Source organism: Xenopus laevis, chromosome 1S (assembly GCF_017654675.1).
Source record: "Xenopus laevis strain J_2021 chromosome 1S, Xenopus_laevis_v10.1, whole genome shotgun sequence".
Lineage (NCBI taxonomy): Eukaryota > Metazoa > Chordata > Amphibia > Anura > Pipidae > Xenopus > Xenopus laevis.
In genome coordinates, this window is record NC_054372.1 from 193,088,273 (window position 1) to 193,337,484 (window position 249,212).

Sequence of the window (249,212 nt, forward strand, 5' to 3'; positions counted from 1 at the left end):
ACACACATATATAGACTGTATATACTGTATATTGACACACACACATATATAGACTGTATATACTGTATATTGACACACACACATATATATAGACTGTATATACTGTATATTGACACACACATATATATAGACTGTACATACTGTATATTGTCACACACATATAAAGACTGTATATACTGTATATTGACACACACACATATATAGACTATATATACTGTATATTGACACACACACATATATATAGACTGTATATACTGTATATTGACACACACACACATATATAGACTGTATATACTGTATATTGACACACACACATATATAGACTGTATATACTGTATATTGACACACACATATATATAGACTGTACCTACTGTATATTGACACACACATATATATAGACTGTACCTACTGTATATTGTCACACACATATATAGACTGTATATACTGTATATTGACACACACACATATATAGACTGTATATACTGTATATTGACACACACACACATATAGACTGTATATACTGTATATTGACACACACACACATATATATAGACTGTATATACTGTATATCGTCACACACACACATATATAGACTGTATATACTGTATATTGACACACACACATATATAGTCTCTATATACTGTATATTGACACACACACATATATAGACTATATATACTGTATATTGTCACACACACATATATAGACTATATATATTAGGGAATATATATATCCACTATTTTGGATTTGGTCGAACCCCCAAATCCTTTGGGAAAGATTCGCCCGAATACCAAACCAAATCCTAATTTGCGTATGCAAATTAGGGGTGGGAAGAGAAAAAAAATGTTACTAGGATTCGGTTTGGCCAGGCAGAAGGATTATGAATCCCAAACCGAATCCTGTATTCGGTGCATCTCTAGTATGTACTGTATATTGACACCCATATAGACTGTATATACTGTATATTGACACACAAACACATTAAGACTGTTGAGGTTTTGAGACAATCTGTGACCACATTAGTCTGTAGGTAGCCATAGGGTTAATGTGCCCCTATGGCTTTAAATCCCTACACTTCCAGATCTCCCTAGTTGCTGGGCAGATGCCCATGTAGCTAGGTGTAATTTACATATCCCAGTTATTGGCCAAGAGGTATAGTGAGTGAGAAGGGGCGGATCTTCCTCTTTGGCTTCTGGTTGATGATCCAGCTGGGTGTTAAGAATGTTTGATTCAAAAAAGGGGCAGTTGTGGGAGCACTCCAAGGCCAAATAAAAATACAAATGAGGTGCAGCTGATCTGGCCAGGATAGTTATAAACATATAAAAAAAAACTGATCACCGCACATTTCTTGGTCCCCTGTTTCACAAATGAATTTAGTATCTAAGCTAATTCATTAAAAAAACATTCATTAAAGGGCTTGTTCAATTCTGAGACAACTTGCAATTGATTTAAATTTTTTATTATTTAAGGGTTTTCAGCTATTTAGCTTTTTATTCAGCAGCTCTTCAATTGGTATTATAAACAATCTGGTAGCTAGGGTCCAACCTAACCTAGCAACCATGCGTTGATTTAAATAAGAGACTGGAATATGAATAGAGGAGGACTTTACTAGAAAGATGAGCAATAAAAAGTAGCAATAATAATAAATGTGTAGCCTTACAGAGCATTTGCTTTTAGATGGGGTCAGCGACACCCATCTGAAAGCTGGGAAGAGTCAGAAGAAAATGCAAATAATTATAAAACTATCAAAAATAAATAATGAAAACCAACGGAAAAGCTGCTTAGGATTGGCCATTCATTACATACTAAAAATTTATTTAAAGGTGAACCACCCCAAGACATGCATTTATGAAGGGAGGTGCCAACCCAGAAAAAACTTGATCAGAGTAAAATAGTTAGGGACCACCATATGTGCGTCCAAGACATGTGTTAAACGGCCATGAAAGGGTTACCGCTAGAATGTGTTAAGGCTTTGCCAAATAAAATATTTGCATTTAAATACGAGCAGTTAACCCTGAGACGGAAGAATCCTAAAGGTCCCCGATAGATACAGTGACCCGTGCGTGTGTAAACCCCAGGTCCCACTCTTAGGTCAACTATTCCTTCTGACACAACTGAGGGTAATAAGCGGGGAGATCACACTCACCAGATGATGAGGGTGGCCGGGTGCATCGCCTGCCTTTGCCTATGACTACCTATTGTGGATACGAAACGCGTCAGGACAATGTTTGCTTTTAACCTGTTGAAATAAAATTCTTTGTTTTAAACTTCTGGGTGGACGTGGAGTTCTAGCCGACTTCTGTTCAATTACCACCACATGTGGTTTACCTTGACATAGTATGGTGGCTTCTCATTTTATGATCATCATTTTGTAACTAAAAGACCCCGTTTAACAAAACACATGTATTAACTGAGATACTAAATTCATTTGTGAAACAGCCAGGGAATGTGAGTTGATCAATTTTTTCTTTTTTGAATGTTTGATTCAAGACTTTAGTCCATTTTGTCAGATGGGGTAGAATTGGCGATTGTTTGGCAGTAGGCGAGAGTCTGATATATAGAGGAGATGAAATATACAGGTTTTGAATTCTGTAAATATATCGGAGCATCTGTACCAGATTGGAGGGTCGTGTGTATGAAACTCGCTATTTGTTGATACCGAAAATATTCAGAAATTGCCAATTGAAATGTACTTGTTCCCACTGAGGTAGGACTTCTTTGGGACAGAAATGGAAGACGAGTATTTTTGCCTTGTTGCCACAGAGGTGTTAGTAGGGACTTTTCAGCTATCAGAGCATATCTCTTTTTTATTCCTATAATGAATAGTAGACAAGAGTGCAATAATCCAAAGAAATAATCCCATGCATGCAGGGCTGGGCCAAGGCAACCAAGTGTCCCAGGCTACCCGGTCAGCCACTGCGTTCCCCCATGTACATGTATGCACCTGACCGTGACCATTCAGAGGGGAGGGAGGGGGGAGCAACAGAGGGAATGGAGGGGAGAGTGACAGAGGGGAGGGAGGAGCAACAGAGGGGAGAGAAGGGAGAGCAAAGGAGGGGAGAGTGACAGAGGGAGGGGAGAGTGACAGAGGAGAGGGACAAGAGAGTGACAGAGGGAGGGAGGGGAGATCGATGGAGGGAGAGTGACAGAAATGAGGAAGGAGAGAGTGACAGAGGGCGGGAGAGCAACAGAGGGGAGGGAGGGGAGAGTGACGGATGGGGAGAGCAACAGAGGGGAGGGTGGGGAGAGTGACAGAGGGGAGAGCAACAGAGGGCAGTGAACCAGAGGGGAGGAAGGGGAGAGTGAAGGAGGGTAGTGTGACAGAAGGGAGGGAAGAGTGACAAAGGGGAGAAACAACGAAGTGACAGAGGGGAAAGCAACAGAGGGGAAGTAGGGGAGAGTCAGAAGGGAGTGGAAAGTGACAGAGGGGAGGGATTAGGGGGCAACAGAGGGGAGGGAGGAGCAATGGAGGGGAGAGCAACAGAGGGGAGGAAGGGAAGAGCGCCAGAGGGGAGGGAGGGGAGAGTGAATTAGGGTAGAGTGACAAAAAAGAGGGAAGCGTGACAAAGGGGAGGGACAAGGGAGCGACAGAGGGGAGGGAGGGGAGAGCAACAGAGGGGAGGGAAACAGAGGGGAGGAAGAGCCCCGGAGGGGAGGGAGGGGAGAGCGGAGGAGGGAAGAGTGACAGAAGGGAGGGAAGAGTGACAGAGGGGAGGGACAAGGGAGCAGCAGAGAGGAGAGCGACAGAGGAGAGGGAGGGGGAATTGTGATGGAGGGAGTGACAGAGGGGATGGAGGAGAGAGCAAAAAAGTCTAGGGGTAGGCAGAATACACTTTAACAGGTACCTGCCAACACCCTCCATTTGTTGTGCCCTATGCAGGTGCCTCTTCTGACTACCTCTAGTTCTGACCCTGCTACAGGACTTGAAATTTTTTACATTTCAGCCTGAGCAATGTGCTGTGTCTATATATACATGTAATGTCTAAATGCAGCCAGGAAACCTTTGTCCCAGTGATCCTTCCTCTGCTTTATCCCCAGCTGAACACAACAGAATCATCTGCCTCCGTACAATCATTCATAGAGTAGATACAGAGATATGGAACGGCGAGCTTCTCTCAATCACTACATTCACTGAAGTTTCTTATTTTAGAATAAAGGGGTCATCTTAAATCAACTTTTTCAAATTTGGGATTTTACCCAAATTTTTTGGGGTTTTTTTTGCACTGAAACTCACAAACTCAGATTACAAGTTCAAATCAAGTATTTAACGAGCTGAAAAAAACCTCAAATATAAAACATTGGCATCTGAAAGCTGACAGTCAGTGGGCAAATGTAAAGCTTTTTTTCCAGTTTTTCGACCCATTGAAAATGTGAAATAGAATACAAATTCAAAGTATTCCATTTTTTTTACAATTTTATTCATATTTGTTTTTTTAAATTTGGATTTTTTTAATAAATAAGCAATCGTTCCAGTTTTTTTTTAAATCAGAATTCATTCGAAGAAGAAAAATATGTCTAACATTACACATTAAAATTTTGCCTCCCCAAGTACCCATTAAACTTTGATAGTTAACAATGGGAATATCCCAATGAATGTTCAGTGCACAATAACTGCTGTACCGGGGTATTTATGTATAATATGTACAATGGCTCAACTGGTCAATGGTGACTTAACTGGAACCTCTACTGGGCAAAGAAGTGAAATACATTCTTATTCTTGCACATCATTTGTATACTTTTTTGTGCAGGGAAATATTACAATTTCCATTATGTTTGTCATATAGTTTTGGCTATGCCATCTTCATTTTTGGTTCCTTTTCCTTCAAGTCAACCCTGTCAGGAGTGCTCTGTTGTGGTTTCAAGATGGCGGCACCCATGGCAGCACACAAATGTCATCAAACCTCATAGTGGCGTTGCGAGGCGTGACGTCATTGCGCCACAGGGACCTCGGATTAATGCGTTCTTCTTGCTAAGAGTTCCTGAGTATTCTAAATTATTTCATTTGATTTGTTTTGGCTTGATCTACCGGTCTCCTTCTTTGTGGGACATTCACTAAGATTCGTAGTTGCGCTCAGGGGTAGCGTAAGGTTGCGAAGTTGCGGTAGCGTTGATTCGCTAAGCGAAGCGAAGTTACGCTAGCGATGGTTAATTTGCATACGGCGCCAAATTCAAGTTTCAATGGAGGAATATGTAGCAGCACTACAAAAGCCTGGGAAACCTTCAAAACATCAAATAAAATTTTAATTTTTGCCCTACACATGTGCCCACTGTATAGTTAAGTTGCCATGAGTTAGGAAATGTAGGGGGGAAGGAGGGGAGCCCCAAAGAAATTTTCGATCTTTTTCAGCCTATCACCCATAATATGGAAAAAACACCAGCGTTTTTTGAGACTTAGAAAAATTTTTAACTTTTTTTGAAGCAATCCCTATCTATTCTATTGCGCTTCGCCTGGTCTGAGGTGGCGAAGGAAGTCTAGCGTAAAAGGTAGCGTTCAGAACAATGCGCGCGTTAGTGAATTTGCGTAGTTACGTCCGTTGCGCAAATTCGCCAGGCGTAAGGGTGCGATGTTACACTAGCGAAGTTACGCCAGCGTCCGTTAGTGAATTTGTGAAGTAACGAAAATGGCCAACGCTAGCGAATTGACGCTAGCGTTAGGCGCTTCGGCGCATAGTGAATTTGCCCCTTTGACTCTGACTTTGTTATTATCCTCCTTCCCTGATCTTTTGCTGGATATTGACTACAAACTCTTATAATCCCTTGGACACGTTGAATTGGATTTTTCATTGTACAGCTTCCTCCTTGGTCGCTACACCAATCTTCCTGAGCCACTAAGCCTGACAACCCCCCCCCCCATTTGTGTTGTTCCCCTTTAATCCTCATGCACGCAAGAAGTCTTCAGTGAAGAGTCACCAAGAATTGTCTCACCAGCAATGATGCTGATTCTGATGCTGTTGCCACTATTTATAGGTTAAGCTGCTATAGTGGAACCCCCACCATAGGTGGATCCACAAAAAGCAATGTAAAATGAGGAAAACTTAAAATTAGAAGTTGTAAAATTAAAGGGGAACTCCGGCTTCCAAACCAAAATTTGATAAAAAAAGCCCACATAACACAGAAACCCCTAATATATCCATCACAGTTACCTGTTTCTTCAAAACATAGGAATAAATGGCATTTTCTATGCTGAAATCCAGCTGTTTAACAGTTCTTCTCTTTCTGCATCATTTGAAATCCTGGCAGGGAAGGAGGGACTAAACACTGATTGTACAACTTCTCCACAGCTTACAGACAACATGCAGGAACTACATAACCCACGATGCATTGCACTGAGATGTTCCTTTCCTTATTGAAATCATGTGTGCAGGGAATTGTGGGGTTTGGAGGATGCAGGCTGAGGACAGATGTACGGAACGCATTTTAGGACATCATCAGGGGAAATCGTTGTCCTGCATGCGCTGTCCTAAGCAAGAGGAATGCGACATGGCATGCTTTTTTACTCACCCATCCTCTGAGGCTGATGTCACACCTCGCTCCTCCCTCATCAGCAGTCAGCTCTTGCTCCTCAGTCCTCCCTCGTCAGCCATCCATCCTGGGTCCTCGCATCTCACTCCTCCCTCGTCAGCCATGCATCCTGTGTCCTCATTCTTCCCTCCTCAGCCATCCATCCTGGGTCCTCGCTTCTCACTCCTCCCTTGTCAGCCATGCATCCTGTGTCCTCATTCTTCCCTCCTCAGCCATCCGTCCTGGGTCCTAGTTTCTCTCTCCTCAGTCATCAGCTCTTGCTCCTCACTCCTCAGGGTGCGCATATTCAGCCCTGTGCCCTGATTATCATTACTTGTTCTTGTTGCCATTTGTTTTAGCCAATAGGCATTTTAGGTTTTTTAATTGCAGCCGTCAAATTCGAGCAACAGCTGATGGCTGAGGAGTGAGGAGCGAGGACCCAGGTCGGATGGCTGAGGAGTGAGGAGCAGGATCTGACAGCTGAGAAGGATTGAGTGAGGTGTTACGTCTGCTTTGAGGACAGGTGAGTGGAAAAGCAGTCGACGTTGCATTCCTCTAGCATAGGAGATCACATACAGGAGATGGATTTCCCTTGACAATGTCCTAATATGCGTTTCGTACAGATGGCTGTTGATACAAAGTAACAGTAGTCAGCCAGCTCAGCAAAGTAGACAGACAGATAAGCATGAGAGCAGGGGGCTAGGCTTAGGGAACTGTTAAAAATCATGAAAAGTCTGCATGTTTTTTAATTGATGTATACTGCAAAGCTGCTTGAAATTATGTTTACGTTTCAAAAAGCTCAAGTTATGTTTGTGTGGAGTTCCCCTTTAAGGTTTCGCTGTAGTTCTGTAGAGGTCTAATTTGGGCCTTGGGTTACAATCCTGTTTTTTATTATTATTTTTATCATGGACTTGTGAATTTTGCTGCTTTTCCACAACCCTAACTTCTTCTGCATTTTCCATTTATTTTCAGACCCTGAGAATTTAACTTCCTTTTTGTGATCTTGAGGGACCTGCTGTAGGTGACAGTTCTACACCCATGTCTGTTCCTGAGTAATGGGGGGCTCAACCCAAAGTCAAATGTGGTTCTACCCAGATATCCTCTATTTAACAGAGCCATCCAAAGGTGTAGGAGATTAGTACACACACTTATTGTTAATGATTTAATTGATAGAGGCCCCTTTACACGTAGCTTAGCATTAAAAGATAAATAGGTCCTTGGTGGAGGAGGAGGACCTTTATTACAATAGGCAACTGTCATGGAATTTGAAGAACCGGAGGCCACTTGAGATATCGCTCCTCAGAACAGCTGTGTGCTGGAAAGTCACTACTGTATCTGTAGCACAAAGAACCTTGGCAGTGAACCCTTATTTCATTTTCAGCAGATCTTCTTTTATGAAAACCCACAACATTCCATCTTGGGCAACGATAACCACAAAAAGATCGTTTTATGTTTCCTGGCCCTGGAGTGCAGTTACAACCTTGAAAAATTAGTACGTTTCGGTTTCTACAGCATCAGGGTGTCAAGTTATCTGCAAGTTCAATATGTTTCAGAACCTCTACATAATAAACTGTAATATAATTTGCCTGTTTAGAGGGGAAATGTTACAGCTAAAAACTGTTTCAACTGTACTTTCATACTTGACCTGTATATATATATATATATATATATATATATCACCACTGATGACGGCACTACACAATCGATCAGGCATAAACAAAAAATCAATCAGACGTTTATTGCTGGGCAAAAATGCCATTATAAACAAAGCTTGTAGTTTTTATTACATTCCCCCCTTATATCTATAATAATGGTCAACTGTCATTTGGGCTCCACTGAGGCCTTATGTATTAGCCTATGGACTCACATTTTACTTCAGGTTAAAAAAAAACCTTAGAAGTAGGTTTCTCCTCATATGTTTTTGGTCCATCTAACATACACTTACACCCTACCACCTTCTATTTGTTTGTATCACATCCAGCTTAGCCTCACTCTTTCTTTTTACAGTTGTACCTGCTCGGCACCTGCCCTGTATGGGCTCATGTGATTCTCTACTTTCCCAGGAGATGCGCTTCTGCCTGGAGTGAGATACTGAGACTGGTTATAGGGTTTCTGAGCATTCTGTCATAATGAGTACCAGGGTCATAACTAGGGGTAGGTACCTCTTGTACCTGTAAGGCCACTTTCCCTTAGCTCAGACCCTTGCACCCCCCACCTCTGGCAACTCTTCTTGAATCTTCGGAGCATTCGTGCGCTCTTCCATGCATATACATGCGCACACTTAATTGTGCTCGGACTCTTGTTGTGTCCCCTACCTCCAGCAATCCTTAATGCTTGTGCTTCTCTGTAGATGCGCATTTACACGCTTGTTCAAACAACCCTTGGCTAACATTACCAGAGATAGACCTTAAATAAGGGACATTTTAAACCATTGTGTGTTTAATCTATGCTCCCTTTAATGTAAAACAAAGAAATTAGGTGAACAGTTGGTCAAACTATCACAGGGAACATGTTTATGGAATTATATTTTGCTTAGAGATGCTTTGCAGATTGATTTAGTAGCAACATCTGGGCTTTATGGGGGCCTGAGAGAAGAAGCCAAGGTGGACAATAAGTTCTTTCAGTGATTTGGATTTGACTGGCTACACAAACCTTAGTCCTGGGGATCTTTTGTTGGACACCCAGTCATCTCAACTCCAGCAGTTTGGAAAGCCCTTGGGGTAAGGGATACGTTACTCTCTACAGTGTGTGAGGTACCATAATATTGTCCTCCATGAAGGGTTTTGACATCACAGCTGTAAGAATAAATCATTATTAATTGTAGGAAATAATCACTTGTTTATTATGTAAAGGGCGTACTTCAAACCGTGCATATCTTGGATACAAACAGGTCTGTACTGGGAGTCAAAATAGGCCCTGGCATTACCAATACAGAGAGGACCAATCAGCTCCCACCAGCCCACTAAATAGATACTTTCTATGGCATCTTATGGCAGCATTTGCCAGAACCCACAGATTGCCAGTCTGGGCATGGATACAAATCAACAATTTAGCACAATCATGGAAATACTGTATGTCTCTTCTGCTTGTTAATGTGTTTTTCGCCAATTACAATACGGGTTTTGGGCTCTCTGGGCTCTAGGTCTTTTTCAGTTCAAGGTGCTTTTGAAGTCATATATTTGGCCACGGCTTCCTTAGCCTTTAGCAAGGTTATAGGTGCATGAAAACATGAGTTGTATCTGCCATTCAGTCATAGCTGCAAGCCAATAAGGTGGCTATATACACACCGACAGTGGCGTTGACTCAGTTCTTCTATACGAACCAGCAGCTTATTGGCCTGTGTGTGTGGGCTATCTGCCAGTCAGGTTATTGGCCAGATCAGTAGACGAGGATAGAGTTGGCCCATTGATGTGGGCTTCTTCAGATAGTCCCACATAGTCAATAGAGTAACTGAGGAACCTCAGGCAGCCATGCAAAAAACTTCATCTATGTCCCCTCACTCTGCCCCCACACCTGGGACATGCGCTGCAAGATTGGGTCTCTGCTGGGCCCTGTGTATAGTCCACTGTGATGTACCAGCAGTGCAAGGGGGAGCAAGGACCATGGTCTGGAACATTCTGGTATTTTCATCACACCTCATGTTCCTTATTCACAATATTTAGATGGTGTATCCAAACAGTATGTATATGTAATTATATGGAAACTGATTTCCATATTGTGTCTGGGATCAGAGCAGGAGAACTAAAGCCTAACTAAAGAAGTAGCTAGAAATGTTGTACATGATGTTTTGTGCTTCTGTACCAGCCCAAGGCAACCACAGCCCTTTAGCAGTAAAGATCTGTGTCTCTAAAGATGCCCCAGTAGCTCCTCATCTTCTTTTCTGCTGATTCACTGCACATGCTCTGTGCTGCTGTCACTTACTGAGCTTAGGGACCCACTCACAATATACAGTACACATAGAATAGAAATGTCACAATATAAGGCTGATTAGTAATTAATACACATAATTACTACATGGCAGCACAGAAACCAGTGCAATTAGCATCAGAATTTAATAATCAGCAAACCTGTAGCATCAGCTTATATTACAGCCAGGGAAGCTCATTTTCTGCTGGATAATTAGTGACGAGCCCTAAGCTTAGCTTCTCAACAGCCAATCAGAGCCCACTGAGCATGTGAGTGTCACAGACACTTTCCAAGATGGTGACCCCCTGTGACAAGTTTGAAGTCCTGGATCATTGCTGCTATTGACAAGCTGAAACTTTAGCCTCGTGCAATAAGTTCACTATATAAAATATTGCATTTTTACACATATTCATTTTTAGGGTTTTGTTCTCCTTTAAAGTGTTTTCTGTGTTGTACATTTGTCACTATGGTTCTATTTTGGTTTAAGGATTATGTTGCCTCTTGTAATGTACATTGAATATGCTTCATTATTCATATATATATATCTTGGTTGTATTGTACCGCTGTGTATCCCAAGGGCAACTAAAGTAATTAATAAACACGATTGTGATAGATTTGGCATCAGCAGTGGTTGGTAATGTCTGTCCATCTATCTGGCAGTCCTACTGTAGATTTGGGTGGAATGTTACACTCCCTGCCTCTCACACTCACTTGTTTTGGGAAATAACTAGGATGGAGTAAGTGCACTGGCTGATCATGTACTGAACATTCACAGCCTCCGCCTGTCTGTCTGTCTCACCCAATGTCCCTGCCGTCCACTCAGCTGTCCTGCTAATAAATACATTGCTCCAGCCCTTTGAATACATTGTGCAATGCAGAGTCACTTCCATGGGTTCTGTAATAAAGGGCTGCATGAGTGGAAATATATTCTTCTATCTCATCCATGTCGTACCTACAGTATTATGACCTGGGTGCAGTCTGCAATTTGCAATAATGCTGCAGTTCTGGGGAAAAAGCTCCAGTTCTGGGGGGAGGGGGGCATGGCGATTACAGCAACAACAGCTCACGGTCTCAACTTCCCTGACCATGGCCAGAACTAGGGGTAGGCATAAGAGGCACATGCCTTAGGCACAAAGAAGAAGTGTTGCCAACTCATACCTCCTCTCCATGGCTGCCTCTAGTTCCTACCTCCTGAAAGGGGCGTCTTTTGCTTCCCCCCCCCCCGCCTGCCACAGGTAAGCAGTAGAAAGAGCTAGTGGTGGGGGTCCATACTAACACACACACACGGGGAGGGGAGGGTGATGAGCGTTCTGTGCCTTGAGCACACTGGTAAGTTGGTCCGGCCCTGTCCCCAGTGAACCCACAGGGCCAGACTCCGAGTAAAATGCAGCCCACATACATGTGCTCTTATGGGTTAATGTAACAAAACTTTGGCCCACATCTAACAATCCATTAGATCTAACAATCCATTACATCTAGCAATCCATTAGGCTAAGGCCACACTAGGCGATAGCGCCGCGATTTGACTCGCGGCGACTTTTCGCCGCGACTTTTAAGCCGCAATCGCTGGGGAAACTTTTGCGCTGGCGTCTATGGGGAATCGCGAAAAATCGCCAGCGTAAAAACACACGCGGCGATCTTTTCTCTACTGTCGCTCGAAATTGCCTCGCTAGGCGATTTCGAGTGACAATAGAAAAAAGATCGCCGCGTGTGTTTTTACGCTGGCGATTTTTCGCGATTCCCCATAGACGCCAGCGCAAAAGTTTCCCCAGCGATTGCGGCTTAAAAGTCGCGGCGAAAAGTCGCCGCGAGTCAAATCGCGGCGCTATCGCCTAGTGTGGCCTTAGCCTTAGATCTAACTGGGGTGTGTTGTCCCCTCATGTGGCAGCCTCAGAGGGCCTAGACCCCCCCCCACCAAGTATGATGCTGGAGAACAACCCCTCTAGCATTTACCAGAACTCACAGCCAATCTGGGCCTGCAAACCCATCACACAGACTGGATGGTACTTCACATAGGTCTGTGTTGGGCTACCTAGGTAGTTGCAGTGCTGAAGCAAGGAGCCCGTGGGCCAACTAGAAGACTTGAATCCAATGACCTACCTGAATCCACCCTACCCCACCCCACACTTAAACCTCCTGATGAACACACCGTGCTGACATGAGGCAGTGGTGGCCCATTGGAATTTCTCCTGGCACCCTGGTGGCCAGTCTGACCCTATGGCCTTAGCCAAGACTTTGCGAGTTTGGCCTTGTGAATTGGTGGGTTGGAGGGTTTTTCTTTGGACTTTTGCCTATGGACAGAGGGATGGACTCTGCGGGCAGGAAGGTGTATGGGTGGGTTTGTGGCTTTTGGATTTGCTAATATTATGTTATATTTTGATGAATTAATGTAAGTGTATTTTTTTTTTTTTTTATAATAAAAATCCCTATGGCCTTAGCCATCAAGAAACTGATGTTACATAGAAAAGGATCACTGGCTCATTTATGAAGTTTTGTGCAAGGTGCAGAGGCGAAAAAGCAAGTGTGAGGCACCTCAAAGGTTGTGCCCAAACATTTCTCTCCTAGAATGGAGCACAAACCATTGTCACGTTGCAGAGCAGCATCCAGAGTGACCGGCACAAGGGTGTCCCCTGGAATGCCCCCTCACTTTCTATATTTCTTCTACAGGCATTGGATCCGTTATCCGGAAACCCAATATCCAGAAAGCTCCGAATTACGGAAAGGCTGTCTCCCATAAACTTTTTTTTTTTGCAAATAATTTACATTTTTAAAAATGATTTCCTTTTTCTCTGTGATATTAAACAGTATCTTGTACTTGATCCCAACTAAGATATAATTAATCCTTAATTTACATGATAGTAGACTCAAGGTATGAAGATCCAAATTACGTAAAGATCCATTATCCGGAAAACCCCAGGTCCCGAGCATTCTCGATAACAGGTCCCATACCTGTACCATTATTTACAGAGAGAGGGGGAGAGAAAAGGAAAGGTAGAATGGAAAAGATGAGTTTAGTCTATACGGAGCCTCCTGTTTCCGCTGTGGAACAATCCATTCAGTGTATGGGAATCTCAGCCCATTCAGTAATATATTTAGCCAACGGCTGGGAATTGGAACTCTGCGCCCCTCGTAAATACACACACATACAGACCAATGTCTTTGCTATTGTCCGACAAGTCAGAGGCTCGTTTGTACACAGGGAAGGAGCAACAGAATGTTCCCATGACCTCTGTAAGAATATTAACCTTCTGCACAAATTGCATCAAATAAAATCCCCACGATGAGAACTGTTATTAAACATAACGGGATTCTCTCTGGTTATAAAATCTGTAGTACAGGAACAGAAACGGATTTTCATCCACAGACACATATTCATTTGGAAATAATGAGAAATAATATTCCAAAAATGTAAGTTCTAATAGTGTTAATTATTTACATCTGTGATCTGGGTCGGACCGAGGTCTTGTTGGAGATTCAATGGCTCTTCAGTAATGTACTAGTGCCCCCCTATATGGATATTTTGTGCACTTACAGACTGTGGCAAAGCCTCACTATTAGTACAGATATGGGACCTATTGTCCGGAATTCCTATAATAGGAAGACCTGCGGTTTTCTGCATAGCAGATCTATCCGTTATTTTCATACCTTAGGCTGATTTTGCCTCCAATAAGGATTAATTATATCTTATTTGGATCAAGTACAATATCCTTATCATATGCAGTAGGGGGTACATTATCCCTTATAATGCACAAGTGATACTCAGAGTTCCCTGTATAACTCAGCCTGCAGCCTTGTGTCTTTATATGGTCACAGAACCCCTGAGTGACTTCTAATATCCTTATCATTTACAGTAGGGGGTACATTATCCCTTATAATACATGAGTGATACTCAGAGTTCCCTGTATAACTCAGCCTGCAGCCTTGTGTCTTTATATGGTCACAGACCAACCCCTCAGTGACTTCTAATATCCTTATCATTTACAGTAGGGGGTACATTATCCCTTATAATACATGAGTGATACTTAGAGTTCCCTGTATAACTCAGCCTGCAGCCTTGTGCCTTTATATGGTCACAGAACAACCCCTCAGTGACTTCTAATATCCTTATCATTTACAGTAGGGGGTACATTATCCCTTATAATACATGAGTGATACTCAGAGTTCCCTGTATAACTCAGCCTGCAGCCTTGTGTCTTTATATGGTCACAGACCAACCCCTCAGTGACTTCTAATATCCTTATCATTTACAGTAGGGGGTACATTATCCCTTATAATACATGAGTGATACTTAGAGTTCCCTGTATAACTCAGCCTGCAGCCTTGTGCCTTTATATGGTCACAGAACAACCCCTCAGGGACTTCTAATATCCTTATTATTTATAGTAGGGGGTACATTATCCCTTATAATACATGAGTGATACTCAGAGTTCCCTGTATAACTCAGCCTGCAGCCTTGTGCCTTTATATGGTCACAGAACAACCCCTCAGTGACTTCTAATATCCTTATCATTTACAGTAGGGGGTACATTATCCCTTATAATACATGAGTGATACTCAGAGTTCCCTGTATAACTCAGCCTGCAGCCTTGTGCCTTTATATGGTCACAGAACAACCCCTGATACTTTGCTGTTCTGGTTTCTGCTATATTTTGCAGTGAGGTCCCCCAAACACAGGAGGGATATAAAGTGCCGCAATGTGCAATTGACTGATGGAATGTTCTGAAGGAGAGGTCTGGGGTCTGTTTCTCTGGCAGCTTTTCAAGACACACACATTTTTATTTGCATAATGAAAGAAAATGTAAATTTTAAGCAACTTTCCAATATAGTTGGGGGTTATTGACCCCGTTGCTCTGCTCCAGCCAAGACTCCCATTCCACAAATGTACTGTATGTTCTGTGTGTTATCACTGATATTGTAGGAACAGAAGTCTTGGCTGGAGGAGAGGTGCCGTCTGTTCTGTTGCTTCTGTCGGCTGAACCTGAGAAGAGAATGGCAGGAAAAAAATTACATTTAAAGTCAAATGCATATACATTTATTAAAAATGTGTAATTTCAAATGCAAGTTGGAACACTGACACCAGAAAATAACCTTTTTTAATATCTATCAGTAATAGTAATAATAGTAGTAGTAGTAATAATATCTGTCAGTATCTGTTTAAGGCCAATGGCACTGAAAAGACAAACTCCCCTGGAAGACAACTGCATTACTTGCGCATCTGTAGAGTATAGGAAGACCAGGTGTATATCATACATCAACATGTCACTGCCCAGATAATTAAAAGCTAATTAAAAGCCCAGTGTGAGCAAGGCTAGAGCTTGTGGTAACTGCGGATATAGGGGCATATTCCCTAACCGGCGAAAATTCGCCAGCGACGGCTCAGCAACCATCGCAACACTTCGTCCAGACGTAAATTCGCTAAGACAATGCTAACTCACTAAAGTGCAAAGTTGCGTCCAGGGCGCGGAACGCTGGCGAATTTTCGCTAGCGTTACTTCGGAAATCAAAGCGAAGATGTGCTAACGTTGCCTAATTTGCATACGGCGGGAAATGATAAAGTTGAATGGACGTATATGTTGCAGCAAATACATTACACTACACAAGTCCAGGGAACATTAATAAATACAATAGAGTTGTTATATTGCCCTACACATGAGCCCACTGTAACGTTAATGTTCCATATGTTAGGAAATGTAGGGGAGAACCCGGTTACCCAAAAAAGAATTTACAGACCTTTGCAGCCTATCACTCTGAAAAAAAGGAAAAGACCCCAGTGACTTTTGGGACTACAATATAAAGAAGATCTATACACTCCAATGCACTTCGTCTGGTCTGAGCTAGCGAAAGGCAAGTCTGGCAAAAGAGGTAACGTTCAGTAAAATCCGCATCTTATTGAATTTGTGGAATAATGTCCATTCGCAACTCTAGTGTCTATTTCCTTTGCTAGCGAAGTGACACCTGCGCCCGTTAGGAAATCGGTGAAGGCCCTAAATGACGTCACGCTGGCGAATTTTCATTAGTCACTTCAACCTTTAGGAAATCTGCCCTTTGGAATCCTTATGTTCTAGGTCTTATAGGATGTCAACAATGGAAGGAAAGTGAAAGAAGTTGTCCAAATACCCAGCAAATATATATAGAGGAGATGCTCTATGTAATTCAAATACTGGACAAGTTCTGACTCCTCTGCAAACATAAGCAGAACGTACAGTGCACTAAGGTAGGATTTGGCAGGTAGGTGTCTGCTGTGGGATGTAAGCATTAAGTCATTAATCTGTTCTGGTCTCCTTGTTGGAGCCTCTGGCTGCTCTACTAACTACCCTCTTCCTGTCTCTCACTACCAGAGAGACTATTACAGTTCTTTCCTTACACTGACCTACCTCCACTTCAGGCTTTTATGGCACAACCAACCTCTCCAGCATGTGGGGTCTAAAGTGACCAAGTTCATGATGATTTTCCTTTTTACAGACTAGAAAACCTGACACCCCTGGCCAATTTCAGAACTTCTGGGAAACTGACCTACAATGGTAACAGCTCCCCCTCCAGCTGCAAAACAGGAGCGGCCCTCAGCTTGCTTAAAGGAAAACTATACCCCCCAAACAATGTAGGTCTCTATTAAAAGATACTGAGTAAAACAGCTCATGTGTAAAACCCTGCTTCATGTAAATGAACCATTATCATAATAATATACTTTTTAAGTAGTATGTGCCATTGGGTAATCATAAATAGAAAATTGCCATTTTAAAAAATAAGGGCCGCCCCCTGAGATCGTAAGATTCACTGTGCTCACATACAAACCACATGTAAGGTCACATGAGCCAATTAACAGACAGAGTTCCGCCTTTTGCTTCCTCACTTCTTCCTGTTACAGTTAGTGTTGTAGTATTTCTGGTCAGGTGATCTCTGAGGCAGCACAGATAGAGTCACCAAATGGTGGTTCAAGGCAAGAGATGTAAAAGGGCAATATTTATGTAAATATATATTCCAGTTTGGTAAGATTCTTTAATATGTCATTCAATTTGATATAAACTATCTGTTGCTTAAGTATTCATTTTGGGGGTATAGTTTTCCTTTAACCCTTATGGAGACTGCCAGGGTTGGATTGGGGCCCTCTCACTACTGCTTCAGGGCCCCCACACTGCCTCCCCTCCCGGGCCGCCCGCCCCAGTGGCGAAGAAGCATCGGCCAGGCCCTCCCCTCTCAGCAGCTGCAAACTCCCTCCAGCCCCCCCCAACGCTTACCTTTTTTCCTGTTTGTGGATGCATCAGGGGAACTGGTTTGGTGGCTCCCCCTGAACTTTTTCCCAGTGTGCCACCATCCCAGTCTGACCGTGGAGACTGCCTGAAGTAATGGTGAGCAACTGTAACCTCCTACATAAACAAATAGACATTTGTTGGTTATACAGGTATGGGATCTGTTATCTGGAAACCCTTTATCCAGAAAGCCCAGAATTACAGAAAGGCTGTCTCCCATAGACCCAATTTTATCCAATTTTAAATCTTTAAAAGCGATTTACTTTTTTCTGTGTAATAATAAAACAGTAACTTGTACTTGGTCCCAACTAAGATATAATTAATCCTTATTGGAGGCAAAATCAGCCTATTGGGTTTATTTCATGTTTATATGATTTTCAGGTAGACTTAAGACCCAAATTATTGAAAGATCCGTTATCCGAAAAACCCCAGGTCACAAGCATTCTGGATAACAGGTTCCATACCTGTATATGTATTTAAACCCTTGCGTCAATACTTGGTAGAACATCTGAATGCGCCTTTATTTTCAAAAAGATTCTTAGCTGTATTGAGATTGGGGCTGTGACTGGGTCACTGTAGGACATTCACCTTTATATTAAAATGTTACTTGGCCTTGTGTTTGGGATCATTGTCGTGCTGAAAGTTCAGTTTTCTCATGGAGAGTCTGTTTATTGCAGAATGGGACAGGTTCTCTTGCAGGATTTCTTTGCACTTTGCACCAGCACCCACTCTTCCTTCTGGTTCAACAAGATGCCCAGTCTCTGCCAATGAAATGCAGCCCTGTTAGTATGATGCCACCACCAAGCTTGTCTGTAGCTACACATATGAAAATTAATTCAGAGTGAGAGGGGAGGGTAGGAGAGAAAAAATTCCATTTACTGCAGGGATCTGAACGACAACAGGAACATACAGTTTACAGGTACTAGAACTGTAATACAGTTTACAGGTACTAGAACAAGGACTGTACTAACAATCATATAACAAACAGCAATCATATAATATATTAGTGTGGCTTATGTAAAATAGTAAATTGTATATCTTGCAGCAGAAATAATCTGTAATCAGCATTAATTGCTGTGCAGCATGTGCACTGATTCTACAGGTGTAACTATCTGATGCTGTGGCTCGCTGCAGGCTGTAGGTGCTGAAGAACTAGTTTGCAGTGGCATATAAACAGTTATTAATAAGTTTGCAAACTGTCATACCTCCCAACAGTTTAAAAATAGAAAGAGGGCCAAAAAGTTTTGTTGCACAGAGCGAGACGGACATTTTGGCCACGCCATTTTATGGCCACACCCCCTAATTACCATGTCCATTTTACAACATTTGGCAGAGTATGGAAGTTTGAAGACATTTCTGTGGTTTTTATGTGTTATTACAGTTTTGCTAATGAAGATGAATTGCCCTTTAAGCTGCAAGTCTCAGTTTCCCCAAGAGACCTGCTTATTTTAAATTGTTACAATTGTTTCTTTGCTTATTTTAAATTGTTACAATTGTTTCTTTGCTTATCTTAAATAGTTACAATTTTTTTTTTTTTTTTTTGCTTATCTTAAATTGTTACAGATGTATCTAAGCACACCTGCCATTTTGGGCTCTCTTCCAAAAGCCAATTAAGTTTTAGAAACTTTGTATCTTTTTCTGGCTGGGAAATCGCCTTTCCATAATTCTGAGCTTTCTGTATACTGTGTTTCCGGATACCTGTCTCTGTACAAAACAACACGGTAGTTGCAGTTTATCAAGTACCTTTAATGGCTACATATTCTTCATAATCTCTTTATTGGCACAGAGTTTCATTTGTGAAGTTTCTGACCCACTTAATCCTTTTATCAGAAAACTTTTGTCCAATGGAGCGGAACTTGCAATGTTGCTAATTAGAGTCATGAATATTCCTCTTTTTACCCCAGAAGAGCCATGAAGTAACACACACTGCCGAATTGCTGTTTTAGCCTATGGGGGACCTCCGAGAACCTATTTGGAGTCATTTGGTGGACTTTTAAAAATATAAGTTTTTTTTGGAAAATACTTCGATTTGAATTCGATCGAATATGATCCGAATTCCAATTGAATTATCAAATACAGCCTATTCACCCGAAGTTAAAAAATTTAATTTTTTAAAATAAGTTTCAGTTGGTCTTTTTTTATTCGAATTTTGAGGTGGTGGGAGGTTAAAAAAAAAATCGCCTCGAAATTTGACCATTGATAAATCTGCCGCTAAAAGTTAACTCAAAGTTGAACAATCCATTAAAGGAGAACTAAACCTATATCATTATTAATATCTGCTGTAGGATAGAGGTAATGCTCGTGGCACAGAATAGTATTTGAACCGCTAATTCATATTTAAGCAGGGTTAACCCTTTATTGCTAATTCCTGCTATATCTTAGGTTTCCCTTCCTGAGGAACCCAGACCATGGCCTGTGTGTATTTATCTCTACTCTTTCACATTCCGCTGTCTTTAAATCTCAAAAACAACATTTTCCCTAATAATATGAAGAATAATACGATGAAGGGAATTTCACAGGCCCATAACAATTCCACTAAACAGGAAGATGAACAATAAGGAGACCCAGAATAACAAGATTTCCTGTTCTTTTCTGCTTCTCTGCTCACTTTGGGGAAACAAAGCAAAATATATAATATTCATTTTTTCATGTTTGATAGAAATTCCATTTCCTTTAGGAATACCCAGCATGCATTGCTCTAGGAGTCTGACTGTTGACTGCTCCGGTATAACAATGTCCCTATAGCAAACAAGCCGTGGACTCCCAGATTCCTTGGGAGGTTTCTAGAGATGGTGTGGGATCCATTTTCTGGAAACCCATTATCTAGAAACTCCAAATTACATGAAGGCCACCTCCCATAGATTCAATTTGAATAAAATAATTCAAATTTATAAAAATGAAAAATAATAAAACAGTAGCTTTTACTTGATCCCAACTAAGATATAATTAATCCTTATTGGAGGCAAAACCAGCCTATTGGGTTTAAGTATTGTTTTAGCAGACTTAAAAGGATACTGTCATGGAAAAACACAGTTTTTTCAAAGCGTATCAGTTAATAGTGCTGCTCCAGCAGAATTCTGCACTGAAATCCAATTCTCAAAAGAACAAACAGATTTTTTATATTCAATTTTGAAATCTGACATGGGGCTAGACATATTGTCAGTTTCCCGGCTGCCCCCAGTCATGTGACTTGTGCCTAGACTTTACGATGGAACTGCTTTCTGGCAGGCTGTTGTTTCTCCTACTCAATGTAACTGAATGTGTCTCAGTGGGACCTGGATTTTACTATTGCGTGTTGTTCTCAGATCTACCAGGCAGCTGCTATCTATTACTTTCCCATTGTTCTTTTCTTAGGCTGCTGGGGGGGGTGAAGGAAGAGGGATGATATCAGTCCAACTTGCAGTACAGTAGTAAAGAGTGACTGAAGTTTATCAGAGCACAATTCACATGACTGGGGGCAGCTGGGAAACTGACAATATATCTAGCCCCATGTCAGATTTCAAAACTGAATATAAAAAAATCTGTTTGCTCTTTTGAGAAATGGATTTCAGTGCAGAATTCTGCTGGAGCAGCTCTATTAACTGATGTGTTTTGAAAAATACATGTTTTCCCATGACAGTATTACATTAAGGTATGTAGATCCAAATTTTGGAAAAACCCAGGTCCCGAGCATTCTGGATAACAGGTCCCAAATCTGTATATGATTCGTTAGCATCCTTTATTAGCAAGAGAGAGAATGAAGTCCTAACAAGAGAAGGAGAGATACTCATGGTCTATGTTCTACCTACTTGGTACTCAGCACTGGGAAAAATACTGATATCCTGTAGTATATCAGAACAATACATGTACATTTATATTGCCCCTATAATATATAAGCTCTGTAGCTCTACTCATACCAATAATGTCTGGGCAGAAGGCAGGTAGGGCAGCTCTGAGCCAAGACTTTCCTGGGATTTGTTTTTTTTAAAAAGTAAATAAAAGAGTTGTTATTTGAGTTGAAGGGGAGGGGCCATTTCCTTTATCAGATCAACAACTTTCCTGGACTTTCCAAATGAAGAAAACATTTATGTGAAGTTGCAATTCATCATCATGCAGACACAACAAGAGGAGACTTTCTATTTAGTACTGTAGGTATTCAGCCTGAAAATAAAAGGGTAAGTTGATAAGCTTGCGTGACTTGTTTAGAATGGAAACTTAATCTTTGAGTCAGGATGTTACAGGGGATGCTGGGAGTTGCGGTGAGTTGGAAAAGTTCAGACCATCAGTTGTGTTAATGGAAGTTGGCACCATAGCAAATCATCATAGGGACCCTTCCCACCAGGGTCGGACTGGCCCATCGAGACACCGGGAAAAAACCTGGTGGGCCACGACCCTCATGAGTCCTCGCCGGGCCAGAACCCCTCTCCCGATATTCGGATTGTACAACGATGGTCGCGCATTTGCGTGCCGCCATACGCACATGCGTGCTGAGCAACGAATTTATGCATGCGCGCCAAGCGGCACATCACAGTAGGGGGGGCAGTCCAGGTGGTCCCGGGCCCTCCAGTCTGACCCTGCTTCCCACAGTCCCTTGTTACACTCTTGCACTGAAAATGAGTCCCAGTCAGGGGCCCCACTGAGCTCTCAATTCTCCAGGGCCTCCCAGAAGCCACTTAGCAGGAAGGTGATTAATTGAATAACCCTAGTGCCAATGCTTCTTTGGTACAGGTATGGGATCCGTTATCAGGAAACCCATTATCCAGAAAGCTCTGAATTACGGAAAGGCCGTCTCCAGTGATGGGCGAATTTATTCTCCAGGCATGGATTTGCAACTAATTTCATAATTTACCCACCTGCGAATTGCTCCGCAAAACTGCTGTGGAAATTCGCTGGCCAAAAATTTCACTGCGACAAAAAAAGTCGCTTGTGTAAAAATTGTCACATCAAAATCATTTTGACGCCCATTGATTTCAATGGAATTTCAATGGAATTTTGAGAATTTTACTGCAAAACGGGACACATTCGTCCATCGCTAGCTGTCTCTAATAGACTCCGTTTAATCCAAATAATCCTAATTTAAAAAAAAATATTTCAGTTTTCTTTGTAAATAATAAAACAGTACCATGTACTTGGCTCCAACTAAGATATAATTAATCCTTATTGGAAGCAAAACCAGCCTATTGGGTTTATTTAATGTTTATATGATTTTTAGTAGACTTAAGGTATGAAAATCCAAATTATGGAAAGATCCATTATCCAAAAAACCCCAGGTCCCGAGCGTTCTGAATAACAGATCCCATACCTGTACTATTGGTTGGTACATAGTCACCTGGATGGATCAGTATTGAACGCACAGCTCAGGGCAACCTGGCAACATTCCTGCTGCAGAGTCTGCTGTCGCCATTTATACTATTGCCAGGGGATTAGTAGTCGTGATAAATCTTCTCATCTAATGGAACCTTGAATAAAGGCATTGCCACATGATAGAACCTTATTAGCTACCAAACTGCTTACTGCTCAATAGAGGAAGGTACCTGAGATAGGGCTACTTCTAGTGACTTCATCTTCCCAACAATGGGCCAATAATGCTTGCCTCGTCCATACTCATCCATACTCGTCCAAACTCGTCCATACTGATCCATACTCGTCCATACTGATCCATACTCGTCCATACTAATCCATACTCATCCATACAGCAGCCAATGTATTGGGCTTTCATCAGGATTTAATATTGTGGGAAGAGGTCGGAAATTCCCATTGGGTGAGTAGATTCCAAAGAATCTGCACAGGATCCTGGGGGGCCAAAAGATCTGAGCGTCTCAATCATCTAATGACTTTGTGGCTGTGCCTGTGTATGAGCAGCTTTACCGGGACTCCTCGAAGGAGTTATTTATAAAAGGAGATATATTATATACTGATTCTGTACGAATATTGCTGACACACTGCAGACTGACAGACATTTTAATAAGAATTAGTATAATTAAAAGAAAATAATGTAAAAAAAACAAAAACAAAAAAAAAACAATAGGTGTTTTGTACATTATTCCCTTTATTCTAGGTGTGTGTATATTTCCCAGTGAATGTGCAACTATTGGGTCGGATGAAGGTTAGTAAAAGCCACATCAGGCCCGGGGGGCACATTCCTACACATGGTGAGTTGGACCAGATCCATTCTTTCCCAATGGCCCCATTGTTCTCTCCTGCAGCTAATGCTCCGCCTTATGTACAACATGCCATTGGGATTAGGTTAATCTTTATTGTATGGACAAGAGGTAAAGGGTTCATTATGTCAGGGATGCATGGTATGGGGGGTTGTGCTTTTAATCATTTAATCTCAGGGGTGCTAAAGTGCCATGGAGACCAACCTTAAAGAAGAAGGAAAGCTACCGGAGCAGTTTATTGCCAATAGATTAGCCACAATAGTGCAAGCTATAACACTATATGTATTCTGCAGAATGTTTTACCATACCTGAGTAAACTGCTGTAGAAACTCTCTGTTTGTTTAGGATAGCAGCTGCCATATTAGCTTGTTGTGACATCACTTCCTGCCTGAGTCTCTCCCTGCTCACTCATAGCTCTGGGCTCAGATTTCAGCAGGGAGGGGAGGAGGGAGAGAGGAACAAACTGAGCATGCTCAAGCCCTAGCCCTGGAGGTTTAAGCTGAAAACAGGAAGTCTGATACAGAAGCCCATGTGTACACAATAGAAGGAGTAGCAGTTGCACTAAGCTTGAAGAAGTCTGAGAGGCAAAATAGTTGGATCAATAAATGGGATCATCATGGTTCAGCAGAACTAGTCTATGTAGCAATGATGCAGCAAATGTCACTGGTGATAATATGACAATTATTTGAATCCCCAGATTGAGGGGGGGGGGGTGCATCACTAGTGCTAGTAATCTCTGCAATAGAAAAGCCAAAATTCCAGAATCTGAATTTCAGCTCTTTAAGTTACCGGCGGCTTCTTTTTGCTGCCCCTGTGGCTGCTTCCACCTGAGGAAAGTTTCTCAACTCTTTCCAGTTCAGTTGTTTTAAGACTGTTCAGCAGAAATCAAGACTTTTTTCAATTACTTGCCATCTTTTATTTTTTACCATTTTTCCAAAATTGAAGATTAATGTTGAATTGTGGTGTCACTGGTGTTTCAGTCTGGCAGCTCAGCGATCCAGGGGCAGAATCTGAACTGTTATAATTTGCTCCATTAGTTGATCCGTTTCTCAGCCGCAGCATCTGTGGGGGAATAGTAGCAACTATTGTATCAAGTCTCACAGCCGCCTTTAAAGGATAAGTACATTTTTAAAATAAATAAATGTAAAACTGATGATGGAATTGTCATTTACATTCATTATTTATTTTCTTTTAATTCCAAGATATTAAGGGATACATGTGCTGTTAATATGAATGAATTTTGTTACAACAGCGCCACCTGCTGGTCAGTTTCCCACCAGTCTGACCACCAAGTAGTCAAGGAAGTTGTCAGGAGAAAGAAAGAGGCTGCTCTGATGTTCTTCTGCTTAGGAATAAAATTAGAAACCTCTCTCAAATCTTTCCTAAGCAGAAGAACATCAGAGCAGCTTCTTTCTTGACTGGTAAGCCCCCAATATGCTTTAACTGACAGTTTCATTTTATGCGCAGAGCAGTCGGAAATCTAGTTTTGGTTTCGCATCTTAAATACAATATATTTAAAAAGCTATTAAAAAAAAAAGAAAAACTGAAGGCCAATTGAAATGTTGCTTAGAATTAGGCATTCTATAACATACTAAGGAGCAGATTTATCAAGAGTCAGATTTCAAAGTATTGGGAGTTTTTTTTTAACTCCCATAACTTCATAATTCAAATTAAAAAAGACCAATCAAAATTTATCAAAAAAAATCTAAATTTTTTTTTTGGGTGAATAGGTCCATTTGAATCATACAAATCAAAGTATTAGCGCATTCGATCAAATTCAATTCAAAGTTTTTCCAAAAAAAACCTTCGATTTTTTTCAAAGTCCACCAATTGACTCCAAATAAGTTCTAGGAGGTCCCCCATAGGCTCAAACAGCAATTCGGCAGGTTTTAGATGCGAATGGTCGAAGTCGAATTTTTAAAGAGACAGTACATGATAAATTTCGATTTTTGAATTTAAAAAAAAATTTCGAATCGAATTTAAACTGGTCCCTAGTCAAAGTACACAAAAATTAGCACGAAATTTGAATTTTTTTAATTCGAATTTTCACTTTGACTTTTGATAAATCTGCCCCTAAAAGTCAACTTAATACATGAGAAATAGCCTACTTTCTACGTTTAGTGTGAGTTGTGACTAGTGCTAAAATGCCTGCTCCGTGCTGGGCTCCATATGGCTTAGGCCAGCTTTAATCTTGTTGGGAGGATATCGTCTCGGAATTGCCCCCCACAATCACATTCCAGGAAAGCTCCCAGGTGGGTGGCATGTTGACAGTAAATGGGAGAAAATAAATGTCACTACAAAAATAGTTTTTAATTACTGTTCGCGAGCCAAGTATCTGCACAATGGAGAATTTTCTTTTTCAAGCCCTTAAGACTTTGTCCATGTGTAAGATATTTATTTCCTAATTAAAACAAGAGTCGTTTCCTTTTTGGCAGCTGTTTGACTTCAGTTCTTCACCAACCTGATGTTTCATGTCTCTCTCATATGTATTCCATGAGCAATATATCAGATCAGGTATAGGGATGTAGCGAACGTCGGAAAAAAAGTTCGCGAACATATTCGCGAACTTGCGCAAAAACGCGAGCGGTTCGCGAACGGTTCGCGAACCCCATAGACTTCAATGGGAAGGCGAACTTTAACATCTAGAAAAGACATTTCTGGCCAGAAAAATGATTTTAAAGTTGTTTAAAGGGTGCAACGACCTGGACAGTGGCATGCCAGAGGGGGATCAAGGGCAAAAATGTATCTGAAAAATCTGCCTGTGTGTGCTTGGAAGAGATAGTGTAGGGGGAGAGCTGTTAGTGATTTCAGGGACAGATGATAGTAAATTTGCTGGCTAGTAATCTGCTTGATACTGCTCTGTATTGGAGGGACAGAAGTCTGCAGGGATTTGAGGGACATTTTAGCTTAGGTAGCTTTGCTGGCTAGTAATCTGCTGTTCTCTTTAAACAACTGCCATACGTTGACCTTGTAGGCATTGTTTGCCCAGTTTTTTTGGCCGCAGCCACTGAAGCACAGAGGCCAGAAAAAATATGCCATATAAATGCTGAAAATAGTCATTTTTTTGGTCGCAGCCACTGAAGCACAGTTGCCAGAAAAATTATGCCATATAAATGCTGAAAATATAAATTTTTTTGGTTGCAGCCACTGAAGCACAGAGGCCAGAAAAATTATGCCATATAAATGCAGAAAATATGCATTTTTTTGGTTGCAGCCACTGAAGCACAGAGGCCAGAAAAATTATGCCATATAAATGCAGAAAATATGCATTTTTTTGGATGCAGCCACTGAAGCACAGTTGCCAGAAAAAATATGCCATATAAATGCTGAAAATAGTCATTTTTTGCCATACGTTGACCTTGTAGACATTGTTTGCCCAGTTTTTTTGGTTGCAGCCACTGAAGCACAGAGGCCAGAAAAAATATGCCATATAAATGCTGAAAATAGTCATTTTTTTGGTCGCAGCCACTGAAGCACAGTTGCCAGAAAAATTATGCCATATAAATGCTGAAAATATAAATTTTTTTGGTTGCAGCCACTGAAGCACAGAGGCCAGAAAAATTATGCCATATAAATGCAGAAAATATGCATTTTTTTGGTCGCAGCCACTGAAGCACAGTTGACAGAAAAATTATGCCATATAAATGCTGAAAATATAAATTTTTTTGGTTGCAGCCACTGAAGCACAGAGGCCAGAAAAATTATGCCATATAAATGCAGAAAATATGCATTTTTTTGGTTGCAGCCACTGAAGCACAGAGGCCAGAAAAAATTAAACCAGTAGGGTTTGCACCCTAGTTTGTAACGGTGGCGGAGGGAGGAGGAGGACGCTAAAGGACAGCTGTGTGTGGAGTCATGAGGCTTGAAGAGAAGGACAGCTGCATAGAAGTCAGAACAAGTCTTCCGGCGTGCAGTAACCCTCCGAGATCCACCCCTCATTCATTTTAATAAAGGTCAGGTAATCAACACTTTTGTGACCTAGGCGAGTTCTCTTCTCAGTTACAATCCCTCCTGCTGCACTGAAGGTCCTTTCTGAGAGCACACTTGAGGCTGGGCAAGACAAGAGGTTCATGGCAAATTGTGACAGCTCTGGCCACAGATCAAGCCTGCGCACCCAGTAGTCCAGGGGTTCATCGCTCCTCAGAGTGTCGATATCTGCAGTTAATGCCAGGTAGTCCGCTACCTGCCGGTCGAGGCGTTCTTTGAGGGTGGATCCAGAAGGGTTGTGGCGCTGCCTTGGACAGAAAAACATTTGCATGTCTGACGTTACAGACTGGCCAAAGGGCTTTGTCCTTGCAGGTGTGCTCGTGGCAGGATTACTGGCACCTCTGCCCTGGAATGTTGATGAGTTCCTGAAGTGACATCACCCTTAAAAGCATTGTACAACATGTTTTGCAGGCTGGTTTGTAAATGCCGCATCTTTTCGGACTTGTGGTATGTTGGTAACATTTCTGACACTTTATGCTTGTACCGAGGGTCTAGTAGCGTTGCGACCCAGTACAGGTCCTTCTCCTTAAGCCTCTTGATACGGGGGTCCTTCAACAGGCATGACAGCATGAAAGACCCCATTCTCACAAGGTTGGATGCAGAGCTATCCATCTCCGCTTCCTCATTATCAAGGACTGCATCATCCACGGTCTCCTCCCCCCAGCCACGTACAAGACCAGGGGTCCCCAAAAGGTCACCACTAGCCCCCTGGGAAGCCTGCTCCTGTTGGTCCTCCTCCTCCTCCTCCACAAAGCCACCTTCCTCCTCTGACTCCACTTCTGGCACCTCTCCCTGCGTTGCAGCAGGTGCCTGGGTTCGTTCTGGTGATTCCGACCAGAAATCGTGCGCTTCCAGCTCCTCGTCACGCTGGTCTACAGCCTCATCTGTCACTCGTCGCACGGCACGCTCCAGGAAGAAAGCGAAGGGTATTAGGTCGCTGATGGTGCCTTCGGTGCGACTGACCATATTTGTCACCTCTTCAAAAGGTCGCATGAGCCTGCAGGCATCGCGCATAAGCACCCAGTAACGGGGGAAAAAAATCCCCAGCTGTGCAGATCCAGTCCTACCACCCAGTTCAAAAAGGTACTCGTTGACGGCCCTTTGTTGTTGCAGCAGACGTTCCAACATAAGGAGCGTTGAATTCCAGCGAGTCTGGCTGTCAGAAATCAAACGCCTGACTGGCATGTTGTAGCGCTGCTGAATGTCAGCAAGGCGTGCCATGGCTGTGTAGGAACGTCTGAAATGGGCCGACACCTTTCTGGACTGGGTGAGAACGTCCTGGAATCCTGGGTACTTGGAGACAAAACGTTGGACTATTAAATTTAACACATGTGCCATGCAGGGCACATGTGTTAAATTGCCTAGTCTCAACGCTGCCAACAGATTGCTTCCATTGTCACACACCACTTTTCCGATCTGCAGTTGGTGTGGGGTCAGCCACCGATCGGCCTGTGACTGCAGAGATGACAGGAGTACAGATCCGGTATGGTTTTTGCTTTCCAGGCACGTCATCCCCAAGACAGCGTGACAACGGCGTACCTGGCACGTCGAATAGCCTAGGGGGAGCTGGGGGTGCACAGGTGTGGAGGAGGAGAAGGAGGACCCAGCAGCAGAGTAAGAAGAAGAAGAAGACGAGGTAGAGAGCGATGGAGGAGTAGAGGTGGTGGCAGAACCGCGTGCAATCCGTGGCGGTGACACCAACTCCACTGTTGTTGTTGAGCTACCCATTCCCTGCTTCCCAGCCATTACCAAGTTCACCCAGTGGGCAGTGTAGGTGACATACCTGCCCTGACCATGCTTGGAGGACCATGCGTCAGTAGTCATATGGACCTTTGGCCCAACACTAAGTGACAGAGATGCGGTAACTTGGCTCTGCACATGTTGGTACAGGTGTGGTATTCCCTTTTTAGAAAAAAAATTGCGGCTGGGTACCTTCCACTGCGGTGTCCCAATTGCTACAAATTTGCGGAAGGCCTCAGAGTCCACCAGCTGGTATGGTAAAAGCTGGCGGGCTAAGAGTGCAGACAAGCCAGCTGTCAGACGCCGGGCAAGGGGGTGACAGTCAGACATTGGCTTCTTACGCTCAAACATGGCCTTCACAGAAACTTGGCTGGTGGCAGATGACTGGGAATGGGAACAGGTGGTCAAGGTGGAAGGCGGAGTGGAGGGTGGTTCAGACGGGTCAAGGAGAGCAGAGGTAGAGCAGTAAGATGCTGGACCAGAAGGAGTGTGGCTTTTAGTTTGCCTGTTGCCTTTGAGGTGTTGCTCCCAAAGTGCTTTGTGCTTGCCGCTCATGTGCCTTCGCATAGAAGTTGTACCTATGTGGCTGTTGGGCTTACCAAGGCTCAGTTTCTGACTGCACTCATTGCAAATTACAATGCTTTTGTCAGAGGCACACACATTAAAAAAATCCCACACTGCTGACTTTTTGGAAGTGTGCGATCTGGCGGTAACAGTAGAAGTTGGCGGAGTTGGCGGTATTGGCGGCAATGGCGGGTGCGTTGGCCGGCTGAACACAGGTGCCGATACATGTTGTTGCCCTGCTGATCCCTGCGGGCTGTCCTCCCTGCTTCTTCTAAGTCTTATTCTCCTACTGCCTCTCTGACTCTCCGTCTCTCCATCTGAACTACCCTCCTCTTGCTCTCTTCTACTAGGCACCCACAAAACATCAATCTCCTCATCATCATTCTCCTCAGATGCATCAATTTCTTCTGACACATCACAGAAGGAAGCAGCAGCGGGGACCTCCTCCTCATCACTCATTATGTCCATCTCTATCGTGTTCTCTGCCAGAATTAAATCTGGTGTAAGGTCCTCATCTCCTTCATCTTCTTCTGGCAATAATGGTTGCGCATTACTCAGTTCAAGAAACTCATTGGAAAATAACTCCTCTGACCCCAGTGAAGAAGGGGCACCGGTGGTGGAGGAAGTGTTACGTGGGGTGGCCATAGCAGTGGAGGATGAGGAGGATGTTGTGGTAAAGTTAGAAACGGTAGAGGATGGGGTGTGCTGTGTAAGCCAGTCAACTACCTCTTCAGCATTTTGGGAGTTCAGGGTCATTGGCTTTTTAAAACTGGGCAATTTGCTAGGGCCACAGGATTGCATAGCAGCACGGCCCCTAGCACGGCCTCTGCGTGGCGGCCTGCCTTTGCCTGGCATTATTTTTAAAAAAACAACAACAACAACAAAAACTCAGTTGGTTTTTCTGGAAACGATAATACACACAGCTAGATGGCGGGTTGAAGAAAACACTGTGCAAATAATGCCTACAAAGTCAACGTATACACTACTACAGCGGTGGATACGGATTACGTAAAATATATGAATGCTGCTTGAAAAAAAGTAACTCAAGTGGTTTTTCTAGAGACGATAATATTATCAAATTTAGACAAAATGTGAACAAGGTCACACAGCTCGATGGCGGGTTGAAGAAAACAGTGTGCAAATAATGCCTACAAGGTCAACGTATACACTACTACAGCGGTGGATACGGATTACGTAAAATATATGAATGCTGCTTGAAAAAAAGTAACTCAAGTGGTTTTTCTAGAGACGATAATATTATCAATATTTAGACAAAATGTGAACAAGCTCACACAGCTCGATGGCGGGTTGAAGAAAACAGTGTGCAAATAATGCCTACAAGGTCAACGTATACACTACTACAGCGGTGGATACGGATTACGTAAAATATATGAATGCTGCTTGAAAAAAAGTAACTCAAGTGGTTTTTCTAGAGACGATAATATTATCAATATTTAGACAAAATGTGAACAAGCTCACACAGCTCGATGGCGGGTTGAAGAAAACACTGTGCAAATAATGCCTACAAGGCCAACGTATACACTACTACAGCGGTGGATACGGATTACGTAAAAATATATGAATGCTGCTTGAAAAAAGTGACTCCGGTGTTTTTTCTGGAGACGGTAATATTATGGATATTTAGACAGAATGGGAACAAGGTCACACAGCTCGATGGCGGGTTGAAGAAAACAGTGTGCAAATAATGCCTACAAGGCCAACGTATACACTACTACAGCGGTGGATACGGATTACGTAAAATATATGAATGCTGCTTGAAAAAAGTGACTCCGGTGTTTTTTCTGGAGACGGTAATATTATGGATATTTAGACAGAATGTGAACAAGGTCACACAGCTCGATGGCGGGTTGAAGAAAACAGTGTGCAAATAATGCCTACAGGGCAAATAATGCCTAAAAGGTCAACTTATACACTACTACAGCGGTAGTAAAATAAAAAAAAGTAAAATAAAAAAAAAAATGAATATTAAAAAAAAAAATGAAAGTTGGTGCTGCTGAACTACTAGGAGCAGCAGATTAGCACACCAGTCCCACTCCCCAACACTGCTAGACTAATAGCACTGGGCTCTTATAGTAGTAGTAGTAGTAGTAAAACAACAAAAAAATAAATAAAAGCAGTCCTTACAAGGACTACTGTTATTGCAGCAGTCAGCAGATGAGATCAGAAGCAGGACAGCTGCCCACTGCAGCTACATACAGAGCACTGCAGTAGAAGGTAGATTACTAGCCAGCAAAGCTACCTAAGCTTAAATGTCCCTCAAACCCCTGCAGACTTCTGTCCCTCCAATAACAGAGCAGTATCAAAACGATTACTAGCCAGCAAACTTTCAACTGTCCCTGAAATCACTAACAGGCAGCAGCTCTCTCCCTACACTATCTCTTCAGCACACACAGGCAGAGTGAAAAAACGCTGCAGGGCTTCGGTTTTTATAGGGAAGGGGAGTGGTCCAGGGGAGAGCTTCCTGATTGGCTGCCATGTACCTGCTGGTCTGGGGTGAGAGGGCAAAAAAAAGCGCCAACAATGGCGAACCCAAAATGGCGAACGTCGCGCGACGTTCGCGAACTTCCGGCGAGCGCGAACACCCGATGTTCGCGCGAACAAGTTCGCCGGCGAACAGTTCGCGACATCTCTAATCAGGTATATCAACAGGTGCCTGAAGGGCAGATCAGTATCTGGATTCTGAGATTTTTGTATGTTATTCTTGATCTGCAGACCGACCTAAAAATATCTTGGTTCTCCTTTAATTCACCTTTGAGTTAACTTTTAGTATAATGTAGGAGTGTCCATACTAATGCACGGTCTACTTTTAGTGATGTTGTCCCTTTATGATCTACACCATAAAAGCATTGTTCGCATTCTGTTCCATGGAAAATATTACTTAACAAGTATGGAATCTGTTATCAGGAAACCCGTTATACAGAATGCTCCGAATTATGAATTGTCTTCCATAGACTCCAGGCCGCAACCCCTTTGGTCGGGAGGGGCGGGAGCACTGGCATAAGGTGCGACTATAAGAAAGTGCGAGGAGCAGCGAGAGACAAAGACATTTTATGAATAGTGTCAGTGTGTGTGACTGATCCTATTTTTGTACAATCGCAGCAGGTACAGTTGTAAAGGGAGTTACATTTTCCCACGGAACAGCTAAAAGGAGACAGTCCCAGTGGCTATTTCTGTACCAGTGATATAAAGGTGAGGAATCTCAGTCCCATGACACTTGTGTTTAATGAGACACTGAGACCTTTCACACAGTTGTGTTACATTATTAACCCATACAGTTCCCTGTGTAACGGGGCAAATTCTTATTGCGCATAGTAATTGTTACTACGTCTCACTGTCTCGCTTCTTGGGAACACGATGGTCTCCTCCTGACTCATAACCACATACCAGAGGATCCATTAAATGCAGAACATTGAGTCGAGTATCAGGTGATCCCATGTGTAACATGCGACACACACACACACACACATACAAACCTACACACACACACCTACACACACAAACACACACACCTACACACACACACACCTACACACACACACCTACACACACACACACCTACACACACACACACACCTACACACCTACACACACACACACCTACACACACACACCTACACACACACACACACACACACACCTACACACACCTACACACACACACACACCTACACACACACACACACACACCTACACACACACACACACCTACACACACACACCTACACACACACCTACACACACACACACACACACACCTACACACACACCTACACACACACACACCTACACACACACACACCTACACACACACACCTACACACACACACCTACACACACACACCTACACACACACACACACCTACACACACACACCTACACACACACACCTACACACACACACACACCTACACACACACACCTACACACACACACCTACACACCTACACACACACACACACCTACACACACACACAAACACACACACACACCCCCAACACACACACACCTACACACACACCTACACACACCTACACACCTACACACACACACACACACACCTACACACACACCTACACACACACACACACCTACACACACACACACACACACACACACACACCTACACACACACACACACACCTACACACACACACACACACACACACACACACACAAACACACACACACACCCCCAACACACACACACCTACACACACACACCTACACACACACACACACACACACCTACACACCTAACACACACACACACCTACACACACACACACCTACACACACCTACACACACTACACACACACACACACACACACATACACACACACACCTACACACACACACACCTACACACATACACACACCACACACACACACACCTACACACACACACACACCTACACACCTACACACACCTACACACACACACACACACACACCTACACACACACCTACACACACACACACACACACACACCTACACACCACACCTACACACACACACACACCTACACACACACACACACACACACACACCTACACACCTACACACACACACACACCTACACACACACACACACACACCTACACACACACCTACACACACACACACACACATACACCCACCCACACACACCTACACACACACACACACACACACCTACACACACACACACACACCTACACACACCACACACCTACACACACACACACACACCTACACACACACCTACACCACACACACAACCTACACACACACACACACTACACACCCACAAACACACACACACACACACACACACCTACACCTACACACACACATACCTACACACACACACACACCTACACACACACCTACACACACACACACCTACACACCTACACACAACACACACACACACACACACAACACCCACCCACCCACCACACACACCTACACACACACACACACACACACAACACACACACCTACACACACACACACCTACACACACACACACACACCTACACACACACCTACACACACACACACACCTACACACCACACACACACACACACACCTACACACACACACACACACACACCTACACACACACACACACACACACACCTACACACACACACACACACACACACCTACACACACACACACCTACACACACACACCTACACACACACACCTACACACACACATACCTACACACACACCTACACACACTCACACACCTACACACACACACACCTACACACCTACACACACACACCTACACACACACACCTACACACACACATACCTACACACACACCTACACACACACACACACACACCTACACACACGCACACACCTACACACACACACACACACGCACACACACCTACACACACGCACACACCTACACACACGCACACACCTACACACACACACACCTACACACACACATACCTACACACACACCTACACACACACACACACACACACACACACCTACACACACACACCTACACACACACACCTACACACACACATACCTACACACACACCTACACACACACACACACACACACACCTACACACACGCACACACCTACACACACACACACACGCACACACACCTACACACACGCACACACCTACACACACACACACACACACACACACCTACACACACACACAAACACACACACCTACACAAACATATTCTCTTACACACTAACAGCAGCAATGGCTGGAATGTCGCATGAACAGGCAGCAGACATACCAGAGTCATACACTTTTTATTAAAATATACAGACAGTAGGGATGGGCGAATCTTTTCGCCGAAAAAATGACGCCCATAGACTTGCATCACACGCGACAACATTATTTTGACGCTCATAGACTTTAATGGGCATCGCGATTTTTTGACAAAATGAAAACGGGTCAAATTTGCCCATCCCTGGACAGCATATTTCATTTTATCGCTTTTTTTCTTGCCCTTCCATTACATGATTGCTAAGGTCATTAAACCCTAGCAACCAGAGTTCCAAACCTGAGAATGGCAGAACAAAAGAAATGAACATATTTCAGAAAAAAAATAAGACCAACTGTAAAATTGGAATACAGGTATGGGAACAGTTATCCTGGGGCTTTCCCGATAAAGGATCCTACCGTCATTTGGATCTTCATACCTAAACTCTGCTAGAAAAATCATGTAAATATTAAATAAACCCAATAAACTGGTTTTGCCTCCAATAAGGATTAATTATATCTTAGTTGGGATCAAGTACAAGCTACTGTTTTATTATTAAACAGAAAAAGGAAATCATTTTTAAACATCTGGATTATTTGGATAAAATGGAATTTATGGGAGACAGCCTTTCCGTAATTCTGAGCTTTCTGCATAATGGGTTTCCAGAATATGGATCCCATACTTATTTGAGAAAATATATAAAATTGTATAAATTATTATTTAAGAATATAAAACATATAACATTATTATATATGTAAACATATTCTGTTAAAAATATAGTACAGGTATGGGACCTGTTATCCAGAATGCTCAGTACCTAAGGTATTCCAGATAAGGGAAGGGAGTGTGACTGTGGGATAGCAGGTATAGTAGGGAGAGATGGTGTCTATAGTAACAGTGGATAATAGTCTCTGGGAAGGGAGTGTGACTGTGGGATAGCAGGTATAGTAGGGAGAGATGGTGCCTATAGTAACAGTGGATAATAGTCTCTGGAAGGGAGTGTGACTGTGGGATAGCAGGTATAGTAGGAAGAGATGGTGCCTATAGTAACAGTGGATAATAGTCTCTGGGAAGGGAGTGTGACTGTGGGATAGCAGGTATAGTAGGGAGAGATGGTGTCTATAGTAACAGTGGATAATAGTCTCTGGGAAGGGAGTGTGACTGTGGGATAGCAGGTATAGTAGGGAGAGATGGTGCCTATAGTAACAGTGGATAATAGTCTCTGGGAAGGGAGTGTGACTGTGGGATAGCAGGTATAGTAGGGAGAGATGGTGTCTATAGTAACAGTGGGATAATAGTCTCTGGGAAGGGAGTGTGACTGTGGGATAGCAGGTATAGTAGGGAGAGATGGTGCCTATAGTAACAGTGGATAATAGTCTCTGGGAAGGGAGTGTGACTGTGGGATAGCAGGTATAGTAGGGAGAGATGGTGCCTATAGTAACAGTGGATAATAGTCTCTGGGAAGGGAGTGTGACTGTGGGATAGCAGGTATAGTAGGGAGAGATGGTGTCTATAGTAACAGTGGATAATAGTCTCTGGGAAGGGAGTGTGACTGTGGGATAGCAGGTATAGTAGGGAGAGATGGTGCCTATAGTAACAGTGGGATAATAGTCTCTGGGAAGGGAGTGTGACTGTGGGATAGCAGGTATAGTAGGGAGAGATGGGGCCTATAGTAACAGTGGGATAATAGTCTCCGGTGAACTCGGACTTGGAGCCACGTGTTAGAGAAAGCGTTAGACTATTATGGCTATTAAGGGAGTAGTAGGGATACTAAGCAGAAAAAAAAATGTTCTATAAGTGATGATGCAGATGGAGTAGCAGGAGTGAGGGATGAGACTCAGATCATACAGTAGGGAGAAACACATGGGCTCTGAATATTTATGAAACAAGCAGATGTTCCAGGCAATGAGCAGATGTAACTGTCTGAGCTTTCTATCAAAGCAAATGATGTGTTTTAGCAGACAAAATTCCAAGCAATACCCAGACAGGCTGCTCGTAATCAGGATCAAACTTCAAACTGAGACTTTAGAATTACTGAGGGGCCCTGTTTTCTTCAGAGTCATCCTAAGGGACAAGATACTCCTACGAGGGAAAGGTATATAATGAAGTTTTTCTTTCAGCACCAACGTCTGACAGAGGGAACATTATACCTACATGAGTGTAAGTAAAGGCAGACAAGATGGAAATGCTAAAACTGATCCTTGTGTGCAGTAAAACGAGGTACAAAGCAGGGATTGAAAGTCTAAACAGACACTGGTATAAAGTCTTACCCCACCCTGCTCTGCTCTCCTCATTTAATTCCAATGCCTTCATCTTGTACTTTTCCTGCTGCCCCCCTACTCTTCCTCCTTCCATTACTATAATATGGGGACCTATTAAAGGGGACCTGTCACCCAGACATAAAAAGCCTTATAATAAAAATACTTTTCAAATTAAATATGAAACCCAAATTATTTTTATTATTAAAACATCCATAACTGTTATTACCTGGCATGTTGTACACTTGCTGTACGTCTCTGCCCACCATGAACAAGAGCAGGAGGGCACCTTAGAAAATGTGACCTTCTGTAAAGACCATCGGGGGCAAATTTACTAAAGGGCGAAGTGACTAACGCTGGCGAAAATTCACTGGAGTGATGTCATTTCGGAAATTCGCCGATTTACTAACGGTCGCTGGCATAACTTTGCTAGCGAAGGAGATAGACTCTAGCGGTACTTTGCTCCCTAACATATAGTAAATTTTCGCTCTGGCGAATGGACGTAACTACGCAAATTCACTAAGATGCGGATTTTACTGAGCGTTACCTCTTGCGCCAGACTTGCCTTCACCAGCTCAGACCAGGCGAAGTGCAATAGAGTAGAAAGAAGTTCCTAAAAAAATAGTTGAAAATTTTTCGAAGTCTCAAAAAACGCTGGTGACTTTTTATTTTTCAGGGTGCAAAAGAGCTTACATTTTTCTGGGGTAAACAGCTTCCCCCCTACATATGGCACATAAACTATACACTGGGCTCATGTGTAGGGCAATATAACAACTCTTTTATTTTATTAAGGTTCCCTGGACTTGTGTAGTGTAATGTATTTGCTGCAACATATACGTCCATTGAAATTTAACTTCCCGCCTTATGCAAATTAGCCAACGCTAGCGCAACTTCGCTTCGCTTGGTGCAGTAATGCTACCGCAACTTCACCAGCGTTCGGCGCCCTGGACGCAACTTCGGATTGTGTTGCGATGTGAGCAAAGCTGTTGCTGCCAAATTTTTAAGAGGTTAGTGAATGTGCCCCTTGGGTGATATTTTGGATAAGTCCTGCATACAACTAGAAATATATCAGTATGGCTGAACTAATAATGTGTTCATAGAAGCATCATCTAGTTGTGATGGTTCTTGTTTGGTTGTAACACTATTTTGGGCTCAAGGAATCACTCTTAGGCTAGAGACAGCTCTTTATTATATTTCTTCATGGCATTGTCCCTGCCTGTACAACACCACGACTACTATTTAGGCTCCAGGAAAGTCTGCCTAGAGGATGTCTTCTCCAAGACCAAGTGGGTTCTCAGAAGATGAGTAATTCTCCATGGCTAACACTAAACCAAGCGTTTTCTGTCTGATAGAAATGTAATTTCTAATTTGAACATGTTCCTATTTGTATTATTAACAGGCTGTAGTATTTAAATATCCAGCTCTACCATATTTTCTGCTTGGCAGTTGAGTCTTGTTTAGGAATATATTTTGGCACACATTTTTTCTTCTGGTATGGGTTTCTAAAACCTTGAACAAACTTAAGATCTGTAGTTGTACCCCATAAAAGCCAGATATCACTGGATAATGTAACAACTAAAGATCAGGGGATAAATGTACTAAGCGGTGAAAATTCGCCAGCGACAGCTTCGCAGCCAGTGCAACACTTCGCCAGGAGAAAATTCGCTCAGACAACGCTAATTTACTAAAATGTGAAGTTGCGTCCAGGGTGCCAAACGCTGGCGAATTTTCACTAGCGTTACTTTGGCGAGTAAATCAAAGCGAACATGCACTTGTGTTCAATTATGTCTAGCGCAACTTCGCTTAGGCTAATTTGCATACGGCGGGAAATGATAAAGTTGAATGGACGTATATGTTGCAGCAAATACATTACATTACACAAGCCCAGGGAACCTTAATAAAATAAAAGAGTTGTTATATTGCCCTACACATGAGCCCACTGTATAGTTTATGTGTCATATGTTAGAAAAATTTAAGGACTTTTGCAGCCTATCACTTTGAATAAAGGAAAAGATTGTAGCGTTTTTTGGACTTAGAAACTTTTTCCACTAAAAATATGATGTAAGTAACAGAAGAAGGAGGAAGATCTATGGAAGAATAGAGGTTGAGCAAAGAGAGGATGAATAATAGAACTGAGAGTGGCCCATGGTCTCTAAGGTTTTTAGGTGGGTCCCTGGTGTCCCAGTCCGACACTGTTAGCCCCTAACGACTTTAGTGATAAAAAAAAATACTGTAGCCATTCTGTAATGTTCCAGGTGGGTCCTTCTTCTTTAAAAGTTTTATTGGGTTTTATATAAACAAGCAAGATATAACATCGTAATCGGCCGAACAATCAGATTACCCCCGATATAGCCATGCTCGTTAATGGCATATCAGGGAAAGATCCGCTCGTTTGGCGATGTTGCCAAAAGAGCGGATCTTTGTGTCTATGACCACCTTTAGGTGTCTGAGAAGAATGACAATGAGCCATTTGATGATGAAGAATACACCTAAGCTGTAATTAGTGCTAAGTAAGAAAACAAAACATATTAACCTAATAATGCTCAGCTAATCTTGAAAGTTGAACAAGAAAGATGTTATTAAGGATATGCCGGAACATATAAGTGACTAGAAACACCTCACAATTGTAAATAATAATTATAAAATGAGTTACAAACTATAATTATAAATGTAGCAGCCAGGTGGGTCCTCGTCCACTAAGGGGGGAAAAGACCCACAGTCTGGAGATGCCTGAGACTGGGGTAACTGTTTGTCATGGGCATCATAGGGCTCCTAAAAAGCAAAGCAATTATTGGGGGGTTACTTGGAGTTATAGTTGAACAACAGCTGGAGGGCTAGAGGTTAGAACTTTCTGATTTGGGTAATTTCCTCTCATTCTGATGGGATCCCTAGTGTCTTTCATTCCCCATATTCTGTACCTATAACACATGGAAGTCGGTTGATCCCTATGAGCTGATATGAGTGATTAGCAGTGTAAATTCAGTTATATGTTTAACCCACACACACCTGAACTGAATGAATGAATGGGAAGTGGAAGAGAAATAGTTGCAGAGCTCTCTCTCTGCAGGCCACGCGTTTCGCTTTGCACAGGGGCTCAGATTCCAGCACGCAGCCCAGTATATATTCCACCAGCACTTACACTGAACACAATGAAACTATTGTTATTTGGTGTTTTATTTCTGGCCTACGTAATACTAGAATGACTGGGGCTGAGGCCTCTGATTGGCTGAATGGCAACATCTCATACTCTGTACCATTTCTCCGCCTCTGCCATTGTGGAAAGTGGTTTATTTCAGTTCAATGACTCAGAATAACCTCAGGCAAAGGTTTGGACTAACTTTATATTTTTTTTTACGAGGCCCCCTTGTAAGCGTCAGAATGCAGTCCATTAACTCTGGCCACACCCCCAGCGATGCTGTCTCTCTCTCTCTCTCTCTCTCTCTCTCTCTCTCTCTCTCTGCAGGAATGAATGACATAGCAAAGGTTTAAAGTGCTGCATATAAATTGCTTTAGACCTCTGATCTATTGTACTATTTGTGCATTCACTGAATAAACAATGCTTGTAGCAGATTTAAACTAGTGATAAGCGAATTTATTCACCAGGCATGGATTCGCAGTGAAATTCCGCACTTCGCCATTTTTTGTAAAAATGCTGCAAAAATTCAATGCAATAGTCGCCAAGACAAAATTATCATGGAGACAAAAAAGTTGCCATAAGAAAAAAAACGCCTATTGACTTAAAGGGCAGTGGCACACGGGAAAAATTGTCATCCATGATTTTTGAGACACGGCTACAGGCGACAAATCTCCTGAAAATGGCTCTCCATCGCGATTTAGCAATCAGTTGGGCCTACCACCGGCTATTTCAATTACTGGCAATGGAGAGGCATTTTCAGGAGACTTGTCGCCTGCAGTCGCTTCTAAATAATCTTAGGCGACAAATCTTCCCATGTGCCACTGCCCTAATGATTTTGGCAGAGACAAAAAAGTCGCCAGAAGAAAAAACGACCATTGGTTTAAAGGTAAGGGCACATGGGCAGATTCTGAGACATTAGTTGCTCCGGCGACAAATCGCCTCTTCTTCGTGGCGACAAACTCCCCAAACTGCCACCCCATGCTCTCCACCGGCCATAATGAAAAATCACCAGCGGGAGGTCACATCGCATCGTTTCATTTTCCGAAGTCACTCGAAGTTGCCCAGCCTGGGCCACTTCAGAAAACGAAGTGCCTCCCGCTCGCGATTTTTCATTCTAGCCGGCAGGAAGGCAGTTTAGGGAGATTTGTCCCGGGCCGACTAATCTCCCCGAATCTGCATGTGTCCTTACCCCTAATGCATTTGGCCAAAATAGTCTCAGAGGCAAAAAAGTCGCCAAGATAAAATTGTCGCTGAGACAAAAAAAAAGGTCACCATAAGAAAAAACACCCATTAACTTTAATGCATTTGGTCAAAAAAGTCGCCGAGACAAAATTGTCGCTACGACAAAAGAAGTCACAGTAAGAAAAAACGCCCATTGACTTTAATGCATTTTGGAGTGAGAAAAAAGCATTAGAAATTGTTGTGCGTAAAAAAAATTTGACGCCCATTGATCACTGTGTTTTGCAAATTTTTGGCAAAATTTTGGATGAAGCAAAATAGGACAGATTCGCTTATCACTGATTTTAACATGAATTTTAATGTGTTGATGCAGTTCTGTCCCATGCCCACCCCAGAGGTGAATGAGGAGTGCAGCTGTGTAGCACTCCCTGACACCAGCATTAATATGCTAATACTCTCAAGCTCCGCCCATAGCAGCAGAGAGTTGCAGTTCAAGGTGAGCACCCCCCACTCTTTCCCAATCATTAATCAGACTAGGCTGCCCCTTACATGTATCTTATCTGTTTTCAGGAAAATTAAAAAATACACATTCATGCAATGGTCATTGTGTTAATAAGCTGTGGGTTAGATTCTTTATTCTAGGAAAATATATATATTTTTCTACTAGTTGTAAGACGCCCTTAAAAGGGGTTGTTCACCTTTGAGTCGACTTTAAGTATGATGTAAAGAGGGATATTCTGAGGTTATTTGGTTTGGATTTTTTTTATTATTTGTGTATTTTTATTTATTTAGCTTTTTATTCAGCAGCTCTCCAGTTTGCAATTTCAGCCATATGGTTGCTAGGGTCTAAATTACCCCAGCAACCACACACTGATTTGAATAAGAGACTGGGATATGAATAAGAGAGGGACTGAAAAGAAACAAGTAGCAACAACAATACATTTGTAGCGTTACAGAGCATTTGTTTTTTAGATGGGGTCAGTGACCCCCATTTGAAAGCTGGATGAAGAAGAAGAAGGCAAATAATGAAAAAAACTATAAAAAATAAATAAAGACAACAGATCGAAAAAGTTGCTTAGAATTGCCCATTTTAACAAAAGTAAACTTAAGGGCAGAGACACACATTCAGATTCGGGGAGATAAGTCGCCCAACGACAAATCTCCTCTACTTCGGGGGGACTAATCTCCCGAAACTGCCTCCCGCCGGCTAGAATGTAAATCGCCAGCGGGATGGCAACGGTGCGCTTCGTTTTCTAAAGTCGCCCGAAGTTGACTCACGATGAAACTTAGGACGACTTTGGAAAAGAAGCGCTCTAAGTGTCTATGTTAACCCTTCAGTGTTATCTTGCCGGCGATTTAGATTGTAGCTGGCGGGAGGCAGTTCGGGGAGAGGCGATTTATTGCCGAGCGACTGAATTTTCCCGAATCTGAGTGTGTGTCCTGCCCTAAAGGTGAACCAACCCTTTAATTACACAAAACCAATTAATAGACCTTTCTGTGCTCTCCTCATTCAGCGCAGACATTCACCTGTGTCACTTCTCTAACACTCTCTTACTGGGTCTCTTATCTACTGACAGATCCCAGGCAGGACATTTTACAGACTAACGCACCCAAACACAAGCCACGTTTGCTTTGTTGCCTTTGTGCAGAATGACACACATTCACATGTCACTACGGCAGTTGCGTTTCTAGAGTGTCAGAGACTGACTGTCATCAAGGGACTGCGCAGGGCTCTTACTGACGAGCGGTTGTAGCTGCGCTCCCCTGCTTTCCGTTTTTCTGCGTTCAGCCACAGGGGAGCGCAGGAATAGACGCATTACGTTTTTTCCAATGGGGCTGTACTCACACAGGCGCGTGTAGGCGCCAAACGCAGGAAAAATGCAGCATGTTGCGTCTCAACCTGCGTTCGGCGCCTACACGCGCCTGTGTGAGTACAGCCCCATTGGAAAAAACGTAATGCGTCTATTCCTGCGCTCCCCTGCGGCTGAATGCAGAAAAACAGAACGCAGGGGAGCGCAGCTTCAACCGCTCGTCTGTAAGAGCCCTAAATGCCCTGAAGTCAAGTGTTGGCCCCGGCTCAGTCTAGTGATACATATGTAATCCTGGGTGTCACCTGTCCCACCGCTCTCACACTGGGACTCACTCTCTGAAGAAAAGAACCAGTAGCACATCAAGGCTTGATAAATGGCCCTTATTTTGTATGTACATGGGCTAATAAATCCACTTATTTATCACTTCAATCAATGTGCTACTGGTTCTTTTCTACGTTGAATGCAAGATCTGATGGGCAGGTAAATGTCATCCAGATTAAGCACCCGCCACCCATAAGGGTGTATAACAAAAAGGTTGCGCACTCCAAAAACGACAAATACTGGGAGACACTCTCTGCATCCTGATTGGCCAAGTGATTGTCAAGTAATTCAACTAATCGGGTCCACTTAACTCTCTAGACCCTTAAACTGCCACCATCTGGTGTTTCAGAAGCCTCACTATTAACACACTGGACTTGGAATAACTAATTTACCAGCAATGTTCTTAAATTTATGATCCCCTTCTTATTGTTCTGCCCCCAATCCCAGCATTTTTCAGTGCCCCTATTGGCAGCTGTTACCTACATATATCATATAGCTTTGTTTTTTAATAGGGATGCACCAAAGCCACTATTTTGGATTCAGCCGAACCCCTGAATCCTTTGCGAAAGATTCGGCCGAATTCTGCATATGCAAATTAAGTGTGGGAAGGGGAAAACATTTTTACTTCCTTTTTTTGTGACAAAAAGTCACACGATTTCCCTCCCGCCCCTAATTTGCATATGCAAATTAGGATTCAGATTCGGTTCGGCCAGGGACAAGGATTCGGCCGAATCAGAAGCCTTCTGCAAAAGGCCTTATCCCGAACCGAATCCTGGATTCGGTGCATCCATATTTTTTAATGATAAAATAAAGTGCTTCGATCAGGTCAGGTATGTGTAATCCCTAAAGATCCATTTCTAACTTTGCACTGAGAATGATCGGGTGGATTATTGTGTATGAGACACATTAAAGTTGCCTCCAGCAATCAGAGCAGATACAAAGCAATATGGCAGCTTCTCTCTATGTATAGACAGGACATGTAAAAAATGCAGGGAGTGTCCCTAATACTTTATAATCTGGTAACGATATAAAAGGATCTCACTGGCACTGAGATATGATCTTCCTCATGTCACAAAATCTGCCACTTATATAATAAAATGTATTTCTTTTATTTGCTATGGCAGTTATTGTAATACTTTGCTCGCCATCTAGTGGCTACAGTTGGTACTACTGTCAGAATTGTCGGCACAACCAACTTTTGTTGAGCTATAGGGGTGGCTGATTTAACATTAGCAATGTGGATTCTCCCACAACTGATTGGGGATGTTACTTATTTTATCCATGGCACCAAAATGGAACGTCAGTGTTATTGATGGTTGATATTAATAGGATATTATAGGATATTAGAGATGTGAAATAATTCTATGTCATTACGGTATTAGTAACCCACATTGGAAGTATGGGACAAATAGGGGTGGGTCGCTAAACCCAAGTGGGCTTTGCCTGTAGATAGGAGAACCCCAACACAAAGGCTAGGGTTGCCACCTGTTAGGTTTTGACCTGAACAGTTCAGTTTTACTAAGGCCTGTTCAGGTCTCAACTTTCTGTTCTGTTTTCAGTCTTGTGAAATCCAAACAATAATCTGGTCAATAAACAGTGTCGGACTGGCCCACCAGGATACCAGGAAAAGTCCCGGTGGGCCCAGGTGTCAGTGGCCCCTTGTGCTGCTAAACATTTGCCCTATTTCATGGCCATTCCCTATTTATATGAGAACAAAGAGGCTGAATAAATGGAACAATAGATTATAGTATGTAAAGAATACAGACTAAAAGAATAGAGGTTGAGTTAGGAGAGGAAGAATAATAATAGTACTGAGAGTGGGTCACCGCCAATAAATAAAAAACATTAAAATACCAATACCAACCAACCATGTGGTTTGGAACTGGACGTCTGATTTGAAACATTGAGAAAACTGGATAGAAATCCAGCCAGTTGAAGCTAAGTGATGCAATAACCCCGTCCTGGTGTCATAACTCCACAGACATCATCATCATGCCCACTTCTGATGTCATCATGCCCACTTCTGATGTCATCATGCCCACTTCTGATGTCATCATGCCCAGCCCTACATCACTGCCCCTCCCCAATGATATTTGCCACATTTGCCAGCAGCTAAACATAAACAAAGGGGACAGCTAGACCCATACTGATTCCTCGCTCCTCTCGGATAATGAGCAATTAGTGATTGGCGAATTTATTCGCCAGGCTCGAATTCATGGCAAATTTCCACGTTCAAACGCCGGTGAATAAATTAGAGAAAATTTGCCGCATCCAAAAAATTTTCATGCCGGCAACAATTTAACACGTGCCCATTGACTTTAATGCAATTTGACAAAATAGGGAGCGTCAAAATTAACTTTTCATGAATGTTCGGCGTTTCGCGAATTTCGCGGTGAAATTCGCTCATTTTTCAGTGAAACCGAACAAATTCGCCCATCACTATGAGCAATGCATGGGGAGGAGAAGATTAACCATTATCTTCTTCCCTGCTGGAAAAAATGGCAACTGTAACAATGGCCTATTCATGTAAGTGTATTGGACCCTGTACCTGTCAGTCCTGGATACAGAGTTTTCATGGGTGTAAGTCCTGTACTTACTCCGGGATTGTCTCCTTGTACCCAGGGCCGCCATAAGTGGGGCACGGGGGGGACAATTGTCCCAATGGCTTTTATATCTTAAGGGAGGCCGAGCTGTGCGGCATTTTCCTATCCAGGCCCCCTTGAGCTGCCGAAAGAGGAGACAAGTAGTGTCGAAGTAGGAGCCAAGTTGTGCCAAAGTAGAAGCTGAGAAGCGACAAAGTAGGAGCCGAGTTGCCCCGAAGTAGGAGCCAAGCTGAGCCGAAGTATGAACCGAGTTTCACTGAAGTAGAAGCTGAGGTTTTGCTGAGGTAGGAGCCCAGCCGCGCCGAAGAAGCAAACGCCTCCGAAGTAGGAGCTGCCGCCAAAAGGAGCAGAGGAAGAAGAAAGGTAAGTTCCGCTGAACTTTTTTTTTTCTTTTTGTTGGACACTAAATTTTTTTTTTACTTGTTGGGGAGGCCCTGACCACTGATTTTTTTAACTTCGGGGGGGGGGGGGGTCGTGACCACCAGTGATTTTTTTTAACTTGTAGGCAGGCCACACCAGAAATGGATTTTAATTGTATGGGGGCCCAGAAAATTTTGTTGCACGGGGCCCCGCAAATTCTGATGGCAGCCCTGCTTGTACCACTAACATATGGCCAGTCAACATCAGCTCCCTGGCAGACTCCAGAATGAACATCATCTGAATGAAAGAGAGGAGCAAGTATAATAACATAAAGTGATGCAGAGAAACAAGAGCTCCCTATACAGCTGTGTGTAGTTTAAGGACAATAAGACAAACATGAATCCTTATAAAGAGGGAGCACTTGACTTCTCCTTTATAAACTTTTAACATGACCTGCGTTTCCCCCATTTACAAAGAACCCCCTTGGATTTCTGACTCTGATATAGAGGGAAGGGGAGGGAGAGCTCAGCTGCCGGTTATCCCCTCTGGTTAATAATAAAAGCAGGGGGCACAGGGGAAGGGGATGGATATTCTGCGCCTCTTTAATTAAACCAATTTATCACTCAATTCCTTCTGGTTGCCCACACTTCAGGGCAGCAAACTATTGAGAGTCTCTTTCATACTGAGAAATACTCACACAATTCGGCTGGATGATGCCCAGCTCTGCTCACAGGGTGAAATATTGGCATTGCTGAGCAAGTCACAGCTCAGGGTTTCTATTATGTCCATCACTAAGAGACAGCGATCCCCAAGCAGAACAAACATTCCAATGACACAGAGTTATTAATTGCTGCTCGTTGGACCCACACTGAGTCTTCGCTTCTCTCGGATAATGAGCAATGTGTGTGGGGGGTAAGATTAACCATTATCTTCCTCCCTGGCAACACATGTTCACATTTGTCATTTATGCAACTTCCCAATATACATTCATTACTCATTTTTTCTGGTTTCACTGGTATCTGTCGCTTTCTGCCCTCTGCACTGCTGGTCCTGACTGCATATAACTTTCAAACAAAGTAGCAGTATTCAGCTCTCCTGAAGTCAAAGCTCCAGTTCCCAAAATGCCTGGGCTTTAAAGACCTGTGATAAAGCCGGGTCCCAGAAGCATGCAAGGCATTGTGGGAACTGGAGATTTGGGCATGCTGTCTACGCTACATTGTTTTAATAAGCGCATGTAGTCAGAACTAGCAGTGGAGAGAATTGCAGGAGCCAGATAGAGATCAGTTACATTTAGAAATGCTGAAATGTGTAAATGAAAGGTGGCTAAACATGGGAACTGTGCTGAAATAGGAACATTTCCCTAAGTGTCCCTTTACATATATACTTGAATAAAGGCACAAGTAGCCCTTCAGTTGAACGTCAGCAGCGCTCTGTACATATTGCACCCGGCTGAACTTATAACAAAAATAAGGGAATGAGCTTTAATGACAAGTGGAAACCAGAATATTATTTGCTCTACTGTAAGTGCAACCAAGTAACATTAGCACTTCTGGGCAGTTCATATGTGTCTAGATGTCTCTCATGATGGCATTAGCTTCAGAGGATTGCACATGGATAATTCCACTTCTGCTCATTCTAGTGTTGTCCTTAGAGCAACCTACAGTAGGGGCCCCGCAGGACAGAGGAGGAAGAAGAGGGGATAGCAGCTATAGTAGTGCATTAAGGTGGAGACCTAAAATCAGGGAAAAGTGGTGTCAGATGTGTAAGATGGCAACAGATGAGCAAGATGGAAACAGTAGGGCAAGATAGAGACAGTAGGGCAAGATGGAGATAGTAGGGCAAGATGAAGACTGTAGGGCAAGATGAAAACAGTAGGGCAAGATGGAGACAGTAGGGCAAGATGGAGATAGTAGAGCAAGATGAAGACTGTAGGGCAAGATGAAGACTGTAAGTCAAGTTGGAAAATGTAGAGCACAATGGAGTTTGTAGGGCACAATGGAGACAGTAGGACAAGATGGAGACTGTAGGGCAAGATGGAGACTGTAAGGTAAGATGATGACTGTAGGGCAAATTGAAGACTGTAGGGCACAATGGAGATTGTAGGTCAAGATGGAGATGGTAGGGCAAGATGAAGACAGTAGGGCAAGATGGAGACTGTAGGGGAAGATGGAGACTGTAGGCAAGATGGAGACTGTAGGGCAAGTTGAAGACTGTAGAGCACAATAGAGACTGTAGGGCAAGATAGAGACTGAAGAGACAGTAGGGAAAGATGGAGACAGCAGGAGCAGGGCAAGATTGAGACTGTAGAAAAGGGTAATTGGCAGCAATGGGACAAATAGCAATAACTGGGAGAGAAAGATACAGTAGGGAAATATAGAGACAGAAGAGCAATTGGTTAATTTCCTACACCTGGAGCGGGGGATGAGATTGAGAGCACAGCTGCCAAATCCCCAGTCATCCCAATACATTGTCCAAAATTGAGTCATCATTGGTGTCATCAAACCAGCAGCCCTTCAGTTGTTATTAAAGTAAAATTCCCAGCACCATGGCAGCTCCCGACAGGTGGGGGCCACAGGTGAGCCAGTCCTATCTGATATAACTGCAAAAACAAAGATGTCTATAATCGTTGCTCTTAATAACCGCACAAGCTAAAGGGGATTTGCTGACTCCTCCTTTGGCTCAATCCCGTGCCCTCTATCCTTGACACCCACCCACCCTGCAGCTGAGGAGCTGAAACGTGTCTGGCTTCCAACCAATAGTGTATTTAGAAGTGATAGGAAAGGTCACAGGCAGTATTTGTGCAACCCCAGGGTGAGGCCTCTGTCTGCCCTCACTGTGCACTCGTCTCCCCCAGTAAAACTGACTCTGTTCTCTCTGTGTGTGTCAGACTGAAAGTTCTTGGCATCCAGGGAAAAAATACATTGCACCCATTCTAGGCAATAGTGTAAACGAGAGACAATGGAGAAAAGGCCAAAGAGTTGACCAGAGATGGACAGACATAGTCAGGAAGTGCAGAAAAAGGGGGGAAGAGGGCGCACACTCAAAATCACAAGTGTGAGGTGCTAATCCTCAATGCAATGACATTTTTACTATAGACAGATGGGGTGCAATCAGATCACAAGGTGGTCTGGCCAAAATGAGCCCTAGCTAGCGATGAGTGAATTTAGTTGCCGGCCATGGATTTGCGGCAAAATTCCGAATTTCGCCACGTGCAAATTTTTTCATGAAGAATGTCCATAACCAAAAAGCTCATTGACTTTAATGCATTTGGAGAATAAATATCGCAATAAGAAAAAACGCTCATTGACTTTAATGCATTTGGAGAAAAAAAGTCTCCATAAGAAAAAACACCCATTCATTTATTAATGCAGCGCGGCGCAAAAGTGGACGATAAAGAGTGTCTGCGGCATCACGAGCGCGATCGCTTATATATATAACACGAAGCTTTTGCGATTGTTATGTTTCTGCACTTTACACAAAATATTGGGCATTTATGTTGCAAACTATGCCGTGTTTGTGAGGGGCGTGGCTGGGGGCGTGGTTACAATGCGCTTGCACTGCGGCTGTCGCATACTCCAAAACTGGGTTCTGATAAATACACTAAATGGGGCTGCTCTTGGTGGGGATGTTTGTTAACCCCTGTAAAGTGCAGATTAACTATGCCTTCCCCAACATGTTTATATTAACCAAGGTACCAGGTAGGCTAAACACCTTTGTATCCAAACAAATATAAGCACAGACACAAACGCAGATGCGGCACAGTGAACGCAATATGCACGATACATAACGCAACTAATTAAAGCAGCGCATTCATACATGCGCACAACTAATCCTTACCTTTGCGGTATCTTTCTGTGCGCACAATTAATTCTAAGCATTGCGACAGCTGATACGCAGTTTCATGCGTCGCATCCTGGCTGCAACTTTTAAGGTATCATGCGCTACATTATTAAATACTCGCATGCGCTGGGCAAATATCAGGCCTCTGCACTCTTTTAAGCTCTGCGTTAATAAATGAGCCCCATTGACTTAAATGCATTAGGAGAAAAAAGTCGCCGTAATAAAAAACCCCCGTTGACAAATGCATTAGGAGAAAAAAAGTCGCCATAAGAAATAACGCCCATTGACTTTAAGGGCAGATTCGGGGAGATAAGTCTCCCAGCGACAAATTTCCTCTTCTTCAGGCGACTAATCTCCCCGACCTGCTTCCCGCCGGCTAGAATGTAAATCACCGGGGGGGGGGGTGCCAATCGGTGTGCTTCGTTTTCCAAAGTCGCCCAAAGTTTCCTAATGAGGAAACTTCGGGCGACTTCGGAAAATGAAGAGCTCCGAGTGCCATCCTGCCGACGACTAAATCTCCCTGAATCTTCGCGTGTGTCCTCACCCTATGCATTTAGAGAAAAAAAGTCACCATTAGAAAAAACGCTCATTGACTTTAATGCATTATTAGAAAAAAAGTCGCCATAAGAAAAAACAACCATTGAATTTTGCCATTTGGAACAAGAAAAATTGTTGCGCGTTAAAACGCCTATTGATTTCGATGCGTTTCCCAAAATTTCGCAAGATTCGCTCATCACTAGCCCTAGCTGAATTCATGGCCAGACATCTAACAAAGGCAAAGAATAAACATTAGGTAATAAAGGGGAAGCTCATGTGGCCACTGTATACAGAGACGTCAGAGGGAGCGCAGGGCTGAGAATGTTTATCTTAAATAAACAGGATCTGGCACCTTATACATGAGACGAGATATGATATTAAGCAGAACATTAGAAGCTTTGGCAATGGAGGTTGGGAACTGCAATGTCTATAGAGGGGTGCAATTAGGGGGAACTGCCCCCAATATGTGGGATACTGGGTATAGTAACAGAAAACGAGGTCAGGGAAAAGGGGATATAAGAGTGGGCTAGTGAGTACAGTAAGGCAAGTTTAGATATAAGGAGACGCTGCTGTAACTGTAGGACAGTGTATTGTGAGTAGTTTCAGTGTTGCTATAATGTCAAGACTAATGCAGAATAGTGTCAGCAGCAGTTTAGCTCAGGGCTCAGGGCTGTCCACCTTAAAGCCTTTGACTGTCGCTTATCTTCCTACAGGCTTTTAGGGGATGCTGGGATATGTAGTTCAAAGGCAAGCAAATATGCAGGTTGGACAGCTCACCCAGACTAAATTGTACAGGTTTTGTACTTAAAGGATACGTAAACCTGTGAGTAAGTAAGTGAATGTAAAACTGATGAGGGGGCTATTCTAAGCACTTTTGTAATGTACATTCATTATTTATTTTCTTTTAATTCCAAGATATTAAGGGATACATGTACTGTTAATATGAATGAATTTTGTTACAACAGCGCCACCTGCTGGTCAGTTTCCCACCAGTCTGACCAGCAAGTAGTCAAGGAAGTTGTCAGGAGAAAGAAAGAGGCTGATGTTCTTCTGCTTAGGAAAGATTTGAGAAAGGTTTACTATTTTTTTTTCCTAAGCAGAAGAACATCAGAGCAGCCTCTTTCTTTCTCCTGACAACTTCCTTGACTATTTGGTGGTCAGACTGGTGGGAAACTGACCAGCAGGTGGTGCTGTTGTAACAAAATTCATTCCAGTATATGTATCCCTTAATATCTTGGAATAAAAATAAATTAATTAATGGATGGGAATTAAGAAAATACTTAGAATAGCCCCCTCATATAGTCACTTATTTTAAAGGTTTACTTATCCTTTAATCATTTCCATTGTGCTCTTGAACTGGCATAAAGAGATAAAAGCTCATTTAGAATTTCCCATATGAATAAACAGTTATTGACTGTAACATTCTCCCACAGATGGAAACATTCCCATTCTTCTTACAGAAAGATACTGTGTGTATTGTACACCTCTTGTGTCACTGCTATGATGTCACAACTATTGCTTCTTCAGTGTTTATGTTCCAAGCAGCGGATTACGTTATTTCTCTATGGATCAGGCCGGTAATGATTCCATTCCTGGGATAAAAGAAGAGTCGCACTGTTTCCTGTCTCACTGCAGGGAGGGGAGTGATGTTCCCCAGGGATGATTAAGGATAAACCTGTCTCCTTAGCTCTTCCTTGTAATTACCTGTTTGGAAAATGAGTCTTAAGGACAGAACAGAGAGGTTTAAAGTAACAGTAACACCAAAAATCTAAGTATTTTAAATTAATGAAAATATAATATAGTGTCATGCTGCACTGTTAAAACTGACATGTTTTCTTTAGAAACTATACTATATTTTTATATAAACTATAGTAGTACTTATCTGTTATCTACTGTGTATCCTGTGCTTGAATGGCTGCCCCCCATGGCTACACAGCAGCTTGTTTATATAAACTATAGTAGTACTTATCTGTTATCTACTGTGTATCCTGTGCTTGAATGGCTGCCCCCATGGCTACACAGCAGCTTGTTTATATAAACTATAGTAGTACTTATCTGTTATCTACTGTGTATCCTGTGCTTGAATGGCTGCCCCCATGGCTACACAGCAGCTTGTTTATATAAACTATAGTAGTACTTATCTGTTATCTACTGTGTATCCTGTGCTTGAATAGCTGCCCCCATGGCTACACAGCAGCTTGTTTATATAAACTATAGTAGTACTTATTTGTTATCTACTGTGTATCCTGTGCTTGAATGGCTGCCCCCATGGCTACACAGCAGCTTGTTTATATAAACTATAGTAGAACTTATCTGTTATCTACTGTGTATCCTGTGCCTGAATGACTGCCCCCATGGCTACACAGCAGCTTGTTTATATAAACTATAGTAGTACTTATCTGTTATCTACTGTGTATCCTGTGCTTGAATGGCTGCCCCCGTGGCTACACAGCAGCTTGTTTATATAAACTATAGTAGTACTTATCTGTTATCTACTGTGTATCCTGTGCTTGAATGGCTGCCCCCATGGCTACACAGCAGCTTGTTATATAAACTATAGTAGTACTTATCTGTTATCTACTGTGTATCCTGTGCTTGAATGGCTGCCCCCATGGCTACACAGCAGCTTGTTTATATAAACTATAGTAGTACTTATCTGTTATCTACTGTGTATCCTGTGCTTGAATGGCTGCCCCCATGGCTACACAGCAGCTTGTTGTGTATATATATATATATATACGATCTGCACGCAGGAAGTAAAGACAATGTAAATCTGCCACCGGAGCAAAGCACAAAGGAATCCCATGGGTAATTGTATCTATAGACTTGATCATAAAATCCTCATCTCTGGGAGACCTACATTCCTGCAGGCTCCACGCCCACCACCCCTGTAAATGGACAGCCAATTCGGCAGAAAATAAATCTGCTGGTCTGCCAACACCTCGGACTATTCATAAGTTTCCCCAGGGCATGACGTGCTCCCCAGCTCAGATGTCAGGAGTCAGTATAGCGAGATGTGGGCTGACTTGCTGCATCCAATCTGCTCTGCAGTCGGGAGGTGTTGAAACAGCATTTTCCGAGCGTCTCCTCCTTCTAGAGCCAAGAAGTGACATCAATGGCAAAAGTTCATGCAGTGACCCCCCCCCTCGGCTTAACTCTCTGCTCAACTGCCCTTTTGTTCTGCTGCTGAGGAGGATCAGCCCCACTTCTCTCTCTCTCTGCCTTTTTATTCTCTACTGAAAATGTATTATTATTATTATTATTATTATTATTAATAACATGTATTTATATAGCGCCAACATATTGCGTAGCACTGTAAAGTAAATGTGATTATACAACTAAATCACATGAATTACATACATAGAACATATGGAGTTACTTACATCACAATCAATACCGGTACAAAAGGTGAGGAAGGCCCTATGCAGAAAGAGCTTACACTCTAAAGGGAAGGGAGTAATACACAAGGTGTGGGAGTGGGCAAAATCGAATTAAGTGGGTGAGAAATGTGGTACTGTATGTGGTGTTGCGTTTGGTAGTTAAGCAGAGTGAGGGGAGGCTTCTCAAAAGAAGTTTGTTTTCAGAGATTTCTTGAAAGCAGAAAAGTTGGGAGAAAGTCGGACAGACTGTGGGAGAGAGTTCCAGAGGAGGGGTGCAGCCCTTGCAAAGTCTTGAATGCGAGCATGTGGGGAGGTAATGAGAGAAGAGTTGAGGAGCAGGTCAGTAGAGGAGCGTAGTAAGCGGTTAGGTGAGTATATAGAGATGAGTTCAGAGATGAAGGGTGGGGCGGAGTTATGAAGTGCTTTGAAAGTCAGTGTCATTAATTTGAATTTGATTCTGAAAGGTAACGGAAGCCAGTGCAGGGATTGACAGAATGGCGAGGCAGAGGAGGAGCGGTTGCTGAGGTGTATGAGCCTCGCAGCAGTGTTCATTATGGACTGGAGAGGTGACAGTCTTTGGAGGGGGAGGCCAATTAATAGAGAGTTACAGTAGTCTAGACGTGATATGACGAGGGAGTGAATAAGAATTTTGGCAGCATCTTGGGTGATAAATGATGGTATTTTGGATATGTTCCTTAGGTGGAAGTGACATGATTTAATAAGTGACTGGATATGAGGAGTGAATGACAGGGCAGAATCTAGGATAACCCCAAGGCACCGGGCCTGGGGAGAGGGGGTGATAGTGGAATTGTTAACTATGATGGATACTTCTGGGATGTTACTGGTGTTAGTTGGAGGAAAGAGAACCATTTCAGTTTTAGAGAGGTTTAATTTAAGGTAGCGTTGTGACATCCAGGTAGAGATAGCGGACAGGCAGGAGGAGACGCGAGTTAGGAGTTCTGGGTTGAGATCAGGAGATGAGAGATAGATCTGAGTATCGTCAGCATAGAGGTGGTAGTGGAAACCATATGAGTGGATTCATTTGCCGAGGGAGGAAAATATGAATAAATAAATGTATCATTATTTAACCCCCCCCCATGCTGCCATTGTCTCAGGCTGACTGGTCACACTTACTCTGGCCACAGACGCAAAGATCAGATCGTACGAATCCTCGATTTGTACAATTTTCGGATCGTGTGTGGAGAGTCCCGACATCTGTCATGCCGATCGGTCGTTCAGTTGATCAGACAGGTTAGAAGATTTATTTTGGCTGCCGATATCTCTGCGTGTATTGCCGATCTGACGATCTTTAGTGGGAGCTTTTGTCGGACATAACTATCGTACGATTGCTGTAGGGGCAGAACATCGGCTGATCTGTTCTTTTGTATTTTATTTGATCGGAATGATTAGTGGCAGGTCAGGAGATGGGGAAGCCTGATAAGTCCGATCGTTCGAGGATTTGAACGATCGGATCTTTGCGTCTATGGCCAGCTTTATACTGTGTTATAATGGGAGTGAGACCTACTGACCCCTTCCTTACATGTTGCCAAACGTGTAATCTTTGACTGAATTGGTCCAATCAAGTCCTCTGCACTCAACCCATTATCAATAAATTAAAGTGGCGGTTCGCCTTTAGAGCAGAGACACATGCTCAGATTCTGGAAGATTAGTCGCCCAGTGACAAATCTCCTCTTCTTCAGGGCGACTAATCTCCCCGAACTGCCTCCCGCCGGCTACAATATAAATCGCCAGTAGGATGGCACTTGGAGCACTTAGTTTTCCGAAGTCGCCCGAAGTTTCCTCTTGAGGCAACTTCAGGCGACTTTAAAGCACACCGATTGCCATAACGCCGGCAATTTGCATTCTAGCCAGCGGGAGGCAGTTCAGGGAGATTAGTTGCCTGAAGAAGAGGAGATTTGTCGCTGGGCGACTAATCACCCCGAATCTGAGCCTGTGTCTCTGCCCTTAGGGCTATTCTACACGGGGAGATAGCGACGCGTTTGCGGTCGCGGCGACAAAGCGCCGCGACAGTCGCCGCGACCGGCGCAGGCGACAGTTTTGTATGGGCGCCTATGTAAAAACGCCTGTGCTAACCACACGAGGCGATGCGCTTTTCAACAGTCGCCTGAAAATGCCTCGCCAGGCTTTTTCAGGCGACTGTTGAAAAGCGCATCGCCTCGTGTGGTTAGCACAGGCGTTTTTACATAGGCGCCCATACAAAACTGTCGCCTGCGCCGGTCGCGGCGACTGTCGCGGCGCTTTGACGCCGCGACCGCAAACACGTCGCTATCTCCCCGTGTGGACTAGCCCTTAAAGAGATACTGACACCAGAAATTAAACTCTTTTTTTACATCTATCAAAATATTGCCTTTGAAAGCTACTAATAACTTTGCCATAAAGTATTTGCACAATGCTTTTACATTACCTGTCTGGTGCCCCATGTTTCTGTATGAGGGGGCCGCCATATTTGTGCAGCAGGAGTCTGTTAGCATTAGATACTTTAACTGTCAGGCTGAGATGCGACAGTCAGGTTGGCAAAACAGTCCGGTTTAGAAACTTCAGCAAAGAAGAATCCTGCTCTCAAAGGCGCTGTCCTGCAAATCCACAAAGGGACACGGACCACATCTTCACAAAATTTCAGCTTTAATAGGCGCATTTAGTGGTACAATGTAAATAGCGGTGGGTGTCAGGGACTTACACGTTCCTTGCCGCAAATCTCGGCACTTCGTCAGACTCTGAACTTCTTTGCTGAAGTTTAACTTAATTAAACATATGTAAATTAGGGGTAGGAAGGTGAAAAGAGAACCATGTACTGTGCACAATTTTTTTTTTACTTCTTTGTTTGGGTGACAAAAAGTCCAGTGATTTTAAAGATTTAGATTCTGTTCAGCCAGGCACTTAGATTTGACCAAATTCCATCCCTAAAATGTATTGTTATTGCTGCTTTTTATTCCTCATCTTTCTATTCAAGCCTCTCCTATTCATATTCCAGTCTCTTATTCAAATCGGTGCATGGTTGCTAGGGGAATTTGGATCCTAGCAACCAGACTGCGGAAATTACAAACTGGAGAGTTGCTGAATAAAAAGCTAAATAACTCAAAAAAACAAAAAAACACAAATAATAATATAATAATATCACTCTCTACATCATACTAAGAGTTAATTTAAAGGTGAACGACCTCATTGAAGGGATACTGTCATGGGAAAATTATATTTTTTCAAAATGAATCAGTTAATAATGCTGATCCAGCAGAATTCTGCACTGAAATCCATTTCTCAAAAGAGCAAACAGATTTTTTTTATATTCAATTTTGAAATCCGACATGGGGCTAGATATATTGACAGTTTTCCAGCTGCCCCAAGTCATGTGACTTGTGCTCTGATAAACTTTAGTCACTCTTTACTGCTGTACTGCAAGTTGGAGTGATATCACCCCCTCCCTTAGCCCTCCCCAGCAGCCAAACAACAGAACAATGGGAAGGTAACCAGATAGCAGCTCCTTAACACAAGATAACAGCTGCCTGGTAGATCTAAGAACAGCACTCAATAGTAAAATCCAGGTCCCACTGAGACACATTCAGTTACATTGAGAAGGAAAAACAGCAGCCTGCCAGAAAGCATTTCTCTCCTAAAGTGCAGGCACAAGTCACATAACCAGGGGCAGCTGGGAAATTGACAAAATGTCTAGCCCCATGTCAGGTTTCAAAATTGAATATAACAAAATCTGTTTGCTCTTTTGAAAAATGGATTTCAGTGCAGAATTTCGCTGGAGTAGCACTATTAACTGATGTGTTTCGAAAAAAAAAAACATGTTTCCCGATGACAGGATCCCTTTAACTATCAACTGATTCATTTTGAAATTTTTTTTTTCCCATGACAGTATCCCTTTAAGGCAGGGACCCCCAACCAGTAGCTCGTGAGTAACATGTTGCTCCCCAACACCTTGGATGTTGCTCTCAGTGGCCTCAAAACAGGTGCTTATTTTTTAATTCCTGGCTTGGAGGCAAGTATTGGTGCATAAAAAACATATGTACTGCCAAACAGAGCCTCCTATAGGCTGCCAGTCCACATAGGGGCTACCAATAGCCAATCACGGCCCTTATTTGGCACCACCCAGGAACATTTTTCATGCTTGTGTTGCTCCTCAACTCTATTTACATCTGAATGTTGCTCACGGTTGAAAAAGGTTGGGGATCCCTGCTTTAAGGGATACATGTACTGTTAATATGAATGAATTTAGTTACAACAGCGCCACCTGCTGGTCAGTTTCCCACCAGTCTGACCACCAAGTAGTCAAGGAAGTTGTCAGGAGAAAGAAAGAGGCTGCTCTGATGTTCTTCTGCTTAGGAAAGATTTGAGAAAGGTTTCTAATTTTATTCCTAAGCATACTATGGATTAGGAATATGGATATTTAGACAGAATGGGAACAAGGTCACACAGCTCGATGGCGGGTTGAAGAAAACAGTGTGCAAATAATGCCTACAAGGCCAACGTATACACTACTACAGCGGTGGATACGGATTACGTAAAATATATGAATGCTGCTTGAAAAAAGTGACTCCGGTGTTTTTTCTGGAGACGGTAATATTATGGATATTTAGACAGAATGGGAACAAGGTCACACAGCTCGATGGCGGGTTGAAGAAAACAGTGTGCAAATAATGCCTACAAGGCCAACGTATACACTACTACAGCGGTGGATACGGATTACGTAAAATATATGAATGCTGCTTGAAAAAAGTGACTCCGGTGTTTTTTCTGGAGACGGTAATATTATGGATATTTAGACAGAATGGGAACAAGGTCACACAGCTCGATGGCGGGTTGAAGAAAACAGTGTGCAAATAATGCCTACAAGGTCAACGTATACACTACTACAGCGGTGGATACGGATTACGTAAAATATATGAATGCTGCTTGAAAAAAAGTAACTCAAGTGGTTTTTCTAGAGACGATAATATTATCATTATTTAGACAAAATGTGAACAAGGTCACACAGCTCGATGGCGGGTTGAAGAAAACAGTGTGCAAATAATGCCTACAAGGTCAACGTATACACTACTACAGCGGTGGATACGGATTACGTAAAATATATGAATGCTGCTTGAAAAAAGTGACTCCGGTGTTTTTTCTGGAGACGGTAATATTATGGATATTTAGACAGAATGGGAACAAGGTCACACAGCTCGATGGCGGGTTGAAGAAAACAGTGTGCAAATAATGCCTACAAGGCCAACGTATACACTACTACAGCGGTGGATACGGATTACGTAAAATATATGAATGCTGCTTGAAAAAAGTGACTCCGGTGTTTTTTCTGGAGACGGTAATATTATGGATATTTAGACAGAATGGGAACAAGGTCACACAGCTCGATGGCGGGTTGAAGAAAACAGTGTGCAAATAATGCCTACAAGGCCAACGTATACACTACTACAGCGGTGGATACGGATTACGTAAAATATATGAATGCTGCTTGAAAAAAGTGACTCCGGTGTTTTTTCTGGAGACGGTAATATTATGGATATTTAGACAGAATGGGAACAAGGTCACACAGCTCGATGGCGGGTTGAAGAAAACAGTGTGCAAATAATGCCTACAAGGCCAACGTATACACTACTACAGCGGTGGATACGGATTACGTAAAATATATGAATGCTGCTTGAAAAAAGTGACTCCGGTGTTTTTTCTGGAGACGGTAATATTATGGATATTTAGACAGAATGGGAACAAGGTCACACAGCTCGATGGCGGGTTGAAGAAAACAGTGTGCAAATAATGCCTACAAGGCCAACGTATACACTACTACAGCGGTGGATACGGATTACGTAAAATATATTATGGCTGCTTGAAAAAAGTGACTCCGGTGTTTTTTCTGGAGACGGTAATATTATGGATATTTAGACAGAATGTGAACAAGGTCACACAGCTCGATGGCGGGTTGAAGAAAACAGTGTGCAAATAATGCCTACAGGGCAAATAATGCCTAAAAGGTCAACTTATACACTACTACAGCGGTAGTAAAATAAAAAAAAGTAAAATAAAAAAAAATGAATATTAAAAAAAAAAAATTAAAGTTGGTGCTGCTGAACTACTAGGAGCAGCAGATTAGCACACCAGTCCCACTCCCCAACACTGCTAGACTAATAGCACTGGGCTCTTATAGTAGTAGTAGTAGTAGTAGTAGTAAAACAACAAAAAAATAAATAAAAGCAGTCCTTACAAGGACTACTGTTATTGCAGCAGTCAGCAGATGAGATCAGAAGCAGGACAGCTGCCCACTGCAGCTACATACAGAGCACTGCAGTAGAAGGTAGATTACTAGCCAGCAAAGCTACCTAAGCTTAAATGTCCCTCAAACCCCTGCAGACTTCTGTCCCTCCAATAACAGAGCAGTATCAAAACGATTACTAGCCAGCAAACTTTCAACTGTCCCTGAAATCACTAACAGGCAGCAGCTCTCTCCCTACACTATCTCTTCAGCACACACAGGCAGAGTGAAAAAACGCTGCAGGGCTTCGGTTTTTATAGGGAAGGGGAGTGGTCCAGGGGAGAGCTTCCTGATTGGCTGCCATGTACCTGCTGGTCTGGGGTGAGAGGGCAAAAAAAAGCGCCAACAATGGCGAACCCAAAATGGCGAACGTCGCGCGACGTTCGCGAACTTCCGGCGAGCGCGAACACCCGATGTTCGCGCGAACAAGTTCGCCGGCGAACAGTTCGCGACATCTCTATTAATAAGTGGCATATTCAAGTGTCTATTCAACTAACTATAAATAAGTGTGTCAATAATACTTTGTGACTGCCTAAGTTTAGTCTGTTCTAGTGGGGGTTCTTTTCTATTCTTTGGATATTATGATTATCCAATGTGTCATGCAACTCCTAGATACAGGTGTTACTTGTGAGAGTTGCGTGAATGTGTGAAGTGTTCTGAATCCGCCGGGGTACAGATGTTAGAACAGCATTGTATGTAGCAGACAGGTGGTGTTGAAGGCCCCCGCCTCTGTTCAGGGATGGTTTCTCCACCTTGACATGAATCGCCTCTTTCACGCCTCGTTCAAACCAGCGGTCTTCTTTATCCAAGATTTGGACCTTGCTGTCTTCAAAGGAGTGTCCCTTGTCTTTTAAGTGTAGAAAGACAGCTGAGTCTTGCCCTGTAGAGTTCTCCCTCCTGTGCTGAGCCATTCGCTTGGTGAGCAGTTGTTTTGTCTCCCCAATGTATAGATCTGTGCTCTCCTCGCTACACTGGACTCCGTATACCACATTGCTTTGTTTTTCTTTTGGTGTTGGATCCTTTGGGTGCACCAGTTTTTGTCTCAGTGTGTTGCTAGGTTTGAAAAACACAGGGACATGGTGTTTGTTGAAAATCCTCCTGAGTTTCTCTGACACTCCAGCTACATATGGGATGACTATGTTTCGCCTACTATGTGTCTCCGGGCGGTTATTTCTATTGGTGTTCCTGTTGGGCTTGGTTGCTGCTGTTTTGACAAAGGCCCAGTCTGGGGAGCCACACGCTTTCAAAGCTCCTCTGAGATGTTTTTGCTCTTTGTCTTTGGACTCTGTATCAGTTGCCACACATTCCGCCCGGTGGTGCAGGGTTCGAATGACACCCAGTTTGTGTTCCAGTGGATGGTGGGAATCAAACAACAGATATTGATCCGTATGAGTGGGTTTCCTGTATACTTCCGTCTTCAAGTTACCCCCCTCTTGGATACATATCAAACAGTCCAAAAAAGCAAGTTTGTTCTCGTGGACATCTTCCCTTGTGAACTTGATGTTATTGTCCACTGAGTTAATGTGTTCTGTAAAGGCCGCCACTTCATTGGATCTGATTTTAACCCAAGTATCATCCACATACCTGAACCAGTGAGTCGTGTAGTTCCCTGGAAAGTAAGTAAGGCCCTCCTTTCCACTTCCTCCATGTACACGTTTGCTACAATAGGAGAGACTGGAGAACCCATTGCACAGCCATGTTTCTGTCTATAAAAAAGGTTCTTGTACTTGAAGTATGTGGTGTTAAGGCACAAATCTAGCAACACACAAACTTGGTTGGGACTGAGCTTCGTTCTGCTGCTGAGGGTGTTATCATGTTGCAGTCGATTTCTTACAGTCTCAATCGCCTCTGTAGTAGGTATACATGTGAACAATGAAGTGACATCATATGACACCACTTCATTGGATAATCCTATCACAGTAACTACACAGAATCAACACAAACTCTGTGAATTTCTTCAGATGTCACCTCTTTGAAGAGTTACAATGTGCCATTGTGATTGGATTAGTGGAAGAGTTTATATGCCGAGAACTTCCCACACCAGTCAGTTGTACTGAAGAAGCTGCTCGGATGAGTAGTGAAACGTCTTCATTGATTACTCAGCAAGTCCAGTTGTTTTTAGATTGACCTATACTAGATATACCATGACCTGGATGAATGAAAATCTTCATAGTCAGTACATGTATCCCTTAATATCTTTGGGAAAAAAGAAAATAAATGAATGTAAATTTAAAGTGCTTATAATAGCACCCACATCAATTTTACATTCACTTATTTTGAAAGGCTTAACAAAACAGGGATTGTTTGTCCATATATTGCAATATATTTAAGCTGGCCAAGTCATCCCTGGTCTGGCCAGTTCCACCCTCAATTCTAACCATGATCCAATCAGATATCAAGGGCCAATGGGTCAAGAATGGCAAAAGAAAGCAGCCAGTGTGGCCACATTAAGCCTTCGATATACAAACAGGTATTATAATGGTGGCAATTAGACTTCCAGGATATCAGTGACGGCAAACTAACTGTATGATAAGATGGTATAAATTAGTCATATAATTAGTAAATTAAAATACACATCACATCTGGGTTACCTCCCACAGAGGCTAATGTGAAGCTCAGGTCGGGGAGAGCCCTTGTGTCTGTTGTTTGGGGTTGAGCAGAGCAGGACAGGAGAGATGTGCGTCAGTAGTGAAAGCCAGGCTTATCCTCAGTCTCATACAAGAAAGGAACACTCAGGCAGAAAAACAAAGTGACCGTATGTACTCAAGCCCCCATTATCCCCAGGGAGTGTATTGTGCGCAGAGGCTCAGACAGATGCTTCCGACGTGCGCTGGAGATCTGATTGGATTTTCTATTCATTCAAACAACAAAACGTGGGAAGTTTTTCTTGTGCGTCCGTGTGGCTCATGTTGTCAACTGATGTTCTACATTAATATTCACTCCCAAATACCCTCTGCTCCTACAATGATCCATCCCCAATTAAAAGGGCAGTAAATCAAAAGGGACTTATTTCGGGTAAAAAAGTTGGAAAAATATATATAAGATATCATAGTGGCCACCGATCCTGTTATAATGATAGCCACTGATCTGATTATATCTCAGGACTTTTCATCTGTCTCACATATAGGGGCTACAGTGCGTGGCCTCATTTATAAAGTGCGGGAACAGATATGGGATCCATTATCCAGTAACCCTTTATTCAGAAACCTCCGAATTATAGAAAGGTTGTCTTCCATAGACTCAATTTTATGTTCTTGATCCCAACTAAGATATAATTAATCCTTATTGGAAGCAAAACCAGCCTATTGGGTTTATTTATTGTTTATATGATTTTCTAGTAGACTTAAGGTATGAAGATCCCAATTACAGAAAGATCCGTCTCCGGAAGCCACCAGGACATTGTGGATAACAGGTCCTATATATATTTATATCATTAAAAGGGTGGTTCGCCTTTAGGTTTTAGTGACTTTGAGGGCCCATTTACTTTGCTCGAGTGAAGGAATAGAATAAAAAAAACTTCGAATTTCGAATGATTTTTTTGGCTACTTCAACCATCAAATTGGCTAGTTCGACCTTCGACTACAACTTCGATTCGAATGATTCGAACTAAAAATCGTTTGAATATTCGACCATTCGATAATCAAAGTACTGTCTCTTTAAAAAAAAACTTCGACCCCCTAGTTCGCCACCTAAAACCTACCGAGGTGCCATGTTAGCCTAAGCCATAGGCTTTGTAACAATTTTTAGGTTGAAGAAAAATCGTTCGATCAATGGATTAAAATCCTTCGAATCGAACGATTCAAAGGATTTAATCGTTCGATCAAACTATTTGCGGTAAATCCTTCGACTTCGATATTCGAAGGATTTACATTCGCCAGTCGAATATCGAGGGTTAATTAACCCTCGATATTCGACCCTATGTAAATCTGCCCCTTAGTATGTGATAGAACGGCTAATTCTAAGCAACTTTTCAGTTGGTCTTCATTATTTAGTTTGTATAGTATTTAAATTATTTTCCTTCTTCTTCTGACTTTTTCCAACTTCCCCCGTCTACAACACCAATGCACTGTACTAATGTATTATTATTGCTTCTTTTTTTATCACTCATCTTTCTATTCAGGCCTCTCCTATTCAAATTCCATATTTCTCTTCTTTAAAACAATTCATGGTTGCTAGGACCCTACCAACCAGATGCTGAAATTGGAAATTTGAGAGCTGCTGAATAAAAAGCTAAATAATTCAAAAACCACAAATAATAAAAAATGACAACCAATGGTAAATTATCTCAGAATATCCCTCTCTACATCATATTAGCAGTTATTATCTTGTATTAGTATGAGTACGTTTATAAAGTGCCGAAATAATCTGAAGCGATTTGAGATGAAAAGACAGTTTTTTTGTTAAAGAAAAAAAACATCATTTGAAAAGAATACATTGCTAAAACCGGGGAGTAGACACATTCATGACTGTAAATAAAGATGCAAAAGGCTTTCTTTTTTCAGATAAAATACAATGTTAAAACATCAGGGGACATGAAGGGGGTTATTTACTAAAGTCCGGTCGGGCTTTTTGTGGCAAAACTGAAATTTTTCAGTTTTTTTTTTACTCAAATTTTTCAAGATTTATTAAAGCCCAATGCAACCAAAAACCTGAATCTGAAAAATCCACCATCTGAGACCTGCTGAGTTTGTTTATAAGTCAATGGGAGAGGTCCCTGTCCTATTTGGAATTTTCTGTGGTCTGCTCTGGAATTAGCCTGAAAATCTGACCTTTTGTGGGTTTTCTGGCAAAAATCGGAAAAATTCCAGCTTTTCGGGAAAAAGTCTGAAAAAAGTGAACAATTCGGGGAAAAAAACCTCATACGATTCGGGGTTTCGATTGAGTTTTACCCAAACTGATTAAATAAATAAGGTCAAATCATGGATTCTAGTTTGGTGGGGGTTTTTTTTTTTAAACTTTTTATTTATTTCTTCCACAATCCAGTCATATGATTCAACATTCAGGTCACAAGAGAAAATAGAGATTTACAAGTCAGAGAATATCTCAGGGGTTCATGACAAGTAGTAGTAATCAGATTGTGAAAGTATATAACAAAAGTCAAATACATTAGGAAAAAAGAAATAAAAGGAAGAAAGAAAGAAAGAAAGAAAGAAAGAAAGAAGAGAATGATAGAGGAAAATAGGGGGGGGGAGAGGGGGTAGGACTCTCGCCACTTGACATCGTACATCAATCAGATATATGAAAAATACACCACTTCAAGTTGTACCATCATGAAAAACATTATAAGAAGACAATCACGTTGCGTTTGCAGGCAAGCTTGATGGAACTCGTAAGTTCGTCTCAGTCCAGAGCATCCTTGGGTTCCAAATAGTAGTGTAATTGTCCATGTTATGTTGGATCATTGTTGTAAGCTTTTCCATAGAGGACACCCACCATATTTTGCGTTTAATTTCCGGGATTGTGGGTATACCTTCTTTCCATTTACGGGCAATAGCACATCTGGTAGCCAAGCATATATGGGAGCAGAGCTTAAATTCTTTCTTAGAGAGAGACGTGGACGGAAAGGTAAGAAGGGCAAGCCAAGGATCCGGTGCGATCCGTTTGTTAAAGCGGACCTGTCACCCTTACCCTTACATTTGTTCCTTGAATCAATTGCCTGTACAGGAAACCGGCGATCATTTTCATTTGCTGCTATTCTTTGTAGTTCCCGAGATATTCCCATTTAATGTTCTGCGCTGTCAATCAAATGTATTCAGCAACGCCTCTATGCCACGGGCATAGGGGCGTCTCCTTGTATTTGACGTCACCGCTCCTTCTCCTCTCCCCCTCCCAGTACAGATGAATAGTCTCGCGTAGTTTACAAGAGCACGCGCGCACGTGACTTATCCTCAGACGTGCTTGTGAGGCTTGAGACGTGCTTGTGTTTGTGTGCGCGCTATCTTGCTCATTGCGCTGCAGGTAAAACTTCATTTGTCGGGCACTCAAAGTTTTTCCAGAGCGCGTGACCGAGACTCTGTTTGTGAGCACAGAACTATGCGCGTCACTTCTTTTAATGCGCATGTGCGAGATTGCGCTAAAAATACCAACGTCATCGCTTGAGACGGAGGAGTAAAATGGCGCTTGGAGGAACAATATGGCGGCTTCCACCGCTTCGAAATACAACGGCGGTTTGGGGGAGAACGGCTTAGCGTACAAAGGTTCAGAATATGGCGTTTAACTTATTTACTGATGCGGATTTCATTACAGAGGTTTATTTTAGGTTGTTGAAAGGTGACAGGTCCCCTTTAAGGATATCACTCAAGAGAGCAAATATGTCTTTCCAAAGATTAGAAATTAGTGGGCATTCCCACCACATGTGCAGTTCATCTCCCAGTGCATCACAGCCTCTAAAGCAAGTAGGTTCAGGGAGGTATATAGGAGGTATATTCGGTTTAGCTTTACTGGGGTAAGGTACCAATCGTTTAGCAGCTTATAGGCATTTTCCTTGATAATGGTGTTAATGGAGGCTTTCCTAATATTGTCAAAGGCCACTTCCCATTGTGCCTTCTCTTGTACCTTATTAAGTCTCGTTTCCCATCTTTCCATATATTTATTTTTATCTGGAGTGAGGTGGGGTTTTTTTTATTAAAATAATCATAAGAATTTGGATTTTAGTAAATAAAGTAAATAAGACATTGCTAGTGGCAATATGTGGGTTGGCCCAAAAACCGTGGGTCAGGCAGATTCTGTCTGACATTCGCACATAATGTGGAGGTGGATTCCCCCTCTCTGTCTGTGACTTTCCTCTGACTGGTTAACCAGACCCCGGGTTAGGGTTGGGTGTGAGTTGACTAACAGTCGCTAGTTGCTTAGAATAAAATATCTGACAGAGGAGAGAGGCAAAGAGACACCAGACAAATAGATAACGTCAATGAAAACACCAGCCAAAACTCTTCCTTTTGTTAATGTCATAAAGACAATGTACAGGTAAGATATTGTTGGTAGAGACGAGCGAAAATTTTTGCTGGTTTTGTATCTGGTTTTGAAAATTAGACCTGGCAACCCTAATGCTGACCAGCAAGTAGTCAAGGAAGTTGTCAGGAGAAAGAACGAGGCTGCTCTGATGTTCTTCTGCTTAGGAATAAAATGAAAAAACGAAAATAATAAGTTGCTAGAAGAACTGCCTTAAAAATTATTTTTGGAAAGCATGTAGAGAATAAAGTTTTATGCTTGAATTTTGACAGAGGAAGAAGAGGAACAAATGACTATAAGCAAAATGGATTTTCGTTCTATGGCTGTAACAGTTGGATTAGCACCGCAAAATAAGAATATTCGGATGGGGATATTGGGAGAGGTCATAAGAAGGCATTTCTGGGCTATATGTAAAAACTAGAGAATTGGAGGAACGTAGCATGGATATTTTGAGACACGAAGATGTCAGGAACAATAAGGATTTTTCCAAAAAAAGATTAAAATATTATGTAATGAATAGGAGGGGCAACTAGGAGACTGAAAAGACAAAAGAAAACAATTTGAAAACTGCGTCAACAAGTTTTTTTTGTAAAATATGCAAAGAACAAGGGGGTCTGTAAATAGTTAAAGGTACAAGATGAAGAAGATGGGGTGAACAAGAAGAAAATAACTTGGGCAGACCAAAAGGAGTTCATGTCCATCTAGTGATATGTGTATGGGTTACATTGCGACTCAACACTTCAGGTCAGGGCCTTCGCTAAATGGAACATTCCCATAAAGGTGAAGTGCAACTATAACACTCAGGCTATTGTGCATGTAAAATAGAAAATGATTGGACGCCAGGAGGTTCTTATGGTGAACAAAAGACAATTTATTTGTACATGACAAATGACCTTAGGTTATAGGTAGATGTAAACATCATAGGCTAGAACAGGTTGGATGACACAGCTGAGGAATGTGACTGCCATGTAGTCAAGCAGTACATCAATTCCTTCAGGCAGATATACCTCAAAGTGGTCCTGATCCCACCCAATGGAGTGGTACGGAAGAAGGAGTCTAAGCCTGATGCCCTATCCACTGTGGTCCCTGCACTAAAGGCAATCTAGGAGCCTTGAGAAGCTACACCCTGCTACAGATCCTCAATGGAGCACAAAGCTGCTCTTACTATCTGTCCTCTCTATCTCACTCTCCTAGAGAGTCTATAACAGATATAACCTGAATCTAGCTAACCTCGTTCACTGGGTTCCCTGGTCCCCAACTTAATCACTAAAGGTTCAGGTCCCTTAAGGGCAGTGGCTTTACTGAGCCTTGGTGTACCCAGGCTCAATGGGAACATCCAGATCGTAAGGTCACCAGCAGCCAAAGAGGAAGCTCCACCCCTTTCCACACACTATATGGAAGTGTGGTAGGAAGTGGTCATTACACCTCTTGACCAATAACACTTGTTGTGTAAATATAACTAGATACATGGGCTTTTGAACATCAGAGCAGCCTCTTTCTTTCTCCTGACAACTTCCTTGACTACTTGGTGGTCAGACTGGTGGGAAACTGACCAGCAGGTGGCGCTGTTGTAACAAAATTCATTCATATTAACAGTATATGTATCCCTTTATATCTTGGAATTAAAAGAAAATAATTACTGGATGGGAATTAAAAAAGTACTCTCTCGTCCATTTTACATTCACTTATTTTAAAGGTTTACTTATCCTTTAAGAAACAAATTTACAATTGGTCCTCATTTTTTTTTTTTTTTTGTAGTTTTTTAATTACTTCATTTGTTCAGCGCCTTTCCAGTTTGTATCTGGTTCAAGCTATTCTTGCATCGGGCCAGTGGTTTGAAACGAATAAAGGAGACGGTCTGAATAGAAAGATAATATAAAGTAACAATAAATCCACAGACACAGAGAGCAATAGAGTTTTGGCAGTGCAGTCTGAATATTCTGATTATTAATCAGTCTTGCTGTATCGGCTTCTGGCAGATATTATTTGACTTGTGCTGTTTTGATCATTTATGACGATCCCTAAGCAGCCCAGACCACACTGAGCATGTGCACAGTCTTGGTCTTGCAAAGATGTATAACAAAGTTACAAGATGGTGACCCCCTGTGGCTACTTTGAAAGCATAAATCATTTGTTTGATTAGGCTTGTGCTGCGGTAAGTTCATGTTTATATTTAGTATACAAAATACAGCATTTCTAGCCTTATTCTATTTTACACTTTACTTACACTTTAATGAATTCCAAGACCACAACTGCATGTGCAATAAAAAATTACCTCTATAGTAAATTGAAAATTCAAACAAAATGAACATAATCACAAGGAAGGGAGGGAAAAAAAATAAAAAGTATCAACTTATTTTAATCTTGTGAGTGCTTTATTATAGTTGCTGAAATTTTGTCAACACATGATCCCCAGGTACAGCACAGAGCCAACATGAAGAACAGAGAATGTAGATGTATAGTCAATTTGAATTTATTCCCTAGGTGATAAGGCACATTCAGAGTGTAACAGCCATCAGTCTGTGTCATGAAATTACTACTACTGCTCATTATTACATACTTTTGCCAACAACCTCTTGAATAAAACAGAACTTTAAAAGATGGAACTGCTTTCTGGCAGGCTGTTGTTTCTCCTACTCAATGTAACTGAATGTGTCTCAGTGGGACATGGATTTTACTTTTGAGTGTTGTTCTGAGATCTACCAGGCAGCTGTTAGGGAGCGGCTATCTGGTTACCTTCCCATTGTTCTGTTGTTAGTAGGGATGCACAGAATCCAGGATTCGGACTTTTTCAGCAGGATTCGGATTCGGCTGAATCCTTCTGCCCGGCCAAACCGAATCCAAATTTGCATATTAGGGACGGAAGGGGAATCGAGTGACGTTTTGTCACAAAACACAATTTTAAGCGTTGAAATAAAGCCGAATTGATATTATATGAGTCTGTCTCCTGGATTGCTCCGATCAGCGCTCCGCAGCAAGTTTGTGTGTATAAAGACTTCAAGGACCATGTTTATCCGTTACCAGTGGAAAGAAGTGATTGGTTCATTTAGTTTCAGTGCTTCCAGGACAAATAGTAGCAGTGCTCAATGTTAACATTCCTTAAGTCCCAAAAGCAGATGTTACTAGTTTCATTACAAAAGGATATCATGATCGGATGCTAAGATCCTCCCTTCAGCGGACTTTCTCACATCCTGATTGGTTTAGGAGAGATTCTCAAGGATGATGGCAATACCTTGACCACCTCCTATGCAGGCCGATCCTACACCGTATTTGCCCCCACGGCGCCTAGAAACACAGGGTGTAATATAGGGGGGGAAATATTAAACATTTTTAAATTACGTAGAAAAAAAATTAGAAAAATATAAAGAAAAAATATTCAGAGAAATATTAAGTGAAGATTAACTTGAAGTTGGTTTTAATTTCCTGCGGTTACCAGCCCAATAATCTTTCTGCTCATAGTATTAAATAACATATCAGTTAAACAGCAAGCTGGGTACAGTATATACAGGTATGGGACCTGTTATCCAGAATGCTCGGGACATGGGGTTTTCCGGATAACAGATTTTCTGTAATATGGATCTTCATACCTTAAAAACTATAATTATCAACTTGGGAATAGAGTCTAGTAAACATTATGATAGCATGCTGGAGTCCTCTAGTGACCAAACAGAGGTACAACCATATATACTTAAATCATTTTCCAGAACATGCTTGTAAGTAAAAAAGTTTAGTTTATTACATCAATATTATAAAAAACATTATTAAAGAATCCCCTTATATCGCCTAACGCGTTTCATGCTTACCTAGCACTTCGTCATAGGCAATATCTAATCGTTAGGCCGTTTAAGGGGATTCTTTAATAATGTTTTTTTATAATATTGATGTAATAAACTAAACTTTTTTACTTACAAGCATGTTCTGGAAAATTATTTAAGTACATATTTTTATACCTTAAGTCTACTAGAAAATCAAATAAACATTAAATAAACCAAATAGGCTGGTTTTGCTTCCAATAAGGATTAATTATATCTTAGTTGGGATCAAGTACAAGCTATTGTTTTATTATTACACAGAAAAAGGAAATCATGTTTAAAATTCTGGATTATTTGACTATAATGGAGTCTACGGGAGACGGCCTTTCTGTAATTTGGATCATTCTGGATAACAGGTTTCTGGATCCCATACCTATAAATACATTTTAATTTAATTACAAAAAATACATAATGATAATAATGTAAAACCTTGCAGTGTTCTTCAGCTTTGTATAAGAATTAGAACCATTATACAGGTAAGAGAGCCATTATCTGGAAACCAGTTATCCACAAATTATGAGAAGGCTGTCTCCCATATTCTCCATTTTAATCAAATACTTCAAATTTTTAAAAAAAATTATTCCCTTTTTCTCTGTAATGAGAAAACAATACCTTGTATAGGTATGGGACCCGTTATCCAGAATGCTCAGGACCTGGGGTTGTCTGGATAACAGATCTTTCTGTAATTTGGATCTCCATACCTTAAGTCTACTAGAACATCATATAAATATTAAATAAACCCAATAGGCTGGTTTTGCTTCCAATAAGGATTAATTATATCTTAATTGGGATCAAGTACAATCTACTGTTTTATTATTACACAGAAAAAGGAAATCAATTTAAAAAAATCGGGATTATTTGATTATAATGGAGTCTATGGGAGACGCCATTTCCGTAATTCTGAGCTTTCTGGGTGGTATTTTAAGAACTTTTGCAATTTACATAATTTTTTTTCCCCAAGATATTAAGGGATACATGAAAGAAAGAGGCTGCTCTAATATTCTTCTGCTTAGGAAAGATTTGAGAAAGGTTTCTAATTTTATTCCTAAGCAGAAGAACATCAGAGCAGCCTCTTTCTTTCTCCTGACAACTTCCTTGACTACTTGCTGGTCAGACTGGTGGGAAACTGACCAGCAGGTGGCGCTGTTGTAACAAAATTCATTCATATTAACAGCACATGTATCTCCCTTAATATCTTGGAATTTTAAGAAAATAAATAATGAATGTAAATTACAAAAGTGCTTAGAATAGCCTCTCATCAATTTTACATTCACTTACCTTAAAGGTTTACTTATCCTTTAAATTACATTTTTAGTAGACTTAAGGTTTAGAGAACTAAATCACAGAAAGATCTCCTATACAGAAAAGCCCAGGTCCCAAGTATTCTGGATGACACATCCCATTCCTGTAATACAATAGTGCCCACAGCCACGGGGCAGTAAAAACAATACGTACTTCAGTTCATGTGTCAGATGGGAAATGATTCGAGATCCGGATGCTGCCAGGGGATGTCCGAGGGCAATGGCCCCACCACTAACATTTGTCTTCTCGCGATCAAGGCCCAGGGCTTTCTCCACAGCCAGGTACTGAGCAGCAAAAGCCTCATTTACCTATTTAGATAATATGTTTAAATGTAACACCCAGTCAGGGAAACAAAGCAGGTTTCTAAATTCAAGTATTAAAGCGATATGGTCATATCTCTACAGTCAGTATCACTAATAAAAGAGGGATGCGCTATTACTATTTAAAAAAAAACATTGCTGAGCTAGTATTATTTACTAGAGCATGGAGAGAATGTTTTCTCATTCACACAGAGGTGGCACAGTCTATAGGCTGTAATATTCTTTCCTGCCTTCCGTTAAATAGACATTTAAATAAAACAGAATAGAAAGAACAATGGTTGTTCAACTTCAACTACTTTTTCCAGTTTAGTTGTTTTCAGATAGTTTACCAGAAATAAATTGATTAACTCCATATGCTCTATGTATATAATTCATGTGATTTAGTTGTATAATCACATTTACTTTACAGTGCTACGCAATATGTTGGCGCTATATAAATACATGTTAATAATAATAATAATAATAATAGATAGATAGATAGATAGATGATAGATAGATGGTGAGAGAGAGAGAAGAGAGGAGATGAGAGAGAAGAGAGAGAGAGAGAGAGAGAGAGAGAGAGAGAGAGAGATAGATAGATAGATGATAGATAGATAGATAGATAGATAGATAGATGATACATAGAGATAGACAGAGATAGATACACAGATAGATGATAGATATAATTAGATGATAGATAGATAGATAGATAGATAGATATAATTAGATGATAGATAGATGATAGATATAATTAGATGATAGATAGATAGATAGATAGATAGATATAATTAGATGATAGATAGATAGATAGATAGATATAATTAGATGATAGATAGATAGATAGATATAATTAGATGATAGATAGATAGATAGATAGATAGATAGATAGATATAATTAGATGATAGATAGATAGATAGATATAATTAGATGATAGATAGATAGATAGATATAATTAGATGATAGATAGATAGATATAATTAGATGATAGATAGATAGATAGATATAATTAGATGATAGATAGATAGATAGATAGATAGATAGAGATAGATAGATAGAATTAGATGATAGATAGATAGATAGATATAATTAGATGATAGATAGATAGATAGATATAATTAATGATAATAGATAGATAGATAGATAGATAGATAAATTAGATGATAGATAGATAGATAGTAGATAGATAGATATAGATGATAGATAGATAGATAGATAGATAGATAGATAGAGATAGATAGATAGATGAATTAGATGATAGATAGATAGATATAATTAGATGATAGATAGATAGATAGATAGATAGATAGATAGTATAATAGATGATAATAGATAGATAGATAGATAGATATAATTAGATGATAGATAGATAGATAATAGATGATAGATAATAGATGATAGATAGATAGATAGATATATTAGATGATAGATAGATAGATAGATATAATTAGATAGATAGATAGATAGATAGATAATTAGATGATAGATAGATAGATATAATTAGATGATAGATAGATAGATAGATAGATATAATTAGATGATAGATAGATAGATAGATAGATAGATAGATAGATATAATTAGATGATAGATAGATAGATATAATTAGATGATAGATAGATAGATAGATATAATTAGATGATAGATAGATAGATAGATATAATTAGATGATAGATAGATAGATAGATATAATTAGATGATAGATAGATAGATAGATATAATTAGATGATAGATAGATAGATAGATAGATAGATAGATAGAGATAGATAGATAGATAGAATTAGATGATAGATAGATAGATATAATTAGATGATAGATAGATAGATAGATATAATTAGATGATAGATAGATAGATAGATAGATAATTAGATGATGATAGATAGATAGATAGATAATAGATATAATTAGATGATAGATAGATAGATGATAGATAGATAGATAGATAAAGATATAGATAGATAGAATTAGATGATAGATAGATAGATATATTAGATGATAGATAGATAGATAGATAGATAGATAGATAGAATAATAGATGAAGATAGATAGATATATTAGATGTAGATAGATAGATATAATTAGTTGATAGATAGATAGATATAGATAGATATAGATGATAGATAGATAGATAGATATAATTAGATAGATAGATAGATATAATAGATAGATAGATAGATAGATAGATAGATATAATTAGATGATAGATAGATAGATAGATAGATAGATAGATAGAGATAGATAGATAGATAGAATTAGATGATAGATAGATAGATAGATATAATTAGATGATAGATAGATAGATAGATATAATTAGATGATAGATAGATAGATAGATAGATATAATTAGATGATAGATAGATAGATAGATAGATAGATAGATATAATTAGATGATAGATAGATAGATAGATAGATAGATAGATAGATAGAGATAGATAGATAGATAGAATTAGATGATAGATAGATAGATATAATTAGATGATAGATAGATAGATAGATAGATAGATAGATAGATATAATTAGATGATAGATAGATAGATATAATTAGATGATAGATAGATAGATATAATTAGATGATAGATAGATAGATAGATAGATAGATAGATAGATAGATAGATAGATAGATAGATAGATAGATAGATAGATAGATAGATAGATAGATATAATTAGATGATAGATAGATAGATAGATAGATATAATTAGATGATAGATAGATAGATATAATTAGATGATAGATAGATAGATATAATTAGATGATAGATAGATAGATAGATAGATAGAATTAGATGATAGATAGATAGATATAATTAGATGATAGATAGATAGATAGATAGATATAATTAGATGATAGATAGGGAGAGAGAGATAGACACACACATTTTCTATTTGCCTAAACTTTTCTACAGTTGTGATAAAATTGTCCAGCATTTAGGTGTTTTACCTCTACAAGGTCCATGTCTTGGAGAGTTAATCCTGATTTCTTCAGGGCTTCAGTGATGGCAGGGACCGGCCCTTTAAAATAAAAGGCAAGAGTTAATGCGCTAGAGGATTTTTCAGACGAGAGCTGCTTTCATATTGTGCAGTAAATTTGCTTATATGATATAGAATTAAACGTTCATTAAAAATATCCAATTAACATAATCGAAGAAATCCACATTAGCATGGATTCTAGACCCTATATGGAAGTAAATCTATGCCATTAACATGCCAGTTTGTTGAGCCGACTTTGGCACATGTTCAAATACCTCGGGCAGCTCTCTTTTACCCAGTCATCACAGACTTTTTGAATAAGATACATTCCTTACCAAAGCCCATAATGTTGGGGTCACATCCAGACACATGATAAGCCACTATTCTCACAAGTGGGGTGAGATTGTGCTTGGAAATTGCTTCTTCACTAGCCAATAACACAACACCAGCTCCATCACATATTCCCTATACATAAATACATAAAGTGGTATTTTACACAGAGTATTTATGGGTCAGGAGGTAAATTGGAAAGGAATTAAGATTAGCGCTGAACCTAAAATGTGGCCACATACTGAACAATATAGTTGGCCAGTTTCAGAAACAAGCTGGTCTTTGCTACATCTACCTTTAAGGGGAACTATTGCGAAAATTAAAAATTAATATAAGCTTCAGCATACTGAAATAAGAAACTTTCTATAAACAATCAATTAAAAATTCTGCATTGTTTCTGAAATAATCAAGTTTATCTTCACTATTCCTCTCTCAGCATCTGTTTCTCTTCATTCTCTCTTCATGCAGCAGTTGGGTGTCAGATATTCATTGACAGTTAGATCCAATATATCTTATAGGGGGGCTCCTTTTGCCTAGAAGATGTATTAGAGCTCACTCTATTAAACTCACCAGACTTCATGTCTCTCTACATGAAGGATTTGTGCAAAAGGCAGTTATTTTGTTACATTTTGTTTGTACTGGAATCAGTTATTTGAGTGAGCTCTAATACATCTGCTAGGCAAAAGGAGCCCCCCTATAAGATATATTGGATCTAACTGTCAATGAATATCTGACACCCAACTGCTGCATGAAGAGAGTAAAAAATATTCTGAGAGAGGAATAGTGAAGATAAACTTGATTATTTCAGAAACAATGCAGAATTGATTGTATTTAGAAAGTTTCTTATTTCAGTATGAGAGAGCTTATATTTCCGCAATAGTTCCCCTTTAAGTGTCCAAATTAAAAACATGAAATTCAAAATGGTTTCTTACCGATGCGTTTCCTGCAGTCACCATTCCATCCTTCTTGAACACAGGAGGGAGCTTGGCCATCTGTTCTAGTGTAGTCTGCGGCCTGGGGTGCTCATCCTGTTCCATTTTGATAGGGCCTTTCCTTGATTTTAGTTCAATAGGAGCCATCTCAGCAGCAAAATATCCAGAATCCTGAGCTGTGGAGAGCACAATCAAGAGTCAACCGGCCCAATTGCTCTGAGAATGTTAAGCTTCCAGCAGATGTTGTGAAGATGAATTCAGAAGACTGATACAGAGTCGTTAGTACTTTGAATTAAACTATTAAAAGAGAACTAAACCCTAAAAATGAATATGGCTAAAATTTACATATTTTATAAACTGCAGGAGGCTAAAGTTTGAGCTTGTCAATAGCAGCAATGATCCAGGACTTCAAACTTGTCACAGGGGGTCACCATCTTGGAAAGTGTCTGTGACACTCACATGCTCAGTGGGCTCTGATTGGCTGTTGAGAAGCTAAGCTTAGGGCTCGTCACTAATTATCCAGCAGAAAATGAGCTTCCCTGGCTGTAATATAAGCTGATGCTACAGGTTTGCTGATTATTCAATTCTGATGCTAATTGCACTGGTTTCTGTGCTGCCATGTAGTAATTATGTGTATTAATTACTAATCAGCCTTATATTGTGACATTTCTATTCTATGTGTACTGTATATTGTGAGTGGCTCCCTAAGCTCAGTAAGTGACAGCAGCACAGAGCATGTGCAGTGAATCAGCAGAAAAGAAGATGGGGAGCTACTGGGGCATCTTTGGAGACACAGATCGTTACTGCTAAAGGGCTGTGGTTGCCTTGGGCTGGTACAGAAGCACAAAACATCATGTACAACATTTTTACCTACTTCTTTAGTTCTCCTTTAATAGGTAGATGGACCAAGTGGTTCTTCTCTGCTGTGGATCAACAGTAAAATCACTAAAGGAGCTAAAAAACGTACCGGCTTTCCATCTCTGCTGCGTCTGAAAGGCGTATTTGTCACAGTCTTCCCTGGTGATGCCATATTTCGCCCCTAGATTCTCAGCAGTGATTGCCATGGGGATCTTGATGTGAGAGTCGGTTAGCGCAGCCCACAAAATGTCTTCCATCTAAAATAAAAAATAAATTATGCTTTAATTCTAGATAGTCGAAAATACCCAATGCAACTAAACAAATTCTTAATGGAGAGACTTCACTATTGTATAAATGGAATTGCGCAACGGCTCCCCATAGCTCATCATCATATAATTAATGATCCCTTCTATTATTTTTCTTCAAACACTTTTTTTCAGTTGAGTTGTTTTCAGATTGTTAACCATAAACCTTTTTCAATGGTTTTTCATCTTTTATTTTTTAATGGGGTTGTTCACCTTCAAACACTTTTTTTTCAGTTCAGTTGGTTTCAGACAGATCACCAGAAACAGACTTTTTCCAATGACTTTATGTTTTCTATTTGTGACAGTTTTACTAATATTGAAGTGTAAAGTTTCATATTTCACCTTCTAAAGCAGCTCTGGGAGGCTGGGTTGCAGACTCTTTAAAGGGGTTGTTCACCTTTGAATCCACTTTTAGTATGATGTAGAGAGTTAGTGAATTCTAACAATTCACAATTGAACTGAAAAAAAGTATTTAAAGGTGAACAACCCCTTTAATCTTTAAATAGGACAACAACAGCCTGCAAGATCAGTTTCGGCCATTTATTTGGAGTTGACAGAGTACTTAATCAGCATGACCGATAGGTAACTTTTAATGTACATTCATATTTTAAAAAGTAGGTTTTTTAGTGTCAGTATCACTTTAAATAATCTAGATTAAAGTAAAGGGACATTGTTACCTTTAAAGGAGAAGCAAAGGCCCTGGGCTGGTGCTCCTATCAGCAGAAAACTGCACCGGTCCGAGGGGTCGTTTCAGCGAGCACCATGGAGCCATAGGCTTCTTTATACTTCTTTCTTCTAATTTCATGGGGCAGCCGCATGCGCAGTAGTGCGAAAAGTCAAGACTTCGAAGAAGTCGTTATTTTGTTCTATAGCGCATGTGTCTGCCCAGGAAATTTTTAAGAAAGAAGAAGCTGGAAGAGGATCGCTTGCTGAAATAACCCCCGGACAGGTGCAGTTTTCTTCTGATAGGAGCACTGGCCCGGAGAGTGAGGAAAGTATTTACAATCACTTGAGGGCAGGGTCGCCATCAAGGGGGCACAAGTGTACAGGGCCTGGGCCTGAAGGGGGCCCAGGCTGAAGCCGTGCCGCCTCCTTCCAAAGACCCGAACAGCCAAAATGTGGAAGTGCCGGAAAAGCCGTAGTCCCGAAACGGTGAAAAGACCCGAAGTCACGAAAACAGCCGAAATTGAAGTCCTGAAGCGCCGAAAAGACCTGAACCCACGAAAATATCCGAAATTGAAGTCCTGAATCGCCGAAAAGACCCAAAGTCACCAAAGGAGGCGAAATATAAGTCCTGAAGCGGCAAAAAGACCCAGAGTCCCGAAAATAGCCGAAATTGAAGTCTTGAAGCGGCAAAAAGACCCGAAGCCACGAAAATAGACTAAATTGAAGGGATCAGTAATTATATGATGATGAGCTATGGGGAGCTGCTGCGCAATTCCATTCATACAATAGCGAAGTCTCTCCATTAAGAATTCGGTTAGTTGCGTTGGGTAACCTGAAGCGGCAAAAAGACCCGAAGTGACAAAAACAGCCGGAATTGAAGTCCTGAAGCAGAGAAAATACCCGTGGTCACGAAAGGGGGCGAAGTTGAAGTCCTGAAGCCACGACTTCAATTCCTATGAACACCAATGTGTGTTTTTTTTTTAATCCCCTGGTCACCAATGTATTATTTTAATACTCTATAGGCCCCTGCCACCAATGTTTTTTTTTACAAAATATTCTTTGGGGCCCCAATTTTTTTAAACTTGTAAGGGGGGCCCTGGCACCAATGCTTTTTAAAAACATTTTTATGGGGGTCCCTGGCGCCAATATTTTTTTTTAACTTATTGTGGGGCCCTGGTTCCCAAAAGGTTTTTATAACTTGTGTGTGTGGGGGGGGATCACCTTTTTGAGCGCTGATCTCTGTGTGGTCTTTTAACTGTGATGTGGAGTGGGCGGGATCTGGGATATTGTATGGGGCCCTGGGATTTCTAAATGCAGCCCTGCTTCTTGGTGTCTAACTTTTTGGCACCCACAATTAAATATAACTTTCATTCTCCTTTAACAGCTACCTTTGCCATATAAGATCCAAGCAATCTAGTCAATAAACGCACCTTAATGTCTGCTCCCAGCTTGGTACCAAAGCGGATGTTCCGAACAGCGTAGGGTGCTTGGCTCATGCTCTCTGATCCTCCACACATCACAATCTCTGATTCTCTGAGGCCGATTTCCTGAGAAATAAGAAAAATGCACATAGTCTTTATTAGTAAAGTTCTTTCCTTTACTACAGGATGTCTATTCCCAATGTTCACTGTAGAACCTGCCTTGAAATGAGCTGCCCAGAATCAGTGTTCCAAATTCAGTTTCCAGTTACCCCTAAAGCAACTACATTATAAATAAAAATGTTCCCTCACCAAGAAGCAAATATTATGTCGTTTTCCAGTATCTCTCGCTACAGGGCTTTACCTCTGCTTGCCAACTAGGGATGCACCGAATCCACTATTTTGGATTTGGCCGAACCCCCGAATCCTTTGCGAAAGATTCGGCCGAATACCTAACCGAATCCTAATTTGCATATGCAATTAGGGGTGGGAAGGGGAAAACATTTTTTATTTCCTTGTTTTGTGACAAAAAGTCACGTGAGTTCCCTCCCACCCCTAATTTACATATGCAGATTATGATTTGATTTGGCCAGACAGAAGGATTCGGACGAATGCAAATCCTGCTGAAAAAGGCTGAATCCCGAACCAAAGACTGGATTTGGTGCATCCCTATTGCCAACACTAGCCTATTCCACCCACCACTGATTAGATCAATCATTTTGTGACATTGCTTTGAGTTTTATCTCCAAGACATTTCCCCAGAACAGCCTCCAGAGACCATCTGAACACTCCGTGTGCAGGTTTGTACATTAGGGATGGTTCACCTTTAAGTTAACTTTTAGGGGCAGATTTATCAAAGGTCGAGGGGAATTTTTTAGTTGAAAAAATTCGAATTTCGTGCTATTTTTGTGTACTTCGACTAGGGAATAGTGCAAATTTGATTTGAATTTGCAAAAAATTCTAAAATCGAAACTTATCATGTACAGTTTCTTTAAAAATTTGACTTCGAACATTCGCCATCTAAAATCTCCTAGAACTTATTTGGAGTCAATTGGTGGACTTTGAATAGATTGATTGAATAGAATTCGATCGAATGCGCTATTCCTTCGATTCGGCCGAACATGGACCTATTCGATCGAAAACTGACCTATTGGACCCAAAAAAAGACTTTGGCTTTATTTCAGTTGGTCTTTATGAATTCGAAGTTTTTTCAATTTGAGATTCGACCCTTGATAAATCTGCCCCTTAGTGTGTTATAGAATGGCCAATTCTAACCAACTTTTCAATTGGTCTTCATTATTTATTTTTTGTAGTTTTTTTTAATTATTTTTTTTTTTAATTATTTGCCGCCTTCTTCTAAATCTTTCCAGCTTTCAAATGGGCTTCACTGACCCCATCCTACAACAAATGCTCTGTAAGGCTACTTTTGTGATCACAACCTCATTGCACCCCCACCTAATGGTTTTAAAAATTAGTGGTGAGCACAACTTTATCTTGTCTGTAAGGCTACAAATGTTTTGTTATTGCTACTTTTTATTACTCATGTTTCTATTCAGGCCTCTCCTATTCATATTCCGGTTGCTTATTCCATTCAGTGCATGGTTGCTAGGGTAATTTGGAGCCTAGCAACCAGATTGTTGAAATGCAAACTGGAGAGCTGCTGAATAAAAGCTAAATAACTCAAAAATCACAAATAGTAAAAAAATGCGAATTGTCTTAGAATATCACTCTCTACATCAAATTAAAAGTGAATTCAAAGTTGAACAACCACAGCACCATGAAAAAGTTCTTCTGCATATAAAGGTGTTATTTCATGACCTCAGTGAAACAGATATAATATGTGCTATTGTACCTGACATCCATTGACAATTGACTGGAATCCAGACCCACAGAGCCGGTTAACTGTAAGCGCTGGTACAGGGATCGGAACACCTGCCCGCAGACCCACGTGCCTGGCCAGGTAGATGGCATCGGAAGCGGTCTGGAAATCAAATCAAATATTGCTATAAATTAGTAAAATCTGTGCTCATCCATATGCTAGACCAGAGAGTATTTTTAAATAAATATATATGTTACTGGGATTTATGTGCTTGATGGCACGGGTATATTGGGATGTAGAGACCAACATATATCAAATTATATATATATATATATATATATATATATATATATATATATATATATATATATATATATATATATATATATATATATATATATATATATATATATATATATATATATATATCTATCTATATCCGGAATGCTCGGGACCTAGGGTTTCTCGGATAACAGATCTTGGATCTTCTAGAAACTCATTTAAACATGAAATAAACCCAATAGGCTGGTTTTTGCCTCCAATAAGGATCAATTATATCTTAGTTGAGATCAAGTACAAGCTACTGTTTTATTATTACACAGAAAAAGGAAATCATTTGTAAAAATTTGGATTATTTTATTATAATGGAGTCTATGGGAGACGGCCTTTCCGTAATTTGGAGCCTTCTGGATAACAGGTTTCCAGATAACGGATCCCATGCCTGTATAGTGTATATATTATATATATAGTACCTGAGCAACGTTGCCAAATATGACGCTATCCACAACCTCAGGGGACACCTTCCCGGCTGCAAGTGCGGCCTTCGCTGCAATCTCACCCAGATCAGTCGCTGTGTGGTCTTTTAACAGCCCCCCATATGTCCCGAAGGGGGTTCTTTTGGCGCCAACAATAAAAATTCCTAGAAAAAAAAAAAAAATCGGAAGTCATAGGCATAAATCATACTGGAGCATCCTCATTCATTAACTCTCATGTTTACATTTCATATATTAACCCTGCGTATTCCATTCTTGAGTAATACAGACTATAGTCTTTCCTGCTGTCCTTACATATAGCCAATATTTTTCATGCTGCATGACTTCTTATTCAACAGCCCTTTAGCAGTAAAGATCTGTGTCTCCAAAGATGCCCCAGTAGCTCCCCATCTTCTTTTCTGCTGATTCACTGCACATGCTCTGTGCTGCTGTCACTTACTGAGCTTAGGGAGCCACTCACAATATACAGTACACATAGAATAGAAATGTCACAATATAAGGCTGATTAGTAATTAATACACATAATTACTACATGGCAGCACAGAAACCAGTGCAATTAGCATCAGAATTTAATAATCAGCAAACCTGTAGCATCAGCTTATATTACAGCCAGGGAAGCTCATTTTCTGCTGGATAATTAGTGACGAGCCCTAAGCTTAGCTTCTCAACAGCCAATCAGAGCCCACTGAGCATGTGAGTGTCACAGACACTTTCCAAGATGGTGACCCCCTGTGACAAGTTTGAAGTCCTGGATCATTGCTGCTATTGACAAGCTCAAACTTTAGCCTTGTGCAATAAGTTCACTATATAAAATATGCCATTTTTAGCCACATTAATTTTTAGGGTTTAGTTCTCCTTTAACAGGGAAACAGCAATGGAAGCAGGTTTCACACTAAGTGGGTGTCCTTGGCAGAAAATCACAGCACATGGTGTACTAATTATATGAATAGTGAAGGAGTGAACACATCCAATTTGGGGCTCGCCCTGACGAGGTATGGGATCTGTTATTCGGAAACCCGCCTCCAATACAGATTAATTATATCTCAGTTGGAATCCAGTACAGGTATGGTGTCCGTCATCCGGAAACCGTTTATCCAGAAAGCTCCAAATTATGGAAAGGCCGTCTCCCCATTGACTCCATTTTATCCAAATAATCCAAATTTTGAAAAATGATTTCCTTTTTCTGTGTAATAATAAAACAGTCGCTTGTACTTGATCCCAACTAAGATATAATTAATCCTTATTGGAAGCAAAACCAGGCTATTGGGTTTATTTAATGTTTACATGATTTTCTAGTAGACTTATGGTATGAAGATATTAATTATGGAAAGATACGATATTCGGAAAGCCCCAGATCCCGAGCATTCTGGATAACAGGTCCCATACCTGTACTTTAAGTTCCCCTGCAGTCAATTTAAATGTGTTTCCCGCAGGGGAGTGCAGGAAGAAGCGCAATCCATTCTACTTAAGGGGCCTGTACTACCGTGGACGCCTGTTAAATGCAACATTCTGCGTCCCCCCTGTGTTTGAAGCTTGCATGCGTCCTTGTGAGCAAAGCCCGATTTCGTCCTGAGATCCACTGCAATGAAACACATTATGGGGCAGAATTATCAAGGGTCGAAGTGAAAATTTGAATTTTTAAATTCGAATTTTGAGGTAATTTTAGTGTTCTTCGACTAGGGAATAGTCCAAATTCGAATTGAATTTGAAAAAAAATCGAAAATTCTAATATCATGTATTGTCTCTTTAAAAATGTGACTATTCACCATCTAAAACCTGCGGAATTGCTGTTTTAGCCTATGGGGGACCTCCTAGAACCTATTTGGAGTCAGTTGGTGGACTTTGAAAAATCAATTTTTTTTTGGAAAATAATTTGATTCGAATTTGATCGAATACGATCCGAATTTCAATCAAACGATCGAATACAGCCTATTCACCCGAAGTTAAAAAAATTCTATTTTTTTTTTTTTTATAGATTTCTGTTGGTCTTTTTTATTCGAATTTCAAGGTGATGGGAGTTTAAAAAAAATCCCATCACCTCAAAATTCGACCCTTGATAAATCTGCCCCTTAGTGGCAGATTTATCAAGGGTCGAATTTCAAATTCATGCAAGTTTTTTTTTTAAACTCCCTTAAATTCAAATGTATTCAAAATTCGACTGGGGGAAATTTATTAATAAAATCAAATTATTAAAATTCAAACTAATTTAAACAACCTGAAAACTCTAATCGAATAAATTCGATTTGAGTTTTTTTCTCTGAAAAAAAAAAAAAAACTCGAATGTCAGGAAGGCTGCAAACATCTCCAAATTGATCCCTGGACATCTCCCATTGACTTAAACAGGATATCGGCAGGTTTTAGGCGGCGAATAGTCTAATTTGAATTCTTAAAGGGCCAGAGTATGATAAATTTTGAAAATCGTATTCAGATTTTTTAATAAAACTCTAATCAAGTTTGGATAATTCCCTAGTCGAATTTAACAGTTTTGACCATAAACAAAATTCGAAAATTCTAATTTTTAATTCTGCCCCTAAAACCGACCACAGGGTAATGAAGGGAAAATTGCCCCTTGGAGTGTTTTTAAAACTTTGCACAGATATTGATTTATGGGGCATCAAAAATGTGTATATTCTCATAAGGATTTACTTGGAATTCCTGCAACATAACACTGGTCTGCACTCACACACTTATCAGTAGGGATGCACCGAATCCACTATATTGGATTCGGCCGAACCCCCGAATCCTTTGCGAATGATTCGGCCAAACCCCCGAATCCTTTGCGAAAGATTCGGCCGAATACCGAACTGAATCCGAATTTGCATATGCAAATTAGGGTGGGAAGGGGAAACATTTTTTACTTCCTTGTTTTCTAACAAAAAGTCACGTGATTTCCCTTCCTGTCCCTAATTTGCATATGCATATTCGGTTCGGCTGGGCAGAAGGATTCAGCCGAATCCGAATGCCACTTTTTATTACTCATCTTTCTATTCAGGCCTCTGCTATTCATATTCAAGTCTCATTCAAATCAATGCATGGTTGCTCGGGTCATTTGGACCCTAGCAACCAGATGGCTGAAATTGCAAACTGGAGAGCTGCTGAATAAAAAAAATAAAAAGCTCAATAACTCAAAAACCACAACTAATAAAAAATGAAAACCAATTGCAAATTGTCTTAGAATATTACTCTCTATACCATCCTAAGTTAGAGGTGGACAACCCTTTAAGTTAGATTTCACTATTTTATAGAATTGCCAATGCTAAGTAGGGATGGGCGAATTTGACCCGTTTCATTTTGCGGCGAAATGTCGCCGACGCCCATTAAAGTCTATGGGCGTCAAAAAATGACTTTATGTGTTTCTGAGAGAACCCCCAGAATAGTCTAATATCTATGTACTTAGTATATCTATGTATTTAAAGAGATTCTGTCATGATTTTTATGATGTAGTTTTTATTGCTAAATGACACTGTTTACACTGCAAATAATTCACTCTACAATATAAAATGTCATTCCTGAACCAACAAGTGTATTTAGTTGTAATATTGGTGTGTAGGTGCATCTCAGGTCATTTTGCCTGGTCATGTGCTTTCAGAAAGAGCCAGCACTTTAGGATGGAACTGCTTTCTGGCAGGCTGTTGTTTTTCCTACTCAATGTAACTGAATGTGTCTCAGTGGGACCTGGATTTTACTATTGAGTGTTGTTCTTAGATCTACCAGGCAGCCGTTATCTTGTGTTAGGGAGCTGCTATCTGGTTACCTTCCCATTGTTCTGTTATTAGGCTGCTGGGGAAGAAAGGGAGGGGGTGATATCACTCCAACTTACAGTACAGCAGTAAAGAGTGAAGTTTATCAGAGCACAAGTCACATGACTGAGGGCAACTGGGAAACTGACAATATGTCTAGCGGAGCCCCATGTCAGATTTCAAAATTAAATATAAAAAAATTCTGTTTGCGCTTTTGAGAAATGGATTTCAGTGCAGAATTCTGCTGGAGCAGCACTATTAACTGATGTGTTTTGAGAAAAAAACATGTTTTCCCATGACAGTATCCCTTTAAATGTCACATGGGTGAGTATCACATACCTCTGAGCCAACAGGTATCAGCAGTGCGTTTCACTCATCAGTGGACTTACTTGGCTACAGGCGATGGTGAGAGAATAACGGCGATTGAGGTCAGGGCCAGCCTTAGGCCTATTGGACCAATTGGGGCCTATTGGACCAATTGGGCCCAATAGGGCCCCGCACCTCTGGGGGCCCCGCACCACAGGGCAGCACAGATAATATTTTCCTCAGCACATGATGCTGCCTGGCCTGCCCCCAACTTTGAGAGTCCAGCCCATCCCCAAATCCATAGGTCCAGCCCACCCCCAACTCTGATAAGCCAGCCTATCCCCCAACTCCATAGGTCTAGCCTGCCCCCAACTCTCATAGGCCCAGCTTTCCTCCAACCTTGATAGGCCCTTCCTGCCCCCAATCCAACCAAGCCTGCTCCCAAGCTGAATCGGCCCAGCCTGCCCCAAACTAATTGGCCCAGTCCACTCTCCTATTTCCTCCCTCTCTCTCTTACCCTGTGTGCCCCTATTATGTGTCCCTATTTCATCCCTCTCACTCTCTTACCTTGTCTACCCCTTTCCTTTCTATTTTGTGCCTGTATGCCCTTATTTTCCTAAATACTTGGTGTGTCAGTAGCCAGCAACACTTTGTCTAGGGGCCCTGCCAACATGGTCCCAATTGGGCCCCACATTTGATAGGATCAGCCCTGATTGAGGTATAGGTGTGCCGATACTACACAATGATCCAAATGATGTAGTAAATGCACAGAGCACCACTGAACCACACAGAGCACCATTGTATCACACAGAGCTGCTGAGCCTTCCATACACTGCAACTGACTGACAGATAGGATTATGGATCAGGATTAGGATTATGGGGTGGAGGAGGCCATTGGCTGCACAGGTAGGTAGCCATGGGGTGAGGGAGGGTCTTAGGGGAAAATATTGTCTGGTTTGGGGCAGAGAGGGACAGTGTTAGAGAGAGTAAGTACAGCAGCCCATACTGTTGTTTTGGGGAGACCTTACACTTTTCCTTGGTGACACACACACTGCTGATTTAAAGCCTATGGAGCCCTCCAGCAGCTGCCAACCCTGTGCCCAAATAATGGACGTCTGCCTGTTGTACATGGCCAGTTGTAGTGTAAGCAGCAGGTGAAGCACACAGGCAGCCATATGTATGTAGGGGCAGCCATATGTATGTAGGAGCAACCTTACCTCTAAGCAGGGCCATTGTGACTTCTTCCTGTCACACTCACAAGGGAAGGTCACACAGCATCAACCCACACTGCTCACCTTCCCACTGCTACAGCCACGCCCCGAGACCGCCTTCTCTCCTAAATACGGAGACGAGTTCCTACCCCGTCCCGCCCACTCCCCTTCCATATACAACATTGCCTCACTCCTTGCTCCGCCCACTTCACCTTATAGAGGCGCCTTAACCTTACGCTTTCTAGTCCGCTCTGTGGACTGCGACCGAGCCTCCAAGTCCCACCAATCAAAAGCTCGGCCCCTGTGTGCTCCCCTCACACACGGCAACCTGTCACCTAGTTTCTAAAAACTAGAGATCCCATTACCACCCGCGCTTCAATTCCTGTCCAATCAGAGGAGGAGTTGGCGTCTTCCGCCGTCCCAGCATCCCTCGCGGCCCGTTTCCTGTTCCATGTTCTTCAATTGTAACAACGCTGGCTTTTCGCTTTTGTCTAGGCCTCTCCATTACAGCCTTATGGGTGTCGCACTCTTATAGAGGGGAAAATGCCGCTTGTCGGAGGTCTGTACAGAGCTTGGGATCCCAGCATGAGTCATACATGAGGAAGATGGCGGTAGATGTAGTTCTGTAGCAGCGTGTGTTCATTCATTGTTTATTGTCCTGTGTGTAGTTTAGCCCAGTCCGGGGGCAGGCATCTTTGGCCTCTCATGTCTCTATACACTATGTTTCCTCATCCTTAGGGACCCGGTGTTGTCTGACTCCAAATACAAAGGCCACAAGTATATTGTTGAGTATTTATCATGTAACGTCCAACCTGCAGCCTTCTTCTGTCACAGGCCACGGGGAGTTGGAGTTCAACACCTACAGAGCTTCATGGGCTTGTTCACCTATCGTCTAACTTTTAGTATAACATAGAGAGGGATATTCTGAGATAATTTGTAATTGGTTTTTGATTTATTTAGATTTTTATTCAGCAGCTTTCTAGTTTGTAATTTCAGCCATCTGGTTGCTAGGGTCCAAATTCCCCTAGTAACCACGAACTGAATGGAATAAGGGACTGGGATATGAATAGGAGAGGCCTGAATAGAAAGGAAATGAAAAGTAACAATACATTTGTAGCCTTACAGAGCTGTTGTTTTTTAGAAGGGGTCAGTGACCCCCATTTGATAGCTGGAAAAAGTCAGAAGAAGAAGGCAAATAATTAAACTATAACTAATGAAAAAAAATGCTTAGAATTGGCCATTCTATAACACACTAAAAGTTAATATAAAGGTGATGCACTCCATTTAAGTCTTTTGGCCAATTCAGATGTCAGATTTTGAGGGACAGGTTATACATTAGGCAGATGGCCAGTTGCGGGTGTTGACTTTCCCCTCCAGTATTGGCCACTTTGTTCCTCTGAGAAGACTACATGTATACAGGCCGTCATCCTGCAGATTTAAGGGAAACTGAAGGCTTGTCTCCTGGAGCTTTATGGCTGGTGAGTATATGATTGATACACATGGGCTCTCCCAGTAAGTACACGGGCAACTGGTAGTGTAACTATAAGTATCATGTTGGCTCCTGGTCAGGGATGACTAGCCCACTGCGCAATCTGACTTCATTTGAAGCAAAAGGAAGAAAACAGTGCTGATTAATAGTCTGAGACCAGAAGGAAGCCAACCTCCCGATTATTATCCTTCAGTCTATTTGCTAATCACAGATCTGTACATCAGGATAGAGAAGTGCTGCTGCCCATTGACTGGCTAATCTACATGTGCTCTCTGCACTACAACTGACCCAACATAAACCCCTATAGACTTTGAACCCGTGCCTCCAGAAAATCCTTTCAATTCCCTCTGTATTTTGGGGAAATATAAGTAACATTTTAATTGTGTGATTTCTGTATTATCTGTTGTATTATATTTTGCTTTCTATCCATGTTCACAACTGGTATTGCTCGCCTTTGTTCTCCCTTGGCAGAAAAACTTAAAACTACAACTTTATGAAAACCAAGGCAGCGTTACTGCTCTCCTTTTAACAATGTTTAGTCCTTTCCTAATGCAGTATGGCAGCAAATAAAGTGCAAATATGAAGTCTTGAGCACACCATTCGATTTACATGAATATAATTGACTGGACATTTATGGCCCTTGTTTATTATATAGTGCAGGGGTGTCCAAACTTTTTGTAAAGAGGGCCAACCATTCAGCCTGACATCCATTCCGAGGTAGCTAGCTTGTGATCCGGATCATTCACTCCTGGAGATGGACGCGTACACAGCGTTTAGGAAGTGGAGTCTGTTTGGACTTATTCTCCGCACCTCATTTAGACAAGGAATCGTGTAGCCATAGCAGTAATATTTGGGCACATGATTAATGAAATGATCGTCTATACTGCTGCCTGTGTGCTGAAGGAGTTAGCAATAGACACGTAATGGCACTTAGTGATGCACCGATCTTGCATACGTCTTTATTCTACTGTACTGGCACATCAGTACGTCTATTGCACCTTGAACCATAAAGAAGTATGCAAGAGTGGCGCCTCACTACATGCCAGTACATGTCTATTGCGAACACCTTCAGCTCACAGGCAGCAGTATAGACGATCATTTCCAAATATTATTGCTACGAGATTCCTGATTGCACTTTGTTGGGGGGCCACATTATTATTCATTTCATGATGGAGGCTGAGGGCCGGTGTAAATTTGAAAAAGGGCCACAATTGGCCCCCGGGCCTGACTTTGGAACTGCCTGATTATAGTGAATAAAGTACCCCTTCTTGTAAAATATAAGGATATTATAAGTCCATGAGGAGTTCTATAACCATATACTTACAGGTCATGGGACTCTGAGGTAACTTCTAATATCCTCATATTTTGCAACATGGGGTACTTTATTTATTATAATACATTCGTTTAACGGAGTCATGTGACAGAAATTACATCACTAAGCTCCTATTATAAACAATGACATCATTAATAAGGATCACAAACAAAAATATAGTTCACTTGCAATTAATGTTCACTCACTTGTATTACCCAATTTCAGGCTGTGTAGAGGTGTATATATAGTTATATATATCCCTTTCATTACTAAGGATTTAATCATTTACAGGATATTCATGGCTCTTGTGTGTTATATAGTGAAAAAAATTCCCCCTCTTGTAAAATATAAGGATATTATAAGTTACTAAGGAGTTCCATGACCGGCCAAGTGTTTTTATACAGGGCATGGGATTCCGAGGTGACTTCTGATATCCTCATATTTTGCAACAGGGGGAACTTTTTTCTAATACACACGTTTAAGTGAGTCATGTGACAGAAATTACATCCCTAATATCTGATTAAGCACCGTTTATAAGGATCGAATTTACAGGATATTCATGGCTCTTGTGTATTATATAGTGAATAAAGTACCCCCTCTTGTAAAATATAAGGATATTATAAGTTACCGAGGAGTTTCATGACCATATACAGGTCATGGAACTCCGAGGTAGCTTCTAATATCCTCATATTTTGCAACTGGGGGTACTTTATTTATTATAATCCACAAGTTTCGTCATGTGACAGAAATGACATCAGAACTCACCGTTTATAACTGATGACATCAGAACTCACCGTTTATAAGGATATAATTTACAGGATATTCATGGCTTTTGTGTGTTATATAGTGAATAAAGTACCCCCTTTTGTAAAATATAAGGATATTATAAGTTACAGAGGAGTTTCATGACCATATAAAAACACGAGGCCGAAGGCCGAGTGTTTTTATACAGGTCATGGAAATCCGAGGTAACTTCTAATATCCTCATATTTTACAACTGGGGGGACTTTATTTATTATAATACACAAATTTCAATGAGTCATGTGACAGAAATGACATCAGAACTCACCGTTTATAACTGATGACATCAGAACTCACCGTTTATAAGGATATAATTTACAGGATATTCATGGCTTTTGTGTATTATAAGGATATACAACATAAGAGCCATTATATTATAATACATAATGTGCTTTTGTGTTCCATTGTGAGCTCTGTGCAGATGCCAAAGCAGAAATGTTACTTATACAACTGTGACGTGACTGTTTATTGTATTTTCTCTTCACTCTACAGGGCAACTGAAGAAGTCTTCCTTGTGTAAAGGGTAAAAAAGACCCCTGTGATATGGTGAGTATGGCATTAGCACACAGTAAATACACGGGCAACTGGCAGTGTAACTAAGTATCATGTTGGCTCCTGGTCAGGGATGACTAGCCCACTGCGCAATCTGACTTCATTTGAAGCAAAAGGAAGAAAACAGTGCTGATTAATAGTCTGAGACCAGAAGGAAGCCAACCACCCAATTATTATCCTTCAGTCTATTTGCTAATCACAGATCTGTACATCAGGATAGAGAAGTGCTGCTGCCCATTGACTGGCTAATCTACATGTGCTCTCTGCACTACAACTGACCCAATATTAACCCCTATAGACTGAACCCGTGCCTCCAATAGTATCTTTCAATTCCCTCTGTATTTCAGGGAATATAAGTACCGTTTTAATTGTATGGTTTCTGTATTATCTGTTGTATTGTATTTTGCTTTCTATCCATGTTCACAACTGGTATTGTACGCTTTTCTTTCCAACATTTTTATTGGGTTTTCCGAAACAAACACTCACTTTTCATAGCAGAATTTGAGTATGATTAAGCTATTTAACTTCATACATACATCATGCTGTTTACAACACAAAGGCATAAAAAATAGTGAAAACATAAAGATTATGCACGGCTTATATTAGTGTGTATTGTACTCTTTTGTTCTACCTTGGCAGAAAAACTTAAAAACTACAACTTTATGAATACCAAGGCAGCGTTACTGCTCTCCTTTAAGTTTTTCTACCAAGGGAGAACAAAACATTACAATACACACTAATATAAGACGTGTATAATCTTTGTTTTCGCAATTTTAATATGCCTTTGTGTTGTAAACAGCATGATGTATGTATGAAGTTAAATAGCTAATTTATTCTAATACACTCGTTTAAGTGTGACAGAAATGACGTCACTAAGTTTCTATTATAACCGATGACATCATTAAGCACTATTTATAAGGATATAATTTACAGGATATTCATGGCTGTTGTGTGTTATATAGTGAATAAAATACCCCCTCTTGTAAAATATAAGAATATTATAAGTTACTGAGCAGTTCCATGACCGGCCAAGTGTTTTTGTACAGGGCATGGGATTCCGAGGTGACTTCTGATTAGGGATGCACCGAATCCAGTATTCGGTTCGGGATTCAGCCAGGATTCGGCCTTTTTCAGCTGGATTCGGATTCGGCCAAATCCTTCTGCCCTGCTGAACCAAATCCTAATTTGCATATGCAAATTAGGTGCGGGGATGGAAATCACGTGACTTTGTAACAAAACAAGGAAGTAAATTATGGTTTCCCACCCCTAATTAGCATATGCAAATTAGGATTCGGTATTCGGCCGAATCTTTCACAAAGGATTCGGGGGTTCGGCTGAATCCAAAATAGTGGATTCGGTGCATCCCTACTCTATATCTGATATCCTCCTATTTTGAAACAGAGGGTACTTTATTCTAATACTCACGTGTAAGTGAGTCATGGAAAGAAATTATATCACTAATGTCACAAAAGCGACTCACTCAACCACACTTAACTCTTGGGTTTGGCTACAAGGGGTTACAATCAGTCTCCCAATCACCTTACACACAGGTTAGACTAACATCAGACACCCCAAAAACACACCAACACCCACAAAGTTCATTCGCTGCCACCATCTATCATTAACAGGCGATAGAAACCTAATGTGACTATTCCCCTGCCCTCTATAACAGGTAATAACTCACACTACACAATACATCAAACACTCTCTCCTATGGTAGTTACTCAGGGTAAGATCCTACAAGTCTAACAAGCACTCCAGCAGCCAAAGGGTTAATCTACATTCAAACACACTTTCCTGCTAGCCGTACTAGTTATCCAACATACAAATAGGCAACTTTCCCTTTCCACACATACGAAGAGTTCATACACGTAGGCACAAGCATTCATATGGGCAATGAGTTCGTTTAGAGCACAAGGACTAACGTATTAAATGATATTTAATATTTAAAAGAAACAGTGCATATATATAAAAATGATATTACAAAGATGACAGTTGCAAATACAGTAAATAAAATAAAAGGGAGTTAAAACACAAAGAAAACCCTTACTTTACCAAGTTTTGAAGTTGTCAGTGTATTTCCTCTGAGGCACGAGTTGGAAGCTGGACATACAATCCACTGAATAAATGGAGCCTCCTTGTATGACAATGTGATATTGGGAATGTCACCTTTTTATTTCCTGCTGGGACACTCCCCTCATTACCTTATGCATGAGGTAGGAGTGCCCAGGAACATGTCATTTACGACCCCCTGTAGGGGGTTTGCTACTCTCAGGCAATATTCCCCAATATCCCTTAATGAAATATGGGTACTTGCCAGTACCCAATACTATAATAAAAACATGGGCAGGCTGTGATCCATATGTGGGCAAGAAGAACAATACCAAACACTAATAGGTTCCCACTTTCCAGTCCCCCAGGAACCAGCCCTCCTAACAGGTGGGTATAGTCTAGCCCTGTTTGGTATTGTTAGGAAGCATGTGACCTCCTCATAACCAATATGTAAGTTATAAGGTTGTGAATCCTATGACACAGAAGATATGGATACTTTCCTATAATCCATAATTTTCTACTAGCTATCCCCCCCTGCTGCTCTAGGTCCACAGCTCTGTTCTTTGATCAGCCGATCAAAGAACAGACTGGCCCAGCTTCCTTGCCCAAATGGTGTGGCTCCAGACCGTCTCAGATGACCGATATGGATGTCACCTTTCCACAGCCCCCTGGTGAGATATACAATTAAGGGTCTCTGTGTGAGCCTGAGACTGAGTAATTATAGTATTAACTTTTAAAATGCCAGTGCAAGGTGGCCCTGGCATGACAACTAAGCTCTGATTAAGAACCTTTATAAGGATCTAATTATATGTATGTGTATATATATATATATCACCTTGAAGAAGTGTGTGTGTGTGTAAAAGCAGGATCAGCGCCATCTGTTGGTTGTAATATTGTGATTTATTTCACACAAAGTGATATATAAATATTATATTCTACAGCTGCCAGTTTATTTGGTCCCTTTTGTGTCAGAGGCACAATATAAATCCAAAGGCCCGAGTTTTGTGGCAAATCAGTGCAGAGAATGATAGTGTTCGGCCTCCACTTTCACAGTGGCTTAATGGAGATATATACACCATGTCTAGTTCAGCAGAGAGATCTGCCAAGTGTTTAATGTGTCTTTTTGTTCCATTGTGAGCTCTGCAGATGCCAAAGCAGAAATGTTCCACAACTGTTGACGTGACTGTATTTTCTTTTCTCTCTCCAGGTCAACTGATCCTGCTTGGAAGAAGTCTCCCTTATGTAAAGGGTAACAGTGATATAAAAGACCCCTATGATATGGACTCCTTATATCACTCTCCCATTGTCCGACATTTGCAGCAATTGTGGCCAAATTCTTCTCTCTGGCTGACATCAATCTAATCTCCCAGGGTCCAAGTGTAGTTTGTCCAGATAACCAAGTCCAGCCCTGCGAGGTATCACTAATCAACTAAAGCAAAGGCTTAATAAAAACTTGTCCAACTAAACTCTGCATTTCAGCTTTTTCTCTTTATCCATGTTTAACAGCTGTCTGTCCTGACTGTGTGTATTTAAAGGGGTTGTTCACCTTTAAATTAACTTTTACTTTGATGCAGAGAGGGATATTCGGAGACAATTTGCAATTGTTTTTTATTTATTATTTGTGGTTTTTAAGTTGCTTTTTATTCAGCAGCTCTTCAGTTTGCAATTTCAGCAATATGACTGCTAGGGTCCAAATGATCCTAGCAACCATGTATTGTTTGAATAAGAGACTTTAATATTAGAGGCCTGAATAGAAAGATGATTGATACAAAGTAGCAATAACAATAAGGGGCAGATTTATCAAGGGTCGAATTGAAAATTTGAGTTTATTTTAGTGTAATTCGACTAGGGAATAGTCCAAATTCGATTCAAGTTTAAAATATAGAATTAGAATTTTCTAAATTTATCATGTACTGTCTTTTTAAGAATTCGGCATTTAAAACCTGCCGAATTGGTGTTTTAACCTATGGGGGACCTCCTACAATCAAATTGGAGTAGTTTGGTGGACTTTTGAAAATTCGATTCGAGTTTGCGGGTTAATCCTTTTCACCTGAATTTAAAAAATAAATTTCGTTTGGTCTTTTTTTTTTCTTTTCTTCGAATTTAGAGTTTAAGGGAGTTTTTATAAATATTGGATAAACATGCCCCTAAATGTGTAGCCTTAAAAAGCATTTGATTTTAGATGCTTTTGTTTTTAGACCCCCATTTGAAAGCTGGAAAGGGTCAGAAGAAAAGGGCAAATAAACAAAGTATAACGTATAAATAATGAAGACCAATTGCAAAGTTTCTAGGAATTGGACATTCTATAACATACTAAGTTACCTCAAAAGTGAACCATCCCTTTAATGCAGTTACGGTACACAGTCTAAAGAGTGCAAGATCATTTGCAAATTTCTAGGTGTCCTTGCCTAGCGTCACCATGTGTATCGCCTGCAGTGGTGGAAGGGGGGCTGCCATTGCAATCTGAAGCCGTGAAAGCACATTGGGAGGCACATTTATCTAAGGTTCAATTTCAAATTCACATCAGTTTTTAAAAACTCCCCTAAACTCCCATAAATTTGAAATTTATTTAAAAAAAAATCATTTTTAAAACTCGTATGAATTAAATTGACCTGAAAACTTCAATCGAACTTGATTCAAATTTAAAAAAAAAAAAAAAGTCAGGAAGGCTGCAAACAACTCCAAATTGATCCCTGGACGTCTCCCATTTGGCAGGTTATAGGTGGGGAATAGTCTAATTAGAATTCTTAAAGGGCCAGAGTATGATACATTTTGAAATTTTAAAATTAAAAAACTCAAAACCTCAAACCTAATTTGAATAACTCTCTAGTCAAATTTGACCGTTTTGGCCATAATTGGTCAATTCGACCCTCGATTAATCTGCCCCTTACTGTGCTGATAAATTGCATTTCACTGTCTAGGAGTCTGATGGAAAAATTCTAGGTTTGACAGATGCCAGAACACTACCTGGCTCAAAGTGTAATGCACAATAAGGCTTCGCTGTCTGTAGGCAGCCTGTAATGTGAAATCACTGGGGCACATTTACTAAAGGGCGTTGCTAGCAAAAAAAAATAAATCACCAAAACGACACTTCACAGAGCAATCGCCAATTTACTAACAGTAGAGATGGGCGAATTTATTCCAGGTGTGAATTTCCTAAAGAGCTCAGTGCTAATAAAGTTTCGAAGTTTTGTGGGAACTATTGGCTGCAGCAAAATAATCCTCCAAATAGAATCCCAGTTTATCTGTTTAAATCTGGCTCCATGATCTTTGTCCCTGCAACTAGGATTTCCACCTGGCCGGTATTTTACCGGCCTGGCCGGTAAAAATGATGGTTGATCCCAATGTTAATAATAGAGAAAAAAGATAAATTAATAGGAAGGCCGGTATTTTTTTCCGGGAAAAGGTGACAACCCTACCTGCAGCAGAAGTTGGAAACAGTAAAGGGAATGTAAAGCCAAAAATAAAATCCAATACAAATCTCCACACAGTCGCCGACTGCTCTACAGGGAAACAAACAAAGCTGCTTGAGTTCTGCATGGCTGGGAAGTAAGGCGGGGGCTCCCCCTGCTGTTCATAAGTATGATTGTTTCCCTGCTCAGCAGGGAAAACACAAAAAAACCCCATTTGAAGCCTCTCCAATTTGCCTCAGAGGGGAAAAAAATTCCTTCCTGACTCCAAAATGGCAATGGGACCAGTCCCTGGATGAAGTTGTACTATGAGCTGTCTCCCATATCCCTGTATTCCCTCACTTGCTTAACACCATCCAACCCCTTCTTATACCTATCTAATGTATCAGCCTGTACCACTGATTCAGGGAGACAATTCCACATCTTCACAGCTCTCACTGTAACAAACCCCTTCCCAATATTTAGCTGGAACCTCTTGTTTCTGCCCATGTCACAGTGACGCCTGAACCCAATGCCCTTTACGACCCCTTTAATTATGGACTCCGTGTTGAAGACAATGTGCTGGAAAACGACTACATTCTTTCTTTAAAGTCAATTCATCTCAGTTTACTTTACTTTTAAGCCACAGATATACAATAAAACCACATTTTTCGTGTCTTACAGTAAACATTTTGGCAACCTTTTATTTGACACAACAAGGGAGCATGATTTGTAGTAAGGATATATTTGAGGCGTCCAACTACAACTCCCAGCATCCTCTAACAGCATTAAAGGGGTGGATTACCTTTCAGTTAACTTATAGTATGTTACAACTTTTCAATTATTTTTCATTATTCTTTTTTTTTTTTAATATAGTTTTTTTTTAATCATTTGCTGTTTTCTTCTGACTCTTTCCAGCTTTCAAAAGGGGGTCACTGACCCCATCTAAAAACAAATGCTCTGTAAGGCTACACATTTATTGTTATTGCTTTTTATTACTCCTCTTTTTATTCAGGCCTCTCCTATTCATATCCCAGTCTCTTATTCCGATCAGTGCATGGTTGCTAGGTTAATTTAGACCCTAGCAACCAGAAGGCTGAAATTGCAAACTGGAGAGCTGCTGAATAGAAAGCAAAATAACTCAAAACCCACAAATAATAAAAAATGAAAACCAACTGCAACTTGTCTCAGAATATCACCTCCTACAGCATACTAACAGTTAATTTAAAGGTGAACAACCCCTTTAACAACGACTGGAAGGTTTGAAGCTGACCATCTCCAGTGAATACAGCAGCTGGGGCCAACCATCCCTTATGATTTTGTTCAGATGCTGCTGACTTAGAATCAGTAATAAAATATAATAAACTAAAACATTTTTTAAAAGGGTCCTCTATAATAAAAGAGCTGTCGTCGCTCGCTTCAGCATCATTTGTGTGATATTTTATATAGCACCGCTTAAATCCCACTTCCCTGCATTGGTGTTTGAAACGATTTTACCCTTTAAAACTATAAACACCCAGGCAGGGTTTTGCTATTCACTCTCTTGTATAGTGAAAGAAATCTACATCTGTATCTGCTCTTTTATCCTTCTATAGTCAAACACATGTAATATATAATCTGTATATAAATAAATATATATATTAATTCTAATATATAATCTGTATATAAATTAATATATATATATAATTTATATATGTATATATCTATCTATATAGAGAGAGAGAGATATACATAGAGATATATATATATATATATATATATATATATATATCTCTAACTATCACAATCCAGTGCGTATCCGCACTCCAAGGCAAACACTATTGCGGCCTATGTAGCCGGGAAGCACGGTTAAGGTAGGCTTAAAGGGGCTGGCCTATACAAATGCAATACTGTTGCCACTTAAATTTGCCTTAATGATATAGTTCAGTGATTTGCACTGGAGGTCACTAAATCCTGTTCTGAACTTCTAGATGAAAGGCTATGGGTCCTGCAGAGCCTCTCCAGCATACAGGAAGGATAGTGTAGGTAGGTCAAATCACAGAATAACCCAAGTTTTGCTTAAAGGATAAGCAAACCTTTAAAATAAATGTATATAAAATTGATGAGGGGGCTATTCTAAGCACTTACATTTACATTCATTACCGTATATACTCGTGTATAAGCCGACCCGTGTATAAGCCGAGGTACCTAATTTTACCTACAAAAACTGGGAAAACTTATTGACTCGCGTATAAGCCTAGGGTGAGAAATGCAGCAGCTACTGGTACGTTTCAATAATCAAAAATGGAGGCATGAGTGGGTTAAATCACTTGATTAATAAATAATATTAAATTATAAAGTGCAGTGCAAATGAATTACCATAATTAATCACCATAAATTGATTAGGAATTAATTTGAAAATCCCAATTTAAAAACACCTAGATAAATAGTACTCATTGGTTTAATAAATTGATTATTAATAATTAGATTATGACTGAGGACAATTTAAACAATTAATTAAAATTGAGTCATAATATACTGGTGATATAAAGTGCAGTGCTAATAAATATACCGGTAAGTTAATAATAGACTAAAGTAGATTCTAAAAATATTGTAATAGTGACCATCAATTGAAAAGGATAAACACACCCAACTGCTTGATTAATGAGAATAGGAGGAATAAGAGCATCTTGAGAAAGTAGTAAATGTTAAATGAGGGAAATGTGTTAAGCACACACAAATGTGTAGGAGTAGTTTGCAATGGTATTGTTTCCCAGTCCCTTCAGGCTGCCTCTCCAGACTGCTTCTAACTCTCTCCCCCGCAACCCCCCTTCTCCTGAACAGTGGCGCTTCTCTATTCTACTCACATTCTTGTGCCTCTTCTCCAACTTTAGCCAGCCTTTCTTCCGAAACAGCTTCTTACACACTTACTCTAGCCCCCACCTTCTTCAATTTAGCAGCCGCTTCACTTTCCTCGATGTGTTCTTTTGCCACGGTCCCTGCTGCTCCTGCAGTCCAGCACCTCCCTATCAGCGTGTCACGTTACACGCACGCTGCATCCATTTAGAGTTCTAACAAGTAAGTTTGTGCACGCTGCATAGAAAAGGTGTTTGCTAATAAAATCGATCGGTTCGCAAGGGACAGGGGACTTACGGCAAATTGGGGGTTACACTGTAAAGAGCTTTGTTTGTGTTGTGTGACGCGTGTATAAGCCGAGGTAGAGTTTTTCAGCACATTTTGGGTGCTGAAAAACTCGGCTTATACACGAGTATATACGGTATTTATTTTCTTGTAATTCCAAGATATTAAGGGATACATGTACTGTTAATATGAATGAATTTTGTTCCAACAGCACCACCTGCTGGTCAGTTTCCCACCAGTCTGACCACCAAGTAGTCAAGGAAGCTCTGATGTTCTTCTGCTTAGGAAAGATTTGAGAAAGGTTTCTAATTTTATTCCTAAGCAGAAGAACATCAGAGCAGCCTCTTTCTTTCTCCTGACAACTTCCTTGACTACTTGGTGGTCAGACTGGTGGGAAACTGACCAGCAGGTGGCGCTGTTGTAACAAAATTCATTCATATTAACAGCACATGTATCCCTTTAATATCTTGGAATTTGGGATGCACCGAATCCAGGATTCGGCCTTTTTCAGCTGGATTTGGATTCGGCCTGGCCAAATCCGAATTTGCATATTCAAATTAGGGGCGGGAAATGGCGTGACTTTTTGTCACAAAACAAGGAAGTAAAAAATGTTTTCCCCTTCCCACCCTTAATTTGCATATGCAAATTAGGATTCAGTTCGGTATTCAGCCGAATCTTTCGCAAAGGATTCGGGGGTTCGGCTCAAAATAGTGGATTCGGCGCATCCCTACTTGGAATTAAAAGAAATTAAATAATGAATGTAAATGACAAAGCGCTTAGAATAGCCCCCTCATCAGTTTTACATTCACTTATCTTAAATGTTTACTTAACCTTTAAAACTATCTAGGCCCCATACATGTGAAATAGAGGATGATTGGCCCACAACAAGGAAGACTCTAAACTGCAATAGGCAATGTTTTCCCTTTTCAAAAAACAAAAATATATATATATATATATATATGGCCTCATGGGTCACCACCTTCAAAGTGCCAGTTTCTGCACCAACGTTTTAGACTCTTTCACACACAACATACAGGTTAAAAAAAGCTTATATTTTATCTTTTCCTTTCAACCGAGGCATAAAAAATAAATCAAGGAGTTTCAGTGCATTATAATCCTGCAGAGCCCGACGGACAGAACTGCAGTTTCTCTTCTTGGTCCTCAATATTAAATATATGTAGATCGGATTCTTTCTTTCTTCTCTTCCCTTCTCAGACTTTCAAGAGGAAATCCAGTTTGAGGGAAGGAGGGATCTGAACGGAGTCTAAAATAATGGCCGAGGGGTTGAAAGGGAACAGGACTGGGAACATGTATTTAGAGTCCATTAGTAGCTGGGGAGGATCGTTCCGCTCTTGCAGCTGAGCCTGGCAAATAAAAAATGAAGCAAATGCATTAACTTAGATCCATCTTCACCCAAGAATCACATCCAATACAGTCACAGATAAGAATGTATTTCTGTATGGGAGCCCCCAGGGTGATCGCTTAAAAGGGATGGTTCACCTTTTAGTATTTTATAGAATGTCCAATTCCTAGCAACATTGCAATTGGTCTTCATTAAGTTTTTGAGTTATTTGCCTTTTTCTTCTGATCCTTTCCAGCCTTCAAATGGGGTTCGCCGACCCCATCTACAAACAAATGCTCTGTAAGGCTACAAATGTGTTGTTATTGCTACTATGTATTACTCATCTTTCTATGCAGCCCTCTCTTATTCATGTTCCATATTCCTTTGAGTTAACTGTTAGTATGATGCACAGAGGGATATTCTGAGACAATTTGCAGTTGGTTTTTATTATTTGTGGTTTTTGAGTTATTTAGCTTTTTATTCAGCAGCACTCCAGTTTGCAATTTCGGCAATCTGGTTGCTAGGGTCCAAACTACCATAGCAACCATGCATTGATTTGAATAAGAGACTGGAATATGAATAGGAGAGGCCTGAATAGAAAGATGAGTAATAAAAAGTAGCAATAACAATACATGTGTAGCCTTTGTTTTAAGATGGGGTCAGTGACCCCCATTTGAAAGCTGGGAAGCGTCAGAAGAAGAAGGCAAATAATTCAAAAACTGTAAAAAATGAATAATGAAGGCCAATTGAAAAATTGCTTAGAATTGGGCATTCTATAACATACTAAAAGTTAACTTAAAGGAGAAGGAAAGCTATAGAGGCAGTTTATTCCAATAAATTAGCTGCAATAGTACAAGCTATAACACTATATTTATTCTGCAGAATGCTTTACCATACCTGAGTAAACAGCTCTAGAAGCTCTCTGTTTGTTTAGGATAGCAGCTGCCATATTAGCTTGTTGTGACATCACTTCCTGCCTGAGTCCCTCCCTGCTCACTCATAGCTCTGGGCTCAGATTACAGCAGGGAGGGAGGGAGAGAGGAGCAAACTGAGCATGCTCAAGCCCAAGCCCTGGAGGTTTAAGCTGAAAACAGGAAGTCTGATACAGAAGCCCATGAGTACACAATAGAAGGAAAGAAATGTGATGTTTTTTTTGACAGAGGACTCAGAGCAGCATTACTTTGAGGGGTTACTGGTGTATTTATATAGACCTTTCTGATAAAGCTTACTTCGTTTTAACCTTGCCTTCTCCTTTAAAGGTGAAGCACCCCTTTAATGTTGCCTTAAGTTGGGATATATGTGTACGGGGCTCTACCATCCCAGGGGCCACTACAGTATATTCTTGTACAAAGTCCCAGTGGATTTCTGATCGTTGTCCTCATGGGGTGAGAACACAATTGTGTGACTACATTACATTTGTGCCTGGAGAATTCTAAGCAGTCCAATAAATGAAGCCGGTGACCCCATGGTGTTTACTGTGCCACCTCAATACAGTCCTTGGCTAAAGAATGATGAAAAGCCCAGTAATATGACCCTAGAGATGAGTATGTCCCCAGCAGCAATACCTGTGTGTGACTTACCTGAATGATTCTGATAAAGGACACGGTCACGCGCTCTTCAAACTCATTCACTGGTGTGTACAGATTCAGGATCTTCACAATCTATAGAAATCAGACGAGTAGAGCGTCACTGAACTGTACAACGTTATTGTTCTTTATAGCGAATCTTTTATTTCTATGTTTTATGTATTATTACCAGAGCCATAAGTCAGAAAGAAAGGATAACAGGCTGAGGCCGGGGCGTAACTATCCGAGGAAGTAGATAAAGGGGTCCCATGAGACCCTAATTCATATAAATTATGAATAAATACTGGTAAAACAAGTATCAACCTCAAGACATTTTTGGGGCCTGAAAATGAATTTGCAATATCTAGAGGCAAGATGTGATTTGTGCTTTATGGCCACATGGTCCCACCTACTGCACAGGTATGGGATCCATTATCCAGAAAGCTCCGAATTACGGAAAGGCCATTTCCCATTTTATCCAAACTAGGGATGCACTGAATCCAGGATTCCGTTCGGGTTTCAGCAGGATTGGGCCGAACCGAATCCTAATTTGCATATGCAAATTAGGGGCGGGAGGGAAATTGCGTGACTTTTTGTCACAAAACAATGAAGTAAAAATGTTTTCCCCTTCCCACCCCTAATTTGCATATGCAAATTAGGGTTCGGTATTCGGCCAAATCTTTCACAAAGGATTTGGGGGTTCGGCCGAATCCAAAAAAGTGGATTCGGTGCATCCCTAATCTAAACAATACAAATTTTTAAAAATGATTTCCTTTTTCTGTGTAATAATAAAACAGTAACTTGTACTTGATCCCAACTAAGATATAATTAATCCTTATTGGAAGCAAAACCAGCCTATTGGGTTTATTTAGGGGCGGATTTATCAAATTTTGAATTCATGGGAGTTCTTTAAAACTCCCATAAACTCCCATGAACTTGAAATTGGACTGATCAAAATTTATTTTAAAAATTTTCCACACTCGGGTGAATAGGATCGACCTGAAAACTCGTATCAAATTCAATTCGAGTTTTAAGAACTTGAATGTCAGGAAGGCAGCCAACAATTCCAAACTGATCCCTGGACGTCTCCCACTGACTAAAACAGCAGTTCGGGAGGTTTTAGGTAGGGAATAGTCTAATTTCAGTTCTTTAAGGTGCAAGAGTATGATCAATCTCGAAAATCGAATTTTTTTTAAATCTTAACAATTCCCTGGTCGAATTTGACTGTTTTGGCCATAAAAAAAAAACTCGAAAATTTGATTTTGAAATTTGAATTTTCACTTCGAGCCTTGATAAATCTGCCCATTAATGTTGAAATTATTAATAGGCAGACTTCAGGTAAGAATATCCAAATTACAGAAAGTTCCATTATCTGGAAAACCCCTGGTCCCAAGCATCAGCTGACATATTTGATATTCTCCTTTGGGACACCTACCTGCTGGGTGGTCAGGGCTGTGCACAAAAAGCATATGGCCTCCGCGTCCTCCTCTGTCTTCTTTTTAATTTGCAGCAACTGTGCGGCTTGGATCAGCGGCTCCATCGTTTGAGCAGCGCCGCTCGCATGCAGGTTCTTCCCCCGCAGCCATTCTTCTAACTGACTGATATTATACCTGGAAAGGGAAGTGATCAAACGTTACATCTTTCTCTGACATAAGTAGTTCTTGGGAGTCAGGGATCTGTAGAGACATTTTACTGGTGGGTCTCAAATCCCCCCACACCATAATAAAATGCTGATTAACACACAATAAATTCTAAAGCACATAATACATAATCCACATCCACTGCCACCTTTCGTCTCTATCTTGCTGCTCCTTCCCTCTGAAATTCCATCCCTGAATTCCCCTATAAGGAATCCTCTCTCAATCTCTTCAAGAAAAAACTAAGGGGCAGATTTACTAAGCGCCGAATTTGCACTAGCGTCCGCTTCACTCACAGCACAACACTTCGCCAGGCGTAAATTCGCCAGGACAATGCTAATTCACTAAAATCTGAAGCTGCGTCCAGGGCGCAGAACGCTGGCGAAGTAGTGCTAGCGTTACTGCGGAGCGCAGTTACGCCGGCGTTGGTTAATTTGCATATGGTGGGAAGTTAAAGTTGAATGGACGTATATGTTGCAGCAAATACATTACATTACACAAGCCCGGGGAACATTAATTAAATAAAATAGATAGTGAATAAAGTACCCCCTCTTGTAAAATATAAGGATATAAGTTACCGAGGAGTTTCATATAGGTCGTGGAACTTCTAATATCCTCATATTTTGCAACTGGGGGTACTTTATTTATTATAATACACAAGTTTCAGTGAGTCATATGACCGAAATGACATCACTACTCACCGTTTATAACTGATGACATCACTACTCACCGTTTATAAGGATATCATTTACAAGATATTCATGGCTTTTGTGTATTATAGTTGTTATATTGCCCTAAACATGAGCCCAGTGTATAGTTTATGTGCCATATGTTAGGAAATGTAGGGGGGAAGCCGGTTACCCCAGAAAAAATGTAAACTATTTTTTGAGGAACTCCTTTCTACTCTATTGCACTTCGCCGGGTCTGAGGTGGCGAAGGCAAGTCTGGCGCAAGAGGTAACGTTCAGTAAAATCCGCGTAGTTACGTCCATTCGCCAGAGCGCAACTTCACCAGGCGTTAGGGAGCGAATTACAAAGTCTATCTCCTTCGCAATTGCAATTTAATCAGGTTGGTGACAAACTCGATAAAATGAAGCGAAAATCCGAATCGTATGATTTTTTTCCAAGTTTTTTTCCTGAATCACTCAATTGTATCTGGCTTTTTCACAAAAAAACAGAATTTTTCGGATTATTGCCCAAAAAGTCCGAAATAGTCGGAATTTTGGGCTAATTTCAGCTCAGACTACAGAATCTTCCAACATAGGATAGGGACTTCTCCCACCGACTTATAGACAACCTAGACAGGCCTGAGATGTTGGATTTTTGGATTCATCCTCAGGGTATAATAAATCTCGAGAAATTAGAGGATTTTTTTTCCAATAAAAATACGGATTTTACAGTAAAAAAACTCAAATGTTTTGAGTTTTTGGCATTTGGGCTTCAATAAATAACCTCCTTAGACTGTAAGCTCTACGGGGCAGGGACCTCCTTCCCACTATCTCTTACCACATAATTCTGATATGAGCTTTGTGTATATTCAATGTGTGATTTCTCTTCCCCGTGTATACTTTTATATATATTGTACTTTTATGCATTTTACAGAGCTGGGGCTCCTTAACATGGTTTTACATACATACATAATTATCAGTTCATATCTATAAACATACTTGATAATAATAAATAATAATAATAATATAAACAGACAAACACCATAGTTCCTCATAAGTATTGAATAGAAATCCCTAGGTAGTCTTGTCACTAATGTGAGAGATATTAACCTGAGCTGCATTCCGGTGCTCCAGGAGCAAACGTCCTTCCTCAGCAGTAAATTATTCAGGGTGACGGCATTAATCAAGTAAAAGAGCTGCTTAAAGACTTGCTGGATGATCTCAGGATCCAGGCCATGGTCACACATGATGCTGTTGAAGGCGTTCAGCTGGCGAATGACGGTTTCTAGGCTGTAGGAATTATCCCCATCCGCCATACTAGTGGTCCTCTTTCTGTAGCCAGTTTGCTTTACCCCTGATAGGCCTTGGATGCTTTCTGTTTCCAACATAGCAGACACTGCAAACAGAGAAGAAAAACTTGGGATATCAGGAGACTTGTATATCAGGAGACTTGTATATCAGGAGACTTGTATATCAGGAGACTTGTATATCAGGAGACTTGTATATCAGGAGACTTGTATATAATGAGACTTGTATATCAGGAGACTTGTATATCAGGAGACTTGTATATCATGAGACTTGTACAGAGGTAGCACAGTAGGTTTCAGTAAGTTGGAAGAAGCCAGGTGTCTGGAGTGGAGAAGCACAGACAGTTGATACTGGCAGTTGTTAGGAAAAGAAATCTTCCCCCATTACCTATCATTGGCTGCATATGTGTTTCCGCAATCTTTATCATCTGCTGGTAGATCTGGATGGACAAGTCGCTGAGAACTTGGCGGTATTCGGTGAGGTCAAAGTTCCTCAGGCAATGCTCATTCTGCTTGGGATTATTGCTGGTCATGAAGCCCTACAGGAGGAGACAGAACTTTTATTTACAGGGGCCACATTTGCCAGGACTCTGAGCCACTCACATTGCAGCCTTTGAGAGTTACTAGCCGAGCCTTCTAGGGCACTGAGGTCTTATTTGTGAGCAGGGTTTGGGAGGACTGTTAGTGATGAGCGAATTTATAAACCGGCCATGGATTTGCAACGAAATTCAGAATTTTGCCATGTGCGAATTTTTTCGTGAAACTGCAATGAAAATTCGCAGCAGACAAGTCGCTTTAATGCATTTGGAGAAAAAAAAGTCGCCATAAGAAAAAAACGCCCATTGACTTTAATGCATTATGACAAAAAAAGTCGTCATAAGAAAAAACGCCCATTGACTTTAATGCATTAGGGCAAAAAAAGTTGCCAAAAACATATAAAATGCCCATTGACTTTAATGCATTATGAAAAAAAAGTCGCCATAAGAAAAAACATCCATTGACTTTAATGCATTAGGACAAAAAAAGTTGCCAAAAACAAAAAAAATGCCCATTGACTAATGCATTCGGAGGAAAAAAATTCGCCATAAGAAAAAACGCTCATTGACTTCAATGCGTTTTGTGAAATTTCGGGACAGATTCGCTCATCAGTCGTGACTGTGTTCACTAACAACTTAAAGGGGAACTATCGTGAAAATGACAATTTAATATTAGCTTCAGCATACTAAAATAAGAACTTTTTCAAATACAATCAATGAAAAATTCTGTAACATTTCTGAAATAATCAAGTTTATCTTCACTATCCCAGATTAAAACTCACCAGACATCATGTCTCTCTACATGCAGGATTTGTGCAAAAGGCAGTTATTTTGTTAGATTTTGTACTGGAATCAGTTATTTGAGTGAGCTCTAATACATCTAGGCAAAAGGAACCCCCCTATAAGATATATTGGATCTAACTGTCAATGAATATCTGACACCCAACTGCTGCATGAAGAGAGAATGAAGAGAAACAGATGCTGAGAGAGGGATAGTGAAGATAAACTTGATTATTTCAGAAACAATGCAGAATTTTTAATTGATTGTATTTAGAACGTTTCTTATTTCAGTATGCTGAAGCTTACATTAAATTTCCATTCAGTTATTGGGTTCAGTCTCAGAGATCAACTCACCTCGTCTCCGCTATACTGTTTGAGGCAATGGAGCAGTCGGCTGGAGTTGGACAGCCAGAAAGATGCAATCTGAAATTCACTGTGATGCTTCTGTGAACAAGAGAAGAACAGAGACTCTGTAATGAGACTGAACCATCCGAGGCTTAGAACATTCATGTTTTTCCTGACTCCCATTGTTTCCTGACCTCCAATTCCTATGAGTTACCCAGATAACATTCGCTGACTACAGGACACATTTTATATATAGAGCAGCACCCTATATCGTTATATTGTTCACCTAGACTTCTGAAGGCCACGACTTCACTGACAACCGAATGGCCACAGGTTGGGTATCACTAATACTGTCAATACTGTAAAAAATCAGCTAATAGTGCTGCTCCAGCAGAATTCTGCACTTAAATCTGTTTCTCAAAAGAGCAAACAGATGTTTTTATATTTAATTTTGAAATCTGACATGGGGCTAGACATATTGTCAGTTTCCCAGCTGCCCCCAGTCATGTGACTTGTGCTCTGATAAACTTCAGTCACTCTTTACTGCTGTACTGCAAGTTGGAGTGATATCACCCCCCCCCCCAGCAGCCTAACAACAGATCAATGGGAAGGTAACCAGATAGCAGCTCCCTAACACAAGATAACAGCTGCCTGGTAGATCTAAGAACAGCACTCAATAGTAAAATCCAGGTCCCACTGAGACACATTCAGTTACATAGAGTAGGAGAAACACCAGCCTGCCAGAAAGCAGTTCCATCCTAAAGTGCTGGCTCTTTCTGAAAGCACATGACCAGGCAAAATGACCTGAGATGCACCTACACACCAATATTACAACTAAATACACTCGCTGGTTCAGGAATGAAACTTTATGTACAGTGAATTATTTGCAGTTTAATTTAGAAATAAAAACTACATCATAAAAATTATGACAGATCCCTTTAAGGAAGACACAGTAGTCGAAGGTTCAATTGCCTGAAGTGGGGAGACCTGTTAGACACATAGGGGGTTATTTATTATCCGCCGAATATCTGAAATTCTAATAATTCGTAGTTTTCAAACTAAAAAAAAAAACTAAACATTTTTCAGAATTTCTTAAAGCCTGTTGGTCTTAAAAGTCCATCTTCGAAAATCTGGCATCTCAGAGCTCTCGAGGTCCTGTATAAGTCAATGGGGAAGGTCCCAGTGTCTGCGCTGCTGTCCGTACTGATATCTAATACTTTTCGGGGATTTTGGACCAAAGTCTGAAAACTCTGAAAAATTTGTATTATTTGTGGAAAAAGTACGTAAAATTTGTACTTTTCGGGCAAAGCTCCGAACCCAATTTTTTTCTGACTTTTTTAATGATAAATAAGGTCCATTCGGTCTGTCGGAGTTGATCGGATTTTTATGTTAGAAATACTTAGAAAAATTCAGACCTTGATAAATAACCCCCATAGATTTCAGTCTTTCAGTGGAGCAAAATAAACCCTTTAGAAGGGACCAAAAAACAATCCCACGTGTAAAGGATAAGGTACAGTATATGGGTGGGATTAAGAAACAATGGATATTAGGTTAAGGGTGGTGGTTCCTCTTTATGTGTAAAATAATCAGGGCCTTAGTAGCACACATCTAATGGATGGCTTTTCCCTATATTTATTTTTATATACTAAGCACTGGTTCCTCACCCTTAGCAAGAAAAGGAGATTACAGCAGAATTAGCTTCCATAGTCTGGACATACCTTTAGCACCTTCTTGATCCCATTGATGGTGGAGGTGAGGAGAGAGTGGACCTTCTGATCATCATTGATGTAGTCTGCGTGTCTGATGCACATGAAGAGGATATACGCAGGCAGACAAGGAACCGTGGAAGACATCTGCTCAGGCTTCAAGTCTAAGGAACGTTTTGTTAAGCAAAAGAGTGAATCAAGCAAACAGTTTCGGATCTCGTTTAAAGGGATCCTGTCATGGGAAAACATGTTTTTTTTTCAAAACACATCAGTTAATAGTGCTGCTCCAGCAGAATTCTGCACTGAAATCCATTTCTCAAAAGAGCAAACAGATTTTTTTATATTCAATTTTGAAATCTGACATGGGGCTAGACATTTTGTCAATTTCCCAGCTGCCCCATGTCATGTGACTTTAGGAGAGAAATGCTTTCTGGCAGGCTGCTGTTTTTCCTTCTCAATGTAACTGAATGAGTCTCAGTGGGACATGGGATTTTACTATTGAGTGTTGTTCTTAGATCTACCAGGCAGCTGTTATCTTGTGTTAGGGAGCTGTTATCTGGTTACCTTCCCATTGTTCTTTTGTTTGGCTGCTGGGGGGAAAGGGAGGGGGGTGATATCACTCCAATTTGCAGTACAGCAGTAAAGAGTGATTGAAGTTTATCAGAGCACAAGTCACATGACTTGGGGCAGCTGGGAAACTGACAATATGTCTAGCCCCATGTCAGATTTCAAAATTGAATATAAAAAAAATCTGTTTTCTCTTTTGAGAAATGGATTTCAGTGCAGAATTCTGCTGGAGCAGCACTATTAACTGATTCATTTTGAAAAAAAAATATTTTTTCCCATGACAGTATCCCTTTAAGCTACAAAGTCCAGCCTAGAATGGACCTGAACAAATGGCCTATGTTTCATAGTTTGAGATAAATCACTTTGTGGCACCCCTGTATAAATGATTGTGGGACACACTTTATACATGACTTATTCAAAGGAAAACAAATGGAAGAAAAGAAACTTAGAAATGAGAAAGTTGACTGCATTGCGGGGGGCAGGTGATCCCTATGGGACAGATACAGGGTCAGGATGAGCAGGTAGTGGGTAACACTGGGATCAATTAGTCTTACCTATAATGAGATTTCTGATGAGCAGCGGCTCTTCCTCCTTGTAGTACTCGAGCATTCCCTGGAAGTCCTTCTCGATTCGCTGCACTGTCACCTGACGGGTGAGTTCAGGTTTCCTTTCTGGCTGCACCGTGTCTGGGCACAAAAAGAGGTGTTTTCACAAGCCTATATCTTGCCACTTTCTTCACCATACGCTATTTTGGGCTGCAACAGCCTGACTATACTAATCTGAAAGTAGTTGTGTTTCCACTTGCTGTCGTAAGAAACGGGCAGCTTCTGGGGATATCACAGCAGAATTGCCAAAATCCTTTCAAAGTCTCCCAGGTTAAGGAAATGCCATCTTAAAGGAGAACTAGAATATGGTTTGATAATACTATATTTTATATAGTGAACTTATTGCACGAGGCTAAAGTTTCAGCTTGTCAATAGCAGCAATGATCCAGGACTTCAAACTTGTCACAGGGGGTCACCATCTTGGAAAGTGTCTGTGACACTCACATGCTCAGTGGGCTCTGATTGGCTGTTGAGAAGCTAAGCTTAGGGCTCGTCACTAATTATCCAGCAGAAAATGAGCTTCCCTGGCTGTAATATAAGCTGATGCTACAGGTTTGCTGATTATTCAATTCTGATGCTAATTGCACTGGTTTCTGTGCTGCCATGTAGTAATTATCTGTATTAATTACTAATCAGCCTTATATTGTGACATTTCTATTCTATGTGTACTGTATATTGTGAGTGGGTCCCTAAGCTCAGTAAGTGACAGCAGCACAGAGCATGTGCAGTGAATCAGCAGAAAAGAAGATGGGGAGCTACTGGGGCATCTTTTGAGACACAGATCTTTACTGCTAAAGGGCTGTGGTTGCCTTGGGCTGGTACAGAAGCCCGAAACATAAGGTACAACATTTCTAGCTACTTCATTAGTTCTCCTTTAAGTCTTTCTCAGAACTTAGCCTAGGACAGAGATTTGATTTTGTGTATTTACTACTACTGAGCTGCTCTCAGTGGGGCATTTCGGATTTATCAAAGGCAGAACAGATCAGTTTGACAGAGAACTCAAAAATCCCATAAATGTAAATACAGGTATGGAACCTGTTATACAGAATGCTCAGGACCTGGGGTTTTCTGGATAATGGATCTTTCCGTAATTTAGATCTTCATACCTTAAGTCTACTAGAAAATCATGTAAGTATTAAATAAACCCAATTGGCTGGTTTTGCTTCCAATAAGGAATAATTATATCTTAGTTGGGATCAACGGTATTCTGGATAATGAATCCCATACCTGTACTGTAGTTAAATTCTTCTTTAGCAATTAATGTGCCAGTTCATGCTTTAATAAGGTCTGTGAGCTCTGTATGTCCAATGACAGAGCAACTCAGCAGCAGCAGAAAATACAGAATCAAAGCTTTGTACCTGGTAAGTATTGGGGAAGTCTGGCTTTCCATTTTTTATTTCAAGAGATAATACAAATGGATCTACTCTTTAATGAGCCATAACTGCAGGTTTTATATACTCCAAATATTATTAGGGATGCACCGAATCCAGGATTTGGTTCGGGATTCGGCTAGGATTCGGCCTTTTTCAGCAGGATTTTGATTCAGCCGAATCCTTCTGCCAGTTGAACCAAATCTGAATCCTAATTTGCATATGCAAATTAGGGACGGGGAGGGAAATCGTGTGAATTTTTGTCAGAAAACAAGGAATTAAAAATGTTTTCCCCTTCCCACCCCTAGTTTACATATGCAAATTAGGGTTCGGATTCGGTTCGGGATTCCGCCAAATCCAAAATAGTGGATTCGGGGGTTCGGCCAAATCCAAAATAGTGGATTCGGGGGTTCAGCCAAATCCAAAATAGTGGATTCAGTGCATCCCTAAATATTATTGTTCTTTTATAGCTGATATGGACAAAAATACTCCAGTGATTTCTACTTATCCATGTAGCTAATGAATAGTGATGGGCGAATTTATTCGCCAGGCGTGAATTTGCTTGTTTCACCGCCGACGAATAAATTCACGAATTTGCCGCAAAATTCACTGGCGACGATTCCTAATTGTCAAAATTGCTGTTTCGTGAATTTTTCGCCAGTTTTGCAAATTTCTCAGGAAATTCGCGAACTTCGTGGCTAAGAGAAACGGGACGAATTCCCCCATCACTACTAATGAATGAATATCAGCCCCATGTCAGTTCTTATAGGGATCCCAAGATAAAAGGAAATAAATAATATAATAATAACATGGCAAATAAACCTGGGCAGAGCATCTCCAATGGGTTTATTCTTAGAGAATAATGTTTTACTGATTATCCCCATTACCAACGTACCTTCAGCATCCTGTCCTTTCTTCATGTAAACTTTTAGTTGTTTCTTCAATTTCTTCTCGTTCTTTTCTGATTTCTCCAGTAATTCTTTAAGATCCTGTAAATAAGTAACATTTAAATAAACCCGGGGTCTGTCAGTTCCATATAAAGGCACAAGGTCACAGAGTACTACAACCATATAAAGGCACAAGAGGGTACATAGTTTTATTACACACATTTAAATGGGTCATGTGACACAAGTGACCTCACTAACCATGGCTCTTGTGTCATATATCTGATGTCAAAGGTTTCAAAGGTCAGTTTGCAATTATCTGTCATTTAGGGTCAAGGCACACAGGCAGATTAGTCACCCGGCAACAAATCTCCTCTTCTTCTCTCTTAGTTTTCCAAAGTGTTGCCTTACGAGGAAATTTCGGAATGACTTCAGAAAACGAAGTGCCATCCCGCCGGCGATTTTCATTCTAGCCGGCGGGAGGCAGTTCGGGGAGATTAGTCGCCCAAAAGAAGAGGAGATTTGTTGCCGGGTGACTAATCTCCCCGAATCTGCCTGTGTGCCCTGACCCTAAAACCAACTGGTTCAGCCATTAATCCATAGCAACCAAGCAGCAACATTTACTTGCCTAGTGCTGGTGATAAGGACATTTAGTGGGCATTTACCCCCATATGTAATATACGACACTAAGTTTGCCCAGGAGCAGTAACCCAGGGCAACCAATAAGATGCTTGCATTTAAACAGGTGACCAGTAAATGCAACCTACTGATTGGTTGCTAAGGGTTACTGCCCTTGGGCAAACTTAGTGCCTTTTATTACATAACCCCATTAGTGCCTTGTGGGGCACTTACTCATAGGGGGTTATTTACTAAACTCCGAATGCAAAAATCACAAAAAAATTTGTGATTTTTTTTTTTATATAAAATCGTACTTTTAAAAAATCAGTAATTCTTCAGAATTTATTAAGCCCAGAGGATGGAAAAGTCCGAATCAGAAAATCCCGCATTTCAGACTTGTCGAGGTTGCATATAAGTCAATGGGATATGTCCCAATGATTGTTTGATGTGCGCTGGGTTTTGTGCAATACCCCGAAGTTTTCTGAGTTTTTGGCCAAAAATCATAAGAAATTGGAGTTTTCAGGTGAAAAATCCAGAAAAATTGTGAAAATCGGATGAAAAATCCAAAAAAAATCAGATTTTTTGTGATTTTTTTTCCGAAAACAAAATTTTCAGGAAAGTGTATTACTAAATATGCCAAAAAAAACCTGTGCGGATTTGGTCAGAGTTTTTTTCAGAAAATATTGAGATAAATCCAGACTTATAAATAACCCCATAGCCTATGAGTAGGTGCCCCACTAGGCATGAAACGCGTTAGGCTTCTCTGTCTCTCATGTCTTAACAAATGCTTTTGCACTTTTAATTACTTTTCTTTGAAATTTGTCCAAGTGACAGCAAGAAAAAAGTCGAGTTACTCACCAGGTTCTCATTAGTGAGGCGGGTAATTTCATGCTGAAGTCCGAACTCCACCTGAGCCTCCGGGGAAAGCTGAAGAGCCTGAAGAAGAACCTGCTGCTGCTTCTCCAACTCTTCCTTTAGGGAGTCAATGTGAGAGCTCAGTATCTCCACCTCCTCGTCGTGCTGCCTGATTTGTGCCTGAAGCTGAGCCTCCAGAATCCTAAGGAAAATACACTATTCAGTCAAAGTCATGTATGGCCTCTTGCCTTTACTCAACTACAACAAAACAGGGTCCCCAAACAGTCAGCACCTAAAGTTTGGCTTAAGTGGCTAAAGTGACAGGGGCACACTGTGGATCTAAAAATATAACCCAATAATATTGTTTCAATGCAGATTTATGATGTGTATAACTCTGGCACCTTAACTATTAACAATTTCTTTAAAGAATTCTGCACTGGAATCAATTTCTCAAAAGAGCAAACAGATTTTTTTTATATTCAATTTTGAAATCTGACATGGGGCTAGACATTTTGTCAATTTCCCAGCTGCTCCAAGTCATGTGACTTGTGCTCTGATAAACTTCAATCACTCTTTACTGCTGTACTGCAAGTTGGAGTGATATCACCCCCCTCCCTTTCCCCCCCCAGCAGCCAAACAAAAGAACAATGGGAAGGTAACCAGATAGCAGCTCCCTAACACAAGATAACAGCTGCCTGGTAGATCTAAGAACAACACTCAATAGTAAAAACCCATGTCTCACTGAGACACATTCAGTTACATTGAGAAGGAAAAACAGCAGCCTGCCAGAAAGCATTTCTCTCCTAAAGTGCAGGCACAAGTCACATGACCAGGGGCAGCTGGGAAATTGACAATATGTCTAGCCCCATGTCAGATTTCAAAATTGAATATAAAAAAATCTGTTTGCTCTTTTGAGAAAAGGATTTCAGTGCAGAATTCTGCTGGAGTAGCGCTATTAACTGATGCGTTTTGATATAAAACATTTTTCCCATGTCAGTATCCCTTTAAATCCATTTAAATCCAAATGAAATACCCAAATCCAAGGTGGCTCGGTACCAAGTGAAATAGTGAGACAGGAGGAAAGGAAGAAGAAAAAAGGAAAAGAAAAGATGACCTGGCTACTTGCTTTAAGCCTTGATAGGCCAGGCCAAGCTCACCATCTTCATTTAGGTACCCCCAATCCTGAGTCTTTCTAAAAAGAAAGGATAGAGAAACAGACAAGGAGACAAGGGTTGAAAAAGCAGAGAAATGAGTCATTTGCCACAAGAAGTTAGTAATGTGCAAAAGGAGAGGAAAGCAGGTATTTTTGGTGGGAATCTGTTCTTCACCTGGAATTAACATAAGAACCATTAATGCAAGTTGCTATATGAAGATAAGGATAAATTCCCACAAAACCTTGTGATAATCCAGTACAATACAATGGTCTCAAGGGCCACGGGCACTGTGTGATGTCACTGGGAGCACTGGAAGTCAAGGCACCAATCAGTGGAGTCCAAAGGTAAGGTACTGTTGAGGCCCAGTACAAAAGGCCTGAATTGCAAATTTATCCTACAGCAAACCCAAGGTCAAGTGGGATAATTCATATATATATTCAGTTATAAAGCCATAAAATGGTTCCCGAATATACCCATGGGCTCATGTACTTGGATAAAACAACAGAAAATAATAAGGGGCAGAATTCATGACCAGGTTCTCAAGATATTGTGGCCTATTGTCCTGGCAGGTTACTTTATCAAAACATTTCTTTTGGAAGCTACAAAGAAAAGTAGAAATAGACTAAAAACATAAATTGGTTAAGCCAGACACAGGTATTAGACCCCAGCTGAAATGGCACAGCACTATATACATGAGATAAGCCTATAAGATGTTACACATTATTTTACAGTTTATGTGAAAAATAAAGGAGACATTCTGTTGATATCTTTGAGGTGTTAATATGTTTGTTCCCAGGCAATATGGTTTTAACTATGCACATTGGGTGGTTTACAGAGCGTTTCCAACCCTGGGAATGGCCAAAATCAGGGATCCCCAACCTTTTTTTTTACCTGTGAGCCACATTCAAAGATGAAAAAAAGTTGTAGAGCAACACAAGCATGCAAAAAGTTGTAATTATGGGCTGTAGTTGACTATTGGTAGCCCCTATGTGGACTGACAGTACATAAGACGCTCTATTTGACAGTAGACAAAACAAAGTGTTGAGAAGCCACGAGTTAAAAAATCCAAAGATTTTTTGAAATTTTTAACTCGAGGCTTGAAAGACACTTCTCAACCCTTTGTTTTGTCGACTGGAATATGAATTTGACTGGAGCGTAGAACAGCTAGTTGAGGTGCCAACACAAGTTGAAGCGCGGCTATTTCCAAGGAGTAGTCCTGAGTCGGACATGTAAGTTCTCTAAGCTACATCTATTTGCCAGTACATATGGCAGGAATCAAAAAGTTGTTATTTCTCCAAAATAACGAACAGAAATATAATGAAAAGTTCAATCCATTTATTGGGACATACAGGTGAAGGCCTGATGTGTTTCATGCCTGTTGGGGCACTTACTCATAGGCCTATGGGGGGCACTTACTCATAGGCCTATGAGTCAAGACTACTCTTATATTTCTGTTCATTATTTTGGAGAAATAACTCACAACTTTTTGATTCCTGCCATATGTTATGCACCCATGGACTGGGGTGAACTGTGAGTATATCTCAGTACCTTTATCTTTATTGCCCTTATAATTGGACACTGATTATAGTGGTGCTGTTACGGGCTATTTTGCATCAACTTTGTTAGTTTAGCTATTTCACAGTACACCTGTATTTTATGCAACTAAAACTTGTCTCCAAGCCAGGAATGAAAAAATAAACACCTACTTTGAGGCCACTGGGAGCAACATCCAAGGGGTTGGTAAGCAACATATTGCTCACGAGCCACGCCTTGGGGATCACTGGCCTAAATCAACTAGAATAGTAATCTCCTGGACATGCTGGTGCACTCGTAGGTCTGGTGCCCTGTTTCTGAGACATAATCACCTGACCTGCAACTCCACCATCAGGATTCATGTGAACCATAATAGATAACCAAACCCACCACTCCCTTGTCTTTCTGAGAGCCACTTGGTTAAGTTTACCTGTTTGTCTCACAGACTCCATGATAGGCTTCAATGGCGTCGTCTTCATCCATTTCCTTGTTGCTGTTTGGCCAACTGGCTTCTGAATTCTATAGAAGCAACACCACCAACAATGTATTAATTGCATTCTGTCATTGTACTAGTATAGTATTGTACTAGTGTAGTTTGGTACTAGTAAAGTATGGGGATTCCCTCACTCCACCAGATATAAAACCTGAATGTGTTTGATACGAGACTTCAGCAGATCCTGCTGCACTAACTGGAAAGCTGGACAATGATAATTAATTGTGCAAAATACTTAATACACCTTATATATTCTAGCAGTTTGTGTTTGAAAATATATTTCTTAGTTATTAGAATACACATAGTAAGCTGGAGTCTTACTGGGTCTGTGCTTTCAGTAAGAACTGCCAATCACTGATACTTCTACCATTAAAGAGTTGTGGAGGAAGCGCTTATTTAAAAGACGGTTATACGATTATACGACATACATTGGGCGTTATGCCCTATTCCAGTAATAATAAAGAATGAGCAGTGCTTAGTTAATTAATGACACCATTAATGAATGACACCAGTAGAGTTATATTCAATCGTTCATAACAAGTGAAGGCAAGAGGGGAAATGGAAAATAATAAATGGAAATGGAAAATAATAGTGGAATTCCTCAAAACAAAAATAAAATAATTAATTAATTAGGACATGAAAAAAGGGGCCTAAACACATTTTGTGCCATTTGGGGCACTTACTCTTAGGGGCAAATTCACTAAAGGATGAAGCGCCTAACCGTTAATTCGCTAGCCTAGCGCATTTTCGTTAATTCACCGATTCACTAACGGACACTGGCGTAAATTCGCTAGTGTTACTTCGCACCCTTACGCCTGGCGAATTTGTGCAATGGACGTAACTACGCAAATTCACTAACGCGTGAATTATTCTGAACGCTACCTTTTACGCTAGACTTCCTTCGCCACCTCAGACCAGGCGAAGCGCAATAGAGTAGATAGGGATTGCTTCAAAAAAAAGTTGAAATTTTTTCAAAGTCCCAAAAAACGCTGGCGTTTTTTCTTTTTTTTATGGGTGATAAGCTGAAAAAGATCGAATTTTTTTTGGGGCTCCCCTCCTTTCCCCCTACATTTCCTAACTCATGGCACCTTAACTATACAGTGGGCACATGTGTAGGGCAAAATAAACATTTTATTTGCTGTTTCGAAGGTTTCCCAGGCTTGTGTACTGCTGCTACATATACTTCCATTGTAAATTCAATTTGGCGTCTTATGCAAATTAAGCATCGCTAGTGTAACTTCGTTTGCTTGGCGAATTAACGCTAGTGCAACTTCGCAACCTTTCGTTTCCCCTGAGCGCAACTTCGGATGTTAGTGAATTTGCGTGGCGCTGGCGAAAATATGCCTGGCGAAGTGCGGCGAAGTGGACTGTGGCGCAACTACGAATCTTAGTGAATTTGCCCCATACGCTCCTCTTTTCATGCCCTAATAAATGATTTTTGATTATTATTTATTTTTGTTTTGAGTTTTCGATTAATCCCACTATAATTTTCCCTATTCCAGTAACCCATAGCAACTAAAGAGATTTCCATTTCCATTATTCTAACTGCTAATTGGCCGCTGTGGCTACAGTCCTGGACAAAATATCACTGCTATTCCAAACCTCTTCTCAGTAATCTAAGGCCTAAAGAAGTGTCTGAAACACCTGGAACATCCATTTAAAACATTAAATTCTCACCATAATCCTCTCTGCCTCTTTTTGTTGAGCTGCCTTCACAATCTGGGTTCTGAGCATAAGTACTTCTTCCTTCCGCACCTCCAGCTCCTCATGGGCCGATTTCAGTTGGTTGAGTAACATAGTCATTCTAGCCTCATCGCTTGACCCATCTACTGCTCCATCTGCTATCGCCTTCCTCATCTCATTCAAATCGTTTTTAAGCTTCTTGTTTTCAGACTCAAGTTCTTGCCTCTGCCAAATATGAGAACATATAAATTAAGAGGCCTATGCACAACTGTGTTTATAATCCCTTTAAATCAAAGCGTTCCCTGGATCCATTATGATGCAATTGTGGCTGAACCGATTGTTTGGCCCCCCAGTTCATCACACGTGGGGTATTCTCAATTGTGACAATAAGAAGGGAGATCAATGGCACAAGTAGAATTGTGCAGTATTGGTGTTTTCACAAACTGTCTAAATAGTCTTGCAAAACCATCTACAGCAAATTGAAATCAAATACAATGTTCTGCTTTTCTAGAAAGGAAGCAGAATTTTGTTCCAACAGCGCCACCTGCTGGTCAGTTTCCCACCAGTCTGACCACCAAGTAGTCAAGGAAGTTGTCAGGAGAAAGAAAGAGGCTGCTCTGATGTTCTTCTGCTTAGGAATAAAATTAGAAACCTTTCTCACATCTTTCCTAAGCAGAAGAACATCAGAGCAGCCTCTTTCTTTCTCCTGACAACTTCCTTGACTACTTGCTGGTCAGACTGGTGGGAAACTTTGTAACAAAATTCATTCATATCAACAGTACATGTATCCCTTAATATCTTGGAATTAAAAGAAAATAAATAATGAATGTAAAGGACAAAAGTGCTCAGAATAGCATTTTTAAATCAATGTTACACTCACTTATTTTAAAGGTTTACTTGTCCTTTAAACTGGTGTTACTGGGCCTTTGCTATCCCATTAGCTGGAGAGCTGCTGATGGAAAGTGCACTCATTTCTACTGATAACAGAGCTGCCCCTGCTAATATCAGCCACTCGTCCTCACATTGTGCAGAGAAGCGTTATAGCTTCTGCCAGCCCTGCGGCGCTAATGTTTTTACCAAAGGTATTTCTACTGTTATTAGAACATTTCCTAAGAGAACATGAATACAACCAGCTCTGGCCCGGTCTCAGGAGGCATTAATAGATGCTTTCATTAAGAGCCCAGGAATTCCCGGGACTACGAATATTGCAGTTCTTTTTATTGATGCCTATTCAGCTGCTAAGAATCTCTCTGACCTTCAGGAATTCAGGAGAGAGGAAGGATCAGAGGCTGCTGACTTTCTTTATTGCTGCCTCCTGAATAATGACCCTCATTTGACAAAGTGTCTGGCTATGCAATATGTTGGTGCTATATAAATACATGTTAATGAAAGGTATGGGAACCGATGGCCTACATTTATTAGCTAATGAATCAGGGCTAACTGTTCTGCATTAGGTGGGATTGTGATCAGCAGCAGCCGGTGGGGAAATCTCTGTCTCTGCTTGTGTTCACTGACACTGCAATTACATTTACAAACACATTTAAACACATGTATAATGGACATTAATGATGCAACAACACTTAAAACAGGGGATTTCATATGATTTAATGTATGTAGCATACACTTATGCATTTATATAATTTGGGGCTACCATCTTCCTTGCCTTGGATAAAGCATTCTCAGAATTGTTGATGTTGCTACTATCTCTGCAGAAAGCCTCAGCCATAATGGCAGTTCCCACATCCAGGTATAAATGTAAATCTGCAGATGAATAACGTGTTACCCCCTCATACTGTGCTGTGTAAGGGCAGAGACACACGCTGAAATTCGGGGAGATTTGTAGCCGGGCGACTAATCTCAATGAATCTGAGCGTGTGCCCTGACCCTTAGGGTCAGGGAACTAAGGGTCAGTGCACACAATCAAATTCGGGGAGATTAGTCGCCCGGCGAAAAATCTCCTCTTCTTCGGAGCAACTAATCTCCCCGAACTGCCTTCCCGCTGGCTAGAATGTAAATTGCCAGCGGGATGGCACTCTGAGCACTTTGTTTCGGAAGTCGCCCGAAGTTTCCTTGTGAGGCTACTTCGGGTGACTTAGGAAAACGAATCGCGCCGAGTGCCATCCCACCGGCGATTTACATTTTAGCCATCGTCTCCTTTAAGGAAGATATTTGCCAGATTATATACAGAGAAAGGATGGTGTAAAAGAAAATAATGGAAGTTATTAGAACTCTTTATTATTCTTTATATTCCACAGGGATTGGAAAGGCAAAAATGCACAACTGAATATAGCAAATTACCTTCAGATTGTTGTAGGCAAGATCAGTGTCGCGGTCTGCAGTCACCTCATTGGCTGTGTCTATAACCTGAATAGAAAATCAAACAGAAACTGTTAAAATTTGCATTCCTTGCAACACTTTCCTTAAATCTGGCAACATGTAGATGGACAAAGGCTGACCAAGTATATTCAATTGAAGACTGAAAAATGCATGTCAGTCTTTATGTTACCTGGTGAGTGTATGATCTGCCCCACCTGTACCCAGCTATAAGAATGCTGCACCGTCTGGGCAATAATGAATAGTTCTGAATTTCAGGATCAGAGCTGATTGACCAGGCACCCGATCCAAACAGCTAACAGTTCCTCTCGGCATTTATATGGGGGGCTTGGTAGTGCCTGCATGTTCAGAGATCCAATTGTCTGGCATGAGGGAGGAGCAAATGGATGTCTAAAGGTAGTAACACACACAATATGTGCGTGTATTTTGGTCTGCCAGTCCTGACCAATACATGCCCCATAGATATTGGTTTGTTAGCGAATCAGCCAGGTTTAAAAATGTCATCTGCCGATGCACCATGTTGGCCAGTGCACGTTCCATTGACAAATGAAGAAGAGGAGTTGTGCACAAACGCTTGGAAACAAGAGAAGTTGGCTATACCTTCTGCTGGCCTTTTCAGTCTCAGTCCGTTTGACCGGGGAGCTGGTCAGTTGGATAGTGTAGCTATTGTCCAATAAAATGTATGGCCACCTTAAGTAACCTGAGGAATTTGTTGATCTAAAAAAGTCATAAAGGCTCAGGTCTCAGTTCTTCCTCAGGGTTGGACTGGTCTGTCTGGGTAGAGATCCTGGTGGGCCTTTATTATTTCCAGCATAAGCCTATATAATTGTTATACGATTTGTCTCCATCTAATTGTTGTGAGATGGGCCCCTGGATTTCAGGTTCTCTGCTGAAACCTAAAAGACCCAGTTCAACAATGGTTATGCCTGAGCATAAATCAGACAATAATCCTGACCAGAAACACATATAAATCCACTTTTGACAAAGTCACCAAACAATCAAGTCTTTGCCTGGCCACCCAAGTGGTGGGACAAATCAACCCAATCTCATCATCTGGCCTCCTGGCCAAACAATGAATAACATGTAGGCCTATGCAGACTAGCTGGAAAAGGATATTCATATTCAGCCCAGTATGGTCCTCCTCTAACAGCATTTTTCCATCTGACCTGATGTCTCATTAAGACCCTGGATAATGATTACAAAGGTTATGGCTTCGTCCTCATAAACAGAACATAGTTTGCTCCCATGTTTGGTGAGCTCTCTCTATACAGGCAGTATTGTATCATTTTAGATCAATTTCATGCCCACCTGTGCCCTGTGTCCTGTGTCAGGCTCAAGTCTATAAAAGGGGATCTTTATCATTTTAGGGAAAGCTCCAGTTACCTGTGATTTTTTATGTTCTTGCTGTTCTTTTTTGTCCAGTTGGCTCTGCAGCTTCTTCCTCTCAAGCTCAAGTTCCCTCACCCTCTTCTGCAGCTTCAGGAACAGAGACATGTCCATGGCAGCCTTTTCCAGCCCAGCCTCCTGTAGAATCATCAGGAATTCAATAGATTTACATTTACCAGTTTTATTGGGGGGGGGAATCTACGTTTTTCATGATTATATTTCTGTAAATAGAGCATCTGTTATGTACTACAGATTATGGAAAGAACAGAAGATAAATATATATCATGTTCCATGAATCCTGCTAAAGTAATGCCAATCTGGCATTCAAGGGTGGTGCTACAATGAAGTGGTCTCACCCTGGAACACTGTTTTAATCTGCATTGTCTCCAACAGGGCGATGATCCATCGTGCGGCGCTTGATTTCTCCTCCCTGGCTATCTCCTAAAGAAGGCAGGGAGGAGAAATCGAGCGCTGCACGATGGATCATCGCTCTGGATCGGAGCGCAAGCAGAGTTTCGGTAAGTTATTTGTTAATAAAGACTTTGCGATTTTAAAGTTACATATGTCTTGGTGGTTTTTTTTCATCTATGCAAACAAAGTTTTTTTTTAAAAAAAATTGACGTTACTGGTCCTTTAAGGCAAAAATGCCGCTCCTGGTAACTTTAAGAGCCAAATTTCAGTTTTTCAACCCAGAAATTCAGCTTTTCAACTCAGGGAGTGCAATTGCACTTCTCTGCGCTAGCGTCCTGCCCCCCGGACCCCTCTTGAACCCCCTCTGGCACCAAATAGGTGAGTGCCGGGGGGGGGGGAGCAGCAGCAAGTCACCAAAGGAGCCAGGATTACCCCTGCCTCTAATGTTGTTGTACTGCAACATTCAACAAGTCTCTGTGCTGACATAGATTTTTCTCAATGTATAAGAGTCAGAATATCCATTATGTATCCCAGCATTACCTCCACCTCATTGATGGTATCCTCTGTGTCCCCGATCTCAGAGGTAGATATTGAGGGGTAATTGGAGTCAGATTCTAAGCTGCTCTGATTGGACGGATTCCTCCTGTGACCTGGTATCTGTTGCTGATGTACAAAAGAGTGAAGAAATATTACACAAGATACATTTTATTGTGAAATACATATAATATATATATATTTTTTTTAATTTCAATGGAAACTGCTAAATCTAAAAGATCATTACTAAGGTGTATGAATATGTTGGGAAAAATAAATTGTTTATATTTTATATACCTGTATATACTCGAGTATAAGCCTTCCCGAGTATAAGCCGAGGTACCTAATTTTACCTCCAAAAACTGGGAAAGCTTATTGACTCGAGTATAAGCCTAGGGTGAGAAATCCAGCAGCTTCTGGTAAGTTTCAATCAAAAAATTGAGGGTTTCTGCTCCCATTGGAGGTGCCGGCGTCTCGTTTTTGGATGCTGGCGACCATTCTTGGATGCCGGTGAATATTCTTGGAGACTATTCTTGGACGCCGGCGACTATTCTTAGACGCCGGCGACCGTTTTTGCACTTGACCCGAGTATAAGCCGAGGTAGAGTTTTTCAGCATATTTTGGGGGCTGAAAAACTCGGCTTATACTCGAGTATATACGGTACCAGCAGAAGCACAATATAAATAGTTGTGAACTAAATTATAGAGGAATTTGCACACACACCCACTGACCTATGTCAGGCAGGCAGGCCAATAAGATACTATAGGGGTGGTCATTTACAACCTTGTGCAGTGTGCAACTTGATGCCATTGCCATTTTATTTAAAGTAAATGTCGAATTTTTGCCTAAAATCACAGAATCATTGTGATCGCTAGGGGCAGAGTTGGAAGTGAAGTCTCAAAACGTCCATCTGGCTTGCAATTAAAATAACGCTTGTGGCCAATATTTAGGTGCAAGTCGGTTGCGTCTATTCATGCAACCTGTATTTTGACACAAAGGAGAGCGCACATTGAAGCAATTTATAAAGATACGTCTCTCAGTGTGTGCTCTCCATTGCATCACTATGTGCTTCTACATGGAGCACCCACAGCCTAGGGTGAGTTTGTAAATTACCCACAAAAAGTGCTCCAACTCATGCAGCTGCTTTATAAATATACCTCTGTTATACAATAATAAACATTATACAGTTGCCAGAAATTATACCATTCAGTAATTTACCTTAATAATGTTCACCTCATCCTTCAGGTTGTCATATCTCTGCTCCAACCTTGTATATTCCTTTACCAGATTCTGGTGCCGGGACCTTTCTTCCTCGAGATCCTTCTTGATCTGCAGGTTCTCCTTCACTGTACTTTGGGTAAATTCATCTAAACAAGAATAAGGGCAGAGACGCACGCTCAGATTCGGGGAGATTAGTCGCCCAGCACAAATCTCCTCTTCTTCGGGCGACTAATCTTCCCGAACTACCTTCCGCCGGCTAGAATGTAAATTGCTGGGGGGTGGCAATCATTGTGCTTTGTTTTCTGAAGTCGCCTCACGTGAAAACTTCGGGCGACTTCAGAAAACGAAGCGATCCAAGTGCCATCCCGCCAGTGATTTAGATTCTAGCCGGCGGGAGGCAGTTTGGGGAGATTAGTTGCCTGAAGAGGAGGCGATTTATCGCTGGGCAACTAAATCTCCCCGAATCGGAGCGTGTGTCTCTGCCGTTAAGCATATACAGTAGCATAAGAACTACTGTGCTTAAAGGAGAACTAACAAACAACATAATTTTTGAACTACTAAATGGAATGTTGTCTTGCAGATATATTGTATGTCGTTACTGTTAAAGGGACATTCTCATTGAAAACTAAATAATGATTGGTTGTTGGTCCATTTTCTCAGTGTCCTTAATGAGTATTAGAATATAATCAGGGATCAATTGTAACGTTGCAAAAATATTTTGCTTGCAAATTCCCACATCTGAAGAGGAAGGGTAGAGCTAAAAACACTAATCCATCATAATGGCCCCAGTGGATAAAAACATATCCAGCAAGATCTCTATAACATTGACTGTCAGGATTTGAGTACTCAGCCTTCAATAAGGGGGGTATCTTGTGCATCCTTTTTAATTAAGTAAGAATACAATATATTTGGTCATGTATTTATTGAAAGAAAAAAATATCCAATCACATATCTGCATGTGGCAAAAGTATGTGAATCCTTAGGATTATCACATCATTTAAAGGTGACATGAGAGTCTGGTGTTTTCAGTCAATGGGATGACAATCCAGCAAAGCCTGATCACACATTTGTGGATGTTTATCATGGCTCAAGTAAGGAAGTGTCTGAGGACTTTAGAAAAAGAGTTGTTGATGCTCATAAATATGTTTGTGAAGATTCTCATTCATCCAGGTCGTGGTATATCTGTAGAAATAAGTCAAATCAACTGGACTTGCTGTGTTTTTCTTGAAGACGTTTCACCAGTCATCTGATTGGCTTTCTCAATAGGGATGGGCGAATTTTTTCACCTCAAAAATGAGGCCCATAGACTTGTATGGCGTTGTGCGTCAAAAAAAAAAAGATGCGCGTGAAAACAATTTCGCCACGTGACAACATTTTTTAATGGGTGTTGGCGACATTTCGCCGGTGGCGAATTTTTGACGACACGGGTTAAATTCGCCCATCCCTATTTATCAATTCAGAATGAGATTGAATTGTGAAAGAAAGTTGGATGACTGGGGAAACGCCTTCAAGAAAAACACAAGTCCAGTTGATTTCACTTATTTCTACAGAGATGCTTATAAAGCTCGAAAAGGTTACAAGACTATGTCTAAAACAGTCAGACAGATTGTGTAAAATGAAGGAAATTGAAGACTATTGTTACCCTACCCAGAAGTGGTTGACCATCAAAGATACTTCCAACTGCAAGACATCAATAGCTCAAGAGCAAGACTCAGCGTGGACGGCACTTCTGGACAAAATTTAATATAGCAGGTTGCTGGACAAAGCTAACGCGTTTCGGGATCAAATCCCTTAGTCATAGGTTACCTAGAACCTATGACTAAGGGATTTGAACCCGAAACACGTTAGGTTTTGTCCAGCAACCTGCTATTTTAAATTTTGTCCAGAAGTGCCATCTACATCGAGTCTTGTTATACAGTGGGGACAATGGAGACTGAGCACCTGGCAAAGGGAGGAATGAGTGGTGAGCTTGAGCGGTCTCCCCTTTTTGTTTTTTACTAATAGCTCAGGAGGTTACAAAGGGACTCAGGGTAACGTCTAAACAACTTAGGCCTGTCCCACATTGGCGAATGTTCATGTTCGTGAGTCCAATATCAGGATAACACAACAATAGTGAGTACGGCACAGTAGCAAGGAGAAAGACACTCCCCAAAATATTACTGACTGTCTACCGTTTGCTAAAGATCACGTGGACAAACCTTAAGGATACTGGTTTTGTCGACAGGTGAAGCCAAAATAGAACATTTTGGCTTAAATGAGGAGCATTCCATTGGAGAAAAACACTGCATTCCTGCATAAGAACCGTATCACATCTGTGAAACATGTTGGTGGGATTGTTCTGGTTTGGGCCTGTTTTGCTGCATCTGGGCCGGGACAGTTAGTCATCATTAATGGAACAATGAATTCTGAGCTATATCAGAGAATTCTAAAGGAAAATGTCAGCCCATCTGTCCATGAGCTGAATCTCAAGAGCCAGTGGGTCATGCAACAAGACAACAATCTACCAAAGAATGGTTAAAAAAGAATAAAGTGAATGTTCAGGGATGAGCAAGTCAAAGTTATAACCTTAATCCAATTGAAATGCTGTGAAAAGTGAACGGTTCATGTGAGGAAACCCACCAGCATCCAAGAGCTGAAGCTCGTTGCGGTTGTTGCTGTACAAGGAGGTCACACCAAATAAAGTGTGATTCACTTACTCTTGTCACACACAGATATGTTATTGGATCATATTCTTCACTAAATACATGACCAACTATATCTTGTTTACATATGTTTAACTAGGTTCTGTTCATTTACATTTAGGACTTGTTTGAAAATCAGACGATGCTTTAGGTCACGTTCATATAAAAATATAGCAAATGTTCAAGGTTTGGGAAAATTTCACGCACAACTATATGTCACTTAAGCGTCAAGATGCCCCTCACTGCCTGTCACTACTGATTATACTGATTATACTATTAGACAGTCCGACATCAGCTCAGAAATACAGTCATTCAGTTACAGTTCCAAGAGCTGTGGAAAGGGGTGTTTTACCCTTTTTATCTCCAAAGGGCAGTGATGTCAGACCACTCAGTGTGCCACAGGCATTTGGTAATATTAGGTAGAATCAGTTTTAGTAGCACGGTTTAATCAAATAGCAAAGCTTGAGTTGTCATCAGTGCCGGGCCAAGTCGGCTGGATGCCCTAAGCTACAATATGTCATTCCTCATCCACATGCGCGTGTGAATAATCGCGTGCACACAAACACTCGCATGCACATCAGTGTACGAGCAATCACGTGAGCATGCGTGGACCAGCGCACCCACTGACGATGCATTCATGCGCATGCGTAGAGGAGCGCGAGCGGCCACATTGCTGAGATTGCTGCCGCAGATGGGTGCACAGAGGTCTGAACTAGGGGAAATCCGGCAGAAGAGGTTCTGTGCCTGGCGCCCCTCCAACTTTCGCCCCAGGCACTACGTGCCTCTTCTGCCTACCCCTAGTTCAGGCCCTGGTTGCTATTGATTGTTTTGGGAAAGGTAGGTTTTTTTTGCTCACCTTCAGATCGCAGAATGATTTTATTATTGAGTTCTTCTTTTTCCTCTTTCAAGTGAGTGTTCTCCTCTTCCAGCTCTGAAACGCGCTATGGAGAGAAACAGAGAGCTGGACGGTGAGCAGCAGCCACTGCTAAATAATTTAATGTAAAGGAGAAGGAAAGTCTTCGTGCACTTGGGGGTGCCAAATGTTAGGCACTCCCAAGTTATTGTATTTACTTACCTGAAACCCCGGGCCGGTGCTCCTATCAGCAGAAAACTGCACCGGCCCAGGGTTATTCCAGTGAGCACCACTGACCACTGGTCTGCAGGGAAGCAAAGGATCTCCTGGTGGGCTCAGGCACAATGGATCCCATTCTGGGACAGCCCTTTATCATTCTCACCATAAGCCTTTAAAACCTCTTTACCATTGGTACTGTCTCCATTTAATTGTTGTGAGACTGGGCCTCACAATATCCCAGCAAAGTCCATTCGCCTCAAACCCCATGTCAAATCTATCCTAATTTCATATTTTTTTGGATAACTGCAAAGCAGCACAGTGGATGTGTCAGTATTCCCCTTATGCACTTACCTATCAGCCAAGTAAATGCACATATTCTATGCCTAACAAGTTGTGTTATATGCAGCCACACAATAATGCATTTAACAGACATGCAGCATGTGGATTTATATGTGTTTGGATTTAAAGGTTCCAGAGCTGGCCACTTTAAATATACTATACCAGACACACAGGCCTTCACTAATTCAACAATTAAGTAATTAATTTGTATAGACTGTTGTACCACTATTTTATATCGCTCTCTCCGTACAAACCTGCAGCAGCTGCTCTTTCTCACTCATGAGAGTGTCTTCTACAATCTTCTTCTCATTGTATGCTTTGGCAAGTTCTTCCCTCAGAGCCTCCAGTTCCTCCTGCAAGCTGCTGAGTTGGTTCTCGTCCTGCTGAGCCTGTCTTTGCTTCTCGATTTCCTTCTGAAGTTTCTCAACCTCAACTGCATGAGTAGAAGTCACGGCTGCCAGTTGCTCCTTCAGGTCTTTCTGCCCCTTGTTCTGCGCATGACACAAAAGGGTCATTACAACAAGTGAGTTTTTTTAACCATAACTTGATTGAAGCTCAGATAAAATCTCACCAATCTTATATAAAACATATTTGTCTTTTTCTCATCTATGATCCAATTAACTTTCAGTGATATACGGCTGCACATGAACCAGTTATAGCCTTACTTAGGGAAAATCACCTCCCAGCAAAAATAGTAGTTAAATGATATTATATGATATAAAGATATAGTTCAGGGTAAACAGGTAGGAAATAACTTTTATAATGGAATGATCAAAACATTCTCAAAGCTTCATAAATAAATAACCAACAGGCAAACATCAGTTACAAAAAAATATATTCCAAAATGTTCTTTCAATGTTAAAAATCAATATTTATTAAGTACCAAATTTAAAAAGATAGGCATACTGACCCATTGATGCTCCGCCTTACACATTTCATACCTACTGGTACTTAGTCAGTGCCTATTACTAAGTACCAGTGAAATGCGCAAGGCGGAGCATCAATGGGTCTGTATGCCTATCTTTTTAAATTTGGTACTTAATAAATATTGATTTTTAACATTGAAAGAACATTTTGGAATATATTTTTTTGTAACTGATATTTGTGCCCTTTTGAACTGGGGGCTGTATTCCAAGAACTTTGGCCCTTAGGACTGGCCCTATAGACTGCAGCGTTTGAGCGTTATAAGTATTGAACAGGCAAACGTCCGAAAATGGAATAATTGTGTAACTATAAATACACGGGAGTTATAACCTGATCATTTTCTAGGTGACTTATCAGAGTCTTAATATCTGTCATAGGAACAATTAGTTCCTCTGTGTGTTGTATGTGATCTGAAGAAAGAGGGAGCTCTGATACATAAGCCTAATGCGTTTCGTGCCTTAAGTGGGCACTTACTCATATGAGCCTATAAATAAGTACCCACTTTAGGCACGAAACGCGTTAGGCTTATGTATGTCCTAATAAAGTCTTACATTTACAAAAACTTGGGCTACTGCTTTACTAGTAGTTGGTCTCTTCCTATTTTTGAATTTTCCGCATACTGCAAAAAATGATTGACAACCCTTGGACTGGGGGTTTCCCTGGTAAGAGACCAGTTTATAACTTATAACTTTCTTCCTTTATTCTGATTTTTGCTTTAAAGGATAAGTAAACTTTTAAAATAAGTTTGGCGAAGAAGAGTGCGAGGTCGGCCCAAACCTGGCCGAACCCGAGGGTCAACCCGCACATCACTACTTTAAAGTAAGTTGCAGAACTGTATTTTCATTGGTTACACAAAACAAGTGAATGGAATTCATTGGTTACAACAGAATAAGGCGACGGCCTGCTTACCTGCTCATCAAGCTTTCTCTGCAGCTGAACCACCTTGTTCTCCATGCCCACGCTGAGATTCTTAAAGTGCTCCGCTGTTCGGGCTTCAATCTTTAACTGTTTCAGCTCCCGTCTGGCTTTCATGCGGCGGTAGTAACACTGAATAACAACGGCGGCGCAGCGGAATTTGGTAAACTGTTTGCGAACCATCCACCCGCGCAAGTGCTTCTGAATGATGGTGGCTTTGTGCTGCTCCAAAATCTGCAATAGAAAACAAGGAATAATAATAAAAAAAACTAATTATGCAAAACAACATTACGGATTTGGCTGCCTCTGAGCATAGAGAAATAGTTCAGTTCAGCCACTAATTAAAGGGATACTGTCATGGGAAAAAAAATGTTTTCAAATTGAATCAGTTAATAGTGCAGCTCCAGCAGAATTCTGCACTGAAATCCATTTCTCAAAGCAAACAGATTATTTTATATTCAATTTTGAAATCTGACATGGGGCTAGACATTTTGTCAATTTCCCAGCTGCCCCCAGTCATGTGACTTGTGCTCTGATAAACTTCAATCACTCTTTACTGCTGTACTGCAATTTAGAGTGATATCACCCCCTCCCTTTCCCCCCTCAGCAGCCTAACAACAGAACAATGGGAAGGTAACCAGATAACAGCTCCCTAACACAAGATAACAGCTGCCTGGTAGATCTAAGAACAACACTCAATAGTAAAAACCCATGTCCCACTGAGACACATTCAGTTACATTGACAAGGAAAAAGAGCAGCCTGCCAGAAAGCATTTCTCTCCTAAAGTGAGCACATGGTGAACACGCCTCGCACATGTGCCACAGCACAGGTTCAGCCGGGAGAAGCAGACCTGGGCCAGTGGGGGCCCAAGAGTGCTGGGGCCCAACATTGTTGACCTGTGTTCAATACACTCAAGGGGGAATATTTATCAAAAAGTAAAGTTAGAGATCGCCACAGTCCTCTAAAGTGAAATTCTGCCACTCTCCATTCATTTCTATGGAATTTTTAAAAGAGTATTTATCAATGGGTGAAAGTGTATCCTTTGATAAATATGCCTTTCAAAATCCCATAGAAATGAATGGAGAGTGGCAGAATTTCACTCTAGAGGACTGTGGCGATCTCTAACTTTACTTTTTGATAAATATTCCCCTAGGGCTGATTTTATGTCATAAGCAAATCTTATACTATCTAAAATGCTGAATGTGTTTGAAAATACCATTTTGGTTTAAAAAGTGTGCAATACATTGCAAATTGGATGATAAAAATAAATGACGCTGCGTTTCATTTACTAAAATGGACTGTCTGTATATTCCTTATTTAACCCCTTATGTTAAGTTTGTTGGTTCCACTTTCTTTTTGTATTTATTTGGAATAGGGTATTCTATTTTTGTAGGAGTTTAAAATTAATGTCGTTTTAAATGATTTTTTTGTTGTGTGTGTATACAGGTATGGGACCTGATATCCAGAATGCTCGGGACCTGGGGTCTTTCGGATAACAGATCTTTGCATGATTTGGATCTTCATATCTTAAGTCTACTAGAAAATTGTGCAAACATTAAATAAACCCAATAGGCTGGTTTTGCCTCCAATAAGGATTAATTATATCTTAGTTGGGATCAAGTACAAGAGACTGTTTTATTATTACAGAGAAAAAGGAAATAATTTTTAAAAATTGGATATTTTGCATAAAACGGAGTCTATGGGAGAAGGACTTTCCATAATTCTGAGCTTTCTGGATAACGGGTTTCCGGATAACGTAGTATCTTCATAGTTTAATACAATATATTTTTAATATATATATATATATATATATATATATTGTAGATTAGCCTATGCAAAAACACAAACCACAATAAAAATTGCTCCTATATATTAACCAGGGGCGCTTCACCAATGAGGCGAGTTGAGGCTGTCGCCTCAGGCGGCATCGCCCCACTAGGTACCAGGGGCACCAAAAATGCCGCTCCTGGTACTTTAAGAGCTGAATTTCCGGCTTTCAAACCAGTAATTCGTCTCTTCTAGCGCAGAGAGCGCAGTTAGGCTCTCTGCGCTAGAATACTGGCCCTCTCTGCCATCCTTGTGGACCCCCCTGGACCCCTTCAGGCGCAAAAAGGTAAGCGCACGGGGGAGGGGGCGGCAGCAACTGCTGCTGCCTCAGGTGGCGGAGGGGCCAGGATCGCCCCTGATATTAACATTCGCTGCTTAACTTAGAAAGGAAAAAAAAACACTTTGCCAATAGCTATGCTGGCACAATTTTCTGGTATCTCTGTACAGACAATAAACAAACACAGGGGACTATTGTGTGTGTGTTGGACTTTAAGGGATACTGTCATGGGAAAAAAAAATTTTTTCAAAATGAATCAGTTAATAGTGCTGCTCCAGCAGAATTCTACACTGAAATCCATTTCTCAAAAGAACAAACAGATTTTTTTATATTCAATTTTGAAATCTGACATGGGGCTAGACATTTTGTCAAATTCCCAGCTGCCCCAAGTCATGTGACTTGTGCCTGCACTTTAGGAGAGAAATGCTTTCTGGCAGGCTGCTGTTTTTCCTTCTCAATGTAACTGAATGTGTCTCAGTGGGACATGGGTTTTTACTATTGAGTGCTGTTCTTAGATCTACCAGGCAGCTGTTATCTTGTGTTAGGGAGCTGTTATCTGGTTACCTTCCCATTGTTCTTTTGTTTGGCTGCTGGGGGGAAAAGGAAGGGGGTGATATCACTCCAACTTGCAGTACAGCAGTAAAGAGTGACTGAAGTTTATCAGAGCACAAGTCACATGACTTGTGGCAGCTGGGAAATTGACAATATGTCTAGCCCCATGACAGATTTCAAATTTGAATATAAAAAAATGTTTGCTCTTTTGAGAAATGGATTTCAGTGCAGAATTCTGCTGGAGCAGCACTATTAACTGATGTGTTTTGAGAAAAAAATGTTTTCCCATGACAGTATCCCTTTAAGTGAACAACTCTGAAGACCTCCAAAAGTTTTTTGGATTGATGTTGTCTTTCTATATACAGTATCTGCTCACTGTTGCTTCTGACAGGGAGGATGAATTGAGTATAATAGAGTTAATGGGAATTCTAGACCCATTTTTTCTCAGTGAAAAGGTACAGAAGTAGCGGATACGGCTGCCTTTCCTTCCATCCGATAGACACACATATTTTCTAATTAAGTCGTAGTACATTGGATATCTAAAGTCTGAGCAGTGTGTATGTGAGATCTGAAGAATGAAAGAGATATAAGTGGAGAAGCTTGTCCATCTGATTAATGACTGCAGTACCTGCCGATAATCTCTCCTGACAAACATTCCCCGAGTGTAGGACTGGATAGTTATAGCTGCCGTGCGAGTCTTCTGGAAGCCACGATACACACGGATCATTCGGAATTGCTTCTGGAAGCTGATGGCAGCCTTCGTCATCCTGAGGTGCTGGGCCAACCTGTGAAGAGAGCCGGCACTTTACTTGGGCACCCTGCAGAAGAACTGGGGATGGATGTTGCCATTGGCTAGCAAAGCGTGAGCTTTCTGTATTCTCCTGCCAGTGAAGAAGTGCCCTAGTCTGACTGGAAGCCCTGCAGCCTGTCATTTACTTTAATGGAAACTTCCTATCAATATAAAGGGGTTGTTCACCTTAAAATGAACTTTTAGTAAGATGTAGAGAGGGATATTCTGAGACAATTTGCAGTTGGTTTTAATTTTTTATTATTTGTGGTTTTTGAGTTATTTAGCTTTTTATTCAGCAGCTCTGCAGTTTCAGTGGTCCGGTTGCTAGGGTCCTAATTACCTTAGCAACTATGGATTGAATTAAATGAGAGACTGGAATATGAATATCAGAGGCCTGAATAGAAAGATGAGTAATAAAGAGTAGTACTAACAATATATTTGTAGCCATACAGAGAATTTGTTTTTTTAGAAAAGCTAGAAAGAGTCAAAAGAAGAAGGCAAATAATTATGGTATAAGAATTGGATAAGAAATTGAACACAGTACCTCCAAAGTGAAATATTTAGTATATAAACAATATATGAAGGGTTGTCTTCAAGAAGTTAGAACTAGAATAAAACAGTTTGATTTTGAAAAGTAGGTTCATGTTTTGGGTACTAGTGATGGGTGAATAAATTCGGCAGGCATGGAGTTGTGGCAAATTTTAGCGATTTGCCGCCCACAAATGTTTTCACGAAACTGCGTTACAAAAGATCTGCTGCGACAAAATGAAATTGTCAAGCGCATAAAAAATTTTGCGCATCAAAATAATTCAGACACCCATTGACTTTTTAATGCATTTGGACAAAATAGTCACGCGTATAAAAATTGTTGATTGCATCAAAAATTGTTGCGCATCAAAATAATTTTGACGCCCATTGACTTCAATGCATTCCGCAAATTTTTCCGCTGTTTCACGATTTATTCGACGAATAAATTTGGCCCAGATTAACCCGTCACTTTTGGATACTTCTTCACTGGCTGCCACTGCCAACTATAAAATAATCCCTGCCTCCAAACCGGTAAGAAGCAAGTGCTTGTGCTACGGTATTAGAGAAATAACGATGGTGGTAGAAAGAGCCGTTGATTCCCCTTTACTGGATATTGGGACAGAAACAGAACACAATGAGCAGGAATGCAGTGTCCAGAGTGTCAAACAGTCACAGGGGTAAATTTATCAAAAGTTCCGCCACTAGAGTGAAATTCCGCCACTCTCAATTCATTTCTATGGGATTTTGAAAGGCGTATTTATCAATGGGTGAAAGTGAAAGTTCACCCTTTGATAAATACGCCTATAAAAATCCCATAGAAATGAATGGAGAGTGGCAGAATTTCACTATTAACTTCACTCTTTGATAAATATACCCCACAATCTTTCATTTTTTGCACTTAGGACATTATATCCTGCTTTGATAAATGAATGCAGGTCTCTGTGCTCTGTTTCAGTGAATACAGAGCTGCAGCCTCCTCCATGAATACATTGTTGGTAAGTGTGGCAGCACTGTATTCATGAGGGGAGGACAGAGGGAGGCACATTGGCATCCCCGTCCCACTTCCAAACTTGTTATAAAGCAGTGGCAAATAACAAACCCCTGTACATCCGACACTGTGCTCTGCATATCAGCTGCAAGTCACCGCTACACATAGGGAAGGTGCAAGCTCTTGTACCTCTTAGGGGTATATTTATCAAAGAGTGAAGTTAATAGTGAAGTTCCGCCACTAGAGTGAACTTTCGCCACTTTCCATTCATTTCTATGGGATTTTTAAAGGCGTATTTATCAAAGGGTGAACTTTCACTTTCACCCATTGATAAATATGCCTTTCAAAATCCCATAGAAATGAATTGAGAGCTGCGGAATTTCACTCCAGTGGCGGAACTTCACTCTTTGATAAATTTACCTCTTAGTGATCTTGAATTTTTTCCCTGGGTCTAAAGAAATACTTATTTTCTTACATCGGCTCTCAGCTTCTTACCTCCGGGCAAGGTGCCCACGTGTATATCTCTGGATGGTAACCGCACTCTTCTTCATCCTTCTGTATTTCACCCTTTGTAGCCAGCCCCGTACAGTCTTCTGTATCATAATGGTAGCGGCACGGAACTTGTCTGCGCGCAGTTTCTCTAAGTAGGCCACTTGGCCAGCCCGGAAAAAGATCTTTGTTCGTCCAAACTGGAACTTGTCAGGATCCTATACAACAAAAGTAAAAGTAAACTTAGTACTTGAAAATGTTATCGATAAAAAAAAAAATATTTATTTTCTGTTTTTTTCCCAAGATGTTAAGGGTTCATGTACTGTTAATATGAATGAATTTAGTTACAACAGCGCCACTTGCTGGTCAGTTTCCCACCAGTCTGACCACCAAGTAGTCAGGGAAGTTGTCAGGAGAAAGAAAGAGGCTGCTCTGATGTTCTTCTGCTTAGGAAAGATTTGAGAAAGGTTTCTAATTTTATTCCTAAGCAGAAGAACATCAGAGCAGCCTCTTTCTTTCTCCTGACAACTTCCTTGACTACTTGGTGGTCAGACTGGTGGGAAACTGACCAGCAGGTGGCGCTGTTGGAACAAAATTAATTTATATTAACAGTACATGTATCTCTTAATATCTAGGAATTAAAAAAATAACTAAATAATGAATGTAAATGACAAAAGTGCTTAGAGTAGCACCCTCATCAGTTTTACATTCACTTTTTTTAAGGGTTTACTTATCCTTTAAAGGTCAGGGCACATGCTCAGATTCAGGGGGGTTTGGTCACCCAGCGACAAATCTCCTTTTCTTCAGGGCGACTAATCTCCCCAAACTGCCTTCCGCTGGCTAGAATGTAAATCGCTGGCGGGATGGCACTCAGATCGATTTGTTTCGGCGACTTCGGAAAACAAAGCGATCCAAGTGCCATCCCACCGGCGATTTACATTCTAGCCAGCGGGAGACAATTTGCGGAGATTAGTTGCCCCGAAGAAGAGGAGATTTGTTGCCGGGTGACCAAACCCCCCTGAATCTGAGCGTGTGCCCTGACCCTAACTGCATGTGAAGTTTGGCTAGCTGCCTATTATAGCTAGTGATGGGGTTTTGCACAACTTATATCTCAATGCAATGAATAATATTAATAAATGATATAGGGGTAGATTCACTAAAGGGCGAATTGTCACCAGCAACCGCTTCCCATACCTCGCACAACTTCACCAGGTACAAAAGCCCTACAAATACGCCAATTCAAAACATGCGCGATTTTTCGCTACCGTTATTTCGGCTGTGCGTTAATATCATAGTGAAGATGCGCTATCGCTCATTTGTGCATAGTGAAAATTCGGCAGTGATCTTGCGTATAGGTCAATTTGCATACGGCAGGTAATTTAAAGTTGTATGGACGTCTTTATTTTAAATGTTGGTTCAAATGCTTGAAGTTACCACTTTTTATTACGCAAGTCCAGGGAACCTTAATAAAGACAAGAGAGTTAATATAATGCCCTACACATGAGCCCACTGTAAAATTAATGTTCCATATGTTATATGAAAACCGGTTATCCAAAAAAAGTTCAAGTAGGACTTTGGCAGGCAATTCCAATTCAAAATAGGAAAAGTCGCCAGCGTTTTTGGAACTTAAATGCATTTTCGGCTCACAGGACATGATGTAAGTGACAGAAGACTGAGGAAGATTTGGCTGCTTTATAGCACTTCGCCTGGTCTGAGGTGGTGAAGTCAACTCTGGCGAAAGAGGTAACGTTCAGTAAAATCTGTACTTTTCCGGAGTAACAATCGTTCGCCAGAGTGAAAAGTTGCCTGGCGATAGAGTGCGAATGAACGCTAGTGTGGTCCTGTTCGCTATTGAATTGGCGTCTGCGCCTGTTAGTAAATTGGCAATGTCCCTGCGGGTGGCAACGATGGCGAAAAGTCACTAGCGTTAGCCACTTCGCCCTTTAGTGAATCTGCTCCTCAATGTTGTATTTTTCCTGACGCAGCTAAAGCTAACTACACCTGAAGTCAGCACTATACTGAGTAATAACAATAATCACCCAACTTAAAACTCAATATGGCCTTAATATTTTTGGGCTGTGGATGCGGGTCATCTTCTGACTGGTCTACATGGGCCAAACAATCGGTATTCAGCCCAATTTTGTCCAATTTTTTCGGTAAACTAACCAGTCAAACTACCACTCACTTGACAAACTCATCAGATTATTATATTAGAAAACTATTCAGATCTGTTTTCATGAGACCTGGCTAAGCAGTATCTCTAGTTGTTGTTATGTGTTGTTATCTTTAGTGGTCCAATTCATACAAAACATTATTGAGCTTCCCAATTAACTTGCCCTGTGGCCTCTTCACCCGCAATACAACACAAATCTGACTGTGTGCAAATACACAATAATATATTGGTTCCCATTTTACCTTGATAAGATTCTCTAGGACGTTCTTACAGACCACCTTCTTGTCTCCCAGAGAAATGTCCTTCTTTTTCATTAGCACTCGGTACCTGTTGAAGAAGTCATGGTAGGTCCACCTAAGGAGACAAACAGTGAGGGAATGTCAATTATAATTTCTATACAAACATATTTTCTAAATTACATAGATTCCAGGGGGCAGATTCACTAATGGGCGAATTTTCACCAACGTCAGCTTCGCACACCTCGGACCACTTCGCAAGGCGCAAATGCACTACGACTATGCCAATTCACTAATATGCGGTTTTCGTCTCGTCGAGTGCTGGCGAATTTTCGCTAGCGTTGCGAGCATTTCATAGCGAAAAGGCGCTAGCGTTCATTTGTGCCTAGAGAAAATTCCCTAGTGATCTTGCGCTTAGGTCAAATTGCATAGGGCGGGTAATTTAAAGTTGTATGGACGTCTTTATTATAAATATTGGTGCCACTTTTGGTTACCACTTTTTATTAAAAATGTCCAGGGAACCTTAATAAAGACAAGAGAATTAATATAATGGCCTACACATGAGCCCACTGTAAAATGAATGTTCCATATGTCATGAAATGTCTGGAGAAACTGGTTACCCAAAAAGTTAAAAAAAGGAAAAGTCGCCAGCGTTTTTTGAACTTTAATGCATCTTCGGCTCACAGGGTATGATGTAAGTGACAGAAGATTGAGGAAGGTCCAGCTTCTTTTAATCATTTCGCCTGGTCTGAGGTGGCGAAGTCAAATCCGGAGAAAGAGGTAACGCTCAGTAAAATCCGCACTTTACTGAATTTGCGGAGTAACCACCTATCACCGTCTGGCGGTAGAGTGCGGACAAACGCTAGCAGCAGTTTATTTCGCTAGCGAATGTTAGTGAATAGGCGATGTCCCTGCGGGTGGTAACGCTGGCAAATTGTCGCTAGTGTTAGACACTTCGTCCTTTATTGAATCTGCCCCAGGTTTCTACAAAATACACTTTACCTTTTTATTTTCCTTTGCATTTAATGAAAATATTAAAAGCTAAATTTTCCTACTCCACTTAACTCATTAAAAAGTTTGAGAAAATAATAGTATATCAACGATTCCGCTATAGTTCTTAGAATATACAGGGCTGCAAATAATTGTTTTCATCAAATCTCATCCAGAATGGCCTCCAAGGTGGGCTTTCAGGTCTATGAGAACAGATCAGAATTTTTTCCCATATCTTGCCCTAATTAGCCGTCAGGCCCCCATGGTAGCCCAGTCTCACGATTTGGGAACCACTGTCCTAGAGATTTCACATTACCCCCGTGGGATAAGAATTTGAACACAGTACCTGGATGGATAGCCGGCAGCACTAATCCGGATGGTCTCCAGCACACCACATGCTCTCAGCTGCTGCACGGCTCTCTTTGGATCAAAACTAAAGTGGAATTGGGAAAAAAATATCAAAATGAGATATGGTGCATGCCAAATAAATGGATATGCCTGCTGCTATTAAAGGCAGTCTCCCATCGTGTCTTGCTTTTCCATCAAATCTAGACAAGGGCATTTATTCATGGTCACATTTTTGGAGAAAAGCAGTCTCTTTCCATACCCTGGGAAACAATCAGCAGGAGACGAGGAGGCTGATCAGTGATCAAACACAACAGAAAAGGTGCAAAACAAAAGCCATGTAGGGAATGCCCGCCAGTCAATGCTGTTTTTTTTCTGTTAGGAGTTAAAGAATGGAACAACGGCCCCCTGGGATATTTCTGATATTTGACCACACAAATAGTTCCCTGTTCGGTCTGGATGTGCTTGAAAAAGCTCTGACTTGAAGGGCCACTGAACAGAGTTGACTGATTAGAAAAATAACATTAAAGGAGAACTAAACCCTAAAAATAAATGTGGCCAAAAATTCCATATTTTGTAAACCAAACCTATTGCACCAGCCTAAAGGGTCAGTGTGTCAATAGCAGCAATGATCCAGGACTTCAAACTTGTCACAGGGGGTCACCATCTTGGAAAGTGTCTGTTACACTCACATGCTCAGTGGGCTCTGATTGGCTGTTGAGAAGCTAAGCTTAGGGCTCGTCACTAATTATCCAGCAGAATATCTCTGCAGAACCAGTGGCTGCAGCAAAATAATCCTCCAAATAGAATCAAAGTTTATCTGTTTAAATCTGGCTCCATGATCTTTGTCCCTGCAGCTGGAGTTGGAAACAGTAAGGGAAGAAAACACACACACTGCTATTTCGGAGATTAGTCGCCCAGCCACAAATCGATTCTTCTTTGAACAATAAACCCTGAGAACTGCCTTCCTGCTGCCCAAAGAAGAAGCGATTTGTCGCTTGGCGACTAATCTCCCAAATAGCAGTGTGTGTCTCTGCCCTAAAGGGGTTGTAAAGCCAAAATAAAATCCAATACAAATCTCTACACAGTCCCCGACTGCTCTACAGGGAAACAAACAAAGCTGCTTGAGTTCTGCATGGCTGGGAAGTAAGGCGGGGGCTCCCCCTGCTGTTCATAAGTATGATTGTTTCCCTGCTCAGCAGTTAGGGACCGTCTGACAATTCCTATCCACAGCAGTAAATGAAGGGAGAATTTCACTGCATACAGTCAGGTTTCTTATAAAAACGGTACACATTTTTTAATTAAAGTATATTGGAGATAGGTTTCTTTTTCATTAAAGAAAGTAAAAATTGGATTTTATTTTTTTGCCCTTTAAGCCATTGGTCATTGGACGTCTGGACGAAGGGCCCTGCCAACAAATAGAATGAAGCTCCAATGACTACACCCCTAATCCACCCCAGTCACTCATTATGCTAAAAAAGGCCCCATAACCCATCAACAGCCACTGTTCCACAAGCCCTATGAATTGAACTTTAACATTTCTTGGAGCCCCTGGCTGCAGTACCCCCACCCCTCAGTGGTGGCCATTCCCACACATAAAACCTTCTCATTCCCAGCCTGCACTTGTTTATGTCCTGGAACATTTTTATATGCTGAACCTATCACAAGACGAGGGGCTGGCAGAGTATTATTACCAAAGCAGAGGCCCCTGGGATGTGATATTAACCCTAATCCCTAAAGTGAGGTCTGATTTTAAAATTCAAGACCGCCCCCAAAATCCAAGGGGTTCAAGCCATCCTGTGCATCATTTCACTACTCAACATTTGGAACGTGTGAAAGGAGAAATTATTATCTATCATAAATATTCAGCTTCAGGTTTTTTTTTTTACGATAGTGCTCGGTAAATCTTATGTAAGTCAGAGATAGTTAACCTTCTTAATCTGGCTGATGTTGAACTATAACACCCTGCACTAAGTTTAAAATGTACCTAAACATACCCATGATCATATAAAACCCTATTTCTCAATCTTTGCTCAACAACAAACTAAAATGATTGAAAAATAATGTTAGAAAAATCAGTGTTACCTGTGCTGGAGCTTTCAAACACTTTTTTCATGATCCCAAAACTGTGGGCCAGTGCGTGTGAACAGAGAGCTCAGCACTTTCTCAGTCATTTCCCCAGACAGTACAACCCAGATACTCGACTCCTCTGTTTTCCAGATACTACTGCCAGCATCCAAGTGACACACAATGACCTGCGTATTCACTTTCTGCATCTTATTACACCTACCTTGCGCTTAAAGGAGAAGGAAAGGCTAAAATTAAGTAAGCTTTATCAGAAAGGTCTATATAAATACACTAGTAAACCCTCAAAGTAATGCTGCTCTGAGTCCTCTGTCAAAAGAAACACAGCATTTCTTTCCTTCTATTGTGTACTCATGGGCTTCTGTATCAGACTTCCTGTTTTCAGCTTAAACCTCCAGGGCAGGGCTTGAGCATGCTCAGTTTGCTCCTCTCCCCCTCCCTCCTCCCATCCTTGCGGTAATCTGAGCTCAGAGCTGTAAATAAGCAGAGAGAGACTGAGGCAGGAAGTGATGTCACACCAAATTTATATGGCAGCTTCTATCCTAAACAAACAGAGACAGTGTCTACAGCTGTTTACTCAGGTATGGTAAAGCATTCTGCAGAATAAATATAGCATTCTATCTTGCACTATTGTGGCTAATCTGTTGCCAATAAATTGTCTTGAAGCTTTCCTTCTCCTTTAAAGGGGAACTTTCGCGAAAATGAAAATTGACTATAAGCTTCAGCATACTGAGATAAGAAACTTTCTAAATACAGGTCTGGGACCTCTTATCCAGAATGCTCAGGAGCTGGGGTTTTCTAGATAATGGATCTTTCCATAATTTGGATCTTCATACCTTAAGTCTACTAGAAAATCATGTAAACATTAAATAAACCCAATAGGCTGGTTTTGCCTCCAACAAGGATTAATTATATATTAGTTGGGATCAAGTACAAGGTAATGTTTTATTATTACAGAGAAAAAGGAAATCATTTTTAAAAATATGGATTATTTGGATAAAATTGAGTTTATGGGAGATTAACTTTCTGTAATTCGGAGCTTTCTGGTTAATGGGTTTCCGGATAACAGATTCCATGCCTGTACAATTCTGCATTGTTTCTGAAATACTCAAGTTTATCTTCACTATCCCTCTCTCAGCATCTGTTTCTCTTCCTTCTCTCTTCATGCAGCAGTTGGGTGTCAGATATTCATTGACAGTTAGATCCAATATATCTTATAGGGGGTCTTCCTTTCCTAGCAGATGTATTGGAGCTCACTCAAATAACTGATTCCAGTACAAACAAAATGTAACAAAAAAACTGCCTTTTGCACAAATTCTGCATGTAGAGAGACATGATGTCTGGTGATTTTAATAGAGTGGGCTCTAATACATCTTCTAGTCAAAAAGAGCCCCACTATAAGATATATTGGATATGATTGTCAATCCTTCTGCCCGGCCAAACCAAATCTGAACCCTAATTTGCATATGCAAATTAGGGGCGGGAGGGAAATTGCGTGACTTTTTTTCACAAAACAAGGAAGTAAAAAATGTTTTCCCCTTCCCACCCCTAATTTGCATTTCACCGAATCTTTGCCGAAGGATTCAGGGGTTCGGCCGAATCCAAAATAGTGGATTCTGTGCATCACTAATTAGAATAGCTTTCCAGGACCCTTTTATGACATATCCATATATTTTTATTAAACAATTTAAAATTAGTTATGGGTTGTGGGCCGATTGAGGGCTGTCCAAATCTCTGGGAGGGAGGCATCTTGACTCAGTCCAATGTCGGACAGCCTTGATATATTTCAGAGCTTATTTACTTGCTTATGTGTCTGGTACCCTGAGGTGAAAGTAATAAAGGTGGACAATTCCACATGGATCCATGTGTCCCTTTCTGCACAGCTGCTCCCATTGCTCCTGAATTACTCAACCACAAGACTCGAGATCCATAAAGCCATTCCATTTTCAGGGAAACGTGGGGATTAACTGTGAGAACTCACCTGAAAGACTCCTTATCATCATTGGGCTTAATGCAGCGCACATAGTGGGGAGTTGTGGCATTCAAGGTTTCCATCAGCAGCTGCAGGGAGTTCCGGAACTAAGAGAAGAAAAGATGACTTTGTGATTGTTACCAGAACCAGCAAGAATGGGACTTCATACAGTGTGAGCAATAAGGGCAAGAAACCAATGAACCATAGAACCCAGTAGAGAAAGAAATCAGTAATCATCTTTCTTGTGCTTGGGGACTTTACCAGATGAGAGGGACTTTACCTGATTTGGCCACTACCACTAGGAGCAGGAGTGTCCATACTTTACTAATGTGAGGTCTACTTTTAGTGATATTGTCCCATTATGATCTTCATCCATAAAATCACTGTTAGTATTCTGTTCCATGGAAATTATTACTTTAATATTGATTTATGAGAAAATGGATATTGCTATATTTAACAATCTATTTCTTCTTAACATAATAAATATCTGAATGAAAAGAAAGAAACAGGAGGGTGATTTAGTCAAGCTGGTTGTTGATAGTGTCTTGAGATCTTCTGATTACCAACCAAAGGTCTACTGGTAGATCCCAATCTAGTTTTTGGGCTTCCCTGGGCTAGAGGGTGTGGTCAGGTTATGCTGTGACCGTGGGCGTGGCCAAAATCACCTGAATTTACTTAAAGGGTCAGGGCACACGCTCAGATTTAGGGAGATTAGTTGCCCGGCAACAAGTCTCCTCTTCTTCGGGGAGACTAATCTCCTTGTGAGTTGCCGAAAGTGGGCTCACGAGGAAACTTTGGGCGACTTTGGAAAATAAAAGGCTCAAAGTGCACAACAAAACATCTTTACCTGATGTCCCACAGTTTTCTTATGTTCTTTATTCGCACTTTTCAGAGCAGGTTTTGCAGGCCGAACACTGATTTTACCCTTCCCAGTCGGAGTAGGGGGAACAGTGTCTTTTTCATTTTGAAACAGGTCAGCAACCAGTGGATACTGAAATAAACAATAAGGCAGAATCTGATCAGCAGCCTTTCTTTATTGCTAATGTCTTCCAGCTATGGCTACAAGTCTAGAACTTACTCCATCTGACATCAAGCAAAACTTTCCCTGATGGGTTTGGTTCCTCTGTGTTCCTGTTTGTTGTTATCCCATTGGGGGTTTAGTTGTAGAGAACTAATTCCCCCAGTGGGTTAGAACATTTTTATTGAATAAAAACAAAACTCTTTAGATGTGTTTTATTATATTTCTTTGTCACTGTATCAAAAAATAATATATCCAGAGGGATGGGTTTAGCACAGGGCAAAGAGGGCTTTTTTGTTTGGGCCAACTGCACCATAGGAGGGTGGGAAAAAGGTATATCCAAGTATAAATATTGCCTAGAAATTGTTACAAACATGTGGCCCTCCAGCTGCCAGCCACAGCATTCCATAGGCTAGATAAACCTTAATTACGTATTTCTTTTCTTCATCAGAAGACCCAGCCTTTGTGCATCAGTGAGTAAGTAACCATTCACTCACCTTTGAGGCCTTTAGTATGTTAATCTGCTCCTCATACACAGTGTCCCTGTTCTTCTCCAGAAATCCATCGCATTGATACTCCACCTGGGAAAAAAAATCATACACAGGGTTAAACATCTAAAATACTGAAAGCTAAAATATGTTTGTGGAGAAGCACTACCTGTACCATCAGCCTTACACCGGCCCCAATGGCATACAATATATTCCAGGCTGTGGATTAGAATTGCAAATCATTTCCAAAGCACATTGTCTTCTAGATACAATCCACTGTATTTAAATAAAGGCCTATGTTTTCTCGGAGACACAGTGAAACCTCAATTTTTAAGTACAGGTATGGGTTTCATTAACGGGAAACCCGTTAAGTTCCGAATTACGGAAATGCCATCTGCCATAGACTATTTTATTCAAATAATCCAAATTTTTAAAAAAGATTTCCTTTTACTCTGATAATAAAACAGTACGGGTATGGGATCTACTAGACCTAGTAGACTTAAGGTATGAAGATCCAAGTAACAGAAAGATCAGTTATATTATTTTTAGTGAAATAAAAAGGTTCATGTTTTTCTTTTTCTTGTTCAATGGTTTCTTACTCACAAAGTACGACTAAGAGATATGTAACCTGCTGGTGTCTTGTTATACTCTTTATTTTGCGATACTGTATGTTCAAACACTACATCTTATACTTGAATTCTTTATTGCAGGAATCTCATGCCATTGTACTTTCTGTATTTTGCAAAACACGTAAATAAAGAATTTATAAAAAAAAAAAAAAAAGAAATAAAGAGGTTCAACATACTAACCAAATGTATAATTTGCTATGGTTCTGCCTGTAAATGGTCAATTCCAATTAGTCTGCCCCTTATACAGTCCTGCACCAATCACTTGTTGCTTTAGGTTGTGTATGTGACTGAAAGAGAAGCCTTGCCCCCATAATGTAAAATAAATGCTGCAATGCTTGACCCTTGTTATTAATGCTGTAAATATTATATTTCAAAGTAAAACTAACTCCTGTGTTTATATCCTTTCAGTACTTTCAGTACTTCAGCAAGAAAAAGTTGCTTTAACCAATTTTCCTGATTTTACATTTTCCCGGATTTTACATAATATTTTCCTGATCCCCTAAAAAATGTAAATGTAAAACGTGAAATGGAGGTTTTATTGTATAAATATGAATTTGATTACAAGTTCAATGTAGTTCCCATGCCTGTGAGCTACAGGGTCTACCTATAGTCTTGGGAGGGGCCAGAGCCTTGTCCCACTGCAGCATGTCTGGCAGATACAGGAGGGTAACACAAGGTGTCCCTGCTGCACCAACTTTGGATATATAGGAGATGTCATGTGCTCAAAGCCATTCCTGCTTTCAGAGAGGGTGGACCGAGACTACTGCAAAGATGTAGGGGCAGGAGCCCCTGGACGGCTGGGATGCGGCAGCCCCAAGCCTGGGAGCTAGACCAGGAGTGTCTGAAGCTCCTAAATGCAAAACCTGGACTTTGTGTGCTCGCGCTATGGAGAGTGCTGGAAGCTATAGTTCAGCTGCAGAGGATAAAGCATGTTGTGTGCTCGGCTAGGAGAGTTTGGAGCCTTTGAGGCTGTTATCATGTGGATGCCTGATCCAGCTCTGTGTGAGTCTGCCTGTGGGAGGGTGAGTCTGCCTGTGGGAGGGTAGAGAAAAGGATCCAGCATGTCTCTTGTTTGTGATACAGGCTTTGTGTGTGCCTGCCACATGGGAGCAAATACCTTGTCCAGTGGGAAAGGAGTTTGGGCAGCTAGCGCTATCTGGGGACAATTGTGCTCTTTGGGGAAAAAGGACTGAGACTCTTGTTAGTCTGCCAAAGGAGTAGTGTGGGACTTTGCCTGGCAAGGAGGTGCCAGGATGGGACTGTCACAGGTTCCCCAGGGTAGTAGGTCATGCTATGTGAATGCATATGATTAAACTGAATGTTTACTTTGCCTTTAATCTTGCATAAAGTTGATATTGTTTTACAGCACTGTGTGTGTTTTACTGTTTTCCTAATGGGGCCACCCGCAGGTGTATTCCCGGATCCCATTAGGTGGAAGTGCTGCCAAGAGAAGAATTTCCCATACCTATCAATTTGCAAAGGTGACTCAGGACCTGCATTGGTATTTGGTAAGACGGTACAAACTTGGCTCAGGGGGGTGGCCAAGAGGGTGTTACAAGTAATTTACCCTTTTTCATTCATTCTGTGGCTCTCTGAGCCACTGAGAAGAGCCTGATGCGGGGGGGAATGCTCCATACTAAGCACTTTGCACGGTTTCAGACATTGCCAAATACAATTTCAGACTCATTATTTACAAAGGCCAGTTTGCCCGCAGCACTAGTTATTTAGTTTGAGTTTGTCGCTTTACTGCTTCCAAACCCCAGAAATAGCAGACTGTGACCTTCTCTGAGGTGTAAAAGATGCAAAGCGACACATCTGAGCATTTTAGAGATCCTGTGAGGCACGGGCTTTAATGTTAAACCAAACATTGCAAGCCGAAATATAAATAAACCTAAGGCAGTTAAAAGTTATCAAGTAGACGAGGGCCCCAACATGTTGCACTAAGCCTTCAGATAGAGGAACAGAAGAAGCATTAAGCAACGGTAGGCACTTCAATAGGTGACTCCAATCAAGGCTTGTTATATGAGCAAAAATGTTTATGGAAAAGTAACAAATTCTTTAGCCTGACGGAGTGTTGGGTATAGCCAACCAAATGCCAAATGCATCAGACTAAAAAATGCAGTTATTTTTGCAAAAAACATTTTGGTACATATAACAAGCCTGGATTGGCGTTGCCTTTTAAAGAAGAATTCAACCCTTTAGCAAAAAAACCCTACCCCCCAACCCACGTAGACCCAATCCCTCCTCCCCCCAGCCTATCCCGGGGGAAATACTTACCCCTCGGCACAGATTCCGGCATCAAAGTTCACTGCAGCCATCTTCCGGGTCTTCCTGTCTTCCTCCGGCGCTTTGGCAATTTCTGTCTATTTTGGCACATGTGCAGTTGTTGCAAACCCGGAAATTGCTCCAACTGCGCATGCGCTGCTTCAACAGTCTCAGTCTCAGATTACCGAAGACCCGGAAGATGGCTGCGTGGAACTCCAATGCCTGAAACTGTGACAAGGGGTAAGTAAAAAGTAAGGGGAATTTCCCCGGGGGGGGCAGTTAGGCTGGGGGGGAGGAGGGAGGGGGTACGAATTTTTTTGCTAAAGGGTTGAATTCTCCTTTAAAGTGTCCACCCTCTCTATTGTTTGATGTTACCTGTAATGTTACTATGGGAGTTTCTAGGACTGTTGCACCTGCAGTGAGGGAAATACAAGTCTCACACACAGAATGGGTGGCAAACTTTGGTCCTGAATTAAGGTAATCCTGCCAACCAGAAAACATTTTATAATTTAGGCTGGCGTGAGACACAATAGAAACTGTCTCACAGCATCATGGCTAACGTCATTCTATAATGTGAATTTAGGTTAACTGTCTCTTACAAATCAAAAGGTGACCATAGACTTTACAATTACGATCTTTCCTGGAAAAGATGTTTCCAAGAAAGATCTTTTGTTTCAATACACGTGTAGCGCTGAATTGTCAGATATACAGAGAGAGACAATAGAATTCTACCTGTATCTTACGATTCAGCACTAACAATGGCCGATGTTCAGTTGCCTTCAAAGGCGCCCGACGAGCCGACCGATACCCAAGTCTTCAGTCGGCTCGTCGCACCTAATACCGTACGGAAGTTTGTTTCATACGATATTATTGGTGTGTCAATTTAAAGGAAAACTATACCCCCATATGAATATTTAAGCAACATATATGCTTAGGAAAGATTTGAGAAAGGTCAGACTGGTGGTCAGACTGGTGGGAAACTGATCAGCAGGTGGCCCTGTTGGAACAAAATTCATTCATATTAACAGCACATGTATCCCTTAATATCTTGGAATTCAAGAGAAAATAAATAATGAATATAAATTACAAAAATGCTCTCTCATTAGTTTTACATTCGCTTGTTTTAAAGGTTTACTTATCCTTTGAGAGATAGCACGTAGACAACTTTGCATAAAGTCTTATGATCATTATCAGTTTATTGCAGAACATATATTACATGTCAGGCTGGTTACATATCCCAGGACTTACTTGATCAGCAAAATGTACCACAATAAAAGCCACATTAGACATTCTGGGTTTCTTGAAGTGTTGGCTGCTTCCATGCCGGTCATATAACTTCTGTGCCCAGTTCTGGTCAGTTCCTTTGGGGACCTTAAAAAGAGATTTTCAGCATTAATATAACTGACGTATCCAGCAGGGATTTGTGACATCTGCTTTACAGCCTTGGCAGCCTTGTAATGATGTTAAGCTGTGCTGATATAATGTGAGCAAGGAACCTCTGATACAAGAATTTCCCTACAAATTGCAATTTGAGTACAGTTATCTCAATTGTAGCAACTTCTGTCTGCATTGCCTTTCATTATTTGCATTAAATATACAACCCACTCACCTTGCACTCTTCATCTAGAAGGTCCAAAATTCCCAACTTTGCTTCAATCAAGTCAATACAAGGTTGATTGTCATAGAAGTCTATCAGTGTCCATGGAATCTGCTCTTTCATGTATTCTTCTTGTTCCAGTTTAAAGACGTGCTGCAGATACAGAAACCAGCCAATCTCAAACTTGAATAGACTCTAGGCAGGGCAAATCTATAGTTTGGAATGGGCAAGACTACAGTGTGGGAACGGCAAGACTACAGTGTGGGAAGGGCAAGACTAAAGTGTGGAATGGTTTAAGACCACAGTGTGGAAAGGGCAAGACTACAGTGTGGAATGGTCAAGACCACAGTGTGGAAAGGGCAAGACTACAGTGTGGGAAGGGCAAGACTACAGTGTGGGAAGGGCAAGACTAAAGTGTGGGAAGGGCAAGACTAAAGTATGGGAAGGGCAAGACTAAAGTATGGGAAGGGCAAGACTACAGTATGGAATGGTCAAGACTACAGTTTAAGGAAGGGCAGGACTAAAGCCTGAAAAGGGAAGCAGAGGCTTAGAAAAGTGGGACAAGAGCCTGGGTAGAAAAAGATGAGTACTTCAGGTTCCTTTTCTTTAAAAATGTTTTTTATGGTCACATATCAGAGTAGCAAAAAGATTTAGAGTGGCACGCCACTCTTTATCAAGCATGAGTGCCACTCAAAATCTTTTTGCTGCCCAGATATAGGTCAATTAAAGCCATTTTTAAAGTAAAGGAACCTGGAGTGCTGTCAGTGGCAAGATTTATGTATACTATTGAGGAGCTTTGGCTTACAGACCCTATGATGTGCTCCCGAAATTAAAAAGTAAACTACAGAGTTAGTGCAGTTTGTTTGGAACGATTTGTAGAAAAAGATGAGACCTGGGAGGGCAAGACTACAGTATAGGAAGCATAAGACTAAAGCTTGGGAAGCGAGGGAAGGGTAATTCTACTGTTTGGGAACAGACAAAGCCAGAAACATAAATACAAAGACAGATGTTGATTTTACTCCACACTGCCGTATACTGTCTGAATATAAAGGAAGACAGAATGTTATTTCTGAAAAAGGAGCCTTATATTAAGAGAAGCCATAGGCAGGCATTATATATTGCTACTAGCCCAGTGTGGCCATGTATATTTAGCCAGTTACAATCAACGGTGACTCCAGTGTCCCAGGCTAGTGCACATTCTCTGGCTTATTCCCGTTATATCTCCAGTCGTTATCATTTGAGCAAGGGGCACAGTCTGCTCCATTTCTCTAAATATAACAGCAAGACAATACATACCGAGTTAAACTGCTGTTGCAGCTTCTCATTGGCGTAATTGATGCAAAACTGCTCAAAGCTGTTTATTTCAAAGGTTTCAAACCTGCAGATAACAATAAAATAAATGTTTTATGCACTGCTGTAGTGAACTAGCTGAATAATCAGGCAGAAACTGTTTGACAGACAGGAAAATAACAACTAGGAAAACAAACCAGGTATGGAAGCTTGCACACAGCATTACTAAGTACTGTAGGTGCTTTTTACTTGAGTGGGAGCTGCCATATTGCTTACAGTATCTGTATGACTACCGGTACATAAGAGAAGTTGAAGGCCAAAAAGGTGTTAAGTTGGCCATACATGCACCAATATTATTGTATGGAATTAATTTCCGTACCATATTCGGTGCGTGTATGGTGGGAGACAAGCCGACCGATATCGGCAGAAGACTTGGATATCGGTCGGCTTGTCGATTGGGCTGGCGGGAAAATTTTGACCGGACACATTTGAAAGCACCTGAACATCGGCCATTGTTAGTGCTGAATAGTCAGATACAGGTAGAATTCTATTGTTTCTATATGTATATCTGATGATTCAGCTCTACACGTGTGTATTGAAACTAACGATATTTCCTGGAAACATCTTTTCGGGAAAGATTGTAATAGTAACTTCTATGGCCACCTTATGGCAGGAGAAGAGCCGACCAATATCGGCAGAAGGCTTGTGGATCAGCCCAGGCAGAACATTTTGATCAGGTGCCTTTGAAGGCATCCAAACATCGCCCATTGTTAAATGAGAAGGAAAGGCTAAAACCTCTAAGTAAGCTTTATCAGAAAGGTCTATATAAATACACCAGTAACCCCTCAAAGTAATGCTGCTCTGAGTCCTCTGTCAAAAGAAACAGCACATTTCTTTCCTTCTATTGTGTACTCATGGGCTTCTGTATCAGACTTCCTGTTTTCAGCTTAATCCTCCAGGGCTTGAGCATGCTCAGTTTGTTCCACTCTCTCTCTCCCTCCTCCCATCCCTGCTGTAACCTGAGCAGGGAGAGACTCAGGCAGGAAGTGATGTCACCCCAAGCTAAAATGGCAGCTGCTATCCTAAACAAACAGACAACTTCTAGAGCTGTTTACTCACCTATGGTAAAGCATTCTGCAGAATAAATATACTGTTATAGCTTGTACTATTGTGGCTAATCTATTGGCAATAAACTGCTTCAGGAGTTTCCTTCTCCTTTAAGTGCTGAATTGTCAGATCCAGGTAGGATTTTATTGTTTCTGATGATTCAGCTCTACACGTGTGTCTTTTAACAAACCTTTTCCAGGAAAGTTCGTAATTGTTATATCTATGGCCACATTTACACAGGCCTATGTACTGGGATATCCCCTGTTAATCTAGCAGGCCAGTCTCATCTTGATTGGTTACAGAGAACTAGATAGACTAGTGTATATGATGTTCGGCTTTCTCTTATCTTACAACCAGACTAAAGGCTGTATAGCAGTAATACCCAGGGAATAGAACATACAATATACTGTATATCAGTTATTGTTAATGCAAATCAAATGAGCTATTATTTTCAGATGTACGAATGACTCTGTAGGCCTAAACCTAATTTGGCTGGAATTTTAGGAAAACTTTGTATTCTGGAAGGGGGATAAATAATGGACTTCTCGTTTTTATTATGCTTTGGACTTGGGTAAATAATGCACACGTACTGTGAGTCTATTACTTATTTCCATCAGGTTCACATCCTATCAGCCGCCTCCAATGCTTCCCATTCCCCTGCATTAATCACAGTGCGGGCGCAGGAAGAATATGCACAGAAGTTGTTATTCCTTCCCGAGATAAGTGTAATTACTTGCTCCGTACAGGCGCTGCGTCTCAGCATTACTAGAGTCAAACGCAACCTTTTCTGGGGTTATTAATGAAATTCCAAGCTAAAAATGTACATAAAAGATCGATTTTTTTTTTGTGATGTTTTTGCACCCCCACACCCAATTCTGCAGTGTCTCAAGTGTCTATAATCATTTACTCTGCTAAATTCTATCATTTGTTCAGCAAGATGCTGAGTGGTGGAATGAAATCATTGGACTGCACTAGGGATGCACCGAATCCACTATTTTGGATTTCGGCCGAACCCCCGAATCCTTTGTAAAAGATTCGGCCCAATACCGAACCGAATCCTAATTTGCATATGCAAATTAGGGGTGGGAAGGTGAAAACATTTTTTACTTTCTTGTTTTGTGACAAAAAGTCACACGATTTCCCTCTCAGCCCCTAATTTGCATATGCAAATTAGGATTTGGATTCGGTTCGGCGGAATCCGAATCCTGCTGAAAAAGGTTGAATCCTGGCTGAATCCTGAATCCTGGATTCAGTGCATCCCTAGGCCGTACCCCAGCCTCCCCACGGCTGCATAGTCTGCCCCCCTTTCTATACTACATTTACACCACTTATGTGGGTATTAAACCCAGTGTTGCCCTAAAGGCCATTTAAGAACATATATTTGGATAGCAAGCAGTGGCATATCATGGATCCCCTCTTTCCCTGCAGCCCAGACCACAGGCCCCTGCCACCCCAGTTCCCCCAGTGGAGCAGGTTCTTGGTTTCAATGCGTGCCCCCCTGCGGCTGTAGGATTGAACCCTATCAGTTATACTACTGCCTTTCCTAGATACTCCTGGAAGGTCATCTTGGAGGTCAATTAGAGAAAAATTTTGGGGGAACACCTGGTTGACACAGCAATGTTTTCACATGTTGGTGACTTGGTTTTGGGACAAATGTTGGGCGACTTGAATCGGAAAAGACTCCTGCTCTAAGCTGTGCGGTCCTGGATGTGCGCAGTTAAAATGGCAGCACACAGAATGTTGCACATAATGCACTAATGAACATGCCAACATACCGCCCAGCATACACACAGTTATACAACAGCACTCGGAGGAACATTTCTATCTTCCGAGAATGGAAAAAATTTTACTGAGAAGAAAACGTTACTGAGAAGAAAACGTCCAGACAGAGGCGTGAGAATGGCCCCCGGGACATAAAGCTGTAAGATACAGATCTGTCAGCTCAGTCAGCCATAGAGATAATCGAGGATGGCAAGTTTTATAATACGCCAGGAATTTTATTTCAAAGTAATTTGGATCCTTCATGGTCCTATAGAACCCACTGCTGCGTTACTGGGCTGCACAATTGAAACAAGTATTTATGCACTGATGCCATTTCTGAGGAATTAATGGCTGATCTGCAACACCAACCAGGTTGGGCAGCACTGGGGGAAGCAGTACAGCGATGCTGGTAAAATTAGTAAAGGACAACTAAAATTCTTTATATATCAGGTGTTTCAGTGGTGTGAAGATTTACAATGACTATGTACATTCACTAAGATTCGTAATTGCGCCAGCGTCCGCTTCGCCTCACTTCCCCAGGTGTATTTTCGTCAGCACTACGCAAATTCACTAAAATCCGAAGTTGCGTTTAGGGGAAGCGTAAGGTTGCGAAGTTGCGCTAGCGTTAATTCGCCAAGCAAAGCGAAGTTATGCTAGCGATGCTTAATTTGCATACGGCGCCAAATTCAAGTTACAATGGAGGAATATGTAGCATCACTACACAAGCCTGGGAAACCTTCAAAACAGCAAATAAAATTGTTATTTTGCCCTACACATGTGCCCACTGTATAGTTAAGGTGCCATGAGTTATGAAATGTTAGGGGGGGAAGGAGGGGAGCCCCAAAATTTTTTTCGATCTTTTTCAGCCTATCACCCATAACAAATGAAAAAACACCAGCGTTTTTTGGGACTTAGAAAAATTTGTAACTTTTTTTGAAGCAATCCCTATCTACTCTATTGCGCTTCGCCTGGTCTGAGGTGGTGAAGGAAGTCTGGCGTAAAAGGTAGCGTTCAGAATAATTTGCGCGTTAGGGAATTTGCGTAGTTACGTCCGTTGCGCAAATTCGCCAGGCGTAAGGGTGCGAAGTAACACTAGCGAATTTACGCCAGCGTCCGTTAGTGAATCGGCGAATTAACGAAAATGCGCTACGCTGGCGTATTCATGCTAGCGTTAGGCGCTTCGTCGTTTAGTGAATTTGCCCCTATGAGTAAGTACCCCATTAGGCACAAAACTCGTTAGGCTTAATTTAATTTTTATAAATTCTCTTATGCTGTACACCCTATGGCTGGGGCTACATATGTGAAACTACAAAAGTGGAGAGCTCCAAGTGTAATACTATAAAAAATGTTTATTTAGAAGTTAAAATTGCACTCGCGTCAAAGCAATTGAAGAAAAGACTCATCAACATTTGAAAATTATCTTCAACCTCAACATGTTTTGCTCAAGATCTAATTGAGGCACGTTGAGGCTGAAGGGGGTTTGATGAATCTTTTCTTCATTTGCCTTGATGTGAGTGCAATTTTTCTTCTAAATAAACTTCTAAATAAACATATTTTTATAGTATTGCATTTGGAGCTCTCTTCTTTCGCTGTGGTCGCTGTTTCGATTCGAATTTGAAAAAGATTCAAAAATTCAACTTTGACCATTCGCCATCTAAAACCTGCCGAATTGCTGTTTTAGCCTATGGGGGACCTCCGACCTAGAACCTATTTGGAGTCAATTGGTGGACTTTAAAAAAATCAAAGTTTTTTTTGGGGAAAAACTTTGAATCAAATTCGATCGAAATGCGCTATTCCTTTGATTTGTACGATTCAAATACGGACATATTCGATCGAAAGCGAATTGACCAAAAAAAAAAACTTTTAATTTCGGTTGGTCTTTTTGAATTCGAATCTCGACGTTTTTTCAATTCGAAATTCGACCCTTGATAAATATGTAACAACATCTAACAGTAGGATAATGTTGGTCAGGAATTAGAATATTTAAGATCTGTAAAACACTACATAATGTTGTTGAAAATGCCCTATTACATAGAGGCCATGTAGGCATAGGGTTATGTGGTAACAAAGGGTTAACTAAACCCAGTGTAGTAGCACTTAAGGGATAAGTAAACCTTAAAAATAAGTGAAGGTAAAATTGATGAGAGGCTATTCTAAGCACTTTTGTAATGTACATTCATAATTTATTTATTTTTTCATTCCAAGATATTAAGGGATACATATACTGTTAATATGATTGAATTTTGTTACAACAGCGCCACCTGCTGGTCAGTTTCCCACCAGTCTGACCACCAAGAAGTTGTCAGGAGAAAGAAAGAGGCTGCTCTGATGTTCTTCTGCTTAGGAAAATAATTAGAAACCTCTCTCAAATCTTTCCTAAGCAGAAGAACATCAGAGCAGCCTCTTTCTTTCTCCTGACAACTTCCTTGACTACTTGGTGGTCAGACTGGTGGGAAACTGACCAGCAGGTGGTGGTGTTGGAACAAAATTCATTCATATTAACAGTACATGTATCCCTTAATATCTTGAAATTAAAAATAAATAAATAATTAATGTACATTGCAAAAGTGCTTAGAATAGCCCCCTCACCAATTTTACATTCACTTATTTTTAAGGTTTACTTATCCTTTAAAAGGAGTTAGTTTTAGGAGCATATTTATCAAAATCCAAATTTTTTTTTAGTATTTTAATAAAAAAAGACTCACCAAACTAGAATCCATAATTGGATGAAAACGCATGATTTAATGGGATCAGGGACAAACAGGGAAAAATGTAGTGAAAATTTGAATCGTATGTTTTTTTTTGCATTTTTTTCCCGAATCACTTTTTTTTAAACATTTTTTTAGTTTTGGCATTCCAAATTTAATAAATAACCCCCTTAATGTTTAGTGTAATTATAATAATAAAATCAAATATCTGACTGGTTACTCAAACTCTGCCCATGTGCCCACATTTCCCCCACAATTTAAGAGATTTTATTCCTACCCGTATATGTCAAGGACCCCAATAAAGGAGTGTTGCTTTATGGTGGTGTGCAGGGCTTTGTTCACATGTTGCACTATCCAATTGAAAAGCTGAGCATAGATGAGCTTGGCCAAGGCGTTCCTCGCATTTACGGCCTGCTCGGCTGACATGGTCTTCACGTAGGTTTCGGAGGTGGTGATGAGCTTCCGGTGGCACAGCCAGTGTTGCATCTGGTCTTGCTCCAGCCCAAGTAAATTGCAGAAATGATTCAGGTGCTTATCCCCTTTCTGGAAGACAAGAAAGTGAATTGTTTTAATACCAAAAGAAGTGGAGTTCAGGGCACCGTAACCCAGTTTAACAGATACAGTGCTCACTATTATTTTGGTTTAGGGAATATTCAAAGACAGCAAATAAGCATCCACCCACAAAGGCCACCCCAGCTAGCGATACATTTGGGGTCCCTATAAACTGATTTGGGAGTCAGCAGATGGAGCAAATACGATCCAGGCATTGGCTTAATATATCTTGTAAGATATTTCTGTGTTTCTGTGTTTGACCAAAATCCCAATACTTTTTGCTCTAGTCCTATCATTCATATAGCAGTGTAAATTCCAAGCCTGTGAGCTACAGAACAAAAAAACATAGCTAAATTAAATACCATAAACTAATTTCATATTGTCTAAAAAAATCTAAATACTAGAAGTTGATTTTAAGACAAAAACTACCTGACTGTGTCCTTCCTGCCCACTTGCCATTATCATTCCCCACCATCACTTGGTCCACAGGCCACCCCAGATCCCACTGATTGATCTCCCCACTGGGAACAAGGCTAATGCTTCACTTGCCTCCTGGCAGCTTAATGGGGAGGGACAGGGAGTTTCTGACTCAAGCAGTGGGCTGGACTAGACTGTTCTGATGAGAGCTTACAGGGAGAAGGACAGAGTCTCTGATTCAAGCAGTGGGCTGGACTAGACTGTTCTGATGAGAGCTCACAGGGAGAAGGACAGAGTCTCTGACTCAAGCAGTGGGCTGGACTAGACTGTTCTGATGAGAGCTTACAGGGAGAAGGACAGAGTCTCTGAATCAAGCAGTGGGCTGGACTAGACTGTTCTGATGAGAGCTTACAGGGAGAAGGACAGAGTCTCTGAATCAAGCAGTGGGCTGGACTAGACTCTTTTGATGACAGCTCACAGGGAGAAGGACAGAGTCTCTGACTATTCTAGCATCGGCAGAGCGAAGGAACAATCTCCCTGTTGTTCACTTTATATGGTGCCCTTTAGTTGTTTTTGAAACTTTAGCAGTCGGTGGGCACTAAATTGGGTTGCCACAGGAGAGGGACAGGTTCAGTGACATCACAGGGACATTGAGGGGTGATGTCACATGGGCAGAAAAGTGGTGAACTGAGGGTTTATTGGCCAGGTCAGGAACTACATTCTGACTTATAATATCAGCCCAACTATTGATTTATTGCCTACCATAGTACAGATATGGGACCTGTTTTCAAGAATGCTTGGGACTTACGGTCTTCCTATAACTGATCTTTCTGTAATATGGATTTTCATACCTTAAGTCTACTAGAAAATCATGTAAACATTAAATAAACCCAATAGGCTGGTTTTGCCTCCAATAAGGATTAATTATATCTTAGTTGGGATCAAGTACAATCTGCTGTTTTATTATTACACAGAAAAAAGGAATCTTTTGGATTATTTGGATAAAATGGAGTCTATGGGAGACGGCCATTCCGTAATTCTGAGCTTTCTGGATAACAGGTTTCCTGATAACGGATCCAATATCTGTACTAGGAATTGCAGTCCAACTTGTAGGTAGAATAATACATTTCAATAACTACCACAAAATTAGCAGCAGTCACAGTTTGGTAAGTATATTTCATTTGGTTTTTCACCTGAAGCACAAACATCACACTCACTCCTGCAGTCCCTACAGCTCCCCAGTTCTTCTTCATGTCTATTTGTTCCCATTTCACTAGTCTTGTAATTTAGTGTATATAGATCTAGATCTAGATCTAGATCTAGATCTAGATCTATATATATATATATATATATATATATATATATATATATATATATATATATATATATATATATATGCGGCCTTGCCGCAAATCCGGGCCTGCCCCCGTACTAATAAAAACTCCTACCCAGTAACCTACATAGTCTTCCCTCCCTGCTAGGGTTGCCACCTTTTATAAAAAATTTTACCGGCTGCTGGGGGGGGGGCCTGAAAGGGGCGGGGTGTGACGTCAAAAGGGGCGGGGTTGTGACGTCAAAAGGGGCGGGCCACACGACGGAGACGCGGACGCTAGAAGAGGCAAAAAAAAGGTAAGTTGCAGGGGATTGGGGGGCAGGCTAGGCTGGTAAAATACCGGCCGGGTGGCAACCCTAGTCCCTGCTCTCCCCTGCATAAGTGATAACATCTATAAGTGCCCCTAATCCATTACTTGCCGAGTAAGTGCAGTGGAGCTCGTGGGTGCCATCTTCTAGCTCTTTGGATTTCTCTGGGAAGTGAGCTCTGTATTGGAGCATGTGCAGTTGGAGCAGTTGTAGTTGGAGCAATTCATAGCAACTGCAATGTCCCTTCAGAAATTGCCAAAGGAAAGGAAAAGGACCCCAAGATTACCGAAGAGCAGGAAGATGGCGCCCATGAGCTCTGCTGCACTTACTCTGCACTTATAGGTGAGTATAGGCTTAGTGTCACTTATAGATGTTATCACCTATGCATGGGGAGAGCAGGGAGGGGGACTATGTGGGGTACTGTGTAGGGGTTTTTATCTGTGGGGGGTTTGAGTTCTCCTTTAAAAACTCACTCACACTCACTCCTGCAGTCCCTACAGCTCCCCAGTTCTTCTTCGTGTCTATTTGTTCCCATTTCACTAGTCTTGTAATTTAGTGTATATAGCTCTAGATCTAGATCTCTAGATCTAGATCTAGATCTAGATCTATAGATCTAGATCTAGATCTAGATCTATATATATATATATATATATATATATATATATATATATATATATATATATATATATATATATATATATATTAGTGCTCTTTATTGGCCTGCATTACTTACAGTCAGCAAGCAATTGACTTGGAGACTTGGGAGGGTTAGATATATAGATATATAGTTTAGGGCAGCGGTCCCCAACCAGTGGCAACATTTAACTCACCAATCCCATTGGATGATGCTCCCATTGGCCTCAAAGCAGGTTTTTTTTGATCTCCAAGCTTGAACACAAGCTTTCGTTGCATAAAAACCACATATACTTCCAAAAAGAGCTTCCTGTAGGCTCTGACAGCCCACATATGGACTACCAATAGCAAATCACAATTTTCTGGCACCTCCGGGTGCTTATGTGGCTCTCCAACTTATTTTTACATTTGTATGTGGCTCACGGGTATAAAAGGTTGAGGACCCTTGGTTTAGGAAAATGCAGCATCAATATGCAGCAATATTAATAATATCACACTATAACATATATTTATTATTACTAGAATGCTGTTCGTGTAGAAAAAAAACACATCACTAACCGACAGGTTACTCGATTCCCCTTCCCGCTCTGACTGAATTGCAACATTTCCAAGATGCAGAATGGAAGCCACAATCTTAAAGATGCCCATTTGATGAGACTCCTTCACTCCTGCCAGGGTAGAAAAACACCTTTATTTATGCTCATGTCTGTTTACATTGGAAACCAATGAGACGTCAAGGACACACAATTTTGCTGGTCATAAGGAAAGGATACAGGATACATCACATATTGGGTCTGATTCAATTCAGTGAGAAAAAGGTTTATCATGTGAAAACTCACAGATTCAATTTTACCCGTGAGCCACATTCAAATGTAAAAAGAGTTGGGGAGCAACACAAGCATAAAAAATGTTCCTGTGGATGCCAAATAAGGCCTGTGATTGGCTATTTGGTAGCCCCTTTGTGGACTGGCAGCCTACAGGAGGCTGTACTTGGCACTATACTTAGTTTTTATGCAATTAAAACTTGCTTCCAAGCCTGGAATTCAAAAATAAACACCTGCTTTGTGGACACTGAGAGCAACATCCAAAGGGTTGGAGAGCAACATGTTACTCACGAGCTACTGATTGGGGATCACTGAATTTGAGATACAATTAATTTATCACTATTTATCACGTGAGAAGTCTATGGGGAAAAACTGGAAATGAATTTGGATAAAAGTTTTTTCTCCTCGAATTGAATCTAGTCTATGACTTTTTTTGTGATAAACCATGAGATACATTTTTCTCACTAAATTGAATCTGGCCCATTGCTCCCAAAAGGTATAATCTACTGTTGTTATGACTCGTTAGTGCAGTAAGTACTTGCGTGTGTATTTGCCAATAGCATCCAGTCAGTGGATGATCAGTCTGTTGCAAGTTTGAAAATGAAAGAATTGCTATAGTGCAGTGTAGAAATGATATTATTCAGTCTCAGGAGCTTAAGCAGCAGCTGGATGAATCATGGGTCCAAAGACAAGTGACCTCCTACAGAAAACTATTAGGGCCCTGTCACAAGGGGAACATCTCTCACAGGTGATTTTTAAGTCTGTCAAGTAAAAAACTATTTTTTTTATAGTGTAGCTCTCCTTTATAAGCCAGAAGTAGATTTACTTGCTATTTTTAACATGCCATCACTTCATTCTCCTTAATGGAGATCTGAATCTCCTATTGCTTGTCCCTGGGCACCGGTTCCCTGGCTGAAGGCTTCTTTCCGTGCGAGAGGCGGCTATGAACATTTTATGAGCATGTCACCACTCACTGCTGTTTGACGTTGATCAGCAAGACAATGTTATAGCCGGGATCATATACAAAATTAATGTCACATCAAGCCGGCTGCCTCTGGCCATCAGTCTTAAAATGGAAAACATTTTTCTTATAATAAATTTCCTTTTCAGTCACGTAAAGTGCAGCTTGGTCTCTGCCTCGTTCTGTGTGATGTGATAGGGAAGTTCTACTTAACTGTCCCTGTGGCTTGAAGAAAAATGTAAAGAGTTGCATAGTGCATGCATAGGCAGACTAGAAGAAAAGAACTTTCATTTGAAGCAACGTAGGGGGTTCATCACAGTCAGGACAGTGAGGTTGTGGAATGCACTGCCGGGTGATGTTGTGATGCTGATTCAGTTAATGACTATAAGAGGGACTTGGATGATTTTTTGGACAGACATAATATCAAAGGCTATTGTGATACTAAGCTCTATAGTTAGTATAGATATGGGTATATAGAATTTAATTAAAAGTAGGGAGGGGTGTGTGTATGGGGCTGGGTTTTCATTTGGAGGGGTTGAACTTGATGGACTTTGTCTTTTCTCAACCCAATTTAACTATGTAACTATGTGCCCAATCAGTCATGCTCATGTTACCCCCTTTAACACCTTTTTCACACTGACAGGGGTCACATTGCTAGTGCAGAAAGCACCATTGAACTCTTTGCACAAGAGCTCAACCCCCGTACAGCGCCGGATTTCACTTCTGGGCGCCCCTAGGCCGACCAGGCGGCCGCGCGGTCCTAGCGCCCGCCTTCCCAGCGCGCCGGCGAAAAAACGCTTGTGCAGTTGAACGGCGGCTGGGCGGCATGCCGCCCCTATTTCTTTGCCGCCGTAGGCCCGGGCCTATGCGGCCTTGCCGCAAATCCGGGCCTGCCCCCGTACTAATAAAAACTCCTACCCAGTAACCTACATAGTCTTCCCTCCCTGCTAGGGTTGCCACCTTTTATAAAAAATTTTACCGGCTGCTGGGGGGGGGGGCCTGAAAGGGGCGGGGTGTGACGTCAAAAGGGGCGGGGTGTGACGTCAAAAGGGACGGGCCACACGACGGAGACGCGGACGCTAGAAGAGGCAAAAAAAAAGGTAAGTTGCAGGGGATTGGGGGCAGGCTAGGCTGGTAAAATACCGGCCGGGTGGCAACCCTAGTCCCTGCTCTCCCCCTGCATAAGTGATAACATCTATAAGTGCCCCTAATCCATTACTTGCCGAGTAAGTGCAGTGGAGCTCGTGGGTGCCATCTTCTAGCTCTTTGGATTTCTCTGGGAAGTGAGCTCTGTATTGGAGCATGTGCAGTTGGAGCAGTTGTAGTTGGAGCAATTCATAGCAACTGCAATGTCCCTTCAGAAATTGCCAAAGGAAAGGAAAAGGACCCCAAGATTACCGAAGAGCAGGAAGATGGCGCCCATGAGCTCTGCTGCACTTACTCTGCACTTATAGGTGAGTATAGGCTTAGTGTCACTTATAGATGTTATCACCTATGCATGGGGAGAGCAGGGAGGGGGACTATGTGGGGTACTGTGTAGGGGTTTTTATCTGTGGGGGGTTTGAGTTCTCCTTTAAAAACTGAAATTTTGGCTCTTAAAATTATGGTACCTGAGGCAAGAGAAGCCCTGTGCATTCAACTTGGGCATGCAGAATTTTAATTGAGCCTTGAGATATTCTGAGACAATTTGGACGTGGTCTTCGTTTTTCAATCTTCAAGGCTTTTGCATAATTGAACTTTTAGTTCTGCAGAATTTTATTTGAACTTTGAGATATTCTAAGACAATTTGGAAGATGTCTTCAATTTTCAGTCTTCAAGGTTTTTGTATAAGTGACCTTTTAATTCTGCAGAATTCTGGAACTCTGGCATTTAAACATATACTACAAGCCAGGCAACAGTATTGATGATAAGCCAGAAGATGAAATCAGGAATGAACAGAAAAGTAACAAGCTGTGGAATGTCATAGACAGATAGCTCATAATGAAAAATGTTTATGACAAGTGCAACTAAACATTCCTCCTTACCCAGAAGTGTGAAAGCCTGTCTCGTCTTCTCAAAGTCTTCAGCATCATCCACTCCATCAATAATAGGATCACCTCCCTGGTTGGTGTAAAAAAACTCCTCGGCTTCAGCTGTGGGAGAAAAGGTATGGTTCTGATTGAAAAAAAATCAGTCATGAGGACATTCATTTTGGGGTAAAGGAAAAGGAATTTGTCCCAGGTGTCAAAGAGGCCCCTTGAGGGGATCATAAAGATAACAGCACAAAATACATGTTTTTATGGTGTAATAAATGTTAAATTCTTTCAGTAAATACATAGAGAAATCCAGCATGTCGCCCGTTAGGTATTATTAAACTGCAAATCTCTGCATCCCCTCAACATCCCTGATACTGTTTTAGACATTTTTAGAGGTGTGCCTCCATGCATTTGCAGGCAGGGCTGATCCTATCAAATGTGGGGCCCAATTGGGACCATGTTGGCGGGGCCCCTAGACAAAGTGTTGCTGGCTACTGACACACCAAGTATTTAGGAAAATAAGGGCATACAGGCACAAAATAGAAAGGAAAGGGGTAGACAAGGTAAGAGAGTGAGAGGGATGAAATAGGGGCACATAATAGGGGCACACAGGGTAAGAGAGAGAGAGGGAGGAAATAGGAGAGTGGACCGGGCCAATTAGTTTGGGGCAGGCTGGGCCGATTCAGCTTGGGAGCAGGCTTGGTTGGATTGGGGGCAGGAAGGGCATATCAAGGTTGGAGGAAAGCTGGGCCTATGAGAGTTGGGGGCAGGCTATACCTATGGAGTTGGGGGATAGGCTGGCTTATCAGAGTTGGGGGTGGGCTGGACCTATGGATTTGGGGATGGGCTGGACTCTCAAAGTTGGGGGCAGGCCAGGCAGCATCATGTGCTGAGGGAAATATTATCTGTGCTGCCCTGTGGTGCAGGGCCCCCAGAGGTGCGGGGCCCTATTGGGCCCAATTGGTACAATAGGCCTAGGGCCGGCCCTGTTTGCAGGAGCCCATTCTGTAAATGCAATAAAGTACAGCAGGGTAAATGTAATCACTGCTTCATACAATAACATATCATGTTAACTTGTTATCAGATAAAGAGCAGAGTAAAATCTAAAATACAAAAAAAAGTTTTGAAATGTATAGAATCCATAAACACATTATTCACAATATTCCTTAAAATACCAAAAATATTTCCTTATAATTTAGTTAACTTGCTCTTAAACTAATTAGCCCCACCTACAAGACTGCAAGAGCAATATCTCAAAAATACTTAATCTTCCAATATTCTGCAGACTAGACTGGACTCAATTACTGTTGGTTCCAAAAACACTTATCTCAGGATAGATAGGCCACACATTTATACCCAAAGTTCTGCATTTTGCTTCTAGACTGGGAACTCTATAACATGAGAGTCTTTCATTTTTAGTAGAGTTTAGACCCACAATGTAAGTAGTCATTTCAACTCAGTTTCTTAAAAGTGGTGCATTTTCTCCATAGGTCTCATCCCACCTAGACAGTCTGATACTTCAGCTAAAGCTAAAGATCATCAGTAACCAACCTAATACTCTTCAGCTTTTGCTTTCAGCTTTTGCTTTAGCTTGGAACTGCTTTCTTCTGTCATGTAATGTTACACCTGAAGAGCTCTATAGATTTTTCCAATGGGTTCCAGATGATTTAATTCCATATTTGCTAGCATTATTATTGATTAAAGGGGATTTTGGTGACTAGGGTTGCCACCTGGCCGGTATTTTACCGGCCTAGCTGGTAAAATACCTGCCAAGGCCGGGGCCGGTATTTACTGGCAATGTAACTGCCGGTAAATTTGTAATACGATCAAAAGGAGCCCTCGGCCTACCCCCAATCGCCCCCAATCCCCTGCAACTTACCTTTTTTTTTGCCTCTTCTGGTGTCGTGGCGTGGTCCCACCCCCTTTTGACGTCACACCCGCCCCTTTTGACGTCACATCCCGCCCCTTTGAGGCCCCGCCCCCAGCAGCCGGTAACATTTTTTATAAAAGGTGGCAACCCTATTGGTGACCCACACTTAACGTCAAAACCCATTTTATAGGGCCTTGACCCACAGTGTTAGAGGCAGCTGTGTGCTTTCAGAGAACTTATCATAGCCTTACCTACTGGTTATAGTAACCACTCTGAAACGTCATTTATAGCTTTTTATGAACCCATCTCCAGCCAAAAAAAGAATTCACATCTCATTAAAGGGATACTGTCATGCGAAAAAAAATTTTTTTAAAATGAATCATTTAATAATGCTGATCCAGCAGAATTCTGCACTGAAATCCATTTCTCAAAAGAGCAAACAGATTTTTTTATATTCAATTTTGAAATCTGACATGGGGCTAGACATATTGTCAATTTCCCAGCTGCCCCAAGTCATGTGACTTGTGCTCTGATAAACTTCAATCACTCTTTACTGCTGTACTGCAAGTTGGAGTGATATCAACCCCTTCCCTTTCCCCCCAGCAGCCAAACAAAAGAACAATGGGAAGGTAACCAGATAACAGCTCCCTAACACAAGATAACAGCTGCCTGGTAGATCTAAGAACAACACTCAATAGTAAAAACCCGTGTCCCACTGAGACACATTCAGTTACATTGAGAAGGAAAAACAGCAGCCTGCCAGAAAGCATTTCTCTCCTAAAGTGCAGGCACAAGTCACATGACCAGGGGCAGCTGGGAAATTGACAAAATGTCTAGCCCCATGTCAAATTTCAAAATTGAATATAAAAAAATCTGTTTGCTCTTTTGAGAAATGGATTTCAGTGCAGAATTCTGCTGGAGTAGCACTATTATCTGATGCGTTTTGAAAAAAACATGTTTTCTGATGACTGGATCCCTTTAATAGAACAGTGTGATCTTCACCATAAATGAAAAATGCTGAAAACTGCATAATATGTGATTACGGATCTTCATCTTAAACAAGAACCATAGCAAAACACAAAGACACACATGCTGAGTATTAGATTAATAAACCAAAAGGAACTATTTATAATCCACTTCATTTAAATAACTGAAACATTTTCCTTCCACTGTAGAAATGATTTATGTTTAGTTCAGGCTCGCATTGGGCAGCCAAGTAAAAGGAAATGACAGGACTACCCATCAGGGAGGTAAAGAGATCACGTATATTATTTAATATACAGTATTTATATAGTACTGACACATTTACAAATCACTTTACAGAGATTATACATCAATCACATCATTCCCTGTCACAGAGGAGCTCACAATCTAAAGTCAGTAACCAATTAACATGCCAGTATTGGGTTGTGGGATGAAACCAGAGTACCTAGGTGAAAATGGAAAGAAGTCCTTGCAAAATAAAAAACTCAACACCCCATTATTGCAAGGACCAAAAAGCAGATTTTCAGAGCCATGTGGCAACCAAGTGTTCTATTTGCACAGTACCTAAAGGACCAATTCCCAAACTGATGGTCCCCCTGGATAAAGATTCTGCAAGAACAGAGGTAAAGAAACAGCTAGGGATATTTCATACAAGTCCATGAAGATACAGGGTGGTGGATGGCTAGATTTAGGGCCAAATTTCTATAAAACTTTACATTTATGTAAATTAAAAGAATATTTAAGCAACATATAGTTTATATCATATTAAGTGGCATATTAAATGAGCTTATCAAACTGGTATATATATTTAAGTAAATATTGTCCTTTTACATCTCTTGCCTTGAACCCCAATTTTGTGATGGTCTGTGTGCTGCCTGAGAGATCAGCTGACCAGAAATACTGCAGCTCTAACTGTAACAGGAAGAGATCACCTGACCAGAAACACTGCAGCTCTAAATGTAACAGGAAGAGATCACCTGACCAGAAATACTGCAGCTCTAACTGTAACAGGAAGAAGTGTGGAAGCAAAATACACAACTCTGTCTTTTAATTGGCTCATGTGACCTAGCATGTTTGGTATGTTTGTGTGCACAGTGAATCCTCCTATCCAAGGGGGCAGCCCTTATTTTTTAAAATGGCAATTTTCTATTTATGATTACCCAATGACACATACTACTATAAATGTATATTATTATGAAAATGGTTTATTTACATGAAGCAGGGTTTTACATATGAGCTGTTTTATGCAATATCTTTTTATAGAGACCTACACTGTTCGGGGGATATATTAATAAAGGCCATGTTGCTGTATTGCTTTTAGTTCAATCCACTTATCACTATGTCAAAGGTCTTTGCTTGGTTCATTTGCTGAATTTGGATTGCAGATAAACGTAACTCCATTCACTAGTAAAGCTTCTCATAGGTCGTACATAAACCTTTATGTGTACCCAAAAAACATTACCAGCCTATCAAAATCAGTAAAATATCAAAATATCAGGTATCAACTATGTGTCCTATGCTTGAATGGCTGCCCTCATGGCTACATGGCACCTTGTTTATATAAACTATAGTAGTACTTATCTGTTATCTACTGTGTATCCTGTGCTTGAATGGCTGCCCTCATGGCTACATGGCACCTTGTTTATATAAACTATAGTAGTACTTATCTGTTATCTACTGTGTATCCTGTGCTTGAATGGCTGCCCTCATGGCTACATGGCACCTTGTTTATATAAACTATAGTAGTACTTATCTGTTATCTACTGTGTATCCTGTGCTTGAATGGCTGCCCCCATGGCTACACAGCAGCTTGTTTATATAAACTATAGTAGTACTTATCTGTTATCTACTGTGTATCCTGTGCTTGAATGGCTGCCCCCATGGCTACACAGCAGCTTGTTTATATAAACTATAGTAGTACTTATCTGTTATCTACTGTGTATCCTGTGCTTGAATGGCTGCCCCCATGGCTACACAGCAGCTTGTTTATATAAACTATAGTAGTACTTATCTGTTATCTACTGTGTATCCTGTGCTTGAATGGCTGCCCCATGGCTACACTGCAGCTTGTTTATATAAACTATAGTAGTACTTATCTGTTATCTACTGTGTATCCTGTGCTTGAATGGCTGCCCTCATGGCTACATGGCACCTTGTTTATATAAACTATAGTAGTACTTATCTGTTATCTACTGTGTATCCTGTGCTTGAATGGCTGCCCTCATGGCTACATGGCACCTTGTTTATATAAACTATAGTAGTACTTATCTGTTATCTACTGTGTATCCTGTGCTTGAATGGCTGCCCTCATGGCTACATGGCACCTTGTTTATATAAACTATAGTAGTACTTATCTGTTATCTACTGTGTATCCTGTGCTTGAATGGCTGCCCCCATGGCTACACAGCAGCTTGTTTATATAAACTATAGTAGTACTTATCTGTTATCTACTGTGTATCCTGTGCTTGAATGGCTGCCCCCATGGCTACACAGCAGCTTGTTTATATAAACTATAGTAGTACTTATCTGTTATCTACTGTGTATCCTGTGCTTGAATGGCTGCCCCCATGGCTACACAGCAGCTTGTTTATATAAACTATAGTAGTACTTATCTGTTATCTACTGTGTATCCTGTGCTTGAATGGCTGCCCCCATGGCTACACAGCAGCTTGTTTATATAAACTATAGTAGTACTTATCTGTTATCTACTGTGTATCCTGTGCTTGAATGGCTGCCCCCATGGCTACACTGCAGCTTGTTTATATAAACTATACTTGTTTTTCTGAAGTAAACACTCAGGTTTTTCCAGTGCAGGGCACAAGTACATTATATTGTCTTTTCTTTAAAACACTTTAATTTTTTGGTACATTTACTGATTTATGTATATACTAGACATTAGAACATATGTAGTCAAACATTCGCCAGAGACGGTCCGTGGGGCACGTGCACAGTAGCGCAATCCCACGGACACAGGGACTGGACGCAGAGACACTTCAACTTTATTATATAGGATAGGATATAGGATATAGGATAGGATGCAGGATATACATAAGGGGATACCAACTTGTGTTCTTATCTAAAGGAGACTTTTTACTCCACGGCAGTTTCCAGCAGATGGCGGTCCTATTATTAGCAACGCATTGGTCAGGAATTGGCAGCTATTTTTTTTTTCCTGCGGGGGGGCGGAGATTAAAAGTAAAGCGTGCGTCTCTGTTGTCATCCACACACCGGAAATGGATTGGTAGAACTTTGACTGGAACGCAGGTCTGGCTCTAGAACAAGGACGGAAACGGGGCATAGAACACAGTTCGACGGGTGCACTGGGAAGACAGGAAGTGGGGCACAACTAAGGAAATGCGAATGTCAGCGCGGTTGCTAGGCGCAGAGCGGAAGTGGGGCTTGTGGAGCAGGTGTGTGGTATTCGCCACTGGTTAGTGTGAGTACAGCAGTATGGATAACCCGGCTTTTCCCTGCCTGTGCGCTCTGTTGTGTGCCCAGTGTGTCCCTCCGCCACTAAGAAAGACATGTTGGATTACTCGGAGACGCACGACCATTATTATGACTATAAACAACTAACTGAGCTTCTCCGAGCCCTTGAACAGGCGCACCCGGAACTCGCCAGCTTGGGCAGCCTGGGCCTTTCGGTGGAGGGGAGGGAGCTGTGGTACATGAGACTCACCCATTTTAGAGTTTAAATTTGCCAGAGACGGTCCGTGGGGCACGTGCGCAGTAGCGCAATCCCACGGACACAGGGACTGGACGCAGAGACACTTCAACTTTATTATATAGGATGCATTTATATAGGGGACCTATGTAACTTGTGCGCTAAATATTAGGGCCCTTTGGGAAAAAGCCCTACAAACTAGTATGTGGCCGGGCCCCACGATTACAAATGGCAGCCCTGAGTGAAGGTAAAACTCACCTACATATGAGGAGCAGCTAAGAGGCTACAGTTAAGTATCCACCATTTTATATGGTTTCTTTGGATTTGCTGAAGGTAAATCTCACCTACTGTGCATGCAAGAAACACATTATACTTGTAACAGGCCCAGTCCCCTACCCAATAATAATAATGGTAAGTGTAGGCAGCCAGAATGATTACCCAGAACTCATATCTGCTATTGTTGGAATCAATGCCATATTAATTGGTCTCAGCAAGCTGCAATTTGCCCTAATTAAAGATAAAGCAAGATGTATCCATTGTCAAAGTTATTAATGATTGAATAATGGCTGTCCTGGTTTCATTATATCCAAACACAAATGTATAGAGTTTAATTACTGAAAATGACACAATAATGAATACTGGCAAGTTTGTTTCTGCTACGAAGGACTCGTTTATTCCAAGGGAAGAGCTGAGCCGTAAATGATTACTTACCCAGTGACAGCTCAGAGAACTCGGGCAAGCCTGCAGACGCACAGAGCTGGTAGAAAATATGGTAGTTCCTTTCCATGTCAGCCTGAAAATGAAATGGCAACTTTATAACATGGTAGAGAAGTAAATGTTTCTATGAAGTAACACACACTAGCAACCAATACCAAATGAGCTCTTGTTCCTGAAAAAAATATGAAAGTAAGATTCTGATGGATTGATATTAGTTAGTATTCTGGTCACATGGGTTTTGTGAATAAAGCCCAAACTGGACACTACAAGGCGAGGGGGTGACCCCTCAGACGCTGGATCAACTACACACAGTCCAGCCAATAAAATCCAAAGTGCTGGGAGTTTGTATTTTAATCTGAAAGGCCACAGATTGGACATTTATTTTAGGTAAAGTATACTCTATATAAAATAAATGTCAAACTACCTGTATAACAGAGCATTCTGTCCCAGTGGCTGCAAAGATCCTATCTGATCCCCATTGTAAGCAGCAGTCCTGTCCTGCTTTATGGCTGAGATTCTAGCTATCTGTATAACAGAGCATTCTGTCCCAGTGGCTGCACAGATCCTATCTGATCCCCATTGTAAGCAGCAGTCCTGTCCTGCTTTATGGCAGCTGAGATTCTAGCTATCTGTATAACAGAACATTCTGTCCCAGTGGCACAGGTTCTGAAATAGACTCCCATCCTGCTTTATTATAGTTATTTAGAATACAGTTATCTATATTACTTTCTCCCGACACTAATCTACTTTACTGAATATTTCATGAATTAAATAAATTGTGTGATTTTAATCTTGTTGTTTCGATGGCACTGCTACTTTAAACTTGCCAAATATTAAGAAGAAGCTTAGCTAACGCTCTGGCTCTAAACCTCAATTCCCCTTTCAACAATGTTAAAGCTATAATATCTGTCATATAACAATTACCCCTCATGTTCCACAGTAGAGGAGAGAGCTAACTGCTACATAACCTTCTGCAAATGGCAGCTGCCCCAGCAACTCATGCGAAATGGTCCAACATAATATATATTCTGAATGGCTCTACTTCTGGCAAGCGAGAAGACTTTGTTCCGATGCGAGTCAGTAACTGCTCTGCGTTCTCCTACTGATCAACGGTTTGTCAGAAAACTGTTTAAAATTCCATCATAGCCGATGGAAAGTGAAGGAATTTAAAAAATCTTGAAGTGCAATCTGATTGCAGCCATTGTGATCCTCAGCTTTATATGGCTGTCTTGATATATATGTGAAAAAAAAACATTTCTATACAGATGCCGAAGAGAGTATTTCCAGGGTATGCCAAAGTATTCAGCAATTTGCAACCCTTAGGGCAGAGACACAAGCTCAGATTCAGGGAGATTAGTCGCCCAGAGTCAAATCTCCAGTTCTTTGGGGCAACTAATCTCCTCGAACTGCCTCCCGCCAGGTAGAATCTAAATCGGCGGTGGGATGGCACTTGGAGAACTTTTCCGAAGTCGCCCAAAGTTTCCTTGTGAGGCAACTTCGGAAAACGAAGCGCACCGATTGCCATCCCACCTGCAATTTACATTCTATCCGGCAAGAGGCAGTTTGGGGCGATAAGTCGCCCCGAAGAAGTGGAAATTTGTCGCTGGGCAACTAATCTCCCAAATCTGAGCATGTGTCTCTGCCCTTATAGACAGATCTAATGATTATCCTATGTTTGCTTTTTTTTCATGGTGAATCCTGCCATAAAGCAATTTTTTGGCCTATTAGAATGACTGAGGCTTTGACTCAGACTCTCTAATGCTTGTACGTTAAGACACACACCTGGAAAACAACCCGTGATTTCTCAAGAAGGTAAGTCCTCATGTTGGCACCGATGATATGATATCGTTTGTCAAACCCAATCTGAATGTACTTTCCAAATCGGCTGCTGTTGTCGTTGCGGGTTGTTTTGGCATTCCCGATAGCCTGGTTGAAAGAAAGTCAACTAATGTCAGGGGATTGGCCATAGGAAAAAACTGTAACCTGACATTGATATTTATTGGTAAAAGCTTGGAGAATCTATATGCTTAAAGGAGAACTAAACCCTAATATGGCTAAAAATTGCATATTTAATATACTGAATTTATTGCACGAGGCTAAAGTTTGAGCTTGTCAATAGCAGCAATGATCCAGGACTTCAAACTTGTCACAGGGGGTCACCATCTTGGAAAGTGTCTGTGACACTCACATGCTCAGTGGGCTCTGATTGGCTGTTGAGAAGCTAAGCTTAGGGCTCGTCACTAATTATCCAGCAGAAAATGAGCTTCCCTGGCTGTAATATAAGCTGATGCTACAGGTTTGCTGATTATTAAATTCTGATGCTAATTGCACTGGTTTCTGTGCTGCCATGTAGTAATTATGTGTATTAATTACTAATCAGCCTTATATTGTGACATTTCTATTCTATGTGTACTGTATATTGTGAGTGGCTCCCTAAGCTCAGTAAGTGACAGCAGCACAGAGCATGTGCAGTGAATCAGCAGAAAAGAAGATGGGGAGCTACTGGGGCATCTTTGGAGACACAGATCTTTACTGCTAAAGGGCTGTGGTTGCCTTGGGCTGGTACAGAAGCACAAAATATAATGTACAACATTTCTAGCTATTTCTTTAGTTAAGCTTTAGTTCTCCTTTAAAAATGAGCAGAGCAGTAGAAAAGGACTAGTGCCCCCTGCTAGAACCACAGGTATGATATAGTAGGAAGAATGAAGGAGGATTTAGAAATGTTATACATTACAGTGCAGACAAAGTAGAAGAGGAGCAGGAGATTTAGAAAAAGTAGAAGAGAAATTGAAAAGAAGAAGACTACAAAAGTATGCAGATGGGGAGCATGGTGAGAGACAGATGCATAACTAGAGGGGGACGGGCACAGGACGCGCAGCTGGGCCCCCCCGCCCTCCGTACACCCGGAACTGGCTGGGTAGTTCGGCCACTAGTGAGAGATGACCAGACTGTCATCATTTTTTGCACAATTCTTTAATGCACTACTATATTGTTATTTAAAAAAATTACACAATTTTGGAATGATCAGGGTATATTTCACTACAGGTTGTACTTGTATAACTTTGTATGAGACAAATAAAGACTCTGTCTATCTCCATCTAAAAGACAAGCCAGAAATCTTACCTCCATAATGGGACTAGAAGCCAATACTTTCTCTTCCACATTAGCTTCACTGGCAGAACCACCCACTGTGGCAAAGTAGCGCATGGCATATTTGGCAGACACGGTTTTCCCTGCTCCAGACTCTCCACTTACAATTATGGACTGGTTCTTTTCATCCCTGTAAGACGTACATACATTATTACTTGCCTACACTAGGTGAGTTAATACAAATGCATAACATCCTTACAACCATTCAGGCAATAGCAACCAATAAGAAATTTGCTTTCAACATTCTAATTGCACTAGAGTAAAAAACAAAAGTTAATGGCTGATTGGTTTCTATAGGTTTCTGAAGATCAGAATTTTTTTTCAATTAACTATGTTAAAGGACAAGGAAAGTGTAAAATAGAATAAGGCTAGAAATGCTGTATTTTGTATACTAAACATAAACATGAATTTACTGCACCACAAGCCTAATCAAACAAAGGATTTATGCTTTCAAAGTTGGCCACAGGGGGTCACCATCTTGTAACTTTGTTAAACATCTTTGCAAGACCAAGACTGTGCACATGCTCAGTGTGGTCTGGGCTGCTTAGGGATCGTCATAAACAAAGCTGCTTGAGTTCTGCATGGCTGGGAAGTAAGGCGGGGGCTCCCCCTGCTGTTCATAATTATGATTGTTTCCCTGCTCAGCAGTTAGGGACCATCTGACAATTCCTATCCACAGCAGTAAATGAAGGGAGAATTTCACTGCATACAGTCAGGTTTCTTATAAAAACGGTACACATTTTTTAATTAAAGCATATTGGAGATAGGTTTCTTTTTCATTAAAGAAAGTAAAAAATTGGATTTTATTTTTTTGCCTTTCCTTGTCCTTTAAAGAGGTCATTCACCTTCCAAACACTTTTATTCAGTTGAGTTGTTTTCAGATTATTCACTGTAAACAAAGACTTTTTTTCAATTGCTTTACATCTTTTATTATATACAGTTTTCCCAAAATATAAGTTTAAATTTTGTGATTTACATTCATTATTTATTTTGTTTTTCTTCCAAGATATTAAGGGATACATGTACTGTTAATATGAATGAATTTTGTTACAACAGCGCCACCTGCTGGTCAGTTTCCCACCAGTCTGACCACCAAGTAGTCAAGGAAGTTGTCAGGAGAAAGAAAGAGGCTGATGTTCTTCTGCTTAGGAAAGATGTGAGAAAGGTTTCTAATTTTGTTCCTAAGCAGAAGAACATCAGAGCAGCCTCTTTCTTTCTCCTGACAACTTCCTTGACTACTTGGTGGTCAGACTGGTGGGAAACTGACCAGCAGGTGGCGCTGTTGGAATAAAATTCATGTATCGCGTTATAACTTGGAGGAAAAACAAAACAAATAATGAATGTAAATTACAAAAGTGCTTAGAATAGCACTCTTGTCAATTTTACATTCAACTATTTTAAAGGTTTACTTCTTCGTGGGGAATAAGTATGAAAACCCAAATCATATGTGATAACGCACCCTTTTGTGCACCATCATTTCTGCTATTTATATATCAAATAATAATATTTCATATAAAAGTGTAGTTATGTAATGTGCTGGGTAATTGCTTCTGCACATTAGAATTGCAATGACTAGTCCAACAATGTTGCTATACTTAATAAAAAGGCCTTCTAGTAATGTGTTTGGCCTGTGGATCAGTAAGGCAACCGCATATTGTACAACATCCAGACAGTTAAGCAATTAACATTTTTGAGGCCATATTTGGTTTATCTGTCGTATTAAAGGATAAGTAAACCTTTAAAATAAGTGAATGTGAAATTGATGAGGCTGCTATTCTAAGCACTTTTATATTTTACATTCATTATTTATTTTCTATTAATTCCAAGATATTAAGGGATACATGTACTGTTAATATGAATGGATTGTGTTACAACAGTGCCACCTGCTGGTCAGTTTCCCACCAGTCTGACCACCAAATAGTCAAGGAAGTTGTCAGGAGAAAGAAAGAGGCTGAACTGACCAGCAGGTGGCGCTGTTGTAACTAAATTCATTCAATATCAGTACATGTTTCCCTTAATATCTTGGAATAAAAACAAAATATATAATGAATCTAAATTACAAAAGTGCTTAGAATAGCACTCTCATTAATTTTACGTTCACTTGTTTTAAAGGTTTACTTATCCTTTAATGAGGTTAGTGCAGAAAAAACCAACACATGGCAAATGTGCTGATTCAGAGTATGGGGCATGTATTTATGTTGGAATGCCTCTAACTCAATTCAATTTTATTTCTGTACTCCTTCTGGGAATGTAGTGACCCCCATTAACTGTCACTCACAATAAAAAGATTATTGGCCAAACACAATAAAGGGATTCAGCCTCTTTTCTAGAGAATGCCCCTGAGAGAATGCCATTGTGAGACAGACGATAATTTGGGAGCAGCAGGGCAGAATAATTAGAACAGAGCTCCAAGTATTTCATTTGATTGTGTTTTCCTCCCCAACATATATGGTATCAGCCACTGCTGAAGTATTTATAGGGCAGGTTTTCTACAGGCTGAATAATACGTTTCCTTGTTCTCAATGTAATGGCCCAGAGCAGTCACATAAGTGCAGATAAGAAGGTTATTTAGGGGGTTCCTAAAAGCCCACCAGTGTTTTGTTAGTGGGTTCTTGTTCTGAACGGCAAAAAAAAAAATACATAACAAAAAAGATAATGTTATAAGACTAGCCGTGAGCTGTTTTCAGAGCAAGAATTGTTTCAAAGAGGCAACTAAAGCACAAATGCCGGGACCCTCTCTAGAGTGAACACGAGACAAGAGCTTTGTTGTGTCTGGGACCAAAAGGAAGTTGGTCTCACTTCTCATCAGCAATAATTAAAGGGATACTGTCATGGGTATAACTTTTTGTTTTTTTTTCAAAACGCATCAGTTAATAGCGCGGCCACAGCAGAATTCTGCACTGAAATCCATTTTTCAGAAGAGCAACCGGAATTTTATTTAATTTTGAAATCTGACATGGGGCGCTAGACATATTGTCAGTTTCCCAGCTGCCCCCAGTCATGTTACTTGTGCTCTGATAAACTTCAGTCACTCTTTACTGCTGTACTGCAAGTTGGAGTGATATCACCCCACCCCAGCAGCCCATCAGCAGAACAATGGGAAGATAACCAGATAACAGCTGCCTGGTAGATCTAAGAACAGCACTCAATAGTAAAAATCCAGGTCCCACTGAAACACATTCAGTTACATTGAGTAGGAAAAACAACAGCCTGCCAGAAAGCAGTTCCATCCTAAAGTGCTGGCTCTTTCTGAAAGCACATGACCAGGCAAAATGACCTGAGATGCACCTACGCACCAATATTACAACTAAATACACTTGCTGGGTTAGAAATTAAATTTTATATTGTAGAGTGAATTATTTACAGTGTAAACATTGTAATTTAGGAATACATATACATCATAGAAATCATAATAGAACCCGTGTAAGCAGGATTGGCACGGTACTGTATATAAAGTATCCAATTTGCCATACGTTGTTGTGCGACAGTGACCTGAGGGCCCAAAGTGGGTTGATCCTGACATTGCCAGATCCCCGTATATGTATAACAACATGCATACGTACCAACATTTTGGAAATAAAAAGAGGGACAAAAAAGTTGCTGCACGTCGCATGGAGTCATTTTTATGACCACGTCCATTTTTGTGGCCACGCCCCCAATTACCATGTTCATTTTACAAAATTTGGCAGGTTATGAAAGTTTGAACATATTTCTGTGTTTTTTTTCAGTTATTACAGTTTTGCTAATGAAGGTGAATTGCCCTTTAAGCTGTGAGTCTAACTTCTCCCATAGGGACCTGTTATCTTATATTGTTACAATTACTTATTTGCTTATCTCGAAATTGTTACAAAAGTATCTTATCTGAACCTTGTGGCTGTTCTGGGCTCTCTGCCAAAAGCTAATTAAGTTAGAAACATATGTGCACGCTCTGCATTTGAGTTATGCTGCAACTTTGGTGGCGGAGAAAATATTTGCAACACAGTTTTGCAAATTGCGAATTTAAGTTACTGTCAACGCTATTTTTGCACACAACAACCTCGCCCAGTGGGCGCACTCACGCAAACTCCTGTCTCATTTGCGAGCCATTCGCGAAAATTAATTCTCAATACGAGTTCGCAAAAAAAAAGTTGGGCACAGCAGTGCAATATTTTAGCGTTCAAGAAAAAACATGGGCAATACAACCATTCAGGGTCGGACTGGGGGGCCGGGGCGGACTCAGTGCAGAACAGTAGCCAAGATGGAGACAAGTCCTAAGCACAACTATATTGAAGTGCAAAACACAGTAATCAAATGGCCCCTCCTGACTGTACAGATAAGGTACTATAAATATATATATATATATATATATATATATATATATATATATATATGTGTGTGTGTGTATACAGGTATGAGACCTGTTATCCAAAATGCTCAGGACCTGGGGCTTTCCATAATACATTAAAGGAGAATTCAACCCGTAATAAACCCCCCCACTACCCTGGATAGACCCCCCCCTCCAGCCTACCTGCCCCCCACCCGGGCAAATGCCTCTAATTTTTTACTCACCCCTCCGTGCAGATTCTGGCCTTGAAATTCATGGCAGCCATCTTCTTTCTTCTGTCTTTTTGCCAAAAGTCACGAAAATTTCAGGAAAACTTTTGGAATTTTCGTGACTTTCGGCGCATGCGCAGCTGTTCGGGACTGGAAATTCAACTGCGCATGCGACGAAAATGCCGCCAAGACACTAAGATTACCGGAGAAGAAGAAAATGGCCGCCATGAACTCCGAGGCCTGAATCTGCATGGACGGGTGAGTAAAAAATTAGGGGCATTTGCCCGAGGGGGGGAGGCAGGTAGGCTGGGGGGGAGGGAGGGTGGTCTACCCAGGAAAACCAGCCTATTGGCTTTATTTAAAAAATATTAAATAAAGCCAATAGCCTGGTTTTGCCTCCAATAAGGATTAATTATATCTTAGTTGGGATCAAGTACAAGCGACTGTTTTATTATTACACAGAAAAAGGAAATCATTTGTAAAAATGTGGATTATTTAGATAAAATGGAGTCTATGGGAGATGGACTTTCCATAATTCAGAACTTTCTGGATAACGGGTTTCCGGATAATGGATCCCATACCTGTACCTATACGCATATACACACACAGGCACTAAGGTGGAGATATTAGCAGTAAGGACAGTTATTATATGTTATAATGGACCAAGTAATAAAAGCAGTGAAAGGCTGAGCTGTACAATCTATTGTGGTGTCGGCCCATTGGTTTCATCATCATCATCACATACTCAAATCACTGCAGGAACTCACCCCGACAGAAAGACTGAAGATGACGCTGCTATTTTGGCCTGACTCATATTCTGTAGGGAACGGCATTAGAGTACGTCACTGACTGAGCTTGAGGTGTGGGATCTATTTTAAGTCCCGGAATAGACAAATGCCTCTCACACCTCTCACATATTTTGGTTTGTAAATGATTAACTTTGGTATGGATCGGTTAACTAAAACGATGCAGCGTTAGTTCATATTTTCCTTAAACAGACTGGCGCTTTTATTAAAGAATGTGAAAGATGTTGGGATCAGAACATGTGTTACTATGGGTTGAAAGAGCTCAGTGCAGTCAAACGCCAACACTGAGCTCTAAATCCCTTTAAATATTTCACCCTGGTGCAAATCAAGTGGAGATTCGGCGGCATTCAGGGGCACTGAGCCAATGAGGCGCATTGAGAAACTCGGCTCGGGCGGCAGCGACCCACTTGTTACCAGGAACAGCAAAATGCAGTAGATAACAGATAAGTACTACTATAGTTTATATAAACAAGCTGCTGTGTAGCCATGGGGGCAGCCATTCAAGCACAGGATACACAGTAGATAACAGATAAGTACTACTATAGTTTATATAAACAAGCTGCTGTGTAGCCATGGGGGCAGCCATTCAAGCACAGGATACACAGTAGATAACAGATAAGTACTACTATAGTTTATATAAACAAGCTGCTGTGTAGCCATGGAGGCAGCCATTCAAGCACAGGATACACAGTAGATAACAGATAAGTACTACTATAGTTTATATAAACAAGCTGCTGTGTAGCCATGGGGCAGCCATTCAAGCACAGGATACACAGTAGATAACAGATAAGTACTACTATAGTTTATATAAACAAGCTGCTGTGTAGCCATGGGGGCAACCAACGTGTAAAAGAAACGGATCCGCACACACACCGATTAGTGCAGTCGGGGATTATCCCCTTTTATACAGCCACTAAACATCAACGTTTCGGGGGGGAAACACCCACCCTTCCTGATGTATATGTTTGGTGGCTGAATAAAAGGGGATAATCCCCGACTGCACTAATCGGTGTGTGTGCGGATCCGTTTCTTTTACACGTTGGTTGCTAAGGGACCCGGCCGGGTCAACGGAAGGAACGCACCACCAGCTTGCAGGATTGGTGAACTACAGGTGTGCTGTAGGAGAATTACATTGTAGTCATGGGGGCAGCCATTCAAGCACAGGATACACAGTAGATAACAGATAAGTACTACTATAGTTTATATAAACAAGCTTCTGTGTAGCCATGGGGGCAGCCACTCAAGCACAGGATACACAGTAGATAACAGATAAGTACTACTATAGTTTATATAAACAAGCTGCTGTGTAGCCATGGGGACAGTCATTCAAGCACAGGATACACAGTAGATAACAGATAAGTACTACTATAGTTTATATAAACAAGCTGCTGTGTAGCCATGGGGGCAGCCATTCACGCACAGGATATACAGTAGATAACAGATAAGTACTACTATAGTTTATATAAACAAGCTGCTGTGTAGCCATGGGGGCAGCCATTCAAGCACAGGATACACAGTAGATAACAGATAAGTACTACTATAGTTTATATAAACAAGCTGCTGTGTAGCCATGGGGGCAGCCATTCAAGCACAGGATACACAGTAGATAACAGAGTTAACTTTTAGTATGTTATAGAATGGTCAGTTCTAAGCTACTTTTCAATTGGTCTTCATAATCTTTTTTTTATATTAGTTTTTTTTAAATATTTGTCTTCTTCTGATTCTTTCTAGTTCAAAACCATCAAAACCACTGGCTACAACTGTATTGTTACAGCTATTTTTTATTACTCATCTTTCATCTATCTCATTCATTCATATTCAAATCACTTATTGAAATCAATGCATGGATCTGGGGCTTAACTATAGAGGAAGCAGACCCTGTGGCTGCAGAGGGGCCCAGGAGGCATAGGGGCCCCATGAGGCCCAAATAATGAGCAATTTTAACATTTTTTGGTAAACCAGGGCAATCTCTGGATATGTTGGGGGCCATAAAATTAATTTACTGTGTGACCCAGTGACATCTAGTTACACCACTGCCCAGATCAATTGCCATTAAAGGAGAACTAAACCCTAAAAATGAATATGGCTAAAAATCGCATATTATATATAGTGAACTTATTGCACGAGGCTAAAATTTGAGCTTGTCAATAGCAGCAATGATCCAGGACTTCAAACTTGTCACAGGGGGTCACCATCTTGGAAAGTGTCTGTGACACTCACATGCTCAGTGGGCTCTGATTGGCTGTTGAGAAGCTAAGCTTAGGGCTCGTCACTAATTATCCAGCAGAAAATGAGCTTCCCTGGCTGTAATATAAGCTGATGCTACAGGTTTGCTGATTATTAAATTCTGATGCTGATTGCACTGGTTTCTGTGCTGTCATGTAGTAATTATGTGTATTAATTACTAATCAGCCTTATATTGTGACATTTCTATTCTATGTGTACTGTATATTGTGAGTGGCTCCCTAAGCTCAGTAAGTGACAGCAGCACAGAGCATGTGCAGTGAATCAGCAGAAAAGAAGATGGGGAGCTACTGGGGCATCTTTGGAGACACAGATCTTTACTGCTAAAGGGCTATGGTTGCCTTGGGCTGGTACAGAAGCACAAAACATCATGTACAACATTTCTACCTACTTCTTTAGTTAAGCTTTAGTTCTCCTTTAAGTTGCAGCCAGCCTATCAGCATTTTTGTTCCATGTAAATGTGTAAATCTCTATAAAAAAAAAAGCTCAAACATAACACACTTCAATTCCTATCATAGCGCGACAGTAACGGGATATGCACAGCTCAATAAATCCTGTAGCAGTTTAAGCCTATGAATATTAATATATGAAAGCAATTAAAAGCCTCTGTTTGGGAACACGGCTAACCGGAATAATTGTCTGTGTCTTTTATTTGCAAAGTCTGAACCCCTGGTAGAAGATCACAAAGAATCACTCATTTTGGGGCATCTACACAAGATATACAGAGTTATAGGGGCAAATTCACTATGTGCCAAAGCGCCTAACGCTAGCGTCAATTTGCTAGCGTCGGGCATTTTCGTTACTTCGCAAATTCACTAACGGACGCTGGCGTAACTTCACTAGTGTTACTTCGCACCCTTACGCCTGGCGAATTTGCGCAACGGACGTAACTACGCAAATTCACTAACGTGCGCATTGTACTGAACGCTACCTTTTACGCTAGACTTCCTTCGCCACCTCAGACCTGGCGAAGCGCAATAGAGTAGATAGGGATTGCTTCAAAAAAAGTTAAAAAACTTTCTAAGTCCCAAAAAACGCTGGCGTTTTTTCTATATTATGGGTGATAGGCTGAAAAAGAACGAAAAATTTTTTCTGGCTCCCCTCCTTCCCCCCTACATTTCCTAACTCATGGCAACTTACCTAGACAGTGGGCACATGTCTAGGGTAAAATAAAAATTTTATTTGATGTTGTAAAGGTTTCCCAGGCATTTGTAGTGCTGCTACATATTCCTCCATTGAAATTTGAATTTGGCGCCGTATGCAAATTAACCATCGCTAGCGTAACTTCGCTTCGCTTAGCGAATCAACGCTAGCGCAACTTCGCAACCTTACGCTACCCCTGAGCGCAACTTCGGATTTTAGTGAATTTGTGGAGCGCTGGCGAAACTACGCCTGGCGAAGTGCGGCGCAACTACGAATCTTAGTGAATGTCCCACATAGTGAGAGTTCTTCTGCTGTCAGGCAACAACAAGCCCTCAGATATTTGTATTTATACTTTTAACTACATTAATGGTGCAGCACGTTACAAGGAAATGTTTAGAAGGAAGGGGCAGTTACCTGGCCATCTGCTTATAGGCTTCCTCGGCCACTGCAAATATGTGGGGGTCCATGTCCCCCATATTTTGGCCACTGTATGCGTAGATGACATCTTCTCCATAGATTGGCAACTGCTGATATGGGTTTATGGCAACAAGAACAATTCCTGCAAGGACAACATATTAACATAAACATGAATCAGATTTATTTGCATTTGTTATTCTATTTGCACTAGATACATAGTTTGCTCCGGCTTCTGGTTAACTATAACTACCATCATACACTATCTCTTCCTTGTCGGCAACCTGGGCAGCTCCCGAACTCAACAGACAGTGGAATGCCGGGAGCTATTAAGGGACAGATTTATCAAGGGTCGAAGTGAAAATTCTAATTAAAAAAAATCAAATTTCGAGGGAATAGTCCAAATTTGATTTGAATTTGAAAACAAATTGAATATCTAAATTTATTACGTACTGTCTCTTTAAAACTTCAATTTCGACCATTCGCCATCTAAAACCTGTCGAATTGCTGTTTTAGCCTACGGGGGACCTCCTAGAGTCATTTGGTGGACTTTGAAAAATCAAAGGTTTTTTTTTAGAAAAAACTTTGAATCAAATTAGTTTGATTACGATGTTACTTCAATTTGTACTATTCGAATTCGAATGGCCTATTCACCCGGAAAAAAATCTTTTTTTTCAATAAATTTCGGTTGGTCTTTTTTTATTCGAATTTCAAAGGTTTTTTTTTATTCGAAATTCAACCCTTGATAAACCTGCCCCTTAGTAAGTGCCATAGATTTCCCAATGCTTATGTATACAATATATCTATCTATCTATATATGAGTGATGTTCTAATAAATTTCACTTTGATTGAATCGTTTGGAGTGTGGATCCATTTTTGAAGATTATATATCACACTTGACCCAGCACCCACCGCAAACCAGAAGGGATTGAGTGCAGGTACTTTCTGAACTTTTATCTATCTATCTATCTATCTATCTATCTATCTATCTATCTATCTATCTATCTATCTATCTATCTATCTATCTATCTATAGATAGATATACTGTATATATAAGCATTGGGCAATCTATGGCACTGTCCTGTATACACACAGGTCTGGCATCCCTTATCCAGAAACATGTTATCCAGAAAGGTCCGATTTGAATTTGAAAAAAATTAGAATATCGAAATTTATCATGCACTGTCTCTTTAAAAATTCGACTTTGACCATTCGCCATCTAAAACCTGCCGAATTGCTGTTTTAGCCTATGGGGGACCTCCTATTTGGAGTCAATTGGTGGACTTTGGGAAAAACTTTGAATTGAATTCGATCGATTGCGCTATTAATTCGATTCAAACAATACGGACCTATTCAACCCAAAAAAAACTCCTACTTAATTTCGGTTGGTCTTTTTGAAATCAAATTTCGAAGTTTTTTTAATTTAAATTCAACCCTTGATAAATATGCCCCTAGGTGCAAGTATTTTATGTATGAGTTTCCTAATCATATACAGTATAACCATGTTCCACTAGCAGCAAATGAGGCTGGTTGTGGCCACAGAACAGTGATAAATATTTCTGTACAGGTATGGGACCTGTTATCCAGAATGGTTGGGTCCTGGAGTTTTCCGGATAACGGATCTTTCCATAATTTGGATCTTCATACCTTAAGTCTACTAGTGAAAATGGCCTATTCACTGTCATGTAAGTATGAAATTAATCTAATAGGCTGGTTTTGCTTCCAATAAGAATTAATTATATCTTAGTTGGGATCAAGTACAAGCTACTGTTTTATTATTACACAGAAAAAGGAAATCATTTTTTAAAGTTTACATTATTTGAATAAAATGGAGTCTATGGGAGATGGCCTTTCCGTAATTCGGAACTTCCTGGATAACAGTTTTCTGGATGACAGATCCCATACTGTTTTATTATTTTAGAGACAAAGGAAATCTTTTATTTGGATTATTTAATTGTAATGGAATCTATGGGAGGCGGCCTTTCTGTAATTCGGAGCTTTCTGGATAACGGGTTTCCGGATAACGGATCTCATACCTGTACTTGGTTTTCCGCAAGGGCCAAAAGTCTCCTGTCTAGCCCAGCCATTGTTAAAAAGCTTACTGTACCTATATGCCATACATATTTGTCTCACTGGCAACTCAGCTCACCAGAATCTCTTATTCATACTAAGCTGTAGTTATAAATGAAACACTAATACTAATTTAGACTTACCACAATAAGTATAAATATGATTCGATTCCAGGAAACGGACTTTAAGGTTATGGAGTACGGCCGGTTCATGCAGATAACTGAGAGCCGTCAGGTCATTCTCTCCCACCAGGATATCTGGGTTGCGGAGGTGCGGTAACTGGTTTGGATCCACGCGGTGCTGTATGACCTGACAACAGATTCATAGAAAAGCTTTACATTCTAAGTACATATATATATATTCAAAGTAACTATATATATATATTCGATAGAGCTGGAGCACCCACATATAAAGTTGTCAGCTGCCTGGGTGCTGGTTATATATAGTGAATAAAGTCCCCCCTCTTGTAAAATATAAGGATATTATAAGTAACAGGGGTGTTTCATGACCATATAAAAGTACGAGGCCAAAGGCCGAGTGTTTTTATACAGGTCATGGAACTCCGAGGTAACTTCTAATATCCTTATATTTTACAACTGGGGGTACTTTATTTATTATAATACACAAGTTTCAGTGAGTCATGTGACAGAAATGACATCAGAACTCACCGTTTATAACTGATGACATCAGAACTCACCGTTTATTAGGATATAATTTACAAGATATTCATGGCTTTTGTGTATTATAATGATATAAACCAAAAAACAAATAAACCGCACTCACAGGACTTGTATTAGTGCAAAATAGCGGTTTTATTCTGACGTTTCGGCTCCTACACTCGAGCCTTCTTCAGGAAGTGAACACAATACATTGTACAACCTGTGATTTAAACCCCATGTGGCGCCAAAATGGGAGTGTGACGTCATTGGATCATGTATATATAAATAGTGACCGTGTATATACATCTGAGTGGTATGCTATATTAGCCATTGTGCATATGCCAAATGTTCCATGCATCTCTCAATCATAATCCAGTGAAAATACATATTAAATATATAGTGCCGAGTGTGCAGCCAAAGCTGAGTGCTGATCAGTGATGGGATCGTGAGTATACAGCTAATGCATACTATTGGTGAGTTAAAAAACTTACCCTGAAGTCGGGCATACAACAATAGGATCAGCAACGTAACTAGAGGGGGACAGGCCCTGGTGCGGGACGCGCAGCCGGGCAAGTACGCCCCCTCCATACGGCCGGAACCGGCGGAATTAGTGGCGCGTGAGCTGCCGGGGGGCACTGCTCCGCCAGTAGTTACGCCATTGAATAGGATAGTGATCACCATTATATCGCCCTTTTCCACAGCAACGTTTACCCATAGATCGACGGCAAAACCCTTAATTGAACCGCAACTCTGGCAATAATGTACGCTTTCCTATTCCATGTCATTCTGCTTACCGGATTGTAAGCCTCTTAAAACGCACTTCTTTCGAGAAGCCTACCCTCACTCTGCTAAGATACCAAATGCAATACCACATACAATACCACATTTCTCACCCACTTAATTCGATCTTGCCCACTCCCACACCTTACAGTGGTGTGAAAAACTATTTGCCCCCTTCCTGATTTCTTATTCTTTTGCATGTTTGTCACACAAAATGTTTCTGATCACCAAACACATTTAACTATTAGTCAAAGATAACACAAGTAAACACAAAATGCAGTTTTTGAATTAGGGTTTTTATTATTTAGGGAGAAAAGAAATCCAAACCTGTGTGAAAAAGTAATTGCCCCCTGAACCTAATAACTGGTTGGGCCACCCTTAGCAGCAATAACTGCAATCAAGCGTTTGCGATAACTTGCAACGAGTCTTTTACAGCGCTCTGGAGGAATTTTGGCCCACTCATCTTTGCAGAATTGTTGTAATTCAGCTTTATTTGAGGGGTTTCTAGCATGAACCGCCTTTTTAAGGTCATGCCCCAACATCTCAATAGGATTCAGGTCAGGACTTTGACTAGGCCACTCCAAAGTCTTCATTTTGTTTTTCTTCAGCCATTCAGAGGTGGATTTGCTGGTGTGTTTTGGGTCATTGTCCTGCTGCAGCACCAAGATCGCTTCAGCTTGAGTTGACAAACAGATGGCCGGACATTCTCCTTCAAGATTTTTTGGTAGACAGTAGAATTCATGGTTCCATCTATCACAGCAAGTCTTCCAGGTCCTGAAGCAGCAAAACAACCCCAGACCATCACACTACCACCACCATATTTTACTGTTGGTATGATGTTCTTTTTCTGAAATGCTGTTACTTTTACGCCAGATGTAACGGGACGCGCACCTTCCAAAAAGTTCAACTTTTGTCTCGTCGGTCCACAAGGTATTTTCCCAAAAGTATTGGCAATCATTGAGATGTTTTTTTGCAAAATTGAGACGAGCCTTAATGTTCTTTTTGCTTAAAAGTGGTTTGCGCCTTGGAAATGTGCCATGCAGGCCGTTTTTGCCCAGTCTCTTTCTTATGGTGGAGTCGTGAACACTGACCTTAATTGAGGCAAGTGAGGCCTGCAGTTCTTTAGATGTTGTCCTGGGGTCTTTTGTGGCCTCTCGGATGAGTTGTCTCCGCGCTCTTGGGGTCATTTTGGTCGGCCGGCCACTCCTGGGAAGGTTCACCACTGTTCCATGTTTTTGCCATTTGTGGATAATGGCTCTCACTGTGGTTCGCTGGAGTCCCAAAGCTTTAGAAATGGCTTTATAACCTTTGAAATTGAACTCAGGTGTGATAAACCACAGTTAAGTTATTTTTTAACAAGGGGGGCAATCACTTTTTCACACAGGCCCAAGTAGATTTGGAGTTTTTTTTCTCCCTTAATAACGTAAACCTTCATTTAAAAACTGCATTTTGTGTTCAATTATGTTATCTTTGACTAATAGTTAACGGTTTTTGATGATCAGAAACATTTAAGTGTGACAAACATGCAAAAGAATAAGAAATCAGGAAGGGGGCAAATAGTTTTTCACACCACTGTATATATTACTTCCTTCCCTTTAGAGTGTAAGCTCTTTTGCATAGGGCCTTCCTCACCTTTTGTACCAGTATTGATTGTGATGTATGTAACTCCATATGTTCTATGTATATAATTCATGTGATTTAGTTGTAAAATCACATTTACTTTACAGTAAATTATTATTATTATACATGTTAATAATAATAATAATAATAAGCCCCGCCTCAAGTTTCGATTCGTACTGACCTTGAGGCGGGGCTTACAATCCGGTAACCAGAATGACACGGAAGAGGAAAGAGCCGATGGAGGCTAAGTGTACATTATTGCCACAGTTGCGGTTCAATAAAGGGTTTTGCCGTCGATCTATGGGTAAACGTCGCTGTGGAAAAGGGCGATATAATGGTGATCACTATCCTATTTCTGTATGCCCGACTTCAGGGTAAATATTTTAACTCACCGCTAGTATATATATATACACACATATAGGAGCAAATTTACTAAAGGGGGGTGAAGTGACTAATGCGGGCGAAAATTTACTAACGGTCGCCGGCGTAAACTTAGACTCTAGCTGTAATTCGCTCCCTAAAGCCTGGCGAATTTGCGCTCTGGCGAATGGACGTAACTACGCAAATTAACTAAGATGCGGATTTTACTGAACCACTGGCGTCTTTTCCTTTTTCAGAGTGATAGGCTGAAAAAGAGCATATCATTTTTTTTGGGGTAACCGGCTTCCCCCCTACATTTTCTAACATAGGGAACATAAACTATGCACTGGGCTCATCTGTAGGGCAATATAACAACTTTATTTTAATTTATTCAGGTTCCCTGGACTTGTGTAATGTAATGTATTTGCTGCAACATACACGTCCATTCAACTTTAACTTCCCTTCGTATGCACATAATCAAACGCTAGCACAACTTCGCTTCGCTTGCCGCAGTAACGCTAGCGCAACTTCACCAGCATTTAACGCCCTGGACGCAACTTCGGATTTTAGTGAATTTGCGTTGTCCTGGCGAATCTACGCCTGATGAAGTGTTGCGCTGTGAAGCCGTCGCTGGCGAATATACGGAGGTTAGTGAATTGGCCCCATAGAGAGAGCCAGAAAGGAAGAGAGAGTTTACGTGAAGTTTTAATAATTAGCCGCATTCCTTTTTGAATCATTGAATAAGTAAAGGAAAAAATATGGCAGTTGTAGGTGTCTACGGAAAATTTGGGGAGAAACAATTAAAAACCAACCAAAAGGTCTGTTCAAACATGTATACATGTTTTATATACAAACATGAAGAGAACGCTAATTACATGCATAACACTCCAGCTTCCCATATACTGACATTTTTTTAAAGGGCAAGTAACAACTGCAGGATCCCAAAGGTTTTTACCCATAATAAGGCTGGTGGATACCAATGAGGTTATTAGGGAAATTTTAATAAAGCAATAAAGAGGACAACTTTCCATCTAGATTTAGTTGAGTGTCATTAAATGCAAAATTACAACCTGCTTCTTGTGATTTGCCTGCAAGTTGCTGCACACAGTTTCACATACTGTATATTTATCCCTTGTGGGTGTAAATGAGTCACAGATAATCCAATGGCAGGACACACCTGTCCCTATATCAAACCTTTCCTCTTACAGGTGACACGTTCTTCTTTTCACTGTAATTTGACATTTATACCAATGAAACTGACTGAGTTTGTCAATAGACTGTCTGTAGTTATGCACCTAAAACCACTGTTTAAAGGAGAACTAAACCCTAAAAATGTAATTCTTATATACTGAACTCATTGCACGAGGCTAAAGTTTGAGCTTGTCAATAGCAGCAATGATCCAGGACTTCAAACTTGTCACAGGGGGTCACCATCTTGGAAAGTGTCTGTGACACTCACATGCTCAGTGGGCTCTGATTGGCTGTTGAGAAGCTAAGCTTAGGGCTCGTCACTAATTATCCAGCAGAAAATGAGCTTCCCTGGCTGTAATATAAGCTGATGCTACAGGTTTGCTGATTATTAAATTCTGATGCTAATTACACTGGTTTCTGTGCTGCCATGTAGTAATTATGTGTATTAATTACTAATCAGCCTTATATTGTGACATTTCTATTCTATGTGTACTGTATATTGTGAGTGGGTCCCTAAGCTCAGTAAGTGACAGCAGCACAGAGCATGTGCAGTGAATCAGCAGAAAAGAAGATGGGGAGCTACTGGGGCATCTTTGGAGACACAGATCTTTACTGCTAAAGGGCTGTGGTTGCCTTGGGCTGGTACAGAAGCCCAAAACATCATGTACAACATTTCTAGCTACTTCTTTAGTTAAGCTTTAGTTCTCCTTTAACAGAAAATGTGCTCAATTTATTTGAATATCTAGGGTCATCCATCCTGTAGGAAACAGCTCAAGGCTGAAGGTGCTGGGAATTTTAGTTTATGACAGTAGGCAGGCAAAGCATTTCATGTTCAGGTTGCTGCATGTTTATCAGTGTGCAAGATGATCTAGTTTCCAACTGATACTGATTAAAGTGGTAGATAAATGTAAAAGTAAAGCTGGATATAAACAGGCAGATACAAGCTGAAGACTCTGGACCTTGTATGAGGCCCTCTGCCTGTGTCTCCACCTGTGTTTGTATCACCAGCTCAACCTTTAGCTTATGTGTTATTACAGCTAATGTTATTTGCAGTAGCATTGTAGCTAAATGTGCACGTTTTATAAGAGCAAAGGAAAAGGACAGGGGTGAAGACAAAGTAAACTACAGGGTTGGGGCAGGCAGTAGGAAAGGTGTTAAATCCAGGAGGTCAATTGCAATATTATATAAAACAACAAGTAATAAGATACACAGTTATGTAATACAGATATGGGACCTGTTATCCAGAATGCTCGGGACCTGGGGGTTTTCAAATAATGGATCTTTCTGTAATTTGGATCTTCATACCTTAAGTCTACTAGAAAATCATATAAACATGAAATAAACCCAATAGGCTGGTTTTGCTTAGGATTAATTATATCTTAGTTGGGATCAAGTACAATCGACTGTTTTATTATAACACAGAAAAAGGAAATCATTTTTAAAAATCTGGATTATTTAGATAAAATGGAGTCTATGAAAGACGGCCTTTCGGGTATAAGTTTCCGAATAACGGACCCCATAGCTGTACCATGGCAAACATCTTGTAATCCTAGCAGCCAATCGGAATGAAGATTTTAGCACAGTTAGTATAACATAAGCAAACACTGGATTGGAGGAAAGGTTGCTGTTATATAACCAGCAGAGTCATCTAATGCTGACCATACAGGGGACTATAAAAATTGTCAACTCAGCCCCTCTAGACCATTTCTATATTTTTGCCCTTTTTTCCTACTACATTGGCATCAAGCATCATTTTTACCAACTAGGCCAGTGAAATACCGGCCTAGCCGGCAACCCTACTCCCAACAGATCTATACATAGCGCCTGCTCTATGACCCCAATGTTGGACCAACATAACTAAAAAAAATGCAATTTCTTCCAATAAAGAGCAAAAAACTTCAGAACTGCAAGAACTGCAATATCACAAAAATACTCAAAGGACTTAAAGGATAAGTAAACCTTTAAAATAGATGAATGTTACAACAGTACCACCTGCTGGTCAGTTTCCCACCAGTCTGACCACCAAGTAGTCAAGGAAGTTGTCAGGAGAAAGAAAGAGGCTGCTCTGATGTTCTTCTGCTTAGGAATAAAATTAGAAACCTTTCTCACATCTCCCCTAAGCAGAAGAACATCAGAGCAGCCTCTTTCTTTCTCCTGACAACTCCCTTGACTACTTGGTGGTCAGACTGGTGGGAAACTGACCAGCAGGTGGCGCTGTTGTAACTAAATTCATTCATATTAACAGTACATGTATCCCTTAATATCTTGGAATAAAAAGAAAATAAATAATGAATGTACATTGCAGAAGTGCTTAGAATAGCCCCCTCATCAATTTTACATTCACTTATTTTAAAGGTTTACTTATCGTTTAAGGACCAATAGCACTAAAACAAGGTATTTATATATATATTGACATAAAGTATACCATGTACTTAAAGAAGTGTGTGTTTGTTTCATAAACGCTAAACCCATTTCTATAAAACATTCCATTGAAGAAGTGGAGCAGCAGTGCAGGGCAGAATATAATGATTTAATTAACCATCACTGTTTGCCTGTCACTTCTTTCCACAGCGAACGATGGAAAATACCGAGTCTAAAGAACACAAAGTTGTGAGTAATCGACCACTTCTCTCAACACTTAGTTTTAGCACTGACAAAAAATGTTCTCTTTACTTACAGATTCATCTTCTAGTTTTAATTGCAGACTTTTATCCCCTTCTTTATAGTCCTTGATAATTTCCGCAGATCTCCAGACATCATCGGGATCCGGTATCCAAACCCGGGTGTACTGAAAAACACAAACGTCATACATTTATGTGGCTCTGGAACAATCTGTAATGGCTAAACAGAGCTTAATCATTATCATCATCATTATAATTGGTATTATTAACAAGTATTTATACAGCATCAACAGTACGGCATCCGCTGTATAATAGAATGGTGAATAAATCAAATTAAAGGAATAATAGAACCTTACTGTAAATTATAAGGAAATTAACAGTCATAAGGGTTCTTTGACATATTAATGCACAAGGCTGCAGGCTGAGTTATACAGGGAAATCTGAGTATCACTCATGTATTATAAGGGATAATGTACCCCTACTGTAAATGATAAGGATATTAGAAGTCACTGAGGGGTTCTGTGACCATATAAAGGCACAAGGCTGCAGGCTGAGTTATACAGGGAACTCTGAGTATCACTCATGTATTATAAGGGATAATGTACCCCCTACTGTAAATGATAAGGATATTAGAAGTCACTGAGGGGTTGTTCTGTGACCATATAAAGGCACAAGGCTGCAGGCTGAGTTATACAGGGAACTCTGAGTATCACTCATGTATTATAAGGGATAATGTACCCCCTACTGTAAATGATAAGGATATTAGAAGTCACTGAAGGGTTGTTCTGTGACCATATAAAGGCACAAGGCTGCAGGCTGAGTTATACAGGGAAATCTGAGCATCACTCATGTATTATAAGGGATAATGTACCCCCTACTGTAAATGATAAGGATATTAGAAGTCACTGAAGGGTTGTTCTGTGACCATATAAAGGCACAAGGCTGCAGGCTGAGTTATACAGGGAACTCTGAGTATCACTCATGTATTATAAGGGATAATGTACCCCCTACTGTAAATGATAAGGATATTAGAAGTCACTGAGGAGTTGTTCTGTGACCATATAAAGGCACAAGACTGCAGGCTGAGTTATACAGGGAACTCTGAGTATCACTCATGTATTATAAGGGATAATGTACCCCCTACTGTAAATGATAAGGATATTAGAAGTCACTGAGGGGTTGTTCTGTGACCATATAAAGGCACAAGGCTGCAGGCTGAGTTATACAGGGAACTCTGAGTATCACTCATGTATTATAAGGGATAATGTACCCCCTACTGTAAATGATAAGGATATTAGAAGTCACTGAGGAGTTGTTCTGTGACCATATAAAGGCACAAGACTGCAGGCTGAGTTATACAGGGAACTCTGAGTATCACTCATGTATTATAAGGGATAATGTACCCCCTACTGTAAATGATAAGGATATTAGAAGTCACTGAGGGGTTGTTCTGTGACCATATAAAGGCACAAGGCTGCAGGCTGAGTTATACAGGGAACTCTGAGTATCACTCATGTATTATAAGGGATAATGTACCCCCTACTGTAAATGATAAGGATATTAGAAGTCACTGAGGGGTTGTTCTGTGACCATATAAAGACACAAGGTTGCAGGCTGAGTTATACAGGGAACTCTGAGTATCACTCATGTATTATAAGGGATAATGTACCCCCTACTGTAAATGATAAGGATATTAGAAGTCACTGAGGGGTTGTTCTGTGACCATATAAAAGCACAAGCCTGCAGGCTGAGTTATACAGGGAACTCTGAGTATCACTCATGTATTATAAGGGATAATGTAGCCCCTACTGTAAATTATAAGGATATTAGAAGTAAATGACAAGCAAAATAATCCCTGGCCCCAAGACGTGTATCAGAACTGCAGTTAAAGTACGCTTGTTCTCAAACTAATTTAATCTGTGCACAGCCTTATTACAATGAATCAGTGTAACATACTATAATAATTAAAAAAAAATTCAGGTTTTATCTATCATTAAAGTTTCACTTTATAATAAATGGATTAAAAAAAAAACCACAGCAACCCGGCTGAACCCCTGAATCCTTCGAAAAAGATTAGGCCCAATACCGAACCGAATCCTAGTTTGCATATGCAAATTAGGGGTGGGAAGGGGAAATTTTTTTTACTTCCTTGTTTTGTGACAAAAAGTCATGCAATTTCCCTCCCTGCCCCTAATTTGCATATGAAAATTCGGTTTGGGCCGTCAGAAGGATTCGGCCGAATCCGAATCCTGCTGAAAAAGGCCGGAACCTGGCCGAATCCTGAACCAAATCCTGGATTCGGTGCATCCCTAGTTTGAACATATTTCTGTGGTTCTTATGTGTTATTACAGTTTTGCTAATGAAGGTGAATTGCCCTTTAAGTTGTAAGTCACAGTTTCCCCAAGAGACCTGCTTATCTTTACAGTTGTTTCTTTGCTTATCTTAAATTGTTACAAAAAATAATAATTTTTATAGTGTAAGTGAAGTTTATTTTGCTCGGCTAACATTGTAAAATAGGATTTGGATTTATTTTTTACGGTGACAGGTTCCCTTTAAAGTGCACCTGTCCCGTATCCTGGGCTGTCTGCCAAAAGCCAATTGAGTTTTAGAAACTTTGTATCCTTTTCTGGCTGTTCAATGCAGGTGATCAAAGAGAAAGTCGGGACATTTCAGTAACAATCTGAGCTATCAAAATCGGGACAGTCCCGCAAAAATGGGAATATTGGGAGTTATGTTTTAAGCGTTTGGTAGTCCAAGTGTTTGTAGTTTAAAAGTCCCCTAACAGGTGAACTTTGCCTTTAAATGTAGTGCCAGAGGGATGCACCGCTACAGACAAACAAATTCCAATGTCATTTTATTTTTTGCTATTATAATGTGCAGTGACAGGTTCCCTTTAGCATCAGCACGAGACATAGAGTATAAATAACATCAGACATCACTAAATTGCAAAGCATAATCGGCAGAATTCTAATGAGGCAAGGCCATGTTACTACATAAGAGAAGAATTCAGTAAATGCTTATTGGCACATGTTTGGGAAGGGAAGGGCCAAGCTGAACAGGGAGGGGCACAAAATGACTTGTTTTTCTAGATCTCACCAGCCTTTTTCCAAGCAGCCAATATGTACATATAAAGAACTTACTGACTACATGTAATTTCCCTTGGAAAATGAAAGATAATAGCAACGATCTCTTCTGCTCCCCGTGACTGATGGCCCATTCCACTTCCCTGTTCTGCCCATTCATGGAAATTTCGACAGTAGTTCAGCCCAGACTGATACACTACTACCTCGATTTTTTCTGGTCGAGTTTGTAAAAGGAAAAAACGGTCCCTTTAACAATTGGAACATGTTTTTTACCTTCAGGATTCTCAATGGTTTCAGGCTGTTTGAGCTGGATAAACCGATAAATTCGACAGTTCGAAAAAACGTGCACAATTCGATTTTGAAGGAACTTTTTATTGGTAACGGGATTCAAGTTTGGGAGTTTGGCCGTTTTTTTATTTTTTAGAAAGAAAACGTTTTAATAATCTCAACTTAGCCAGGTTGGCATGTCAAACCAAAAGTTATGGATTTCTGCGGCCATTTCAAATGGTTAGGAAGTAAAACAGAAGAGAACTCAATGCCAGTCCATTACTTTCCCTTAAGGTGGCCATACACGGGCCGATAAAAGCTGCCGACAGACCGAGTCGGCAGCTTATTGGCCCGTGTATGGGGGCCCCCGACGGGCTTCCCCGATCGAGATCTGGCCGAAAGTCGGCCAGATCTCGATCGGATGGTGTTAAAAATCCCGTCGGATCGCGGCCGCATCTGTTCGTTGATGCGGTCCCGCGATCCGACCGCCCGTTTGCGAACGTGAAGGATCCGATCGTTGGGCCCTAGGGCCCACGATCGGATCAGCCCGATATTGCCCACCTCAAGGTGGGCATATCGGAGGGAGATCCCCTTGTTTGGCGACATCGCCAAACGAGCGGATCTATCCGTGTATGGCCACCTTTATTGGTCACTGAGTTTAAGTCCCGGTTGAGCTGCTCAGGGATTGGATAGTTGAGGTTTGAACTTCTCCTCCAGCTCATCCAATCACCATGCAGCTTTACCAGGACTTGAAATTCTGTGACCAATAAGGGAAGAAAATGCTGTGACTGGAAGAAGATGCAGCCACCTGTGCTCCCCTCCTCCCTTCTGTAGTTGACAGGGTCACTGACAGCAGGTGGGCCACACTAATGAAGTGTAACATGGTAGGGCCCCCCTAAAGGTAACCCTTTGTGGTCCCTGTTGTGTGGTGGGGCCCTGGGCACCAAATTTGTTTTAAACTTCTGGGGGGGGCAATTTTTTTTTTACACGGACGTTTATGGGGGGCCCTGGCCACCAATTCTCTTATAACGTGTGGGGGGGGGCCGACCACCAATTTTTTTCACCATGTGGGGTCCTAGCCACCAATATTTTTTAATGGGGGCCCTGACCACAAATGTTTTTTTCAATGGGGGGGCCCTGACCACCAATATTTTTTTATTAACATGTGGGAACCATAGCAACCAATGTTTTTTTAGTGTGTGGTGGGGGTGGACCTGTGGGGTGGGGAGGGCAGACCTGTAGGTGGGGCTTGTGTGGGTGCAGCCCAGGGGGCCCAGGACATTTTTTCGTATGGGGCCCTGCGGTTTCTGATGGCGGTCCTGTCTAGAATGGACAGCCAGGACCGGGCCTAGGGCGGTAAGATTTTAGGGGTGGCATGCAAACCAGCCGCATTCTATGGAGCATTGGGGACTAGGGTTGCCACGGGGTGGGGCAGTGATGTCAGTGGGCGGGGTCATGACCTAGATGGGAGTGGCTGTGATGTCAGGGGCACTGCTATGATGCGCGATCGGCGATTGGCCAATAGCCGTGTCAATCAAGGGAATCCTGCCCGGTCCAGGCCTGTGGACAGTGACAGAACTTTAGATATTTGAATTGGATTTGCTATTTCCTTAGAGAAAAGTAACAAAATCTATATGTACCCTAGGGTTGCCACCTGTCTGGATTCCACCCGACAGCCTGGTTTTTAGGAGGGCTGTCCGGGTCAAAACTAGGTTTCCAAATTAGGAAAACCGGGCAGAATTCCCTAACATTGACCAACCACCACATAATAGCTCCACCCACACCATAGCTCCGCCCACCAACCCGCCCATGCAATGTCACTGTCCCGCTCACAATGCCATAATCCCGCCCTTGTGATGTCATTGGCCCACCCCCCACCTGGAGCTCATAGCGGGCAACCCTAATGTACCCTTTATTACCTGTATTACAGAACATGAAATTGCCCTCAATATTCTTTTATCATAACCAATTCCATAACCAATAACATTGTCCTGACCAGTCCTGGCCACTTTATACACCAGGTGAGGGTGAAGCTGAAGGGTAGTCTGCGAAGGATGGGATATTTTACTATACAGAACACCTCCTACAACACAGATTCAGAAACACCAACCTCCCAGAAACCAAAACTAGGTGATTTTGGCAACACTAAAGGCATGATCTGCCTGCCCATTGGCTTGCTCTACCATGCCTGGGGTGATAGGGGTATATATATAAGTGACCCCAGAATATCTTGGAGGGTTATCAGGTTTGCAGATTTTAGTTTGCAGTGAATGATAGAGGAAAAGAATTATATAGCATGCAGAAAAGCAGCGTCAGGGCTGAGGATTTTACCGCTGTGTAGCCATAAATAATGACCACCAATAAAAAGTGGATTGTTATATTGATAGCCCAACACAGTATCTGACAAAACAGAACATAGCAGGGTTGTGGTATATATGAAAACAAGCCTCGACACATTAATCCTGATCAACCAGAATCAGCTGTTTTCTTCAGTATCACAGAAATTCCCTAGAAACCCAAAACATAATGCTTTAAAGGACTAATCAGACGTGTGCAATTTATAATCCCCAGCCATCTGGAAATCCTGCTAGTCTGGTACTTTATAAAGCGTAAGAAGCACATGGTCTGCAGGGGTCACTAATCACCATCAGCAATTAGCCAGGGGGCTGCTCAAGCTAAATCTGGCTTTTCAGCCAGAGTTGAAAATATTGCTTTTTGTGATTCACTGACTGCACTAAAATCATGTATTAAACAAATAACTCGAAACCACGAAAAAATGTTTATATTCATTATAAAAACCCCAAAAACTCTAATACCAAACAACTTCATCTAAAAGCTGGAGAGTTCATATATAAGTCAATGTGAACTGTCCTTTGCAAATACGAAAATCTTTCTTCGCTCTCAGCTTTTAGGGCAGAGACATTCGGTCAGATTCGGGGAGATTAGTCGCCCGGTGACAAATCTCCAATTCTTCCGGGCGACTAATCTCCCCAAACTGCCTTCCCGCCGGCTAGAATGTAAATCGCCAGCAGGATGGCACTCGGATCGCTTCGTTTTCCGAAGTCGCCCGAAGTTGCCTCATGAGGAAACTTCGGACGACTTTGGAAAACAAACGTTCCGAGTGCCACCCCGCTGGCGATTTACATTCTAGCCGGTGGGAAAGCAGTTTGGGGAGATTAGTCGCCCGGAAGAATTGGAGATTTGTCACCGGGCGACTAATCTCCCCGAATCTGACCATGTGTCTCTGCCCTTAGAGATATTCGGGGGGTTTCTAGCTTGTAATCGCACGAAAATTAGGATTCTGAGGATTCTGAATTCTTATTGGATTGGTTCCGTATTTTTCTTTGTTCCTGCTTTTTATATTCGGATAGTTTAAGCAATAAGTAGACGTTTGTGCTTTTTAAAAATGTGAGTTTAGTCAAGGTTAAAAAAAAAAACTCTACAAATACTATACTATACATTTACGAGACCTGTTATCCAGAATGCTCGGGACCTGGGGTTTTCCGGATAACAGATCTTTCCATAGTTTGGATCTTCATACCTTAAGTTTTCTAGAAAATCCTAAAAACATTAAATAAGCCAAATAGGCTGGTTGTGCTTCCAATAACTTTGTTTACATCAAATTAGGTACAGATTTTTTAATAGAGAGAAACAGGAAATTGTTTTTAAAAATTTGGATTATTCAGATATATTGGAGTCTTTGGGAGACACACCTTCTGTAATTCAGAGCCTTCTGGATAATGGGTTTCCGGATAATGGATCATACTGTACAAGCTTGAATTTTGATTAACAGGCCTCCCAGACTAAGGTGGCAACATATAAATTGCATTATCAATACAGGTATGGGATCCGTTATCCAGAAACCTGTTATCCAGAAAGCTCCAAATTACAGAAAGGCTGTCTCCCATAGACTCCATTTCATCCAAATAATCCAAATTTTTTTAAATAATTGCCTTTTTCTCTGTAATAATAAAAGAGTAACTTGTACTTGATCCCAACTTAGATTTAATTAATCCTTATTGGAAGCAAAACCAGCCTATTGGGTTTATTTAATGTTTATATGATTTTCTAGTAGACTTAAGGTATGAAGATCCAAATTATGGAAAGATACGTTATCCGAAAAACCCCAGGTCCCAAGCATTCTGGATAACAGGTCCCATACCTGTAATACTTATAGTAAAATTGTTTAATTATACAATATATAGTGAATAAAGTACCCCCTCTTGTAAAATATAAGGATATTATAAGTCACCGAGGAGTTTCATGACCATATAAAAGTATGAGGCCGAAGGCCGAGTGTTTTTATACAGGTCATGGAACTCCGAGGTGACTTCTAATATCCTCATATTTTACAACTGGGGGTACTTTATTTATTATAATATACAAGTTTCAATGAGTCATGTGACAGAAATGACATCAGAACTCACCGTTTATAACTGATGACATCAGAACTCACCGTTTATAAGGATATAATGTACAAGATATTCATGGCTTTTGTGTATTATATGATTATAATTATGTGCAGCATCCCATTGTTCTATCAAATGAAGGGGCCACAGATTGGATAGCCCTTCTTTATATACATACAATTCTAGATCACATTTTCCCTCTTCCATTCTATCACTAATAATGGCTTTGTGCCCGTATTCTGCAGGAATTTAAAAAAAACTAAAGACTAGAAGTGGAATGTTCCATTTGCGCATCATTCATGCCATGCCAAGCATATGTGACAGTGATTGTATTTGGGTATTTTTCCATCAGTACCAAAGAATAAAGGGAGGGATGAGTCTGTACAGGGCGGCCGGGCGTATAATGATGAGCGACTTCAGAAATAATATCTATATGTCCTGTGCCCTGCAGTACACATTCACACAGCTGCACTAGTATATACGGTTATTAATATTTATATGTGATTGACAGGGAGCTTTTATATATTCAGGAAGCTCAGCAGGTAAGGCCATGTAAAGCCTGATATAGTATTGTATAGGTGAAACACATTCCAGGCATGTTTTCATTGACAGAATGGAATTTTACACAGCAGAAAGTTTCATCTTTGCATTGCCTTAAAGGGATACTGTCATGAGAAAACATGTTTTTTTCAAAACGCCTCAGTTAATAGTGCTGCTCCAGCAGAATTCTGCACTGAAATCCATTTCTCAAAAGAGCAAACTGATTTTTTATATTTAATTTTGAAATCTGACCTGGGGCTAGACATATTGTCAGTTTCCCAGCTGCCCCCAGTCATGTGACTTGTTGTAACGTACTAGTTAGTAGGAACCTTTGGTGATTGCGGGTACACCCCTGTGAATTCCCATGTTCACCAATGCCCATTTTGGAGCCCCGGGCTTTCCGTTGCGGAACTGACAAGATGTAGTGCAAATGGTAAAAAGTCTAAAACAAGGTAGGTCAGGCAAAGGGATCAAGGCAGGCAGCAGGAATAGAAATCAAGAAGTCAGGCAGGAGTCAAAAACAATAAATTCAAACACAATATCAACACTTTGGCAGGATCAAAAAACTGAAGCCAGCTTGGGCACTAACAAAATGCAGTACTGGGCTTTTAAAGATGATTTGGCGGCAAGAATTCGAATTTTGCGCCAAATCGTGACGTCACAATGCGAACATAACTTGGCCCCGAACCCGGAAGTGCGCGCCTGCGCACCCGACAGTGAGGAGAGATGCGCCAGGAGGTAAGAGGCAAGGAGAATCTCCTGGCGCATCTTACACTTGTGCTCTGATAAACTTCAGTCACTCTTTACTGCTGTGCTGCAAGTTGGTGTGATATCACCCTCTACTCTTACCCCAGCAGCCTAACAACAGAACAATGGGAAGGTAACCAGATAGCAGCTCCCTAACACAAGATAACAGCAGCCTGGTAGATCTAAGAACAACATTCAATAGTAAAATCCAGGTCCCACTGAGACACATTCAGTTACATTAAGTAGTAGAAACAACAGCCTGCCAGAAAGCAGTTCCATCCTAAAGTGCTGGCTCTTTCTGAAAGCACATGACCAGGCAAAATGACCTGAGATGCACCTACACACCAATATTACAACTAAATACACTTGCTGGTTCAGGAATGACATTTTATATTGTAGTGTAAACTGTGTAATTGATAAATAAAAACTACACCATTAAAATCATGACAGAATACATTTAGGGGCAGATTCACTAAGGGTCGAATTTCGAAGTTAAAAATACTTCGAAATTCGACCCTCGAATTGAAATCCTTCGACTTCGAATATCGAAGTCGAAGGATTTAGCGCTAATCCTGCGATCGATTGATCGAAGGATTTTTCGTTCGATCGAATGATTAAATCCTTCGAATCGAACGATTCGAACGATTTTAATCCAACGAACGAAGGAAAATCCTTCGATCAAAAAAAGGTTAGCAAGCCTATGGGGACCTTCCCCATAGGCTAACATTGACTTCGGTAGGTTTTATCTGCCGAAGTAGGGGGTCGAAGTTTTTTTTAAAGGGAAAGTACTTCGACTATCGAATGGTCGAATAGTCGAACGATTTTTACTTCGAATCGTTCGATTTCGTTCGAATTCGAACTAATTTAACCAATTCGATGGTCGAAGTACCCAAAAAATACTTCGAAATTCGAATTTTTTTCATTCGAATCCTTCACTCGAAGTTAGTGAATCTGCCCCTTAAAGTGAATGAACATGGCTCTATATTGTGATACTATGTCTGTATGCTGAGACATTCGAGCTAAAGCAAACAAGCAAAAAGGCAAAATGTTGGAGAACTGTTTAGAGGTAACACCAATTTACTAATACTTCCCAGTACTTTGCTAGGCCTCGGGGGTATTTACTTTACTTTATGCCAAATGCTAAAGCAGTCAAGTCGTTTTGGCTGATAATATACTGACAATACAGAGGCCAAGGATTACAACTTATTAACCTAACAGCAGAACTGACACGTTTCCTTCATATTATAATTGGGGAGTAGTTATGATATGAAAACACTCCAGTCCTTTTATGTTGGGTCAATAACAAAAGGCTACTATCACATGGGAGCACATGGAGCAGATTTTGGCTCAATAAGAGCAGAGCTGCCCAACAATGGAGCCGGAATCCAGTAATAGAGGAGATGCCAAGCCATGTAGCCAGAAATATTAACATTGGGGCAATAGTAAAATAGGATAAGATGGTAGTAGGGCAAGGGGTGGCTGCACCAAGCCACTCGTCAGATCACTATACCCTCCCAACTCTCCCGTTTTTTCTGGGACAGTCCCGATTTTAACAGCTCAACCCACAGTCATGGATTGTTACTGAAATGTCCTGAGTTTCTCATTGATCTCCTGCACTGAACAGCCAGAAAAGGATACAAAGTTTCTAAAACATAATTGGCAGGTGCACTTAGATACATCAGTTACAATTTAAGATAAGCAAAGAAACAATTGTAACAATTTAAGATAAGCAGGTATCTTGGGGAAACTGTGACTTGCAGCTTAAAAGGCAATTCCCCTTTAGCAAAACTGTCATAACACAAAAATGTGTTCAAACTTTCATAACCTGCCAAATTGTGTAAAATGAACATGGTAATTAGGGGGTGTGGCCAGAAAATTGGAGGTATAGATCACCCAGAGTTTTGATCACTGCTACACATAGATCCAGTTATCAGGATGGATTAGTGGGTAAATAAGACATTTATGGGGCTCACTGTAATATTACAAGTACAACCACAGGCAAATATTCACAAAGAACGACTCTCAGAAATGGATCCTTCCGGGTGCATAGTTTTATCCAGAAGCAAAGAGAGTACAAAGTCTGAATAGCGACGGAGATAATCACATTTCTATCACTTTATAACTACAATAAGGTTTATGAAACTTTTGTGCGTATTTCCATGAATGACTTCTACAATGACAGTCCGATCAACTTCAGCTGTCAGAGGGTGCTGGGAGTTGTCACTTGTTGCCACCATCTTTTCTCGCTCTGTCTATGGCTCACGCTGCTTTGCCATACGTGTCTTACATCCATTGTCCTACCTGCAGCTGGTTCTCTGTAGGTCTCACTATGTGTGGTTTATGGGGCAACTGTCTTTATTCATAACCCACGCCCGGTTTATGTGCCAACTTCATCTTAGACCAATGCCTCACAGGGGCTGATCTTCGCCTGCAGAAAAAGCAGAGGCTGAGAAGCAGCCCCAACACTGACATTTTCATTCGCTTTCTTCATTGCCTGCACCCAGAAGTGCTCTGTAGTCTTGGGTGCAGACACATGGCGGAGTTCGACATAAAAGTGCAAACTCTAGCGATTCAATGCCAAAATCTGTTGGGTGTGCCTGCACCAGGCCCAATGCAATGGTTCAGAAAGCTAATGACAGCGTTGGGACTGATTCTCGGCCTGCAGTTTGATTCTTCCCATGTGGCATTAGCCTAAGATGAACTTCCACATAGGATGTCTAGCTCAGCAAGCCTGGAAAATGCCCATAGAATCATATAGCTCAGGGAACAGGGGCATACGTGCAGGAAACATATGTGGCTTCTTGACCCAGACCAAGAACATGTCTCCTGCCTGGTGATTCCTGACAATGGCCCTGCATAATAATTAGCTTGCTTGGACTGAGCATAATAATTAACTTGCTTGGACTGAGCATAATAATTCGCTTGCTTGGACTGAGCATAATAATTAACTTGCTTGGACTGAGCATAATAATTAGCTTGCTTGGATTGAGCATAATAATTAGCATGCATAGCGGACTGAGCAGATGGCAAACCCATGAATTGAAGACTATACAATAGGGCAAATTCACTAAAGGGCAAATTTTCGCCTGGGAAGACTTCGCCACTTCGTGAGACATTAATTCGCAACGCATATGTTAATTCATGAAGATGCAAAGTTACGTCTCGGCAGCCTAATGGTGTTGAAGTTTCGCTAGCGTAAATTTGTAACCTTGAGCATTTTTTAGCAAACTTTCACTAGAGTTCATTTCTGCCTAGCGAAACTTTGTTAATACACTTATGCTTAAAGGAGAACCAAACCCTTGTTAATAAAAACCCCTACCCCCCCACCCTACATAGACCCCCTCCCTGCTCCCCCACCAGCCTTAGTGGTACCTTTGGTAAATGCTCCTAACTCTTTACTTACCCCTCGGTGCAGATTCAGGGAATCAGAGTTTAAGCGCGCCATCTTCTTCTCTTCGGTAATCTTCGGGAAGAGACCGAAAGTGTCGGCGCATGCGCAGTTGGAGCAATCTTCTGTTTCGCGGCAACTGCGCATGCGCCGAAAGTCATGGAAATTGTCGAAAGCACTGGAAGAAGACCTGAAGATTACCGAAGAGAAGAAGATGGCCTCCGGGAATTCCGGTGCCCTGAAGTAAGAAGTAAGTAAAGAGTTAGGGGCATTTACCAAAGGTACCACCTAAACTGGGGGGGGGGAGTTTGGTTCTCCTTTAAGTCAGTTTGAATAGGGCGGGTACATATAGGTCATATATATCTCTTTATTAGAGATGTTGGTGCAAATACTTGAAGTGGCCACTTATTATTACACATGTCCAAGGAAGCAAAATAAAGACAAAAGAGATCCTCTAATGTCCTAGACATGAGCCCACCCTAAAACAAATGTGCCATGCCCCTCAAATGGTTGGAAAAAAAATGTTAAAAAATCTTTTATAGTTAGGACTTTTGAAGGCAATCCCGCTTCAAAATGTGAAAAAACACCAGTGTTTTTAGAACTTTTATGAGTTTCCGGCATACAGGATATGATGTCACTGACATAAGATTGTGGAGGATGTAGCTTCATCTTATCATTTCACCTGGTATAACCTGCCGAAAGGGGTAACGTAATGGAGAATTCGCACTTTAGTGAATTTGTGGAATAACGATCGTTCGAGTGAAAATGAGCCTGGCGAAAGGGCGTGAAACTTTGTTAGCGATGTTCTCTTTCACTAGGGAATTGTCCTCTACGCCTGTTAGTAAATTGGCAGACTGGATTTCTGGATTTGCTAGCGATGGCCACTTCGTCCTTTAGTAAAGTTGCCCCAAATATGGAAATTGTGTTAGCTTCAGATCAATGAAAAGTCACTGAATCGTGTTAGGACGTTCAAGCACAAAACAAAAGTCACTTCTGTGATAGCAAGTTGAGCCTTTAATCGCCCATTAATCTGTGCTGGTTACTCAGCCAGTGTGACATTGGCCTCAGACTGACAGTGAGTTTCCAGATTGTGTGAACTTTACACACAGACAATCTAAAAATATGGCCTGTTTGTGTAATGGGTGTTAGTAACAATTCCCGCACTCTCAGCTGTCAGATAATCTGCATTATGGCAAGCATTCGGGGCATGCACTGGGGTGCAGTGAACAAGGATGAATTAACTGGGCAAACAAATGGGTCCCTGTTTTGGTCACACCCTTTCCTGTGCCGGCTGTAGCCTTCCTCACTAGTGGTGCAACTGTGGTGTCAAATCTGTTTCACTCTGACTTTTTTTTCAAATAGAGCAGGTTGGTTTGCAGGGTAATCCCCCTCTCCAGGCACAATATGGCATCTCCCATCCACATGGGCAGTGCTGGGGTCCTGAGTTCAATTCCAGCCCTACATTGTACATTCTTTACATTGTATTGTAAAGGTATGGGATCCGTTATCCGGAAACCCATTATCCAGAATTACGGAAAGGCCATCACCCATAGACTCCATTTCATCCAAATAATCCAAAGTTTTAGAAATAATTGCCTTTTTCTCTTTAATAATAAAACAGTAGATTGTACGTGATCCCAACTAAGATATAATTAATCCTTATTGGAAGCAAACCCAGCCTATTGGGTTAATTTAATGTTTACATGATTTTCTAGTAGACTTAGGGTATGAAGATCCAAATTATGGAAAGATCTGTTATCCAGAAAACCCCAGGTCCCCAGCATTCTGGATAACAGGTCCCATACCTGTATTTTTCTTCATGCATTGGGCAAATAAATAGGAGCACTAAACTATATTTTATCCTTTAAAGTTTTTACTTGCTCAGTTATATATAAAACAAGTTTGAATGTTAATGTGGCAGTGTTATTAATGCAGGTGTATAAATTCAAGTACAAGGATATGCATGAAGGGTGCACACAGTTCTTGCCGAATAAGTTGAAGCATCAGTCCCTCCGGACACTCATCTGCTCCATGTACAGACAGTGCAGCAGCAGCAGAACACGGGGAGATCACTGCAGTTATAAGATTTTACATTCAGCAGTTCTGCTTTTAGGGGCCTGTAAGAAAGGCATGGGCTCAGCATAATTCTCTGTCTGACCACCACCTTTCTTTCCCCAGTGTGAAGGTGGAAGGAGACAAGAACTGAATCATTTTATCCTTTCATGTTCTCGGCTGGGGGTTTCCTCTGACCTGCTGGAACTGGGTATTTAGTGTGTGGTGGGCCTCCCTGTTATTATCTCAGATACACTACTATCATTATTAGCTCAGATACACTGTTATTATCTCAGATACACTACTATCATTATTATCTCAGATACACTACTATCATCAGTGGCGTAACTAGATATTACTGGGCCCCACAGCAAATTATTTTTCAGGCCCCCAAAATGTTTAGAGGTTGACTTGTTTCTCCAATGTTTATTGAAATTGTATATGAATTAGGGCCTCATGGGGCCCCTATACCTCATGGGCCCCCCTGCAGCCGCAGGGTCTGCTTCCTCTATAGTTATGCCCCTGACTATCATTATTATCTCAGATACACTACTATCATTATTATCTCAGATACACTACTATAAGTATTATCTCAGATACACTACTATCATTATTATCTCATACACTACTATCATTATTATCTCAGATACACTACTATCATTATTATCTCATACACTACTATCATTATTATCTCAGATACACTACTATAAGTATTATCTCAGATACACTACTATCATTATTATCTCATACACTACTATCATTATTATCTCAGATACACTACTATCATTATTATCTCATACACTACTATCATTATTATCTCAGATACACTACTATCATTATTATCTCAGATACACTACTATCATTATTATCTCACATACACTACTATCATTATTATCTCAGATACACTACTATCATTATTATCTCAGATACACTACTATCATTATTATCTCAGATACACTACTATCATTATTATCTCAGATACACTACTATCATTATTATCTCAGGTACACTACTATCAGTATTATCTCAGGTACACTACTATCAGTATTATCTCAGATACACTACTATCATTATTATCTCAGATACACTACTATCATTATTATCTCAGATACACTACTATCAGTTTTATCTCAGATACACTACTATCAGTATTATCTCAGATACACTACTATCATTATTATCTCACATACACTACTATCATTATTATCTCAGATACACTACTATCATTATTATCTCAGATACACTACTATCATTATTATCTCAGATACACTACTATCAGTATTATCTCAGATACACTACTATCATTATTATCTCACATACACTACTATCATTATTATCTCACATACACTACTATCATTATTATCTCAGATACACTACTATCATTATTATCTCAGATACACTACTATCATTATTATCTCAGATACACTACTATCAGTATTATCTCAGATACACTACTATCATTATTATCTCAGATACACTACTATCAGTATTATCTCAGATACACTACTATCATTATTATCTCAGGTACACTACTATCAGTATTATCTCAGATACACTACTATCATTATTATCTCAGATACACTACTATCATTATTATCTCAGATACACTACTATCAGTTTTATCTCAGATACACTACTATCAGTATTATCTCAGATACACTACTATCATTATTATCTCATACACTACTATCATTATTATCTCAGATACACTACTATCATTATTATCTCATACACTACTATCATTATTATCTCAGATACACTACTATCATTATTATCTCAGATACACTACTATCATTATTATCTCACATACACTACTATCATTATTATCTCACATACACTACTATCATTATTATCTCAGATACACTACTATCATTATTATCTCAGATACACTACTATCATTATTATCTCAGATACACTACTATCATTATTATCTCAGGTACACTACTATCAGTATTATCTCAGGTACACTACTATCAGTATTATCTCAGATACACTACTATCATTATTATCTCAGATACACTACTATCATTATTATCTCAGATACACTACTATCAGTTTTATCTCAGATACACTACTATCAGTATTATCTCAGATACACTACTATCATTATTATCTCACATACACTACTATCATTATTATCTCAGATACACTACTATCATTATTATCTCAGATACACTACTATCATTATTATCTCAGATACACTACTATCAGTATTATCTCAGATACACTACTATCATTATTATCTCACATACACTACTATCATTATTATCTCACATACACTACTATCATTATTATCTCAGATACACTACTATCATTATTATCTCAGATACACTACTATCATTATTATCTCAGATACACTACTATCAGTATTATCTCAGATACACTACTATCATTATTATCTCAGGTACACTACTATCAGTATTATCTCAGATACACTACTATCATTATTATCTCAGATACACTACTATCATTATTATCTCAGATACACTACTATCAGTTTTATCTCAGATACACTACTATCAGTATTATCTCAGATACACTACTATCATTATTATCTCACATACACTACTATCATTATTAGCTCAGATACACTACTATCAGTATTAACTCAGATACACTATCATTATTATCTCAGATGCACTACTATCATTATTATCTCACATACACTACTATCATTATTATCTCAGATACACTACTATCATTATTATCTCACATACACTACTATCATTATTATCTCAGATACACTACTATCATTATTATCTCAGATACACTACTATCATTATTATCTCACATACACTACTATCATTATTAGCTCAGATACACTACTATCAGTATTATCTCAGATACACTACTATCATTATTATCTCACATACACTACTATCATTATTATCTCAGATGCACTACTATCATTATTATCTCACATACACTACTATCATTATTATCTCAGATACACTACTATCATTATTATCTCAGATGCACTACTATCATTATTATCTCACATACACTACTATCATTATTATCTCAGATACACTACTATCATTATTATCTCAGATACACTACTATCATTATTATCTCACATACACTACTATCATTATTATCTCACATACACTACTATCATTATTAGCTCAGATACACTACTATCAGTATTATCTCAGATACACTATCATTATTATATCAGATGCACTACTATCATTATTATCTCACATACACTACTATCATTATTATCTCAGATACACTACTATCATTATTATCTCACATACACTACTATCATTATTATCTCAGATGCACTACTATCATTATTATCTCACATACACTACTATCATTATTATCTCAGATACACTACTATCATTATTATCTCAGATGCACTACTATCATTATTATCTCACATACACTACTATCATTATTATCTCAGATACACTACTATCATTATTATCTCAGATACACTACTATCATTATTATCTCACATACACTACTATCATTATTATCTCACATACACTACTATCATTATTATCTCAGATACACTACTATCATTATTATCTCACATACACTACTATCATTATTATCTCAGATACACTACTATCATTATTATCTCACATACACTACTATCATTATCATATCAGATACACTACTATCTTTGTATCTCACATACACTACTATCATTATTATCTCAGATACACTACTATCATTATTATCTCAGATACACTACTATCATTATTATCTCACATACACTACTATCATTATTATCTCAGATGCACTACTATCATTATTATCTCACATACACTACTATCAGTATTATCTCAGATACACTACTATCATTATTATCTCAGATACACTACTATCATTATTATCTCAGATACACTACTAGAATGGAAAATATACCCTGCCTATATACCCTGCAGAACAACCCACTCACTTGCCCCTTGTAACTTGCACCTAGATTAAAGGTAACCCACCCCCAATAAAAAAGATTTTAGGCAGAGTTTGCCAGTCACTTACAAACCATGATTCCCATATATATATATGTAAATGTAATTTTCCTTTCATTTGCAAAAAGATGGGTTTATAACCCCTTTAAATATGGAAAACCTTTTTTTATAATAAAGAAGCTTCGGTGGCTAAACCCAAATAAAGTGGGCGGGACAGATAACAATGGAGGTGGGGCTAGGGTTGCCACCTGTCTGGATTTCACCCGGACAGTCAGGTTTTTGGAAGGGCTGCCCAGAGAGGACATTGAAGTGAATGACATGGAGATCAGCTAATCGCCCCCCAATGTCACCACCACACCCCCGTCATCCAGCCCACCCCCCCACGTCACTAGCCCACCCCCTGCCCAGTTTCCCCAAGGAAAAAGGTGGCAACCCTAGGTGGGGCAGTGATGTTTGGATGGGCATGATGACATCAGAGGCAAGCACAATGATGTCAGACCTGGCTGGATTTCTGTCCAGTTTTCCCAATGTTTAAAAACAGACAGAAGGTTTTGAACAGACAGCCCTTTGAAAAACTGAGATGTCCAGTTCAAAAACCACATGGGGGGCAAACCTATCTCTATCTATATACTGACTGAAGAGTAATAGAGTATATCTATATACTGACTGAAGAGTAATAGAGTATATCTGTATACTGACTGAAGAGTAATAGAGTATATCTATATGCTGACTGAAGAGTAATAGAGTATATCTGTATACTGACTGAAGAGTAATAGAGTATATCTGTATACTGACTGAAGAGTAATAGAGTATATCTATATACTGACTGAAGAGTAATAGAGTATATCTATATACTGACTGAAGAGTAATAGAGTATATCTATATACTGACTGAAGAGTAATAGAGTATATCTATATACTGACTGAAGAGTAATAGAGTATATCTATATACTGACTGAAGAGTAATAGAGTATATCTATATACTGACTGAAGAGTAATAGAGTATATCTATATGCTGACTGAAGAGTAATAGAGTATATCTGTATACTGACTGAAGAGTAATAGAGTATATCTGTATACTGACTGAAGAGTAATAGAGTATATCTATATACTGACTGAAGAGTAATAGAGTATATCTATATACTGACTGAAGAGTAATAGAGTATATCTATATACTGACTGAAGAGTAATAGAGTATATCTATATACTGACTGAAGAGTAATAGAGTATATCTATATACTGACTGAAGAGTAATAGAGTATATCTGTATACTGACTGAAGAGTAATAGAGTATATCTATATACTGACTGAAGAGTAATAGAGTATATCTGTATACTGACTGAAGAGTAATAGAGTATATCTGTATACTGACTGAAGAGTAATAGAGTATATCTATATACTGACTGAAGAGTAATAGAGTATATCTATATACTGACTGAAGAGTAATAGAGTATATCTATATACTGACTGAAGAGTAATAGAGTATATCTATATACTGACTGAAGAGTAATAGAGTATATCTGTATACTGACTGAAGAGTAATAGAGTATATCTGTATACTGACTGAAGAGTAATAGAGTATATCTGTATACTGACTGAAGAGTAATAGAGTATATCTATATACTGACTGAAGAGTAATAGAGTATATCTATATACTGACTGAAGAGTAATAGAGTATATCTGTATACTGACTGAAGAGTAATAGAGTATATCTACTGTATATACTGCCTGAAGAGTAATAGAGTATATCTATATACTGACTGAAGAGTAAGCCCAATGCTTTAATTACAGGTATGGGATCTGGTGTAAAAAGCACTTCTGCAATGAAGTTGCCTATTCTGAGCAATTCCTTTTATATCTAGTATGGGATTTATTATACAGAAATCAGTTATTGCTCTGAAAATACAACAATGCTAATTTAGAAAAACAATTTCTTATTTTTTGATTGATTTGCTTATTTTGTTTTTTTATTTCTGTAATAATCAGACATTAATTGCACTACATAAAAACGAAGCCATGTTGGGGTGAGTCTCTTGGTATTTACAGCAAAGGCGATACCTTTATTGGCTAAGATAAACATAGCAAGCTTTAAGAATGTTTTAGTTCCTTTTTTATTGATTTCATTGGTAATCAGCTTGAAAAGGGACCTAAAATGTTCTGGAAGATGTTTATTTTAGCCAATAAAGGTATCACACAGAGAGCTGCTGAATAAAAAGTTAAATAACCTAAAATCATCAAATAAAAAAAAAAACAATTGCAAATTGTCTCAGAATATCACTCTCTACAATCTACATCATACTATAAGTTAATTTAAAGGGATACTGTCATGGGAAAAACATTTTTTTTCAAAACACATCAGTTAATAGTGTTGCTCCATCAGAATTCTGCACTGAAATCCATTTCTCAAAAGAGCAAACAGATTATTTTATATTCAATTTTGAAATCTGACATGTCGCTAGACATATTGGGGCAAATTCACTAAAGTGCGAAGTGACTAACTTTAGCGCAAATTCGCCATTGTGACGTCATTTCGTTACTTCGCCGATTTACTAACGGGCTCTGGTATAAATTCGCTAGCGAAGTGGACCTACTCTAGCGCTACTTCGCACCCTTACGCCAGGCGAAGTTGCGCTATAGCGAAGGGTCAACGTAACTACGCTAATTCACTTGCGCATTTTACTGAACGTTACCTCTTGCATCAGACTTGCCTTCACCACCTCAGACCAGCCGAAGCGCAATAGAGTAGATAGGGATTGCTTCAAAAAAAGTTGAAATTTTTTCTAAATCCCAAAAAACGCTGGCGTCTTTTCCTTTTTTAAGGGTGATAGGCTGAAAAAGATCGTAAATTGTTTTGGGGGCACCCTCCTTCCCCCCTACATTTTCTAACATATGCACCTAAACTACACAGTGGGCACATGTATAGGGCAAAATATCAACACTATTTTATTTAATGAAGCTTTCCCAGGCTTGTAATGTATTTGCTTCTACATATACGTCCATTCAATTTCAACTTGGCACCATATGCAAATTAGGCATCACTAGCGTAACTTCGCTTGATGAATTAACGCTAGCGCAAATTCGCTACCGTTCGCCTCCCTGAGCGCAACTTCGGATTTTAGTGAATTAGCGGCGCCCTGGCTAAGTGCGGCAAATTGCGGCGAAGGCGTCACTAGCGCATTTCCGCTGCTTAGTGAATTTGCCCCATTGTCAATTTTCCAGCTGCCCCAAGTCATGTGACTTGTGCTCTGATAAACTTCAATCACTCTTTACTGCTGTACTGCAAGTTGGAGTGATATCACCCCCTCCCTTTTTCCCCCCAGCAGCCAAACAAAAAAACAATGGGAAGGTAACCAGATAACAGCTCCCTAACACAAGATAACAGCTGCCTGGTAGATCTAAGAACAACACTCAATAGTAAAATCCAGGTCCCACTGAGACACATTCAGTTACATTGAGAAGGAGAAACAACAGCCTGCCAGAAAGCATTTCTCTCCTAAAGTGCAGGCACAAGTCACATGACTGGGGGCAGCTGGGAAACTGACAATATGTCTAGCCCCATGTCAGATTTCCAAATTGAATATAAAAAAATCTGTTTGCTCTTCAGTGCAGAATTCTGCTGGAGTAGCACTATTAACTGATGCGTTTTGAAAAAAAAACATGTTTTCCGATGACAGGATCCCTTTAAAGGTGAACAACTCCTTTAATAGGCCCGTGCAAGGCACAGTTATTTGCTGTCTATAAAAAAAAGTTTTCTTCTGGTTCTGATCCCTTTTCATACATATCTCAGGGTGCCACAACATGCCTTTTTATGAATGCGAACTGCGTATTTTATTCAGTGTTGCCCTTTAAGCCTATGTGTGCGCTGCTCCACTTTGATCGTGTTCCAGGTACATCGCTCCTTGATTCCGAAGTCCCTGCGGCGACTTTCTAAGCAACTCTGATTTCTTTCATCTTGAACGAAAAACTGATCAATAATAGAAAGAAAGGAGATTTTTCATCCTGAGCATCAGAAAAACAGGATACGTTCTATAGAGCAAGAACATAACTCTCTCCTGCCTCTAATACCTTATGTACCAGCCTTTCTTACCGGGTCTCTCAAGGGATCCACATTCCTAGAGTCGGCTTTTCCCACCGTTCTGCTAGTATAATTACTATTGTTTTTAGGAAGAAATGTTACTGTTAGAGTGGGGATTATGGGGATTTTCCATATACAGTATGTGTTAATGTGCTAATATGTTTTTTCCACCAGATGAATGGCTGAAATCTTTGCCTTAAATAAGGGCAGGATTACTGCTTACAATGGAGGAATCAGATCGGAACTGTGTAGACTCTTGACTTTTGCCTCTGCCCTAATGCTCTGTTATACAGATAGCTAGAATCTCAGCCGCCATAAAGCAGGACAGGACTGCTGCTTACAATAGGGATCAGATAAGATCTGTGCAGCCACTGGGACAGAATGATCTGTTATACAGATAGCTAGAATCTCAGCTGCCATAAAGCAGGACAGGACTGCTGCTTACAATAGTGATCAGATAGGATCTATACAGCCACTTTAACAGAATGCGACAGTTAAAACCTTGGCCATAAAGCAGGACAGAGCTGCTGTTTACAATGGGTTTCAGACATTATTTACCTGCCTAGTGGTATAACTAGATTTTTGCCCCCCACTGCAGATAAACATGGTGCCCCCCTTTCCTCTCAGAGGACTAATTAAGCACAAACTGGCCAGCAGGTATATACCTTCCAATACAAAAAAACAGTGCAGTGAAAATGTTTGGGCCATGCCCCCAAATACCATGACTTTTGCAGAAATGACCAGTAAGCATACCTCCCAACATTTTGGAAATAAAAAGAGGGACAAAAAATTTTTTCACACGTAGAACAGCAAAAAATTTTGAGCACGCCCCTTTCTGTGGCCACACCCCCTAATTACCATGTTCATTTTACTAAATTTGGGTTATGAAAGTTTGAAAATATTTCTCCTTATCTAAACAGTTTTTTTGTGTCTCAAAATTGTTACAAAGTATCTTATATAGTATGTTATCAAAGTATCTTTCCTGTTAGCTGTTCTGTGCTCTCTGCTAAAAGCCAATTAAGTGAGAAACTTTGTTTCTTTTTCTGGCTGTTCAGTGCAGAGAAAATAGGGACTTTCCAGTTCAAATGAGGGACTGCGGGTTGAGCTGTCAAAAGAGGGACTGTCCCTCTGAAAAAGGGACAGTTGGGAGGTATGCAATAAGCCCTCCACTGAGCCAAGATATGCCAGTAAAATCATTACAGAAATGACAAATTAGCACTTCATAAGCTCAGATATGCTAGTCACATCATTGCAGACATGGCCAACTAAACACTATATTAACCCCAGGAATTTCCAGTATCCCAAGACTTGCCAATAAGATGATTGCAGAAATGACCACTGAGCACTGCAGAAATCGATTAAAAGCATTATGTTACAGAGCAGAATAGCACACTTTTTCTTCTTTCCCCGTCACAACACTGTTTGTCTCTCTCTCTGCCTCTTCCTTGCTGAAACTACAGTAAAGCAGAGAAGGCTTTGCTTTCCACAGTGGCACCAATCATCTTTGATTTATTCTGGGCTAGTAGGTGGGGAGGCGTTGGAAGGTGCCTTCAGACCCCGGCAATGGTCTGGTCCTGCGGGGGTGTTATTTACACCACTGTACCTGCCTGACACACAATGTGTTAACCTGTTCTGTTAAAGGATAAGTATGCTTATAAATTGCATTATGCAAAACTCTTTGCACTTTGGAAGTTGCACTAGTGAAATGGAACCCGTTTATCACGGCTGGAAAGGAGAATCTCTGTGCAACTAATCCATAGTTCACTGCTGAATTAGAATTCTAATTGAAGTCCATGCCCCAAGCTACTAGACTGTTGGTGCATTTAAAAAGCTGTTTCCCTTGTGGACTGACCTTTATAATGAAGTGTTTGCGGACGCATTAAAGTTTCACTTTGCACAAATAACTGAAATCACTAAAAAAAAAAAAAAAAAAAGAGGGTGAAACAACATCTTTAAAGGGAAACTCCACCCAAAAATATTTTTTTTTTCCCTAATGAAAGAAATTGCAGGTTCCCAATATATGTTCATTAGACAATTACAATGGCTGTTTATGGTCAGTATATGGAAGTTAGGCTTATGAACTTTGGCAATTACTGGATCCACTGATATGACCATCCATATCCATCTCTCCTTCAGCCAATACAGGTATTTCAGTGTGATTGAGTTGCAAAATATTATAATACTGACTGAGTTGCAAAATAAATGCTAATTATTTTAATGAGCTATTTCAGTTAAAGGCAGGAGGGAGGCTGAGTCTGCACATTCCTTGGGTAACGCTCGCCGCAGGGAGTTGGAAAGTGATAATCCAAGTTCTGTTGGGCAGTCACAATGCAATGTAGGACCATGACTGCACCTGCCCACCTGTCTCTTTAAGAAGAAAAGATTAATGTTCGTCTCCCTATGCCCCGAGGGAGGTATGAGTCCCTTTGTACTACTCACCAATCTGTTTGGAGTCTTTCCGGAGTCACAACCCCACCCAGCAACTGATGAAATGCAAGTCAATAGAGCATGGGGTCCATTTACAAAACTGAATTACAAAACAATGACACTGTGTCTGCCTTGCTTCTTTATATGGTCACAGAACCCCTTCTAATATCCTTATCATTTACAGTAGGGGGTACATTATCCCTTATAATACATGAGTGATACTCGAAGTTCCCTGTATAACTCAGCCTGCAGCCTTGTGCCTTTATATGGTCACAGAACAACCCTTCAGTGACTTCTAATATCCTTATCATTTACAGTAGGGGGTACATTATCCCTTATAATACATGAGTGATACTCAGAGTTCCCTGTATAACTCAGCCTGTAGCCTTGTGCATTTATATGGTCACAGAACAACCCCTCAGTGACTTCTAATATCCTTATCATTTACAGTAGGGGGTACATTATCCCTTATAATACATGAGTGATACTCGAAGTTCCCTGTATAACTCAGCCTGCAGCCTTGTGCCTTTATATGGTCACAGAACAACCCTTCAGTGACTTCTAATATCCTTATCATTTACAGTAGGGGGTACATTATCCCTTATAATACATGAGTGATACTCAGAGTTCCCTGTATAACTCAGCCTGCAGCCTTGTGCCTTTATATGGTCATAGAACAACCCCTCAGTGACTTCTAATATCCTTATCATTTACAGTAGGGGGTACATTATCCCTTATAATACATGAGTGATACTCAGAGTTCCCTGTATAACTCAGCCTGCAGCCTTGTGTCTTTATATGGTCACAGAACAACCCCTCAGTGACTTCTAATATCCTTATCATTTACAGTAGGGGGTACATTATCCCTTATAATACATAAGTGATACTCAGAGTTCCCTGTATAACTCAGCCTGCAGCCTTGTGTCTTTATATGGTCACAGAACAACCCCTCAGTGACTTCTAATGTCCTTATCATTTACAGTAGGGGGTACATTATCCCTTATAATACATGAGTGATACTCAGAGTTCCCTGTATAACTCAGCCTGCAGCCTTGTGCCTTTATATGGTCACAGAACAACCCCTCAGTGACTTCTAATATCCTTATCATTTACAGTAGGGGGTACATTATCCCTTATAATACATGAGTGATACTCAGAGTTCCCTGTATAACTCAGCCTGCAGCCTTGTGTCTTTATATGGTCACAGAACAACCCCTCAGTGACTTCTAATATCCTTATCATTTACAGTAGGGGGTACATTATCCCTTATAATACATAAGTGATACTCAGAGTTCCCTGTATAACTCAGCCTGCAGCCTTGTGTCTTTATATGGTCACAGAACAACCCCTCAGTGACTTCTAATGTCCTTATCATTTACAGTAGGGGGTACATTATCCCTTATAATACATGAGTGATACTCAGAGTTCCCTGTATAACTCAGCCTGCAGCCTTGTGTCTTTATATGGTCACAGAACAACCCCTCAGTGACTTCTAATATCCTTATCATTTGCAGTAGGGGGTAAATTATCCCTTATAATACATGAAATTGCAGGTAAAGTTGCTGTACCGTGTTAGCCAGTAAAAATGTTACAGGGCAACCCTTTTGAAACAAAAAAAATAACAAAAGTGGTATAAAGGTGATCCCTTTATTGGCTAACTAATATAATCATAACAAGCTTTCAGAACATTTTAGTTCCTTTTTCAAGCTGATTACACTGAAGCTGTGGTGTTCTCTGGTATATATACAACAATCAGCTCATAGGTCAAATGACCAACAAAAAGGAATATATGCCAATCTCTTCATGGCAAAACTAGAAGAGGACTTTCTCTCCACCTGCAACACCAAGCCTCTGACATACCTCCACTATATAGATGACATATTCATAATCTGGACAGATACTGAACAAGAATTTATTGAGTTTCACAAACAGTTTCAAGACTTTCATCCAACTATCAATTTGAAAATGAACTACTCTTCCACTCACATCCACTTTCTGGACACAATCATTCACATCAGGGAAAATACTATTCAAACTACCATATATCGAAAGCCAACGGACAAACCATCATATCTAATGTATGACAGACAGCTTTCACCCTGACCACACTAAACACTCAATGATCTACAGCCAAGCTTTACGGTACAATCGTATATGTTCGGACACCAATGAAAGGAATCACCACCTTAAAACACTCAAAGCAGACAGGGGCTACAACTCCAATGATTGTAGATTAATACATTCATGCAGCCACCAGGATTTCCAGAACTCACCTTCTTCAATATAAACAAAAACCTGAAATAAATCGGGTTCCCCTAGTGGTAGGGTTGCCACCTTTTCTGGAAAAAAATACCGGCCTTCCTACATATTTATCTTTTTTCCCTATTAATAACATTGGGATCAACCATTATTTTTACCGGCTAGGCCAGTAATATACCGGACAGGTGGCAACCCTACCTAGTGGTCACATACAATCCACAACTAAGGACCCTCAGAAAAATAGCCAGAGATCTACAAGGTACACTTCATAAGGACGAGAGGCTCAAAAGCATATTCCCAGACCCACCACTCCTAGCATTCAGACAGCCTCCCAACCTAAAGTCACTAATAACAAGAAGTGCCTTATTGCACCCCACCAAAAATGGAACATACCCCTGTGGCAAAAAACAATGCAAAACCTGCCCACACATCCTGACTTCAGACAAAATACCAATTCCAGACACATCATAGGAATACATCCCTGGTCACTACAACTCTTCTACTTCCAATGTGGTGTATTTCATACAATGCACTAAATGCATAACAGGGGGACTGTATATAGGAGAGACTGGGCAAAGCCTGAGAAAGAGAAATACACACCACCGATTCACTATTACCAATAAAAAACTGGACACATAAATAGGAAATCATTTCAATGGCCCTCATCACTCCATAAAGGATTAAGGAATTTTGGGCAATTTTAAAACAGATAATGAAAGAAAAGTGTGGGAATACAAATTAATGGAAACTTTCAATTCTCTGAAGAATGGACTAAACCTGGGCCTTGGATTTATGGCTAATTATGTGGACTAAGAAAGGACTGCACCAGATCAGAAATACCAACGTGTCTGGATATGGACTAAGAGATCATATGGAATTCCATTGATTCTACACTCCAATAATTCAGCCCTAATTTATACTCAGCCTCTTTGACCCACATTATCTTGTACCTTATCTGCTTGTCTCTTGCAGATCCCCTTGTAAATGACTGACACCTCACACATACATTGATATTCCTTTTTGTTGGTCATTTGACCTATGAGCTGAATGTTGTATATATACCAGAGAACACCACAGCTTCAGTGTAATCTGCTTGAAAAAGGAACTAAAATGTTCTGAAAGCTTGTTATGATTATATTAGTTAGCCAATAAAGGGATCACCTTTATACCACTTTTGTTATTTTTTTTTTTCAAAAGGGTTGCCCTGTAACATTTATAATACATGAGTGATACTCAGAGTTCCCTGTATAACTCAGCCTGCAGCCTTGTGCCTTTATATGGTCACAGAACAACCCCTCAGTGACTTCTAATATCCTTATCATTTACAGTAGGGGGTACATTATCCCTTATAATACATGAGTGATACTCAGAGTTCCCTGTATAACTCAGCCTGCAGCCTTGTGCCTTTATATGGTCACAGAACAACCCCTCAGGGACTTCTAATATCCTTATCATTTACAGTAGGGGGTACATTATCCCTTATAATACATGAGTGATACTCAGAGTTCCCTGTATAACTCAGCCTGCAGCCTTGTGTCTTTATATGGTCACAGAACCCCTCAGTGACTTCTAATATCCTTATCATTTACAGTAGGGGGTACATTATCCCTTATAATACATGAGTGATACTCAGAGTTCCCTGTATAACTCAGCCTGCAGCCTTGTGTCTTTAAATGGTCACAGAACAACCCCTCAGTGACTTCTAATATCCTTATCATTTACAGTAGGGGGTACATTATCCCTTATAATACATGAGTGATACTCAGAGTTCCCTGTATAACTCAGCCTGCAGCCTTGTGTCTTTATATGGTCACAGAACCCCTCAGTGACTTCTAATATCCTTATCATTTACAGTAGGGGGTACATTATCCCTTATAATACATGAGTGATACTCAGAGTTCCCTGTATAACTCAGCCTGCAGCCTTGTGCCTTTATATGGTTTATAGAGTGACTTCTAATATCCTTATCATTTACGGATGGGGAAACAGCAAAAATAAATAACACAAAACATTATATTACAAAAGATAGATTCCAGTGATAGTATTAAAATAATACAAAGATTAACTTCCCCCTTAATTATGGTTTCTATTAAATAAAATGATCTCAGCTAATGTATCAGTCGGCAGTTGTGGATGTAGTGCTAAGGGAGCCCTGCTGTAAATATGTCCCCATTAATGATATTGTGAATTGTTCTCATGGTGTTGCCATAATGCCGGTGTTTGTAATCAGACAAAAAGAGGCGACTGCTCTGCACTGTGATGGGCTCAGCACTTTCTGTTAATGCTGCGCACTCCACTTATAGGCAGGGAAATAAATTCTACTCCATCTACATTGAGCGGCCCCGGCTGCGGTTTATTATTTGCATTCACTTGCTCATCCCAGGACAGGCAGCGACGCATACAACAAATTGCATTTTTGGGAAAATGTCAGCAAATGAGAGACCAGAATTGACTTCCCCCGGGCACTGGATATACAGAGAGTGACTAATATTTAGCTGACAATAAAGAAAACATTTATCTTAATGTTTCATATGATGAAGAGAGGGATATTCTGAGACAATTTTTGTTGTGGTTTTTGAGTTATTTAGCTTTTTATTCAGCAGCTCTCCAGTTTGCAATTTCAGCCATCTGGTTGCTAGGATCCAAATTCCCCTAGCAACCATGCACTGATTTGAACAAGAGACTGGAATATGAATAGGAGAGGACTGAATAGAAAGATGAGTAATAAAAAGTAGCACTAAAACAATAAATTTGCAGCTTTACAGAGCCATTATTTTTTTAGATGGGGTCAGTGACCCCCATTTAAGTCAGAAGAAAAAGGCAAATAATTAAAAAACTATAACAAATAAATAATGAAGACCAGTTGAAAAGTTGCTTAGAATTGGCCATTCTATAACATACAAAAAGATAACTTAAAGGTGAACCACAGAGTTTTGAATCTCGGAACTTTCTTTTGCAAATAAAATGCAGAGGTCAAATATAAGTGTATATGACACACAATAAACAGGCAAGGTATTGTGTTGCAGAAGCTGAATTGACAGCCAAGAAAAGCCAAATTCAGAGTTTTCATTTTGGATTCCCTACAGGTCACATACATAAATCTATAAATACTGTACTGGCCATGAAATTGTGCATTAGAAGGAAATATCAAAACAGAAATAGCAAATTGGTTTTGCTTTAAAGTGGGTGAAACCAGAAAGTATTGGTGTGTGAGGTTTATTATAACAATGGGTGTGGCTTATGGCTGTGGGAGGGTCTTGTTTTACCACGCCGGGCTACATTCACCATACAGAGCATCCCTCTACTTTTTTCACTCCAATTCAAGCATTGATTATAAAAGTAAGGGCCTGGACCCTGCTGGTGCACTCGTGGGTCAGGTGACTAACAATCATGGCCAGGGACGGATTTACACTACCTCTACGTTGCCCCTAGGGCGACTAATCTCCAGTAAAAGCTTTCCCATCGGCAATAATGTAAATCACTGGTAGTAAAACCCATGTGTCACTTAAGTCTCCCACATTCACATTCGCCCGCAGAAGCAGAGATTTATCACTGGCAATTAGGGTCAGACCACACTGGACGTTTTGGGGAGATTTGGTCGCCTGGCGACTAATCGCTTTGTTTTTGCGGTGACCAATCTCCCTAAAACACCTTCCCTCACTCTGCGCCGGCTAAAATGAAAAAACGCCGGCGCTAATCACACACGGCAATTCGTTTTCCGAAGTCGCCCGAAGTTTCCTCGTGAGGCAACTTTGGGCGATTTCGGAAAATGAACTGCCGCGTGTGATTAGCGCCGGCATTTTTTTATTTTAAGCCGGAGCAGAGTCAGGGAAGGCGCTTGGGGAGATCGGTCGCCACAAAAACAAAGCGATTAGTCGCCAGGCGACCAAATCTCCCCAAAACGCCCAGTGTGGACTTAACCCTTAATTTCCTGCTATGACATTGCCCTAAAGCTCTGGACAATCACCTGCTTTCCGATAAGCTCCACCCATTTTTGGGGGGATTGCCTTTTCTATATAGGGACCCCAATATGCAGACAAGCTAGAATGACTCTCAGGGCCCAAACAATTACATTACACTTACATACCTCCCTACATTTCTGAAATAGAAAGAGGGACAAAAAGATTTGCAGAGCAGCTGATTATAAAAGTTTGAACACATTTCTGTGTTATTACAGTTTTACTAATGAAGGTGTAATTGCCCTTTAAGTTGCAAGTCACAGTTTCCCCAAGAGACCTGCTTATCTTAAATTGGTACAATTGTTTCTTTGCTTATCTTAAATAAAGTGAACCTGCCACGTATTCTGGGCTCTCTGCCAAAAGCCAATTAGAAACGTTGTATCTTTTTCTGGCAGTATGTGGATAATTGGCCCTGGTATTGTTTGAGTGATCATACATGTGCACGCCCACATTCCACTGACCCAACCCCCTCTTACCCAAAGCAACCAATCAAACTGTGCTATAGTTTCAGCAAATCAATCACAGTTCTTGACTGATTGCTACTGGTTACAACACCAGTTTATGTGAACCTGCTGCTGCTGAGCTGAATATTTAAAGGGCAACTAAACAATTTTTCATTAAATTGTTGTGAGGAGTCATGTAAAGCACAAACCCAGACAATTTATTTTTCTTTAAGAGAGCGGTGGCAGGGCTATTGCACATCAAGGAGAAGCTTATGTTGGCAAAGTAAAGAATGACAAGCGCAGAAAGGCTACAGATGTAAATAAACATACAACACACAGGAGGAAAAAGTCAGGAAAGTGTTGATTTTGGTTTCCAGGTGATGAATTCCCCAGGGGCGGTAGCAGTGCTCCAGGCAAATATGTGATTAAGGGAGCGTGGTACAAGCTCTGCCCTAAATACAAGTGGATAATCCAGTATTACCCGGCAGATAAAGGCAAAGCTCACTCTGCAGGTATCACGTTTGGGGCTGGAACACAGGGGAGTCGCAGGTTTTTTTTTATTCTGACTCTTATTCATTAAGATTCCTGTAAGATACTGATGAAATTCCCAATGAACCCTAACCAAGTACATAAGGGATTGGCTCAATACTTGCAATTTCTGGGCCTACACCTGCCTGGCATTCAGCCACCCCCGCTGTTTCATTCCATGGTAGCTTCCCAGCAGTCCCATGACTCAAAATGAGTTAAAAAGCCAATTAAATATCACATTCCCAGCACTGGCACAGGGGCACAGACACACCTCAAATCAACATAGAATTAGACACGGGCGCAATTTAAATTGTTCTAAATAGTGACTGTAACCTTTAAAGGGCAAGTCAGATGCCTTGTCTTACATTGTTTCAACAGTCTGAACCTCCAGTGCAGAGAATACAAAGGGACGGGCAAACACTGCTTTCAATAGCAATACATACTGTATACAAATAACCTGAAAACCAAAGAAAAGAATGTATATTGCAATGTTGCTTAGAATTATGTTTTCTTTCATTAGACAAAAAAAAAATTTTTGGTTGCCATTCCCTTTAATCCCTTAGTATAATGTCCTGTGTCTGTAGCTGGGGGTTGGGGTATCATATCCACTTTCTGCTCTATTAAGTAGATGCTGCAGGCTATACTGATTTCTGCACAGACAAACTGCACACATCTAAAATTGATTGCTATCTAATATTTCCTATATATACATTACAATTGAGTGTATGTAAAGAAGGAATATTCTGTACAGATATTAAACTATGATTTTATATTACTGAGGATTTCAGGTAGTCTAAGATCTATCAGTATTAATCTAGATCACAGCACTGTCCCAAAGCTAAATTGTCTTTAATTCAGTTTGTTTCCTCTAATGGCTTTTATTTAAATACAACAACTTTTCAAAGAGGTCTGGGCAGAGGGACAGGTGAGGATCTGATTGGGCAGGGGGACAGGTGAGGATCTGATTGGGCAGAGGGACAGGTGAGGATCTGATTGGGCAGGGGGACAGGTGAGTATCTAAGTGGGCAGAGGGACAGGTGAGGATAAGACTGGGCAGGGGGACAGGTGAGGATCAGTAGCAAATGAAGGGAAGTGAACAATAAAAATGTTAATGCTGCACATATACAAACTTAACTCTTTCACTGCCAACGGTTTTGCCTGATCCTACACAGAAGAGCTGGCAATCTAAGCAAATAATACACAATAATAAAAAAGCAGCAGTTTTGCCCATCCCACAACAATAGCCAGTGTGGGGGTCTGAGACAAAGCAATTGCCCCCAGTAATGAGAGGGAGACTCACCTGGGAGTAAAGTTCATACACCGACATCTCTGGGCTCCTGGGATCTGGGGGGTCCGAGCAGAAGGGGGAGCAGTGAGTCACAACATCCAGGGAATTGGGGGGAGTGAGGGGACCCGGGCACTAGAGGAAACAAATACGGGATCCGGGGAATGAGGGAGCCCAGCAGGAGAGGGTCGGGGGCAGAGCAGAAATCCAGAAGCGGAGGGACAGCGGGTTTGTAGAATGAGTTTAAAGGGACCCGGCGGCAGGAGGTGCAGCGGAGGGATCCGGACAGTGGGGGAAGAGTCCCGTGTCTCAGTGGATCTTATGCGGTTAGATCCGGCGGGGGATCCCGGTTGACTGACAGTTTTCCTTCCGCTGCCAGGCGACCTTTACTCGGAGTTTGTGTCCCCGGCGCTTCCTCCCAACTCGCTCCACCTCGCGCCGCTCCCTCCCTCCCTCCCCGCTCAGGTAATGGGAGGAGAAGTCTGCGGGCAATTCACTCACTCACCGACCCAGACTTTCCTCCTTCACAGGGAGGCTCAGTAATGTACTCGGGAATCTCTTACTGACTTCTGCCCCACGATCAGAGATATTATCAGTTTTATATCAGAAATGTGTAACCTGCAGCCCCCCAGCTGTTCTTCAGATAAAGGAGCTGTGTGGGGGGAGTTATTGGCCGCCAGTTCAATAGATTGGCCTCAAATCTACCAGATATCTATTGGGAGGTCTGTGAGGACATTAATTCACTGAAATGGCACTTGCCCAAAGGTTCTTTCCAATCTGTCATTTAGCTGCTCAAAGTGCCAGTTTGTCTTCATCTTGATGCAAAGAAGCCACATCCTGAATGGAACTAATGGGCTCAGCATCAGACTGGAGGGTCCAGGGCCCACTGTGATTTCCACCTCAGGTACCCCCCCCCCCCATGCAGGGGCGATCCTGGCCCCTCCGCCGCCTGAGGCAGCAGCAGTTGCTGCTGCCCCCCTCCCCCGGAAATTTTTGCTGCCCCTGGCAGGGCAGCCATCAGGGGGGGACAGGGGGGAGAGTTGTAGGGGGCCCCAAGGGTAAGGGGGCCCCAGCCACGCCACACTTAGTTGATTAGCTGGGCCCCCCATCTTTCTGAGAGCTGCTGACTTCGGCAAGGCATGGACATTTAAGGGGCCCTGGCCACCAATTTTCTTATAATGTGGGGAGGCCCTGGCCACTCGTGGGGTCCTAGGTGGCATTTGGGATCAGAGGGTAGGTCAGGTGGCAGTTGGGATCAGGGGGGTAGGTCAGGTGGCAGTTGGGATCAGGGGGTAGGTCAGGTGGCAGTTGGGATCAGGGAGTAGGTCAGGTGGCAGTTGGGATCAGGTGGCAGGTCAGGTGGCAGCTGGGATCAGGGAGTAGGTCAGGTGGCAGTTGGGATCAGGGGGTAGGTCAGGTGGCAGTTGGGATCAGGGGGTAGGTCAGGTGGCAGTTGGGAGGGGGTGCATACTGTATATATGCCTCACAGGAAGCAGAAAATGTGCAGCAGATCACTGATGGAGTTCAAAGAGAATGACTGGAAGGAAGAAATATGCAATGTGTGCTGGTTTTTTGATTGCCCCAAAAAAACTGACCATTGGACCATGTCAAGTTTGCTTTTTTTGGATACATGTACCCTCTCCTCCAGCCATGCATGTGATTTACCCTGTATGAATGAGTACAGGTATGAGATCCGTTATCCGGAAAAACCCGTTATCCAGAAAGTTCCATTTTATTCAAATAATCAAAATTTTGTAAAATTATTTCATTTTTTTCTGTGTAATAATAAAACAGTACCTTGTACTTGATCCCAACTAAGATATAATTAATCCTTATTGGAGGCAAAACCAGCCTATTGGGTTTATTTAATGTTTACATGATTTTCTAGTAGACTTAAGGTGTGAAGATCCAAATTACGGAAAGATCCGTTATCCGGAAAGCCCTAGGTCCTGAGCATTCTGTATAACAGGTCCCATATCTGTAATAGGGAAACCCTGCCACCCAGGAGATCAGTGATACTGACACATATATTTTTTTTTAGGTGGCACAAAACAAGGTGGGCAATCCACAAGAAAGACAAAGACCAACCTACAAGAGTCAGCAATGTTGGTTTGCCCCAAGCACAGCCACTACTAAAAATGGCAGGGGATGACATTTTTTATTGTTTTTTTATCCAACTAATTGCCTTACATTGCCCAACGGGGAGGAGGCCCAAACGGGTGTAACTAAGTGCGTAGCCTCCTCCTTAATGACTCTCCTAAACGCCGCCTTTAAATGGGCCGAGTGCTATTTTTGTGTTCTCCAAGCACAACTTGTTTGTCAGGTTCAGTCAATGGATAATGTCATGCATTAGTGCAGGTGTTAGGGATGGTGTGTGGCCCTTTATAAGTTCAGGGGTAGTCTGTACATTGCACCACTTACAAGCCGCAGAAGGATGAATGCATGCTGGGACATGTGGAACTTAAGTTAGCCTCTATATTAACTTTGGTATGTTATAGATTAAAAAAAACTATTATAAAATTTCCCCTAGAGGGTTTTTAAGTGGTAAAGGTATGGGACCAGTTATCCAGAATGCTCAGGACCTGGGATAACGAATCATTCCGTAATTTGGATCTTCATACCTCAGGGGCAAATTTATCAAGGGCCGAATTTCAAATTTGACAAAACTTCAAAATTCGAATTCAAAGACTAACCGAAATTGAATCAAAGTTTTTTTGGCTGAACAGGACAGTTTTCGATAGAATTCGAAAAGTAGGATTCAAAGTTTTTCCCAAAAAACACACTTCGATTTTTCATAGTCCACCAATGGACTCCAAATAGGTCATAGGAGGTTCCCCATAGGCTAAAACAGCAATTCGGCAGGTTTTAGATGGCGAATGGTCGAAGTTTTAAAGAGACAGTCCATGATAAATTTCAAAATTTAAATTTTCGAATTTTTTTCAAATTCAAATTTTCGAATTTGGACTATTACCTAGTCGAAGTACACAAAAATTAGCTTGAAATTCTAATCTTTTTAATTGGAATTTTCACTTCGACTTTGATAAATCTGCTCCTTAGTCTACTAGAAAATCATGTAAACATGAAATAAACCCAATAGGCTGGTTTTGCCTCCAATAAGGATTAATTATGTCTTAGTTGGAGCCAAGTACAAGCTACTGTTTTATTATTACACAGAAAAAGGAAATCATTTTCTAAAAATTTGGATTAATTTATTATAATGGAGTTTATGGGAGACGGCCTTTCCGTCATTTGGAACTTTCTGGATAACTAAATTCCAGATAACGGATTCCATACATGAAGTTTATTTGATTTGATGGGAGAGAGCAGGTGCCGATTCAGGATCTGGGCCAGTGAAATCTGAATAATCTGATCATTTTGAACTCATTATCTGATTATAACACGGGTCACAGTAGGTCTGTTACGGGTTCATATCCGAAGGGATTTTTCTCAACAGTCAAGAGATCTGCCGGACCATCAGGAAGGCCCCATACTCAGGACACTAATAAACTGCCAAGTCTGGAGGATCAAAGTTTCAGTTGGTTTCTTGTAACCTTAAAGGGATACTGTCATGGAAAAACATGTTTTTTCCAAAACACATCAGTTAATAGTGCTACTCCATCAGAATTCTGCACTGAAATCCATTTCTCAAAAGAGCAAACAGATTTTTTTTTATATTCAATTTTGAAATCTGACATGGGGCTAGACATTTTGTCAGTTTCCCAGCTGCCCCCGGTCATGTGACTTGTGCTCTGATAAACTTCAATCACTCTTTACTGCTGTACTGCAAGTTGGAGTGATATCTAATTCTAATTTTCAATTCAACCCTTGATAAATATGACCCTTAAAGGAGAAGGAAAGGCTAAAATTAAGTAAGCTTTATCAGAAAGGTCTATATAAATACACCAGTAACCCCTCAAAGTAATGCTGCTCTGAGTCTGTCAAAAGAAACACCACATTTCTTTCCTTCTATTGTGTACTCATGGGCTTCTGTATCAGACTTCCTGTTTTCATCTTAAACCTCCAGGGCTAGGGCTTGAGCATGCTCAGTTTGTTCCTCTCTCTCTCCCTCCCTCCTCCCCTCAGACTCAGACAGGAAGTGATGTCACACCAAGGTAATATGGCAGCTGCTATCCTAAACAGAGAGAGCTTCTAGAGCTGTTTACTCAGGTATGGTAAAGCATTCTGCAGAAAAAAATATAGTGTTATAGCTTGTACTGTTGTAGCTAATCTATTGGCAATAAACTGCTTTCATTCTCCTTTAATGTCATTAATCTCAGGGATTCATAATATGGCAACACTGACACCTACTGTGCCTTTGCACTTACTACATGTACATGAACACATCACTACCTGCCAATCACATCCCGGTATTGTGACTTTACAACAGTAGCTTTGCCCCCAACATACAGTATTTACAGTGTTACCTGAACTCTTTCTGATTAGCATGGGAAGCTGATGCCAATTGCCATTACTTATCAGGTTGAGGTGTTCCTATTCCTATATAAATATATATATATATAAATATAAAGAAAAACACTAGGTAAAGAATAAGCAAATACTGCTAAAGTGCCCCCAACAGCCTGAGCAGAAAAGCAGCTAATCTGAGGGACTGAGATCTGCTGGGTGGTGTATTTATACCTCCCACCTGTCCCGTTTTACGTGGGACAGTCCCGATTTTGACAGCTCCACCCACAGTCCTGGATTGTTACTGAAATGTCCCAACTTTCTCTTTGATCTCCTGCATTGAACGTCCAGAAAAAGATACAACGTTTCTAAAACTTAATTGGCTTTTGGCAGAGAGCCCAGAATATGTGGCAGGTGCACTTAGATACATTTGTAACAATTTAAGATAAGCAAAGAAGCAATTGTAACAATTTAAGATAAGCAAATAAACAATTGTAACAATTTAAGATAAGCAAATAAACAATTGTAACAATTTAAGATAAGCAAATAAACAATTGTAACAATTTAAGATAAGCAAAGAAGCAATGGTAACAATTTAAGATATGCAGGTCTCTTGGGGAAACTGTGACTTGCAGCTTAAAGGGCAATTCACCTTCATTAGCAAAACTGTAATAACACAAAAAAAACACAAATGTGTTCAGACTTTCAAGAAACTACCAAATTTTGTAGAAAGGACATGGTGATTAGGGGGTGTGACTATAAAATGGGCGTGGTCAAAAAAATGCTGTTTATTTCTCTTTCTATTTTCAAAATGTTGCCAGGTGTGCTACTGGAATATTGTGTTCATGTGTGAAATGCCCTTTATTATTCGTCTCACTCTGGTGTTATTTTCCCTGGGTTACAGGGACACCTAGTGGTAACTCAGGGTAATAAACAAGTCGCTGCAGTTTGTTGATATTCCTCACCTTGCCCTGACTTTCTCCTCAAAGTCCAATCAAAAATAGAGAGGATAATCAAAAAGAATGACCCCTACCCATTGGTGAAGTCTGATAAGCCCACCCACGAATAGAAATTAAAACGTAATAAAATATATAAACATATTTTTTTTCTTTTAAGTTTATATATTAAAAGTAACATTTTAATTTCTATTCGTGGGTGGGCTTATCAGACTTCACCAACGGGTAGGGGTCATTCTTTTTGATTATCCTCTTTATTTTTGATTTGTCCCTATGTCTTGACCCTGCACTCCATATCTGTTTCTTTAACTGATGTAAGGTGCTCCCAGTATTTGTGTCTATCTCCTCAGTGTCACCCTGACAGCCCTGAATAACATTCGCCAGATCTTCATGTCAACTGCCAGTTCCTCCTGCTGATTCATCTTTAGCCTGATGGAGGCCTCCTACTTACTTTTGACTTGCAATTTATTTTGTCGCTTTTCTTTCAGATTCTGTTCTTCTTCCAGCCTAATGGGACGCTGCTCTTCTTCCTATGGAGAAATAACTTCACCATTACAAACATATTGGTGCAAACCACATTCACAAGCTAATTGGCACATTAAGGAACCAAAAACTGAAAGTATAGTTTATATAAGAATATGGAGTATTAATATAATAATGCACTAGATAAACACAATGTGTTTGCTGCAGAAACTCTACTATAGTTTATATAAACAAGCTGCCGAACCCTGAAACCTTTGCGAAAGATTCGGTCAAATACCGAACCAAATCCGAACCATTATTTGCATATGCAAATTATGGGTGGGAAGGAGAAAACATTTTTTACTTCCTTGTTTTCTGACAAAAAGTCACGCTATTTCCCTCCCCGCCCCTAATTTGCATATGCAAATTAGGATTCAGATTCAGTTCGGTTGGACAAAAGGATTCTGCTGAATCCAAATCCTGCTGAAAAGGCCGAATCCTGGATTTGGTGCATCCCTAATTAATGCTCAGTATTCATTTTTTGTAGCAATTATACTGACACATCTGGGTTATGTGAATGAATGTGTTTGATTGTATAAATTATAAGGGTATTAAAAATCACAAATCACTGGTTTTGTGACCATATAAAGGCACAAGGCTGCAGGCTGAGTTATACAGGGAACTCTGAGTATCACTCATGTATTATAAGGGATAATGTACCCCCTACTGTAAATGATAAGGATATTAGAAGTCACTGAGGGGTTGTTCTGTGACCATATAAAGGCACAAGGCTGCAGGCTGAGTTATACAGGGAACTCTGAGTATCACTTGTGTATTATAAGGGATAATGTACCCCCTACTGTAAATGATAAGGATATTAGAAGTCACTGAGGGGTTGTTCTGTGACCATATAAAGGCACAAGGCTGCAGGCTGAGTTATACAGGGAACTCTGAGTATCACTCATGTATTATAAGGGATAATGTACCCCCTACTGTAAATGATAAGGATATTAGAAGTCACTGAGGGGTTGTTCTGTGACCATATAAAGGCGCAAGGCTGCAGGCTGAGTTATACAGGGAACTCTGAGTATCACTCATGTATTATAAGGGATAATGTACCCCCTACTGTAAATGATAAGGATATTAGAAGTCACTGAGCGGTTCTGTGACCATATAAAGGTGCAATGCTGTGTGCTTTCATTACTAAACATTGTTCTTGGAATATTCTTATATCTTAAAGCAAATGGTCAATTATTTCTTAAAACACTTGAGCTTTAATAAGTTGTGGCAAAAGTAACAGTAAGGATTAATGATAAGCAATGACATCGCTAAGCACTGTGTACAAGTATTTACTATAGAAATGATTCATATTTGAAAGAATAAAAAGTACCTATAGTTTAAAGTAACATAAATCCACATGCTCCCTGTTCAACTGTGTGTAGAAAATTAAAGGAGATCAATAAGAAATTACTATACGCAGCAATAAGTCCATTCTCTTCTTTGCCCAGCATGCAGGGAGCAGCTAGTATAATAATAATTATTAAAGGCTGAGATAATGATCACTGATTGTGCCTAATTTTTGCTAAAATCCTAATTCATGAATGAAGCAAAATTACAGCTATTCCATCATGCAAACATTTTTAAAAAAAATTATAATTCCTGTTTTTCGTGGGTATGTATTTTATTTAAAAGAACCCATTGTTTCCAGGTTTAAATAAAAACACTATTTAATGCCATTGATTTCCTAATGGAGAATTCAGCCAATAGGTGGTGCACTTTCTCCTCTTAGATTATTAGATTTATTCGATTTTCACACCCAAGAAATCTTAAATGTTTTCCTTCGCTGAACTGTACCCACTTTCATTACCCATAAGAAGGGAAAACCCTTATAAGTTGTGATGGGCAGATTTGTCCCGTTTCAATTCGCTGAAAATTTCACAAATTTCCTATCAAAGGTAGAGGTGAAGTTTCAAAGTGAAAGACTTCGAATTGCGAGCTATTTTTTGTGTACTTCGACTAGGGAATAGTCATACTTTGATTCAAAGTTGAAAAAACTTCGAAATTCGAATTTGTTTGAAGTACTGTCTCTTTAAAACTTCGACCATTCGCCACCTAAATGCCACACTCATGTGCCATTCTCTACTCATTCCCACACCCATGTGCCATTCTCTTCTCATTCCCACACCCATGTTCCATTCTCTTCCCATTCCCACACCCATGTGCCATTCTCTTCTCATTCCCACACCCATGTGCCATTCTCTTCTCATTCCCACACCCATGTGCCATTCTCTTCTCATTCCCACACCCATGTGCCATTCTCTTCTCATTCCCACACCCATGTGCCATTCTCTTCTCATTACCACACCCATGTGCCATTCTCTTCTCATTCCCACACTCATGTGCCATTCTCTACTCATTCCCACACCCATGTGCCATTCTCTACTCATTCCCACACCCATGTGCCATTCTCTTCTCATTCCCACACCCATGAGCCATTCTCTTCCCATTCCCACACCCATGTGCCATTCTGTTCTCATTCCCACACCCATGTGCCATTCTGTTCTCATTCCCACACCCATGTGCCATTCTCTTCTCATTCCCACACTCATGTGCCATTCTCTACTCATTCCCACACCCATGTGCCATTCTCTACCCATTCCCACACCCATGTGCCATTCTCTACTCATTCCCACACCCATGTGCCATTCTCTACCCATTCCCACACCCATGTGCCATTCTCTACTCATTCCCACACCCATGTGCCATTCTCTTCTCATTCCCACACCCATGTGCCATTCTCTTCTCATTCCCACACCCATGAGCCATTCTCTTCCCATTCCCACACCCATGTGCCATTCTGTTCTCATTCCCACACCCATGTGCCATTCTGTTCTCATTCCCACACCCATGTGCCATTCTCTTCTCATTCCCACCACTCATGTGCCATTTCTCTACTCATTTCCCACACCCATGTGCCATTCTCTACCCATTCCCCACACCCATGTGCCATTCTCTACTCATTCCCACACCCATGTGCCATTCTCTACCCATTCCCACACCCATGTGCCATTCTCTACTCATTCCCACACCCATGTGCCAATCTCTTCTCATTCCCACACCCATGTGCCATTCTCTTCTCATTCCCACACCCATGTGCCATTCTCTTCTCATTCCCACACTCATGTGCCATTCTCTACTCATTCCCACACCCATGTGCCATTCTCTACTCATTACCACACTCATGTGCCATTCTCTTCTCATTCCCACACCCATGTGCCATTCTCTACTCATTCCCACACCCATGTGCCATTCTCTACTCATTCCCACACCCATGTGCCATTCTCTTCCCATTCCCACACCCATGTGTCATTCTCTACCCATTTTCACACCCATGTGCCATTCTCTACTCATTCCCACACCCATGTGCCATTCTCTACCCATTCCCACACCCATGTGCCATTCTCTACTCATTCCCACACCCATGTGCCATTCTCTACCCATTCCCACACCCATGTGCCATTCTCTTCTCATTCCCACACCCATGTGCCATTCCTACTCATTACCACACCCATGTGCCATTCTCTCATTCCCACACCATGTGCCATTCTCTACCATTCCCACACCATGTGCCATTCTCTACCCATTCCCACACCCATGTGCCATTCTCTACCCATTCCCACACCCATGTGCCATTTCTCACCCCATTCCACACCCATGTTGCCATTCTTTACCCATTCCCACACCCATGTGCCATTCTCTACTCATTCCCACACCCATGTGCCATTCTCTTCCCATTCCCACACCCATGTGCCATTCTCTACCCATTCCCACACCCATGTGCCATTCTCTACTCATTTTCACACCCATGTGCCATTCTCTACTCATTCCCACACCCATGTGCCATTCTCTACCATTCCCACACCCATGTGCCATTCTCTACCATTCCCACACCCATGTGCCATTCTCTACTCATTCCCACACCCATGTGCCATTCTCTTCTCATTCCCACACCCATGTGCCATTCTCTTCTCACTTCCCACACCCATGTGCCCATTCTCTTCTCATTCCACACTCATGTGCCATTCTCTCTCATTTCCCACACCCATGTGCCATTCTCTACTCATTACCACACCCATGTGCCATTCTCTTCTCATTCCCACACTCATGTGCCATTCTCTTCTCATTCCCACACCCATGTGCCATTCTCTACTCATTCCCACACCCATGTGCCATTCTCTTCCCATTCCCACACCCATGTGCCATTCTCTTCCCATTCCCACACCCATGTGCCATTCTCTACCCATTCCCACACCCATGTGCCATTCTCTACTCATTCCCACACCCATGTGCCATTCTCTACCCATTCCCACACCCATGTGCCATTCTCTTCTCATTCCCACACCCATGTGCCATTCTCTACTCATTACCACACCCATGTGCCATTCTCTTCTCATTCCCACACCCATGTGCCATTCTCTACCCATTCCCACACCCATGTGCCATTCTCTACCCATTCCCACACCCATGTGCCATTCTCTACCCATTCCCACACCCATGTGCCATTCTCTACCCATTCCCACACCCATGTGCCATTCTCTACTCATTCCCACACCCATGTGCCATTCTCTTCTCATTCCCACACCCATGTGCCATTCTCTACTCATTTTCACACCCATGTGCCATTCTCTACTCATTCCCACACCCATGTGCCATTCTCTACCCATTCCCACACCCATGTGCCATTCTCTACCCATTCCCACACCCATGTGCCATTCTCTACTCATTCCCACACCCATGTGCCATTCTCTTCTCATTCCCACACCCATGTGCCATTCTCTTCTCATTCCCACACCCATGTGCCATTCTCTACTCATTACCACACCCATGTGCCATTCTCTACTCATTACCACACCCATGTGCCATTCTCTTCTCATTCCCACACCCATGTGCCATTCTCTACTCATTCCCACACCCATGTGCCATTCTCTACTCATTCCCACACCCATGTGCCATTCTCTTCCCATTCCCACACCCATGTGCCATTCTCTTCCCATTCCCACACCCATGTGCCATTCTCTACCCATTTTCACACCCATGTGCCATTCTCTACTCATTCCCACACCCATGTGCCATTCTCTACTCATTCCCACATCCATGTGCCATTCTCTACCCATTCCCACACCCATGTGCCATTCTCTTCTCATTCCCACACCCATGTGCCATTCTCTACTCATTACCACACCCATGTGCCATTCTCTTCTCATTCCCACACCCATGTGCCATTCTCTTACCATTCCCACACCCATGTGCCATTCTCTACCCATTCCCACACCCATGTGCCATTCTCTACCCATTCCCACACCCATGTTCCATTCTCTACTCATTCCCACACCCATGTGCCATTCTCTACTCATTTTCACACCCATGTGCCATTCTCTACTCATTCCCACACCCATGTGCCATTCTCTACCCATTCCCACACCCATGTTCCATTCTCTTCCCATTCCCACACCCATGTGCCATTCTCTATTCATTTTCACACTCATGTGCCATTCTCTTCTCATTCCCACACCCATGTGCCATTCTCTACTCATTCCCACACCCATGTGCCATTCTCTACTCATTCCCACACCCATGTGCCATTCTCTATTCATTTTCACACTTATGTGCCATTCTCTTCTGGTTTCCACATCCATGTGCCATTCTCTTCTCATTCCCTCACCCATGTGCCATTCTCTACTCATTCCCACATCCATTCTCTTCTTGCTCCCACACCTGTGTACCATTACTTTATTCCCACACAAACATGTCAAATCCATATGTGATTCCCTTCTGGTTGCCACACCATGTGCCATTCTTCTCTCTCCCCATATCAAAGTGCCATTCATGTTTCATTGCCACATCCATTATTTCTTATTCCCACACCCGTGTGCTACTCTTTTCTTATTCTCACATCCATGTGTCATTACCTTATCATTCTCACTCCCGTGTGCCATTATTTTCTCATTGCTACAACCATTCCTTTCTCAATCTACACCTATGGTCAATTCCCTTCTCATTCCCATGCCTTTGTGAAATCTCATTCTAACACCCATGCCCAACGTTTTTTTCATTCCTAAACCCGCCCTATTCCAATTTCATCCTCACACCTATATAAAATTATTTTTCATGCTCACACTCATATGCCATTATTTTAGCACTCCCACAACCATGTGCCAATCCTTTCTCATTCCCACATCCAGGCGTCATTTCCTTCTAATTCCAACACATATGTGCCATTCCTTTCTGAATCCAACACCCATATTCCATTCATTCATGTCCCATTGTTTTCAATTCTCACACCCATGTGCCATTCCCCTTTGACTGCTACACCCATGTGCCATTCCTCTGATATTACCACACCCATATGCTATTGTCTTCTCATGTTCACACTAATATACCATTCCCTTCTGATTGCTACACCAAATAAAAAACCCACCATGATATTTGAGTAGAATGACCAATGAACACATGGGGTATTAGTAAACAAATGTATCCAACTCTGTTGTCCAAAAAGGGCATGTTATGATCTGATTGTTGCAAGAATTCATTTGTAGGCTCAGAGGATGAGTTCTTTATATCACAGACTGTATCGTTATTACCAATCATGTTACTGAGAGCTGGAATAACAATATTTTCATGGCGCTTCCCTGGGAGTGGGTGCAGCTCTGTGCAATAATTAATACTCTGTGAAATGTGTTACAGAGAGCTGTGCCAGATAAAGTGCAGTGAGCTGTGCCAGATACAGTACAGCGAGCTGTGCAAGATACAGTAGTGAGCTGTGCCAGATACAGTACAGTGAGCTGTGTCAGATACAATATAGAGAGCAGTGCCAGATACAGTACAGTGATCTGTGCCAGATACAGTACAGTGATCTGTGCCAGATACAGTACAGTGATCTGTGCCAGATACAGTACAATGAGCTGTGCCAGATACAGTACAGTAGGCCATGCCAGATACAGTACAGTGAGCTGTGTCAGACATAGTACAATGAGCTGTGCCAGATACAATATAGAGAACAGTGCCAGATACAGTACCAGTGGTGTAACTCCAGTATAGCTTGGGCTGATCTAATGATTTTGTCCAGGGTCAATAATTTAGTGACCGAGGGGGCCAGGAAAGCTCAAGGATAGTGGATCAACTGCCCAGTGTAATGCTCATCAAAGCCGCCACCCCTGGAGTCTGGGCCCAGTAAGCCAGTGTGTTGCCAGTTACAGTTCTGAAAGAACTTCCAGCACATAAGAAATACTAAGCCCCATGGTAGATCACTTGTGGTGCAGTTTGGGCATATCTTCCATAATAGTTGCTCCAGCCCCACTGAGCAGATGCATGTAAAGTATAGTGAACTTACCCGTTACTGAGTACTACACTGTGTATGTGCCTACCCAGCAGGCACAGCGGATATTTGGGTTATTGGATACAACATGGAAGTGCTTCATAAATGTGCCCTAGGTCAGTGTATTTATTATAACACACATTAGCCAGGCCAGATCGGTGGGGGGTGCCCAACATAATGACACCCCCAGTGTTATAACCTATACATTGTCTTGAAGTGCCAAGTACTGAGAGTAAGACCGGAAAGATCTTACCATTCCAAAGTGCTTACATTTTAAATGTGAGGATAATAATTCTGCTGCCAGAGACAATTATCCCACTGTTACTATAGGCACCATCTCTCCCTACTATACCTGCTATCCCACAGTCCCTTCCCAGAGACTATTATCCCACTGTTACTATAGGCACCATCTCTCCCTACTATACCTGCTATCCCACAGTCCCTTCCCAGAGACTATTATCCACTGTTACTATAGGCACCATCTCTCCCTACTATACCTGCTATCCCACAGTCACACTCCCTTCCCAGAGACTATTATCCCACTGTTACTATAGGCACCATCTCTCCCTACTATACCTGCTATCCCACAGTCACACTCCCTTCCCAGAGACTATTATCCCACTGTTACTATAGGCACCATCTCTCCCTACTATACCTGCTATCCCACAGTCACACTCCCTTCCCAGAGACTATTATCCACTGTTACTATAGGCACCATTTCTCCCTACTATACCTGCTACCCACAGTCACACTCCCTTCCCAGAGACAATTATCCCACTGTTACTATAGGCACCATCTCTCCCTACTATACCTGCTATCCCACAGACACACTCCCTTCCCAGAGACTATTATCCCACTGTTACTATAGGCACCATCTCTCCCTACTATACCTGCTATCCCACAGTCACACTCCTTCCCAGAGACTATTATCCACTGTTACTATAGGCACAATCTCTCCCTACTATACCTGCTATCCCACAGTCACACTCCCTTCCCAGAAACTATTATCCACTGTTACTATAAGCACCATCTCTCCCTACTATACCTGCTATCCCACAGTCACACTCCCTTCCCAGAGACTATTATCCACTGTTACTATAGGCACCATCTCTCCCTAATATACCTGCTACACACAGTCACACTCCCTTCCCAGAGACAATTATCCCACTGTTACTATAGGCACCATCTCTCCCTACTATACCTGCTATCCCACAGTCACACTCCCTTCCCAGAGACTATTATCCACTGTTACTATAAGCACCATCTCTCCCTACTATACCTGCTATCCCACAGTCACACTCCCTTCACAGAGACTATTATCCACTGTTACTATAGGCACCATCTCTCCCTACTATACCTGCTACCCACAGTCACACTCCCTTCCCAGAGACAATTATCCCACTGTTACTATAGGCACCATCTCTCCCTACTATACCTGCTATCCCACAGTCACACTCCCTTCCCAGAGACTATTATCCCACTGTTACTATAGGCACCATCTCTCCCTACTATACCTGCTATCCCACAGTCACACTCCCTTCCCAGAGACTATTATCCCACTGTTACTATAGGCACCATCTCTCCCTACTATACCTGCTATCCCACAGTCACACTCCTTCCCAGAGACTATTATCCACTGTTACTATAGGCACCATCTCTCCCTACTATACCTGCTATCCCACAGTCACACCCCTTCCCAGAGACTATTATCCACTGTTACTATAGACACCATCTCTCCCTACTATACCTGCTATCCCACAGTCACACTCCCTTCCCAGAGACTATTATCCCACTGTTACTATAGGCACCATCTCTCCCTACTATACCTGCTATCCCACAGTCACACTCCTTCCCAGAGACTATTATCCACTGTTACTATAGGCACCATCTCTCCCTACTATACCTGCTATCCCACAGTCACACTCCCTTCCCAGAGACTATTATCCACTGTTACTATAGGCACCATCTCTCCCTACTATACCTGCTATCCCACAGTCACACTCCCTTCCCAGAGACTATTATCCCACTGTTACTATAGACACCATCTCTCCCTACTATACCTGCTATCCCACAGTCACACTCCCTTCCCAGAGACTATTACCCACTGTTACTATAGACACCATCTCTCCCTACTATACCTGCTATCCCACAGTCACACTCCCTTCCCAGAGACTATTATCCCACTGTTACTATAGGCACCATCTCTCCCTACTATACCTATCCCACAGTCACACTCCCTTCCCATAGACTATTATCCACTGTTACTATAGACACCGTCTCTCCCTACTATACCTGCTATCCCACAGTCACACTCCCTTCCCATAGACTATTATCCACTGTTACTATAGGCACCGTCTCTCCCTACTATACCTGCTATCCCAGTCACACTCCCTTCCCATAGACTATTATCCACTGTTATTATAGGCACCATCTCTCCCTACTATCCCACAGCCACACTCCCTTCCCAGAGACTATTATCCACTGTTACTATAGACACCATCTCTCCCTACTATACCTGCTATCCCACAGTCACACTCCTTCCCAGAGACTATTATCCACTGTTACTATAGGCACCATCTCTCCCTACTATACCTGCTATCCCACAGTCACACTCCCTTCCCAGAGACTATTATCCACTGTTACTATAGGCACCATCTCTCCCTACTATACCTGCTATCCCACAGTCACACTCCCTTCCCAGAGACTATTATCCCACTGTTACTATAGACACCATCTCTCCCTACTATACCTGCTATCCCACAGTCACACTCCCTTCCCAGAGACTATTACCCACTGTTACTATAGACACCATCTCTCCCTACTATACCTGCTATCCCACAGTCACACTCCCTTCCCAGAGACTATTATCCCACTGTTACTATAGGCACCATCTCTCCCTACTATACCTATCCCACAGTCACACTCCCTTCCCATAGACTATTATCCACTGTTACTATAGACACCGTCTCTCCCTACTATACCTGCTATCCCACAGTCACACTCCCTTCCCATAGACTATTATCCACTGTTACTATAGGCACCGTCTCTCCCTACTATACCTGCTATCCCAGTCACACTCCCTTCCCATAGACTATTATCCACTGTTACTATAGGCACCATCTCTCCCTACTATCCCACAGCCACACTCCCTTCCCAGAGACTATTATCCACTGTTACTATAGACACCATCTCTCCCTACTATATCTGCTATCCCACAGTCACACTCCCTTCCCATAGACTATTATCCACTGTTACTATAGGCACCATCTCTCCCTACTATACCTGCTATCCCACAGTCACACTCCCTTCCCAGAGACTATTATCCACTGTTACTATAGGCACCATCTCTCCCTACTATACCTGCTATCCCACAGTCACACTCCCTTCCCATAGACTATTATCCACTGTTACTATAGACACCGTCTCTTCCTACTATACCTGCTATCCCACAGTCACACTCCCTTCCCATAGACTATTATCCACTGTTACTATAGGCACCGTCTCTCCCTACTATACCTGCTATCCCAGTCACACTCCCTTCCCATAGACTATTATCCACTGTTACTATAGGCACCATCTCTCCCTACTATCCCACAGCCACACTCCCTTCCCAGAGACTATTATCCACTGTTACTATAGACACCATCTCTCCCTACTATACCTGCTATCCCACAGTCACACTCCCTTCCCATAGACTATTATCCACTGTTACTATAGGCACCATCTCTCCCTACTATACCTGCTATCCCACAGTCACACTCCCTTCCCAGAGACTATTATCCACTGTTACTATAGGCACCATCTCTCCCTACTATACCTGCTATCCCACAGTCACACTCCCTTCCCAGAGACTATTATCCCACTGTTACTATAGACACCATCTCTCCCTACTATACCTGCTATCCCACAGTCACACTCCCTTCCCATAGACTATTATCCAGTGTTACTATAGGCACCATCTCTCCCTACTATACCTGCTATCCCACAGTCACACTCCCTTCCCATAGACTATTATCCACTGTTACTATAGACACCATCTCTCCCTACTATACCTGCTATCCCACAGTCACACTCCCTTCCCAGAGACTATTATTCACTGTTACTATAGGCACCATCTCTCGCTACTATACCTGCTATCCCACAGTCACACTCCCTTCCCAGAGACTATTATCCACTGTTACTATAGACACCATCTCTCCCTACTATACCTGCTATCCCACAGTCACACTCCATTCCAAAAGACTATTATCCACTATTACTATAGGCACCATCTTTTCCTACTATACCTGCTATCCCATACTCTTCCTACCAACCATCTAACTGTATGGTGTCTTTACTGAATGTGGGGGGCAGTTGCTTTCCCCTGAAGACAGCTCTGCCAGTAGTAAAGAAAACCTAGTCTCTAGGTAAAGCAGTCGGATATAAAGAGATAAAGTACATGAAGACTAAATAGGATTAGCATAGTGGGAGGGAATGTGATTGAAAGCAGAGGAGTAAAGGTCCCCATACATGGATAGATCCGCTCGTTTGGCATTGTCGCCAAACGAGCAGATCTCCCTCCGATATGCCCACCTTGAGGTGGGCAATATCGGGCAGATCCGATCGTGGGCCCTAGGGCCCAACGATCGGATCCTAGCATTCTCAAACGGGCGGTCAGATCGTGGGACCGCATCAACGAACAGATCCGACGGGATTTTTAAACCCATCCGATCGAGATCTGTCCGACTTTCGGCCAGATCTCGATCGGGGAAGCCCGTCGGGGGCCCCCATACACGGGCCAATAAGCTGCCGACACAGTCTGTCGGCAGCTTTTATCGGCCCGTGTATGGCCACCTTTGGTGATCTCCACTCCTAAAGCAATTAGCATACAAATGCCCTATGTTTACTGGATCATGTGAAAAAATTCTGGAAACTCCACCTAGAAGGGAGTGAATACAATCTGTGCAGCTCAGCAGAGAACAATTATTAGGCTGAAGGCACAAGCAGGTACTCGTTTGTTATTGGCCCAGTCTGACAATCTGTTGATTCTGGCAAATGTCCAGGGAAGCTGATGTAAAATGCCATAAAGACAGTCACTAATTATTGGGCTTGTTTGGATTAAGCAGTCAACTATAACCTCACAGGCTTCCCTTTACATATGAACAATACAGCTGGCTATACAAGGACTGACCAAAGACTGGCAATCTGCTGAATCAAATGCCAGAGGGGCTACTGTAGACAGTGGCTTTTATTGGGCTGGTGGGGGGCTGTTTGGGTCTTTCTGTACTTGAAATGTGAAGGCTTTTTTAAATCCGTCTGGATCTGTTGGCCCAGACATGCAGGTTTGGAAATTCTATTAGCAGTGGCGTAACTAGTTCTTACTGGGCCCCACAGCAAATTAAATTTAGGGCCCCCCAGCATATCCAGAGGTTGTCCTGTTTTACCAATATATTTTGGGTTTGCTCAATCATGAGGGCCTCATGGGGCCCCCTATAGCTTTGGGCCCCCCTGCAGCGGTAGGGTCTGCTTTCTCTGTAGTTACTCCCCTGCTTTTTGGTCAAGGAACACACAAACATACATACATCAGACCTGAGGGTCCACGATCCACCGGGGCTCCACCAAAGGGGCCCCCAATTCCCCCCCACCAGATGCCGACCCTGCTGCCGCCTACGCTTCCGGGGTCCTTTTATAGACCCGCGCATGACGTCACAATGATGTCACAAAAGGGGCGGGGCGAGCAGACGCAAGACTATAAAACCGGAACCCAGAAGTCGGATGCCGGCATTTGAAGGTGGCGGCGGGGAGAGCAGGAGAAGAGCTCAACCCACACCCGCGAGGAGCAGTGCGAGGTCGAACCGAACCCGCGGGTATCGGGTCGGCCCGCACCTCACGGAGCAGGAAGGAGAAACTGACTATATACTACAGGAAGTGGGGCTCATTTATAAACATTGGGCAAATTTGCACCTGGGCAGTAACCCTTGGCAACCAATCAGAAGATTGCTTTCTGTGCTCAACCTGCAGTTAAGCTGATCATAGATGTTGAGATTTTTAAAAGATCTGATCACCATCGGGAGACCACGATTTTCTCAGAACGATCGTACGAATTGTCCATCAACTAAAAAGACGAATTTGCCAGGAAAACAAAGGGGAGCTGCCTGCTTGGCCCTGCAAACATGGATACTTTGCACTGGGGCCGACAGCCGATCAATTTCCTGACAGATGTCAGCTGAAAAATCGTAATATGTACGATCGTTCGAATCCCACTAACCGCACGATAATTTCGAAGGATTGGTCGGAATTCACTAAAATCGGTCGTTCGGCAAGAAGAATCGTCGCGTCTATGGGGAGCTTTAGCTGAAAGAAATCTAATCACTGATTGGTTGCTATGGGTAACTGCCCAGGTGCAAATGTGCCAGTGTTTATAAATGAGCCCCAGTGACACAATGTTACGTCACTCCTCGTACACGAAGCAAACGATACGGTTACATCTGTCCATCATTCTCCGTACGGTCAGATGATTGTTTAATGATAAAACAATAAAAGTTGGCCCGTGTGGGGCACCTTTAAAGGAGAAGGAAAGCCCCAGGGTGCAAAACCCCTCCCCCCCTCCCCTGTGTTGCCCCCCCTCCCTCCTCCCCCCTGGCCTACCTGTCCCCCTGGGCAAATGCCCCTAACTTGTTACTCACCCCTCTGCGCAGGTTCTGTCCACGGAGTTCACAGTCGCCATCTTCTCCCACGCGCATCTTCTTCCTGCTCTGACCGGCGTCTTCTGGCGCATGCGCAGTAGGAACAGGTACCGGTACAGCTCTACTGCGCATGCGCCGAATGTCACGAAGTTTTCCGATTTCACTTCGTGACATTCGGCGCATGCGCAATAGAGCTGTACCGGTACCTGTTCCTACTGCGCATGCGCCAGAAGACGCGCGTGGGAGAAGATGGCGACTGTGAACTCCGTGGACAGGACCTGCGCAGAGGGGTGAGTAACAAGTTAGGGGCATTTGCCCAGGGGGACAGGTAGGCCAGGGGGGAGGAGGGAGGGGGGGCAACACAGGGGAGGGGGGGAGGGGTTTTGCGCCCTGGGGCTTTCCTTCTCCTTTAAGCTCCCCATAGACGCAACGATTCTTCTTGCCGAATGACCGATTTTAGGGAAGCCCGACCGATCCTTCGAAATTATCGTGCGGTTAGTGGGATTCGAACGATCGTACATCTTACCATTTTTCGGCCGACATCTGTCAGGAAATTGATCGGCCAGG

General features: G+C 41.1%; 2 protein-coding genes, 2 long non-coding RNA genes and 2 other non-coding genes across 8 annotated transcripts; 4 read left to right on the forward strand and 2 right to left on the reverse strand.

Moving 5' to 3' along the window:
* Positions 1-70,853: 70,853 nt before the first annotated feature.
* acaa2.S (acetyl-CoA acyltransferase 2 S homeolog) lies at positions 70,854-89,393 on the reverse strand. 2 transcript variants are annotated; one of them, XM_041580638.1, is made up of 10 exons: positions 89,239-89,393; positions 83,955-84,121; positions 83,236-83,364; positions 81,396-81,512; positions 79,104-79,251; positions 78,137-78,312; positions 77,210-77,339; positions 76,846-76,916; positions 73,765-73,919; positions 70,854-71,782 (listed from the first exon to the last, which is right to left on the reverse strand). In XM_041580638.1, exons 1-10 carry the CDS (start codon positions 89,252-89,254, stop codon positions 71,698-71,700), a joined length of 1,194 nt encoding a protein of 397 aa, XP_041436572.1. In that variant the 5' UTR covers positions 89,255-89,393; the 3' UTR covers positions 70,854-71,697. The 2 variants fall into 2 exon arrangements, with proteins under 2 accessions (XP_041436572.1, XP_041436571.1); XM_041580637.1 differs by lacking the exon at positions 89,239-89,393 and adding an exon at positions 85,459-85,559.
* A 71-nt stretch (positions 89,394-89,464) lies between these two features.
* LOC108707341 lies at positions 89,465-96,904 on the forward strand. The gene is made up of 3 exons (XR_001934276.2): positions 89,465-90,710; positions 93,327-93,380; positions 96,646-96,904. It is a non-coding gene; the product is annotated as an uncharacterized LOC108707341 (long non-coding RNA).
* LOC121399579 lies at positions 90,795-90,880 on the forward strand. The gene has a single exon (XR_005965151.1).
* Positions 93,451-93,536, forward strand: LOC121399580. The gene has a single exon (XR_005965152.1).
* Positions 94,638-96,645, forward strand: LOC121399544. Its single transcript, XR_005965130.1, has 2 exons — positions 94,638-94,848; positions 96,213-96,645. It is a non-coding gene; the product is annotated as an uncharacterized LOC121399544 (long non-coding RNA).
* A 6,076-nt stretch (positions 96,905-102,980) lies between the features above and the next one.
* myo5b.S (myosin VB S homeolog) lies at positions 102,981-229,301 on the reverse strand. 2 transcript variants are annotated; one of them, XM_041580639.1, is made up of 40 exons: positions 228,799-229,301; positions 195,453-195,563; positions 188,309-188,474; positions 186,096-186,240; positions 176,929-177,085; positions 175,588-175,731; positions 173,800-173,881; positions 166,580-166,687; positions 163,329-163,438; positions 159,805-160,070; positions 153,958-154,039; positions 152,674-152,814; positions 152,313-152,435; positions 148,180-148,263; positions 147,512-147,655; positions 146,674-146,771; positions 142,609-142,695; positions 141,279-141,390; positions 138,870-139,081; positions 136,697-136,853; positions 133,406-133,645; positions 131,827-132,063; positions 131,018-131,102; positions 127,478-127,626; positions 126,266-126,388; positions 125,312-125,452; positions 123,893-123,958; positions 121,589-121,819; positions 119,849-119,937; positions 117,846-117,923; positions 116,735-116,933; positions 115,270-115,363; positions 112,954-113,085; positions 111,845-111,996; positions 110,136-110,225; positions 108,854-109,004; positions 108,269-108,554; positions 106,290-106,464; positions 104,870-104,950; positions 102,981-103,311 (listed from the first exon to the last, which is right to left on the reverse strand). In XM_041580639.1, the coding sequence occupies exons 1-40, from the start codon at positions 228,823-228,825 to the stop codon at positions 103,159-103,161; spliced, it is 5,508 nt and encodes a 1,835-aa protein (XP_041436573.1). In that variant the 5' UTR covers positions 228,826-229,301; the 3' UTR covers positions 102,981-103,158. The 2 variants fall into 2 exon arrangements, with proteins under 2 accessions (XP_041436573.1, XP_041436574.1); XM_041580640.1 differs by lacking the exon at positions 117,846-117,923 and having other exon boundaries at positions 228,799-229,297.
* Between the last annotated feature and the right edge of the window lie 19,911 nt (positions 229,302-249,212).

What these genes read in the sequence shown, in the direction of transcription:
- acaa2.S (XM_041580637.1), bottom strand. Translation starts at nt 85,483, where the DNA reads ATGTTGCATTTAACAGGCGTCCACG. An exon ending in CAATTGTCAATGGATGTCAG is followed by an intron (nt 81,513 to 83,235) that starts GTACAATAGCAC and finishes CTTATTTCTCAG; the next exon opens with GAAATCGGCCTCAGAGAATC. An exon ending in AGCTGGGAGCAGACATTAAG is followed by an intron (nt 79,252 to 81,395) that starts GTGCGTTTATTG and finishes TTTTTATTTTAG; the next exon opens with ATGGAAGACATTTTGTGGGC.
- myo5b.S (XM_041580639.1), bottom strand. Translation starts at nt 228,825, where the DNA reads ATGTCGGTGTATGAACTTTACTCCCAG. An exon ending in AGAAAACTGTGGGACATCAG is followed by an intron (nt 146,772 to 147,511) that starts GTAAAGATGTTT and finishes TTCTTCTCTTAG; the next exon opens with TTCCGGAACTCCCTGCAGCT. An exon ending in AACAGTATAGCGGAGACGAG is followed by an intron (nt 109,005 to 110,135) that starts GTGAGTTGATCT and finishes CTCCTCCTGTAG; the next exon opens with GGCTTCATGACCAGCAATAA.